Source organism: Populus trichocarpa, chromosome 6 (assembly GCF_000002775.5).
Source record: "Populus trichocarpa isolate Nisqually-1 chromosome 6, P.trichocarpa_v4.1, whole genome shotgun sequence".
In the NCBI taxonomy this organism is placed as follows: Eukaryota; Viridiplantae; Streptophyta; class Magnoliopsida; order Malpighiales; family Salicaceae; genus Populus; species Populus trichocarpa.
The window spans coordinates 9,746,673-10,023,011 of record NC_037290.2 but is presented as its reverse complement, the minus strand read 5'-3'; the positions used below and the strand labels follow the sequence as shown (position 1 = coordinate 10,023,011).

The 276,339-nt window shown below is 32.3% G+C and overlaps 22 protein-coding genes and 1 non-coding gene across 44 annotated transcripts; 11 read left to right on the top strand and 12 right to left on the bottom strand.

Moving 5' to 3' along the window:
- Positions 1–12,343: 12,343 nt before the first annotated feature.
- On the top strand, positions 12,344–15,530 carry LOC18100165 (membrane magnesium transporter). Its single transcript, XM_024603706.2, has 4 exons — positions 12,344–12,583; positions 12,680–12,732; positions 12,824–12,924; positions 15,121–15,530. Exons 1-4 carry the CDS (start codon positions 12,505–12,507, stop codon positions 15,212–15,214), a joined length of 327 nt encoding a protein of 108 aa, XP_024459474.1. The 5' UTR covers positions 12,344–12,504; the 3' UTR covers positions 15,215–15,530.
- Positions 15,531–17,679: 2,149 nt separating this feature from the next.
- LOC18100163 (transcription initiation factor TFIID subunit 8) lies at positions 17,680–19,599 on the bottom strand. The gene has a single exon (XM_024603705.2). It carries the CDS (start codon positions 19,062–19,064, stop codon positions 17,994–17,996), a length of 1,071 nt encoding a protein of 356 aa, XP_024459473.1. The 5' UTR covers positions 19,065–19,599; the 3' UTR covers positions 17,680–17,993.
- A 6,084-nt stretch (positions 19,600–25,683) lies between these two features.
- LOC18100162 (auxin-induced protein 6B) lies at positions 25,684–26,448 on the bottom strand. The gene has a single exon (XM_006381357.3). It carries the CDS (start codon positions 26,277–26,279, stop codon positions 25,893–25,895), a length of 387 nt encoding a protein of 128 aa, XP_006381419.1. The 5' UTR covers positions 26,280–26,448; the 3' UTR covers positions 25,684–25,892.
- Positions 26,449–40,708: 14,260 nt separating this feature from the next.
- LOC18100161 (uncharacterized) lies at positions 40,709–41,708 on the bottom strand (the record flags this gene model as incomplete). The annotated part of the gene is given in 3 exon segments (XM_024603013.1): positions 40,709–41,097; positions 41,099–41,155; positions 41,439–41,708. Coding segments are annotated over 3 exon segments (537 nt in total), but the record flags the coding sequence as incomplete, so codon positions are not given.
- A 6,820-nt stretch (positions 41,709–48,528) lies between these two features.
- Positions 48,529–53,614, bottom strand: LOC18100160 (pentatricopeptide repeat-containing protein At5g65560). 2 transcript variants are annotated; one of them, XM_052453804.1, is made up of 4 exons: positions 50,436–53,614; positions 50,106–50,210; positions 49,739–49,897; positions 48,529–48,874 (listed from the first exon to the last, which is right to left on the bottom strand). In XM_052453804.1, the coding sequence occupies exon 1, from the start codon at positions 53,471–53,473 to the stop codon at positions 50,699–50,701; it is 2,775 nt and encodes a 924-aa protein (XP_052309764.1). In that variant the 5' UTR covers positions 53,474–53,614; the 3' UTR covers positions 48,529–48,874; positions 49,739–49,897; positions 50,106–50,210; positions 50,436–50,698. The 2 variants fall into 2 exon arrangements, with proteins under 2 accessions (XP_052309764.1, XP_052309763.1); XM_052453803.1 differs by lacking the exon at positions 48,529–48,874 and having other exon boundaries at positions 49,492–49,897.
- A 21,888-nt stretch (positions 53,615–75,502) lies between these two features.
- LOC18100159 (heavy metal-associated isoprenylated plant protein 6) lies at positions 75,503–77,490 on the bottom strand. 2 transcript variants are annotated; one of them, XM_052453802.1, is made up of 6 exons: positions 77,322–77,490; positions 77,080–77,230; positions 76,734–76,972; positions 76,537–76,615; positions 76,273–76,419; positions 75,503–76,233 (listed from the first exon to the last, which is right to left on the bottom strand). In XM_052453802.1, the coding sequence occupies exons 1-6, from the start codon at positions 77,331–77,333 to the stop codon at positions 75,833–75,835; spliced, it is 1,029 nt and encodes a 342-aa protein (XP_052309762.1). In that variant the 5' UTR covers positions 77,334–77,490; the 3' UTR covers positions 75,503–75,832. The 2 variants fall into 2 exon arrangements, with proteins under 2 accessions (XP_052309762.1, XP_006381416.2); XM_006381354.3 differs by having other exon boundaries at positions 75,503–76,419.
- Positions 77,491–86,098: 8,608 nt separating this feature from the next.
- LOC18100157 (histidine--tRNA ligase, chloroplastic/mitochondrial) lies at positions 86,099–91,985 on the top strand. The gene is made up of 11 exons (XM_006381350.3): positions 86,099–86,533; positions 86,619–86,714; positions 87,323–87,411; positions 87,592–87,721; positions 88,049–88,141; positions 88,825–88,899; positions 89,191–89,308; positions 89,916–90,058; positions 90,407–90,535; positions 91,397–91,560; positions 91,639–91,985. Exons 1-11 carry the CDS (start codon positions 86,189–86,191, stop codon positions 91,775–91,777), a joined length of 1,521 nt encoding a protein of 506 aa, XP_006381412.1. The 5' UTR covers positions 86,099–86,188; the 3' UTR covers positions 91,778–91,985.
- A 9,010-nt stretch (positions 91,986–100,995) lies between these two features.
- LOC18100155 (transcription factor-like protein DPB) lies at positions 100,996–107,158 on the top strand. Its single transcript, XM_006381348.3, has 9 exons — positions 100,996–101,530; positions 101,861–101,940; positions 102,078–102,121; positions 103,424–103,486; positions 103,608–103,754; positions 103,839–103,907; positions 104,039–104,137; positions 106,118–106,188; positions 106,553–107,158. Exons 1-9 carry the CDS (start codon positions 101,265–101,267, stop codon positions 106,788–106,790), a joined length of 1,077 nt encoding a protein of 358 aa, XP_006381410.2. The 5' UTR covers positions 100,996–101,264; the 3' UTR covers positions 106,791–107,158.
- Positions 107,159–108,899: 1,741 nt separating this feature from the next.
- On the top strand, positions 108,900–110,317 carry LOC18100154 (uncharacterized). 2 transcript variants are annotated; one of them, XM_006381347.3, is made up of 4 exons: positions 108,900–109,065; positions 109,163–109,274; positions 109,357–109,419; positions 109,958–110,317. In XM_006381347.3, exons 1-4 carry the CDS (start codon positions 108,981–108,983, stop codon positions 110,058–110,060), a joined length of 363 nt encoding a protein of 120 aa, XP_006381409.1. In that variant the 5' UTR covers positions 108,900–108,980; the 3' UTR covers positions 110,061–110,317. The 2 variants fall into 2 exon arrangements, with proteins under 2 accessions (XP_006381409.1, XP_052309760.1); XM_052453800.1 differs by having other exon boundaries at positions 108,904–109,070; positions 109,168–109,274.
- Positions 110,318–112,554: 2,237 nt separating this feature from the next.
- On the bottom strand, positions 112,555–119,385 carry LOC18100152 (ABC transporter B family member 1). Its single transcript, XM_006381345.3, has 10 exons — positions 118,827–119,385; positions 118,652–118,706; positions 118,387–118,562; positions 118,094–118,294; positions 117,701–117,960; positions 117,287–117,603; positions 116,866–117,089; positions 115,256–115,629; positions 114,398–115,112; positions 112,555–114,037 (listed from the first exon to the last, which is right to left on the bottom strand). Exons 1-10 carry the CDS (start codon positions 119,289–119,291, stop codon positions 112,751–112,753), a joined length of 4,074 nt encoding a protein of 1,357 aa, XP_006381407.1. The 5' UTR covers positions 119,292–119,385; the 3' UTR covers positions 112,555–112,750.
- A 32,792-nt stretch (positions 119,386–152,177) lies between these two features.
- On the bottom strand, positions 152,178–155,528 carry LOC18100151 (uncharacterized). The gene is made up of 4 exons (XM_052453799.1): positions 155,395–155,528; positions 154,164–154,500; positions 153,338–153,589; positions 152,178–152,691 (listed from the first exon to the last, which is right to left on the bottom strand). Exons 2-4 carry the CDS (start codon positions 154,440–154,442, stop codon positions 152,452–152,454), a joined length of 771 nt encoding a protein of 256 aa, XP_052309759.1. The 5' UTR covers positions 154,443–154,500; positions 155,395–155,528; the 3' UTR covers positions 152,178–152,451.
- Positions 155,529–155,624: 96 nt separating this feature from the next.
- LOC18100150 (uncharacterized) lies at positions 155,625–161,045 on the top strand. Of its 2 annotated transcripts, none has more exons than XM_052453798.1 (10): positions 155,625–155,810; positions 155,893–156,092; positions 156,184–156,292; positions 156,945–157,302; positions 157,889–157,958; positions 158,088–158,155; positions 158,952–159,067; positions 159,162–159,268; positions 159,805–159,947; positions 160,472–161,045. In XM_052453798.1, the coding sequence occupies exons 1-10, from the start codon at positions 155,730–155,732 to the stop codon at positions 160,489–160,491; spliced, it is 1,272 nt and encodes a 423-aa protein (XP_052309758.1). In that variant the 5' UTR covers positions 155,625–155,729; the 3' UTR covers positions 160,492–161,045. The 2 variants fall into 2 exon arrangements, with proteins under 2 accessions (XP_052309758.1, XP_006381405.1); XM_006381343.3 differs by having other exon boundaries at positions 155,626–155,810; positions 159,805–159,944; positions 160,470–161,045.
- A 3,277-nt stretch (positions 161,046–164,322) lies between these two features.
- On the bottom strand, positions 164,323–171,469 carry LOC18100149 (membrane-associated 30 kDa protein, chloroplastic). The gene is made up of 11 exons (XM_006381341.3): positions 171,206–171,469; positions 170,337–170,461; positions 170,100–170,210; positions 169,792–169,856; positions 169,603–169,684; positions 168,678–168,752; positions 167,990–168,060; positions 167,811–167,893; positions 166,923–166,987; positions 165,066–165,140; positions 164,323–164,696 (listed from the first exon to the last, which is right to left on the bottom strand). Exons 1-11 carry the CDS (start codon positions 171,363–171,365, stop codon positions 164,583–164,585), a joined length of 1,026 nt encoding a protein of 341 aa, XP_006381403.1. The 5' UTR covers positions 171,366–171,469; the 3' UTR covers positions 164,323–164,582.
- Positions 171,470–182,225: 10,756 nt separating this feature from the next.
- On the top strand, positions 182,226–186,167 carry LOC18100148 (E3 ubiquitin-protein ligase RSL1). Of its 7 annotated transcripts, none has more exons than XM_024602905.2 (4): positions 182,226–182,393; positions 183,441–184,180; positions 184,818–184,852; positions 185,259–186,167. In XM_024602905.2, the coding sequence occupies exons 2-4, from the start codon at positions 183,567–183,569 to the stop codon at positions 185,474–185,476; spliced, it is 867 nt and encodes a 288-aa protein (XP_024458673.2). In that variant the 5' UTR covers positions 182,226–182,393; positions 183,441–183,566; the 3' UTR covers positions 185,477–186,167. The 7 variants fall into 7 exon arrangements, with proteins under 7 accessions (XP_024458673.2, XP_024458676.2, XP_006381402.3 ...); XM_024602907.2 differs by having other exon boundaries at positions 182,229–182,393; positions 183,476–184,180; XM_024602906.2 differs by having other exon boundaries at positions 182,233–182,393; positions 183,479–184,180.
- Positions 186,168–189,175: 3,008 nt separating this feature from the next.
- On the bottom strand, positions 189,176–191,194 carry LOC18100146 (transcription factor RAX2). Its single transcript, XM_006381337.3, has 3 exons — positions 190,830–191,194; positions 190,494–190,623; positions 189,176–190,163 (listed from the first exon to the last, which is right to left on the bottom strand). Exons 1-3 carry the CDS (start codon positions 190,963–190,965, stop codon positions 189,428–189,430), a joined length of 1,002 nt encoding a protein of 333 aa, XP_006381399.2. The 5' UTR covers positions 190,966–191,194; the 3' UTR covers positions 189,176–189,427.
- Positions 191,195–210,762: 19,568 nt separating this feature from the next.
- LOC18100145 (protein PTST homolog 3, chloroplastic) lies at positions 210,763–218,266 on the top strand. Of its 8 annotated transcripts, XM_024602755.2 has the most exons (14): positions 210,768–211,126; positions 211,225–211,344; positions 211,718–211,878; positions 211,958–212,278; positions 212,372–212,650; positions 213,872–214,082; positions 214,558–214,618; positions 214,722–214,772; positions 214,878–214,931; positions 215,643–215,762; positions 216,183–216,307; positions 216,916–216,967; positions 217,283–217,438; positions 217,876–218,266. In XM_024602755.2, exons 1-13 carry the CDS (start codon positions 210,993–210,995, stop codon positions 217,379–217,381), a joined length of 1,788 nt encoding a protein of 595 aa, XP_024458523.1. In that variant the 5' UTR covers positions 210,768–210,992; the 3' UTR covers positions 217,382–217,438; positions 217,876–218,266. The 8 variants fall into 8 exon arrangements, with proteins under 8 accessions (XP_024458524.1, XP_024458521.1, XP_024458517.1 ...); XM_024602753.2 differs by having other exon boundaries at positions 210,767–211,126; positions 211,961–212,650; XM_024602749.2 differs by having other exon boundaries at positions 210,767–211,126; positions 211,958–212,650.
- A 477-nt stretch (positions 218,267–218,743) lies between these two features.
- On the top strand, positions 218,744–220,697 carry LOC18100144 (S-adenosylmethionine synthase 4-like). Its single transcript, XM_006381335.3, has 2 exons — positions 218,744–219,009; positions 219,348–220,697. Exon 2 carries the CDS (start codon positions 219,361–219,363, stop codon positions 220,531–220,533), a length of 1,173 nt encoding a protein of 390 aa, XP_006381397.1. The 5' UTR covers positions 218,744–219,009; positions 219,348–219,360; the 3' UTR covers positions 220,534–220,697.
- A 148-nt stretch (positions 220,698–220,845) lies between these two features.
- LOC18100143 (thioredoxin-like 3-3) lies at positions 220,846–221,982 on the bottom strand. The gene is made up of 3 exons (XM_006381334.3): positions 221,814–221,982; positions 221,679–221,704; positions 220,846–221,235 (listed from the first exon to the last, which is right to left on the bottom strand). Exons 1-3 carry the CDS (start codon positions 221,949–221,951, stop codon positions 221,016–221,018), a joined length of 384 nt encoding a protein of 127 aa, XP_006381396.1. The 5' UTR covers positions 221,952–221,982; the 3' UTR covers positions 220,846–221,015.
- Positions 221,983–223,071: 1,089 nt separating this feature from the next.
- LOC18100142 (uncharacterized) lies at positions 223,072–231,235 on the bottom strand. Of its 3 annotated transcripts, none has more exons than XM_024604256.2 (17): positions 231,021–231,235; positions 230,679–230,784; positions 228,719–228,764; positions 228,478–228,635; positions 228,171–228,288; positions 227,948–228,030; positions 227,580–227,639; positions 227,154–227,396; positions 226,511–226,607; positions 226,249–226,299; positions 226,048–226,128; positions 225,625–225,696; positions 224,904–224,966; positions 224,631–224,783; positions 223,807–223,864; positions 223,664–223,716; positions 223,072–223,560 (listed from the first exon to the last, which is right to left on the bottom strand). In XM_024604256.2, exons 2-17 carry the CDS (start codon positions 230,777–230,779, stop codon positions 223,483–223,485), a joined length of 1,515 nt encoding a protein of 504 aa, XP_024460024.2. In that variant the 5' UTR covers positions 230,780–230,784; positions 231,021–231,235; the 3' UTR covers positions 223,072–223,482. The 3 variants fall into 3 exon arrangements, with proteins under 3 accessions (XP_024460024.2, XP_024460025.2, XP_024460023.2); XM_024604257.2 differs by having other exon boundaries at positions 230,868–231,231; XM_024604255.2 differs by having other exon boundaries at positions 230,944–231,230.
- A 27,529-nt stretch (positions 231,236–258,764) lies between these two features.
- On the top strand, positions 258,765–261,120 carry LOC18100141 (probable xyloglucan endotransglucosylase/hydrolase protein 32). The gene is made up of 4 exons (XM_006381330.3): positions 258,765–259,233; positions 259,344–259,444; positions 259,574–259,791; positions 260,313–261,120. Exons 1-4 carry the CDS (start codon positions 259,035–259,037, stop codon positions 260,677–260,679), a joined length of 885 nt encoding a protein of 294 aa, XP_006381392.2. The 5' UTR covers positions 258,765–259,034; the 3' UTR covers positions 260,680–261,120.
- A 1,288-nt stretch (positions 261,121–262,408) lies between these two features.
- On the top strand, positions 262,409–262,497 carry TRNAY-GUA (transfer RNA tyrosine (anticodon GUA)). The gene is given in 2 exon segments: positions 262,409–262,445; positions 262,462–262,497. It is a non-coding gene; the product is annotated as a tRNA-Tyr (tRNA).
- Positions 262,498–262,834: 337 nt separating this feature from the next.
- Positions 262,835–269,851, bottom strand: LOC18100140 (uncharacterized). 3 transcript variants are annotated; one of them, XR_002982231.2, is made up of 14 exons: positions 269,309–269,851; positions 269,079–269,154; positions 268,877–268,966; positions 268,754–268,798; positions 268,582–268,662; positions 267,893–267,986; positions 267,478–267,536; positions 266,029–266,139; positions 265,788–265,927; positions 265,647–265,686; positions 264,871–264,933; positions 264,599–264,792; positions 263,364–263,930; positions 262,835–263,160 (listed from the first exon to the last, which is right to left on the bottom strand). XR_002982231.2 is itself a non-coding variant. In XM_024602630.2 (14 exons), exons 1-13 carry the CDS (start codon positions 269,725–269,727, stop codon positions 263,447–263,449), a joined length of 1,896 nt encoding a protein of 631 aa, XP_024458398.1. In that variant the 5' UTR covers positions 269,728–269,851; the 3' UTR covers positions 262,835–263,160; positions 263,422–263,446. The 3 variants fall into 3 exon arrangements, 2 of the variants coding, with proteins under 2 accessions (XP_024458398.1, XP_024458400.1); XM_024602630.2 differs by having other exon boundaries at positions 263,422–263,930; XM_024602632.2 differs by having other exon boundaries at positions 262,835–263,078; positions 263,422–263,930.
- Positions 269,852–272,185: 2,334 nt separating this feature from the next.
- LOC18100139 (dual specificity phosphatase Cdc25) lies at positions 272,186–274,977 on the top strand. The gene is made up of 3 exons (XM_024602838.2): positions 272,186–272,362; positions 272,473–272,611; positions 274,636–274,977. The coding sequence occupies exons 1-3, from the start codon at positions 272,280–272,282 to the stop codon at positions 274,816–274,818; spliced, it is 405 nt and encodes a 134-aa protein (XP_024458606.2). The 5' UTR covers positions 272,186–272,279; the 3' UTR covers positions 274,819–274,977.
- The last annotated feature ends 1,362 nt before the right edge of the window (positions 274,978–276,339 follow it).

Here is a 276,339-nt window from a genome sequence, read left to right as displayed (position 1 = left end):
GAAGAAAAAGGTTAAAAAGCATCGTCCTTTCAGGAAAGGCGCACGAACCACTTTCATGTTTGCAAAACGATGGAGTTCCAAAGGAACATTCATTCAGGTTTTTATGGCATTTTGCTTGGCAGCCCCGTAATTCCTACTTCCAGAAGTAATATTATTGTAGTGGTTGTTTTTTATTTTTTTAAATTTATTTTTAACATCAAAATTATCTAAAAACATTAAAAAAAACTAATTTGAAGTAAAAAAATCCTTAATTTTTTTAAAAATATTTTTATGGATATGTTTGACAGCCACGCAAAAATATAAAAGAGAATTTCATAATAAATAAATAAATAAAAATTGACATTACTACTGCTAGTATTGAACAAGTTACACAGGTCATCAGGTGAAAGGAACTGATTCTTTGTTTCATGTTCAAGCTTCTATATGACTAAAAGATAAACAGCAAAGGGATAAAGAAGACGCACCCAATGCCGCCGCTCTTGCTTTTCCTATTTTTCACATGCACAGCTGAGATTTAATGTTGTTAACAGCTTGCAGAGCCCTTCGTTTCAAGGGCCTGCCTCCCTTTGAACGCCGAGTTGCAGGTCAACGAGGAAGCAAATGCCGTCCCGACTCTAAAGAGTTAAAAAAAAAAACTCATTTAAAATGTGGGGGTGTGAATACTGTGTGGACGGCATATTTCACATTTTTTTTTAAGAAAAAATATTTTTAATATTTATTCTCTCTTATTTAGAAAGTCTATTTGAAATGAAAATTATTTTTAATTATTTTTAAATTTTTTAGGAGGTTTTTCTAATTAATCTATATTTTTTTTAATATTTTGTATAGATGAACTTTATTTTTTAAAATAAAAAAATTATTTATTTTTGAATAATATTTCTAATATGCGCAGTCTTGCATATTATTTTTTCTTTTTTATTATATTCAATCAATTCAATGTGTGTGTCTATTTTTATTATCGTTTAATTGAATAAAAAATTATTTTTATTAATAAATTTAACAAACATAGCCATGAAAATGTCATGTCTTGTGAAATTAAATATCTTCATTTACACATATCTCTCAATTTTTTTCAGTTTTTATTTTTAGTCATCGTTTATGAATTTTTTTCACTTATTAACACACATAGTTCTCGATTTATTTGATTACATGTATGTATAAATTTTTTAATTTTCATTTAGAATTTTTTTAAATACAAAAACATATTAAAAAAGTCTATGTGTGAATTTTTTTATTGAAAAAAAATATTTAACTTGCAGTGAAGTACGGGTCAAATACCTAATTATTTATATTATGGTGTAAACAAACTTCTAGAAAGATGATATTAGCCCATCAGCCATATGAAATCCATCAATTGTTTTTTGCTTGTGGTGAGGCAAGGCTGAAGTGGGGCATGAACATTAGTTTTGGCTGCATATAACAAGAATTTGTTATAAATAGAATGTTATGTTTTTTATTTTTTAATGCGAGTAGAGTACACTATAGAAACATCCAAGGGGGGTGCATGGCTATTAGTGTTGGTTGCAAGTCATGAACATTAGTATTTTTATTTATTTATATGATTTTTTAGGTTTTCCTATAAATAGAATGTTAAACCTTTTATTTTCTAATGTAGGATGAGTACACTATAAAAACATCTAAAAATACAAAGAAAAAGAGTTAGCACTCTAAGGTATAACAATCACTCTCTTCTAAAAGAGTTAAGGAAATTTCTCACTTACAGTTCGTGTGGATTATGTTAGAAGTCGGATACTTGGACGACTTGTGGTTTGTGACAACCTAGTCTTGAAGCAATTATTCAAAGCCGAAAATAACATATGATCTTTGGGCAATCTTCACATAAACACTAAACTACTCTAGATTTGTTTACTGAGTTTCTCAAGACTCCTAAAAAATTATTAAATGTACCATTTTTAATGCATGTATGTGTTTCAGGAAAACCAAAACAGTCATCATCAGTAATATTGTTGTGAAATAAGGAGGTTAGGCAACAATTCTAATGTAAGTTTTAAATTTCTTTATACAACAAATTAGAATACATCACTTATATGGTTTAAAAGTTTATCTAAATCTCTAAATCCATGCCTCAAAGGAGTGGAACGAGATGAGGTAATGGCAAAATGCACAAAAATAAATGAATCCCACAGACTGATAGTAGATAGAATATTGTATCCTCTACCTGTATCGAAACAAGGACCAACTCTCCTGGGTAGCTAGAAACTATGGACCGATCAAAATTGATGAAGCTATAAGAATCACTAGGAGTATTCTTATTTCCCAGAGATCCTTGCACATCGTTCACAGTATGTTCTACGACCTTCACTTCAAGACTGCACTGACTTCTTCTTTAATGGATCTCTTCTGGGATGTTAATCTCTTCCTGAACAAATATCTGCACAAAATCCCCCAAGGGTGTTGATGGGGGACCCTCCGAAGATCAAGTCAGTACCAGGAATTTTTTATGTAACAAAAGTCATTAATGAAAGTATTAATGAGCTTTTATAAAGATAGAAAAGAGGAGAAGGAAGAAGATGTAGAATTAAGGAAGAAGAAGTAGAGAATGTATTTTTGTCTCTCAGTATAAGGTTTTCAAACCCCTTTCCTGTATATTCATGCTTCCTTTTATATTACCTTACTTGACTTGCTTCATACAACGTATGAGGGATAGAGATGTAATCTTGTAATAGTAAATTAATATTATTTTATTGCTCGTGCCATCACATCAAGTTAACATAAGCATGGGCTGCTTGTTCGTATTTAATAGGATGTGATGGATATCATAATTAATAACCCAAACCCAGACTATGGGGGGCTTAGTATAAAGTAACCCGTCAATTATGCACCAAATCTGAGGGACGTTGGGCTCAATCCACGCCCGAAGCCCAGGAGAAAACGGGGCGCAGACGTATCCAAGTCCACCGTGGAGCTAGGCGTGGACACGTCCAGGTCCAAAGTGGGGCGGGGCGTGGACGCGTCCACGTCCAACGTGGAGTTGGATGCGGTCACGTCCAGGCCCAACGTGGGGCATCCACGCCCAACTTAAGGTTGGGCGTGGTCGTGCCCGGGCCCAATAGTGGGACTAGGCGTGGACACGTCCGCGCCCACCATAGAGTTGGGTGTGGGTGTACCCCAACCCAACTTGAGGTTGGACACCCGAAAAGACATAGCCCCATTTTGGGTTATGATTTTCGCGCATTATCTCTTAAATGAAGTTGAGTTGAGAAACCATGACCCATCAGTAGCCCCCCAAGTCTGTTCATTTTTTGGAGAAATAGGGAGACTTAAGGCTAAAGAGACTTCGGATTGACCTCAATTGAGTCGTGACCTTGGTAAGGGTGTCTTTTATACTCCTCTTGTTAGGGCCTCACTATCGGTGATGGTGTTCCCAAAGAGATCATTGTTTGAATCTTCAGGACGTGTTCCTAATTCTTCATCTCAGGAACATTGGACACTCACTACTGTCCTGACGAAGTGGGTCCTAGACGCCACAAGGGTGTGTAGCCCCGTTTGGACCAATAGGAAGTGTTATTGTATGAGGGCTGGTTTTAACACTTCTTGATGTTGTAGAGGTTGGTTTCAGCACTTCTTGATGTTATAGAGGTTGGTACCTATGCTATCCAGGGGGGTGTGTAACCCGAGTTGGATAGACGGTGTGAGCCTGATAAGGTCGCCCCAGCACTCTTGATGTTGTAGAGCCTAGTACCCGTCTTATCCAGGAGAGGTGTGTAACCCGAGTTGGATAGACGGTGTGAGCCTGATAAGGCCACCCCAGCACTCTTGATTCCAACTGAAAAGGCTAAATAAAAGGAAGGAAGGGGGCGCTGACAGCCGCCCTTAAGAGTGAAGCAACGATCCCCTAGTACTGCCTTGGAGAAGCGGGTCCTAGACGCCACAGGGGTGTGTAACCCTGATTGGTGACAATAGGAGGTTGATGCTCACTTAGGACTTTGCTACCATCTTGGAGAAGTAGGCCTTGGATGCCACAGGGGTGCGTGACCTCGATTGGATAGGTAGGATGTATTCTTGAGAAAGGAACGTAGATAAAGTAAGAACACAAGTGATAAAAATATGTATTCTTTATTTATATATTTAACAATGATATAGCTTAAGGTGGTCTAAGTGCCACGCATGAGGAAGGCCAGAGCCTTCTGGTGATCGACCAGTAGGGCCTTTTTACCCTTCAGAAAGGTGTTTGCATATTTTTTTTAGGCTTCCTGGTTTCTTTTCACCGCTGCTACCCCTTTAACTATTGAGAACTTCATAGTCAAATACTTGGTGCTGACCATTGCATTGATCTGATGGAGCAATTGCCTCCCAATGATGACATTGCATGGGAGATGAGTGTTAATGACTGATGAAGTTTTGTTGGATAGTCACACAACAAGGTGCAGTCCCCATAGTAACAATCAACTCTACTGCCCTCTTCTCAGGCATTGCTGATCTTTCTATCCCAATGAGGGGTGTTAGCACTGAATATATATATATATATATATATATATATATATATATATATATATATATATATATATATATATATATATATATATAAGAGTTTGGTCAGAAATATATATTAAGGTTGGTTGTTTTTTGTTTCATTTGCCATAACGAACCCAAAATAGAGAAAAAGAGAACAGAAACATTGGCAACTTAAGTGAAGCCAGTTTAATCTTTGATTGATAGCTTATTTATCGTAGAACTGAGCTGAAATTGTGACATCTTAGCCATAACGAACCCAAAATAGAGAAAAAGAGAACATAAACATTGGCAACTTAAGTGAAGTCAGTTTAATCTTTGATTGATAGCTTATTTATCGTAGAACTGAGCTGAAATTGTGACATCAAATTCTAAGATGTCACAATTTCAGCTCAGTTCTACGATAAATAAGCTATCAATCAAAGATTAAACTGACTTCAAACTTCAGAAATATATATTAAGGTTGGTTGTTTTTTGTTTCATTTCCCATAACGAACCCAAAATAGAGAAAAAGAGAACAGAAACATTGGCAACTTAAGTGAAGTCAGTTTAATCTTTGATTGATAGCTTATTTATCGTAGAACTGAGCTGAAATTGTGACATCAAATTCTAAACACATAATTATTTATTATGTACGGTTAGGTTGAAGATTAAAGTGTCTAATTTGATTATTTTATTATAAAATACAACTTTTAGCTTTGTGAGAATTTCTCTCAACTTTCTCTCTTTAATCTTATTGTATTCCAAAAATAAGTATATTGATTATTTATATGTTGTGGTCCTTAGTTTTAGCTAAGGAAGAACACTTTGTGATCCCATTATTCATTAATAGAAGCTTTTAGGTGGACTTCGGTCCCATGGTTTTTTTCACATCGAGTTAAAAATCTTAGTGTTGATTTATGTGATTGATTGTTTAATTTTGTTGATTGTTTGATCGTATTTTAACTTCACAAAGAGAAAAGATAATTGGGACTTATGAATTATGAATTTGGTATATTGGTGCTTTTACCCAACACAATTATCCCTTTCATTATGTTATGCTAAATTGTTTTGCTTTTGAGATGTGGTTGTTCAGTTACTAATTGTTGTTTCTGGTTTTGAATTGTTTGTTTTATTATGCAATTTAATTTAGCAATTTACTTCACAAAAAAGAAACATAATAATTTACTTCACTGTCTCTTCTAACACCTTTTCTACTATTAATATTTTTGAATCATTTCTCGTAAGATCATTGTTGTAACAACGATCTTTCAACATTTTCTCTGAAATTGCAAGAAAATCCAAGGTGGTTCAACGCTCATATGCTAGAGATAGACTGAAAAATTAACATAAAGGTATTAAAAATGTTGCAAGTGTAAAATGGTAAATATAAGAGTTCTTGTAAAAAAAAAATTGTAACATGAAGAAATAATTTATAGGTAAAATAGTAAAGATTACTAATTCAATTCAATTCTACAAGATTCTAAATAATATAATTAAATTCAATTGTGTGGTTTAGTATTTTATTCCAAACATAAGAATTGTAATATATTATCAATTGGATTCAAATCATCTGTGGAATTGATTTCAGTTCCATATATGATTTGATTTCAAACAAGCTGTGAGCAAATTTTTTAAAATGAAAAAAGGATTTCAACAAAAAAACTCTTATTTTACAAGTATGATGGGAAGTAACTAATATTTACTCTCAAGAAAAAAATAGATACAAAATGAATAGAGAAAATAATAATAAAAAAAAGAATTAGCTTAGATAAAAATATTATTATCATGTTTTCCCGGTCTCGGATTTGATTTTTCATCAAATTATTTATTTTTTAAAAATAAATTCATGAAGTAACTACAGCACTTATTTCTGAGCACCATCAAATCATTTATTAAAATATTATTTTCTTGCCAGTTATTCAATAAATTAATACAAAGGAGAGATGGGTCAACTTCTGAATTCAGTGGGTGGAACTCTAATGTTATTAAACAAGTTGACATATTATGTTTTTCTCACCAAACACACGAGAGTTTCTTTAACTAAAATCATGTTCATACTTTGGAAAGAAGATTGTCAAACCTCGAAAATTTCATATTCTTTTATCACCCTTACAATATTCTTTTCTTTTTTAGGAATCCTTATTTTCATGTGGCTATCTAATTTTTATTTTAATGTTATTGGCAGGTGGTTTAGAGGTAAGAACATACCTGTCCAAAGCTCTAATGAATTTAAAGTACCAAGAAATCTACCTAATGTTTTATTGTTTGTAGCAGCTATTGTCTGAATGGTACTAGTTTCTAACAATATATATATATATATATATATATATATATATATATATATATAAGAGTTTGGTCAGAAATATATATTAAGGTTGGTTGTCTTTTGTTTCATTTGCCATAACGAACCTAAAATAAGGAAAAAGAGAACAGAAACATATTAAACTGACTTCACTTAAGTTGCCAATGTTTCTGTTCTCTTTTTCTCTATTTTGGAATCGTTATGACAAATGAAACAAAAGACAACCAACCTTAATATATATTTCTGACCAACCTCTTATATATATATATAAGTGCGTGGTCTTTTTTAAATGGTGCGGGACCCATAACAAATCTCCCTCTCACGCACCATGTAAGGAATTTACCTTAATGACAATCAGTTTATAAGCTTTAATTTGGTGGGTTCTACTAAGTCTGTTTGCCTTTTACAGAACTCAAACTTTTTTTAGGTAGAGACTTAGTCATCATGTTCGACATATTATCATTGATATAGATCTTCTTAACAACAAATGACTTCATCTATATAGCATCTTGAATCCATTGGTATTTAGGCCCCGTTTGTTTGCTGAAAATTAGTTTTCTTTTGGAAAGTGAATTCCGGAAAAGTGAATTACTTTCTAATATTTGGTAGTGTAATGGAAAATAAGTTGGAAAACAGTTTTCAGTATTTAGTTATGTCATGGAAAATGAGCTGGAAAATAACTTATTAATATTTTATTTTTCTCAAGTTTATTAAAATAATAAGTAATAAATCTTACAAATTAAATAGTTGAATGAGAATGAAATTGAAAAAAAATATTATTTCATAAATTATTTCAAATAAAATAAGTTATAATCAAAAGAATGAGGACCAAATTTGATAGATAAAAAATTTCAATAAAAAAATGATAAGGAAAAAGCAAATATCAATTATAAAAATAAAGACCAAAGTTAATATAAAAATTAAATTTTAAGAGATGAAATTGAAAAATAAATATTCAAAACAAAATATATATAGCAATCAAAAGTTTAAGGATCAAATTTGATATAATCAGTAAATAATGACATTTCTAAATTTTTCACAACTTTCAGAAAGTGTTTTCCGCCCAAATTTTCTAGGAAAACACTTTCCTGAAAACCAAGCCAAATTTTCCTTTGACTGGAAAGTGTTTTTCGTTGACTAACTTTCCTAACGGCAAACAAACACAAGAAAGTTTGGAAAGTGATTTCCCGGAAACCACTTTCCGGAAAACAAACACAGCCAAAAAGAAAAACACTTTCCTGAAAACCAAGCTAAATTTTCCTTTGACCGGAAAGTGTTTTCCGTTGACCAACTTTTCTAATGGCAAACAAACACGGGAAAGTTTGGAAAGTGGTTTCCCGGAAACTACTTTTCGGGAAACAAACATGGCCTTAACCTCAATATGCTTTGATCGAGAGTGAAAAGTATGATGCTTATTGAGATAGATTGCATTATGATTGTCACAATACAACACAAAATTCTCTTGCATTAGGCCAAGTTCATGTAAGAACTTTTTTCATCTGTAACAATTATTTTCCCTTATTTAGTGATAGCAATGTATTTAGCCTCTGTAATAGATAACACATGTTTACCATACCAAAACATAAATTGAAACTAGAAGTACTTTTAAGATACATGAGTATCAATTTCACTGTTGACCAATGTTCTTTACCAAGATTGAAGAGGAACTGACTGACCATACCAACAACATGAGTTATATCTGGCCTTGTGTAAACCATGACATATATCAAGCTATCAACTATAGATGTATAAGGAACCTTCTTCATCTTATCTTTCTCTTCATCACTTAAAAGGCACTGTTTAAAACTTGGCTCAAAGTGACTTGCAAGTAAAGAACAAATAGGTTTGGACTTGCTCGTACTGAATCTCTTAAATACTTTTTAAACATATCCCTCCTAAGATAGCCAAAGTTTTATATTCTTCATGTCACAAGTAATCTTTATGCTAAGAATCTATTTTGTTGGTTCTAAATTTTTCATTGCAAAAGACTTGCTTCACTTTTCCTCCAAACTCTAGATCTTTTTAGTATCATGGCTAATAACCAGCATATCCACTTATAACAAGAGAATATTAAAGTTACCATTTGAAAACCTTTTTATAAACATATAATAATTAGAAGTGGCCCTACAATAACCATGCTCCACCATAAAAGAATCAAACTTCTTATGCCATTGCCTTGGAGCTTGCTTCAGCCCATACAAACTCTTTTTTAACTTGTAAACTAGATATTTTTTACCTTTCACTTCAAACCCTTTAGGATACTCTATGTAGATCTCCTCATCTAAGTCACCATAGAGAAAAACAGTTTTCATAACAAATTATTCAACTTCAAGATTCAAACCAACAATTAAACCAAGTACAACTCAGATTGAAGACATCATAAAAACAGGTGAAAAGATTTTCTTTAATTTCTAACCTAAACACTCATTTGTTCTTGAGTGCTTTCTTTCCTTTCAGAAGCTTCACTAACTCGAAAGTATGGGCCATATGCAAGGATTTTATCTCTTTTTGGATGGATTTCAATCACTTATTTTTTTCTCATGTGACATAACTCTATCAAAATATTTTATCTCTCCCCTATTATCATCATTTCTAACCTATACACCCATTTATTCTTGAGTGTTTTCTTTCCTTTAGGAAGATTCGCCAACTCAAAAGTATGATCCATATACAAGGATTTCATCTCTTCCTAGATGCATTTTAGTCGCTCATTTTTTCTCATGTGACATAACTTTATCAAAACATTTTAGCTCTCTCCTATTAGTAACTAACACATACTCACGATGAGAATATTTAGTGGAAGCTTGGTGAGGTCTAGTGAACCTCCTAAACTTTGGCTCATCTAGAGTTTCTTAAATAGTATGTTTAAAATATCATCATCATCATCATTAGCTGGCATATGATCATCAACTAATAACTTAAAAAACAAACCATCATTATCATCATTTTACATATCACCCTAATTATTAAAAGACATTAAAGGAAACTATGTAGTGGGTCTTGAATTCGAATTAGCAAGAATAAGATTAGTAGATATTATTTTCTCTTTCTATTCAAAGTTTTCGATGATTGATCTTAGAATACAATAAGATTAAAGAGAGAGTTAAGAGAAATCCTCACAAATTGATAGCCCTATTTTATGACAAGACAACTAACTTGGAAACCTTCAATATTTAATCCAACCATAAAAAAAATGAAGAGCTATGTGTCTAAAACTTGGTGTCAAAATATCAGCTCGATCTAACAGTGAAAGAGTTAGTAATCAAATATTGAAATTGGTTGCACTCAAGCTGCCAATGCTTATGTACTTAAACCTAGAACAGGAGTTGACCGGACCAAAAGGACAAGTCTCGGTCACATGAAAAAAAATGTTTGAGGTTTTAATATCCCACGTGAAAATAGTTAAGAAACAATCTATGTGGATGTAGGCTATATATACTATAAATAATGAAGTTTAAAAGATTATTTAAAAATGTTTTTTATCCCATATTGAAAAGATATTATTTTTCCCTTTTAAGTTGAAGTATTTAAACCAAAAAAGTTTTTTTTATCCCATATTGAAAAAACACAATTTTGTTTTTGTGAATATATAGTATATATACTAATGGGCTTCCAATCCCACATTAAAAAAATAAAACCTTCTTCTAGTGTCTATATAGTGAATTTTTTCATGGGCTAGTAACCAATAAGGAAAAGAGAGGTAGGCTCACGTGCATAAGATTAGGTTGACCAAGAGAGAAATCTCTGATTGTCCCCCCTATACGTGAGGTAATGTCTACGCTTTTTGCACCTTTTGTCTTCAATAATATTTTTTTTGTTCTATTAAATACTTATGCACTTTGAGAACACATGACATAACCCATAAATATACATTTGTTCCACATTGAAAAGTTCATAAACATGCTACAAAAAAATGTTAGGCTAGATATTCATAAATTATTTTTCTTAGTATATTAAAAAAATATAAGCATAATAATAATAATAATAATAATAATAAAAGGTTTCACCCAGGTTATGCAGGGTCATTTGATTTTCAGGTTGACTCGACAGGTCGTCCGGGTTTCACTAAGCCAATTGCAGGCCCGGGTTTTATCTACTTCAAACCTGGCCAAGGCCTTGGGTTGCCCAAGTTCCAAGTCAACCTTCCGGGTTGAACCAGATTTGATAATTATGTTTTTTTTCTCTCTTTTTGGTTTATTACTGCCAACTGAAACAAAAGATAGTCGTCCCAATATATAACTGAAACAAGGGCAACCCAAGGCCTTGGGGTGTGTGTGTGTGTGTGTGTTCTTTTTTCTTCTTCTTTATAAGTGTGTGGTCCTCTTTAAATGATATGACACATAACAAGTTGGTACAACTAGTCAAGTAGCAAGAGTAGCAACTCACCCATAATAACAATAGAGAAAAAAGTCTCTTGGCTAGTCAACCTCAAAAATATCATCCTCCATAATAGGAGGACCGATTTTATAGCACTTAACCAACAAGTAAGGTTGAAGAAAATCCAGATGCAAAATAGTCAAATGTTCAGAGGATGAGCATAGTTTTTGTACATGTATTTTTGTCCAGAAACAAGTACTTGCATTAAAGAATATTCGAGAAAATAATTGTAATGATCATTGGATGTGTGTGTTCTTGTACATGTATTATTGTTCTTGTATTCAATACAAAAGGGTAATATAAAAAGGCAAGCGTTAAGGATAAGAGGATTGGCTTGAGTGCTTGGTAAAAAAAAAGGCCCGAGGATGCTTGTGCCTACAATGTCAGACCCGCGTAATAGACTCTTTTTAAAATACAAAATAAAACAGGAAATGAGTCATCATCTAGTTCAAATCTTGTCCACGTTCGAAGGTTGAAATGTTAGGTTTTAGGTTCTTAAACCCTAAAAACCTATTTAACTTACTTTCACTTGAAAACACCTAAAAATTATTGTTGCAACCCAATTAAACCTATTTTTAACCCCAAAATACTATAAGATCAATCCAAAAAAAATTAGACTGATTTAAATAATTTTTCAAAACTTTGAACTACTTTTTCCAACAAGATGAAAGTTCAAAACTACCTTTATGAAACTCTATTCCTTAAAACAAACTCATTGACACAAAGATTGATCTTTTTCGTTGTTGAAAGGTGATCGATCAAATATTTTCTCTCTCCTCTTTTTTTTGTGTGATAACTTCCTCTCTCCTCCCTTGATACATAGGGATCAAAATACAAATAAAATAAAGATTATGATCTAAATATAAAATTCTCAAACAATAAGGATTGAATGCGTAAAAATTTGAAATTTCTTATAATATATAAATTGATACAAACATTAAATATTAGTATGAAAAAACTAAAATACAAAGTTCGAAAAATGGATATAAAAAAGCATATGCATAGTGATTTAAGAAAAAAGCAACAATAAAAGTGTGTTATGTAATTGTAATCGAAATTGCAATTGTATTAGAATTTGGAGTAGTAAACTAAATAGTAATAGTGTAATACGATGCGTATTTACTCGGGGAGAGGCAAAGGGGATATTTTCGAAAAACGGTGCTTTTTAGGTAACGTGTGACAGAAAACAACGTCGTGTCGTTTGCTTTATAAAACAACCAAAAAACAAGAAAACAGAAAAACACAAATCTGAAGGGTACCTCTCGCCCTCGGAATAGCTTAGCTCAGCTTAACTTAGGGTAGGAAGAGCAATTTGGGTTAAATTAGTATACTTTACAGTGCCGATCAGATAGATTAGATAGTTAATAAAAATGGGTTTTTCTGTAGGATTTGTGATTGGATTGGTTGGAGTCTTGATTCTCTCTCATGCCGCTTATTCTACCAGTCAATGTTTGTTCACCATCCTCTCTTCCTGAATCTTTTTTGCTTTTTTTTTTTGTATATAATTATAATCCTGTTTAATCGTGATTGATGATGATGGTGCAGATCGGGGTTTGTTGAAGATTACAGAGGATGAGTTTTCTGGACCTCCTTTCAGTGTATCATACCAATCTCTATACTCTTATTTTCCTTGTATATGTACACATATATATATTTATGTTGTTTTGGTTGGGTTGGGTCTTTATGCAGGTGGTGGTGGAATTGATTGTGGGGCTGGTTTTGTGTATGTGGGCAGCATTAACTGTGCCTGGCAACTTCCTCTCTATTCATCCACATTCTGATGAGAATAGGTTACTTTTTCTCTCTCTTCTTCTTCTTCTTTTTTTAATTTCTCGCTCTTATTTTTGTCAATTTGGATTTCTTTCTAGTTGAAAAAAGAAAGAAAAGAAGCAATGATTTTGAAAATATTTTTGTTTTTAAAAGTATCGATGTGGGTAATTCAGTGTCAAGCAGTCAGATTACTCTTTAAGAAATTGAGAGTAGTAATAATAATGATAATAATAAAGACTGGTTTACTTGTATTTGAGCGTCATTTAATGAGGTAATCAGTTCCCTTTAAGGAGTCTGTTATTTTTATGTATTAGATTGAAAATAAACAGCCACTGAAATTGGTTTCCATAGAAATGGGTGTTGTCCTTCTGTTGTAAACTTCTATTGAAAGTCTTCTTTCTGGTTGAAATGAGTTTGAACTATTTCTAGCTTCCTTGAGCTGGTCGATGCATGATCTGGATTAACATGCTTATTAAGCAAAAGAAATGAACCCGGGCTACAGGACTTTAAGTGATTTAGTTCATCAAGAGCATGTTTGCTCGCATACTCTTGCTAGTTGTTACACTTATTTCTGGGGTTTCTTTCCTTTGGGTGCCATACAATGCTATTCTCATTCCATTTTGAAAAAACCCATACAGGACACTGTTCTTTGAAACAAATGGTGTACAGTGTTGTTATTTTCACTTTATATTGAAAATGGCAAACATAGATATAATTTAGCTACCTGGTTGCATAGTTTCTGGCAGTTATAAGGAAAATATCCTTTTTTAAGTCATGAGATGGTCCTGAATTTTCCTAAATGGAGTAGAAGATGGAATTGTTTTATCTCTTCTGACTTTTCATCTTCTGAACCTCAAATTGTTGTTTAAAGTTGCCATCGCTGTCCAGTAATGTTCATGGCACAACAATTGTCTCAAGTGCAATTCCTGTTAATTCATGCCACATGATATGCATAGTTTGTGGTAATCAAAGATCCATTAATTGGTCTTCTGGACAGGGTCGCTGTATCTTATAGATCATAACTTGATAGTTAAGGAACAAATTGAAATCTTTAAGGATCCTTTAATTGGGTTGTTGTACCTTCATATAGCATGAATACATTCTGATTGATGATTAAATATCTTAGGAATTTTACATTGAAGTGTAGCTTACCATTTCATCATCGTCATTTATATTTTTACTCTACGGTGTGCCCTGGGGAGCATAATCATGTACATGTAAACGTTAAAGCTTGTTTGAGTGAAGATTTCAAACTACAAGGGACTAAATCAAACTAAAATTTGCTTGATATGCAAGAGGGCTTTTGATTTTTATGAAGCCTTGACCGTGGAAATGGCCTCTTGGCTTACTACTTGTGTTATTGGACTGGATTAACTTAGATGTAGGCTTGGTGTTGCAAGTGATAGATGACAACGTAAACCCTTAAAACAAATATAGAGCATAGAGATACCGGGTGAGTTTAAGGACCAGAACATGTCAGCCTTGTATTTGGGCTTGTGTTTTTCCTCGAGCCATAAAAAAGAGATGTCCTCATTCTTGGGTTTGGGTAGTTCTAGATCAAGGCACAGCGGTTGTTTTTATGGTTGTACTCACTTGGGTGTGTTCCAAAACTCTGTTAGCATGGAGCCATTGGTGGATATCTTGTCAATTGGGTTTATTGTGTTATTTGGAAATTCCTTATGGAAATAGCACTCTTGTTCTCATTGATTAGTGTCCCCATAGGTTTCCATCTTAGATGGTTTTATGTTAATTGCTTGTGTTCTCTGCTTGGACGCATGTTTTGTTATTGTGTTGCATTGTAGTTGATTGTGTTTAGATTGCTAATTATTGCGTGAAGATTGTTTTCAGTTGTTGGTAGCTTAATTAGCAAAGTATAAGATGAACACATTGAACAGTGATTCATGAAATACAGAGAACAATTAAGACCCAAGTCAGCCCCTTATTGTCTCGTAAAATTCTGACTACTTGCACAATTCTTTTTTGATGGCTACTACTTACAATGGCAATCAACTCCACATATGTCTAGCCTAGACTAGGAATAGGCTGAACATGGCCAAATACTCTGTCAAATTTCGTGCTCCATAAAGGGCATGCATTAGTGGTGTTACTTGATTCTCGTGCATTAGAGATGTGAATTACACCTAATGTGACTGCTTGTAATGTTATTTTTACAAAATAATTGGCCATTGACATTATTCATAAATTCTTCAATGCAGGATGGTTTCTTTGCCAGACAACCTGGATTTCATGATCTTCAACCATCGTGGAAAAGTATTTGTTACAGAAATCGACATGAAATTAAAGCATTAAGGTCATTTAAGAAATGGAAGGCTCACGTCCAACATTTTTAAGAAGACCAATGTTTCTCAATCAAATTAACACTCTGAGAGAACTTCGTCAACTCAATAATGCTACTGTCAAGTTAATGGGATTACATAATTATGATTTTTTATTTGGATTTGTAATGGTCTTATATTTCTCATCACAGTCATGTAACTAGAATTCAGTTGATGTGTTTTTTTCATCAGTTGCATTAGAGTTTTGTATTTGAATCCAGGCAGGGCATACTTGTGGAATCTGAATGATGAATTATGACGAAGGGGTAACCTTGTCTTGACTGCTTCAATTTTTTTTATGATCAATCCACGCACAAAGGAAATTTCACCAGGATGATATGCAGAGAAATCAAAAAGATTTCATTGGGATACCGTGTTAGTGGTTAACTTTATCCTCTTGTACCAGGATAGGATAATACTCTCTTTTCACTGCAACCGGATTGTTTGGATTGGAGGGAAGAGAAGGAATGTATTCAATATGCGAGTAAGAAGATTCATTTTATAAGGTTGATAGCAAGCATTTTGCACGTCTTACCTGTCCCCTGTTCTCAAAAGCACTCGTCGAACGGTCCTCTTGGGTTTGATTAACTGGAGGAATTGAGTTGTCCTGCTCGAAAACATTAATGGCTTTCTCAACTCTCATGGACGAATTTTTATTCATATAAATTATTGTTTCTTGATTCTGATATCTTCATCCTTTGTCGCGAGAACTGGTAGTTTTTCAACTTTAGCAACTTGATGCTGGCATTGAAGTCAAATAACCAATGCTATATGTATAAGCACAAGCTACAATTTATCAACATTGCTTGCGCACTTGAGGTTTCTCTTACCTATTTTCACTGTAAATAAATCGACTTCCTGAATGTTATTATAAAGCAGCTGGCCTGAAAAGAATCAACATCCAAAATGACCAAATCTACAGCGAATTGAATTCAAATAAATATTTGTCAGCTCAACCCTTTTCAACACCAGTGCTCTTGGCACTAAATAACTACTTCATTGCTTATAAGGACATTACTGATCAGAGGACACTCTGCAATCCGAATAGAACATAATGGAAGAGTGTAACTGTTTCAACATACACACAAGCAATTACTTCTTAATTCTATAAAAAAAAGAATATCATTTGGCCCAGATGCACGCATTGTTGTGAATAGCAATAAACTTGCCATCCCTGAGTTATTTGACACTAAATCAAACAAATTGTTCTCCGCAGCACAACATTAGACTGACAAGCATGGTCTGGATTGATGGGATGTCCCTTCAATCCAGACATCTCATAGCACAAATAATGTGACATATCACTTGGCAGCACTAATCAGCTTTTATTTCCCAGCTGGGTTGTCTAACTGTGGATAAAAGCAGGGGGTGACCATGTCGCCATGTGATTCTATCCAAATTCCTCTCCTGCTGCATCTAATTTGATAAATGGAGGACATGAAAGATGACATAAGTCAAACTTCTCCACAGAGTGTGAAAGCAGAGAGTTTACCTTCTACATCTCCTAGGTTCCAAACTGTATGTACTAAGAACATCAAGGCCTAAAGTCAGTGACTTGAATTAGGTAAGGAAACTGCTTTATTGAATCTGCTACACATTTCCAATTCCTTTTATCATTATCCCTGCGCTACAAGCTTTTTGCATTAATATTTTACCGAATTCTTAATCTCTGGTTTGTTCTTGTCTGTTATTGAAGCCCTTTAGATACTTTAGATACAAAGAAAGGTTGAGCAATTAAGGAATGCAACAGTATCAACATCTGGTTTTCATGTGTTATCAGGTCAGGTGCAAAATTATACTCGTGGGTGATACAGAAACCATGCAGGGGTGAACGATAATGAAGATATTGCTTTCTATGACATCTTGGCAAAATGGCATATAACTAGTAGTAATCAACATGCTCCTCCAGACTACAATAAAAGCCAAAAACTAATATACATGCATAAAAACAATACTGTGGGCAGGGGCAAAAATTCATGTTGAAGTCCAATTTTCATGCTAGCAACTACATGTAGTTAACTTTTGAAATTGGGTTTGCTATGTAGAACGGAAATGAATGGAAATATACCCATGATATATAGCATACGTCTGCACTTATTACAGCCTCATCTAACACAACATCATCCACTTAAATTCAATCTTACAAGACTTCTAAATTTTCACGTCATCAACTTTTGAGCAATATTTATTATGTTTATTCCTTCTTGAGTTACAATGGTCCTTCTAAAATTGTTTCTATTAGAAACTTTCTTTACACACACACACACACACACACTGGTGGTGATAAGATCTTCATCATAAACCCAATATCTTCCCCTCATAAAAACTTAAGCATAAAATGTCCAGTACAAGAAAATTTTGTAATGGCATTAAGGTGCTTATGTGGAAATGCATTGTACCCTAAACAGAATATTTTGTTGCATGTACAAAAACAGAATATTGACGATAATAGCCAGAATCAAAGAGCACACTTTGTCCATCCCACAATAAAATTCAATGTGATGATACATCTAATGACGGAACAAAGAAGCACAAACTTCACCGTCAAAGAATCAGTTGAGACTAAAGCTAAAGTAACATAAACATAAGCATTCACATACCTCAAAAATTGTTAGTAGGATCGCATGGGACACTCACAACAGAATCTCATAAAATCCACGCAGGAACAATAAATATGCCCCTGAAATAATTAGAGAACCAATAGCCCCTACTAAAAGCAACTTCTGAATGAGCCAGTCAGACAAGAAAATAGTTTACAACTGTGTAAGCTCTTGTGGGTTTTCCATTGACTGCCTAAGTATATACTCTGCTCTCCTCTTCTTGTCATCCCTCTCATCATCACGCCCTAACCAATGCCCCGTTCTCCCCTCACCCTTCTTCAAAAGACTCAGGTCCAAAGACTCTCCTAACAACTTCTTCCCAGTCTTAAACTTAAAAGCCACAGCAAGCCTCTTTTCAGGAAGACTCTTCCTCTCAACATCTACATCATCACAAATCCCGCCTTCTTTTGCTGCTTCAATGACAGGTGCAAATGCCTCCATCACAGAAACATGGTTTTTTAGCTTATCTGGCAACACAACTGGAGAGACATCCTTCTTCCCAGACTCCAACGGAGTGGCAAGAAATTGATTACTCTCAACTACTCCCAATTCTTTCACATTATTACTGACCCCCAAGGATGAAGCCCCTGCTGAGCCATTACTCAACAACCTCTGCTGCAAACTCAACAAAGCCCTTTCTGCCTTTCTCCTCTGCCTAGCTTGCTCAATCTTTTCTGCACGGGGATCCACAGCCCTCTCATTCCACATAGGTGTATGCAAATACGTGTGAGGATCAGGCAAAGCAGGCAACCATGCCGGAATATGCTTCCCAGGTGGCGCTTCACTCATACTTTCAAAACTAGGAATTAACTTTCTAACCCTAATAACAGGAAACCTTGGCACCGGTTGCGCAAACGGAATCTCATCATTAGAACCAACAAAGTCAATAATTTCTTTAATCGTACCAGAATTAACAAGACAATTACCAGAAATGGACGCACCTAAAAACCCTTGTGAAGCTCCTACTATATCTTCAAAACTTCTAACTATATCAAAGAAATTACATTGGGTTCTACCTGATAAATTGGCATAGAAGCTTGCGATCTTGCCTAGGTCACAGAGGTATCGGATTGTGATATCATTGAGAGAATCCAAAGCAGATTCCTTAAACCCATGAAAGCCCACACTCTCACATATCTGAGCCACTGCCATTCTTGAAACAGCACGACCAAAGTCATCGGATTTGGGTCTTCCCGGTGTATTGTCTTCACCTCCATTGCTCATATTTGAACCCTCATGTCAATAAAAATCAAGGCTTTTTCAAATCAACCACCATTTCACCAGTGATTCTTGAAGATAACCATAGATTATACGACGTGGAAGAATCATAAGAAAAGAGAATCTTGTTTTCTTTCTTTCTGCCCTAGTTTTCTCAGGAAACAAGCAGAAAGGAAAAAAACCCTAATCTAAAAACCAAGCAACGATTTGAACAAAGGAAGGTAATTCCTCAATAGGCAAGAGAGAAATGAAAAACCCACAAATAAATTAGACAATTGACAAAGAAAAATAGGAAAATAAAGCAAGAGTAATTGTGAGTAGATGGTTGATTAATTTGATATACCCTGAGGAAGTATCTAAAAGAAAGAGAGAAGATTAGGGTTTTAGTGGGTTTAGGGTAATTGTAGAGAAAGTAAGGGAATTTTCCATAAATTTTGGAGGGAAATTGGAGGATTGAAAAACAGGTTGAAAGGAAGTTAGGGATCGAGAGAGAGAGAGAGAGAGAGAGAGATGATACTTAGAGAGGTTAAAGGATGCGAGTATGGTTTGGGTTTATTTATAGAATACCACTCTCTCCATTGCTATTTTGGTTTAACCAATCAGATCAGAGAACAACTTCTCTGCTTTGCTGCACAGCCGCTCGAGTATGGTTGGCTTATTACTCGCCTAGGTTTCAAATTAAATGCCCTCCTGGGTTTCTTTTTAACGAGAAAGCAAGGCCTGCCCTTCTAAATTGAAAATATTAAATGATTAAATTTAAATAGCTAAATTCTAAATATATGAATCTAAGCCAAGTTTAAGTATTAAGGTCCACTATATTTTTTAAAAAAATTAATTTTTTAATATTTTTAGATTATTTTGATATATTAATGTTAAAATTAAATTTTTAAAAATAAAAAATTATTATTTTAATATATTTTTAAATAAAAAATAACTTTTATCACTATCAATAAATAATAATAACTAAAACTCTACTGTTTATAATCCATAACTATATATACACACACACACGAATCCCTAAAAGCTTTTGAGTGATACCCTAAATGCATGCTAACATTATTATTATTATCAATAAAACCTCAAAGGTGTGAAAAAAGTATTGATTCAGTGCAATGTGGTTTGAAATCGTGCAGTAATGATTTTGTCAATCGGAAAAAAAATCTTTGGTTTTTGTACAGGGGATGATGATTTTTTTTACGAGGATTATTGTTCATTATAAAAATAATTGGGTGGAGCGAAGCTTTTTCAATTTTTTTCCTAAATAAAATGATTTTATTGTTCTTGAAAGAAAAACACAATCAGTTGCTTCTAGAGATACTTTTTATTTTTTCTTTTTAGAAATATAGTAAAATAACTTAAAAAATTTCTTTAATTAGATTATGAGGAATTTTTCATACTTTCATCCATGCTTTTTTGTTATTATTAGGTCAAGAGAGGAATAATTTGGCATTTTAATAACAACAACTAAAACAAAGAAAAAGAAAAAAGAAGTGGTTGGCGTGTGTGTTGTGCACATTAACGAGTAAGCCAACCCATTGTATTCAGGTGGTGCATGTAGCGACTTATGGCGATAAAAAAATAGTCTTCCTTGATGTTTTCTGACTCGTCATGGCGGGACCTTCATCCCTTGGCCGCGCATGCATCTTAATTTCCCCTGGTTTCACGTTAATTGACTTTTTTTTCTTCTTTTCTCTTTCCTTGATTTTCGTGTCCGGCCTTTTGAGTTTTCATAGCATCCTTTCAATTTTTTTTCCTTCAGATTTGATCTGTGCTCTTTTAATTGCTATTTTCTTATTTTAATTAATTTATAGAATTAAAATTTATTTTTAATTTCATCCTCCTTTAATTTTTTTTATTTGTCAAATTTAATCATCATTCTTTTGATTGTTATTTCTTTATCTTTGGAAAATTTAATTTAATTTGATATTTCTTTTTTGTTTTATCCTTCAATATTAAAATGGTTGGAAATTAAGTTTCTTGAATAAGTCTAGGTTTAAAATTTCACGGGTTGTAAATTTTAGAGATTAATCAGGTTTATGATATTCACCCGAGGTTGGTTGATTTTTTTAAAAAAAAATTATGTTTTTTTAGTTTTATCCTTCATCATTTAATCTAGTTGGAGATTGAGCTTTATTATTATTTTTTATTTGCTTTCTATAGGATTTTTCACTAATTTTGAAAATAACTTAGGTTTTTTAGGTCTTTTTATTTATCATTCTTTGTTAAATTAATTTTTTAAAAAACTATTTTTGAATTGAGTTAAACTAATTGCTTAAATATAACCATGAGATGCTCACTTTATGATATTTTATTTGGTTTTTTTTTCTAGGTCATTGCTCTTACAGCGCGTTCATCCTCTTTCGTTGTCATCATATAACCTTTCGTAGTAGCATTATAACCGTATTGGTAAGCTCTTTTTGGTGGTGAGTCAGTTTTCATGACGGAGTGACAATGAATCTTTAATGAGTTTTTTTTTTTTTGTCTCCTTGCAAGTATGATATTGATGGGTTGTTTTTTATAGTTAATTATTTATGAATTTTTTGTATGATTTATCTATTGTTGTTGCTTTTTTTTTTCTTTTATTATCATATTATTAATTTAACTAGGCTTATTGAATCTAGTCAGGTCAATAACCTGGATCTCAAATTATTATTTTTTACTTCTTTAGAAGCACTACGATTTCTTTAGCATCATTTTTTATATATATAAAAAAAATTGATCTAACTCGCGACTTAACATAAGCCACCAATCTAGATTTATTCGAGTTATTTTTCTTAGGTTATTTTTTTTAATTGAATATTTTTTTTACCTTTTGCTTTCAATAGTTAATCGATTAGAATTGAGTTTTCTAATTTATTTTGATTTGCATTTCATGAGGTTATCATGGTCTTGTGCCTCATGTCGCAAGTTTTGCAGAGTAATCATTGTTGGCTCAGGTTGATTCAATGTGTAACCCTTTTAATTTTGTTTAATAAAAATATATCATCCAATATATCACCGTCTTAATATTTTTAAAATATTTCTTCTAGTATACATCATATTTTTGACTTCCTGGCATCTTTATATTTTTTTAATCTTAGAAAAAAAAATCCAACGTGCGGTATAGCGCAAACCAAGAATCTAGTAAACTACTAATACTTATAAATTTATTATTTTCTAAAAATAGATTGTTTCTTGGAATGAATCCTAAAATATAGATTAACCCAGTTTTCATTATTATTTTTTTATTTATACAAAAAAAATAGATAACCTAAATTAAGTTTCTTAAATCACTCTTGATATATATATATATATAGTACTACACTAACACTTTATTTTGACTACTAAAACTCCTAAAATATCTTAAAAACAAACCTATAAAACAAATAAAGTATTAAAATATAAAAATAATTAATTTACATGAGAATTAATCTCATATTATTAAAGATATTTTCTTATATTATTTTAAGTGAATATTTTTTAGAAATTATTATTTTTAAGAGTTATACATCTAAATAGATAATTTATGTTTCCAATAATTAGTTAAGTCCACCTAAAAATTGTTTTATATGGTTTCAAAAATTAAAAAAATGATTTAATTATTATTATGTAAACTTATATAAAATTATTTCAAAATAAAATATTTTATTTAATAAGTATTTAAATATATTTATTTATAAATAACTCTGTACAATCTATTAGGAATTAGAAAAGATATAATAAATTAGCTAAATAATACAATGTGAAGCATGTGCCAAGAAACTAGTTCATATGTCAAAAGTAAAAAACTTTTGATTAATTATTATATGATTATATTATACTAATAATACCAGTAAGTAAATTCAATCTCACCTCATATTAAGGAAAAGACCACTATGGATAAGATTTTTAAAATGAAAATTATTAATTCTTAAGAAATAGGCTAATTTTTATAATAAATTCTAAAATATAGGATAATCCCTATTTTATTATATTTTATTTACACACCACATAAAATTTTAAATAACTTAAAAATAATCTACTTAAATCATTTCTAAACCATATAATACTATGTTGGTATTTTATCTTGACTATCAAAACTCTAAAAAGACTAGAAAAAAAAAACATAAAGTATTAAAATTTTAAAATAATTTAAGTACACCAAAATATATCAATTTGTTAAATTGAATCATTGGTTAAAAGTTTTTAGGGTATTTTTTGATATTGCTCAACTTATGTTTTTTCTCATTTGAAAAATATCGATAATATTAAAAACAAAACAGGTAAGTTTGTTTTGCTTTGAGTTGGTTTATGTTTAACAATTTATGAACAAATAATATTTCATTAAATTTATCTGTTTCCAGGTTTACAAACATTGAGGCTACCCAAATAATAACATCGATATTTAAATTGTTGATGGAAATTCCATTGTTTCAATGGAGCTAGGTTTCTAAACATTCTGAATGGAAACCGCAAGTCGATGCATAGTTTACAAGATTTAAGGTTAGTATTAACTAGGTAACATTGCGATGAGGGTTTGGAAGAATCACGCTGCAACTAGGTAACATCATCGAAATTAGGATAATTTTTTTTAATTCCAAATATTAAAATTTCATTTTTCATTTACTCATTGATAATATGTTTGTACCACAGAGGTTGCGTGATTTTTGGTACAAGATGCAAAAGAAATCTAAAATATATGCCAAAGAAAGCGCTCTACTAGGCTGAAATGACGTGGTGGTTCGGGAAGATTTCAAGCTGCCACACATCCCTGAGAATATATGAGTGGAATACATTTAGCACATGACGTTTAAGCATTTCACATGATGATCATAGTTTGGTGCGGGGAACCGGAGCCAGCAAATTCACGTTTCCATTACCACGTACACCGACAGCTCTAATCCATTCATTTTGCATGCAAAGTGGATGGTAAGATTTATTTTAATCACATCTATTTTTTAATTTTTTGTTATTTATAAATATTTTTACCTAACAATATTTTTATCTTACAGGCTACAACTCTTAGATGTGAGCCAAGCCTAATAGAGTTTTTTGTGAAAATGCACTTGTGGAGTGATGACCGCCAAAAAAGGGTGCAACAATTCGTCAACAGCCGAGCTCAACACTTTGTGGTGTTGGTTTTCAACCATTTTTTTCTTAAGTTATTATTTTCTTGAATTTGATTATTTCATTTTTTTATTTCTAGGAGACCTATAACAACTGGTTAAAGGAGAGATACGAGGAGAATCTTTCAACCCACCTGGATTTCAATTTGTATTTGTGGTTTGGAGGCAGGATCGTCCGGTGGACCCGATAAAAGTCAGGTGTACGGACTCTCTAAAACTACGACTGAAAACTTACGGACAACCCATAGTGCTTCAACCATTGGGTGCTCGCAATCGATCTCGAGCACTTAATCTCCAGAGTTTACAGCCTTGTTAGATCAAGGAGTGCAAAAGCGACCAACCTCCTCCTCCTCCAATGATGCCTTTGTTCTAGTTTCATTGTATTTCAATGTATAAATTTATAATAAATATTTGGTTTTTATATTAAGATAATTGATTTTTAAATACTTGAATTTTATACAAATTTAATTTTTTAAAATTATTTTCTATTTATGTTCAATAGATTTTTTTTAAAAAAATATTTTTAAATTATTATTGACGGGGTTATTGACAAACTTATTTTGTTGGTATATTCCAAAGAGTTGAAAAAGAATTACTGCAAATATCACTACAACTGTTAAATCACCGACGAAATTATTCCATCAATGTATGCCAGAGAGTTGGAAGAATTACTGCAAATACCACTGTAACTCACTGATAGAATTACCAACGGAGTGAAGCGGGTAAAATTTTTTTGGCATGTATTGTCCATATGTAAAGCCATCGGTAATTTTTTTTATTAACGACAAACTTACTAACATATCAGAAATTATTGACGAGGTTTTTTTACAGATAGTTTCCATTCGTAAATCTGTCGGTAAAATAATTATCGACAGAATATTAGTGTAAACATCGACAGAATTTACCGTTGGTAAAATTGTTAAATCTGGTAGTGAATGTAATTTTTTCTCCCCTCTCTTTTCTTGGGATTCACGCTAGTCTACCTAAAATAAAAAAGTATTCCTATTTGTTTTTATTTCAAGTGTAGTTTTCATTCTTTTGATTGCTTTTTATTTACTTTGAATTGTTTTATTTTTTAATTTTACCCCTTACTATTTGATTTTATCTCTCTCTCTTTCACATGTCTACTTAGCCGAGTAAATCTAATAGCTTTCACTAGAAAAAATATCTTTTAAAATAAAATAAAATTTTATTTTTAAATAAAAAATATTAGATTAATTACAGAATTGTCTATATAAATAAACAATTCCAAAAAATATGTAGAACAACTCTATTCTTTTATTTTTCTTTTGTGAAATCTTATGTTCCTTCTTATAATTGTATGAGAAAGTTACCTTTATAAATTTGGTTTATTGTTTATTATTATTTGTGATATCTAGAATAAGAGATTTTGTAGATCCGAGAAATAATATGTGGCAATCACATTGTAAACACTAAAGGACAAATAATAAATTGTTTTAAGACTAATTAAGAAATCTTAAAATTCATATTTTATGAACAAATTTGTAAGTTGATTTCTTTTGTACATGATGATTCATATGGGTTTATATGCTTACGTAGAAGGCAGATCAAGGAGAACAACATTCTAACATAATAAACGAATGTACAGTAAAAAGAATCGACAGTGCTGTCTCTACTCTGTACAGCAAGAACAACTGTGTTGGAGAATCTTAAATTGAAAATTAAAGCCATATAATTTCTTCCTCAAGAGCAAATTAATTTGGTGGTAGCATTACAAGCAACATATACTCTACCATTCGGTGCTTGCCCTTCTCCTTCTCCTTTTTTCTAGAATCATCTGTAATTCTTCTGGTCGACAAGGGACTGCAAGAACTCCCTCCTGTTGAAATCCATATTCCTCTTTAGCCTGCTCTAGTAAGCTCAAGAAATCTGGATTAGAGAGGCAATCCAACTTCACAACAAACCTTTTGGGTTCTTCACCCTTGATCGCAGTTACTGCAAAATGTCCCTTCTTTACATCAACTGGAACTATTTTTGCAGCTTCCATCACTTCATCAAACCCGGTTTCACGCACATTGGCTCCTCTAGAAGCTGAGAGTAAGAGAACCCGCTTCAGCTTTCTTATGAAAAGCTTCAGCATCATTGCTCTTTTAAGGCTTTCTTCCATGTTTTTCATGGTTATGGATTTCTCAAAGAGTGGTGGAGACTTGGCGTAGAACCGATATTTTTTGTTCTCTCAATTTTCTTGAATATGGAGAATCTAGGCTAGCTAGGAGGAAATATATGCTAGCTAGGTGGTCTAGGGCAAGGAAATTGGAAGATTAGCTGAATTTTCTGAAGGACAGAACGGGACCATATGTACTCAATCCTTTAACATTTAAATTAATGCAGCATTTGATTGTTCCCAAGCTCTCTGTAACTTGTGGGGTCTTGAAACACGGTTTATACTGTAGTTTTCTTAGTATCGCGTCTTTTTTCATGGTGTTTTAGAGTAGGTAGAGCTACACACATCAAATTGATAAAAAAGATATTAAAAAAACTAATTTAAAATAAAAAATTTAAATTTTAACAAACAGGTTTAATCTCAAATCAAAACAGGCATAACCTTGTAAGCTAGAAGTGGACAATTTACTTTCGTGAGAGCACACTGATTATAATTAACTAGATATAGGTTGTCTGGGCGTTGCTTTTAATTGTGTGACAATAAAAAAAAAAAACTTTCTAAACATGCAATCAAGAGTTAGTATATATATTTGGCTTTCAAGCAACATATAAGCAGCATGTAAAAAACTTGTTTAAACTATTTGAAATTTTATATAAAAATCAAATTGTAAAATGTAAAGGAACATTAATCTAACATAAGCATTGTTTGAGCAATGGCATGATGAGCAAAAAGGGTATGGAAGCCCAAGTTTTAAGTGAGAAGTAAAGTCCCAACAACTATTAGAAAGTAAAGAGTAACAAATACTTATCAACTCCTTGTTACTGCAAGAACATGAATAACTTAGTTAAGTGTCTACAAAAATATTTTATGTATTCATTTATGTATTTGGACCCAATATATAAAATGAATATGGTACATACCTCAAACACTTGTCTTAGAAGGTGAATTTTTCTCCCAAGAGAAAACCTAAGAGCACCTAAAACCTTTAAGCTTTCTTGGGCAAGCATTGGCCAAATAGTTTCATCCACCAGATTCTTCACACACACATAGATATATATATCATAAAAACTCCTACATGTAAATCGAAAAACTTATACATGCATCTAATTAAACAACCCAATAAACATTGTGTAAAGTAATGAAAAAAAATCATCAACAATAAACAAAAATAAAATTGAAAAAACCAAGCAAAAAATAAAGATCAAGATATCTAACATCGCAACACGGGTAATTTACCTGGTCATGTTTAATAAACTCCTCTATCAAAATAAATTTGTAATAGAAAAACACATACAATTTGTAATAGAAACCAACACACACATAAAATTTATTGAACAATAATTATGAAAAAATAATACAAGGTTGCACATAACACATAAAATTTATAGAGCAATAATTAAAACAAAATAATGCAAGGTTGCATATATAAACAAGCATGCCAGACCTAAAAGCCTTGGGTCTCGCAATCATGATAAACCCAAGGTATTTGAGTCTCGCAATCATGACAGACTCCACTTACTTGGGTATGACAAACATGTCTGATTTGACAAGCAATAAACAAAGAGGATAATTGTGTACTTTAGTTGTGAGGAGAGAGAAAAGAATAAAAAAAAATATAAATAATCAATCACGGGCGACAATCCAACTATTATTTATCTACATACGTCACACCATGTCGAAGAGGGCATAGCTACGCATTTAGTTAGATGGCGGATGACCAGATTTGGCCATCGTGAAGCGTCATATGCCCCTCCTTAATGGCGCGGGCGCCACCCACTTATTGGGGCATGTGGAACACACGCTAGGAGCTTTTCGATTAAAAAATAAAAAATAAATTATGAAAAATACTAAAACATCCCCATGGTCCTCTTAATTACACAAAATATCCATGTAAAAATACCAAAATACCCCCAAAAGCAAAGCTTTTTTTTGTCTTTTCTGAGGCTAAAAATGTTATTTTATTGTACATAAAAATTGGAAAAACCTAAAATACCCTTGTCCAGCAGCCAAGAAAACCCTTGGTCAACAGTTCTAAATTTTTTTATTAAATAATTTTTTTTATTTTAGGGGCGAAAAAGTATTTTTACTGTTATAAATATTGTGAAAAGCCAAGAAAACCCTTGGTCAACAGTTCTAAATTTTATTGACTTTAGGGGTAAAAGAGTAGTTTTGCTGTAATAAAAAATTAGAAAAGACGCATACACCTCCTAACAATCTTCTAATGACCACTAAACAGATGAAAAAATCTAAATACTCCTAAATCAAAGGCTTAAATTTAAGCCATTAAAGGGTAAAAGGGTAATTTCATTATCGCAATTCACAATAATATGTTTCTAGAGCTACAGTAAAAACCCCATGCCATTTAGCTTTCTTTTTAATTTATGCCCTTATATATCTAGCAATTGATAAATGGATGAGAAGCTGACTAAATTGAACATTAGATTATTACATTATGTTACGTTCAATCGATCTTATATATGTGAAATAGAATTTTTGAGGCTTTGTGATATTCCTTTGTCAACTTCGTGTTCAATTAACAGGGAGTCGATAACAATTAGTTCATAAGCATTTACTTTGAGAATTACTTTAGTTGGGATAGTTTCTATAATGTCGGTTAGCATGATCTATTTAATATCTTGAAAGTAGTCCAATGCATAGAAATGTGCCTTATTTGGTATTGTTATAGTAGGGTGTGTGTATATTGCATTAATGACTATATAAAATTCACTGATACAATAATATTTTGTTGGAAATTTGTTTTTATTAAATAAATAATAGATGAATGAGAAATTAATCTAAAAAAATTCTTGATTTTTCTACTCAAAGATCCATTGATTTTTCTATATTTAATTCTTGATTTATGGTGACTAATTAAATGTTGATAATGATGGGAATTAATTCTTATTAATTTTACAACCTTTTAACTTTCAAAATTCACTATAAAAATGACAGTGAATGAAGAGTTTTTATCTTGAATTTTTCAGATATTAAACATTATTCCTCACCTCATTTATAGTGTTTTTTATTCCCCTTTTTATGCCTTGATTTTCCTCTAAAATCTAGAACTTAGGTTCATCTTATTGAGAAATATTTGAGTTACATAATTTTTTGTTCAGAAACCTTTTTTAAAAGTGCATCTAAATCAAGGTGGTGATGTTGGAATCTTGAGAAATATATTGCAAACATCCTAGTTTACACAAATGAAGAGTAATAAAACTTTAAGGATAAAAGATTCATCATTGACAATAGCAAAAGATTCATTACTTTAAAGTGCTTCAACAAGCCAACACACTTCTTGTTTTAATTTAAGCATTGTTAATTCTATTATTAATATACATGCTAGGTTTTTTACTTTATATTAATTGCAAATTTGAATATATGCTTAGTATGCATACTAGTATTCTATTATTATTTTTGTGTTGAAAGCATGTTTGTCATTAGTTATGCTTTTGCATGCTTATAGATTTAAATTTGTATGAACTCCAGGCTTTCCTTGAAAACTTTCTTATGTTTAGCATGTTTTGTTATGATAAATTAAATATCATTGCTCACTAGTCTAATATATGTATCTACAAAATTTAACTTACACATTTCACATTTATCCATAAGGGAACAGATGGTTAGGAACAATATTGGGTAACGGTAATCAAGGTCTTTTTACCAAACTAACACAGTTTGGTAAAAGATTTCATGATATAGCACAAGATTAAAAAAAAAAAAGTATTAGGGGAATAACACATTTTCTTTCAACCGCTAATAAGAATTGCAGTTTTATTAATAAAGCAAAAGGTTACATTTGTGTCTGTATTAAATAATCGCTAATGACAATAGCAGTTCTTCAATACACAGAATCTAATTTGAATAGTAGTTGTGTTATCAAAGCCTAAACCACCACAACCGAAATCCAACCAAAACCATAAATTACCAAACCTCAAACCTATAATTAAGGGTGTGATATTTTAACATCATTTTTATTTATTAATTATAATTCCAAATTAATGTGTGTTATTTTTAAACACTATTTTCATTTATTAATTATAAAGATAATTGATAATGACAATAATAAAACATAACAATGTGCATTTTTTAACTTGTAAATGGATGATTTGAAAATTTAAACAACCTATTTATGACATGTTTACATGTTAATTAATGATTTTAAATCATGCTTATCTAAAATAAGTATGAAAATGCATAATATGTAAGACAACATTAAAACCAACATGATAATTAGCTAAAACAATATTACAAAAGTATTAATAATTAAAATAAATCATAACTAAAAAAATAACACAACATAATAATACATTTAAATCTATTCATGTCTTCTGCGATGACAAGTAGAGGGGATAATTTCATGAATAGCACGACTTCCACTTGTCTATGTAGCCTTGTCCTCGTAGACAACTTCATTTAGGCTCATTGTCTCTCTTAACATGTCAAATATAGTACGACATGTCTCGAGCCAAAAAGATGTGTATATAATAACGAGCAAGTCTATAATCATCGAGATTAGTTGTAGCACGTTGACAATTACGTAAAAACTTTCCAACTTAATATTAATTAAATAGAAATTATTAATTCATAAAAAATACAATGGTTTTGTCTAAGCCTATAAAAAGTAACATATAGTTATAACATTTTGAATCTGACATGCATATGGCTCATGCTCCATCTCCTTGCATAAAGAAACCTGCACAGGGTTTTGTCCAATGGATCGACATGTTATACTCAGATACCAGTTCATGTATTCCTCCTTAAAAATTAAGGATGCATCTCTCTAAAAATAAAAAAAAATTATGCATCCCATGTCAATATATACTAGAGATGGTGAATCATCCAATTATAATCAGCGTGTCTACCTGAACAACTAATGAAATGCAATTGATCGCTTGTATCTATGTCAGACAAGATGTGTTGCTTAAATCTAAAATGTTGTTACACGATTTGAGCAATGCATCTCAACAAGATAAAAAATCTGAGGTGGGCAATTGTTGTCCATAAATCTATGACCAATGTGCATATAACAGAAGCAACTAATGTGTCATCTTCTAAATAAGGATTCCAAACAACCTATTGAAACATCAATAATGCAATTATTTTTCATCATTTACCAATATCAACCATAATGACCAACATAAAAAAAGTTTGAAGACATATTCTGTAAAATAAGAATACACATTTCATCAAAAAAAAAATTATCTCATAATTCAATGCAAACCCTAATTGATATTACTTGACCTTAATGATATAAATGAAAATATATCTAATTGCATCATTTAAAAACTAAATGATCTTAATTGAACAAAATCCTCAATTATGATGATTTTTACCAAAATTCAATGCAAACTCTAGTTGCTATGATTTTAACCATAACTTTATCAATAACACCAGTTGATTAAAAGTCTATCTACTTGCATCAATTAAAAAAAAATTATCTCAATTCAAAAAATATTATTAAATTTGGCAAGTAACCCAATAATAAATTTAAACCATAATTTCTCTAATTCAAACCTAATTGATTCCATAAATAACATCGATTCCATAAATAACATCAATTATATTAAAAATACATAATTGCAACACTCTAAACCTAACATTATCTCAAGATCAACAAATACCTAATTATCAAACACAACACAAATAGTCATAAATCAAAACTCAAAATTTATCAATTCAATAATGTAACCCATAAAACTAAGAGACAATGCAATTGTTTTACCTTAATTTTTTTATGTCTAGGTGGCGATTCCACCGGTTGTAGCGGTGGGGAGGCTATCAATAGCCAGTGGTTTGCAACAAAAAAAAAACAGTTAAAAGACTTGTTGGGACAAAGAAAAGATGATTCTGGTGTTTTAGTGGAGGATTGGAGGTTGTTTTGGGCGATTGGAGGCTGGTTTTGTTATGAGGTTTTTGGCTTTTAGAGTTTTTCTTCTGAGCGACGACCATTGAGAACAAAAGGGGGATTGTATACCCATCATAACCGCGATTAAAAATCGCAATTGTATTATGCAACTGCTATTCAAGATCATGGTTTTTATTAAACTTGTGATTCTAAATCGCAGTTTATATTAAAATCATGATTCTGAATCACGATTTATATTAGAAACGTGATTCTAAATAGCGGTTGTCTTAAAAAACATGATTCTGAAAAGCAATTGTATTATGTAACTGCTATTCAATATCGAGGTTTTTATTAAACTTGTGATTTTAAATCGTGATTTATATTAAAATCATGATTCTAAATCGTGATTTATATTAGAAACGCGATTATGAATAGCGGTTGTCTTAAAAAAAAATGATTTTGAAAAGTGATTGTATTAAACTATGTTATTTCCCCAAAACTTTTTCAAACAATATCGTTTTCTTAAAAATTTATTCTACCCGTGTCATTTTTCAAAAAAAAATTCGGATAATCACAAATAATTCTAATGGATGAGACTTGACGAGTTACTAATGATTGAAAAAGAAGACAATCTAGGTTGTCGTTTGATTACTGAGGATATGTCTTATTTCAGGGTGGGGGTGATGGAAGCATGCTGGTGCTGGGTTCGGTCTAGGTTGCTTTATGTCAACATTTAGATGCTTCCTTGATATTTAACATTCAAGGTGTAGTATTGACAAGACTTGCCACTCCTTAACCATGCAAATGGATAAAATCACTCGTCTTGACAGGCTTGCCCTCTATTTCTCTTGCAGGTAGAATGCCTGTAAGAACCAGTATTCTGTGCAAGGATCTGCTTTTACCTTCCTTTTACTAATACCTCCTTCTTCTTGATCCTTAGTTTTGCAGCCCCAGCAAAACGAAAATTAAGTTTACATAAGATACCACAAAATTGTTTGCTGTATTCAAGCTAGAGTGGTTTCGATAGTGTCTCTTCTTCTAGGAAAGCTTGTTAAAAGGTAAAATAATTAAAACTAAAGCTATACTTGAGGAGAAAACAAACAGTTTTGGAAGATGAATTAGAAAATGCAGGTACGATTTTTCTAGTTCATGAGAAATGCTTTTACACTGAACAAGTGTCACTCATGAATTTGATTTAATGTGTTTTAGAATCTGATCTTGTTTCTGAGCTGGCAAGATATCTTAGCTACCCATTACAATATTCAATTTGCGCATTATTTTAAACGTCTCTGTTTGCTGGGAACACGTACCTTCAAGATTGTACTGCATTGCTACGACTCCGGCAACAAAATGAGCTAGCATGGTACGGATATGGCGAATCACACGCATGCTAATCAACTTGATTTTAATGTGCTGTGTATCTTGCTTGACTATGGAATTAAAAAGAAAGTGGTCACTTGTCATTAATTCAATTGACACATTTCAAAAGGCATTTTTATCTTTTTAAAAATAAAAAATATTATTTTAATTTATTTACAAGCCAAAAACACTAATGACCACCATAATTCCAATTACTGTCCAAATCAAACCATAATTAAGGTGATGAGGGTTAGATTAGGATCACATTTAGCATAAAGCTAGGTTCCGTCAAAGCCCACTTAAACAATAATCATTTAAAAAGTTCTGTTGCATGATATTATCCATCGATTACTGCTGAAATGTTTTAAAATGTTTTTTTTTCCCCTTACATTAGATCCATTGATTTTGATACATTTTCCATCATCTGCAGCTCTCGGTATCTAATTTGGCTTCTATGACTAATGGTCTAATTCTCTTCAGCATTTGATAAGCATCAAGTACTACAAATATTGTTCCAGATTCCTGAAGCACAAAACTGTTAGTGAAACAACCTGGAAGCTCTTCTTGCTTAATCAGTTTCGCACTTTTCTCCTGTCCATAGTTGACAAGCGAACAGGAAAAGTGGGTAGTATATCATGGTTTGAAATAATGTAGGAACTTAGACAGAACTTTATCATGTGTCGGCAAACAGTGTGTGCTGGTAAGAGCATCTTCCTCGAAATGGAATGCCAAAATAATATATATATATATATATATATATATATATATATATATATATATATATATATATAGTGCTAACGAAATACTATTTTACCATTTCTCTTCCAAGATACTATTCCTAAATATCTTGCAAAAATATTAAAATATTATTCATGATAATAATATTTTTTCACTAATTTTTTTTTTGGTTTTTTTTAAATCTATTTTTTTTTATTTGATTTTTATGAGATTATTTTAGTTTTATGACTTGTGTCATGGGTTTAATGAGTTCACCTGAGTTGATCAGGTTTTTTTTAATTGAATTTTATTTTCTTACAATTTTATCTTTTAATATTGAATTAATTAAGAATATATTTTTAAACATATCAAATCAATTAAGTCATATCATATTGTTAAAATAGTTATATATTAAATATATTAAAATACAATGGCTCTTCTAAAAGTTTTTTTTTTCATTGGAAAGCACATAAATTAAAAGGTCATATTACACTATTAAAAAAAATCTTATTATCAATTTTGCTTTTCTAAATAGCATGATTGCAAAGAAAACTGGTCATGCTTGCAAAAAACAAAAAGAAAGAAAACTGGTCATGCTTGCAAAGACTTGTTCTTTTCTTTCCCGGGATGGCAGCGGCAGATCTGGAAAAAAAATACACTCAGCCAAACATGCCCTTAAATATATTTTCCCCAAACAAATTCCTAGCCCAGTCCACATCCACCAGCCACCACTACTCACCCATCAGTCACAGCAGATCAGTCCACTACCCAATCCGAACACCACAGCTCCCCCAAGCACCAGTCCACGCCACCACAGCCTCTGCCCCGACCAGCCAACCACTGTCATCAACCACACGGAAGACAAAAGTCTCAAACTCGACTACCAGCTTCAGACCACGGCAACTCCAACTCAGTAGTCCAACGAGCCTTGGCAGACAGACCAGCCAAATCAGACGTTGGATCAACGTCATGCTCCAGTCACAGGAGTCCCTCATAGAAGTCAATCACGGCAGCTCCACATGGGATTGCAAATCTATATTTCTTTATTTGTAACTAGACAAACGGCCCACGTGTTGCTGCCAGCTGATTAATAAATAATATAAATAGTTATTATAATAGTAGTTAGAAGTATCATATCCACATTACTGTAGACTAACCATCGAGTTTAGATATCTTGAGTTTGATAACCATATTAAACTCACGACTACATTAAACCCGCGTGCCTAAGTTTTGCAACCATTCCAGAACCAGGTATATGAGTTTGGTATTCATGTCAGACTCGCACACCAGTAACCATATCAGACTCGCGATTGGATCTGGCAACCATGCCAACCCAAGTGTTATGGGTCTAACAACCATGCCAACCTAGTCGTCCTGGGTCTAGTAAGACGATGGTAAATCTCAAATGCACAGCTTAATGGTAGGATTGATATAAAAATAATTTAGATATAAAATTATTAGTGGTATATATAATATTTATCCTAAAAAAAATCAATGTCTATTTTGTGGAGCCAAAAAGAATAAAGGAAAAAAGATCATGTCCTAAAACTTCCTTCACCTCATTCTTTGCTCTGGACAAGAAATTTACCTTTTTTTTAGTTCAAAAGTAAAAGAAAAAAAGGTAAGAGTTTTACTTAGAATCGTTTAGGTCGGGCTATGAGATGAATGGATTGCCTAAAATAAACCTCAAAGAATGGGTCTGGCAAGCATGTCAGACCCAAGTGACATGGGTCTGAAAACCATGTCAAATCCAAGGCACTTGGGTCTGGCAACCATATAGAAACGACAAAAACACTCATACATGAAGCATTGTTTTTGTTGAAATCCAAGGGTAATTTCGTATTTGAATTGTTTCAATAAAAGGAAAAGACGGTGAAACCCCTTAACACATGCATATTTTCCCCCCTCGGGAGCATGGTTGTATCTTCACTATTTTTTTTTATTTTTGAAATGATAAAAGAAGCCCCCAACCCAAAGGTCAAAATTTTGTTCCCTAAAAGGCAAATCAGTATCTATATTGTAGCCCAAAAAACTTGAATGGACTATTTTGTCTCCAATCATTCTTTCAATGCAAATGTATCCCATGAAAAAGACAATCCTACCCCTAATTGCATGTCTAGCAAGTTTTTTTGCTAAAGACAATTTCATTATTATACTGCTTCAATTCACAGTAATTTATATCTAGCTAAACAGTTAGAGGGACACTAACCCCTTTTAGTTATTATTATAATATTAATTCACCGTAGCTTTTGCTTTTATTTTTATGTTTTTACTTGCTATTAAAAAAAATAAAAATTAAGAAAAAAAACAAAACAAAACAAAAAACAAAAAAAAAGAACAGTCAGAAAAAATAAACATAAAAAAAAGGAAAAGTGAAAGCAGCAAAAGGAAATTAATCGGGACACCATGTCACCAGTACAATGTCATGTCAGAGACATGTCAATAGCACACTGCCATGTCATCGGTGAATTGCCATGTCACCAACGAACTGCCACATCACAGCACAACACCATATCAGAACCAGCAGCTTCCAACACCTTCCCAATAAGCAATTTAGTCAGTAAATTACTTTATTTTTTGATTTGTTAAGTTTTTTTTAATCATTTAAAGTTGTTGTTAATATTATTTTTTGTGCCTAAATTTTTTTAAAAAAAATCATGCCCTTTTATGTATTGATTTTTGCTTATCAACCTTCTTCATCATTGATATCTTGCATTTTGTCATCTTTGATAATTGTGAGTCTTGCATGTGACATTGTATTTAATTAATTATTTATACTTAAGGGTTTAACATTGCATGCTTAAAGTTTTTTTACCGTTTTTTACTCTTGATTAATCTCCACATTAAAAAATAAAAAAAAAAGCTTTACTTTTGTATTGTAATTTCACTTGCAAGAACCATTTGTGGTCTCAATTTTATTTCTAAATTAGTGTTGCATGCATTTGTGTCATAATCATCATGTCCAAGTTTAAGTCTACACTTATCATCAACTCGACCCATAATGATACTCTTAGAGCCATTTCAGGGAAAATTATCAACCCAGATGACCAACATGTTTAGAAGAATTGAACCCCAAGAGAGTTCTCAAATATGACACCCAAAGACCAATAAATATCACAAGAATAACCATTGTAGAAAAATTCACCCTAAACGCCACCAATATTACTATCATTTAGGTTACTCAAAACACGATAACTTTGATGAGCGAGTCATGACCCTTGGATATTTTATATGTGGATTTATGACATGGATTAGTTCTTTGAGTGGCACAACATGTTTGATAATAGAAGAGTTATATTTGTTAAGATGATGTTCGTTGGTTAAGCCTAATTTTTTTTAGAGATGTGGAGAATCGTTTAGAGAGGAGAGGTACACCTCCCATAACTAATTGGACTAAAATGAAACAAAAACTACAGGAGAATCACCTACCTTAATCTTATAGAGAAAAGCTTTTAGATCAATGGAATAATCTTAGACAATGGAACAAATTTGTCCATGAATTTATAGCATAATTTAATGATTACAGAATGAGATGTTCTATAAAGAAAAATAAAGTCATGACTTCGCGTAGATTTTGCAAAGGTATGAATGATGATTTTAGAAAAGAGATCAGGCTCATAGGTGCTTTCACTATTAACCAAGTTTAGATGCTTTCACTATTAACCAAGCTTATAACTGTAATGCAAGACTATATTTGGATTATCATATAGATATTACAGTAGCTTGATCCTTATCTTTGGGAGCGTTATCAGAGCTACCTTGACATATACTCGACAAGGTCGATTTCTTCCAACCCTGGAAGAATTGGTAGGGACACCGAACCTGGTTGTTTGCACTCGTATGATAATAGACGATTGAAGGTAGTACAAATCATTAATTGAGAAATTGGGTTTTAGCTTATGTTTTGGTTTAATTTATTTGAACTTTTAGTTGAGATTTATTAATTAGATTTTATTTGTTGAGTTTAATTTAATGATTGTTGGGTATTTTATTTAGTGGGCTATAAGCTCAATTGCTCGTTCTAGTTATGGTATTAGTATTTATATCTTACCTTTTAAAATGTTAGGAAGTTTTTGATGAATTGAAAAAATTTGCAGAATTACATATTTTTTCAATCTCCATTCTTTTTTTTATGGGTTTTTTTTCTTTTAATTCTTAATTTTTTTTATCTAAAGGCTTATTTGTTTACTGGATAATCCTTAATTTCTTTCTCTACAAACTTTTTCTTTCCTGCTTAATTCTTTTAGTTCTTGATCCGCATCACTTCACCCACAAAATCTACCTCCTCGACATCCTCTGGCACCTCGAATGATGGACCCAAATCATCAGAGATGAGAGGACCAACAGAACTGGTGGCATGATGTGAATTTCTTATTAGCAAGTTTAAACATCAACCAACCCCCTTCTGTGCAAACCATTTTTGACGATGAAGGTTTACATGCTTCAAAACATTTTCTTGCATGCAATCAGCCAAGAGAGATTTGTACACAGATGATAGAGATCTCACAGGCCAATTACTAAGACATGTTGAGAAATGCTCAGGATACATTTTCCTCTTTTTATTTATTTACGCACTCATTTGAATGTTTTTACACTGTTGGGCAGCGCATAATAAGTTTCAGGCTATGATATTCACCATAGATAACAACCGTGACACCTTCAACTCACTTGAAAATGGAAACATAATTCACTTCGCATGAATAACCAGAAATGTTTTTCATGAAGGTCCAAGATTATGAAGTGATGAGCATACTTCTGCACTGTCCGTATAGAAACTATCATGCTCAAACCAGTGATAAGAGAGTAAAATGGATCCCTGAAATTGAGTTAGGTTCAAATATAAAATGAAAGGTGACAACAAACAAAGACATGAAAACCTGGCTTTCTGAGTTGAAACTTATGCATGTGGACAGAACAAATGGTATGCAAGCATACTCGCCAGAATTACCCTAATGATATCAGCTGAAGCCCAATGGCATGGGATATGGGAAGGAACTGAGCTATAAAGCTGTGGTTTTCAAAACAAAAGGAAGTAAAGTTCCAGGAGTTTATAATATTGGTAAAAACCAAAATGATGTGCTCATCAGAATAGCTGGATATGCAATCGATTGAGTTGAAAAGTATCAAATGCCAATGTTTCCTTTGAAAGATCCAGGAGTTGATATTTTTAACCAAATGCTCTCAGTGCGAAGAACCAAACATATATGATATACATGGGTATATATTTTTAGCGGAGTTTATTAAGATGTATAATTTGATTCTCTGCTAGTATATTGCACTTGGCCTGTACTCGCATTATATAGAGGAACCAAATCTACACTCTATCTTGCCTCGACAAGATAATGAGAGAACAATGCATTGGCTAGAAACAAGGAAACAGAAACGTATCCAGTTCACACCTATCCTTTGTACTCCAAACAACTCCAAGGCTACGATACAAATCTTGAGCAGTTATGCAAAAGGAATCATCATGAACAAATATTATAGCATCTCTTGAGCAACATCTGTTGTCTAGTTATCGGCTGGCTAACCACCTAGGCTTATCCTTGGTCGGCAGGCATAAGATAGTGAGATTGATCCAACCAAAAGAGGGGTGATAAACCCCTCGAAAATCAGAAAAAGTTTACATATTTGAAATACAAACTCTTAACATTCAGCTGTCCTAGTTAATGATTCCAGCTAATGCATTCAGCAGTTTAAAACACCCCAGCGTAACAGGAAAATGTAGATATACATTTAAACAGGAAAAAAAAAAAGAGCTTGGGTAACCTATGGAAATCATGAATGAATGATGAACGAGTAGATTAAAAGGGTGTTTAGGAATATGATAGTGGTTGTATTTTGAATTTTGAAGTGTTTTTTTTATTAAGAAATATATTAAAATAAATTTTTTAAAAATTATTTTTGATGTTAATATATTAAAATTATCTGAAAATAAAAAAAAATTTAAACAAAAAACAAATTGAGATTTCATGAAACCGCGTTTCATACGGTGCCAGCCTGAAGTAACCTGGTAATGTGTGCATATAATATATAGTCTCCATCTGTCATTATGTTGTAGTGCTCAATTGTGCTATTTACATAGGTATCCTATAAATCGAGTTGAAAACTTTTGTGACCCCTCTGGGATCTAATATCAACTACGTTATAGTTTTTTATTTATTTTTACAAGGGAGAGGCTCGAACTCAAGACTCTTGAGAGGAGAGGGACCTTATTGCCAGTTTAACTGCATGCTCGTTGGTCTTAGCTGGACCCTCTCCAAGACATAAAACCTACAGACCAATCAAAGCCTTATAGTTTCAACTGGTTTAGTGTGACCAATGAAACAGTCGAACAGCGAACAAGTATCTACTAGCAAGAACATGATTTCCATTGGCAACTGATTTTGTTAAGAATACCACTGGTTCAGGTTTGAAGTGCTGTGATATACCAAGCATATCGTTTCCCCCCACCTCAGACGGTTTATGAAATGTTTATTAAAGAAAACAAGAAGAAGAGGAGCATCCAATGGAAACAGAATATTAAAAGACTAATATATCATAAACTTGAAATTTCATTGTGTATTCAACAAGACAATTGATAATTCAGAACTGCATCGTGTAAATTTCTAAACAGGATATAAAACTGTAATTTATGTTGAGCATGAACTATACAAACTGAAGCAGAAATCTTCTATTGGCAATTTTCGCTAAGACCCATCAAACTGTTGCTTTGCGCTGAAATCCAGTTCCGGGGTCATCAGTGGAAGGGAAAACCTGGAAGCCAGTAACCATAGCATCAGGTGGGCCACGGCGGCACCTCTGCTCCATTTCCTGTACATTATCAGAATCACCAGAGAATAGAGCCTCCACAGAACCATCCCTTCTGTTCCTCAACCAACCTTTTAACCCCAATTGGGTTGCATACTCCAACTGTCCAGTTCCTATAAAACACTCCCTGCACCCTCCCTTTAATCATTACCCTCACCTGCACATCCAGAAAACCCATCACTCAAAAACCTCAAATTTCCACATTCAAACAGTCAATTTAGAGAAAACCATTATTCACTCATGGATTCACAAAGAAGGTAGCATTTTTATTCCGTTCAACTCATAATATTCATTCTCAACCCATTACTAGAAAACCTCTAATTTATGCATTGAGCTAGTCAATTTAGAGAGACAGATCCTCTACTGAAAAATGAATAAGAATCAAATCCCATTAGCTAACTCACAAAAAAGCCCACTTCTTTCTTATCATCTCTCATTACCGTTTTCGTAGAGGGTGATTGAGGAGGTGAGGAATGATTAGTAATGGCCATAGTCATGGACGAGAAACGGGATCGAAGAGAATGAGAATGAGATGGGAACAGAAAGCAAAGAGAAGGATAAGAAAGAAGAGAACGAGAGCATAGCGAAAGTAAAGAATGAAGAGAACAAGTGCTATGAGAATGGGGAATGGGGTATCTAGGAAAAGTTCTAACATTGTAATAATTTTTGTATTTGTTGTTGATCTTGGTCCATTTTTTATGGAAAAGTTGCGGTCAGATATTATTGAAGACCCTATTCGGGACTGTGTTTGTGGCATGATTTGATAAATCGCTACCACATCCTGAACACTGCTCAAAAAAGAAGAAAGAATCTGGTTGGTCTTTGTGGCCTCATTTGATCAACAGTTGTCTGCCGCCTGGGAATCGTCTAGGAGTAGTGGTAGTGCAGTGCATGGCATTGGCTATTCGGTTGACGTGGACGTTCGTGCTTTTAGGGGGGGGGGGGGGGTGTTGTTTTTATGGTCCGACACAAAACATTTTAGATTTTTTTATTATTTAAATATAACAGGTAATATTTTATTATTCCATTAATTATCTTTGATTTTGAAACTATCTCTTCTTTAAAGTAGAAAAAAAAAAAGACAAATAATATTTTTAATTTAATTACCTTTCTTTAGCTTACAGTTTCTTTCTTTTCTTTCTCTAAACCCTGACCAAAAATATAATAATACAAAGTAATGCGAAAAGATTAAAGCAAAGCTATCAAAGTAATTAATTAGTGATCTAAATTTTAAAAAAAAATTATGTTTTCTAAGAATTTAATGAAATTTTTTTATATATATAATTCTGCTATATTTTTTCTTTTCAATTCTGCTAATTTTATCATTTTTTATTTCTTGTTATAGTAAATGTTTTTTTTTAATAATTTGATATATTTTATGGATTTGTTTCGATTATGCTTAGATTTTTTATGTTTTGTTTTTAGTAGAACCATCAAAATTATTATTTTTTTCTTATGTGTACCTTACTATCACCAGGTTCAATATACAATTAAACACGATTTTTTTAGTCAAATTAAGTTCTTTAAAAAATACGTACCTAGATGAAATTAATTTCATAGCTTTAACTTAATTTGGTATTGTTTTAAACCTCTCATCTTATACAAAAACCATCATATATTTGTAGTAAGTTCTTTAAATAAAATTAAATAATGCATTTATTTTTAAAAATTCATGTATAATAAATTTAAAAAAATTATATTTTATTATATTAGTTTTTTCCCTGTTAAATAATCACAGCTACGCACCTGTAGATGGAGTGTTGAAATTACCTATAGCACAGTGATGTACAAATTACTAATGCAGCTTGTCTAAACGCTTATTTGTATGCAATCCTAAGCTGATTTATTTTAATTATTTAAATAAATTTATTTGTGTGAAACAATGTTTCTGAGAAGTATGGTGTAGGAAGTGGCATAACAATTACAGGGCATTAACTAAACCGTAAAAAAAAAACTTCTAACCTAACATTTGATTTAACCTTGGTTTTAAATTAAATCGTATGAAAATTTCTATAGCGCGAAATTATAAACTAGATAAGTTCAAAAAAAAAATAAGAAAAAATAATTTAAATTCATCTTAATCAACCCACCAAACTCGCGATCCAGGTTATGATCTCTATTAAGTTGAATTAATTTATTTTATTTTATTATATTAAAAATATATATAAATTGATTTACAATCAACTAAACTCAATATTAAATAATAAAATTCAATAAAAACTCAACCTTAAAAGATAAAATTGAAAATATATATATATATATATATATAACATAAAAAAGCACAAAAAATAAATCAAATTTCTTATAGTTCATTGTTACTTTAATGTTTTTTATATTTTGTTAAATTTTAAGAGTAAGAATTGAGTAAGAGTAGGTTTTTATATTTTGTTAAATTTTGCTAATTGAGTTTTTTTAAAAAAAAAAAACTATGAGATTCATTTAAGTTGAATCATTTAAAATAAATCATTACTCATATTTAAATTAAAAAAACACTTATCTTGAATATATATATATATATATATATATATATATATATATATATATATATATATATATATAAAAGTGAGGAAGAGATAGAAGGGTGTTAGTGGGATTATATTGTAATGGGACAATTCTTAAGTTTAATACAAACCCGCGGCGTAGCTGTGAATCTATCGGATTAAATTATTTTTTTATTTTAGTATATAATAAAAATATAAAAATTGATTTACAATCAATTTAATATTGAATTATAAAATTTAATAAAAATTCAACATTAAATAATGAAATTGAAAAAAAAACATTAAAAAGCAAAAAAACAATTAAACCCAAACTTCTTCTAATTCATTATTAGTTTATTTTTTATATTTTATTAAATTCTAAGAATTGAGAGTAAGAGTAAGAGTAAGAGTAAGAGGTGAGTAAATCATACGATAAAGAAGAGAGAGAGAAAAAATGTTTCATTTTAAAAAAAAAAATTATGATTTTTTAAGAAAATTATGCGATTCATATATAATTATTCATAAAGTATTTGTTTGATCGATTGATAACGAGATCGATGTTTTTTTGATCACATGATCAAAAGTCCCCTGAACTAAAACATGAGGAAATGACTGGAATGTAAATATCAAAGTATACATATTAATGCTTCATGAATAGTAAAAATTGCACTGTGTGTTGCGCCATGCAATCCATAGTGCTTTTGTTTCATGGTGAATAATCTTGGTATATAATAAAAAAAACCTCATTATTTTTATTTTTTAATTATAATAAATTTTAAACAGTGAAATTCTATTAATAGCATGTTCAGCATTGAGATAAAAACGTGGTTTGCTAAAAATTAAAAACAAATGCTTAAATTATTTTTTTTAATATTTTTTTATTTTTTGATATTCTGATGTCAAAAATAAATTTTAAAAATAAAAAATATTATTTTAATAAATTTTCAAATAAAAAATACTTTAAAAAATAAATATTTCCGCAACGTCAAACAAACATTAAATCATGCCATTCGAAACTCATTTCTATGTAAGGTTATTGCTATACAGATTGTCTAGATACTCAGTAAAGTTGGTTTTCACATTTTCAGCTCAATTTGGCATTACTATGTAATATTTTCAAATTATTTTTTTATTCTCATTTTATTTTAAGAGTTTATACATCATTAACATACTATAAGTTTTCCTTAGAGGATTTTTCCTACAATTTATTTAAAATATGAGAAGGGGAAAATAACATGATGTCAATCTGTCAAACCATTTCACTATCAGCTTTTGAATTCTACGTAGCTCGATTACACATGAGAAAATAAGGAAGGAAGAGAAGAAAAACCAACAGGAAAAGATTTCTTGAAAATGAAACAATTTGGAATTATTCAAGATCTTCTTATCTCTTTTTCCTCATTCTTATCCTATTAATCAAGTTACACCGTGACTAATTGCATGATTATTTTTGTGTTCTAAAAAAAAATTAAAATTTTTTTTGATATAAAAAAAATTATTTCAATACATTTTTAACAAAAAAAAATACTTAAAAATATAATTATGATGTCTAAAGTGAATTTTAAAAATTATATCTTTCAACCATGAGTATCCATCGTTTTGGGAATATAACAATTATGATGTCTAATGTCGATTTTAAAAATTATGAATTCACTATAATCAAATTTGGCTCTAATTTCCAAACAATATAATTGGATAAAAGTGAAGAAATTATCTCATTTCTAACCAAACCAATTCTTGACTTTCCCAAACACCCGAAAAAACATTACATTATAAAAAGCCTAAATCTTCTCTTGAAATTACTGAATACCAAAAAGAGATCATTGTGTGTTGCATGTACTCACAATGTATTTTTTTTTTTTTATCTTTTGGTATTTTATGTTTTGATCCTTTAAATTTTTTTAAATCGACATTGGAAGAGTCTTGATATGTTTTTTTTTTTGTATAAATCAATGTTAGTAACAAAAAAACATAATGATTTGTCATCAGCAACACTTTTTTTCTTCTTTCCCTCATTTTCTCCTTTCATTGAGATTTTCAGTAATTTATCTAAAATTAAAAGTTGACCTCTTGTTTTATTATTATTTTAAATTTGATCCTCATTTTTTTTATTGATAATTTTTCTTTCAACTGTTTTGGTAAATTTATTTTTTTAATTTCACCCTTCAATCCAAAATTTTAAATTATCCTCTCATTTTTTTAAAAAAAACTTGGTCCTTATTCTTTTGTTTAAGGTTCTTTTTTAAAATTGAATCTATTTTTTAATATCATCTTTCAATCCGAAATGGTAAGTTTTCCCATCAAATTTATTTTATTTCAAATTTAATCCTTATTTTTTTATTTTTATTTTTTTTATTTTTTTATAAAACTAATTTTTTTTCAATTTAATCATTCACCAATAGGTTAGTTGGGAATTGAACTCTAATGTTTTCTCCGATGGGTTGGTCCTGGTCTCAAGACTTGAGTTATGGGTTTGAAGAGTTAACTTGAGTTGATATCAATTTTTTTTTAAGGTAGATTTTTTTAACTGATTTTAATTTATAATTTAATTTTTTAATATTAATTTTCTTTTTAATAAAATCAAGCTTTATAATTTTTTTTTATCAATTATCTTAATTTCAGGACATAGACAACAGTTTCCTAGACCTTGCATTCTTATTTACATCGTTTTCCCCCGACATGCCCTAGTTATCCTTCGCCCACTCCATCTTAATGACAAGACAGCATTTGACATAGTGCATCATTATCTGGCAGATGAATCGAATCCAGAAGCTGAAAGAAACCTGACTCTCATCCCTTTGACGTCAGAAATAGAAATTAAAAAAAAAAAAAAAAAAAGAGAGGGGGGGGCATGGAGAAGTGTTCAAGAACTTCCAGAGAATCCAGTTGGAAAATAATATGCTTGAGTTAATTCATTGATTCTGTAGCACACAAGAGGAGGGAAACATGACAAGGGCCATACACTGCAGCATGGACTTAGGCCTATCCAATTTGGTACGTGTTTTCCTCGATATCTACAGCAAAGCAAATGATAATTTCTTAAAGAGCAGTGGTCTCTTGGCCATCACAGCCCATTATTTATATGATAAATTTACCACAAGTAAGGGGAAAGTCTGCTAAGAATAGAGCAGCTTTGTTCATAAATCAACAATTACACAGTTCATGGTATATTTTGTGCAGTCGCAAGATGGATGACTCAAGGAGATGCTGTGTAAGTTCAGCGGTGCTTGTTTGTCAGCTGATGTGATTCATTGCCACGAGAAAGTTTTCAATAATATTATTAAACTCCATCAAGCCCCGTGGGCCCACATACATAGTAACTACATAACTTATGTCATAGCACTTAACAAGTTTAATAACCGTGCTTTCTAGAATTTATTTTGATTTAATTAAACAATTATAAAAATAAACTTTTAAAAAACATTAATAAAATTATCAAGAGAGAATTGTTTTTTTTATTGAAATTATCTCTTCTAATCCATGTATTTTTTTAACAAAAATTATTTTTTTATTAGCATTATAAAGTTCATTAGATAAATAATAACAAGAAGGAAAACAAAATTAAAAAAAAAAACTATAATGATTTGAAACAAAAAGGAAAAGATGTATATCTTTAATAAAAAAAAACTAAATTTTCTTGTTCATATTTTTTTTTATACTTTCGATGAAAATAATATTCTATGACTAGCATTGTTTTTTAAGAAAAACTCATCATGCAAGCAAGCTTCAAAAACATCATTAATTAATCATCTTCCTTCAACTATATACAAAAAAAGAGACAAAAAACTAGAAAAAAAAAACTTATAAAAATTTTACAATTACAAAATAAAGAAAACAAAAGTATTTATTCTCAATCAATTTTATTAAGCAAATTATTTAAAAAAATATTTGCATATCGAGCTAATACAAATTATCCATAAAACAATAGATAATATCATTATAAAAAACTTATAATCTTCTTAAAAACAAAGCATGATTTTTTTAATCAAAAGACTTTATTTAATAACAAGTTGTGAAAAATAAAAATTTATTAAAAATTTCAACCATTTAAAATAAGTAGAAAAAATTATCTTCAATCTAAACTTTATGTCTTTAATAATATATCTCTTTATTGTTTTAACAAAAATATATTTTTTAATTGTAAACATTATTTTTTTAATAAAACAACCTATTATAATCTCAAAAACAAGATTAAAATAATTAAAATAATCTATCAATATGTGATTGAAAGAAAAATTAATAAATACAATAAAATCATATCCAAAATCTATTAAAAAAATTAAACATTATTTTCATTGAATACTTGAGCTTTTTTTTTTACATATTAGATTCATAATAATTGAAAAGAAAATTGTTAACATTCCAATTAAAACTTATAATATTATTTAACAATCAAGTTAAAACTAAGTAATAATTTAAATATCATGTTAAATATTTTTTTAAAATGTATTTCACTCAAAACATAAAAAAATAAAAAATAAAAATGTATGGAAAAAGACTGTGTATGGGCCAAAGAATAAGGAGCTTGCGCTCTTGCCCTAACAGAAAGAAGGCTCGAGGCACCTTGGTCAAAGAGAAAAGAGCTCTTGCTCCTAGCCCAACCAAAAAAAAAACTCAAGGCTCATAGACCAGAAAGACCAAGCCCGCGCACCTAACCTTCTTTACAATTGTTTTTCTGCTTAAGGGCATAAAAATATCATCCACCCTTTTATTTGAAAAAAAAAAAAAACATTGCTTACTTGTCTAGATTTTCACCACTAAAAAACTTAAAAAACCAAACTGGGTTTTTTTTTAAAAAAAAAACATTATTCAAACTATTTTCATCTAAAAACACCTAACAAACACTCTTACATTATTATTAAACCCAGCCCGAGGATTGACCTGACCAAGAGACCAAGTCTCGGGTCAATCTGGGAAAATTATACAAATATATATGTTCGGGGTTTTAATATCCCACATGAAAAAGTTTTGAAATGATACATGTAAATATAGGCTATAAAAAAAATATAAAGCATGAAGTGTAATATATGCAAGATATAAAAAAGAAACGTGAAGCGCAATATAATTATCCTATATCAAAAAGTTAAAGAAACAATTCATGTAAATATAGACTATATATAGCTATCTCACATCAAAAAGTTAAGAAACAATATAAGTGAGTTTAGACTAAAAAACAATTATGTGAAGCTAAGTGTTCATAAATTAATTTTATTTTTTTGAAATTATTAAAAAATGTTATAAAAGAAAAAAGTCGAGTTTCACTCTGGTTATGCCGAGTCACCCGGGTTTCGAGTTGATTGGTGGGTCACCCGAGTTTGATCGAGCCAATTGCAAACCCAGGTTTTGCCTATTAGAAACTCAGCCAAGGCCCTGTGTTACCCAAATCCTAGATCAACCTGTCAGGCCAAGCTAAATTTCATAACTATACACTTTTAAAATCTCAATAAATTAATTTCTCAACTAAAAAAACCTCTAAATAAGTTCAAAACACAATCATACCAAATAAAATCTTTATCAATCTCGATCTATTTTTTTCAATGATATAAAAGCTAAAAATACATATCAATTGCAATTCTCTCATCAAAAGAAATATATTGACATCAATTTCAGCTTTTTGTTCCTGGAATATATCCAACCAATAACTTTCTCTTTCCATTTTCTAGCATCTCTTTCCTCACAAAACCCAAGAAATGAAGTGTAAGACCGAAATAATAAAACCTCAATAAACAAAGATCAAAAATGAAAAACAAAAAAACATTGGAGGCCAAATTATTTAAACATGCCTCATTAAAAAAAAGAATAAAAGTCATCATTTTTGCAATAAAATTGATCCTAAAATTGAATTTAATCCTCGCAGGTTCAATATTTTATAAGCAATAAAATTAAATGTTATTTTCTTAAATAAAGCGTGAACTTAAAGTCGGGAGCCTTTTTTGAAACCACAAAATCCTTGTTACAAGCAAATCAAAACAAATTATTAATATGGATTGTAGTCAATAGTTGAAATATAAAATTTAAAACAAAATCAATGATCAGTATAAAAAATGCTTCAAGGACCCAAAAAAAAAAACATTGTGCCAATACATGGTATTCTTAGCTACAGTATTTCCCCGCCTATTTTACATTTCTTTGTGATAAAATGTAGTTCTTGCTGCCAAAAAGCTACATGCATGGCAAAAAGTTATCAAGTATTTCAAAATGAAAAAAAAAGTACACGAATTTGACAATAATAAAATCCATCGCTGAACTTCTAAACTTACCTATGCTCCAGGAACCAGTTTCTGGGCTGGGTGTTATTTCTTGAGACATTCAGGGCAGCAACATTTAAGGCTTAAATGCTCGGCCCTTTTTATTTAACATGAGGCCAATGGGAAGAGACAATCAACTCTTGTTCTATCCGTCCTTGGAAGGAATTTTTCCTGAACAAATAAAGAAAAATTATCATTGCCTAAACAGAGGTACGATGTGAAAGTAAAAAAGAAAGTTAAAACTTTGGTTTTGATTTCTTTTTCTCATTTTAAAGGGAACAGGCAAGAAGCATGGATGCTGTTTCAACCCATACGAATTCCTTAATATACATGCAATTGAAGAGAGGGATATACAATATGCTAATTGAACAAGCTTGACCTGTGATGAAGGTTTTGTATATGTATGAGAGATCTGATACGAGCATACAGGTGCACACGACAACTTGTGGATGTTTCTTTCCCCAATTTGCTTTGAGTGTGAAACCTAACAGAAGCATCAGAAAGGTCAGAAGAAATCTAAGAATAGATTGAGCAAAATATGAACCACTGCCATGGTGCACCTGTTAACCTTGTAATAAAGTAACTGCTTTTCCTAAAAAAAAAGCTTGAGAATAATTATTTACAACAAAATAACTGGAATACAGCAAAATAAAGATTACCGCATAAAGAAATGTCAAGATAGAACCAGAGAAGATTAGTAGTTACTTGCCTCGTTATTGTCACTAAGATTTGCTCTCTTTACATAGTGCAGCTGCTGCATCTAATAGTTAGTGTTTCTCATGAAACAACAGTTCCTTCATTGACAGGCTGCTGCAGATTCGTCAATTCAAGCCTTAAACCCACAGTCCACTATTTGGGGATTGCATGGCAAACGAATCTGGTGTGCATCTATTTGCATTATTCTCTATGTTCAAAATGGAAAAGGACTTCTTCCCAGAGAAGAACTATTAGACAAGAAGCAATTTCAGAAATTTATGTCCCATGACTCCCATCAAGTCCCTCAATTAGCTTCGTATATGTTAGGGGATCAATTTGACAACCCCTTTTTTCCATGACAGACAGTAGTTCAGAACATCTATCAGCAAGACCACTCTTGAGCAGGCCATCAATGAGAATCTTCCAAGCTACTTCATCATAATTATACCCACAGAGAAGCAAATGAACAAAAACTGCTTTCGCCTTCTCATTTTCCCCTTCATCATATAGGCCGCATAGAAGCAGCTTGCAAGACTCTAAAAGTGGTAAATGACCATGTTCCATCATGGCCTCCACTAGTCTCGCAGCAGATGAAAGCATTCTCAGTTCACAACAACAACTGAGAAGTGCATTATAAATATCTTCATTAGGAACCAATCCTCTTTCAATCATATGGTTGAATAAACTGTTGGCCACTCCCCAGCGCCCCACTTTGCAAACTCCTATGATGAGCTTAGCATAAGTATTGACACCAGGAGTACAACCATGCTCCATCATTTTCTCAAAAAGCTCTAGAGCCGTTTCCAATTGCATTATCTTCCACACATCAGCAGCATTAAAAAAGGTGACGCTTTGTACCAGATCAAGTTGTTCCAAATGGCTGTTTTCTTTCATCAGTTTTTTCTTCGACAGATGCCTGATTAAAAAAGAATACGTACGGTGGGACGGATCGCAACCAGCATCCAACATGCGCTTGAGAACATTGAATGCATCATATGCCAATCCCAAACGTTCATATGCGCTGATTAACAATGTATAAGTCAATGAGTCAGGCATAACTCCTGCTTCAATCATCCTGGCCATCATGCCCTCTGCCTCTTTTACGTTCCCTGAGGTACAGTATGTATGAATAAATGCAGTGTAAGTATATACATCAGGCTTATGTCCAAAGGAAACCATTTGGTTGAAAACCCTATTAGCATGATCAAAATCACCTTCTCTCAACATTTCTTCGATCAGAATGGTATAAGTAGCAACTGTGGGTTTCACTCCCATCTTTGACATATTTTCAACCATTGACAGTCCTTCTTGGACTTTTCCCTCTTTGCAAACCCCATATATCAGGGAATTATAGGTGGATGAGTTTGGCAAGCAGTCCTCACTGTGCATTCTCTCTAGCAAAGAAATGGCTTCATCTATTTTCCCAGCTTTGCAATGTCCATCAATCAATGCAGTGTACATGACCTCATTTGCCTTTATGCCTTTCTCCTTGAGTGAATTGAACAAATCACAAGCTTCTTCCATCCTTTTTGATTTACAAAGGGTGTCTATAAAAACACTATAAGTCCACTGGTCAGGAACCAAACCGTTTTCCTTTAACAAATCTAGCAATTTATAAGCACTATCAAAATGACCTGCTTTACACTGCACATGAATTAATGAATTATATGTAACCAGGCTCGGTGTTAGCTTACTCTCAAGCATCTTACTGAGTAACGTCATTGCCTTGTGGACATGTTTCCTTTTACTAAACCCACATATCAGCTCATTGTATGTACGTTCATTTGGCCTACAATTATTTGATTCCATCAAACCCAAGATTTCCAGTGCAGCCTCTATCCTCCCCTCCTCGCAGTACCCTCTAATCAATGCATTATAGGTAACCACACTAGGAACCAACCCTTTCTCCATCATCTCATTTAGAATTCTTCTGCTCTCATCAAGCTTTCTTTCTTTACACATAGCATCAACCATCACAGTATAAGTATGAACATTAGGCTCACAACTTCTCTCCCTCATTTCATTAAACAAATCCATCCCTTCCAAATTCCTATCATTTCCAAATAATGCATGAATAATCACTGTATACGTACGTACAGTGGGATAGCAATCATCCTCCCTCATCTTCTTAAACAAACTAATACCCTCATCAATCCTTCCAGCCTCGCAAAGGCCATGAATAATAGTGGTATATGAAACCTCATTTCTTCGGCAGCCCTTATTGGGCATCATATTAAAAACCTTATATGCACTGTTTACATCATTATTCCTACAATACCCCAGTATCAACGAAGTATAAGTAAAACTATCTGGGCTCAGACCCGCCTGGAAAATCTTACTCACATACAAATTAGCCTCTACTATATTACCCATCTTGGAATACGCATTAACCATCGTATTCAATGTATAAATATTGGGCACGATCATATCATTCAACATTTCAGTATAAACCCTCTTCATTTCATCAATCATCAAAAACCTCGCCAACATCATTAACAACTCATTATAGCTTCTAACACTCAACTTAAACTTAATATCGTTGTCATCTCTATTCATTTGCCTCAAAAAATCTAACAGAAAACGAATATCATCGACAGAAACGCAAGCTTTAATCATGGAAATGCGGATTTTCTCACCAACACCAAATAAATTATTGGGAATCAAAATTTTTAAAAGAAAAGAGTGGGATTTGACAGTGTGTTTAAAGCCGGGTTTTATAAGGGGTAAGGAGTTGAAGAATTGGAGGGCAATATTGGGGTTGAGATCAGGGTGGTTGTTAAAGAGGGAGGAAACATGGGAAGGGGACAGATTTGGGATTAGCTTCTGGAAAGAAGGATGTCTTTGCCATTTAGGATGGGAGAGGATGGAGAGAAGGTGATGCGAGGAGAGATCATCAGGTGGGTCAGGTTCTACTGGAAGAGAAGCGATTGAAGAAGAAGGAGAGGAAGAGGAAGAGATGGGTTTTTTGAGATGGTGAAAGATTGGAGATGAGGACTCACCTGATGATGATGATGGAATAACGAACGATGATTTTCTCATGACGCTGGACATGAGTCCTCCATTCAACCAAGGGTTTTAGTGGTGCATTCCGAGATTTGTGAAAGGCTTCTGCAAAATTGTGTGCCTCTTCATTTTTGTTTTTGTGTGCAGCAGCGGCTGCAGTCTAGAGAGTGGAGAAGAGGAGGCTACTGGGTTTTTTTTCTGTTGACTTGGGTTTAAGTCTTGGGCTTACACCATTGTTAGTATTATGGGCCCAGAAATAGTTCCTTTTATTTTCGGTGGAAGCTATTTCTATAGTTACCCCCTAAAAAACTTAATTTCACTTTCTTTCTTTTCTATTTTTTAGATAAGGACTAAATACATGTACCCGTGCTCTGCCCCATGCCTGGATTGATTTTTTTGTGTAAAAAAAAATATTTAGGCTCTATAAGTGCATTTTAAGAAAGAAAAATTTGTGAACCAGGTAAAGTAATTTGGTTTTATTTTAATTTGAGGATAAAAAAAATTAATAACAACAATAAATAGATCAAATAAAAAAAATAATCACCATAATCTTAAAAAACATTCCAAAATAATAAAAATAATGTAGTTAAATTCACAACCAATTAAATACGAAAAGATGAAATTGGGTAAAAAAAAAATTGAATTGATTCAATTCGAGTTAGCATGATAAATTTATAACCCGGGTAATAAGGGAAGGATAACCCAATACAAAACAAATGAAAAAAAAATCACAAAACCTAATTCCCAATAAATCAACTGTAGAATGATGAAATCGATAAAAAAAAATAACAAACAAAAAGGACTTAAAAAAACAATCAAAATCAGGTAAAACGACCAAACCCCGCGACTCGGATTGTCCTAATAGGATAGCCCAATAAAAGCCAAAACAGGACAAACAATGAAGATTAATTCCAAAAAAGAACCAAATTTTGAAGGATATAATCGAATTTTTTTTTTTAAATGACCCCATAAAAAGAATTGAGCCAACACATGTTAACTCTCCAAACTCATAATTCAAGTTATGAGATCAAAATAATCTATAGAAAACAAAATGAAGAAATCACAAAGTTTTTTTAAAAATATCGAATGATGAAATAAAAAAAATAAATTCAAAAAAATAATATTAACTTTTCAAACTCATAATCTATGTTATTATATCGGAAGCATTCCATATAGAAAAATCACAAAATTCAATTCCTAATTCCTAATAAATCAACTGTAGAATTTATGAATACATATTTTTTAAAATCACAAAACCTAATTCCCAATAAATCAACTGTAGAATGATGAAATAGATAAAAAAAAATAACAAACAAAAAGGACTTAAAAAAAAAATCAAAATCAGGTAAAACGACCAAACCCCGCGACTCGGATTGTCCAAACAGGATAGCCCAATAAAAGCCAAAACAGGACAAACAATGAAGATTAATTCCAAAAAAGAACTAAATTTTGAAGGATATAATCGAAAAAAGATTGAATTTTTTTTTTTAAATGACCCCATAAAAAGAATTGAGCCAACACATGTTAACTCTCCAAACTCATAATTCAGGTTATGAGATCAAAATAATCTATAGAAAACAAAACGAAGAAATCACAAAGTTTTTTTTTAAAATATCGAATGATGAAATAAAAAAAATAAATTCAAAAAAATAATATTAACTTTTCAAACTCATAATCTATGTTATTATATCGGAAGCATTCCATATAGAAAAATCACAAAATTCAATTCCTAACCAATCAAATATTGATAAATAAAATTTTAAAAACAAAAACTTGTGTAGTTATACCCAATCCAAAATGCACCCGTTGAAATGTTCAAGACATGGACCATCAATTTACCTAATAGGATTTTTTTAAAATTAAATTAAAAAAAGTGATTTTTTTTCCTAGATTGAGTTTTGAGTTAGTGATTAGATAAATCGGATTTGAGCAAATTCATAGCTTATTTATTTGATTTCAATTCCAACTCAGGGCTTGATTGGTGGGTTTTCGAATAAATTTATCTTATCACGTTAGGTTTAACAAATACCCAATTTTATCCATCTATAAAAACCGATTGAATGCTTAACTTGGTATGGTTTTAAGAAAATGATTATTAAAAATCACATCTTAAAAAAATCAAAATCTTCTCATCCAAGAATAATAATAAAAATCCCTAGAAATCATAAAAATCTTAAAACTATAAAATAAAATCTAACATGAAAATCAAGATATAAAAAAATATATATTGTAAGAAAATCTAAATGCTATGAGAAAATCATTGTTCACGCTCTTATAGTTCATTATGAACTCACTGAAATCATTGTGTCAAAAAATGTTGTTCACGCTCTTACAGTTTACTATGAACTCATTGTAGTAATTTTTTTATTTCGGTCCTCGATTTTTTTTTTTGTCGATGCATTTTTTTAGGGCTAAATTAAAGCTCAATTACTTTTGGTCCCTGGAATTTTTTAAAAATTATATATCTGTTCCAGACCTTTTGTACTTATGTTTTTTAGTGGATGATTTGAGAGATAAGAGAGAAATAAGATCTAACATGAAAATCAAGATATAAAAAATATATATATTATAAGAAAATCTAAATGCTATGAGAAAATCATTGTGTCAAGAAATGTTGTTCACGCTCTTATAGTTCACTATGAACTCACTGAAATCATTGTGTCAAGAAATGTTGTTCAAGCTCTTACAATTTACTATGAACTCACTATAGTAATTTTTTTATTTTGGTACTCGAATTTTTTTTTTGTCGATGCATTTTTTTAGGGCTAAATTAAAGCTCAATTGCTTTTGGTCCCTAGAATTTTTAAAAAATTATATATCTGTTCCAGAAATTTTTTTTACTTATTTTTTTAGTGGATGGTTTGAGAGACATAGAGAAATAAAATCTAACATGAAAATCAAGATATAAAAAAAATATATTCTAAGAAAATCTGAATGCTATGAGAAAATCATTGTGTCAAGAAATGTTGTTCACGCTCTTATAGTTCACTATGAACTCACTGTAGTAATTTTTTTATTTCGGTACTCGAATTGTTTTTTTGTCGATGCATTTTTTTAGGGCTAAATTAAAGCTCAATTGCTTTTGGTCCCTAGAATTTTTTAAAAAATATATATCTGTTCCATAACTTTTTTTTACTTATTTTTTTAGTGGATGGTTTGAGAGAGAAGAGAGAAATAAAATCTAACATGGAAATCAAGATATATATAAAAAAATATTGTAAGAAAATCTAAATGCTATAAGAAAATCATTGTGTCAAGAAATATTGTTCGCGGTCTTATAGTTCACTATGAACTCACTGAAATTATTATGTCAAGAAATGTTGTTCATGCTCTTATAGTTCACTATGAACTCACTGTAGTAATTTTTTTTATTTCGGGCCTCGAATTTTTTTTTGTCGATGCATTTTTTTAGGGCTAAATTAAAGCTCAATTGCTTTTGGTCCCTATAATTTTTTAAAAATTATATATCTGTTCCAGAACTTTTTTTTACTTAATTATTTAGTGGATGGTTTGAGAGAGAAGAGAGAAAGTGGTTGAATTCCAGTGATATAGAAAAAAGTCTCGGTTGACTCCAATTTTAACCATGAAAAAAATTAATTTTGGTATTAATAATTTCCATTCGACGAGGGGAGTTTATCCTCGGTGTTCTTTTTCCTTCACTTTTCCCGAGATGACAGATATAAGCTCGAGAATGTTTTTGGTTTTTGGTTTTAGGTTGATTTTGGATTTCTAAGCGGATTTTTGAGTTGTTTGAGGCTATATATAAGTTTATCAAGGTGTTTATGATGTTTTATAGGTGTTTTGAATTAAAAAAGAAATGAATTGAAAATGGATTCTATATCAAAAAAAGCATTAGCCTTGATTTTTTTTAGCAACACAGTGGCTAGAATCTTGAGAAAAACAAATAACAAGTCACTTGCTTTTATTTTTAAAATAAATCGGGTAAACAAAATGCCACCCATCCCATCAAGAGATCATAGAAACATAAAGGGTCATGCATGTAGGCATGACTTGTAAGGTCTGCAACGCTTGACCTCATGTGTTTTTTTAAAATAATTTTTTTTAATTTATATTTAAATTAATAATCATTCTCTTTATTTTTTTATTGTTTATATAGCCTTTTTAAACAACAATTATTATTATTTTTAATTATTTTGTATGTATTTAATTTTTCGAATAGATTATTCTAATTCAACTTTAATTTTTTCTATGCTATATATAAATAAAATTTATTTTTTAAAATAAAAAATATTTATTCTTGAATAATATTTCTAATACGTATAACCTTTCATAATATGCTTTTCCTCTGATTTTATTCAATCGATTTCACATGTGTCTATCTTTATTATCACTTGATTAAATAAAAATAAAATTTTTAATAAACAAAATCATTTAACACAATCAGGTAAATGACTCATGTTGTAAGATCAAATATCTTTATCTACATCCAACTCTTAATTTTTTAGTTTTGTTTTTTTTGTTATCATTGATGATTTTTTTTTTTTTAATTAAATAATATATAATTTTTTTATCTACATTTATAATTTTTTTATATTAAAAAATATATAATTCATTACAGAGCATGTATCAAATAGCTATTGAGTTAGATAAGGTGAACCCTCATTCGTCCATGCGAGTAGCCCGTATAAATAAAGTTGGATTTTACCTGCATCCTTTATGATCCCATTCAAATCTAGGTAAAAACCGGAACAGTAGAGTCGGGCGTGATTTTGCAATAGCAAATGGGCTTTAATGGGTTTTGGTTATGGGCTTTACTAGTGAACTGGGGCCTGGGGGGAGAGCTGTTTTCCGATGCACTATGCTACAACGCTAAAGAGAGGCTGCCAAGTATTATATGAAGATACTAAGCTCGTTTCAGAACTTTAGAGCAGGGAATAGACGGTGTAATGATATGGGCCTGTGTGTATCAAGGCCCATATTAAATTTATGGCGGCCATCTATCATTATCACATTTACTTTACTTTTTTACATCTTAAAAATATTTTTAAAAACAATTAATTTTTTTTATATTATTTTGATGCGCATGTCAAAAATAATTTTTAAAAAATAAAAAAATTTATTTTGATATATTTCTGAGTGAAAAACACTTTAAAAAACAATCGCAACCACACTTCCAAACACATTCTTTCTTATAAGTTGTTTTGCTACCGTGGTAATTTTTATTTTTTAAAAAGTGTTTTTAAAAAAATATTAAATTAATAATTTTTAAAGTCATCTTTAATGATTTTTATGTGTTTATATTAAAAATAAAAAAATTATTCTTATATATTTTAAATTAAAAAACACGTTTGACAAATATCATATACTATAATAACATTAATTTTTTAGTTTTTCTCCATCTAACCATCGAAGAACAACTTGAAACTTTGAAAATGTATGTATGTCTTTGGAGGAAAAGCATCTAAATTAAAAATAAATAAATGCAAATCTTATCCAATGTTAGTAAAAGTCAAAACAAAATCAAAATATATTTCCTCTTCTACAGTCAATATTTCAACTTTCAAAGCTAAAGTTTAGTTGTGTTTTTGTAAAACAGACGTTGAACATAAGACCAAGTTGAAACTATACACCAGGCATGGGAATGCACGTGGGTCACTAATAAGAACAGGTCAGTCTTAGACTTTTTAATCCATTTCTTTACTTTAATTGCCATGCATTCCACGGCAGATCAGATTACCTTTTTTAAATATAAAAAAAAAAACTAGGAGAATGGAAATGTTTTTGATAATAATCTTGATGAAATAAATTAATTTAGAAATATCTCGATGTAATTTTTTTTATCTAACTTGAGTTTTGAAATCCCCTGGTTATTAATCGAACATAAATATCCTATTTTTTCTCAAAGCTAAGCAGCGACATGGGATCTCGAGATGATATTTAATGATTTATTTAACAAAATTAAAATTAATGTAAATTAGTTAAAATATACGTAAACTGACTCGGATATCTATATTAATAAATAAAAGATAGCCTTTGATCTTTGGATAATTTAATATACTTATTTTTTTTAGTAATTTACTTTTTTTCTTCAAAGATAAAAATAAAAGTAAAAAACTTGCAAAAGAAACCACATATCTAGAAATACAAATTGACAAGTTTGTTAAAAAACATACGGCTAGCACATTGCCTTGCCGAAGTCTGGGAATATTAATTTTTCAAAGAAGAAGAATAAAATCAACTAAATTCACCGTGGATTCTCACATAAATTACAGGAATATGATGTTTTATTTTTTTTGTTTAACAGAATGCCCTCATCGTTCACTAAATTTGAATCTTGAAATTTATAAGATATTGTAGAATGATTATTTTTTTAAATGATTTTCATTTAAAAATATATTAAATAATTTTATTTAAAAAAAAATTATTTTTGACATCATCACATCAAAATAATTTAAAAACATTAAAAAATTAATTTAAAAAAAATTAAAAAATATTTTTAAACCACAAATACAAACATATTTTTAAAATTAATATTTAATACATTTGGCGTATCACTTTTTTTTTCCTGGTAAATAACACAATCAAGTATACACCACACACTTATTTGTACAAACATATTTCACATCCTCTTGTCGTTTTTAAAAACATGTACTAATGCGATGAAAATGGGCAAAGAATTCCTTCTAAAAGCACGATAGATTGAAAGTGATAGCCACGAACTTCGAAATATTTGTTGAACGACACTATTACCATAATTGAATTGTCAAAAGTGGACAATAATTCAGAGATTTGAAAGAAATCCTTGTTTCTTGTGAAGAAGAAAAATTAAAACCAGGGGTGGCGTTTTTCTTGCTTCGTCATGATGTAAAAAAGTATTGTTGTGATTAATTTTTAAAATATTTTTAATTTAAAAATATATTAAAATTATTTTTGATATAAATACATTAAAAAAATTTCAAAAATTTAAATAAAATTTAATAAAAAAATTAAAAGTTTTTTAAAAAATATAAAAATAATTTTTTTCCACGCATGGCAGAGTTGAGAGGAAAAAAATTCTGTCAGGAGGATAGAGGACATGGATGGCATTGACGTATTTGAAGAGAGAAATTAAAGCCGTGGTAGCGTGCAAATTCAAACTCCAACACGGCGCCATGTGTGGATGACGTGGAGTGGGTCCCATAAACACAGAGCTGGAAGGGTACTTTTCATTTCTGTCTGGTGGGCTATCAGCAGGGTGGGCTAGCAGCAGCTCTCAAGGCAAAATATATTCCAATACCAAACCCTTTTCAAACCCAATATTTCAGCTGTATCTAAATTAATGATAACATTCCATGGGCATCCATCCATCAATCCATCCATGGTCCATGCATGACATGACCCACCATTATCATCCATGCCATGGCTCACATGTATCATCTAGCTGAACCTAGAAGAAGAGGCCTACATGTTTGACAAAAGACGAGAGTGGATGAGAGTCATAGTCATGGCTGAGTCAGGAATTGAGACCTTATTCATGACTCACCTTCCTCTTTCAATTTGGCTTTTTTGTTTTCATGATGAATAAACGGTGCTGACCAATCCAATTCTCCATTAAATTTCATTATCTTATACTCATAAGAAACCATTCCTACTAATTAAAAGGCAAGAAGAACATACAGATCCCCGAGGTGGCTATCTACTTTGTTAGCTCGCTAGCCACCAGGACTTCAAATCCTATTTCGGCTGAGTTGGACCGTATCAGTAATCCTGCCTCGTTTCCGCCTTGAATCCCCCCGGGCATGCTTATGCACGTCAAACACATGCTTTACCTCATTTGACAAAGATGAGATGCCAGTATTAGTAGCAAAATTCATTCGTTATAAGTTATATTATTATTCTTATTATTATTATTATTGATAAAGGTTTAATTCATTTTTAATATTAATTCATGCAATATTAGATTAATTAATGAATATAATATTTGATTTATGAATTTAGAGTAAAGTTTAAGTTCATGAGATAAAAATACTTTGTAAAAAAAAATTATAAAGTTGTTATAGTTATGTGATTCATGTTGCATCAAAACATTTATCCTAAGATGTTATTGGTTGATGCTCTCTTAAATATTGAACATTTATTAGAACCGTAAAGACTGATACATATTATGTTCTTTCTTTTATGAAAATAAACAGTTGTTCTCATAAGATGAGGTATAAGAGATATCTAGAACTAATATGTAGGTGCTTGTCATTAAACATGTACACTAAATTAACACGCATGAGAATTTTATATGGAGAGATCACATATATCTATGCAAAAGCTCGTGCGACGGTTGTCTAAATGACGCTTAGACTTGAGATTACTAAATTATCTTATATAGAGAATGTTATACTTTGATCTTGTTACATATTATCTTAATCGAAGTAACGAATGGGCAGACATTTGGTATAACATGAACTATATAAAGGCACTTAAGTGATCAAGAGATGATTCATCACCCTAGGTAAATTAGAGAAAATGTTTCATCCGTTCTCAAATAGTATTAACTGGGAGATTCTTGGCCAATATGGAATGGGATTTGAAAAGAATTTCAGATCTTATTCGAACGATCAATGATTATTATGTAGAAAACAAACATGATTTAACATGAAAAACATACTACATGCTTTAATGTTAAATCAAAACATTATTGATGAAAAGATGTTAGTTATACTGAGAAACCGGTCACTAAAAGGTTGAGTCAAATCACTAATGACTTTTTCAATATTTGAGGGATTATGACACATTACTAAACGATACACTTGATCTTCAAATATAAATTAAACAAATATTGAGTTGATAATAAATTAAATTGTTTAATTTATTTAATTATAATTATAATTTATATTTGGACCAACATATTAAGAACTTAATGAGTCACACATTAAGAACCATTAGTCAAAAATTAAACTATGATGATTTAATTAAGTATAACTTGATTAAAATATATTTTAGAAATTAAGGACTAGAATATAATTAATACATGGATTGTATTTCTAAACCTAGAAAAATCAAGTAAGGACTTGATTAAATTAATTTATAAAATTATTTTTAATTAATATATGGATATTATTCATGGGGCAAGTTGATATTTTGCTAATTTATAAAAATTTGCATATTTTTTTATAAATAGTAAATTATGCCTTTTATTTTTGTGGTTATCTGTTAAACATAATCACTATGTAAGTCACAAAATAGAGAGCTAACACTTTAGACATATCAATCCCTCTCTTTTAAATAAGGATTTAAGAGATTTCTTATCGGTAGTTCGTGTAGATTACTGTTGAAGATCAGATAATTGGACGACTTGTGGTTTGTGATAATATATCCTTTAAAAAAAATTCAAAGCCGAAGAAGATTAAATCTTCAGATAATAAATTCATAAATAATTCTAGATCTGTCTAACAAGATTCAAAATTTTTTTAAATAATTTTATTTTTTTATTTTTATTGCATGTATGGCATTTGAGAACCCAACAAATTAATATAACATATGGTATGAGCACCTGGATGCCATGAAATGTATACTTTCGGGAATCTTGGGAGCTCTCTGTCTCCCTTAACTCATCCAAAAATACCATGCACGGGCACTTTGATTCCATCTAAGAATTTAAAACGTATGATTATATAATTGAACACACACATGTAAGTAAAATTTTCAATGTGCATATATATATATATTGAAAATAGATTAGATTTAACCATCTAGGTGGTGGCCCAGTGGTAAGAGTTTGGGACCAAGAGGTTTGCTCTCTCTGTGGTCTCAGGTTCGAGCCATGTGGTTGCTCATATAATGGCCACTGGAGGCTTACATGGTCGTTAACTTCAGGGCCCGTGGAATTAGTCGAAGTGCGCGCAAGCTAACCCGGACATCCACGTTAAACTAAAAAAAATAAAAAAAAAATAGATTAGATTTTGTCTAAGTCTTAAAAAAATTTTATATTTCTAAATTTTAGGTTTTTTTTGTCAATTTCTTTTATTTATTTAAGCTCATGGCACATATTTTATTTACTAAAATGATGTCAATTAAAAAAAGATAAAAAAACTAATAATCAGTGACATTTTTGTATGATGTGCAAACTTTCTTCTCTAATACAATATCATTTAAAGAAAATTTGACGAAAGAAGTTGATGAGCATTTACAAGAAGACATGATTGTGAATTTTTATGAAACATTTAGGATTTAATTGATAATATATATAGGTTTAAGACTAAATTGAGATTTTTAAAAAAAATATATTAACCTTGATTTTCCCATAGAGTACTGTCCTTTTTTCTTGTTATGAACCGAAAATTAAAAAGCAAAAAGAGTAATGGTGATCTCAACTCACATTGCATCAAATATTTATGGTGATATAAATTATAGTTATTGAATTTGGTATAATCTAGCTTGGTTGATCCACTTGAAAAATTCTTGATTTAGAGTTTAATGCAAGCCATGTTTTAATTTAAATAGAAAAAGTCATGATTTTATATAAATTTAATTGATTTAATAGGTTGATTCATAACTAGATTAACCTGGTAAAATCTAGCTAGTTAAGACATGATTAATACATGCATTTCTTTAATTTGGAGATCCGGCTAAAAATACATGCATTTCTTTTAGTGGTGCATGGAAAGGATTGATTCCTTCGAGTTGAAGTATTTTGTTGGGTGGCTATATTTAATGAAAGGCGTGCTGAGTAGAAAAGGTATTATTGAAGTTGATGATGCAATGTGTGCAATGTGTTAGTTGTTAGAGAAATCCGTAGATCACCTCCTCATTCATTGTAAAAAACATTGAAGCATCTGGGCTAAGTTTATAGATTGGTGGGGTTTTTCTTGGTGTTGTTCGGGAAGCATGCCATCATATATATCTTGTTCAAGAAATATTTGGACACAATCTTCTCTCTAAACCCTAACCAGGCTATGTGTGTGGATCAAAGCATTGTTTTCTGATTTTTCTTGCTGTGTTCTTGATTTATTACTCTCTGCAGATGAATTGGTTAGATGGACTAATATTAAGAGAAGATCTGTCTGGAATGAAATTAAATATAGAATCTGACTCTTCTAATGTGGTAAATTGGACGTATAAATCTTCTATTAGGCAATGGTATTATCATGAACTTTTCATCATAGTTGCTCGTTTCTCTTCACATATGGGCTCTGTGTCTTTCTCTCACATATTGCGGGGAGCTAATCACATGGCTGGTGGTCTTGCTAATGATTTGGCATTCAGATAATGTCTCTTAATGTTGCATTCTGTTTGGTTTCCCAGAAAGTGTTGCAGTAGTGGCTGGCTGGATGGGCAACAACTCTCTGTGTGTTGTGCAGGTTATTCATGGTCGGTCGTTGCTGGTTCATTACTCCTTGAAACTCTGCTGGTAAGGATCCCACTTGGTATCACCTTGGTAATTTAGCTTAGAAGAATGGTAGCGTAACTACAGCATTTAATATTGTTACCAACTGAATTTTTCTGTTGGTGCGAGATTACCATTTCATCGGTTAAAGTTTTACTGATTAATTCATCGATAGAATACGTCCGTCGGAATAATATTCGTCGGTGATTCTATCATTTGTCGCTAATTCTGTCAATAAAAAAAATAAAAAACCGATGTTTTTACAAACAAAAAATGTGCGTAAAAGAATTCCGCTTCATTCCGTCGATATTTCGCTCGGGAAAATTGTCATATAACAAAAAAAAATACCGTATACAATTCCGTCAGTAATTATTTAAAAATATATTTTTAAAAAATCTATTTAACAAAACTAGAAAATAATATAAATCAACACTCCATACTACTCATAATTGAGTTGCTTGGAAAAAAAAAGAAAAAAAAATCAACTCAAAAAATTTACAACAAATAAATAACATAAAAAAATAAAACAACAACATTGATCTCATATATATAAAAAATCCTACAACAACATTCATACAATTATTAAGAACAGAAAAATTTAAAAATATAATAAATAAACAAATATAATGAAAAAACACAAAAAAGAAGAAAAAAAAATCTTATCTTAAAGTAGTTGCGAGTGAAGCTGAGAAGAGAAAAAATAATTTCATAAAGTATGTTAATTAAAAAAAATATGAAAAGAGAGAAGAAAAAACAAGAAGAAGACATACCTAAGAGTGAAGGAGAAGAGTTGAGGAGAGAAGAGAAGAGAAAAAAAGAAAGGGATGTTGATGTTTTTTACATAAGGGGAAGAAAAAGAAGAACAGACATGTCTCTTGTGAAATGAAGGATTCTATTTATTGGGACATTTTACCGATGGTTTTACATATGGATAATTAAATATTAATATTTCTAATCATTCCGTCGATGATTCTGTCAATAATATTTAATTTAATTAAAATTTTTCAAAAACCGCTAAATATCATCGACAACTTTTCAATCCGTCGGTGATTCCATCTATAATATTTAATTTAAATTTTTAATTTACTCGAAAATTTTTAGAAACCCGCCAAATAACACCGATGACTTTTTAATCTGTCGGTGATTGTCTATAAAGAACAGTTAACAGTGCAATTGGAAAGTGAACAGTTCTATTGCTATCTGGAAAATACTGACGGAATGTTTCGTCGGTGATTTCCTTTTTGATTGACATGATGAACAATGTCGGGGAGAAGTGAGCAATTTACCAACGATTTTACCGACAAAATTAATTACGTCGGTAATTCTATAATAACATGCCATCATATTTTTTAGCATTGTTTTAATTCTTTTTATTTTTCACTGTAATTCCCTCGGTATATACCGAGGGAATATATTCATCAATAAAATTCACTGTAATTTACCGATAAAAATATTTTGTCAGTATTTTTATTTGTATTTATCAATTTTCAAGTAGTTTGTCTCCACAAAGCAGCATCTTTTATTTGATTGTTGCTGCTTCGTGGTTTCTTCGACCTGTTGTCCTCTGTATTTTTGACAGATTTGTGTTTCCTCCATTCTTTGCAATTCAATGCTTTAAAAAAAACCCGGTTTGATAATGAGAAATTAAAAAAAAACCCGGATTGTCCAAAGTAGTGATCATCACACGTAATTTGTTCACGGATGATCGCATTTTGCAGGCCGATATATTAAAATCGGAATGCTGGGTAAAAGATTTGATGATAAAAAATAATATATGCTGTCCTTCAATCTCTGTCCGTTGGTTGATTTATTAATTATGATTAGACGCAAAGTTACTTGTCACACAAGGGTATTGTAATTATTTTCCGTCGGTGCAATACAACACTGGTTTACCTGCAGTGATAGTTGCTTCCATGACCAGCAAGTTTCTATTACAAATTAAACCTTAATTTATGGCACCATGATTTGTTCGAGGATTCTCGAGTATTCCCCTGATCTATTCATGTGGCGGTTGCCCCTTGCCCCTTGTTTATATATATATATATATATATATAAAAGAGTGCGGACCGAAGCCATGAGAAGGCGGCCAAGACCAAAGCATCCCTGAGGCTCAGAGACGAACAGCCGTGAAGCTAAATCTAGCAAGCCCACAGTGTCAAAACAGTTTTTTCCCCGCATGATTTAGAGTATAAGATAATATATTCTCATGGCTTCGGGTCGCACTCTTTTATATATATGATCCAAGGCTAGTGGTGGCTATGTTGTTTTATAATTAATTATATTATATTAATAGTAGTCAAGAAGCACTACGGAGCCCGTGGTAGAGATTGTCAATAAAAGATCAATGATCAAATTAGTGGTGGCTCACGGTTGGAGAGCTTTCACCTCACCCCCGTTGGCCCGTAAGTAAGAGAAGTGTATATATATATATATATGATGAATATAGAGGCTTTTAATCTATTTTTTTATTAACCTTACAAGGTTATTAAGAAAATGCTGCCGGTCAAGAATGGCCGGTAACATTAATTATCTGTTCCGACTTCCGATGGCCGCATTTTCCTTCCCAGTTTTGTAGCAGCGTAGTATTCGTGTAATATTTGGACCGGAGTGTGACCTCATTTTGCAATGCGACAAGAAGCCCGCGTCTGTCGGCCTTCTAGATACTTTCCAATTGTCCCTCCCACTCGTGACCACTGACAAAAGCCCTGACGTGGAATCCAATTGTAACAGAGCTCAGTCTTGGTTTCAAACGTACCTGGAGGTGGTCGGGGCTTTATTACAGCTCATGCAATATTGTCATGGACGGCAAAGAAAACCATGTATAATGAATATGTTGTACATTTAATTTACACGACTGGTGGATTTGCATTGTGGAAGTATCATCTAGTCATGTCTCCACAAGAAAATATAAGCTTCTTATGCAATGAGGTGCATGCATTCGAATTATACAGTATTTATTATGTATTTTTTAGATCCTGGTTTTTTTTTATTAATGTGGTTTTTTTCTTTCTTTCTTATGCAATGGTTTTTTTTCTTTCTTTCTATGGGAAGTGGAAGCATTTCTTTGGAAGAAAAAGTACTGTGAAAGAATACACTAGCATGCACTAGGTGATTTTAGCTCTCAAGATGTTGACTTTTTTCTAGTGATTCATTCACTCTAGGATGCACTAGGTGTGCTCAAACATGCTAAAGTAATTTTTTAACATAAAAAATAATATTAAAAAACAAAACCTAAAATAACAAAAAAAAAGAAGCTCAAGTTGGATCAATATATTAAATTAACTTAGGTTAATTTTGATTAACCGACTAAATATGCGACCTAGATCATAGATTCTATTTAGTTTAATATATGTTTTTTAAGAAATTATTTTTACCTAAATATATGATAAAAATAGAAAAAAGGTAAAGGATGGAGTTCAAAGAAAAAAAATCAAGATGATATTTAAAAAAATCATATTAATATATTGAAAGGGCCCGAATCAACCCACATTAACCTGTCAAAACCGCTAATCAGATAAAAATAGAAACAAATTAGTACTAAAGTGAAACATATGAAGATGACCGATTCAAAATAAACCATATGCTTTTAAAAAAAATTAATATGACATTTTAAAAAAATAAGTCGAAAATATAGGTTTCATGGTTTAATTTAGAAAACTCATGACCCAAATTATAAAATCCGTGGTGTTTAATATTTTTGTTTTGTTAAATTTTTTTTTTTACCTAAATATATAATAATCAAAAATTAAAAAAATTTATCAAATTGCAAGAAAATTAATTAAAGGGCAAAAAATGAAAAAGATGTCAGGCGCGCAAGCCTAGCTTGAGTGGGCCAGCGCACTTGGGCGTTTAAAAATTAAGCCCAAATACATGGGCCTTTCATCCTAGACCGACGTACGTGAGCATTCTTTTTTCCTTTTTTATTAGGGATTGACAACTTGTCTCTCGCCACTATTAAAAAAATAATACAACAGATGATGTGTCGTCTGATAGGACACACAACAGATCATCTATCTGCCCAGATTTTGACCACTATTATGGTGGCTGAAAAATCAAGGCAACATTTTTATTTTTTTTTGCTCTTAAAACCTTTTTTTCAAATTTATTTTCACTTAAAAATAATTAAATAACATTCTCATAGCTTTCAAAAACCACTTCATCAAGCTAAAAAAACTCAAAAAACAGTCTAAAAACATAAAATCAAACTGCGAAAATTTTTTCTTACTTGGCCTTGATTTGCTTTTTAGAAAAAAATAAAGTCCAAAACAATCACTATCAAACTCATCTCATTTAATAAAACTCATTGAAATCAAAATCGATTTTTTTAGTACTCGAAATTGATATCAACCAATAACTTTCTCTCTTATAATCGAAATTGAGTGAATTACTCTCTCTTCTCTCCCACTTAAATAGTAAAATGCAACAAAAATGAACTTTCAATCAAAATTAGAATTACAAAAAAATAGGAACGGTAAAGAAAGAAAGATGAAGTTGTGAGAACCAAAAAGAATTTTTTCCAGGAATTTTAGATTGGCTATTTTTTCTCCTTGTTTTCAACTTAAGAACTAGGATTTTTAGTTTATTTAGTAATAAGGATTCGTATTTGATGTATTTCATTTCTATATCAGACGAAATGTTCAAGAAATAAGTAGCAATATAAAATTATTTAGTAATAAGGATTTTAAGAGCTAGCCTTATTCTTTTTAATTAAACTAGAAATTAAGCATAAATTAATAATGAATATGTATAAATTTTAGGTTTAAATGGTTTCATTTAAGAGAATGTGTTAGGTAGCAATATAAAATTAATTATTTTAACATCTTGCCAAATAACTTCAATTTTTAAATTAATTATTTAACTGTCGTTGGCTTCATTTGTCATTGTGTATGTGTCATTAAACTATTTCATTATTATTTAATATTTACTCTTATCCTTAAAACGTAATATAGCCTAATTGAATAAGATATATTTTATCATAATATATGGTTTTAGGTCCAAAAGTTTCTTGAGGGCGACTATATATTAATTTAGTTTTCAACTAATGACGTCTTTTTAGCAGTGAGCTCTACCAGAAGGTGTCTTAACCTTTGGTGATTTTTATACGTACTTTACACTATAAATTGTATTTTTTATATATGATTAAATTGAATTAGATAATTTGAACAGGCAAGTGATCATGGACGTACATAATTTATTTGAGTGCTAATAGAGCCATTTTGTGAGAGCCCCCCCTGGCCCCTCTCCAATCACATCCAGCTTTTTATTGAAGAAAAGGGGGTGCCTTTCTTGTCGTCTCAACGATTGGCTGATTCGTTGTCTTATTTCAACTATAATCATTTAAAAATGTGAAAGACATACGTATTTATAGCCACTAAGAAATTTTCCCCTCCAATTATTTAATTAGTGACTGTAATCTGTCAATCGTATATGTTCCTGTCAAATAAATAAAAAAGAAAACCCGTGTAGTCATGCATTATCTTCTAGAGTTGCATGGAGAATGTTGGTTATAGTTTTTTAGAGTTTTTTTTTAATATAATAAAATAATATTTTTTTAATTTTTAAAAATTTATTTTTCATGTTAACATATTAAAACAATCAAAAATATTAAAAAAATTAAAATTTCATGAAACTCTAGCATCGCCGCTCCCTGTAGCAAACTCTAACATGTTAGAGTGTGGTTGCGGTTGCTTTTCAAAGTGTTTTTTACTTAGTAATATATCAAAATAATGTTTTTTTTTATTTTTTTAAAATTGTTTTTAAAATCAGCGCATCAAAATGATCTAAAAATATCAAAAAATATTAATTTGAAGTAAAGAAAAAATAATCAGTAACATTTAAATTTTTTCATAAACGTTTTTAAAACGCCAAAACAAACAGATTCTCCGTTTTCTTTTTTCTTTTTCTTATGAATAAATGCCCTAAAATCTCTCTTTTTTTATGCCTCGATTGCTTTCGGCCTTTTCGTATCTCTCCCATGCTTACAGAACTTGCACGAATGTGTCTGCCAAACAATATAGTAATGCAGAGTCAATGGTTAATCTAATGTATTCAGCTATACCTATAGCTAGATACGTGCACCATGTGAAGAGATGCAAAGAATCGGAGACTTGCACGCTTGTGACACGAGGGACGATTTTTTTTTTAATATATAGTCTCTGAAAAGAGGAGGAGGGAGTACGTTAGCTGAAAACGTTTTCCTTTTTTTTTTATCCATCGAAAATATGATTTCATTAATACTAAAGAAAGGGTATTGAACAATACATATTGATTTTTCAGATAATATATTTTTTTTTTTTTACAATATATATTGGGAAAAAAAAACAAACCCGTCAACTTATGCCAACATTTTTTTTCAATGATAAAATTGGTGACTCCACCTCTTACTTCTTACTTCTTTCCATCATGGACCCTTGAACAAATCTTCTAAAAACAAATAAAGCAATTTTAGAGGGCAAAGCGTATTTCTTTTCTTAACTTCTTAATTCAATCATTGAAATCAAGTGATATATATGGGATATGCACTCTTAAAATTATACCAAAAGAGAATTTAACCTCGATTAATATGTAAGTGGATAAAAAACATATGCATGACAGATTCTACTTACATATACAATAAAAGAAATATTTTCCGATATAGATAAAACTAAGAAGTTGTTCGAAACCGTGTTTCTAACAGCATTTCAATAAATTTTGAAAGTTTTTGTTTAAAAATAATTTTTTTAAGTTTTTAGATCGTTTAGCAGTACTGATTTGAAAAATAATTTAAAAAAATAAAAAATATATTATTTTAATATATTTTTGATTAAAAACATTCTAAAAAACAATTATTATAACACTCTAAATCACCTATAAAAATGTTATACAACTATAAATATAGGCTGCCAAAAACATTGAAAACGAGATCCACATAATCTCTCTCTCTCTCTCTCTCTCTCTCTCTCAAGATAATGTAGTTTGGTAGATAAATTGAAGTTGAAGACATTAAAAAACAAATAACTACGCAAGCGAGTGGCTATTCTCTTGGATTGGTGGTATAGCCTTTATCGCGGTGGAAAAGGCATGCTAACCCTATCGCCTATTGGATGACTTAAACGTCTACTTGCGTGAAATAATTGAGCAGTTGAAGATTATATATGAAGCTCATTAACTATATGCAATGTGGTCATATAGTAGTTTGTACTTTCGCTACAACGTAGGGACCAATATTTTTAAAAACTTAGAGAATTACTTACAATTTGTATTAAACTTCAAATATAGTTATTTTAAAAAATATTAACTATAAACAAAATCATTTTTTCTTTCTATTATGGTATCTATTGTTTATCTTAGAAAACACGTTATTTTTAACTGAAATCATCATTTAAAAATATATTTTATGACTATCATAGCAAAATAACAAAAAATATTAAAATAGTATATTTGTATTTTATGTGCTATTGAAAACTAAAAAATTTCATAAATATAATAAATCATATTCAAAATCTATTTAAAAATTTTAAAAATAAAAAAACAATTTGAATTAGATTCTCATTAATAATTTATTAATAGTATCATTATTTTTATATCGAATACATAATAATTCAAAATAAATTTATTAAGATTCAAATAAAAATTTATAATAGTATATAAGAACCATGTAAAAACTGGAGAGCAAGTGAACCTCGTAATTTTTTTTCCTAGTTGGCAAAAAAAGGTAAAAAAAAGACGATAAAGGGTCAAGCCCAGCACTTGCCCCTTAGCAGTAGGATGGGCTCGCTCGGGACTAAAGGTCATGCCCACATGCTTGACTTTGTTTTATTTTTTTAATTGAAAAGAGTGTTGGGTCATGCTATGAACCAGCACGTGGGAGGCGCCACACACTTTGAGCAGTGCCTTCTACTGGTGGAAAATATTCTTCCACCATCTCATTTTGTTCTTTGTCGTGTTCTATTTCTTAACGGGCAACCCGTGTCATGTAACCGTGACTGATTTATCATTGGTGGCCCTATCTTTTTTTTTTCTACCTTCATTTCTCTCTCATACACAAAGAAAAAGCACCCTAGTTCTCATTGTTATTAGTTTTCCAGATTCAATTTTTTTAGTTTTGATTGTTTATTTTTGTTATTTTCTCTTTTATTATAGTTGTATTTGTTTTCAATTTAATCCATCAATTCTTATATGTATATATAATTTTTCAATTCGGTCATCTACTTTTGATTTCTTTTTTTTTTTCCTTTTACCTTTTGTCAAGGTTTTTTTGGCTTTCAATTTGGTCCTTCTGCTTTGATTTCTTAGTTTTCTCCTTGGCCATTTTGTCAAAAAATTTATGGTTTTCAATTTTATCCTTCAAATCAAATTTATGTTTTTTTTTCCAATAATAATAATAATAATTATAATCAATAATTATAATGGCAGTAGTAGTTTCACTACAGTACCAATAACAACAACAACAATAATAATAATAGTAATAATAACAGTAACAATTATCATAATAATAATAATAATAATAATAATAATAATAATGTAATAATTGTAGTAATAGTTGTGATAATAGTAATAATGATGATGATGATAGTGGTAATTGTTTATTCGACGTTTGAATTACTAGAGATTGAGTTTCACTATTTTTTCATGTATGATATTTTCAGTCTAATAACCCCTGTTACGAGTTTCAAAAGTTGATGTAGACCAACATCTCTTTTTTTTTTGCCTTATTTTTTTTCTGGTTTTATCGTCCAACATTAGTTTTCTAACATAAAAAAGGCTTTGTGGTTTTCTTAAATTTCTTTTCCATCAAGTGAACCAATCTCATAACTTGGACCACGTGTTTTGCGGGTTAATGAGAGATGGCTCACCCTGTATTACCCGGCTTACACACCTATCACGCTATCTAAGATCTACTCGATATTGGTTTTTTTATCTATTTTTTTAATCCAATTACATACTTTCAATGTTTATTTTTTTAGATTATCGTGGTCTTTTAAAACTTTTTTTGTTTGCTTACTATCGTTGTCGACTTTTTTTTATTATTTAATTAAGATAAAACCAACTTATTAAGTCCAGCCAGGGCTATAACTCGAGTAATTTTTTTTATTTATTAAAACATGCTTCTAATACCTAGACATTGTTTTTTCCACAAATAAAAATATGGATCCACAACATAGCATGGTCCCATATCTAGTAACATATACCAAAACATCTAGGTATTTATTGTTGCAATATTTTTTCATACTTAATTTTTGTTTTTAAAATTACATTCTTATTAAGTATACAAAAATTAAATCATAAGGAACCAAAGATTAAAAAAAAATATATAAACAAAGATATTTAATGTTAAATATGATATTCAGAAACAAAGTCCATGATAATCCTAATATTTTTTTCCGGTCTTTGTAGGACAGAGAAGAGAGAATGTGACTATATTCATTGAAGAGAGAGAGTCTTTGATTAAAACCGATTCTAACTACGAAAAAGATTTATCTTAATGTTTTCAACGAGGAAACTTCAATTGAAATGTTATTTGACATTTATCATGTCTGGAAAAGTAGATTTTGCCTTTTTTTTTCTTCATGGTTTATTCCTCTCTTTTTTTAATATTGTTTATAGGTTTTTTAATCCTTTTTTTTTTTTAATTATCTAATGTTTTTTTATTTTTTATAACAACCTTTTTTTTTTGTTATTGTGTTGAGTGGTTAAAGCGGAGTTTAAATTTTGACAAAAGCGTTGATTCAATTCATGCTTTCAATATTTAACCAATTTTATTTTTTTCATGGTTTAATTTGTTTTCTATATATAAGAGAAAAGGGATCCTTTAGTTGAGGAATTCGTTAGGAAATTTATTTTTCCATACTATGATTGCTTTTTCCTTTATTAATTTGAATCTTAGTGTTTTTTTTTTAAAAAACAATTCCTACTTAAAACATGTTTATTCAATAAATAATAATATAATTTTAATTGTACCATAAATATGACCGGCTCCTTGCCTCTAATAAAAGATTTTTCACTAATTACTTTTTTAATGTAGTATTAGTCACTTGATTTGAATTTAATTAATTAAATTGATATGCTCGTTTTTTATATACTATCTCATTAAAGATGCAGATTTTAAAACAAAATAATTTAGAGGGTGAGAAAAAAGGAATTAACTTACTTTTACTCAATTAACTTTCATTATTAATGAAAAAACTTAGGACTTAGAAAGAGAATTGTGGTCGAGATTTTATTTTTTTTTCTGTTAGAAAAATAATAAAAATATTATAGAAATAAAAAGACACATGTTCTGGCTATTTTTTTCTTTCGTCATTTTGATTTCTTTGTTTGATATTATTTTTAGTTGAAAATTTTTTTTCGCTCGATCTAAAAGGTACCATGGGTCATCCTTTAATTTTTTTTTTATTTTTTTGAATAAAATTCTTGTTACCTGACCTAGATCTAAGAAATTGACATCCCACCACCTCTTCCCTTTAATAGGAGAAGAGTCCCATTTGGACTGGCCATCTCAGGTGACCATGCTACAACAGCCACGCACTGTACTTGTTCGAATTTTGTTCGTACTATCGCAAAAACGACGGCGTATGTGCTGCGGGACGTTTATCCTCAGCAAGGCTGTATATCGTCTTTTGTTGAGGTGAATTTTATTGAGACGAGGAGGAGTGGACGACCCGCCAACATACCCTTAATTAAAACAATCACATCTTAATTAACAGTTGCCAATAAATTAATTTGCATCTTAATTGAGACTCATGCCTCCCGACAAGTCACGAGTCTTTGCAAGAAGGAAAGAAAGCCAAAATGCTTATTGCACATAATATTTATTTAGGGGCTGCAATAACAAATGCTTACATTGATTGAACGGATAAAGGAAATAACAATTAAAAAGACAAAAAAACCAGCAACTTAACCGGCTTTACAGGGCCAGCCGGCCTCCTGTTCTTCATCTCTAATTAGTTTCTCCTAAACTAAGCCAGCCACATGGATAATTCCAAAATTAACTCTACTAATCCTCTATTAGTATTTTCTTGTATTTACTTTTCCCTTCCTAAAGTTCATGTACATTTTCGTACTTCTCTTATGGCATATGTTGCATCCACCCCCCCGGACCGATCAACCAATCACATGATAGAACAAGCATTGGGATTCTCGTCACTGAATATCTGAGGTGCATGGGGATGATGATGGTCCAGCAGAAAACCGTGATTTCCTCCCATCCCTGGTTGATTTCCTCCCATCCCTGGTTGATTCATCGCATAGTAACCTTGTTGATTGTAGTTGTACTGATTATCATAATGATTATTGTAACTTTCCACCACATGATTTTGACCGTACACCCCATCAAACCAGAAAGTAGGTGCTGGACCTGGATATCCAGAATACTCCATCTTGCTCACCTCCACCTTAGCACCAGCAGCCTCCTCCTTCTTCCCTCCATCCCCTTCTTTCTTCTTCTCTTCACCTTTCGCTTCCCCCCCTTTCTCTTTCTTCTCGCCGCCACCATCAGCGGGGGCCGCTTTGTTCTCCTTTTTATCCCCACCGTCTCCGCCGCCTGCTTTGTCTTTCTTCTCTTCCTCCTTTTTCGGAGGAACCACCTCCACTGCTCTCCTTAGTTTCTCTTTTAGGTACGGTGCCAAGTCCTTCACGTCCATTGTTCCCTTCACCGTGACCAGATCCTTCGCCGCGTCCACAGTCACGCTGCCCACACCTGTTTTTAATTAGCCACGTCAGCCATCTATTCTTTACTATTTTGCCACCGACTTTGAATATTCAGATTTAATATGTTAGTTAGATCTAATAATCAAATGTATAATTAACTAATTACCTTTGATTTTGGAGATGATTTTCTTTATTTTTGAAATGCAACCTTCACAGTGTAGCCTGATTTTCAAAACAACGGTACTCTGCGACCACCAAGAGTTTTTAAAAATTAGTTAATAAGTACTAACAATAGAAAACAAAAGGATAATCAACGTCTATATTCACGATTAAATCTTAGTAGGCAGTAATTTATTTATTTACCTCTGGAGGTGGTTTTTTCGCTTCTTCCTTCTTCCCCTCCGGTTTCTTTTCGGGTTTCTCATCGGCCTTTTTATCGCCACCACCAGCAGCGGCACCATCGTCTTTCTTAGGTTGGGGAGAGATAATCTCGACTTTCCTCTTGGTCTTCTCTTCAAGCCTGGCTTTGATTTTTGCTGGGTCCACTTTCCCCGTCACCGTTAGTTTGTTGCCGGCACAATCTGTCTTCAAACCTTCCACGCCTGAATAAACCCACAAAAACATCACTCTTAGCAACCGGAAAATCAAACTCGGATAAATTAATTCTTAGATTGCTAAATGTTAGTTGCTATAAATAAATAAAAATCACCTTCTAAATGTTTAACGGCGTGTCTAATTTTCTTGGCACAGCCTTCACAATGCATGTCCAGCTTGTAAACGGAAATAACTTTGGCCTCATCTTTCTTTTCACCAGCATCAGCAGCGGGCTTCTTCTCGGCTTCAACCTTCGCACCTTCTTTCTGCTCGAAACAACAAATTAAGCCAGATTAAGCAAGGAATAAATTAAAATTGAAGAACGGAGAGTGAGTGAGGTAGTGGGTTTTAACTAACCTCGGCACCCATCAAGGTTTTTTTTTCTTTTTCACTGGCAACTCGTTGTTGGTTATTGGAATTGTTTTTGAAGATGTAAATTGGAGGCAAACAAGGCGAATATATAGAGAGGAGAAAAGGGGTAGGTTGGTGGAACGTATGCGAAACAAGAGGATGGGTTATGTATGTTTATGGATGGTGATGATGGTATTTTGATGAATGATGGATGATGATGGAGACTTTTAGAATGAGGTCAGCACTGGTGGGCGAGGAGAGAGAGAAAGGAGTTTTATGGTTTGTGCCGCCTTGGTGGACAAAACAATTGTCTAGAAACGACGGCATTCGTGACAAATCATCTGGCTTTTTACTTGACCATGACGGGTCATTTAAAACGGACTCGATTGTCATCAGACAGGCGGTGGTGGGAGAGGCAATTGCTGGTTGTTACGGTGCCAGAAAAGTTATGCGTTTGCTGTGGTTGGCACAGTCAATTTTAAAGGAATGGTTAAATGTTTTTTACTTTAAAAATATATTAAAATAATATATTTTTTATTTTTAAAAAATTATTTTTGATATCAGAATATTAAAATAATTTATAAATAATTTAAAATTAAAAAATAAATTAAAAAAACACTTCTAAAATATAAAAAAAAGAATTATTGGTTGCTACATTGCCACAAAAGTTATGCTTTTGTCGTGGTTGGTGCCGTTAATTTTAAAGAAGATGTTTGAGGATGTGGTAATAGTTATTTTTGAAAGTGTTTTTTGTTTGGAAATATATTAAAATAATATTTTTTTTATTTTTAAAAAATTATTTTTGATATTAGCACATCAAAATAATCTAAAAACATAAAAAAATTATTTAAAGTAAAAAAAAATATTTTTTTTAAATACAAAAATAAAAGGACCATAAAAGACCCGTTCATAGGAAAGTAAAACCGCATCAATTATAATATAATAATTTTATTTGGTATTTACTTGCTGTTGTCGTATTTGGGTTTTTTTTTTCTATTTTCTTGTTTTATTTTTAATTTTTCTTGACGTTGAGAATTCCAAGTCACCTTGTTGTGGAATTTGTATTACCTGAGCTGTCTGTTTAATTTTAGTGGATTGGCATCTTATTTAAGTGTGTTGCTCTAGATATTCCCACCCCTAATAACAGTCAAATACGAATACTAAAGTACAAGTCTTGAAATTCTTCCTTGGTTTAAATAATAATTATTATATGATTAAAAAACTAGTACCAGGTAAGTAATTTGATATCGTCAAACTTTCAAATTTTTCTTTTCTTCAAATAAGTTGGATTTGGTGCAAATGTCATGTTCCTCCCTGTTAAAAACTTGACCTTTTCTCCTAATTATCTTTCCTTCGTGCTCAGGGTGGAGTTCAGCCGGTGATTGAACCGGAATTTTGATATGATGTTTTTATGTTTTGATGTGATAATATTAAAAATAAATTTTAAAAAATAAAAAATATTATTTTGAAGTATTTACCGCTGCTTCAAACATCCTTTTAAAAAATCAGTTTGTTCACTTTTAAAAATATTTAATTTTTTTTTATGTTTTTAAATTATTTTGATATATTAGCATTAAAAATGAATTTTTATAAAAATATTTTAAAAATAATACTATCACAGGACCACACGTCTCTTAATCTAAGTGATCAAATCTAATTTTAATGGGCACGAGATCCAACTGTTAAAATACAAGCAAAGCTTGGAAAGGCGTGGAGCTTTTGATTTTTGCCCTAGAAATATCAGCTGCAACTTAGCATAAAGATAGAAATGCATTAAAAAGGGGTCTCGTAGATGACAGTGGCGGCATCAGCATCTTCGAGGCCATGCCGCAAGGCATGCATGATGGCAGTGCTGGCAGCGAGCCTCGAGGCAACAATAATTGTTTGAGGACCAAGAATGCCAAAATTATTATTACATCGACGAAAGAAAGGCGGACACTCTTTCTTATCCAAAGTGGCTTTCAATTTCAAGCCCTTTATGGAGCCACTGTCAAATCTTCAAGGGCATTGCATTTGACTTTGCTAAGGGAAGCTTACAGCATCAATGACGTAATCAATCTACCTTGGGTAGATCGAAATGGTCTCCCACGGTTTTAGACCTTTGATTCCATTGCACGAAATACACGGAGGAAAATCCTAGGCCACTGTAGATGAGTCAACATCAATCCTAGTGCGATACCTTCCTCGGACTCTTATGAGTGTTTGAAATTACAGTAACTGATGTGGTTGAGATTTAAAAAATAATATTTTATAAAAAATGTTTTTAATTGAAGTTGTTTTTGATAAAATATATATTTAGTTAAAACTATGATTAAAATTGAGGTTAAATAAAAAATAATTTAAAGTGTTTGGTTAAAAAAATGTTTTTCAAATTGAGGTTATAAAATAATTAAAAAATATATATAACAATATTGATGGTTTTTAATTTAAATATTGTAGATTTAACTACTACTATTACATCATGAAATAAATAATACTTTATATAAAATATTTTTTATTGTTCCATTAAACTATGTACAATTCTATTACGTACAAAATTCATCCGGCAAGAACTATAATTTCCATGCCTTTTTGAGTGTGCAATAAAATTAGGTAAAATATTATCAGGAATAAAATTGAGATTACAGTGCGAGTACATTTAATTTACCTTAAACTAATTCTTTTAAAAAACAAAAAACAAATTACTGTTCACGTGAACAGTGCGAGTGAAATCAATTCACTGCATTTGTTTTTTGAAAGAAAAAAACTATTCACTTTAATGAACAGTGCGACAATGAAGCATGGCTCCACTGTTCAGTGATTCCTCCCCCACGAGAAGCAATAAAATTGTGCTTCTATAAAACCTGCGGCACAACCATATTTTTGGTGGGTCCTACCAGCATAAACCTATGTTTTTTCTTTAACCAAAAGGTAATATATGTGGCTGCGGGTGAAGTCCACCCGCAACCACATTACCAAACGGCAGCTTCACAACTCGAAACTTGATTGAAATTGTATTTTTTATTAATTTAATTTTTTTATTTAAAATTAATATTTTAATAATTTTAGATTGTTTTAATATGTTATGTTAAAAATATATTTTTAAAAAAATTAATATTTTTTCTAACAAAAAATATCTTCTTATTTATATAAAAATGACATTTCACTTGCACGATGGATATTTAATACTTTACGCTATCAAATAAAAAACAAGAATGAGGATCTCATGGATTACGAGGAAAAATAAAGAAGGAACGAGGATCTCATGCCCAGATCTCAATTTACATGTCAAGGGAATAGCGTGTTTGGCAATGTAGTTGCGGGTGCTTTTCAAATAACTTTTCGTGCCAAAATGCATGCCAATTATGTTTTTTTATTTTTTAAAAATCATTTTTGACATCAGCACATCAAAACGATCCAAAACATACAAACCATATTAAATTTTAATAAAAAAAAAAATTCAAAATTTTTAAGAACACAAACACAACCATAGCCACGTTACCAAACATAGCCGAAGAAATTTCCAAGAAATATCGTGGGCTGACTCACAAATTCCAAACACCATGCATCCATACAATGTCCTTGTGAGTCTTTGAAAATTACACACACACACGTGTGTGTGTGTGAAAGGTGCATATTAGGACTTAAATCATGTTTTGAAATACGGTATAACTCGTGCTCTCATTAAATATTTTACTTAAAATAATTATTTTATGTTTTCAGATCATTTTAATGTGTTAATATCAAAAATAATTTTTAAAAAATAAAAAATTTAATTTTAATGCATTTTCAAACAAAAAACACTTTGAATCGCCATCACTACCATAATCTCAAATAAATCTTTAAGATGCGCCTGTTTTTTAGTTATAACATTCTCCTATTTTAATTGATTTTAACATGAAAAATATTAAATTCATGATTTTTTAAAATATTTTTGTATAGTTTTGATGTGTTGATATCAAAGATAAAAAAATATAAAAAAATATTTATTTTAATATATTTTCAATTGAAAAACACTTTACACTGCAATACCAAATATATATTTTATGATTTTAAGGCTCTTTCACGACAATTAAGACTTGAAAATTATATATATATATATATATAGAGAGAGAGAGAGAGAGGGGGGTATATATTAGATTTGTTTTGTATAAAAATCCATTAGATATGTCATGAAAGACATCTCGATAATCATAATTATTTTAGGATTTATAGAATGAAATTTAAAATAATAGTCGTCACCTAATTTTATATTAATTAGAAATTCTAATTAGCCTTTAGAGTTATAAATAAATGAGATGATTATATAATAGAAAAGATAATATATATATATATCTACATTATGTTTGTTTTTAATTATAAAAATATTTATAGTGCTCTTGTCAAGTTGAAATAAAATAGTAAATGTGTGTTTATGGTGAGAGATTGTTAATCCTGAGATAATGATACGAGTTTGATAAGTTGGACTTCAAACCCATTATATTTCATTGAACCTAAAATGAGCCTGAAAATCTTTACTCATACTCAAAAAGGACTTTGGTGATGTTACATCGATATAACCTAGGTTTACTCACAACGATAGAGTAATATCTTAATGCATGAAAAATTATAAACAAACATTTGTACATATTGATGATAAGGATAAAAAATACAAAAAGAGGTAAAAATATAATTCATATGGTATGTTTTTCTATTAAAAAAACAAATGTTGTAACCTTGAAAGAGACTCTACTGGTAGGATAAAATGATTTAATGTATTATAAAATAACAAATAAAGATGATATTTGTCAAAAACATTCTTCAACTCACTAATTAAACTCGCATTTTAGAAAACAATATATGTATATATATAGCTTTTAGAAGGCTATCAATTTTTTTTTTCTACTTTCAAAAAATAGAACCTCATTTAAATATCATACAACCCTTTAGTTGAACATAAATCATATCAAGCAAATTAAAAAAAAAATGTTTTTTGTTTTTTTTTCATTGGTATCTTAGTGAATTTTCTCTAGCTTTTCTCTTATTGAATTTCTCTCGTATCTTTGTTCTTGCAAGGATATATTTATGCTGGAAATTTTGCATGTCTGTAAGGAAAATATATTTTCTTGAAATCTTGTCAAGATTCGAATCCTAAATCACGTTTGATGGAACACAAACGGGAGGAAAGAAAATCAGGAACAAGGAAAAGTATTTTCATTTTAGGCCATGTTTGTTTCTCGGAATTCATTTTCCGGGAAACCACTTTCCAAACTTTCCTGTGTTTGTTTGCCATTAGGAAAGTTGGTCAACGGAAAACACTTTCCGGTCAACGGAAAACACTTTCTGGTCAACGGAAACACTTTTCGGTCAACGGAAAACACTTTCCGGTCAAAGAAAAATTTGGTTTGATTTCTAGGAAAGTGTTTTCCTTTTCGGCTGTGTTTGTTTTCCGGAAAGTGGTTTCCGGGAAACCACTTTCCAAACCTTCCTGTGTTTGTTTGCCATTGGAAAAGTTGGTCAACGGAAAACACTTTCCAGTCAAAGGAAAATTTGGCTTGGTTTTCAGGAAAGTGTTTTCCTGAAAAATTTGGGCGGAAAACACTTTCCGGAAGTTGTGAAAAATTTAGAAATGTCATTATTTGCTGATTATATCAAATTTGATCCTCAAACTTTTGATTGCTATATATAATTTGTTTTGAATATTTATTTTTCAATTTCATCTCTTAAAATTTAATTTTTATATTAATTTTGGTCCTTATTTTTATAATTGCTATTTGTTTTTTCCTTATCATTTTTTTATTGAAATTTTTTATCTATCAAATTTGGTCCTCATTCTTTTGATTTTTACTTATTTTATTTGAAATAATTTATGAAATGTTAATTATTATTATTTTAATTTCTTCACCTTTTATTTTTTTTAATTTTTTAGATTTGATCTCTATTATTTTGATTATTATTTATTTTATTTGAGATAATTTATGAAATTATATTTTTTTTCAATTTCATTCTCATTCAACTTTTTAATTTGTAAGATTTGTTCCTTATTATTTTAATAAACTTGAAAAAATAAAACATTAATAAGTTATTTTCCAGCTCATTTTCCATAACATAACCAAACACTGGAAAGTGTTTTCCAACTTATTTTTCTTTACACTACCAAACATCAGAAAATACTTTCCCGGAATTCACTTTCCCGGAATTCACTTTCCCCGGAATTCACTTTTCAAAAGGAAACTACTTTCCTGCAAACAAACGGGGCCTTAAATGTTTTGGAATTCCAACTTTAATTCCTTTTTTCCACTTTCTTTCCTCCCACTCCCCCCCTCTCCTCCGCACCATCTAAATCATGGCGTGGAGCATACCATTCACCAGCCAAAACGATGCTCTGCATGTGACCAGATTTGCATCGCATTTTCGGGATTTTTTTTCCAATTGGCAGGGCAGGAACTGTCGTGTAACCACTGGGGGGCCCACGAGTCAATAAAAGCCATCATCTTTGTGAGGACCTAACAATGCGGGCCACAAGCCATGAGAGAATGCCAGGCTGCTACTGTTTCTATCTTTAAACGTGACAAACTTTCAAGAACCTTCCATCAAATTTCTCGAGATTGTTTACTTCTGCATTGCATCTCTTGGACATATTTGAAAGTCCTGCTACAATATTCATATTCATACGGTTAAGAAAAAATAAATGGATGAAATTTTTTTATTTGGTATAAAAAATAAATAATAATTTTTTTTTCATTTGAGATTAGTTGGTTGGATTTTTTTTTAGATATGGGCCATGCTGTCACCAGAACCCAATAATATTGAGCCTAACATTGATACTAGATTCAAAGCGTTTGATAAATTTTTTTTTCTTTTTATATTTTTTTATATTTTTTAAAAAATATTATTAACCTGTTATGGAGCATGATACAATATGCTAGTCATTAATTATAACAAATCAGGGTAATTGATAATTTGCACTGAAAGTAAAATTTTCAGTTAACGTACTTACATGACTTGTTTAATATTGGCATTTTTTAGCCTTCATTTATGCCAAGCCGCGTAACAAACAATATTGAAAATATTATGTGATTATATATGTTCACACCCAAACGTGATAAGTTCTTCAAGATGTAGTGTTTTATTAGAAACACATGGTGAGTTTTGTTCTTTTAAAATACATTTATTGGAGAGAAATATGTCTTTTGTGCTTATAAGCAACTAATACCCTTGTTTTTTAATCGATATGAAATAGTGATATTATTATAGCTCTCAGGCAAGGAGCTTGGGTAATCGTATATGGCTGATGTTTTCACATATAATGTTAATGATGATGTGTGTCCATACCCACACATGGTAGATCTATCGAGAGGTATTTTTCCACTAGAACCACATAACGAGTTTTGTCATTTTAAAAGACATCTCTTATAGAGAAAAATGCATTTTGTGCTTGTAAACGACTAAAATCCTCATTTTCTATCCAATATAGAATAATGACATCATTAATATGTTTTTAACAATTTCCAATAAATGTTGGTTGTATATTCTTTTTATTTATTTATTTATGAATAGCTCATAGATAAATAGTAATGCTAACTTTTATACATATATTAACAAAAACCTAAAAGAGGAGGGAGTTTTATTGTTCTCCTCCTCACGTAATATTATTCACATGAATAATATTTTTTTTTAATTTTAATCTCATACTTCAACATTAGATTTGTTAGGGATTGAACTTTATTTTTTTTGAAATTATTTTTTATGAAGTTATCTCAAACTCATAACTTGGACTTTGGGTTTAACGAGTTCGCTCGAGTTTTCTTCATTTTCCTAATTGACTTTTTTTTTCCTCTCAACATCCTTTAACTTCATGTTTATTAGGAATTACATTTCATGATATATTTCGGTCTACTTTTTATGAATTTATTTACATGTCATGACTTGGATTACAGGATTGACATATCGTTTTTTATGTACTTTTTATTCAATTTTCTCAATTTCATCTTTCAACACTAAGTTGATTGAGAATTAAATTTCATAATTTATTTTGATTTTTTTTCTGTTGAGTTATAATGATCTCATAACCAGGATTGCGGATTTAGCATGTTGACTCAAGTTATTTTTAGGGTCTTTTTTTAATTGATTTTTTTTTCCAGTCTCTTGCTTCAACATTGAGTTTATTAAAAATTGAGCTTCATAATTTATTTTCAGTTTCTTTCCATGGGGTTATCATGATCTCATGACTTAGTATACAAATTGAAAAATTAACTTAGGTTGACCCAAATCAATTTAATATATTGTTGTCTTAGTATTTATTAAAAAACTCATTAAAATATTTATTTTGAGTCAAACTATGTTTTTACTAGTTATCCGGATTGCTTTTTAACTAGTCAAAGCGATCGAGTCGTATCAAATCAATTCCCACGTGGTTTAATTTCTTTTCTATTAGAAAAAAAATTAACAACATAAAAATATTTTTTATACGTGAAAAATGACCCGACCCATGAACTAATTATCTGGTGTATTCTAAACTTTCTCCATTCATACCAAGTTTTTTATAATTTTCTTCATGTTCCTGGAACCTTTTGTTCTACCACTATTTTCTGTCTTTTTTTATATATAAAAAAAGCTGTTTTCAAAATTATGAAAAGATGAAGAAAATACCAAATGGGCCCATGAGCATATGTGATGTAGGATTGTAGGTCTGCTCCTCAGGATGCAGCCAGTCCATGACAATCTCGATAACTCCCAGCCCATCAACTATTCCAAGTTAGTTAGCCTATTCCTTTAAGGACCGGCCCAGTTAAAAAGAAAAAGAAAAAGAAAAAGAAAAACACTATCTTCTTCCCCTCGAGGCTCCAGCAAAGTAAAACAAGCAGAGTAGAGTGGCCAAGCGAAGTGTTCCCTTCCCTTGCCTTGTTTTCGCCATGCCTCCATTTCCATCTTCTCTTCATATATTCCACCCGAGCCTGAACCATTACCTAAAACCTAACTTCTTTTCTCTCAGTTACTTCTCTATTTCAGCCCCTAAATTTCCTCTCTCCAGCCAATTGATTCCGTTTAACCCTAGAACTCTCTCTTCTGTAGCAACTGCACTTTCCCCATCGGAGAATGGCAGTGGAGGCGGAGGAGAAAGGTCGGCCGCGCTGGCTGGTCCGCCGGTACTCGAAAATTCAGTGCAGAAAATTGATGTCAATCCTCCTAAAGGTACCAGAGATTTCCCTCCAGAAGAAATGCGCCTCCGCAGCTGGCTCTTTCACAATTTCAGAGAGGTCAGACCTCTGTCTATATTATAAATAAAATATATCTATCTCCATGTAATACTTACTAATTTAACATGCTTTTGTTGGTTTTTAGGTGTCGCGACTGTTTGGGTTCGAGGAGGTTGATTATCCGGTGTTAGAATCGGAGGCACTGTTTATAAGGAAAGCTGGAGAGGAAATCAGAGACCAGGTGTGTGTGTGTGTGTGTATTTCGTTTCTTTTTAACAATTGTATTGTTTAATAGACTGCAACTTAACTTAAAGAAGCTATCAAGTGCTTAATTAAGTGGCAGGTTCTGGTATTTTAAATTGTAGTACTTCGCGTAATGATAATGCTGTCAAATTTTGTTCCAAAGTTATTAACTTTTATTAAATTTATGGATTCCTTGTCAAATGCAATCAATAAATGTTTTCATCGTTAGGCATTAACTTAATTTGGAAATGGGGGTAGGGGTTCTTGAAGCGCATCTAATGCAATACAGTGGACTGGCCAAAAAAGAAGATCATTGATGATGAATATGTACAGATTTCAATCCTGTCATTCTTGCACTACATTGCCTCTTTTTTTTTTTGAGTACTTAACTGTGGGTCTTCTAGAATTTCTCTTCGTGCCAAAATTAAAACTCACAAGTCTCTCAACAGGAATATGCCATACTTTTTTTTGTGGTGGCATATGTTTATTTTCTGGTGTGGGGTTGTTCTTTCTTATTTGACAATGAGTAATGCAACTCCACCTGAAACATCTTGCAACGGTTTTATATTTAAATCACATCACTTTTTTTTCACTTTCTTTGTGCAGTTATATTGTTTTGAAGATCGTGGAAATCGTCGTGTTGCACTAAGGCCTGAGCTTACTCCCTCTTTGGCAAGGCTAGTAATACAGAAAGGGTACTTGAAATCGGAGTCCTGCTGTTTTTGCATTTGAATAGCGCATATCCCTTTTTATGTGTTCCTTTATCCCAATTTGATTGTCCTTGACAAAAACCTTTAGGTTCATTTATTTATTTTCTTATGATTTTGTATCCAGGTACGGATGCAGATTTGATCCCCATGTTTTTTTTGGTCCAGAAAATCGCTATCCCTCCCATTGAAATGGTTTGCCATTGGACAGTGCTGGCGATATGAGAGAATGACTAGGGGGCGTCGTCGTGAGCACTATCAATGGAATATGGATATCATTGGCGTCCCTGAAGTCACGGTAAGTGCTTCTGAATTAGCTTGACATCCAAAAAGTGTTTCCAGAATTTATAGTTTTTGTAGTTCCGAATCCTTTCCTCCCCCTCTCTATCTCAAACAAATGTATACATGTATAAGCACATAGACACATGGTTTTGAAACATCCTCATCTATTATTGTTGAGACACAGCTTTTATAAAGCTTTCAAGATGGATGACACGAGGTATAAGCTTTATAGCCTGCTCTATCTTTAGTGATAAGGTTTACTTCAAACAGTTGTTTTCAATTAGTCTTCAAGTCAAGTTAATTTTCTGCTCAATTGTTCTATTTTTATCTGTGTATCGTGTAGGCTGAAGCAGAGCTCATTTCCTCCATTGTTACATTTTTTAAGCAAATTGGAATCTCAGCATCAGATGTGGGATTCAAGGTTAATAGTCGAAAGGTAGTTACTTATTATTACTTTTTTTTGGGTGAACATGGACTACCACCGGAGTTCTTTTGTGATTAACAAATGATACTGTAATTTTGTGCTTTATGAATTGCACTTATTGAGTGCTTTTAATTCTGCAAGTGTTCATCAGTTGAGATCTTCACTTTCTGCTCTAGGAATTATTCTTATCAAGTGCTTTTAATCCAATAATTCTGCACATTTCTTTCATTAATTGATTTTTTTTGCTGTCTGCTTTAGGAATTGTTCTGAAAGTTATGATTGATTCATTCAACTGCATGGAAGGACACATACATCAGTGTGTTTAGTGGTGTTATTAATCTGTGAATTAGACAAATTCAGAGTCTGTTAATCCTTGATACTAAATGAGCAAATATCTAGAGAAATAATAAGCAACTAATGATATTGCTTAATGACAATGACAGTTTGTCCTTTTGTTGTTACTTTAGACAGAAAGTAATTGTATGCTGCATTCATTCCAGCAACGTGGGAAGTATATAATTAATCATTACATTGTGCATATCTTGAAAGGAATAATTTTTTCATGATGCTTCAAGGTGATTGTTTATCCTGCATAACAGGTATATGAATGTCATTATTTGACTTCCAATATCATTATCTGCATGCAATTTGTAGCACCATTGTTAATATTTTGAGTGTTTTCTTCTTCATTGCAGGTTTTGCAGGAAATATTAAGGTCCTATTCCCTATCAGAAAATTTGTTTGCCAAGGTTTGCGTTATCATAGACAAGGTTGGTTACCTTCTTTTCTTTTCGCTTGGATTTATATGCATAAAGGTTGATTGCTTGAGGTTTCATATTATGTGGTGTGATTTATCCCCTTTCACAGTATTGTTAGTCATCATGTCTGATATGTTGTCATAATTTTAACTCATGGCAGTCATTGATTGCATTTTACAAATTAAATTTGTATTGGTTTCGTATATTGATGCCTTTATGCAGTTGGATGTGCACTTTTTCAATGTGATGCATCAGTTTTTCTCCTATTGGACCATGTTAATGGTGCTGATAATATTGATACAGATCGAGAAGATTCCAATTGATGAAATTAAGAAAGAATTGAACTCTGTTGGGATGCCACAAGAGGGTGTTAACAAGCTACTTGAAGTCCTTTCCATAAAGTCATTGTCTGAGTTGGAAGGTCAGTTTCAACATGTTGCTGGAGAAGCTACTCTTTATTTAGTTTTTTTTGCTAAACATTCTTAGGGTATCCTCTGGCATATGGTAACTGTTGAATGCTTAACTAGGACAAATGATAACCAAAAATATTTTCTTAAGGATATTGATGAAATTCCTAATTATAGCCTTAAACACCCTGTAAAAAAATGGTAAAAACAGAAGCCAGATACAAAAAGTCATTGTTTTTAGAGTTCAGATATGATAAGGATGCTGGGATACTTTGCACCATTCATCATATCCTCTTTATTTAGATCCTTGTCCCATGGTTTGCTTTTTTCCTTAAAATTTCCCTGGAAATAGAGATTCAAAGATTTCACAATATTTATTTTCAAGGGGCAGAAAGTGGCTGCAAGACATGGTGCCCAAGTAGCATGTTAGGCTGCACTGTATTGCTTTTTAAACAATGTGAAATGAAAATCATATGTATCTTTTAGATTTACTAGTTGAAAAGTTTATTCTGAATTGGTTGATGTTTAGTTCTTGAGACTGAAGTGATCTCTCAAGATAAATGCAGGTCATGAATCTTTCTTAGCTTCTGATTATGTACTTTAATTATTGTGGGAGTATAGAGATACTTGGAGGTGCAGGGGAAGCAATTGCAGATCTTAAACAGCTGTTCTCACTTGCTGAAAAGTTTGGTTATTCTGAGTGGATTCAGTTTGATGCATCAGTGGTCCGTGGCCTTGCCTACTACACTGGAATTGTGTTTGAGGTTAGAATTGTGATATCTTTCCCTTTTTGGCTTTATAATATATGGTAGCAGACCAAGACTTGCATGGTATAAAAAAATTTAATGAGCTGCAGTTGATGAAACACTGCATACTATACAAGTTAATGTGTCCTGCTCATCCTATATCCAATGAAAACTTAGTAAATCCCATATCTTTGGAAAATGACAATGTGGCCAATAGAGTCTTGGCCACATGCCAAAAACTTTGCACAGATATTCAATGATTGATACTGTTCCTTTTAGTGGATACTGGGCAACTTGACCACAAAGTATACCCATTTTTCCATGTTGTTTTACACAGATATCTAAAATGAAAAGTTCTTTTCTTAGGGTTTTGATAGAGCAGGAAAGTTGAGAGCCATTTGTGGTGGTGGGCGATATGATCGGTTACTCTCTACTTTTGGTGGTGATGACCTTCCAGCTTGTGGCTTTGGCTTTGGGGATGCTGTAATAATTGAAGTAAGTTGGTAGTTTTGTCTCCTTTTTTTGGCTATTTTAAGAATTTTGATGAAATGAATTAGGCCTTGTTAAATTCTATATTGCTTCATGTGTTTAATTTAAGCATGATGTGCTTCCCATCATCCAAAATTTTTTTACCTAACCGAAGATTTCTATTTTGGGATAAACCAGTAACTCATAAAATAGCTTCTACCATGGTCAGTTGGCATTATCTGTGTTTGTAAGCTAATGTCCAAGGATTTATGGAGAACTGAAAGGATGTTTTCATCTTCTGTATGCCTGAAACTGCTTAGATTTCTTTGTTTGTTATGGAATCAAGTAAATGAACTTAATGAACTTGTACTTTTAATTGTGGGACTACCTAAAAGTTATGTGATCTATTTGTATCTTTGTTCTTAGGGCTTTCTAGAGGAAACAAAATAACAACCATCAGAACCTCTAATGAATGTTCACTTACCAAGCTTCTCGAAACATGGCCATGTTAAACTCATTCCTCAGTTTATCCATCAGTTTTGGAGTGGTAGGCACTAGAGAGGTGTTATGCTGTTCCCATAATCCTCCATAATATCATCAACCCCCCCCCCCCCCCCAAATCTGGCATCTCTACTGGGAGTGAGCGTTTTGAGTCTGATGTGTAGCAAAAGCACTTTCCTTCTTGATAGTTTAAACTTGACTAATATGCAATCATTATGATTTATGAAGAAATGAACTCTTTCTTTCTTCTTGTTTTTCAAATGGTGTTTCAATTTCTTTTATATCATTTTATGTCCTTTTGTTATCGTTGATTGGTTTCCTTGCTTTTATTTATTCTAGCAATGCTTACACAAGTATCTACTTTTTTTGGATGGTGATGGTTCACAGCTACTCAAGGAGAAGGGTATCTTACCAGAATTGATCCCCCAAGTAGAGAACATTGTGTGCGCTCTTGATCATGATCTCCAAGGAGCAGCTGCGACAGTTGCTACCATGCTCAGAGAGAAAGGCCAAAGTGTTGATTTAGTCTTGGAAAGCAAACCTCTTAAATGGTATCAAATTCGATTTCTTAGGGGATATCTTTTCTAGCTTTCTATGTGTTATTTGCTAATAGATTCTATTGATTTCAGGGTTTTCAAGCGGGCAGCACGTATAAATGCACAAAGGCTTATATTGGTGGGGAATACAGAATGGAAAAAGGGTATGGTTAGTGTAAAAATCCTCTCTTCTGGGGAACAATCTGAGATTAAAATCGATGAGCTAGAGTGACAAAAGGAAGAATGGATTTTTTGATGGTTTCTATTTACTATTTATATGATTTTTTTCCTTTTACCAACTTGTTTACTTGTCTAGATTTTTTAGGTATAGTTTAATAAAAAATTCTTCACTTCACATCTTCATAAAACTATTTTCTTACTGATCACTGTCATTTTCCCTTTGAAACATTATAATGACATGTGGATTGTTTAGTTTTTAATCTGCCTCGCATGCCTCTACACCAGTACGCAGATTAGTTATCGTGTTCTCGCTGACAAAGTTGTATCCATGCATCAATCAGATTAGAATAGATCTTCCCCTTTTTGACTGACAGGAAAAAAGGGGAATGCAAGTACTTTTGAGTTGATAATGTTTATAAACACAAATAAAACAGATGAAAGGTCTCTCTACTTGAGCAACATGAGGGATACTGGGATTATCACGCAAACAAGTGCATTCCACTGCATTACCGTGCACGCGCGCACATACACTTCCTTTTACTTTGTTACAACCGATCTAGTGGCAGCTAAATTTGTGTACATTGATGGTGCCTGTTCAGCCATGGTGCTGAAAGGCCTATTCTACATGTATGTATCTCTGGTTGTGGCCTGCTGTCTTCAAGCACTAATTTGTTACAAATGTCCCCACATACCAAATCCCATTATGAAGAAAGCTCCTGCTTGAAGTAATAGATATATGAAGAAATGATCTTTCCCAAAATGTAGGTCGTAGATTGCACAGTTCAACATAAACATCCCCATTATCAGCTCCAAGACATGAATCCTGTGTAGCATGAAAAGATGAAACGGAAATGTGAAATTCATTTGATATTAGGTAGTCGTACTTCATGTTCTTAGACTGCCATACTTTCTAATTTAGCAATTCTATTTGTCACCTGTTTGCTGAAATGAGTTTTGAAGCGTAATGAAATAAACAGTTTGCTTTGTCTAATGCGTTGTTCCGTATTTGCTGTTCTATCTACATGGTTGGGGTTTATTGTAATGCTTTGGTCTATGGTGATATGCTGTTTTGGTGAAGTGTTTAATGAATACCTTATTCTGTGCTCCATGAAAAAAAAACAAGGACCAAGTAAAATTACCTGTTTCCTATGCTAGATCGAACTTTCTTGGATGCTTTAAAAGCATAGAACTTGCTTGGATGCTTTAAAAGTGTTCTTTTGCCTCACGGTGTTCCCAAGCTTCTCAGTCACAACCCATTCATTGACACAGTTTGCTTCTAGGAGTCCTATAATTGCTGCTTTAGTTCTACGTAGGGACATTACATTTTCAAACAGGATCCAGAAGACGAGCAGATGAAGTGACCTGCTCCATTGTAGAGATTGTAGCTGTAGACTACCCGTCAATGTCAATAAAAAGAAAAAGAAAAATGAAGGTGAAAACTTATGATTGCTGTAATTAGGTTGGATTGGAGTGCAGGCTGCGTTTAGAATGGTAATGGTGGCTGGAATGTAAATAGCTATAGGCATTGTGAGTTTATTTCTGGAACCAAGACACTTGCAGGTATAACCGCGCAGTAAAAGAAGAAAGTGACTCAGTGTGCTACTATCTTCTTCACAAAGAAGAAAGTATAGATGATCTCTTGGAAAGAATCATTCATTGTAATTAACTCCGCATAGGATTATCTCTTTGGTCATCTTCCTGAACAGATTAGCCGGGCCACATGGCCGGCGGGGTTGCTGGTAACGATATGCCTTCAGTGTACTAGGAAGTTCATTTCTCACCTGCTAGGTCATGTCTTCCACTGTGGTTCGATATTTATCCACCTGCATCATTTATGGCCTGGATCGCCATGAACCAGTTAATAATTTTTTTGGTTTTCTTGAAGTTTAACTTTATCTTATCAATATAAACACTATCTTTATTATTATTACTGTTATTATTTATGATATCATTATTAATATTTTTATTATCAAAATAAAAATTATAAATTAGTAAAGGATGTCAATCCACATTTATCTCATAAAAAATAAAATGATTAAAATCTTCACAATATTCATATTAAATAAAAAGCTGTTTTTTTTATTCACGTATCTTAAACAAGTTTTCAAAACTAGCTATGAATTTGTGATTATTTTTCTGTATTAAAATTTCAGAACCAACTAAACATGTCATTAATAAGAGAATAATTTTTAAAAAAATTTAAAATTTCAATATCATAATTTGAGAGGTTAAGATTGAGATAGAGTGTATTTTAACGCATAAATTGCATAAAATAATGTTTAATTATAATTAAAATATCCTTTTATTCTTCAAATCAATAAAGCTTGATTAACTACTATACTAAAAAAGTTGGGATTTCCTCACCTTCTTCATCGTTCGTTCATATAAATAGTAAATGAAAGTGAATTTTTTCATTTTTTTTCATTTGATTGAATGTTTTTTGATATTTTCTTTTAATTTTATACTTCAATAATTTTTAATTTTAAATTGGTTGTCATAATTTGTTTCGCTTTGTTTTCTATAAGATTATCATAATTTTAAACAAAAGTCCTGACATTTGGTTAGTACTGAATTTTACAAGTATCTATTTTTGTTATGATATTATTAAATAAAAAATAGTTTAAAAAATAAAGTTTTTAAACCTAATGGAGTTCATAATCCAGGTTTCACGTTTGGCTTGTTAAGTTACAAAACTTGAATCGATTTAATATATTTTGATCTCAATATTAAACAAAAAGATGTCATTCTAATTTTTCTTTTAAAAAAAACAAACCACACTTTAACTGGTCATCTGGTTTGCTTTTGGAGACCCACTAAGGCAATTGAATCATGTAGGAGTATCTCTCATGCATGTTAATTTTAAACATGGGTTAAGAAAGGAGTTGGGTTGAGAGATTTTAATGTTGACCTATTGGGTCGGGTTTAATAACAATGCCAATCAATTTTTTTTTAATTCCATCTTCCAATATTTTTCTTTCAATTGAATACTTTTTGTCCTTTTTTTCTTCTGATTTCATCATTCAACATCTGATTGATTTTAAATCTGTCTTTGTAATTTGTTTTGGCTTATGAGATTATCATAGTCTTAAACAAACATCTCGACATTTAGTTGATGCTCAATTTTGTGAGTGTTTATTTTTGTTATCATGTCATTAAATGAAAAATTGTTAAACCTAATAGAGCCCATGATCTAGGTTGCGTGTTGAGTCGTGAAACCCTGATCAATCTTAAATGATGTTATCTCAATATTAAGAAAAGATGTAATCTTTTAGTTTTTTTATTAAAGTCAAACTACACGTTTTACCAGTTATCCGAACTGTCTTTGAATTTGTCAAGTCAACTAGTCATATCGGGACAATTTTCATGCATGTTAACTTTAAACCTGGACTAGGAAAGAAGTCAAATAAGGAGAATTCAAGTTTGATCTGCTGGATTAAGATTAAAAATAATAAAAAATAATTCTTACCATCTGAACAATTTTTTACATTAAAAAAATATATTTCTGACCTATAATCGTAGCGTAGACCAAGAAACTAGTCATGTATCTAGTTAGAGGATATTGTTTATTTTTTAAGCCCATTAATTGGAAAACACTTCTTCTCCCACCCCTTTCTTCCCTGATATTCTCTCTCTTTCCCCTTATTTTTTTGGAACATATATTTTTTAAAATCTTTAATCAATTTAATTTTTGTTTGAATATTGTTTTTTTTGGTATGGAAAAGAAAAGGTTGCGGAGGATTTATCACCTTGATTTCATCATTGTATGTCGGAGAAATGAAAAACTATGTATAATTAAATTTGAAGATATTCAATTTAGTTTTTTAATATTTAGTAAAATTAATTTTCTCTAAGCTAACGTTTCTAGTATAGAATAAAAAAAATTAAAGTTGTTCTGAAAATTGAGAGATTAATTTTTTTTGTTGCACTTGCGGTGTTATTGTCTTTTTGATTTAAATACTTCAACTTAAAAAGATAACATACTAACATAGTATCTTTTTAATATGAGATAAAAAAACCATTTTGTAATTTAAACTTCATTATTTATAACATGTGTAGTCTATATTCATATAAATTATTTCTTAATTTTTTCATATAAAATATTAAAACTTCAAATTTTGTTTTTAATTTTTTCGGATTGATTCAGGTTGACCCGTGTAACCCAGGACCTGAGTCCTTGGTCGGGTCAACCCTCAGGTTGGGTCTGATAACTATGCACCTAACCTAATTTTTATTTAGTTAGGTGGAATACGCGTCATTTGACCAATTTTTATATATATGAAAAAAAATACTAGACGACGCATCATTTTTTACCACCTAAAAGTCAGAGTTCTAACTTTTTAAACTAAAAAAACCCTATTTTTAACCATTTGTTTTACCTGAAAATATCTAATAAACACCATAAAGACCTCAATAAACTTATTATGGCCTTAAATTGTCAAGAAATCAGTCAAAAAAAAAAATCAACCCCAGTTTAAAAAACTTCATAAGCCTCGATCTATTTTTTTTGGAAAATAAAGGTAAAAAAACATCATGATAGAATTCCTCTTATTAAAAGAAATCGGTTGATAGCAAAATTGAATTTTTTTTTTTTGTAAAATTCATCTCTCACATCTCAAACAAAGAGATTAAATAATAAATATAAAAACTAAAATTTCAAAAACTAAAAAGATTGCAAAACAAATTCAAAGGAAAGTTGGTGGAGCAAAGAGAACATTTTCATACCAATGTGTATTTGCCCTCTTGGTTTGTGTTTTCTATTTTGGTCATGTGTTTTTTAAAATTATATTTATTTAATAAATTAAAAGAAATCGGTGCTAACATGACCATAAAAAAATGCAATTGAAAATAAAAAAAAATGATATTTAAAAAAAAAATCAATATTGAAACTCGAAGTGAACTGTGAGACAATGCATAATGCACATGCACTATAAAAAAAAAGACCACGCCTTTTAATGTTTTTTTAAAATTATAATAATATATAAATTAAATTCTAATGTTGCTATATACATATATTTGTTATAAATGAAATTTTAATACTCCTAAATATAATTTTTTCCAATTTTATTTAACATTTCTTTGTTTTATATTGTAATAAAAATGTTAACAGTATCACGATTGAATATAACAAATACATACATATTACATGCACATATATAATTTTATTACGATGAATAAATGAATATATAACCAACGGCGTGTCGGGGTCAATTTTGGTTTCTTTTTTATTTTTTCGTTGCTATCAATTTCTCAAAAACTGTAGCCACGGATCAAGCTATAATATATATATATATATATATATATATATATATATATATATATATATATATATATATATATATTGTTTTATGTTTAAATCCTATTTTTAAAGATATTTGGAGTGTGGGACAAAAACGCAAGCCTGCTTTTTATTTATTTCTTCTCGTCTTGGCTTTTTATTTTCTAATTCTATTTTCATTAATAAAATTTGACAGAGATCGTTTAAAAACAAAATAATACTTCAATTCTTTAGAAAACTAAAGTCAGAAATGAAAAAAAATAGAAAGCTCTGTTTAAATATAATATTTCTATATCCAAAAAAAAAACTAGTTTTTCAAATTTATAATGAGTTTGAAAAACATATTTTAGAGGTTTTATATAGTTTTCGTTACAAGTTTCTATTGTTTTCTAAATAAAAAAAACATGGATAATAAATTCTTTTGTTTTGTATAAGAGCACCTTTTAACAATACAAAATATTAGTTTTCTTACATTTTCATATTAATTAGTGCATAATTTTATTTTTATTATGGATCTATTTTTGGAGTTAACAATATGATTTCTTATAATAATCCTTAACTTGAATAAAATAAAAATTGTACTCAATTTCTTATTGTAAAAGAAAAAACTAAAAGTAAAAAAGGAATAAAAAATGCTATTAATGAACAAACCCTTGATTTCTAGACCACCCCATCTAAGGTTTGAGTCACAGTTTAGATGGATTAACTAGAATTAATTAAAATAATATTTTTTAAAAAAAAAAACAAGCAATTTTTTTTTTTGGAAAATCAAATTTGATATTGATTTAGTTATGAGTTAACTTTCCGAGTTAACGGTACTAATCAGAGTGAACTCCACGTTAGTTATTTTCTTTACATCAGACCAGGATGAAGTGGTGGGTCAGCTGGCTCTCAAGCTGGGCCACAGAATGAATTTTAATTATATATTTAACCAAATAATATTGGCAGGTATAATAGTTTCCATCATTGAATTGCCATCTCTTTACCATACCAGATTTTGACGACGAAATTGTGGCATACAAGACAAGACTAGACTTGTGAACAGCAGAGCTCCATTCCATGGGCACCTTCTTCTTTTCTTTTTCTTTTTTTTACTTTCGGATTTCTGGAGTATTTATTAATTAGGTAGTTGTTGTATTTTAAAGTATTTTTTATTTAAAAAAATATCAAAAAAATATTTTTTTTATTTTTAAATTTTATTTTTGATACCAGCACACATTGAAACAATTCAAAAATACTTAAATAATTAATTTAAAATAAGTTAAAACCCAATGCTTTAACACTTTTTTTTTTGGATTCGAGGAAACCCCATCCCTCGAAAAACGCACTTTGTGGGCCTAGGTGAGCGAGTAAAACTCCAGCTGTCCCAGGCTCTTATAAAAGATGCACGCCCTGATTCGAACTTGAGACCTGCTATGCAGATCTCAAATTCTTTACTATTACGCTACGCACCCTGGGACCAATGCTTTAACACCCATCACTATAGTTAGCTGCAATTGATGCTAGCATGGGATACAAACATTAAGGTGGGTTCCATCTCCAACATTATAAGGTTTTAAAAAAAGCGCGAAGGTGAACTCTTGATTCACATGCCAAGCCTAGATTTCTTCATTGGAATCCTGCTGGGGAGTGCGGTTCAAATAAAAATTAGGTAAAATTCATGTTTTTTTTGTTTAAAAATAATTATTTTTAATGTTTTTAGATTATTTTGATTTATTGATATTAAAAATAAAATTTTAAAAATAAAAAATATTATTTTAATATATTTATAAATAAAAAATATTTTAAAAATCAATCACTACCCTACTGTCATCAACTTATTATAAAAAAATGGAATAATTGAATTAAAATCCTCGTGTCCTACTTTCAATTATGGTTTCTCCAGGGGGTGAAAAAAGAAAGAAAGAGAAAGGCACCAACTTTGAAAAGGAGGAGTACCCTTTTGTACTTTACTCTTTTCGTGAAGCTGAAGCTTCCTACTAGACGATCGAATTTGCTTGAATGGGATCATGATCTTCTTCTGTCTTTACATGAACAATTCATAATCAATACTTAAAAGATCCAAAACTAAACACCCTTTTCCTTTCCTTTTTTTTATTTATTTGTTGCGTTCTTGAAAATTATATAGTACATTTTAAAAATATTTTTTTAAAAATTTGATTTTTTATAAATATTTTCACTTTAAATTAATTGTTTTTAGCATCGTTTTGATGTGTTATTATAAAAAATAATTTTTTAAGAATAAAAAATATTATTTTGATATGTTTCTTAGTGAAAAATATTTTAAAAAACAACCGCTATCACATTTTCAAACACAGACTTAAGTAGTGTCAAAAAACCATCTCAACCTAAAATCTTAAGCTGTTAGATTAGGTTCCAAGATATGATCTATATTATTTTCTAACAAGGCCCTCCCTCAAATGAAAGTTTTTTGAGCTTGAAACTTGCGCAAGACTGCATTATTTTATGCTTAATTTTTATTAAATAAATGAGGATATCGAGATTTGAATTCCTGATCGCTTAGTTATCAAGATTATGATATCATGTCAAAGAATTGTCCCAACTTTATAGCTTAAAATATTAAATAAAATTATAAAATATAATTTATAAAACAAGAAATTATGGATCCAAACGTTCAACTGCGTAGCATGGTCGATCCTGTTCTCACTTTGATGCCTTCACCATGCCTTCAGCAACGATTAAAAAAGAAGAGAAACTCTGGTCTGGACATGTGATGTGAATGGACTTGGTCAACACAACACCTTTTTTTTTTTTTTTTTTTAAGTGGTTGTTTGGGCATTAGGCAAGGGCTACGTATATATAATATATAATATAATGTATTCCTCTCCTCCAGCTAGACCACACTGGGTCCTTTTCTCCCTCCCTCCTCATGCACTGGTAAAGCAAAGTGATAAATATATTATTAATTAATGTAGCAGTGGCAAAAGTTTTGGTGCAGAACATGTGATTAGGCGAATGCCGGAAGTCCAATCCCTAGCTAGATGGTTTTTGATTCAAGCAACATCTACTTTCCAATGAAGGTCTCAATTGTGTTTGGCAGTGTGGTTACAAGTGCTTTTTAAATAACTTTTCGTACTAAAATACTTATCAATGATATTTTTTTATTTTTTAAAAATTATTTTTGATATCAGCACATCAAAACGATCCAAAACATACAAATCATATTAAATTTTAGTAAAAACAAAAAAAAATTTAAATTTTTTAGGAATGTAGCCGCAGCCGTGTTCCCAAACATTGATGGAGGTGAAGTTGCCTGCCTGCGTCCATCTGTTTTTCAATGAAGGTGCCACTATCCACGGATCTGGCACGGCTGACTCTACATGGTAGAGAACTACTAGTTCTGATGATCCAAGCCATGCGGATAACCATCTATAATTATTTGTCTGTGGAGTATTTAAGAGTGTGATAGTTATTATTTTTTAAAATATTTTTTATTTTAAAATATTTTAAAATAATAATTTTATATTTTTTAATAATTGATATTAACAAATCAAAATAATTTAAAAATATATATACAAAAATTTTGATCAATTTCTATTTAGACCGTAATACCAGGCATATCCTAAATCAAATTAATCCTTTTTTTTTCACAACCAGCAAATCAATAATGCCTTCTAATTACACTATATAGATTAGTGAGCTGATCATGTCACTTTTTTTTTTAATTTTTTTTACCATATGTTTATTTGATGCCATATTTCCTGACGAGCTAAATTTGGAGATCCAAAGACTTTGGATGTGCTGCTGAAATTTGAACCGAAATGTGTATACAGGAGACTTGGAAGTCAATAGTATTTGACTAGCAAGCCATGAGGGGGATGAGTGGTTGGTTGCTGAACAAAATTAGTTGGATTTTACTCATATTTTATTGGCCCTAATTAATATCCTAACACCTACATATTTTAAGACTCACTGGTCAGAAAACAAAACGCACATTTTAATTTTCCCTCCCTCCCTTAAAAAGAAAAAGAAAAAGAAAAAGAAAAAAGAAAAAAGAAAAAGAAAAAAACCCCTCAAGATTTCCCCGTCTACTCTTTAAATAAAAAACCATCCCTGCCTTCCCTTCCGCCCTCCTATCTCTCCAAGATCAAATCCAAACAACACACGTCTCTCTTCTGTTGCTTTATCATCAACCTAACCCAAACCGCCACTCCTCTTCTCTTGTATAACTGACCATTCTCACCACTCTCTCTTTTCCTTTTCGTTTATTGATTTGGTATAATTTCCCATCTATTATATCTTAATGGTCGCTGGTGGGGCCCACCTGGAAGATGGAGACAGGCACCCTTCGTCGGCCTCTAGAAGAGGAGGAGGAGGAGGAGGAGGAGGAGGAGGAGCCACCACGGGCTCCTGGGTGTCTGGCCAATCGGTGTCAACTAGCGGCAGCGTGGGGTCTCCATCCAGCAGGAGCGAGCATGCCATGGCCACTCCCGCTAGTGACAGCACTTTCTTAAGGTTGAACCATCTCGACATTCACGCCGATGATGCCGCCACTCAAGATGCCGCCGCGTCAGTCTCCTCCTCCTCCTCCTTATTACTATTAATTCTGTTTGATTAATCATGCTGATGTTTCATTCATTCATGGAGATATAAATTCACGAGAGGGGTTTTTCGCTTGAGGGTTCATGTATCCTGTTGGAATTCTTATTATGTGAGATGTTGTGAATTTGGTATTTGTTGTTGCTATTGTATGCCATTGCATAATTAATTTTGTGCCTCAATTTAGGATAGTCTCGAATCGTGATGTGAATTTGAGCTGGTAGCTAGCTAGCTAACATGCTTGGATGTTTTTTAATCGTCCATCATTGAGTTTATTGAAGCTCGTGTGTACATGAACAGTAATAAGAAGAAAAAGAGAGGTCAACGGGCTGTTGGAGCTGATAAGAGTGGTAGAGGACTTCGTCAATTTAGCATCAAAGGTATTTCATTCATCTCTTTTCCCCTCTTGAGAAATCATTTGCAAAGTAGTACTTGTCTACTCTTGTTTTGCTAGCGATACACGAGTTTTCTCTGCCTGACTGACTTCATGGTTCTACACTGTTTCACTTGTGTCCAGTTTGTGAAAAGGTGGAATCCAAAGGAACAACTACTTACAACGAGGTCTGTTTCTTTTCTTTTTGCTTATTCTTATATATAGATGACCTACTTGTAGCACTGTTAATTCCCTTACATCAAGCTGTGAAAATGTTTCACATGGTGTTGGCGATTGTTCTTCTTATAGTATTGCGAGAAATGATTAGCATGCATATGCTGCCCGGTTCCCAGTAGCACAGAAGTAGGTTGTTCTTAGCATATAAAATGGGATGAGAACTTCGTCATTCTTAACTATGGTTACTGAATGCCTGATTTATTTATATAAAAGCGACCGTCCAGAGGTTAATCTTACCATTTAATAGCATTAGCTAGATATCATTTGAAGTATTTTGGTGCTTCCGCATTATCCTAAATGCTGTTCTATTGAAGTTTTAGTATGTTGCTTTCTCTAGATACTCTGGTGCTTTCATGCATCCTTTTATGGTTATCAGGTAAAGGCATCTCTTTGTCGAGGTTAGTTGGGAGCGTAGGTTTTAAAATCAGAGGCAATACCACTAGATGGTGGTAGGGTCTCAGCTCATTGATTTCAGATCCCCAGAAACATATTTGTTTTGTATTGGAGCTGCCAGATCAGGCCTTACTTGATTCTTGACTGAGAATAAATATTTAAACTACTCAATTGATACTTAATGTTAGTGGCATTTAATAGTAATCAAGTGGTTATAAGGTTTGCTTGGTCTATTGAACAAGATGTAGCAGAGAGAAGTTGTTTTTTTTTTGTCAGATTTGTTGGCAATACACGGCAATCTATATCAAACACCATTTCAGGGGTTGATGATTGCATAGTTTTTGGGGGCGGCTAGGCACTCCACCACTTTTTCTTTGGTTGTTGATAGGAGGGATGGAAAGATAGATGGGTGTGCGTTTCAATTTAGCAGGCCATAAAGGACTATCTGGAGACACTGAAAGATTGTTTCTCGTTTTCACTTCCATGCTGAATTTCATACCTTTAAGCTGTTAAAATGTGTTGATAATCTTCCATGTAGACAAATTGGATGGTAATGAATTGACCTTCCAGATGATCAGTCAGGAACAGTTATATCTTGGCACTATTCTTGTAGATCTTTATGCAACAGTTGGATGCTTTCTAGGTGATCTGTCCCGTGAACAAGCAAACATTTTTTTGATTAGGAATTTGTTTTTATCTCCTTTGATTTCATTTGCTTGCCCTATTAAAGTTTCTGGGACATCTTTAAGTTCTAATGCTTTGTGTACCAGAATTAATGCTTTTTCTTGTCTTCGTATTTATATTTATATAATTATCATAATTTTCTGTACCTATTTCTTAGAGTTTGAAGTAATTCTCAGGTAGCAGATGAACTTGTCGCAGAGTTTGCTGACCCTAGCAATAGTGTTTCTACCCCAGATCAGGTTATCTATTTTGTCAACTGAAATTAGTCTTTTTTTTGTATTTATCTTTTATCTTAAAGGCAAACTTAAAACTTGACCCTGTGGATCCATTTTCTTTTATCTTATTAATTTCATTTTGCAGCAACAATATGACGAGAAAAACATACGGCGGAGGGTATATGATGCTCTGAATGTACTCATGGCATTAGATATTATATCTAAGGATAAAAAGGAAATACAGTGGAAAGGTCTTCCCCGAACTAGCCTAAGTGATATTGAAGAATTGAAGGTATGTGCTTGCCTTGTGTATCAAGAGAAATGACTTTTGACTTTTGTGATCTAACATAATCTTTTCCAACTTGAATATGACCAGGTTGAGCGTCTTGGATTGAGAAATAGGATCGAAAAGAAAGCTGCCTATTTGCAAGAACTGGAGGAACAAGTGAGAATGGCTATTTAAACACTCTTATGGTTTGAATTTGAAGCTAGATACATGCACTTAGGAAGTTTCATGTTTCCTATAGATGTAACTCATTGGCCCTTGTTACTCACTTGTTATCTTGTTCAATCAAGTTTGTAGGTCTTCAGAACCTGATACAGCGAAATGAACAACTGTACAGCTCAGGAAATGCTCCTAGTGGTGGTGTGTCGTTGCCTTTTATTCTGGTGCAGGTAAAACTTTTCCTCAATTTATTTTGCATGCAGGGCCATAAACTAGTTTAATTTTAAAAGTCTTGGACTTGCAACCAAAAGGATGTAGCTTCATGGTTTTAGAGCAGCTGCCCTGTGCAGAATTGCTGTATTCAAAATTCTCTAGTTTGGTGAGACCATAATTAAGAAATAATTTTTTGGATTTCTTAGTTAAAGGACTTATTAACATTTACTTTTGATGAGTTTGTCAAATCCGTAGAATGGTTTCTTTTTCAGCTGCTATTCTGTTAATCTGATTTGTTTGCACTGCAGTCACCAGTTGCTTTGTTTCACTTAAGAATTTTAGTTTATGCATTGCATATTGCAGTCAGCAGACACAGTACTCAGCAATTGTTTACCTTCATCATTTAGCCAAAATTTTGATTATTAGGTGTGTCTATTGGCATGAACCCCAACATGCTTTTATTTTCACCTGGAGAACAAAAATGTACTTCCCTAACTGATACTTTCTACGTCTCTGCCATGCAAAATGGTGTTATGAAAAGATCCTTGATCTTTAGTCTTGCAACCAAGTATTTAATGTCCTGATTCATTGGTGTGATAGTGAATTCATAGGATATTATGGACAACATAAATCATATTTCCAAAATTTCCAATGTTTTACAAATCCACTCATCAATCAAAAGTACATTATCTAGTTTACTTTGTGTATTCAGTTTCATTTGTGAGATCAATAGGTTCCTGTTTTTGCACTCTTGTTTGGGAGATCTATAGGTGAGAGACATTATTGAGTTGGAGAATGCATTTGTTGCTGCACTTGTGCTTACCTTCTATTTCTTGTGTATCCCTTCATTTTCTTGTGTTTCATATGCATACAGATCTGATAGATAGGATAGGTTGGGATAATGAGTGAACACAAGTTTTCTGTAGCTGGATATAAGCTATATAGGGTTAAATTGGCATTTACTTTTAGGTGGTTGCAAATAGATCAGACTAGGCTTGATGGAGGCAGGGTATTTATTTGCATGCTTGCATGTCAGAAGAGCACACACATATATAATTATTTGAGAAATCCACTCTGAATATCGTAGTAACTGACTGGATGTGGAGGAGGATGGTGGAAGGAAGAGACTTTAAATTTGTATGTTGAGAAGATTGCGAAATGCCACTCCCACATTGAATAGGAAGAGGGAGGTAACCTCTGCAATCTATGAATAACTGGCAATTAAAGGTTTTAGAGTATGGAAGGTTTTTACGGATTTATGGTTTGACAATTATGAAGATTTGTGCTGTAATTCTAGTCTCAGGTGGAGAGAAGGTGTAGAAAATGATCCATTTTTGCACGTTTTGCTTAAGAAATTTAAGAAAAGCAAAGCCTAACGACAGATAGCCATTGCTTTGATGGTTCAGAATTGTTATTGAGCACTTGAAAATTCATGTCCCATCACCTTCTAGGTCCTTTCCTTTATCCTGTTGCTTTGAAGATTCCCTTGTAGATTTTAGGGTTTGGTCTCAAGTCTTTTCTTGTTCTGCATTAATAGTTGGATGAATGTGGTGAACTAGAGTTTCAAGCAATAGAGAGATCTTATTATTACAATTAACCTGTAAAAACAATAATTATCTGCATATGTACAAGTTCACAATTAAGTTTACTAAAAAATATAATATCTGTAAGTAGGAGCTATATTTACCTATGTGGCTGAAAGTCATAATTTGAGTTTTTAAGGCAAGCTGACCAAGCAGGCTCTGAGATGAGCTTGAGCTGCAGTTGAACTCTTGGAAATTGTAGTCAGCATAGCATAAACAGATCTATAGCATTTTTCTTTGTTGGAAATATTATCTGGAAGTATGCTTATGGTAGGAAATATGTACTTGAATTGTAAATGAATAGGACATTTTGCTATATCTTGTTATTTTCACTTCTGAATATGAAGTCACGTTTGTTTTGTTTTTTTTTTTGTAATGCCTTACTTTTTCTTTTTTGACAATTGGGACCCGTAGACACGCCCTCATGCAACTGTTGAAGTGGAGATATCAGAAGATATGCAGCTGGTTCACTTTGATTTTAATAGGTAAGAATACCCATCAGCTCCTCTACTTTCTCATTCATAAAGCTAGTAACTCGCATACACTTAATATCTGCTGTGGCATGACATAATGAGAGTGTTGAGTTTGCTACACCATATGACTTTGGAATAATTTAGTCGAAGTAAAGCATTGTGGCAGACTGGATTTGAAATCTGCAAAGAAGGCATCAAATTATATATAAGAGATTGGAAGGGGCTCTGGATAAGTGTTTCATTATTCATGCTTAAAAATAAATGCCACTTTCAATTTGCAACTGAGCACTTTTGGACCATGGTTTTCACCTTTTCCCCATAAGTTTAGAGTTCTGCCATTGGTAACACATTTTTTTTTATTGTACTGTATTTGCAGCACTCCTTTCGAGCTCCATGATGATAATTATGTTCTCAAGGCAATGAAATTTTGTGAGAGACCCCAGAGCGATGATATGGCACCCAATCCACCTGCTGATGGAGGTGAAGGTTCTAGCATGTCCAGCATGTATCAACCACAAATCCTTGCTTCCCCAAGTACAAACACCCCAGTTAGGCATCCTACTTCGCCGCCTCTTCCTGGAATCATAAAAGCACGTGTTAAGAATGAGCATTGAGTCATGCAGGATCATCTGAACCATGGGCAATCATGTCAGCTGTGTCTGTATATTGTGTAAAGTAGTTTGCTGTAGATGGTGCCTCCCTATAATTATCCCCATTCACAGTTTGCCCTTGTTAGGAGGAACTGAGATAACAAGCAGATCGGCCCATTTTGCTTTGAGACTTCCATGGAAACACTTGGTTCTATCTGGTTCTCAGCTTTAGATCCATTATTCGTGTCTGTAACTGTTTAACCATTTTTTTTCCAGTTATTTTTTCCCATTGTAGCAAAAATTAAGTTTAGATTGTATTAGGCTACATAGGATTGTCCAGCCTTACTCAGAATGATAGAATGAATTAATTCAATCTTCAAGAATTTGATGTTTCCTTATGTGTTGCATTGCATTTATTTCTTACCTGTTACTATCATTCTGTCATCCAGTTCTTTTCATTTTATTTAATTCAATGGCAAATTTATACCAAAAAAAATAAAACAATGGTTCATATTCAATGGAACAAGAAAGTGATCTCTTTTCTTCTATTTTTATCCGTTGGTAGAAACGCAAACCCTAAAATCTCATGTTTGCAACGGTTCTAGAGACTCGCGCATTGTTTCTTTGTTCTCTCAGCTTCAAATATTTTTGAGTGGACAGCCACAGTTTAAGCTTGCCATGTTCTGTTTGTGTAAGTCGCTTATCTTACTCCCTGCTTTCTTCCCTTTCCTAACCTTCTCCCTGTTTAGGTAAATGTTAAATATTGTTTTCTAAAATATTTTTTATTTAAAAGATATTAAAATAATATATATATATATATATATATTATTTAAAACACTAAAAAAAATCTAATTTAAAACAAAATGTTTTTCAAAATTTATCGAAAGAGTTGCATTGCTAATAAACATGGACAGTGCTGTCATTAAAGTTGGTTTTTTTTTTTTTTTTGTTACAATGGACCTTTCAATTCAAGGGCGCTAATAAACACGCTATGGGAGGATTATTCCCGAATGAGCCACGTGTTTTTTAGAATCACGAAAATAGAAAATTACAGTAACCCTATAGTAAATTTAAAAAAACATTACCATTTTGAGTCAATTCATTTTTTAAATTTGGATAAAAGGAATAAATTTATCCTTATATATAATATATCATAAACAACCAGAATTTACTCTTCACAAAAAAAAAATCCCAAATCAATTTCAAAATCTAATTGATTTATTTTTTCTTCTCTAAGAACACAAAACCTCACAAAAATCAAAATCTAATCTTCAATGTATAATCAATTTGTCTCTAATTTTGGCATGATTCGCTTAGGTTGCTAGTTTTAAATAAATTGTTTTTTTTTTCAAATCCCTAAAAAAATACAAATTAATTTCAAAACTTTTTTTCAAATCTATTAAAGATGAAATTGAGAAAAATCTTTAATTTTATAAATTATTCTAAATAAAATAAAATTGAATAAGGATGAAATCTTAAAGATAACAAATTTTAGGGACTAATTTGATTTTTTTTAAAGCCAACATGAAAATCAAGTAAGAAAGAGGGCGCACCAAACCGATAACAATTATGTCATACATACCAATTGTTACATGGAGGAAATGCTAAGAATCTTTCAATGGAGTCATGGAAGCAAGGTTCTGGCTATCTGACGATGCCGCACACGCTATTTGAACTTGGCAAACAATGTTTATGCGCTTCTAGTCTTTTTTATTTTACTAATTTATAGAATTACTGTCCTGCTTTTAATGACATCCAATAACTATAAAAACAAAAACCAAACAGAAGTGAAAGACAAAAGAGCCCTTGAATCAAAGCTAAAACTTTTTAAATTCTAAGAATAATGAAGTAATTTAATTGTTTTAAAATTAAATTAAAGACTAAAATGTTCTTTGAGCAAAGCTTAATGTTTTTTTTTGCTTTCAATGGTAACAAAATAATTATACTATATAATAAAAATATAAAAAACCTATTTAATCCTGTTTATTTTTATAATGACTAATGAATTTAATGAAAAAAACCTTCATGCCCCTAAAACAATGAAAATCACTTAAATGTAAATATGTCCACAGTAAAATCCTGATTAGCTTTTAGCTTCTTCTTTTTTATAATAACCGACAAAAACGACGTCGGTTGCAGTGTTTGCTATAAAGGAAAAAAGGAAAAGCTAGAGCAATTCAATTCTGTTCCCTGAGAAATCAAAACCCTAAAAAAATGGGAGGCAAATGTCCAAGCAGGAAGGTGAAGAAGAGAAGATACTCTCACAAGACGGCTCGTCGCTCCAAATTCCTCCTCAAAGATATCCTCTTTCTGATTATTAATCACTGTTCTTAAGGTTTTTTGTATATTTAATTTTGTGTGTCTACTGTTTCCTTGACTTGATAATTTTGATTCACCCGACGATGCGGTATATGAGGAGCTGCAAAAACCTGATGGAGAGATGAAGTCAATTTTGCCTCTCGACGAGGATTTACCTGGCATGGGCCAATATTACTGTCTCCACTGCGAGTATGTAATTTTATTTATTTATATTGTAAATTCAGTTGGGTTTTTATTTTTTCCTTACCTTTTATCAATTAATTTGGGGCAGCCGCTACTTTGCTAATGTGACTGTGAGGGATGAGCACTTCAAGACCAAACGCCACAAGAAGCGGTCAGTTTTCCCCTGTTTCTCTAATTTTGTTGTTGTTGTTGTTGTTTGTCCTTTCTGCTATTAAAATTAGAAAGCTACTGTGTTATGCACTTCAAGTTTGTTAATGCTAACGCAGAGCAAATCCCTAAATGGTCTAATGTGAGGATCTAGTAATCTTCTGCGGTCATTGGGCGCATGAGTTAATAGAGCTTTCTTAATCAATACTAGCCACATAAAGGATTGGATTAATTTTTTCCATTGGGTGCTTGTTATGAATACTTTAATCTTCATATCCTGGTTAACTAGACCATGTTTTCCTCCCAGATATTAGCTGGTTGAAACCGAGACTGGTCTACTTAATTTATCTGCACAACTCAACTGGTCAAGTCCATTGTTTTACCACAATCCACATATCTGATTTTCATTCCCCACAATGTTGAATTGAGTCCAAGACCTTTTTCACCTGCTAATTTTAACTACTAAACCTAATGCTTGCCCATACATATCTTAAAAATAGAGGACAGGGTACTTAGTCTGATAATGATTTTGCTGAATGCAGTGTGAAGCAAATGATGGGACCTGCACCTCATACTCAACTCGATGCTGAGTTAGCTGCTGGAATGGGTGCCCCGGATAATGGTCTTAAGCTTATGTCCATGTGAGCATCCTGTTTTTGGTTTCTTTGCTGATACACTAGTTTAGATGACAAGTAAATTCAAACAGGCCTTCTTTAGCTGGAGGTTATTTTGTTTTGTAACAAAGGTCTCTGCAGTGGTACCTTATATCCGAAGGGAAGGCCTGATACCTTGGCCAATTGATGTTATGTGGATTTTACATCCGGGCATATTGATGGTCATGTGATCATAACTTTACAGGGAATTCTATATAAAAAAAAATGTGATGAGAAATTTTTTCACCATTGAATTTTCAAACAAACGGTATTAACTGCATCAGCGGAAATATTTTTTCCATTCATCTCCAGGTCTGAAAATACCTGTTGTGCGACATTTGTGGCTGTGCCGGGTACCAGTTCTTTGAATCCATTAGAGTGATTTATGTATTTATCAATGGGGATTATCCGATTATGAGACGTGTCCTTTAATTGCCTTGATGATCTATCATTAAAAAAGAGATCGCAAGAGATTCAAGTGAAATGGGAAATCGTGTTTCATTGAGTTTTTCCCCGGTAGAAAAGGCAGAAGAAGCAAGTGAAATTTTACAAAGTGCAGACCCGTCTCTGATTATCAAGCTGCACGTCTGCCCTATCCATATATCCAACTCTAGTTTTAGGATTTTCTTTTTTTAAAAAAAAATTGGTGGAACATGAGAAACAAGAAAGGAATCTAGAGCATTCTCAGGATCAGAGAATGTTATTGGAGAATTGCAGCTTTTATAATTTCACAGTACGTTTTGTAAGGTGAGCAAGAAAATTAAATGGCATCTATATGCTATATAGCAGATTAGGTATTAGCCCTTGAGTTTATAGTTTGACAGCAAACCTCTCGCAATTGCATGAAACTACATAAATATCTTATGTTGTTTGGGTTTGTTTCATTTTCTTTCAATCAATAATTAGCTTGCTTGAATTTTTTTGTCTGGGAAAGGTGGAAGGTCCCAGTATGGTTGATGATTGGTTCCTGTTGATGTTTGTGAAGTAGAAACAGTAGCTTAAGATATAAGATAGGGGTTTGTCCCTGAAGATATGACAGGCCCCTCATTTTTATTAGCAAAGCATGCTCCCAGAATGCCAGACTTGCCAGTATATAATCAAAAGTTTTGATTACAGTAGTTTTGTTTTTTTTTTCATCTTTCTGTCTTGGTTTTGGGATTTAAATTTTGGGCCCTTCTTATCGTATATCTACTTGTTCTGGCCCTTTCTCCTTATCATATATACTGGCATTCTGGTTGTGGCTTTTGGCGGGTTGCTTTTGTATTCAAATGCGAGGTGGCCTGAGTGTGTCAGCTGCATCCACAGTCACAATTAGAAGACCTTTGCAGTTAGTAATAATTGTAAGACCAATGGAGACTTCACAGTAAAAGAAAAAAAAAAACATCTTTTCAGAGACCAGCGCATGCTGTAACCATAGGTATCACCTGATTCCTGAATGCCAAAACATTTTGACCTCTTTATGAGCAGTACATTGTTGCAGAAACGTGAAGATTACTATCATTTCTTCCTGATACTCTTGTCTCTCCCATTGTTTTCAAGTATTTGCAACTTCCAATTCAGACAAGAAACAGCTGTTGAAGTCGTTACATATTAACAGAGAGTCATCATCCAGTGTCCCTCCAAAAGCTTAATGCTGTCGAGCACTTGAAAACAAGAGCGCCATTAAAGCCCATCTGTGCACGCTAGCATCCTTGTATTTCTTTAATGGAAAGAGATTGGGTATGGCCCACGCAAAGAACGCAAGGACAGAGCATCCCATGAGGCCCTGATCTAACTCTCTTATCATCTCCCTTGCTGTCATTTTCCAAATGCCATATCCTAAACTTTTGTCTCACGCTTGTCCACCACCACCAGCAGCAGCTTCTACTAATGGTCGAAGGAGCGTGGTCTATTGATTTCAACGAGGTCCCCTCTTTGGGGTAGTACTTGTCCTTGTTTCGCATGGAGCTATCTTGTCCTTGAAAACTCAAATGACACACATGTGCAACCAACCACCATGTGAACTTTGACACTCGATAATTTCCTTCCCCACAAACCAAATCATAAATGGATACGCATCCTATTAAGCTCAAGATTGGATGATTTCGAATCGCCAGGAATATGATCGCCTCAAAGTTTGGATTGTGATGCATAATTGTCCAGCACGTCATTAGTATTCAGGTCTACATCCATTGCCACTGGGTCCATTCTTTTTCCGTCAGGAAGTCGGAAAGTAATGGAATCCTGGCATGCATGATAGCCCTTGTAGCCTAATTGCACAAACCCTTGATCATTGTTGCAAATATGATCAGGATTCCTTGCATGATTTGATTGACATTTGAAAGCAGACACTTATTGTGATGGGAGCACAGTTCCTAATCGTACATAAAAAATGCAGGGAATGCCTTGACACCTTTCTCTCAATTATTTTCCAACATTGGGCATCTTTTTGTGAAAGCAGGTGCGACAAACCACATGCACAAGGGATGCTTCCATGAATCTCAATCTCGTGGAAGTATTCATCATTATCATTTACTCGGAAAGATTCATAAGATTATAAAATTTGTGGTAAGAAAAAAAGAAGATAATAAACATACTATACTACTATACCATAGCATTAACATCGAAACAAAAAAAACCCAGAAAATCACCAGGGGATGCATGGGATATACTCCTCTTACTGGTGTTTTCATTTAATCAATACTAGCCTTCCCTCTCATCATCATCTTTTGGTCTGGTTGAGGAACTTGAACCTGAGGTCATTCCAATGACTTCGCTATGTGTGAACCTTTGTAACTGTATCATGCGGGCATAGCTCCCATCAGGATAATTTTTCAATAGATGCGAGTGGGATCCTTGCTCTGCTACTTTACCATCATCAATTACAGCAATGACATGAGCATTTCTTATGGTTGATAGCCGGTGTGCAACAACAATTGTGGTCTTTCCTGAGCAGGCACGATCCAGGGCTTCCTGGACAGACCTCTCAGACTCAGCATCTAGTGCACTTGTTGCCTCATCGAGTAGCATAAGCCCGGCCTTCCTTATTAAAGCTCGAGCAATGGCAATTCTCTGCTTCTGTCCACCAGATAACTGAACTCCCCTCTCCCCTACAAATGTTTTGTACCCATCTGGTAATGCAGATACGAACTTATGGGCATTGGCCAAAGTAGCAGCTTCAATTATTTCAGCCTCTGTTGCTGACTCATTCCCGTATGCAATATTTTCATAAATGGTAGTACCAAAGAGGCATGGCTCCTGGGGGACTATTGCAATGTGCTTTCTCAGGGACTTGAGATTGTATTTCCTAATGTCCTTCCCATCAATCATCACCCGCCCAGATGATGGCTCATAGAATCTCTGTATGAGAGCAATGACAGAGCTCTTACCACATCCACTAGGACCCACAAGGGCAAGAATTTTGCCAGCTCGTGCACGAAGATTGAGGTCGCGGAAAACTGGAATGTCAGGGCGAGTGGGATAAGAAAAGTCTACATGCTTTAGCTCAACTTCTCCACGAAGACGATCAGGAACAGGGGTGGCATCAGGATCATCAGGTTCAATTTCAGTTTTGCGGTCAAGCAGGTCAAAGACTGAGCGCATGGCTCGACCACCCTTAATGAAGTCAGGAGCCAAGGTTAATGTTTCAGCTGCACCATTGGCAGAGACCATGAGGACCATAAAAACTCGGATTGTGTTTGAGAAATTGGAGATTCCATGCTTCACTAGCCAGGATGCATACCAAAGACCCAGAGCATAAGAAGCATAAAGAGAAAACTGTGCAATCCCAAATCCACTTCCTGCAATCTGTCCCTTCCAAAAGCATCTCCGTAAAGGAGTTTCGAGATTGGTAGAGAAAAGACCCACTATTTTTGCCTCAGAATTGAAGGCAGCAACAGTCCTCATATTGGCTATGGCCTCTCCTGCCAGTTGTGTGGCCTTGGAATGGGCAGCTTCTAGGTCTCCCGAGAAACCATTCATGAACATTTTCTGTTAACAATCAGAGGCAGACCAAAAAAAGTTCATTAAGTTGAATTATTTTTCATACCTAACAAAAGAGCTGAAAATTTCAGATCACATCTGGTTTTTACGGAAAATGGGAACTAATTTTATTGCATGAAACATCATAAAACCATTTGGATTTGTCTGTGAACGTATGGTACTCTTCAGATGGTTCATAAAATGATTAAATATGAGTACCATTTCCCTTGCTATAACTTATCACGTTCCTCCTACATAATTCTTTCAGTATTGTTGCAAAAGCCATGATTGACCAGTTTGCTGTTTACAGTAGCTTCCCTATAACCAGATTACAAGTGAATTACTCAGGAACTGGTTAGAGAAACAAACCTGTAGAACAGTGGCTGCAACAACCAAAGGGAAGACAGCAATGAGAACAAGGGCAAGGCGCCACTGCAAAACAAACCCTGCAGTGCAAGCAACTAGCATGAGTGCTGTATTCTGTACAATCACTGAAATTCTGTCCCCAATGGCTGATCTGACATTGTTTGCATCAAGAGCCAATCTTGCTGCAATCCTAGCACTCTCATTTTCCTCCTGATCAAACCATGCCATTTCATTTTTTAGCACTGCTGTCAGCATTTTCTCCCTCACTCGTTTTGTAAGGTTTTCTCCCACAATATCCCAGAAGGAATGCTGTAGTGTATTGAATATCAGTGCAGCTGATGAGAGCCCGATTAGCAAATAGCAGTATTTTGCAATTTCTCTGCTCATATAATCATGGTTTGGATTATAGTAGACGCTAAGTACAGCACTGAGAACATATGCAAAAAAGGCGCTAAGGGAACCACAAATAACAGACCCAATAGAACCAACCAAGGCATAGACCCATTCAGGAGAATTCATCTTTGCAAGGCGCCAAAAGGAACTAGCTTGCTCCTTGAAAGCAAGTTTTTCGAGTCGGTAATTGGGGAATGGGGCATCAAGGGAGAGACTAAAATCGGAGGTAGAAAAGTCAGATAGCCTGCGTGAGTATGGTGATCGGCCATATGATGAATTACGGGCAATTATTGGTGAGCTTACTGAGTTCCTTGCACTAGAAGGCCTGTAATAAAGAACTATGTTAAACGGAAAACTCATGGCTTAGTCCATAACAACATTCTCACATTTTAGGAGCCAAAGAAATACCAAAATAAAAGGAGCTAGAATTCAAAAGAGGAATCGGGGACAAAAGTTAATGGAACCTACCTTGCACTACTCTTTCTGGCATTGTTTAGAGCTGTTTCATGTGCTGCCTCCTGCATTCTAATGAGCTTGGCATACACACCATTTTCTCCTTTTGCAATGAGCTCATCATGTGTTCCTACTTCACTAACACTACCCTGCTGGAGTACAGCTACAAGGTCAGCCTTGCGTATGGTGGAGAGCCGATGGGCAATGACAAGAGTAGTCCTGCCAATCATAAACCTGTCAAGGGCTTCTTGCACTAGCTTTTCTGACTCGGAATCTAAAGCACTCGTTGCCTCATCTAAGAGCAAAATTGCTGGGTTTTTCAGCATAGCCCTTGCTATAGCTACTCTCTGCTTCTGTCCTCCAGAAAGCTGCAGTCCTCTCTCACCCACCTGCAATTTCAAATCATTTTATACATGTGCCATATGCTCTTTTGAATTTCTACATCAGTTTTATCGATTTCCAATATAAGTATAAAAAAGAAACAAAAACTGAGAAATAGTATTCCAAAATTGGTACGGATTGAAGAAATATATTTTGATCATCATTCCTTTTCAATTACTCAGCAACTGGTCAAAGCGTAACATGATTACTTTTTCAGGCTAATTGTATTATCACAGAGACATAAGCAGAATTTTCTTCAAGTTTATTTCTTCAAATTTTCCTCTAGGTCCATGGTAAATTTAGACTTTCTTCCCGGTTATATGTTATTGTTAATTCATTTTGTTTTTCCTTGAAAGATATTATTTAGCTTATAATCTAGCTGATTAACTAATATCCAAATGAGGAATTTCTTCATGAACATTAATGCATTCTTCTTTAAGCTTATTGCTCCCACTTGTTGTCTTCAAGTAATCATCGACCCCCAATGTCAACATCATAGAGATTCCTTATTGGCCTTCTAATGATTTTGAGTTTTATATAAACTTGAGAATTATTTATTTTCCATGGGATTAGATTGGCATATTTAAAAATGACATCATGCCCTCCATTCTTTAAATATTGTCTTCTTCTTGACATATCCTCTTTCTAGGTTTATTTCGTCCTTATTTCTGCATAAACATATAAAACCTTACACATGCACATGCAGTGTTGACTATAACATGTTACCTTCTTTCAAATGCATGCCTGACCACAACGCATTCTCACATTGACTTCTAATAAGAAAATGGACAAGGTTAGGTTAAGTTTTTGACCAAATAAACCATTCAATCTCTGAATACTTTACTGTATTGTGGTGGCAAGTTATATGGCATAAAAAAAAACATAATCTAACTGTGACTCGCACTGGCTACTGGTCAAGATCTATCATTTCATTTCACATTATGGAATGACCACGTCTACCCCACCTCCCCCAACAGCCACAAAGTCAAATATTTTACCTTGCATAGGAGAGCTCTTCACTTGTGTACTTATTATTATTTTTTTTGTAAGGAATTAACTACCTGCTCTATTCAAATTACTTAAGGGATTTAAATTCAGATCTTCCAAATTTTTTAAAGGGAACAGATAATTATGAGAGCTAGTTCAATAGGTTCCTAACGAGGTTTGACACGTAGTTGGTTAGCTGCCATTGTCAATTTCTTACCCAGTATTCACAGGTTACTGCATCTTTAAAACTAACTTGCCTGAGTGTCAAAGCCATCGGGTAGCTTGATAATGAACGAATGGGCATTTGCAACCCTGGCAGCTTCTTCTATTTCAACTTGATCTGCATCAGGCCTTCCCAATAGTATATTTTCCTTGATGGTTGTTGCAAACAAGGCAGGCTCTTGGCTAACTAGCCCTATTTGTTGTCTCAGCCATCTCAGCTTTAATGTCTTAATGTCATGCCCATCTAGCAGTACTTGTCCTGCAAAAAATTAATTTTATTAACAGAACACTTGTGCTAAAACTTTCAGATCCACATGGACTAGTTGAACTCAAGAAACAAATTTACTTCAGTTGGCAGTTATACATCAATTCTGCCAATCAAAACATTGACATTTTTCACAAGTTGTTGTCCACTCTTGTTTTGTTTACTAAGAATGAAACTGTGGCACAATTTACCTGAGTTGGGATCATAGAATCTCTCAATGAGCGAGACTACAGTGCTTTTACCAGAGCCACTGCTGCCAACCAAAGCTATGGTCTTTCCAGCTGGGACATTAAGCGAAAAATTGTTCAGAATTCGAGCATCTGGCCTTGAAGGGTACGCAAAATCTATATTTTTGAGCGCTACAAGCCCAGTAACTGATTCTAATTCCAGCCCAGATTCACTGTTTCGGTCAATAGCCGGCTTATGATCGATTATTCGGAAAATTTTTGCAGCTGCAACTTTTGCTTTGGCAAATGCACCCATGCTAGGGATAGCTTGTCCTATACCTCTGCCAATAAAACAAAACTTTAGCCAAATCAAGATTTGATTTGATAAACGTATCAAATTATAATTCCTGATCACATGAGGTAAAATCAAGCACTTACAATCCTCCAATCATAACAGCAAACATGGTAGCTATGGCTAGACCTCCATTGGTATAATGGTGTCTAACAAGATAACCTCCATACCAGAGAAGAAGAGCATAGCAACAGAAAACAACAAAGTAAGTTGCACCTAATCCCATTCCCTTTGAAAATCCACTCTTGTAACCAATCCTTTGAGAAATCTTCAAAGCTGACGAGTAGGCTTGTAATGCTCTTGATTCCCCAACAAATGCCAAAACAACCCGGATTTGGACAATCGTCTGCAATTTTGCTTCAAATTAGCAAATGCCCAAATACAAAAGAGAGAGAGAGTCTCACTAAGTGAATTTAGCTTCCATCTTCTACAAATTGAAAGTACGTGAATCACAAAGTAAACTCGCCATTTTTTGTTACCTGCTCTACAATGTTTCCAGCCTGTGATAAAGCTTCTTGGCTTTTGCCAGAGAGCTTGGCTAATGTGGTGGTGTGGATGGCTCCAATTACAGCTATGAGTGGAACCACTGCCAGAGTGACCAGTGCTAATTGCCACACAGCAGTAAAACCCACCACAAATCCAGAAACAAATGTTGCCATGTAGTGAATAAAATTACCCAACTGCACAAAAACCAAAAAGAAGAAGGCATTTTTAGTCAAAAAGAGGCCTAATTAGGAATGATGAAACAGGGTTTTTCTTGTTCTGTTTTTACCTTCTCACTGATAGCATCTTGGACCATCACTGCATCAGTGTTGATGGCAAAAACAACGTCTGATGTCCGAACTTCGGTGTCGAAGTATTGAATGTCCTGGTTTAATGCCGCTTCTAGGTACTTGATCCTCATCCTTGTTGATTGCCTCTCTCCAGTCCACATCCAACATGATATTTCTGTGTCCAAAATTTAAGCTTTCTTTCAATTCCATTATTATCATTAGCATGCATATCGAAACAAACCAAGAAACCGCAGCAGAACCTACCTGCCCATGATGATGCCCAAATTGCAGCACCAACAATAAGAAAGTAAAATGCGTACTGCAAAATTCAAAACCACAAAGTTACATTATTATTCTTGTTTGTCAATATGTTAACATAAAAAAAAGGATACTGCTTTCTTTTTCTTTTTATGATTTTTTTTTTGTTTAAATTAAGTACCTTCAAAACTTCTTGCATCATCTTATCCATGTTATTGGCATTAGAACCAAAAGAGTTAACAAGATCGGCAAAGAACCGGAGAAAGAGAGGTAACGAACATCCATGTACAAATGCACCCATTGACCCAATTCCCATCAACACATAATCTAACCCATCAGCAAATCTAAACAGCTCTCCAAACCCAGCTACAGCCACTTCACCCGGCTTCTCTCCGTTACCTCCACCACCACTGTTACTAGAAGTCCCATCTTTCTTTGGCTCTGTACTTTCCATTTCTCTTCTCTCAACTACACTTTCTTGCTGTTGGTATGTGGAGTTTGTGTTTAATGTTCGAGTTGGTGTGGTTTTAAAGGGATGGGAGTGAGAGGAGGGATCAGGAGGAGGCTCGGACACGAGTTCAAGGCCTTGCATTTCTGACCATTTCCATTGTTCAATCGTCTTTATCTCTAGAGACTCTTGTGACATTTGCAAAAATTCTCTCTTGCTAGCTACCTAGCTTTATTGAACAAACAAACCCACCTCCTCCTCTCTCCTTTCTTATCGCACTTTATCTGGCTTTTGTGCTTATGTTCTTTTATTTTCCCCCTTTTTTTAATTAATATTTATCCTTTTACCCTCTCTTTTAGTCAAGTCTCATGTTTCTTACTTCATCCTCACTGTTCTTTTCTCTCTCTTCTCGTTCTCCAGTCTTATGGCCAAAGACATTCTTCTACTCTTTGCTTTTTGCTTTTTGCTTTTTTTTTCATGCTACAGTTTGAAATCTAATTCCAAAACTGTTCAGGAGTTAAAAACAAGGAGCTATAAAATGAAGATACTTTGATTTTCTTCTTTTTTTAATATATGATAATATGAAATATCTTAACAGCATATAATATAATTAAACATTTTTAATAGCAAAAGCTGCAATTATTAACATGTACGAGCATATTCTAAATCTATCCTCCAAATCCAATTAGAGCGAGACAATCTGATACTGAAAATAAAGGAAGTACATCCGTGTAACCAAAGAGGAAGTAGAGGGAAACAGCATGAGGTTTCCTTAAGCTTTGCTTCTGGTGTAAAAAACACACAGAAAGGGACAGATGCTGAGATTAGAGAGAGGGCTTTCCACCCGACAATCAACACTGTGTGTGAAAGCTGGAGATGGGGTTTTTTACTACGCTCGTGGTGGAAAACCAGCAAGAGACCGTCCACTCTAAATTTATTATACTCCTCCAATCTTTATGTAGTTTCGTTATTAGTGTTATCCTTGTTTGTTAGTATAACATGCAGAAGAACCGATTGTTCAATTCTTTAATTTTGGCTTCTTCTGCAAGTTAGGTTAGGACTGTAAAGTGTGAAAGATAAAAAATTTCTTCTCTCTGGCCGTCCCTTTACCTCTCTGTCTTGTCTCTTGCCTTTAAATCCGGCGTCCTTCCCTGCAATCTGCAGAGGTTTATAAGACGTTCCCTGCAATAGATTTTGCTAGGGAGGTATAACCGTTTGTTTGTTCGATTGAGCGATTTTTTGCAACAGTTTCGTGGGATTAAAGTAGTGTTCTGCCGCGAATGCTTTTCAAAGTGCGGCGATTTAATTTTTTTGTTAATGCTAAACAAACAAAATTTAGCAGTAAATCACTTCCCAAGTTCCCGTAAACATTGTTTGTTACGAGGGTAATTGGAATTATTTTTTAAAGTATTTTTTATTTGAAAATATATTAAAATAATATTTTTTTATTTTTAAAAAATTAATTTTAAAATAGCATATTAAAATAATTTAAAAATATTAAAAAAATATTAATTTAAAATCAAAAATAATTTTAAATTTTTTTAAAAATACTTTTAAAACATAAAAATAAAAATTCTTTAATCACAAACTGTAATTAACGTTAATTACACAGAAGCAGGTATTTATGCCATCTGTGAAATTTGGTAAAAATGGACCGTGTAAACTCTAGTCAAACTCTAGCTATCTAGGTTTTTTATTTTCCTCCAGCATTAAAAATAAAATAAAATAAAATCCCAACGTTAGAATTTCATGATTGTGTCAGTCAGACCAACCATTCTAGTCCTGGAAACTTTCAAACTTTAGCACAGGTGTTAAATAGTTCTAGCGCGTTTGCTTATGCGCAGTGTATTTCATAAAAATATACATGTTTTTTTTGTATGGTAGATGGTTTTTAAAATATTTTTTTATTTAAAAATATATTAAAATAATATTTTTAAATTAAAATTTATTTTTAATATTATTACATCAAAACAATATAAAAATACTAAAAGAATAATTTAAAATAAAAAAATCAATTATTTTTGAATACTCTAGTTCACTAACAAACAAACCTGATTTTCAATGGTAATATTAAAAAATATGTTGCAGCGGATACCGCTTCAAGAAACAAGAAATTGTCAGTGGTAAAAGCTTGGGATCAAGAGGTTTGTTCCCTCTGTGGTCTCAGATTCGAGCCCTGTGGTTGCTCATATGATGGCCACTGGAGGTTTACATGGTCGTTAACTTCAAGGCCCGTGGGATTAGTCGAGGTGCGCGTAAGCTGGTCCGGACACCCACGTTAAACCCAAAAAAAGAAATTGGCAGGAAATCTTGGAAAAATCTTTGGATTTGGTGAATTTGATTGTTTTATTTATTTATTTAATGGTGAACATGACAGCAAATTAGCCATATGCACCCATTTTCTCTTCTCAAAATTGAGATGCTCTGAATTTCTTTCTAGGTCACAGTACTATTCCACACTGTCAAAGCTGAACTAAAATAAGCCTGTTTTCAGAGAACAGGGTGAGAGATGTTGCTCTAATCATGCCTATGTGGTTTTTATAACTCAGTGACTCAGCTCTTCTTCTTTTTTATTTCTTTTTCAGACTTAGAATACAATAAACGTAACTGCCATATCTGACACTGTGGATTTCTTTAAGCAAGACAGTTTTTTTCGTTTTTTATTCCTTCTTGGTGGGGATTGAGCTAAGAACTGTGGAAATTTGAGTTTATTTATGAATTACGAAAGGTAAAAGAAACGAGAGAGAGTGGTTTGATGTTTTTCTCTCCTTTCAGCCACACTGTACTTTGTTTTTTTGCTTTGCAAAGACACATCTTTGGTCTCAATCCTTTGCTCTGAAACACTGTTATTACACCCACTCTAATCTACCCGGTCAACGGTCAACGCAATACCTAACCTACTCCCCTCATAGCCTATATCATGTCTACAAAATTCGATTTAGTTAAATTCAATTTAAGGTAACTCGAAATCAAGTTAAATTTATTACATTTTTTAAGAAAAGTTTTTAAAACAAAATCATTTTAATTTTTTTAAAAAAATTAATTGATTCAGTAAATCAACTTGATTTATAACCGGATATTAATTCGGGTTGACTCTTAGATTGGGTTTAATAACTCAACCCAAGGGCAATTCTCTGCTGCTGCACCCTGCAAGGTGCAAAGTACTTGCTTTGCTTATTTAAAACGTGCATGGTTTACATTTATTTCCCAACCATCGTTATGCTTATCACTTAATTGCCATGCAATTTTTCTTTTCTTTTTTTTAAGCCCATTTCTTCATTTTGTCCTCGTTTTTTTTTATTTAGTTAATTTTAGTTCTATTTTTTTTTATTTCATCTGTTGCTTTTATGCCAAAAAACAAACTAAAGTTTAACATTTATTTTCAAATGAGATTTCTAAGAATAAAAAAATAGTTAATTTTTGAAAAATAAAATAAAAATAAGTTTAATTGATGCAACGATCATTTCTTAAATCAGCGTACGCATCAGTGGTGCCTGCTTTTATAATTTAAAATCAGTGTTAGTTTAATTGTTATTCTTTCGCATTTAGATCCTCTAATATTTATTTTTTTTATTTTGAACAATATAACTACAGTTCTAATAAAGAGGTAATATTATTTAATTTTTTTTATCTGTTTTCTCGTCATTTTACTTAAACTAATTGTGGTTTTTTTAGATATCATGATTTTATTTAAAACGAGGAAAAATAAGTCTAAGATATTTGAAATGATATCACCAAATATAAGGGAATTCTTTTTCTTTTTACCTCATCTTTGAAAAAAGACACGTCATTTATTGAAGACCAGTGGGGAGGAGAAATAATTGTATTGTACAGGGGGCTAAAGAGGGGGGAATAACACAGAATGGAGACTATAGTCAGGTGAGACATTCCAATTAAAGAAGCTACAACCCCATCAATGTGACGAAACAGGGAGAAATAATAATTGCCAGCTCTATTTTTTTTATTATTAATTTAATTGTTTGGGTTAGACAGATCTCAATTAATTTTATAAATTTTAAAATTAATAATTATATAAATCTTTAATTATCTTGAAAAGATCCAAACTCGACCATTAAAAAGCAAACCCAAAAACCGTTCATTCTTGCTCTTGCATTAGACTGGAGTAAATTTTGGATTTGAAACCAAACTTAAGACATGTATGTGTATTTGAGAATATAATAAAAGTTATGTTTTAAATTGTTTTTTATTTAGAAATATATTAAAATAATTTAAAAAAATAATTTTTTTTTTACAATAATCCATCTAAATAATTCAAAAACATAAAAAATATTTAATTTAAAAAAAAAACAAAATTTCAAAAATTTTCAAAAATAATATTTGAACCGCTCCCGAATATATCATTGCACTGGCCACGATGGTGCTTACGGCTGACTGATGTCATCTGCATCCTATTGATCCAGAGCAAGGCCCTCCCCATTCAATTGGTCACTCTCCCATAAATGATCTCAACAATCCGTTCATTTTTTAAATTAAAAAAAAAACCCAGAAGTCAACTGAGGTTGATGTTACTGTTCACACCCCTACCAGAGCAAACATGCTCAGGATGGACAGGGAGACCCTCCGAGAAGATATATCAATTAGCTCCCACTAATGTTTGGAATATTTTTTAATTAGTCGTTTTTGTTTATGTCCACTAGCTAGTGTTTTGCATTTCATTTTCTTCAAAAATGATGCTATTTTGTTGCATAAAATATTCACATTGAGTGGAAAATGTTAACTGACATGGATCGAAGAACCCCATCAACAAAGAATTGTTTTAAACATTAGGATTCCAATTGATTTTTCAAGAATATATATATATATATATATATATATATATATATATATATATATATATATATATATATATCAAGAATCTAGCTAATTTAATTGATTTTGATAAATTTTGATGTACTTTTATTATTTTTTAGATTTTAATTATTGACTTTGAGGCATGGTATGAAAACCTTGCTTGGCCAAGTGGTGCTGAACTGGGTCGAGTTGAAGAAAAGATAGAGAAAGGAAAAAGTCGGTGTGACCCGGCAGGTTGACCCGGCAAGACCCGGTTGCAACCCGTTGACTTTTGTTTTTACTAAAACAACGTCGTTTTGATTTAAAAAAAAAAGAATTGACTCGGGTGACCCGGTCAAAACCTAGAACCCGGGCCTTGGACCGGGTCGGGTCTGAAAACTATGCTTTGAGGAGTTATTTTTAAGCATTTGTACAATTTTAATAGTTAAAATAAAGTTTTACTAAAATACTATACAGGTTATGGGTAATTTAAGAAGCCTATTTTATATTATTAGGTTTTTATGTGATGTATATATAGGTATTAATGAAAAAAAACATGATTAATCTATTTCTTAAAAATATAATAGAGTTGAATTTATGAACATATATTTTGTATTGTGATATAAAATTAAAAAATGTTTTTCTCTTGTACAAAATAGAAGTCTTTTTAATTCAAATAAGTTTTTCGTGATGCCCAAGACAACATGAGTTTCTCCAACAAAAGATGTTAGAAATATCATTATTAAGAAAATAATTAAATATCATGTATGTTTCCTTCTTTATTTTTTTTTCTTTTTCATTACAAAGTTTTCGTTTTCTCTAATCATGACAGACAGCCTATTTTGTTCGCCAAGTAATTACTTGTATCGACACATGATAGTTTTGTCACGTACCATGTGTTGTGTCGGAGAAACTTCTACTGTCTTGGCGAGTATAAAGTTTTTGTTATAGCATGTAAAATTTTATTAAGGTAAAATAATATAATTGATATTTACCATTAAAATTTCTATTAATGCATGTGATGGTTCTTAAGATTTAAGAACTTTGACATAAAATTAATGTTATATATATTATGGATTAGATTGTGATCACTAATAAAAATCATATTGATTGAATGATGTATTAACTGAAATTTAATTTTGGGGGTAAAAAGTCTTGTAAATCAAGAAAGAAATTGTTATTTATTGGAATAGTAAAGGTATAATTTTGTTCTTCAAATCAAAAAACAAAAAGCTTTTTGTGAGTAGTAATTATATCTTTTAACGTTCACGAGGTCTGTAGGTTATTATTTATTTAATTTGGGGTACCTTCGATGGCATAGTAGAATTATTTAAATGTTTTAAAAATAAAAAATTTATTAACTTGAATTTAGAATCTCATTGAATTTTTTTTAGTTTTTTTAATTTATATAGCTCTTAGAATTTGAAAAAAAAAATAGCCTTCCTCTAAGAGCTTATTGGTACTTTCCTCTTAATTTTGTGTGTGGTTGTAATATGGTATTAAAGGCACATTTGGTATTTTTATTGAATCACAAATAAAAAAAAAGGTGACTAGCGCGTGCTTCGACATGCACCAACATGTAAGGTGCTCCGCCACATTCAAGTGGTATGTGCAACGGTTTATGGTGGCCAAAAAATAGCTTTCCATGGTGTTTTTCAATTTCTCTTAGCGATGATTACTTGTTTAGGCAGCACATGTATTGTCATTCTTGTTGGTTTAACACGTATTGGATTTTTTCCCCCTCTCTCCACACCTCAATTGGCATATTGCACTTAAAAAGAAATCACAACAATCATTCAATTTATTTTTTCTTGAGATTTAGCCCCTCTCATTTTAATTGCTCTTCTTTTATATCAATTAATTGTTTCAAATTGGAAATTATTTTCAAACTCACCCTCCTTCAATTTTTTTCATCTCTTAAATTTGGTATCTGTCATTTATATTCTTTTCTTTTTGTTTGAGATGGTTTTCCAAATTGATTTTTTGTTGCAATTTCACCCTCCATAATTTTGTTCCCTATCAAGTTTGATCCTCATTCTTTTGATTGTTGTGTTTTTTGTTTGGAAAATATATATATATATTACAATCTTATCCTTTAGTATTAAATTTGTTAGGAATTGGGCTTCTTTATTGAACCTGATATGCGATTTCACGAGTTGTAAATTTAGAATTTTAACCTCTGTATAAAAGGTTCACCCGGATTCGCTTGTATTTTTATATTATTGAATTATATTTGTTTTTTTTTCATATTATTAAAATAACTGAGCTTATTAAACATGTTGACTTAATGACCCAAGTCTAGATTTTTTTTCTCTATTTTATCATTCAATATTACATTGGTTGGGAGTTGGGCTTCTTTATTGAACCTAAGTCTAACTCATGCTTATAAGGTTTGCTTGGTTTTTCATATATATAATTAGGGTTGTTTTTTTTTTTCTCTCATATTATTAAATTAAATGATCTTATGGAACCTAGGCGAATCAATGACTCGAGTCTTGGATTTTTTTTACTTTTCTAAAAACACTTACGTCACCTTAACTATTTTTTTAATGTACGTTTAAAATTTTCTTGGCCTGCGATGTGGCTCCAACCACCAATATAGATTTACTCAAGTTGTTTTTTGGGTCTTATTTTAGATTTAGTTTTTTTTTTTCATTTTTGACCTTCAATATTTGGTTCATCATGATTGACCTTCTTGATTTGTATTGGTATAGGTTTCATGGGGTTGTCACGATCTCATGCCCTAAGTTACGGGTTTTATAGTTTAATCATGATTGGTCTGAGTTGATCTAATATGTCATCGTCTTAATATTTTTTAAGAAATAATATGCCATCCAATATGTTAATATTTCAATATATTAAATTTTTTTTTTGTCCACTATGCATCAAAGTTTTGACTTCATAATGCCTTTATATTTTAAGTTTGAAAAACATTTATCTCACCCATGAAGTCATAAGGTTTTGTATAAAATAGCTATTTGACACTCACTTCGCAAGTTGAATAATGTTTTTTAGAAAGATAAATAAATAAATATACAGATTTTTTCAACGTGTTTGTTTTGACAAAAAAAAAGTCTTAATTATATATCAAAAAGCTTATACATGCATTTAATTATATATATCAAGAACTATTTGTGCCAATAAATGCAAAGTTAAAAAATCTATTCAATTTGCTTCGCCGTAGGTCAAATAATTTTTTTTCTAACACGAAAGGATGAATTTGTAGGTATTGTTAACATGATTTTTAATATCAAGAAAAAAAATATAATTGTGAATCAAAAATTCGATACTCACATATAATAAAATAAAATGAGGATAACATGTATTAATAATAAAAAAAAAGGCATTATGAACACAACACCGCACGTAGGATCTCAATTTATTTTTTAAAGTAGTAGAGAAATAGGACAATATTATAAGTGCATTTAAATGTATCATGATTCTCTTAACTAAGAAATATAAATACATTGTTTACGCTAAAATAAACAAATATTAAACGCATGAACCTATAAACTGAGAAAAAGATGTTAATATCAATCAAATTCGATAACAAAAAGGTAATCATTATTGTAAAAACAAAATACAGATAAATAAATATGATATTTAATCTAAAAATATATAATCATTACGGGAAACTCCTATGCTCAATATGTCATAAAATATACTAAATAGGTGGCTCACGCTACATATCATACATATCAGGCTATATCAAATTTTTTTAACATAATTTTTTTTAGGTGTTGATATTATTTTTAAAAGAGCAAGAAAAATATATAAAAAATCAAAACTATTTTTTCAAACACAAAAAATTAATAAAAAAAAAACACTCTTAACTAGCAAGTGGAGAAGTCATGGTCCCTAACAAAGTGTGACGATTGCTTGCTCATGCATGAACCATTGGATCCTAGCTTGAGGATTATACAGTACAGTTTGACCCATTAGTATATAAAGTGAAGATTCCTTAGGACTGGGATTAGAAGAGGACAAAGAAAAGAGATATCTAGAAATAATAATAATAAAAAATCAATTATAATTAAACATGTAATAATAAGGTCGTTGGACATTAGGTGCAAAGTTAGGAGGGGGCGGTGGTCGATCTTCCATTAAAGAAATTAATTGAATACATATATTAGGAGGCAAGTAATTTGCCCTTGAAGAAGTCAAAAGGAGGGGGGGAAATCTCCTCCCTCTCTTCCCTATCGAGAGCCTGTAATTATTGCTATTATAAAGTTGGTGGTCCATTTTCGTCCCACCTTCACTCTCTGTTCCAACGAGAGGGGTGAGGGGGCAAATCAACAGAGTATATATATAAAAAAAACCCTAATCAAATGACAAACACTCAAATGCCCACTCGGACAATTTACTCATTAAAAGTGGTGCATGTGGCACTCATTATGCCATTCCATTGTCTTTACTGTGCCTAAGTTGCATTATTTTCTGTCAATCTTAATTGTTAGCCAGGGTTATGCAATCGGTGTGTTTGTTTTTGTGTTTAAAAAATATTTTAAAATTTTTATTTTATAATTTTAGGTTTTTATAATGTTTTAATATTAAAAATAAAATATTAGTAATTATATTCTCCAATAAAACCAGAAATTATAATTTCTCCTAAAATATTTAAATGTAGTAATTCCTTATAAAAAAAATGTATTAACATTTATGAAAATTTTTAATTTTTTTTTATGATTTTAGATAATGTTTTAATGTGTTGATATCAAATATAAAATTTTTAAAAATAATATTTACTTCAGAAATAAAAGAAAATCATCTTTTCGATACTATTTTTTCTGAAAAAGAATTAATTAGCTTTCTCAGGCATGTATATATAATTGTATCAGTTTCAAAATACTAGTAATTATATTCCCCAAAAAACACCAGCAATTATAATTTCTCGTAAAATATTCAAATGTCAGTAATTCCTTATAAAAAAAATGCATTCACATTTATGACATTCGTAACTATGACATCATAATGATGCAATAAAAAATATAATTTGAGCATTTGGGATTTTCTTAGTGTTGTTGATCTATTTAATTCTTTAATTAGCTCGTCACGTTATGCTCAATAATTACTCTTTCAAACCAAGAATTGTCTGTTGATAAGAAAAGAACCATGCTTTAGCACGAGGAAGCCAAGGTACACTCATTTTAGAAACCTTACATTTTAGTCCCTTAACTTTAAATTTTCTCATTCACCCTTCAATTGACGACTTTTTCCATGGGAAACTCATGTTTTGAGATCCAAAACAACGTGTTTGGGAGTGTAGTTGTGGTTGTTTTTCAAAGTATTTTTTACTCAGAAAAGTATGCAAATAATATTTTTTTATTTTTTAAAATTATTTTTGATATCAGCACATTAAAATTATTTGAAAACATCAAAAACATATTAATTCAAAGTAAAAAAAAAATTAAATTTTTTCAAAAGCGCTTTTTGAACGCAATGCTTCATCTTCATGCTTACCCTAATGTTTTTTTTTTTTTAAATGAAGCACGTTTCCTTATAAATCAATGAAACTATAATAAAAAAATAAAATCAAAGAAGTCGTTCTTATGAAGTTTCCTTCTCTCGAGCAACGAACATAAACAAAAACAAGGGATGATTAGAGATAGGGTTGGGCACTCGCTAGACATCTGCTCCAAAAGTCAAACCGTTATCATTTTTCTCTTAAAATATGATCGAGAAAACGAGGTAAAAAAAAAAAAAAAGTGTTAGATAAAAAATTGGCTTTGGGTCCACTTTTTTTTGTTAGACTATGATCAAAATCCCAAGTATGACTTGCAGCTTTCTACGCACAAAGACTAAAAACTAGTATTGTGCCCTACATGCCCTCACTTTGTGATGAGGCTGAAATTCTTGGTTCACGCAAATATCATAGGCTCATGGTCATGGTCCCTATTCTAAAACCTATTCGTCTTTTGCTGCATAATCTTGTTGGAGAATGAGGAGCAGGCAGGACTCGCGTATCGCTGATAACGAAGAGGATGATCTTGCATGACAAGCCAACACCGATGGCAGGGGATATTCATGATATGGATTTTACTATATTTATATTATATTTATTATTTAATAGATAAAAGATTTGGCTGATTATGTAAAAGAGCATCTTGTCCGTTATACCTAAAATAATCTCCTTCGTATTTGTTTTTAAAGATAAAAACTTGTAATGTGATTGTATATTTAGAGTTTGTTTAAACTAGTATACGTATATTTGTTATTAAAAATAAAATACCATTATGATCTAGGATATTGTGATTTAGGACCTTGGTCTAATATCAAGATCCGATCCTTACTTTTGAAATGCAGGTATTGGACCTGCAAGAAAGATGAATAATTAATAAGTATAAGTATGTTCAAGATTATATTGATTGAAATAAGTTTGAAGACCTTTATTTATTATCGATGAGGCTATATGGAATCTCACCGATCCAGTCCAAATTTGCTTGCACCATTAAAGAAAGGTGTTCCAAAAAAGTAACACATGAATAAATCCAAACACACACCAACATGAATATGGAAAAATTCAAATTCAAATCCAAATAAAAATAAATATTTACAAGAAAAACACTTAAAATAAAAACAATGTTATATTTTTACAAATATTTATATTTAATGGTTTCAAAAACAATGATTTCATAGTAAGTGACTTTGTTCATTAAAGGTGACTGACTAGAGGAATAGTTGTTCAGAAGAGTATTGTTGAGAGCACCCTTGAACCTAGGGGTCCAAATTCACATAAGAAAGAAGAAAAACCTTTATTATTTATTTTAAAATAAAAAGATGAAAATCTCATTAAAAAGTATCATGCATTAATTGAACTTATTATCTACTAAACAATATCTAAAGGACATGACTTCATATCAAACCATATAATCATGAGTTGATCAATGGATAATAGAAGTAATTAACATATAAAAACAAATTTAAACACACTTTAAAAAAGTGTCATGTATTAATCGATTCCATTACATGTTAAGCAACATCCGAAGGACATGGCTTAACATTGAACACATACCACCCTGAGCTGCTCGGCAAATAATAGAAACAATTAACACTTAAAAACAAGTTTAAAATCACACATTTTAAAAGGGATCATGTATTAATTGATCTTATTACCTGCCAACCAACATCCTGAGAACAAAGCCCAATATTAGACCTTACCATAATAGATTAATTGATGAATAATAGAAAGAATTATCACATAAAAACAAAAATGATATAGTTTTGTTTTTATAGCCACCATCCTCAAAACAAATAAAAACAACTTTTTTTTTGTCAAATCAATTTTTTCTAACATTTATTAACACAAACTCATAATGAAAGAGAAGAAATCAACACAAACATTCACAAACAAGCACACATAAGAGTTTCAACACACAATATACCAAAACCAAACAACATCTAAATTTAAAATAACAATTGATATTAATACATAAATTTCAAACTGAGATCGAACCATTACATCACGAGTAAACATATTACAATTCAATCCTTTCAGCCCTATTGTAGGGTATTGATTTCAACCAAAACCCACCTTAAAAAAATATTCTTGAAGGCATCGTACCTTTAGGGTTACCACACATTGATGTGGACCTCAATACTTCAAATATCATAACACAAACATGTATAATAAATCAATAATACATCAAAGTCATTTGAGAACAATAAAATATTTGTTTGAAGTTTGAAATCGACCTTCAAGAGTCGTTGGAATGGTTACAAAGTTGTTAGAGAATGGCTCAAAATAGTGGTGGTGCGTCGACCCATTAATTGTTACTGTTGTCGTGTCACTATTGGTTTGGCGCGTGGACCCATGCATTGTCAATGTTGTTGCTGCATATCTCTTATTGTATTCGCAACACCACCCTATCCAATTCATTTTCATGTCGAAGGTGAGAAGAATCTCCACCCAAGGAAGGAGATTGAACCTTAAAAAGGCTTGACTTTTCTTATTCCTTTATATTCTACTTCTTGTCAAACTTTTATCTCTAAAAAAGCTTGGTTGTTGTCATTCTTGTGTGGGGGGTGGCTATTATTGTTGGTCGTTAGAGCTATGAAGGCTTGTAGTGATGGGTTTCTCATTGATATGAAGGAGAGATAATGTAGATTCAACTAATTTTAGGGTAAATGTGGGATGTTTCAATGAAAGGAAGAGGGGCTGATCGATGACAAGTTGTTTTGTGAAAAAAAAGTTGCTAACGATGGACATGATGCTATCAGAGATTATAACGTGTGGTTATAAATGACATTGATGGTGGAGAGATGAAGAAAAAAGAGGCTATCAATTTTTTTTCTTTTTTTTCTATATGTTTTTTTCTAAACAAATCTTATTTCTCCTTTATTTTTTCTTCTCTTTACCTTTCTGTCTTTCTTTCCTTGTACTTGCATATAAGTTTTCCTCTCTTGATTTTCTTAAAAAAAAAAAATTCTCTCGTTTTTATTTCTCTTACCTTTTTTTCTATATTTCTCTTCATTTTTTCTCTCTAAAAATCTCTCCCAATAAATTTTTTTTGCACCCTCTCTTTTTATTATGGGACTTCTCTATTTATATTCCCCTTTATTTTTCTCTTTTTATCTTCTCAAATTTTTTCCCACCTTCCACTTTCCTCTTTTTGTTTTTTTTTCTTTAATTCTTTTTTTGTATCTTTGTCGCTTAATTGCTTAGAGAGGGGGGCAAAAATTTATGTTTATTTTGGTCTCTCTTTCATTGCATGATTATCATTTCACTCACTATTCTTTTTTTTATTTTATTTTTCTTTGATTTTATTTATTTATTTTTTGAAAAATATTCAATATAAAAACAATAAGTGAAAGGGTCAAAAATATATTATTGATCATCAAGGATAGTGGTAACAAGGGGGGAAAAATAAAGGCATACATGGAACCTTTTTTTGCCACTAGCATCCAATGGCCATATATATACAACAAAAATGCTGGAAATTGAACCCCTTCAGTGTCACAAATAGTAAATTAACTATACAATTTCATCAAAGTTACTATTGCAGCTACTGGTATTTTAAGTTACATATTCAACTTTCGATTCTATTATGTAAAAAAAAAACTCATGTTTCAACAAAATGCTTAATAATTTCTAATTTCTAATGAGAGATAAGATTTGAGTTTTTTTTTTTTATAAAGCATACTAGATTGGACTCAAAGTATTTATAAGATTGTATGCCCTCCTAAATGAAACCAATCATGCATCCCCACGTATCAGGACTGACTACACAACCTTTTGGACTAATTGACCACACACACACCCCCTCTTTGATGAACCGACCATGTGCCAACCCTAACCTGGTCATGCATTTTCCTTGGTAGACCAACAACACACCCGACCTTTATGGGGCTTGGCTAACCATCCTTTAAAACTAACATTACATCTCTTTTTAATCGAATGACCATGCATTTCTCTGAATTAACTTGACGTTCCACCTCATTGACAAAATAACAATGCATCCCCCCTCAACAAGACTTGGTCGCGCATATCCCCTCTACAAACTAGTCATGCACCCTTTTAGAATGACTTTGTTTCCCTTCTTGATAGACCGATCAAGCATACCCTGTACTAACTTCGTGTCCATCTTTGGTGGATTGACCATATGTCCTCTTTTATTAACTTTGAGTCCTTTCTTAGTTGACCAACCATGTGTCTCTCTAAACTGAATTTATATCCCTTTTTAGTGGACTGACCACACGTCATTTCGGATTGATTTTGTGCCCCTTCATAGAAAAATACTCACATGTTCCCCTAAACAAACCTTGCATCCCCCTTCTTGGTAGATCGGTCATACATCCTTTATCATAGGACTTGGTCGTGTGTCTCTCCTTGATGGATTGGCTATGTGTCCCTCTAGAAAGATCTTATACCCACTAATGTAACTGCTACACCTCAGGGGTAATTCTTCATAGTCAAACCTGATCTATTTGCCATAAACTATACAGACAAAATGTATGTACATATATTAAATGTTCACACAACCTTTTAACATAATAAAGCCATAAAATGGAATTAAAGCATGTCCATACCTATGAGACGACCCTCATGATATCATCATTTACACTTGATAGTGAACTACTAACCCTATCTCCATACAAATTGGTAAGAATAATAGACATATAAACAACCATGAGCCATTAAGTAGAGGGTTCCAATCTCGAAGCTTATATTCTATTTTTCAACCTCTAACCACCTTTTATATATTTTCTAAAAATATATACAACACAACCTTTAAGGGTTTATTACTCTTAGATTAGTGTTAACTTTTGCATTATATGGTCCTCTAAGCCTAATAAAAAAAACTTATTTTATAGGTGCTCATGAAGTCCATATATGTTAGTTTCTATTTTCGAGTCCATCTATTAGCCTTGAAAAGACCTTGATCTTTTAAAGTTTTAATCAAACCTCGTTAATAGCGTTGTCTATGAGGTATCCTGAAAAATACAAGTTTAATTTCTTTTCTTTTCATATATTTTCTATCCTTTTCCATGATTGATAACCTAGAAACTCTAAGACATGGGAAGGTTATAGACCTTCCCACCACAAGTGCTTCATCAACTTCTTTAAATCTCTACTAGCTAACCTAACAAGTAATAATTCTCACAGAGGCATTCTTGTTCACACACAAACAATTAAGAGCCTTAAATATTCCATAATAAATGGATCCTCCATCAAAACCACATTTTACACCTTCCATTATATGCAGACAATTTTAGTTTTAGAAGGAGGCATGCCATAATAAAGTGTCAGAGAGTAGGAGAGAGCATCACCACTCTTAAAGCCACACAAAAGCTATTATTGCCATCATAACAAATGTTATCCATGTGGATACTCTAAGAACTACCAGGAAAAGCTAAAAGACAAACTAGTATGCAGTCACAATCACAAGAGAAAATGAACCTCAAAGCAAGTTAGGTATGTGGTTATACGGGTCTCTGATGTGAATGTGTATAACCCTTACTAGGTGAGAGGCTCTTCATTGACCATATAAATGTTGAACACTCTTTTTCTAAGGGATTTAATCACCATAAAAATGAGTTTAGATAGCTATGATAAGCTTATAAACCTAACAAAGAATGTGCAAAATATGCATAAGAATCTAGAATTGATCATGCCAGATAGATAAGGTATGTGTAAAATTTTCCCCAGTCATATTTCATGGGTTAACCTAAATATGATATCTTTATTTGGTTTTTAAATCTGTTATTATAAAGCTCATTGCTCACTATAACACTAGTATCTCAATAAAGTAAAGCTCCATAAAACTTCTTACCACCAATAAGTGAAAAATAAGGGTACCAAGACCTATATAAAGAGATCTAATAAATAGATGTTGAAGGTAGGAGACATTCTAGAAACAATCATTATTGAGCCCCGGTGCAACATGCAAACTTTGCATGAGTATAAAGGCATTCTCCAACCCAGGTACAAGGTATAACTTTTCTCAAATACAAAGACTTTCTTCTCTTCAAATATAAGATTGTTTCTTCATATATTCTTCTCCATGAATTGTTTTTCATAAGTTATTCAAATCAACCATTTTATTCATGTTTAAAGGCTTTCACCCTCCAATACAAAAACCCACCTTACTTAAGTATAAAAACATCCACCTTGTCCAAGTATAAAAGTAATGATCCTTCATAAATGTGTGGTTAAACTATGCCCAGGTATAAGGGTATCACACCACCTAGTACAAAGGATATCACAAGAAAATTTTGGATTAATCCTGAATAGCTTATTAGCTCTTTAAAAAAAATCAGTGTTGATCAAACAAGATAGAAAAATAGTTTAGACTTGATGACTCGCATCTTTAAATTCCTGGTCCACTCAAATCATATGTACAAGAAAATTATTTTATCTTAAACTAAGTGAACCTCGATTTGAGATAAGAAGCAATTGATGAGGGATAAGATATGGATTCCTTTACAAAGCCTACTATATTAGACCTAGGTGTCTACAAAACTGCACATCCTCCAAAATAGGACAAACCATAGGTCCCTTTTTTTTATGGACTAGCTACACGTCTTTGCTTAACGGGACTTAATTATACATTCTTTATTGGTGGAATAGTCATAATCCCCTTAATTGACTTTGCATCCTTACTTAGTGGATTGACCACGCATCTTCTCGTAATAACTTTGCATCCTTTTTTAATGGACTAGCTACATGTCCCCTGTAATTGACTTTTTATACCCTCTTGGTGGATTGGTCACTCGTTTCCTCTTCATAGTAGACTGGGCACTTGTTCCCTCTATCTGGACTAGCCACGCATCCCATTGGATTGACTTTGCATCCCTCTTTGATTGACTAGCCAAGCGTCCTCTGAATTAACTTTGCATCCCTCTTTAGACCAAATGACCATGCTTCCCTTTAGATTAACTTTGTATACCTCTTTGATAGACTGACCAAGCGTCCTTAAGACTGACTTTGTATCCCTCTTTAGATTGAATGATCATGCTTCCCCCTAGACTGACTTTGCATCCTTTCTTAGTTGTTTAACCATACATCTTTTTATATTGACTTTACATCCCCTTTCTTAGCGGATCAACCATGTACCCCTCTCAATAGGAAATGGTCGTGCACCCCCTTTACTAGACTAGTCAAATGTCCTTTCAAACTGATTTTGCATCTCTTCTTAGTGGATTGGCCACGTGTCTCCCTAGAATGACTTTGCGCCCTCATTTGACAGATTGACCACGTGTCATCCTGGATTGACTTCGTGTCCCCTTTTAATGGATTGGCTAAACATCCTCTTGGACAAGGATTATACCCATGAACCCAACTGTTAAACCTTGAGTGTACAATCTTTTGTTAAACTTGGTTTAGTCACCACCAACTGCAGAGACAAAAAGCACTTGCATTAAATGTTCACACATCCTTCTACCATAATAGAGCCAACATACAAAATGGTGTTATGGCATGTTCATATCCATGATATGACCCTTGTGATGTTATTTTTTTTTAATTCAACATTGAACTGACTGATATATAAACATTCATGAGTCATCAGAGAGGGTTCTAATCTCAGAGTTAATGTTATCTTTTCCAACCTTTGATTATTTATCTCTTATGTTTTCCCTGCAAACACATAACACCTCTTTTAAGTCTTCATTCCTCCTATAACATTGCTAATTTAAGCATCGGAGGTTCTCTTGAACCCAACATAAGACTTGTTTTGTAGGTTCTCGTGAATTCCAAGTTTGACCGTCTAGATCTCCTAGTTTCATCCATCAACATTAAAAAGAACTTGATCTTTTTTGAATTTTCATGAAACTTCGTCACTTTAGTACACTACTATTCATTATTTACTAGAAAGAATTCTTGTTTCAGTTGCTTCCAAAAGGATCTGATTCTTCGGCATCAAAGAAAGCAATCAAGCAAAAGGAATCTGCCCAAGCCCACGATGAAAATATATTAACATATAGAACAGGAAGATCTGTGCTTCTATCGCGTTCGCATCCATCACCCGCACATTCAATAATGCAAATTAGAGTTAAAAAAAGCCTCAACAAAAAGCTCCACGTACATTATTACCAACTCATTTCGATCCGTTAGTCAGGATTTGCAGATCCACACTTCTCAAATTAAAGTTGGAATCTTTTGAAGCTAGCTCATCCCCTGAGTGGATTTGTACATGTTGCAAAAACAAGAAACTAAAGTCCAGCTAAACCAATAATGCAATGTACGTCGCCTCCTTCCTTCTTGTTAGGCTTTTGATGTAAAAAGTAGAGATTATTCTATGGGCATTCAGCTTTATCGATTCCTAGTTAGTCTGGTGTAGTGGAAATCCAAATGGGGAGTATCAAGATACAAGTCTTTTCCTTTTGCAAAACAGGTATCCTTGACGGCAGCAAACACCAAAACAAAAATGTGTAGCTAGTTCTCTAATTAGTTAAGAAAAAGAAATCGGTGTACTATTCCCCTGAATCTTTTCAAGTGGGTTTCCACTTCGTTTCTCCCCATGCCTAACCAGTATTTTAAGAGGAAAAGAAAGGTACAATCGACATGCTTTAAATTAATCATCTTCCTGTTCAAGTATACATCTCTCTGGCTATATCTCAAGGATTCAACTCAGTGGATGCAGTTTCCATTGATTTGGTGAGAAATAAATCGACATCTGCACATGCATTTGCCTGTCATCGTAACTGTCACTGTCACTTTTCTATGGAAAAAACGAAAGTTGATGAGTATTTTCATCACTTCTCTTTTAACAAGAAACTATACAGATGGGTTGCTAAGAACTTCTTTTTTGAAAGCTGAGTAGTGTGTACTTTTGTTTGGGAGAAAAAGAAATGACGATCGCTCTTTTTTATGTGGTTTTGTGTGGGTTTCCTTTTGATAATGTACTTTTTTTTTTTTTTTTTTTTTTTTTTTTTTTTTGTCCCCGCACACTGTCATGAATAATTTTTTTTTAATGGGTTAACAGTTTTTTTTAAAGTGATTTTCTTTTCTAAAATGTGTTTGAAACGCGAAAAATATTCTTAATATTTTAAGGGATATTTAAGAGGGCGATTATGATTGTTTTTTAAAGTGTTTTTCATACCAAAATACATTAAAATAATATTTTTTTATTTTTTAAAAATTATTTTTAAGATCAGCGCATTAAAACTATCCAAAACATATAAAAAATTAATTTTTAGTAAATTTTTTTTTAAAAAACGCCGGTACAACCGCATTTTCAAATACAATCTTAATTAGGGATGAGGATTTACGCATATAAATTTAAAATCAACCATTATTAATTACATAAGTTTTCTATTTCAATATGTATTTTGTACCATTTAATATCATACGTGCATATTTTATGTTTGATACTAAATAAATCAAGAAAGAAAAATAGATAATGAAAATAACCTAATATATATAATAAATGATGAATATAACAATTTTCTGAGTCATTCATATTATATTTTAAAAAACAGTAATAACAAAAATTTATATTATTAGGAATTAGATTCAACCTAGAATTGATATATTCACACATTTTTGGACGGTATTAATTCTATGAAATCTCAAACATATCTAATTAAAAAAAGAAAATCAGTTTGATTCATGCACTAAATCAAAACAAACCAAATTAAAAAATAGTTTGATTGATGCACTGAATGTGAGATTCTCAACACCTAAAATTATACTTTTTAAAATAAAAAATTATAGAATAAATAATTTTGATGAAAAGAAATTAAAATTTAGTACTTTTTAGGGGGGTGAACGAGTTGCCCCTACTACTTTTGGTGACTATTTGGTTGTGGTCACTAGATTTGACCCTCAAGATCCAATTTTTTTTCACATAAACTATCTTTAAAACACTTATTTTCAACCTTAAGACTCGTTTTGATGAACCAAAACAACTCCCAAGACCTTTTTATATCTTGGATTTTGATCCCCGATCTCTCACATGTTATTTTAGCGTTGATAACCACTATCAATAAACTCCCATCTCCAAGGTGAACGCATCAACACCATTACAGGAGGTTTGTGGCCAAGATAGGTCTTGAAAAAGAAAACGAAGTGCCAAATCTGGCCTTAACCAAGCGAAACAAGAGGAATTTGAGTCCTCAAAAGTGAGGAATTAGTTCAAAGTGAAGAATCAATCTCAAATTATCAAAAAAAATAAGCCACCAATACAGCAAAGGGTCGAAAAACGCATCACTACAGGCGAGGTGTCAAGATTTATCGTTAGTTTAATAAAGTGGGGTTACTATGAACTAATAGGAATCCACCAAGGAGTCCTGTTGCGAGAAAAGAAAGGACCCATCAAGCTAGGGTTCGATGAAAGTTGACCTTCGTAGTGGCAAGTGACAAAAAGGGTGCGCTGTGGTTTAAAATGATGAATGATTATGCATGTTTCGTAGTGGAAGTTGGTTCATTTCCCATGTGTACATGTTAGTGATCATATGCTTAAGAGTGACCACTTTTCTTCTTCCATACTTTGGCCCCAAAACCCTTTTTGTCCTTCTCACTATTTTTTCTTTTTTCTCGTATTTTTTATTGCGATTTATTTCATCTTTTTTTTAAAAAAAACAATCCCCGGCTTTTATTTGCTCTTAAAACTATGATCACCCACTTATAATATTCTAACAAAAAATATATATATATATATTACAGCCACCTTTCCTTTTTGTCAAGGCATCACACGCCACCCATTTTTGATTGTACGGTCATGAGATGGCCATGCTTTTGTCTTATGATGTGGGCCTAGGGCTAGGATCTCAGCTGTGCACCACAATAAGCTCCTTCTCTTTCTTCTAATTGCATTTGCATGCTTCCATGTTTTCTTTACTCCTCGAGGTAATGCTTTAAAATAATAATAATAATAATAAATAAATAAATAAATAAAAAACATTACGTTTCATCACCTTTATTTCTCCGTTGGTGACCGGAAACATTCATTTTCTTTTGAACAGTAAATAGATTTCATTGAGCATAAACAACATCACGGGTCAATGAATCTAGTTGTGGGGTAAAAACCCAATACAAAAATATTTAAAGCACAACAACTCACGTAGAAAAACGCAGTAAAAACAAGAAACATAAAAGATATTCAAATTTTGAAACCATCAACTCTAATAGACAGTAAAGAATTATTTCAATTTATTTTCAAATAAAAATCTATTTTAAAAAGTATCATACACCCTGATGAACGAGTCCCACTCCACTTCTAACATTTTTACTGAAGTTTGGAGAAGCCTACTTCTGGATTAATATTTCGGATCAAGAGTTTCAGATCCATCCTCTTCGACCTAGCAGCCGTGGAAAGTGCTGCTTTAAATGTTCTTAGATTTCATTAATCTAGGCATAAATATCATAATTACGAGGGGATTGATTTGTTCATCAAGTAGACCGGGACAAAAATCTAGCAAGATATAAATTATTTAAGGAAATAAAACTAGAGAAGGTTAAAGCAGAGGTAGATAGATAAACTTGGTTGAGAAAGAGGAGGGGGCTGCCACGGGAGAACACAATAGAGACATGCAGACCCAAAACTTGAAAAACATTAATTTGTTGTGCTTCATTGCTTATAATAAAATAAAGCAATGAATCACAACAAATTAATTTTGAAATTTAAGATGTTGTGCTCCATGCATGATGTTTTTGTTAATCATGAAATTCATGCTAGTTTCTCTATTTTTTTTTAACTTAAGAGATATTTTATAATTACTTTATATAATTGATTTTTTTTTTATGATTTAACAAACGTTATCTTTTATTTATTTGATGCATTTAAAGAATACTATTTTATAGGACCACGCTACGCTGCAATTCAAGTTAGTTATTTTTTTAAACATAATGAAAAATATTTAGGTCATAAAAAATTATTTACATTGTTATTAAACTCGGATTAACATGTGAATCTTGAAACTTACCGATCCAACTTCTTGCTTAGCCCAGGTTTAAAACCAAACCATGTAGGAGTTGCTCCATTGTGATTCAATCGACTTGATCAATCTAAAGTTAATCTGGATAACTGGTAAAAATAGTATAAGGATAAAAATGAAAGAAAAAACAAAGTGGAAATGAAAAAAAGGGAGGTGAACCCCAACTTTTTAAGCATAGAGCATAACTAGATAGGTGGCATGTGCTATATCACTAGTCATGTCAATTTTTTTCAAAACATAAAAAAAAAGATGTTTAGGTAATGCTAGTGTATTTAAAATTTTTGAGACTCAGGCCATCGACTTGATTGAGTTCAATAAGCTCGACTAATTTAATAATATGATTAAAAAATACATCAATAGTAATTAAAGAAAAAAAAGCAATAATTAACCATAAAAAATGAATTGTCAATATCATACTCGAGAGGAGAAGAAAAAAAAGTTCGTTAAAGTATTATTGTTGCTCTGTTGTGGACACCGTCTCATCACTAGAAAGAGCTCACCGAAACAATTCTAATACCATTGCGAAAAAACTACGCGACGACATCGAAATAAATCACCAACGCCGTCAAGCAACGACTTGAAAAGCAAACAAAAAAAATATCCCAAAGTAAGCATCTCATTCTTATATTTAATTAATTAATTTAATTTAGTTAAAAGAATTTTTTTAAAAAAGCTAAATTTAACAAAGTATGACAAATTAAAAACCCTGAGATAACCTGAGTTATTTTTAAAATTAGTGAAAAATCGTATAGAAAGAAAAAACACGAGCTTAAAAAAGAAAAAAAACCAAGCAAATCTGGACGAATCTTCTACACTTGGGTTAATCTCCCAAACTTGTAACCCGTGAAATCCTAAACTCGGGCTCAATCAAGAAGCTCAATTCCCATCTAATTTAATATTGAAGGATGAAATCAGAAAAAATCAATTTAGAAAATTTTACAAAGTAAAAAAAATAGCAATCAAATGAATGAAGATCAAATTTGATAGAGAAATAAAAAAAAAGGATGAAATCATAACAAAAAAGTTCAATTTAAAAAATTATCTTAAATAAAATAAATAACAATCAAAAGAATGAAGATCAAATATGACACATGAAAAAAAAATTAAAGATGAATGGAATTGAAACAATATCTAATTTTATAAATTTAAAATAAAACAAAACGTAATCAAAAGAACATGAACCAAATCTAAAGAAAAAACAAATTGAAGGGTTGCTTTGAAAAATAACAGATTTGTCTCGTTGAAATCTTTCCAATGATATCGGCGGTGTCATTATCGAAGTTTCGATATACTTCCAACTTTTTTTTTATCTTTGCCCTCTCTTCTCTTTTTATTGTATCACATATCTAATAATTTTGCAATTTAAAAGAATTATAGATAACAATTGCTATTCTCTAAACAGTGTATTTCCTTGGTGTTTTTTACGTTGTGTTATTTTATCATTTTTTATTCCTATGAAAAAAAAAAAAAAAAAACCCTCCAACGTAGGCATATGTAACATCAAAATTCAGAGTTAGGCCATGAACGCAAGCAAGAACTGGCCATTGGCCATATGCCGACAAGACATGTGTGGATATCCGCCATAGGATGGCAGTACTATGCATTTTTGGGTGATCCATCCATTTATGAATTTTGAAGTCCATCCCCACCACCTTAAAGAGAAACAAGAAGAAATCGTGGATATGAAGGAAGAAAGCACGTCAGTGGAAGGAAGCTTGTTCAAGAAAACGATGTCTGATAGATGATGGTGGGGTGTGGGGGACGTCATTTATGAATTTTGATGTGATGAAATGAAGGCCAGTGCAGGAACCTTTTTCCATTAAAAAGATTATGAATCGTCATTGCCAAGAATTGGACCAACCCTCGTCTGCATTCAAAAATATAATAATAATATGATCCTCGATTTTACAATTATTGATCCAATAATAGAATTTTATCCAAAACTCAATTGGAAGATAAATTTAGGGAAAAGTCCCACAAAAATCTGACCACAAGACAAACAATGTTATGATACCAATTATAAACCTAGATAATTCATATGCTATTCTTGTCAAGTGCTATAAATGTGTGTCTGTGCACGGATTACGATGTAGAAGTTATCTGGCTTGCGCTCTTTTGTGGATCAAACATTTTTATTTACTATAAAAAATTATATATATAGGTTTTTTAATGTATTTTTGTAGTTTAAAAATTCTAAGTTCAAGTAAAACACTTTATGTATATATATAATCAAATAAATTGAGAACTATATGTGTAAATAAATAAATAAAAAATTATTAACGATATCTAAAAATAAAACTTGAAAAATCAAGAGACAAGTGTAGATCAAGATATTTAATTTTAAAAGACATGACATTTAGCCTGTAATGTTTTCTAAATTTGTTTATTTCAGCCACTGTGGTGGTCAGAAAATCAATGTTTAAGTTTTTTAATATAAAAACCTGTTTTCAACCCATTTTTGACCCAAAACACCTATAAAACACCATAGAAATTGTGATAAATCTATCTATGACCTCAAAAAACCGCTCAAAAAACCGAAATCAACCTGAATAAAAAAAATCATCACGAGTTCATATCTATTTTTTTTTATGATCTTTAAAGGCATAAAACACCTAATATGAAATCCTTTCATCAAATGGAACTATTTGACACATATATAGTTCACTTTGGTGGCCTAAATCAGTGTCAATGATACTTTTCTCTCTCTAATGCCGGAATCTGGCGACCTCTCTCTCTCTCCTCTATCAACCAAGAACTAAAAAATAACAAAAAATAAACTTTTATACCAAAATTGAATTAGAAAAATACTGAACTACTGAAATTGTATAATTTGCGTGAATTTTAAAATTCAAGGACCAAAGTGCATTTATTACAAAACTTATAGCATGCCACTCATATTTAATGTTTTTTTTTTCATTCTGGTCCCTCTTCTTTTAATCTTATATTTTCATAAAAAAATTAAAAATTAAATTAAAAAGATATAAAATTTTATACAGCCCATCTAGAATAATAAATTAAATGATAAGTAATGAAAGTCTTAAACAGTAAAAAAAAATCTCTACTTTAAAGTAATCTTTAATAATTGACAAGCTCTATTTGGTTTCAAACTATTCTTGTACTATAGTATTGACAGGAGGAGACTCTACACCTAATTCTTTACCTATACTTGACCATTTACCAGACAGCAGACTCTGCCAAATTAAGAGTGAGATATTTGTAGTAATAATTTATAGCCTTAAAAGTAGATTTCAAAGTGATTAGGACTTGAGCCTCACATCTATTAAGACTAATGAACTTATAAATAGTGAATTCTACAATTAAGTCAAAGAAAAAAAAAAGGGTGAGTAACGAGACTCAACACAGGTTAGTTAAAATGTCTAATTAACAAAGGTAAGCTAGGACCCATGGTTCCAAAAGTTGAAAAGATTGAATCACAGTCTAGATGGGCTAGATTTTCAACGGCTTGAGTGTGCTTGGGAATGAGACATGGTGAAGTGTGGTTGATTTGTTTTTAGGTCTAATCCTTCGTAGGATATATTTATATATATCCTATGAAAAGATAAAAATACATGTATATTTTTTTGATCCCACAGGAAATTAAATTATTATTATTATTTTTTATTAACATGAGTGTTCGGGTTAGTTTGCGCGTATCTCAACTAATCTCACGGCTCTTGAAGTTAACGACCATGTAAACTTCTAGTAGTCCTGAAAAGACATGCACTCGTGACCACTAAAAAGTATATCCAAGACTTGATCTATTAAGTTACCTCTCATAGCTACAAGAAATTGAATTATTATTATTATTATTATTATTATTATTTATTAATATGAGTGTTCAGATTAGTTTGTGCGTATCTCAACTAATCTTATAGGTCTTAAAGTTAATAACCATGTAAATTTCTGATGGCCTTGAGATTTATAACACTCGAACTTCCCGGAAGAATCCTACAACTGACCAATTGAATTTGAATTATTAAAGTTGCATGGTATAGCTCAGCCATAGCTAGCATCTTATGTCAAGATCTCACAAGGAAAAATGACCACTAGGGATTTAAACCTCTCGGGCCCATTCCCAACTCCTCAGAGCACAGCTTTATACCTAACAGATTTGAGCTGGTTTTCATCACCAAATTTCTTTCTTAAAACACAAAAAAGGATTTTCTTTGATGTGCCATGAGGAGTAAACTATCAGGATTTTCTCTACAGTAACCTAGGAGGGTAGCCAGTAAACTTGTGGAGAGAGTTGATGACAGTGAAAGATGATGATGCCATGAGAGTGAAAGCATGTGACTGCAAGGGATCATCACAGAGAAGTTTCGTGCAAACAGCCTAGAAAATTCACTCTTCTTTTTTCTTGGCCTGCATGTAAAGCCGTGTATAAAGTGCATCTTGTTTTCTACTGTGGCTGTTGCTATTTCTATAAGCATGGCTTTGTGAAATGAATACCTCCGTATTATTAGGATACCTTACATTTTCTTGCACAATTATTACACCTAAAAAGCACCAAAGTCATAAGTGCATTTATATATTTCTTTGAACGAGAAGTGCATTCTTGTTGGTATGCTTTTTAAAGTATTCTTGTCTGAAAATAAATTAAAATAATATATATTTTTTAAAATTTATTTAAAGCACAAGCAAAACATTATTTAAAAAAAAAAAACACGACCACGCCGCTAAATCAAATGGGCTCTTAGTGTGAACGAGACTCCACCCATTTTATGACACATGCACTATTGTGTGTACAAAAGAGTCAAGAAAAAATAAAGATCAAAAGACCAAAGATCAAACTAAAAAAGAATAATACATTACAAATTAGAATTAAAGGATGAAATTGATAACAAATAAAACTTTTATAAAATGATCAAGAAAAAAAATCAAAAGAATAAGAACCGAAGTTGAAATATCAATAATTAAGAGGACAACCATGAAATTTAGAATGGCAGACACAATTTTTGACTGGAGGAAAGAGAAAAGAAAAAGAAAAAAAATCCACGCATGGCATAATTTGTTCAACCACTGCCATCACGGATTACCCCAATAAGAAAAAGACATTACAATGACTAACGATTGACTCTAACAATATGATAGAAGAGCATTTTTAACCACTGGAAAACACCGCCCAAGAAATTAGAAGGACAGAAACACCCCCCTCACATGTTGATGCGTGCCACCTATCTTTTTATTTTAATAATATTTTATGTTTATTAAAAGATAAAAAATTCATTTAACGCCATCTTTAAAATTCTTACTTTTAAAGATTATTAAGTTATTGTACTTGAAATAGTGAAATGACATAAAAGCTTCTAGATGATATTTTTAAGAATTTTGCTTTTAAAGATAAATTAATAATTCCACCATGTTTAAAAAATAAAAATAACAATCATACCCCTAATTAATTTAATAATGATTAATTGTCCATATAAAAAGATATAAACACCCTAACATTATTTTTTCAAGAAGGGTAAAATAATAAAGACGCTATAGCAGTTAATAGCAAAATGTGTCTAAATCCTCAATGTTTTCCTCTTCCGTTGCTTTTTTGAAATGTAAGGTTGTCATTTTGGGTTTAGGTTCTTGCACGAATTCGGTGCACAATTGGCCATCGAGCTCCATTCTTTAGCCATTCAAACCCTCCATCATTAAAATAAACATTCGAGGATGTTTTATAGCATCCTTCTACTCTGCTGTATCAAGTAAAGTACTCTCAAATGTAATGGCTACAAGAAAGCTTCTTAGGAGTAAGAGGAAAAAGAACTATTTATTGAGGTGGAGTCAAAAAGAACGGGGAGGACAAAATAAAGGCAGAAGGACAAAAAATAAAGGCAGAGAGGCGAGTCAGTCCAGTAGGCATTTTAAGCTGTAAGCATGCAATTGGCAAAGCGGAAAAAAAATTACTAAAGGAGCAAAGTCCGAGAAATGTGACTGAAACTTTAGCTTTCTAACGGGCCCTCTCTAGCATGTTTAATGAATGAATTTTCGGACTCTTCTCTTCACCTTCTGCTGCTGGCTCGCTGCTGCTGAGAATGCTGGTAGATTGTAGGGAAGCCGAGGTTATGCTCAATGTCAGAGCATAATGGTGTGCTTGCTAAAAGCAAGGCCAGTGTACTAGCAAGCCGTTTTCAAGTCAAAGATATATGCTTCCCTTGCACAAAATCAATTATCATGCCTGGTTTTTTATTTTTTTTTGAATATTTTCTTGTTTTATTTATCTTGAAAATGTATGGTCTAGAAAAAGAGAGTTTTTAAGCGGATGATAAAGAGGACTAAGGGCTCTCCAACTCAAGTTTCATTCAGTTAATATTCCTAAAGAATCTCAAACAGATTTCAGCTCTCAAGGTTGAAGAGATTTCTTCCTAAGCAATATAATTAACCTCACTGGAGCATGGCTGAGATAACATAATTCTGGGATATTTTATGCCACCAGCATTCAGAGCACTCAGTACCATGGAAAGGAAACTTGACATTCCCAAAACCCTGTCTCTTTTCTCTAAGCTCATAATTTGCCAGTTTGCTTTTGCATGATTGTGCAACAAAAAGACCTCCCTACTCGATACCCCGAACACACCAATTTTTAAGATAAAACGCAAGCAACAAGCTCTAAGTTTTAGAGCATTAGCATGTGTGACTTGGTCACAATCATTTGATCCCAAATTGCCAGTTCATTTCTGATCCTGAAGCTTCATGAGTTTTCATAGCTACTTTCAGTCATTTATTGAAGATGGTTTAGACCACCTGCATAAGCAACATGTGAAAGAGAAAGGAACGAAAGCCCCATATTTAAAGGCCCAACAACAATAACTGCAGTAGCCACAGGAAGGAGGCAACAAGCCCCATATTTAAACAACACTAACTGCAGCAGCCATAGGAAGCGGCAACAATGGAATGCGGGAGTGTTTCATCTTGGCATGTATCTTACATCTTGGATCGAACCTTTTCAATCATTTCTCTTCTTTAAATCTTTCCAGAAGAGGACTTAGGGGCACTGTTTATAAATGTTACTCTCCGTAATCTGTTGACTGGTGCAACCTGTAGAGGGCAGAGAAAGCAATCAGTTGGCAAGCAAAAGATGTGTTCGAATTTCATCAATTTGGCAGAATGTATGTGCTGTTATTCATAGCAATGTTTCTGTGAGCACCGTTTAAGTATTGAAATGATAATATATTAGATTGGTTGGATTAATTCAGATTAACCTGCTAAATCTGTTATCCAAGTTATGAAACCCTGATAACTCTATAAAAAGAACATTAAAAAAAAATATTAACCACAATTCTCAATCAATCCAATGTTAAATAATATAATTGAAAACGAATTTCAATTAAAAAATGAGCTGAGTCGATTCAGATTAACTTTCTAAATATAGGTTATGAAATTAAGATAACTCCATAAAAAGTACATCAAAATAAATTTTGACGCTCAATTTACAATCTACCCAATATTGAATGATGAAATTAAAAAAAAAAAAAAAACCACCCAAATCAATAAAACAAACTCATAACTTTTTTTATTTTTGAGGACTATAGTGTAAAATGCATTGGCACTTCATTGTTCACTGCTAACATGAAATGTCGAGGGGTTTTAGTATATTACTAGGCTTTAGGTCCACATTTTGTTTCGAGTCACATAAAAAATATATAATTACATTAAAAAATATAAATAGTTATTTTTCCTATACATAATGAAATATTTAAAATGATGATTAAAAACTCGATTAGTGTATCATAATAAATTAATTGACCACCATAAACACTAATAAAATGAAAAAAAAGTTGACGTGACTTGTTCGACCAAGCGAGCAAATAGCAAACTGACTGCCTAACTAAAATGGTGATCTTTTTTTTTTTAAAAAAAAAAAAAACTCATATGTCATTCTAGTCTTGTTTAATTCTAGCTTAAACGTGAAAATAAAGAATTGCCAAAGGATTAAACAAGAAAAAAAATGAGGGAGTGAAATGAAAAAATGAAAACAAATTGTAACGACCCGGGTTTACACATGAAATTTACAACCTGGGTAATGGACATAACCATAATGAGTTAACCTAACTAGATAATTTATCTTTCTTTTTCCTTCCCTCATGCTCTTCTCGGTTGGACCTTTATTGAGTCTTAATTGATCACAAACCAGACTAAATCTAGAAGTATATAAAAGAGTTATGAAAGAATTGAAGTTAAAACTTTAAAAATATGTCATATTATATTGATCTCAGTCAGCTTTAATTAAAAAATAAAATTTAGAACTTAGGTCAAAATATGATTCCAATCGAGCATAATGTTTTTAAGCTAAGTTATAAAAAATGATGAAATTGTTGTTTTATTTATTTGAAGTTGAAAAACAAAATCAATGATAACAAAGGGTTAACTTTATTTTATTTTTAATTCAGGCGGGAATTCATTAAAAAAAGTCCTACATGTTATGTCACGACCTGTTGAATCATTAATTTGTGCCAAGGGCTTAATAGGGTCTAATATTTTTTTTTAATAAATTTATGTTGCACCTAAATATAGACTAAAATGAATTGCAAAAACAAAACCCATAAAAACCTAGGTGCAAGGGCCTAATAGGCCAGTGTGTCTGGGCATATGAAAAAAAAGAAGCAAGGGGCTTGGGCCTGCGCGCTGAGACCCTATATAATTTTTAATATTTTAAAGGGACAAACGACCTTTTTATGAAATAAATAAATCAGGCGACTTGTTGCCTGTCTGCCCAGAATCCGACTACCACAGTGGTGGTCGGAAAATCAGAGTAGAGATATTTTTGCCTAAAATTCTTTTTTTTTCCAACCCATTTTAACCATAAAACACCTTATAAACACTATCACAACACCTAGAAACCAATTTATCGATCTAAGAAACTCTAAATACGACCTCAACATATGAAATCAAACCGGGTTAGTTTTTTCTTCCTCGACCTCGATCTATTTTTTAGGTAATATCGAGGTTTGAGACAACCACCACTCAACTTTTTTTATCAAATGAAACCCGTGGACACAAATATCAACTAATTTGGTGGCCGAAATATGCAAAAATGATGACTTTCTCTCCCTATGCCAGAATCTGGTGAAATTTTCTCTCTTTAAAAAACCAGAAACTTAAAAACAATAGAAATGAGGTTGTGTATCAAAATTGAATTTAGAAACGTAAGGGACCAAAAAGGTCTAATTTTATAAATTAGAAGTGTAATTTTTACGTCGACTTAAACACAACTCATTTTCGACGCCTTTTCTAAGTTGATCCCCTGTCTTTCAATTTTTTTTTTAGCCAATAAAATTGATGCAATTGGGTGCTAATTTTACAACAAAAGGACGTAATAAAAAAGTTAAGGGACCAAAGTGAAAAAAATTAAAATAACACTACTCCATTCCACAGTTCTTTGTGAGTGCTTGAACAGTGTTTGACACAGATCAAAACACGTTGTTAGTATATTTAGTTATAGTTATAATAATGTATAATAATGTTTCAACCAAGGTTGTTAAAATCACGAGTTGACTCGTAAAATCTTACGATTTTACGAGTCAACATGTATCTAACATGCTAAATCGGACTAAAAATTCGAAACCAGTAAAATCGAACTTAATTCGTGCAAAATCGGTAAACTCGGTCCGATTTTACGAGTTTACTAAATTTATGATTTGAACCAAGCCGGTCCAAATTTGGCCTTAAAATATCTGTTGACTAGTTTTGCGAGATTGAACATATCTTTAAACCGTATATTGGATAAAACTAAAATTTTACAGGGAAATATTAGATACATGAAAATATATTGTGGTAAATTTTCAGGTCAAATGAAATTAGGAAAATAATATTTCAGAGGGTTAAAGTTAGTAAACTAATATTGTCAAATATGTCAAACAAGATATTTGTGTACTATTTGAGACATATCTAGAGTTACCGGTGAAATTTTGCTTCGATTAAAGTTGGGATGGAAACTAAACATCTTAAACTTTCCAACTATATATTGTAGGCCCATTAATTTATCCAAATGAGAGAGAACGACATGATTGAAGTCGGGAGAGAACAACATGTTTGAAATAAGGACTCAAATCTACCAAGAATATGCAAAAATTAAAGATTCAAGCTACATGGAGGAATTTTAATATGAAGTTTTTTTTTATTATTCTATTTTATTATTTTTAAATAATTATTTTTAATTTGAATTTTTTCTAACGCATTAGACATTATTTGGAGGTTTATTTCATTATTAAATTTATGTTAGTTAATTACCAATTTAAACTCATTAGCTTGCAACCTAAAAGGGGTCTATCAAGACTTATTGTGATGGGAACAACCAAGTTGTCACTAGGTTTATGTGTGCTTTCTACTTTTCAATGATTTCCATGTATTGAGAAATTTTGTTCTGAGATTTTTTATTTTTCATGTCATTAATTTATTGATTCATACTATCTATTTCTCTCATTTTATTTAGATTACTCATTGATTATAATATTGTAAACTCATTTTATCATATTTTAATGTAATTTAATTTCTTAACTAAAACTATTAATATATAACTTATGATTTTACAATTTAAATTTACAATCCAAGTTTATATTATATTTTTCGTATTTTTGACAACCTTAATTTCAACACAGGTATTGGGGTGAGTTGTTAGCAAATAGCAGTATATTGAGGGGGGGGGGGGGGGTTGGTTTGGGATAAAGAACGTCTACCTCCATTTTGTTGCTGAAGACGTGTTGGACTCTAGTTGGCAGTAATTAGGAGACAATATATCTTACTATTATGATCGGAGTTTAGATCCCAGCAGATATCTATCCAAATTCTGGTAAGAAACGTATAGCATTTTAGAATGCTTACTCGTCCAAGTCGCTAGCTTGAGCATGCATGACCTAGAAAAGGATGCTTTTATCTCCTCCATGGTCTTGGATGATAAAACTCAAATATCAAAAGGAAAGGTCACACTGCAACTCAAGGACTGCAAAGTCATTCGCTTCATTCAAAATCAATTAACAGTTCCAGTAATTTAGTGTTCCCCTGATCTCATATTTCAAATCTTATACAAAACTGAAAGCTACTAACCCACAATCTGGCATCAAGCCCCTTGTGGCTTACATCAATGGCCTTTTAGTCATGGAATCTGGAACGTCTTGCTAGCTCCAATGTAGAACCAATAATGCCAAGTACGGACCAGAAAATTGATACCAGCAGGGCCTAGATTACTGTTGCCATTAGGGGATCAAACAGACCTGAAGATCTCCTTGTATTTTTCTGGGCTGTCAAACCATGTCCGGGTGTTGATAATCTCCTTTTCCAACCAAAATGGATCTTCTTCCTTCATCTCATTCCACGACTGGAAGAATCTTTTCCACTTGTTCATGGCTCTCTTCAAACGAACACTTTTGCCTTTTCCAAAGAGAAACTTGAGATAATCTTTCCCTAGTCGAGTCAGCTCCTCGCCACTGATAATGTAGACATACTGCAGTAATTGGGCTAAAAAAGTTAAATGCGGTGCAACACAAGTATTTCTAGTAGACAACTGAAGCGACCATGGTTCAAACCATTTCAGGTGATACATTGTAATATAAAACATGAAAAACTTCGAAGGAATAGAGATTTATCATAGGGCTGTGGCTTGCAAGAGTAAAAGAAAAAACATAGCTGCACACACAAGCCAACAGAGGCAAATACTTTTGGAATTAAAAATAAAAAAAAAATGTCTTCCAATAAAAACAAAAAGAGACTAGGTTGCATTTTCAAGCAGGGGAGATTTTCAGTGATCATTTAGAAACAAAGAATGAAGGTTTTCCAGTTAGGAAAACCTTCATTCCTCGCTGCATTAGAAATAACACTACTGCCAATCACTTTTGTTTTACACAGACACACACAAAAGCAGCAAACAGCCGAGAATCAGTAGCTAGTAAATAAATACTATTAGTTCAGTTTTGGGCTAGTAACTAGCTGAAATGATGTTAGTCTATTTCAAGAACCTTTTATGGCAACTCTCTATTCCATAAGAGATAAATATGCTCAAAAACTTGCAAATTGAAACATTGAGTTGAAAAAAAACAGTGCCTTGAGCGACCCATATGCACCAAAGCAGAGGAAAAGAAAGATATTATTACCAGAAAGATAAAGCCAATAGTAGCTAATATCACTTGCATGGTTTCATCAATGATTCCAACAAGACCTTCATCCTCAGATTCTCCAGAACCATCTCCACCCCCACCCCCACCCCCACCACCACCACTTGGTGGATTTTTTTCGCTGCCTCCATCATAAAATTCTCGTTTTTCAATCTGCTGGCGCAGCATATCTTCTATTGATTGTCCCTTGAAACTTCCCATAGCTTTTTCAAGTGGATTCCACGCAAGTCCCTACAATTAAGAAGATCAGTCAAACATATACAGTGTTCCTTAATCATGACCAAGGCTTACAGAAATGACTCACAAGTACAGTACTCTCTTAGACATCAAATCCCTCCCTCCCTCTCATACAAAACAATTTTCAAGGCCCAAATACAGCATTCGGTTTATGCCCTTCACTATCGCATAAATTTATAGAACAAACAAACAAACAAGCATATAAATAAGATTCCACTCATGCAAACAGCAGGAAAAGAAGTCACCTAGATGACAAGGAAGAAAAGTGAGAAAACAAGAATATTTTGCCCAAGGTTAGCAGAAGAAGCAGACACTCACACATTGGTTTAATGCCCTTCACTATCACACACACACACACACACACACTCACTAAAAAAGGGCACCGCGTAACCATCAATATCCCACAGCATTCAATCAAATTATTATATGGTCAAGAACAACTATGTCAGGGATCCCTTTGGAAAGCATAACACACCTACTACAAAATTAAAATCTCAGAAATATCACTGAAAAAAATATGTAAGCAACCACGCACACCAAACAAAAACTTAAATAAGAGGCCTGGTACCTGGTTGTCTTTTTCGGACTTATCTTCACCACCAAGCAAGCAAACAGCTGAGCCATTCCGGTACTTCACCACAGGCTCACTTTTTTGGTGCTTCAATAAAGTGGCAAATTGTTGTTGCATCAAACCATTTGGAGGATATTTCAAAGACTTCATAGAAGAACCATTAACACGGGGCAATGGTAAAACACACAACGGTGCATCATTTTGACACCTTGATTGCGAAACTTTTGGAATAAAGAGAGAAGGACGGTGAACATTTGTCTGAATGCAGCTCGCCATCTAGACCAATCTTTCAACCCTCTCTTTGGGGATGCATTAAATCTCCCAAAAAAAAAACCTAAAATTTCAAACTTGAAGCGTCACTAAAGAATAGCTTAAATTGATAAAATTTCGAAGACTTAATAGAAGAACCAGCACCATCCATCTACCATTTGTTACAGTCTTTTTTCAAAAAGTACTCAAATTATGATCACATGTCCTTGCATTTGGTTGCAGAAAAGTCAGGATATTATAACCACAACAAGTTATGAGCAAGAATCCGGTGAAGACAAACACAATACCTGTGCTGCTGCGGCGTATACAGTTACCCGCATACATTAAGATACAGTTCAGTATTCTTTCTAAGAACCTAAATTTTACCCTGAAAGATTACTAACAAACATATTTTAATTCATTTCCGCAACAGGAAAAACAAATTTCTTTCTTCTTTTTTTTAAAAAGAGAGAGACTGGAAAAATGACCTTTCCCGATAAAAACTTTAAAAAATATATCAACAACAAATAATAACAGAAAGTATAAACAATAGAAAAAGTACTCAAATTATGATCACATGTCCTTGCATTTGGTTGCAGAAAAGTCAGGATATTATAACCACAACAAGTTATGAGCAAGAATCCGGTGAAGACAAACACAATACCTGTGCTGCTGCGGCGTATACAGTTACCCGCATACATTAAGATACAGTTCAGTATTCTTTCTAAGAACCTAAATTTTACCCTGAAAGATTACTAACAAACATATTTTAATTCATTTCCGCAACAGGAAAAACAAATTTCTTTCTTCTTTTTTTTAAAAAGAGAGAGACTGGAAAAATGACCTTTCCCGATAAAAACTTTAAAAAATATATCAACAACAAATAATAACAGAAAGTATAAACAATAGAAATTGAGAATCTCCATTCCAATCGATTTTTTGCAACCAAAAAAGCTCAATTTAAATCCGTATAACTCACCGGTGATTTTGAAAGCCGTAGAACTTTCCGGCGATTTTTGTCACTGTTGTGTTTACCTTTGTCTTTTCTTTCTTTCTGAAGATAGAATAGAGGAATTAGAGAGGATAAAAGAAAAACGTACCTATATGGTTTGGGCTCTTTTATTTTGGCGATTAAGGCGGTTTAACTTTAATGGGCCGGATTTCCTGGCCCATTAGGACCATTATTTTTCTTACACTCCTATCTATGTTAGTGTTAAAGTCTGTTTGTTTAATGTTTGTGCACGCTTCTTCCAGTCCTCCTCCTTCTCCAGTGCAGACAGCAGAAAGAGAAGGCTTTGTACTTCAAGTTTAGGCATGGATTTGATGGAAATTTACGAAATTGACCGGACAGTGGATTTCATTCACAGCAGAAACTTCACCAGAGTCGCTTTACAGGTAATTAATAATAATTAATTACATGGCTAAAACCTCTCTTTTTCTCTGCTAATTATATATCATTATTTAAAAAAAAATATAGTTTCCAGATGAGTTACTGAAGGATTGTACTAAAGTGGTGAGAGCTTTGAGGGAGAAAATTGCGAAACTGAAAGAACAAATTGGGGTTAGTTTGTTTGTAATGGCGGATTCAACGTATGGAAGTTGTTGTGTTGATGAAGTAGGAGCTTCGCGTATCAATGCTGATTGTGTTATTCATTACGGACACACTTGCCTTAGCCCGTGAGTACTACTTTTTATCTTCATTTCTTACATTTCAGCTTGTTTGTTCTTTTTTTTTTTTTTTTATGTTTTGTGTGTTTGATTTTGGCAGGACATCGACCCTTCCGGCTTTCTTTGTTTTTGGAAAAGCTATGATTGATGTATCAAGTTGTGCTGCAAGTTTATCGAATTATGCCTCAAATAACAGCAAGCCCTTTCTGGTATGATATAATGTTGCAATGTACGAATTTTTTTAAGCGATCCACATGGCAATGTGGTACTACTTTATCGTGATTTGAGCAATGTAGTTGTAGTTGAACTTATGATGAGCATGTAGGGTGGTTCATAATTTGCTTGCTTGTCCATCACAGTCTAGAAAATCTTAGTGGCTTCTCTGTAGCTGTTAAGTTCAAAATTGTGATGATCAAGTTGAGTTGGTGCTTTAAATTCCTTTTTGCTTGTAAATTTCTCCATCCGCAGTGAAGGAGATTGATTGAGTCTTGTTGGAAGAATCCCTTACTAACTCTACTAGCTGGCTAGTGTGTGCCTGGAGCTATATTAGGCATTGATTACCCTTGAGCCTAAAAGAAACAAAAAATCAAACATGAAGTTACTGATTTTCTTGTCTGCTAATAATTTGGGGGTCTTATAATTCTGAAGGTATAAAAGACACCTTTATTTGAGATATACTATCCATGTAACAAAGACTTTTGTTGGTACAACATAATGTTGCTATGTATATTCATGGCAACTATGACATTGGATGATAGGATCTTAGGATAAATGTGTGTTTTGAAGTTTAAAGAATTGATTGTTCTGGCATAGCTTACTGCCAGCAAGCACAATTGCGCAATTACTTATTTTTGGATATAGGTGCTTTTTGGACTGGAATATGCACATGCAATTCCATATATCAGAGAGGAACTGGTAGCAGCAGCATCCACACTATCTGGGTCCAAAACCAAGACTGTATTTCATTTTGCGGAAGTTATGTGTCCATTAATAAATCCTCCCGATTGCCATAAAGATTCTGGTGGGCTTCCCAGGTCAGTTGGTGATGGTGAGGTTAGCAATGAACTTGGTGTGGCAGCTTGTTCTAGACACACCATTGGAGGCTTGAGCTGGGAATTACCTAGTGGACAAAAAATGGAGGACTACTTGCTTTTATGGATTGGTTCGGACAATTCAGCATTTGCAAATGTTGTACTCACATTCAATGGATGCGAAATAGGTAGAAGTTGTTGCCATGTTTGCATTAAATTTGCTGTGAATTGTTTTTTGGATATTCACATGTGTGTGTTTGCTTAATGAATAACTTGCATTTGTTGCTTTACCAAAATTCAGGTGCCTGCATTCTGATGGTGGTGGAGATATTCTTGTTTGTATTACTGTGCTTCTGTGTGTATGTTTTGTGTTTACAATTCTTCCCCACAACCTAGAAAATTTTCAGTTTCTGGTTGCTTAACTGCCTTTATTTATAAGCCATGTTAGCTCCATTCCCGTTTATCTTCTGATAATATTGATATGGTGTTTTTCCTTTTAAACTCAAGCTATGCTTTTGCATGTATTTTTCTCATTGAGCTTATTTGCTAGTATGGTTGTGAGAACCTCAAAATATTTTGATTTGATTGCTCTGGCCTGTCAGTTGATATCCTAAGTCCTTAAAATTATTTGCTTAATTGCTCAGAATGTGAAACATTTTCAGTTAAGCATCTGCATAATTGGGTACTATCCAATATTAAAATATGCCAGCTGTATTTCTTTTCTTTTATCTTCTTAAACAAATGCTGAATTTGATTTGGTGGCGGTGGGTTTAGTCAGATATGATGCCAATGGAAATTTCTTGGGAACAGATTTATCTCAACAGAGAAGGATTCTGAAGCGTAGGTATTATTTATGAGATAAAAGTTTTGTTCTCCCTTTGTCTTCTTCTCTGAATTTTTTCCTCCTAATTTTCTGTATTCATGTCATGTAGCTCTGTTGCTTGGTTCATTGTGTTAGTGATATTACATGCAGATATTACCTAGTGGAGAAGGCAAAAGATGCTAACATTGTTGGGATTTTGGTGGGAACTCTCGGAGTAGGTATGTCATTTCTGGTGATTTTATCTAATTTTGTATTTATAGTTACATCTGTGGTTTTGCATTCCTGGGGGGTCATCTTTCCAGCATTTCATTATTTTACCATTTAACTTCCACTTTTATACCAGTCTGGAACTCTGGCTCCTGTGCAGTTCTGAAATGCACTGCCATTTATTCCTGAATCCTGAGCATGTTCATGTTCTGCACTCTTCTTTCAAGACGTTTCTTTTACCTGCTGAGAACTGGATTCTTAATTTTATCCCCTTTTATGTCTCTATGTGCATATGTGCAATGTATATATGTATATATACAAACACCACGCTTAGATGTGCATGTAGTCAAACTCCGGTGATCTGCACTTTTTTCACTATTCTAGTTCTTATCTATTGGTCTTTCTTTGACTTTAGTTCCTAGAGTTTGTCTTAGAATAATAAACACCCATTGATGGGAAATCTTACCAGAATCTGGAAATTATTCCTGGGTTTGACTTTGAATGACTATGGGATATCCTGCTTGTATATGGTTATTCCTTTGAGTTCATTCTAAAAATTGTTTTGAAGTTGAATTCTAATATTCCTAGGAGAATGAACATCTAATAACTAATAAGATCTGTTCATTTTAGCTTTGCTTTAAGACAACAAGACCATTTTTACGTGATATCTGGAATACTACAAAGTTTCTTCTTCTTACTTCTTTGGGACTAATACATGCTGTATGCTTATAGATAATGTATTACTAGTGTTCTATTCTTAATGTAGTATAGACAATCAGTTGTTCAATGTGCTTCCATTTGGTGCAGCTGGTTACCTCAATATGATCCATCAGATGAAAGACCTGATCACTGGTGCAGGGAAAAAGGTCTATACTCTTGTCATGGGAAGGCCAAATCCTGCAAAGCTTGCCAACTTCCCTGAAGTAAACCCAATTATCTGACTCGGAAGATTGTCTACTTTTAGTTATGGATGTTAGAATTTTGAGTTGCATAATGACTATATTCTGTTTGTGGCAGTGTGATGTTTTTATCTATGTCTCCTGTGCCCAAACTGCTCTACTGGATAGCAAAGACTTCTATGCTCCAGTTATTACTCCATTTGAGGCCATGCTAGCTTTCAACAGGTTTGAATTTGTTACACCTGCAAGCTAAAAATTGACTTCCTAGCAAAATGCTTAATCCAACTTCTATTTTGTAAATCTCATCGATCTCCTCTTTTCCTTTTGTTCTGTTCCGCCTCATTATTAATAGGTTAAGTTATGTGGTTCCAATTTTTTTTCCTCCTTTGAAACCCAAGGGATAGTCTAATAGCAGGTGCTTCTGCCATCTAGTTAGAAGAGTAGGCTAAGCAGGTTATCCATCATACTTACTAAAGCAGCGGCAATAGGTCCAGCAGTTCATTAATCCTCTTCACTGGAATAAACCTCTATCTCTTCCATTTTATTCTCTCTCCCTTAAAAACAGAGTGATGCCACATCAGAGCAACATATAGACCGTGATTTGACTTTTGAGTTGGCATTGTAAGGTGGATGGAGGAGGGGATTTGGAGGGAGAGTAATTGCATTCCAAAATTTATGTTTACATATAGAATTCATCATCCCGGGAATTCTGGGTATTCATTCACTTCCAAATCCTCATTTATCAGAATTGCATTTTGCAGAGGAAGTGAATGGACAGGAGCATATGTGATGGAATTCAGGGATTTGATTACTTCATCTCCAGTGGAAGTGAAGAGTTACTCTGAAGAAGCACGGTTTTCTTTTGTGCAAGGCAGATATGTTGAAGATTTTGATTTGCAAGGTAGTCTTACCTGCTTCCAGTTCTCTGTTGCATGTGGATTATTGGAGTTGTACCTTTGAATGATAAAACTTGGAAATAATGCATGATTGTCTAAGCTGTTGTTGTTTACTTCTGTTAATGATAGAAAAGGGACGAGGCCATGAGGATAATACCATAATTCTATCCTCGTTTTCTGCAGTGTCATGGATGAAAAGCATGTTGGAATTTATTACTCTTCATTGTTTCAGCATTAGTTTTTTTTTTTTCTTGATGAAATAGTAAATGTTTATTATTATTAATGGTGGTATAGTGATGGAAAGCAAAGTGAAAAATGCACTAGATGAATTGGTGATTCATCATCCATTATTTTCTCATATTTGTGAGTCTTGGGTTCTCTTTTTTCAAATTATGGACCATGATTTGCTTTGAGATGTTGAACTTAATGTAACCTTACCTAAACTTTCTTGAGAATTCCATTGATGCATTCATTCCACATCTTACATGCTGTAGTGATTTAACAAAATATTTGAATTGTTGCACAAACAGAGAAAAAAGAAGAAGAAAATGAAGGAGTTCTAGCTTTGGCAAATGCAACAGAGAAGGCTCTAAAATTGCAGGACAGAAGTTCTAATTCTCTCACCAAGGGCACAGTGCGATCCGGGGCAGATTATTTTGCAACTCGGTCTTATCATGGTCTTGACATGCACGGTGATGATTCTATGCTGGAGCCATATCTAATTGGCAGAACTGGAAAGGCATCAGGTTACCAACATGAGAAAGGCGAGTAGGATAGTTTTGGTTATTTTACTGAAATTGTGAGACATAGCAAGAGAAAGTGAAAGGTTAACCCTGGAAGCGAGCTCCTAGAATTTCTGGGGGGTGAGCCTGGCTGGGAGAAAATTGAGGTCCATGTTTTGCTTCTTGACAAGTGATGCCTGATCAAAATTTTTTAGTGGTCCATTTTGTTGTTGAGTTTACCTGCATGGAAACAAGGATATAATATTTGTGTTTGCTTTCTTAGCATTTGGTTTTGTAATCCCAGGAAATGATGATCAACAACAGCAACAAAGATAGAATTGGCTATTGCATTTTGCTATTAATGCAAGACTGTGATTTCATTTTGCTTTCCTGCGTTCACTGTTTTATTAAAGTATGTACGAGTCAAGTATAGTTATGAAATCTCGATCTAACCTGATGGGTTGACCCGGTGATTTGATGACTCGGAGCTTGGCTTCACAGTGTTGTTTGTTGTACATAAAATCATTAAAGAAATCCACAAGTCCCTCCGTCATGAATAAAACTAGTGACCAGGGCCTCTGACGCCGGGTCCTGATGCAAGCCAACAACCCATGTTGTTTTCTGCCATCTCATAAACTGGAGAGAATGTCTAGTGATTTGCTCTTGCAAATTCCTCCGGCAACACCCTTGTTGCCTGCACACTAAACAGATGCTAGCTTAAAATAGAAACTAAGATGACATAAATGATTAAGAGATGGCTCCTTTTTTCAAAATTTATGGTAAAAAATGCACTCAAAATTGCTCAAGAAAGTTGTCTTTGTAAATGCGAGTTTCTCTACCTGGAGCTTTTGAGTGCTTATTATTGGCTTGTGGAAATATAAAGATGGGTGATAGCGGTGAGAAAAAAATCGATTAACCAATAAAATTAAAAATATTGAATTGAGAAAAAAAAAACCATAAAATATAGATTTTAAAACAAGGAAAAACATTAAGTTCAGCTCGGTTTTGATTTAAAAAATAAAACTAATTGAATTCGACTGATTTTAAACAAAAATGAACCACCTTTAAGTAAATCTAATATCTTTTAGAAACCAAAAATAACCATGGATGCAAAAGCTAGCTCTTTTTTTTATAAAAAAAAGAAGAAGAAAGAAACTCTTACAAATATTTTTTATTTTTTATTTTTTTATTGGTTATTAAAATGAATATTAAACTTTGTATATATGTTTGTAGTCCAGGAGAAGTGTTTTGTGGTTTTTTAAAATTATTTGTGGTAAAAGAGGGTGATGATGGACCAAAACAAGCTATGAAAAGCCTAAATCCAATTAAATTGAACATGTTCACCTGGTTTTGAAAGGAAAATAAATAAATCTAACCGAAAATGCTGAACCTTGATGAGTGATGGTATTTATGTATAATAACCAAAAAAAAAAAATCCACAAAAGAGGGTAGCATTGTATGCTTGGACTTAATTCTCTTGGAAAATGTAGGAATTTTGCTTGGGTTGCTAACGCTTCCGTGTAACATACCCGGTGTTGAATTACTTGCTCATTAACAGTATAAAGTAATAGAATGGGGATTAACGGTACGTCCTCTCACGTTAACATATTCACCCCACAATTTATAGCTACTTTTTCCCATTTTTAGATCATTTAAGTTTTTATTTTTTATTTCAGTCACTTATCTTTTTATTTCTTTCAATTTCATTCCTCTTTTTATTTTTTTCAATTTCATTCCTATAAATTACATTTGCATGGTTTCACGTGTTGGGATAGGTTTTTATTTGCATGCTCTTGCATATGAATTAAAAAGAACCCACACCGAGGCTTATGGCCCAGCGGTATCTGTATATCTGTCACCCTCACGGTGTTTTACCTGCCTACTAGGCTTGCAGGGTGTTTAGTGGGTCCGGGGATTAGTTATGGTACGCATAAGCTGACCCGGACACCTCGGATTAAAAAAAAAAAAAAAAACTCAATTCTGTCTCTGTAAAATCTTTGAATGTGTCATGGAATATTCCTACCTGTTCCGGATGAAGAAAAAACTCTCAAGCATGTGGGCTTGAGAGATAAACGTCCACTGCATTGTATATACGAAAAAGCCTATTAGGCTTACAGGGTGTTTAGTGAGTCCGGGGATTAGTTATGGTACGCGTAAGCTGACCCGGACACCCCGGATTAAAAAAAAAAAAGAAAAAAAAAACTCAATTCTGCCTCTGTAAAATCTTTGAATGTGTCATGGAATATTCCTACCTGTTCCGGATGAAGAAAAAACTCTCAAGCATGTGGGCTTGAGAGATAAACGTCCACTGCATTGTATATAAGAAAAAGCCTATTAGGCTTACAAGGTGTTTAGTGAGTCCGGGGATTAGTTATGGTACGCGTAAGCTGACCCGGACACTCCGAATTAAAAAAAAAAAAGAAAAAAAAAACTCAATTCTACCTCTGTAAAATCTTTGAATGTGTCATGGAATATTCCTACCTGTTCCGGATGAAGAAAAAACTCTCAAGCATGTGGGCTTGAGAGATAAACGTCCACTGCATTGTATATAAGAAAAAGCCTATTAGGCTTACAGGGTGTTTAGTGAATCCGGGAATTAGTTATGGTACGCGTAAGCTGACCCGGACACCCCGGATTAAAAAAAAAAAAAGAAAAAAAAAACTCAATTCTGCCTCTGTAAAATCTTTGAATGTGTCATGGAATATTCCTACCTGTTCCGGATGAAGAAAAAACTCTCAAGCATGTGGGCTTGAGAGAACAACGTCCACTGCATTATATATAAGAAAAACTTGAGAGAACAACGTCCACTCCTAAAAGAAGAAGAAGAAAAAACTCTCAAGCATGTGGGCTTGAGAGAACAACGTCCACTGCATTATATATAAGAAAAACTTGAGAGAACAACGTCCACTCCTAAAAGAAGAAGAAGAAAAAACTCTCTCAAGCATGTGGCTTGGATTTCCAGACCTAGGCACACTTAGTTGTTTTTTTTTTTTTTTTAATTATAGGCCAACGCTTGGATCTAGTTTGCTAAACCCATCAACACCTAGCCTTTTTTTCCTTTACATTAATCTTTTTTATTTAAATATTGATAATGTCATTTATTTTATTTTTTAAACTTTTGGGTTTAACTTTATTTTTAAATAGATATTGATTTTTTTACATGTTTTTTCTAGTTTCATAATACTTCAAAAATATTAATATAATTTATCTCCAATTTTTTCTTTTTATATTTTATATAAATTAGTTGTATTTGTATAGCGCATTCATAAAAACATAAATCCGTTGTTATGAGTAACTGCAATTAGCCTCTAAGATAAAATAAATAAAAACAATAAATATAAACCCCGGGTAAAATCTTTGACAATAATAAAAGAAAATATTATGAAAAATGGGGAATATTCCTACCTGTTTAGGAAGCCCGCCTGCTCGCACCTAGTCAAGCCTATGACCCGTATAAGAAGTGCAATAGAATGTGTAAAGAATTCTCGGTTTAGGGCACAGCCAAAATCATCCGTTGCATTACTGTTGTCTCCACCTGCGAAGAAGCAGCCTTCATCGCTCGTGCTGGCTGTGACAAGTGAACAATTGGCTCGATGGTCACATTTCACACTTCACACTGCGGCAAAGGTGGCATCTGAAGCCCCATAAAAAAAACGCCATCTTTAAATGGTCAAATCTGCTACCAGTAATCATTTTAAATGCAAGTCAATTTGCTGTCACGCACACATGCAATATAGATTATAATTGCAACGTGACAATGGTGTGTAACATCAAGCCAATTCAACAAAACTTGTTCTATTTTAATTCGGCTCAACTATACAACGATCATCTATTTGGCCTTTACAGAGTATTTTGCTCGCAAAGCAAGACCTAATCCAATACGTACGAATTGGGTGTTCGCACATGAAAATATTAAATACTTCAAAAGTTATTTCTCTTTTGCCTCAACTCATTGAGCTCCATCTCGATGTCAGGATCTCGGAATGGATTGTTTGAGTTGGTGACAACTGTTCTTCCGGGTGGAAGTTCTCCTTTCTGTTTCAGAGGATCAAAGAAATAAGAGTTGTCAAAGAAAAAGGAAATGGAAGTTACACAAATTTTACAACAAGAAAAGTCACAATGGAAGCTTTAAGCCAATCAACAATCTTTTCTTCTTATGCTCACAGTACTACCTCTGTCTTGTATACAGAAATTATTTCAATCCATAATCATGTAGATTTCATAATTTCTTGTCCTGGTTCCATGGTCACCATCCATGATACGAATACCAGGATAAGATTATTTACAAGTAATCAAACAGACTATGACAGTAATTATTTAGCCCTTGTTGAGTTGAGCTATATATGACAAGAAAATCACAGGGCACCTTTTTTCTCATAAACTAGTAAGTTGTGTAAGGCAAACCTTTGAGCTACCAGCAAGTTCCTTCTTCAGATTCTCAAGGTCGTCATCAACTGATGAGCCTTCAAGCAATGCAAACTGCATATACAACAAGCATAAAAGAATGGTAAGGATCACAAAGAAATCTCCTTTTTGGAAAGAAACCATCAATTGTAAAGTTAAAAGTGCTATTTGATATGGTAATATGATTGGGATGATCAGCAGTTGGTTTTAAGTAGGAATTGGAGTAAAAATCATGCAGAAATATATAGTTCAATGGAAAGTTTCAGAAGTATGTTGTCATAGTAAAGGCAAAAAGTTAAAACTCCTTTACTTTTCAAATACCCTAATACGGAACTTATCTGTGTTATTCCCAACAGCCCACATTAATAGCTACCCTTTAATTATACATCATTCATCGTATTTATGTACTGAATGAGAATTTCTTCTTCAAGACCCATTTGAAGGACTACACTTGAAGTCAGATCCATCACGCATTTCAGCTTTCAGGGGTAAAATGTCTGCCAAATTCTATTCCAACGGATGTTCAGCCCATCAAGGGCCAAAGAAGTCATGTTCATGGAAAGGGACTCAAGAACCTCCCCTTGGGTTAGAATCAGGCCTTTCCTTACCATATTAGCAGTTTAACATCAGTTAATAAATAGGAGAGGAGAAAGAGTAAGCCATTGCTGCAGAAAGGAATTGGAACTAGAAAACCAAAAAGAAGAGAAGGCTAGCCAACCCAGCTTCTCAATCATGTTAATCACAATTGAATTCATTTCTATATAACTAATGTTAGCTCTGAAATATGAATAGAGAAAATGAATTTGAAGTTAATTAAATTTGCTAAATTTACAGACTTTTAAATAGGGCCTAACTGCATGCTTGTGTGGTTTGGCATGGTTGAAATCAATCTCACAATTGTACAAATGTGTGCATGTATGCATGTGCTAGTGATGCAGGACAAAAGAGATTTGAAGATGAACTTTTTTAAGCTATAAGCAAAAAGATTAAAGGATTTTTTTTTTCTTTCAAGTCTAGATCAACTGTTGATGATGATTCTACATAGTTTTTAGGGTTTAGGAACTGTGTTGAATTTTGAGGATTTTCACAAGTCCTAAAAGATCGATTAACTGTAAGAACAATTAAAAGCCTATGCAGTGATACCAAAGTTAATGCGAGACAAGAGAGATTTGCAGATGAAGTAAAAAGTTAAGAAGAGAGAAAAGAAGAAGCTAAGAAGAAAAAACCAAAGAATAAGAAGCAAAAGCTGAAGAAGAGAAAGAATGGGGGTTGGAAAAGTCCACAACTTTGCAAATTTTATTCAATTCATCAACAATTGTCTAACATTTAGAAAAGTAGGATATAAATATTTAAACCCTAACTAGAAACAAGCAATTGGGCTTATAGCCCACTAAATAAAATATCTAACAATATTTAAATCAAGCTTAATAAATAAAGCCTAATTAATAAACCTTAACTAAAAGTTCAAATAAATTAAACCAAAACATAAACTAAAGCCCAATCTTTCAATGGTTTGGACTACCCTCCATCGTCTATGATCATACGAGTACGTAAACAATATCTCGAGTCCAGTGTCCCCACCAGATAGTTTTAGACAATCAGTTATGGAAGTTAGGACATGCCTATATGTCTTCGTGTTTAGCATATTTTTATTAACAATTCAAAATTAATAAATACATAAATAAAAAGTTGCCATCTCATTGCACAATAAGAATGTAAAGGTCAACAAAGCAAACATGGATGCTTCCAACAATTTAGAAACGGAGCATTGGACAGAGAACAATTTAGCTCAGGAACATTCTTAAAAATTATAGAAGGCGAAAGTATAAAAAATAGTTGAAGGAGAAAAATAAATACCTTTCCATCAAGCTCGTTTGTAGTTAATTGGCCAAGAGCTTCTGCTTCTGATTCCATTGCCAATACTATCAAAAAGGGAGAGGGGGCGGGGGAGCATACAGAAAAAAGATCTTAGATACAATTACGTGTCAACAGTATTCCACACTATGCAATAATCCAGGACAATCAACAAGGGATCCAGATGCCTTGCCGCAAGCATGATTTTTAGAGACCAATAATCACATTTGATCAAGGATAAACATAAACAGCATCCAACTGAAGGTACTATGGATTATTCAATGAAGGAACTGGTGAATAACATGGTGCTCTTAATATCCAAATTGATAGCTCAGGGGAGAAAAAACATTTTCAAAAGGGGGAGACTGCAACTTTCAGATGATGCGGGAGAAACACAGCTGAAATTTTTTGGTCAGCCATGTTAGTGGAGGATACAGAGAAGTGATACAGTGGATGCTAAATACACTGCATGAATATGTAACAGAAAGGATTCGAATTGACATCAACAATAGACATCGTTATATGAGCATCAATAGACTGGAAAGCAATGGAAAAGTTAAACACACAACCTAGGTAACTATCCAGGTCACAGTTACAAAGAATCAATTTGGAGACATAATCATTGAAACAAAATGAGAGAAAAGAATGATTGTAGCTTGATTGAGTTTTTGGTAGACTGACATGGAAATAAAGGAAAACAGTTGTGTGCATATAGTGTGATGTCTACATGTAGGTGTATTCTAGAACCACTGATATATCACACGTCATAATGTTCTGTTTCCAGAGTATATTATCTGAAACTGTCAAAATCTTCACATAAGATAGGAGAGGACGGCAGGAAATGCATACCAAACAGAATTTCAATGAAGAGATTAGTTCCAAACACCTTACCTTTCTCTTCCATTTTTTCAAAAGCTGAAAGTGCATTACTTGTATTAACATTTCCCAACATTTCATTCACTTTGGTTGCAGTCCTACAGGAACACAGAAGTGCACAGCAAAACAAGCATTAGAAAGGTAACACAAAGAAATAAAGCTACTAAGAGAGGGGAACTAGGGGTAGAGACAACTTTGCAGACTGAGCACGTGCTTTCAGAGTATCTTTCTTTGATTTTGCCTCCTGTATCTTGCTCTCCAAAAGCTACACATAAAATCGATTTCATTAAAAGCAACTACCACAAAGTCATTAATATATCACTATAGCTATTGAAAAGATGAAAACCAAAAATTAGAAAGGAAAAGCAGCATGAAATATGGCCAAGTAAATTTGAAAATCTTTACCAAAAGGATTCTAAAAAATGTCACTTGTCAGCTTCCCACACCAAACAAAATCCTAAAACAGGAGAATCTCAAGCATCTTTTAAAGTTTATCTTTGGTTTATTGTTACAAGAAAGGAAGGGAAGGCAAATTGCCTCCATATCTCTCCAACTTACTTCCATTTAAGAACTCAAATTATTACTATGCAACTGATCACAAACAATAAGTTAATACCTTATTTCTATCTATGCCTCTTCTTGAATTCAACCCAAAACTAAGTAGGAATTCGACATTTATTGAACATGTTCATTCTGTTCCTGGCAGGAAATATATTTTCTACCATATCTCATAAATGTTTATGTACCATACTTCAAATAAATTCATGAGTACAGGATGAACCATTACCTAAGAATGTTCAGTTAATGACAGGCCAAACCAATGACAATACACAAGCTATTTTCACAAGAAGCACGATGTAGGAATCATAAGAATATGCATACCCGAGTATTAGAGATGAGATTTTCAACAACACTTCTCTGTTGATCAAGTTGTGCTTTGAAAGAATTAGCATTATCCTGCAAAAATGAAAGCAGAACAATTAACTTTCCCAAGGATTCCTTTGTAAATTTGACAACACTTCCACATTCAGCTTGCAACATCTGAACAACTCTTTGTTTACAGTCACACCTGAATTCTCAACAACAAATAACAGCAACTTCCACATTTGTTATTTTAGAAGTAACAGTGTTCAGTAAACATGAGGGAATTAAGCTTTTTGTTTTGATGGTGATAAAGAATGTACTTGATAAGAGGGCATTAAGTTGAGGAACAACCCTATAAAATATTTGCTCTTCTAGATTAAGCATTATTTATCAGAAGCTGCTGTGAACACAGAGCTGCCAATCAAAGTAACAACATTCATAAAAAATCATCTATCCTAGGTTCTTTACAGACTGGGGATACTCAAAGTAGAAAATTATGAATTGATAACAAATTAAGAAAATGGAAGATATTAGTTACTGATGTGTTCTCATCATCTAGATTGAATTACTCTTTGCTAGCACAATATATTAAAGCAGTAATAAAATAAACAAAATTACACGATCATAAAGTATGAAAACATATGATGGAACTAGCAGAGAGGTTACATCTAAATTAACCCACAAATTCTTATGGACTGTTAATTCAAGAAAAAAGATTTTTCCTTTTCTCGCTCTCTTTCTCCATCTCTTTCCGACAGCAGTGCAACAAGGCTTGAATGCCGATGCAGTAGCATTTAGCATTGTTAACCTTGTTTGATACCAGTAGACCTTTAGTCCAAGTATCGTTATTGCTTTGTAATGCAGAGGTACATGGTGCAAAACAGAAGCTAGAAATGGACAAATTCAAACACCACATAGTCTCTTTCAGGAACATTGAACTTACAGCATAGGTTTTACGCCTCTTAAGAGCTTCACGTGCAAGGTCTTCCTCCCCCTTTTGAAGAGCAAGTTGTGCCTTACGGTACCTACACAGTGCAAAATAATGCTTCATTTATACCATAAGAATGCAGTCAAAATAACAAATCTAATTGAGTTTTCCCTTGTATGTAATAGTAACTCCAACCATGGTTACCATTCTTCAGAAGCTTGTTGTGTAGCATTATATTTATTTTCCAAACGCTTTTGAGAAGCCAAAACCTAGAGAAAATATAAAAGAAGAACATCATAAAGGAAAAGGAGGAAGAATAAAGAAATTCCACACAGGCAGGATATTGAGAAGCCTGGACATTTTATATTCATTAATGATACTGCCATTTTGGTGTTAAATACTTAACATATTATACCTTCATATATGGAGGAAGAAGAAGAGAAAAGATGAAGAGAAGAAGGAAGAGAGAACCAATAGTAACTAAAGAAGGAAACAAATGCAAGATCAATTACTTGTGCTGTGGCCTGACGCATCTTTGTTAGGTCATCATTCATTTCAAGTACTGTCTGCTCTAGAATTTTCTCAGGATCTTCAAAGGAACTTACAATTGCATTTGCATATGACTGTGACAGAAGAAAGCTAAACCATGTTGGTTAATGTAGAAAAAGTAACAATTGTTAGCAATGGTGGTCATTAACGAACACCACAGTATCAGTCCATAAATGCAGGTAAACAATCCAGGATCTCACCTTCACAACTCTAGCAAACCGATCAAAAAGGTTCATACGAGTTCCAAGAGCACCTCCACCATGTCCATAACAATGGGACCGAGTGGATAGACCGGTCCTAATCCTAGTAATTTTTAGAGCTTCAACTGCAAGCAAAATTAAATTCAGCAAATATATGTGTTTAAACGCACAAGTGCAGTGCCAACTGCAGAAATGTGTGTATTCTGAATCAGATTGCTGGCATTTATATAGAGATACTCTGTTATGCTTGTGACAATACCATTATTAAACTTGTTAAAGATCTACATCAAATTACTCAAATTCAGAATACCAAAAGCTCACAAACAACATTCAGCCCAAAACCGAACAAAACAATCAAGAACATCCATACAGCCAACCCCATCAACTCTTGTGACTTGTAACACTCTGTTGAATTCATTGGTCCTCAAACAATCAGCCCCTACCAAACTCCACCTCACAATCACAACACTCCACCGTAGACATTACAAATTTATCCAAAAGGGTCTCATTATTTATCACCCCTAAAAGAAACCAACTATAGAAACATACAATTGGGCTCCACACAATTACTACTCTAAAGCTAACAATTGCCTATCCTTGTATAATTTTTTGAATAAGAAAATCCACACAAGACAAAGAATCCAAAAATCCTTCACTCATATCGCTAAAAAAGGCCATTAACATAAAAAAACAGCGAATTATAGCATCTGGGTCTCCTCTCAATTCACATTCAACACTATAAGGCACCAAACTTCGATGGAAAAAAGGACCTAAATATCCAAAAAAGGATCAAATTTAGGGACCAAAATTAAAAAAAAAAAAAAACACATACCTATAAACACATACACAACAACAAATAAAGCACGTACCTCCACCATTGAAAAACGATGTCTTGAGATTCCTCCTCTTCACCAGACTCAAAATAGTATTATTGTTGCTGTTGCTGTTGTTGTTGGAGCTTGAAGAAGTAGAAGGAGGGTGTGGCAATGGCAGGGTTAATCCTGAAATTAACTGTGATTTTATGGCCATTTTTAAGCGAGTTTCAATTTTGCTGCTTTGGTAATCATAAATCTTTGGCTTTCTGGATAGAAGAGGAAGAGACCAGGATCACTCGATAACACTTTTGTCAATTTCGGTTTTTTATTACGTCTGAGCCGGACCCTAATATCGCAAGGTGAACCGGGTTCGATTTTATTATTGCTGTTGTTGTTAATTAAATTAATTAATTATTAAATTATTATTAAAAAGAAGCTAAAACTCATCGTCTTTTTCCTTTACACATAGAAACAATCTATTTGTATTGTAGTATTGCTCATAGTTTTTTTTTATTCTTTGATTTTTTTATCACTCAAGTTTCTTTTTTAATTTAGTCCTTTATATTAAAGTTAATTTGGGATTGACATAGATGATTTATTTTGGTTAGCTTGATATGAGGTTCTCAAAAAAAAATTCCAACATTAGATTTGTACTTGATTTGTCAGAATGAAATTCAATTTTATTGATTCAAGATTATTAAAACTTGGAGACTAAATTAGAAATTGAAACAAATGTTCAACTCATTTTTTGCCAAATCATGGACTAAATTAAATAAAAGGGTGATGTTTCCTAGCTCGTGTAACACACGCACCATCGTGTGAGGAAGTCTACCATATTATGGCGACACGTGTGACTTCCTCCAAGCTCCTAAGATGGTCTTCCTTCATGCCTTTGGAATAGTTTAGGTGTGGCTTTTTTTTCTAACAGTGTGTGATGATGGCATGGTTCTAGTGATTCATTCTTTTTTTCTTTTATCTCATCTTTCTTTTCTCTCTTTTCTTCTTGATTTCTACATCTTACTCTCTCCAAAATAACAAACAAGGCTACCAATTGTTTTTATATCAAATTTAATTATTATTATTTTAATTATTATTTTTAACAACAAATATAGTTCGGTTTTGTAAAATTAACGTTCAATAAATCATGGAATGATGTTTGAAATCATGAACATATGAGACAATGCAAAACAAAATAAATATTAAGAAAAAAGATGGAAATGCAATATTAGAGGAAAACACAATCAACTATGGATTGCAGCAATGACCCATAATGTTTTCTTTTTCCTTTTCCTTTTTTTTTTGTCATTTCATTTTTTTTAATCACTAGATTTTTTTTTCCATTTGATCCTTTCATATTAAATTGATATACGATTGGACTTAATGATTTATTTTGGTTGGCTTGATATGGGGTTTTGGCAATGTCAATAAAAAGTTTCGATATTGGGTTAATGCTTGATTTGACAAAATAAAATTCAATTTGATTGATTCAAAACAATTGAAACTTCAGGGATTGAATTTGAAACTAAAACAAATATTTAGCCTCTTCTTTTTCACAGTGCATGAGCATATTTTTTTTTTTTTTTAATCCCCTAGGTTTTTTTTCATTTTTGGTCCATGTTTCTTGAAGTTTTATGTTTTGGTTCAAAACCTTATTTTATTTACTTTTTAATCCCTAGATTTTAGAGATGAGAAAGAGAGAGAGTCATAAGGAAACATGAGAGGAGAGAACAAGTGTGTCAGTTTGCCACAATCCAACCACCAAAAAAGTTGTTCTTGTTGTCGATAAGTTTCATCTAATAAGAAGAGTTTCGTTATGGTTTTTTAACCTTTCATCTACGAGGAAAAGGTAGATCAGGGCTCGAGAGTTTTTTTAATCGAGTTGATTTTTCATTTTTAGGAAGATTAAAGGCTAATTTAAGGTTATTAACGGGTTTATTGAGGTGTCTAGGATGTTTTCAGGTTAAAAAAGTGTTGGAAGTGGGTTTTGTGTTAAAAAGGTTTAAACTCAACTTTCTAGCCACCTAAGATGGACAGTAATCATACATAAGGCAACACATTGTATATTATTCTTTATACACACACACACACACACACACACACACATTTTCACAAAGAATATCAAATACAAGTTTTTTTCTTTACTAAAACTTGCTTTTGTGATTCTGATAAGTTGTTATTTAAAAAATAATTATTCTAGTAAAAAAACTATCATAAAAAAAAAGTTTGTATTAATAAGATAAAGAGGGTTTTAGTTAAGGAGATACCTTCTTTTAGATCTTTAGAAGTTTTTTATATATATTTATTCTAATTACTTTTAGTTTTTAGCGAACAAACAACATGCCTCCAAAAGCTATATTCAAAAAAACATATATGATAAGAAAAGAAACAATTATACTATAAAATAATTTTATTTCAATATAATTTAAATTAGTGCTTTTCTTGCAAAAAAAAATAATCTTTCGACATATAATTAGATGAAAATATTTTAAGAGCTTCTCACAACATGAGATAAGATATATTAATCTACATCCATTTTTCAACTTCTTGACTTAGTCTTTGGTTAACTTTAACAACTTATTTTTATATTTATTGACATATATAATTCTCGATTAATTTTATTAAAAACACATATAAACTTTTAGTTAGTTAAAAATTTTCTCAATGCATAAAAATGCATTATAAGCATCTATGTATTTTTTTCCGTTACAAAAAAACCTTTTTGATACAAATTATAGTGAAACGCAAGTCATTTGACTAGTTATTATTGTTGTTTTTGTTAGTTATTTGCTTCTTTTTATTTATTTATTTATTCATATTAGCATTTTAATGGGAAAATGAAATGCAATTGTTAGTAGGTTGAAATTAGACAAAACTAAATAACACATGATACAATTAAAAAAATTGACAAAAACATATAAATAAAATCAGAGTTTTTGCCATCTTATTATAAAGAAAGAATTTTTTTTTTAGTGTGTGTGGACATGAATAAAGACTAGTAAGGCGTGTGAATGTGGTATAGGCATACATTATAATTGAATAATTAATTTTTTAGCCCATATCAAATGGAATGATTAGCCTTCATAGATCTTGTTGATGATAAATCATAATAAATTTAGATGGTAATTGCGCAACATGGTTTGAAATCGTACCAATTACTCAAAGTGGTTTCAAACCGTACCAATTACTCAAAGTTAGATCACAATTATGTGAACAAAGCAATGAAGATCATAAGTTATGGTGCATGGGTTTCTAAACCAAATAATAATAATAATAATAATAATTTGTTTTTTTGTTTGGGCCACATGCCCAATTGTTGTGGTTTAGGCATTTGCTCAAACAACAACATCGTGGCTAGAAGGTGATAACCTTTTGTCACTGTTTGAGCCTCGGTCTAATGACTACACCCAGTAAATTATCACTTCTAGAACGCACTTTTTTTTTAGTCTTGGTGAGTTAAAATACGTCACAACACACAACCTTATACAAATAATATTTTTATGATTAACTAACATATTCTTTATGCCACTACATATTTTTATGCAATGCACCATCTTTTCTAGCAAATAGTGATAGTGCACCACTCTCTATGTAAGGCAAACATCTTTTTCTTGATTAATGACTATTTCTAGTCAATGTATTAGTGACGTTCATCAACCTTTCCACAAATGAAAATGTTAAACATTATAACCAATGATGAATACTAACATTTCCACCAATCAATCGCAACATAGTTAATAATAAATTGTTTTAATGCCATAATTAACAATGACTTCTCAATCTTGGAAGAATATATAGCTTTTGTTTTGATGCCATAATTAATAAACTTGATGATGAATAGAAGAAAGTGATAGAAAAGATGAAACTAGACTTTATTAACAAAAATTAAAGCTTATGGGTAAAACACTATTGTTATTTTCTCTGTTCATCATCTCACAATTCACCGTGGATTGCAAAGTGAATTTTTTTAATTTTCAATTTGGCCCTCAAACTTTTCTTTAGTATAATTGAGCTATTTTGAGCCCAAATTGGAGCCAAATTGCATATTTCTTTTGGGATGGAGGTTAAATTAAAAGATAGAGGACTAAAGTGAAAAAACATATAAAATAGATTGCAAGTCTGTAATTTGTTTGAAAAGTTACTTGGTACTAAACTTTATTTTTTTCTTTTTTTATCCTTTTTTAGGTGGAGGAGAGAGAGGAGGGTTGCTAGATTTCAGCTTAGAGAGAGAAAGTTGTCGTTGGAGAACATTTCGGCAACCAAAACGGTCGATTTAAGTGTCAAAAGATTTCATATGATAAGGAGGATTAATATTAGGTTTTTTTACCTTGAAAACACCTAAAAAATAGATGTGAGCTTGGTAAGATTTTTGGTTTCGGGTTAATTTCAGGTTTTGGGCTTGACTCCAATGATGAAAAACTTCCTTCCACCACGTGACTGGATTCCATGCAGCATCCTCTTCCTCAAGAGATGACGTGTGTCGGTTGTTTCTTGGCATATTGTCACCGACAATGTTTTTCTCTCTTTTCTTCCTTGAAACTCACACTGACCATTTAAAATTTCATGGTAGCCCTCTTAGTTGGGTGTATTTGAGTGTCGGTCCTTATTCTTTGATTTGTATTTTTGGTCCTTGGCTTTTTTGTAGGTTTTTTATTTTTCTTCAATTTCATCCTTCAAACTAAGTTTATTAATTTTGTTTCTTTAATTTTGATCATGATTCTTTTTATTTCTTAATTTTCCCTTTTTATAAACTTTGAAATATTTTCAATTTTATCCTTTAATACAAATATTTAATTTGTTATTTTTTTTAATTCAATCCTCATTCTTTTGGTAATTTCTTCTTTTAATTATTTTGTGAATTTTTCTTTTCAATTTAACACTTGAATCCAAAATTATCCATCATCTTATTTTTTTCAAATTTGATCCTCATTCTTTTAATTTTATTTTTTTATTGGATCATTTTGTATAATTAATTTTCTTTTAATCTCATCCTTTCACATTGATTTATTGAAAATTAAGCTTTGTGATTTTTTTCAGGTTTAGTGTTTCTCATCAAATGGCCCGAGTCACGAGCTTTATAAGTTAACACGGGTTAACATTATTATTTTTACTTATATTCTTTCTCAATCTCATGACCTGACTCGTGGATTTGGCAGGTTAATCTGAGTGAACTCGCACATTTTATATGGCCTTTAATTACTCTTTATTCTTGTGGATCCTTTGGTGTGGTTGAATTTTTTTAAAAAAATTCATATCCTTTAATATTTAATTGGTAGAGAATTGGGTTTCGTGATTTTTTCATATTTGGTATTTTTGGTCAAATGGCCTGAGTCATGAGTTTTAAAAGCTAATGATGGTTTATATATATATATAAAAGGGTTTCATGATTTTCTTTATTTTCTTTTCTATCAAGTTACTCGATCTCATAAACTGACATGTGAATTTGGTGGGTTGACCCGGGTGGGCCCAAGTCTAATTTTGGCTTATAATTGCTAATTATTTTTTATCCTTTTGCATAATTGATTTTTTTTCTTCAATTTCTTCCTCAACATTTGATTAGTTAAAAATTCAGTTTCGAGGTTTTCCATTTTTTGTGCTTCTTGTCAAATGACTTATGTCACATGCTTAATAGGTTAACACGAGATGACATCGTTTTTTTCTTGAAAATTGAGCTTTTTGATTAAACTCAGGTTTGAGATTTCACGAGTTAAGATTTTGAAAGATTAAGTCGGATCTAGGAGATTCGCTCGAGTTTACTTAGTTTTTAACATTATTAAATTAGGGTTGTTTTTTATGTTATTAAATTAACTTAACTTATTAAACTCAGTCGATTTAATGACTTGAGTCTTAATTTTTTTTTACTTTTTTAGAAATCCTAGCATCGCCTTAACTCTTTTCTTCTTACTTTTTAAAAAATCTAGCATGACCCATGACATTGCATCGACCATCAATATAAGTTTATCGGATTGCTTGGTGTGGTCGAGGAGATGTTGTGTTTTCTATTGGAGGGAGAATTGGAGATCCACGTCTCTCTGTCCCCTCCTCTCATTTGATTTAGAGGACATTTCAACCATTTATAAGGCTGTGTTTGTTTCTCGAAAACTGGTTTCTGGAAAACTACTTTCCAAACTTTCCTGTGTTTATTTGCCATTAGAAAAGTTGGTCAATAGAAAACACTTTCCGGTCAACGGAAAACACTTTCTAGTCAAAGAAAAATTTAGCTTGGTTTCTAGAAAAATATTTTCCTTTTATTTTGGGTGGAAAACACTTTCTGGAAGTTGTGAAAAATTTAGAAGTGTCATATTATTTGCTTATTATATCAAATTTGGTCCTCAAACTTTTGATTACTATATATATTTTGTTTTGAATATTTGTTTTTCAATTTCATCCCTTAGAATTTAATTTTTATATTGATTTTGATCCTTATTTTTATAATTGTTATTTGCTTTTTCCTTATCATTTTTTAATTGAAATTTTTTATCTATCAAATTTGGTCCTCATTCTTTTTATTGTTACTTATTTTATTTGAAATAATTTATGAAATGTTTATTATTCTTATTTTAATTTCTTCATCTTTTAATTTCTTTATTTTTTAGATTTGATCTTTATTATTTTGATTATTATTTATTTTATTTGAGATAATTTATGAAATTATATTTTTTTTCAATTTCATTCTCATTCAACCTTTTAATTTGTAAGATTTGTTTCTCATTATTTTAATAAACTTGAAAATAATAAAACATTAATAAGTTATTTTCCAGCTCATTTTCCATGACATAACCAAACACTGGAAAAATATTTTCCAACTTATTTTCCATTACACTATCAAATATCATAAAATAATTCACTTTTCCAGAATTCACTTTTCCGGAATTCACTTTTAAAAAATAACTACTTTCCAGCAAACAAACAGGGTCTAAGTGGTTGTTCTCGATTCTCGCAAGTGAAGGATATGAATATGAAGATCATGATAACACATGGAGAAGGTGATGTATAAAAGCAACAGTCTCCCTAGCATAGTTTAAGGCATATATTTAATATGAGTCTAGGTTTAGACTTTGCCAATTGTTTTTTTAGGAGCTGTTTTTTTCTTTTCTGCTCTTATATGTTGTGTAATTGTCATGCAATGAGCTTTAAAATTACCCAATTTCAATCAAGGAAACTTTTTTTTTTTTGATAAATAAAAATCCTAATAAAGTGATAAGTGTAATCAAACAATACAATCAAAAACTCATAAAAAAGTTCAACAATGCAAGTTTTAATAGTAAGGAAATAGTTAGGGGCTAACTTGTGAAATCCTGAAAATGATTTTAAGAATCTTTTATTGATTTGGTATATTTAGAAGAAAAAAATTAGATAATAATTTCAAAGTTAAAATTTATAAAATCAACATCTTTTATTATCTAAATTATTCTTTTAATAATATTATCATTAAATAGTTGATTAAATGATTGTAAAACCAACCATTTTAATCAACCTCACGACAAGGCATACGTGAACATATAAATCTCAACTTAAAATACATTAATTTTTTCTTTGGAGAAATTATATTTAACATCTTATAATTAATTATTTTTTTACTTCAATTTTTTTAAAAAATTATACTTTACATGGTAGATTAACATAAATTTTTAAATAAAAAATAATCAAAATTTTTTATGCAGAAATTCGAACAAATAATAGATGATCCATCAAAGAATTAAGAGAGGTTTCACAAACACAATTTATAAAAAATGATGAATCTCAAAAAGCACCAATAATCACCTTCATCTCTCTCCAACTCTTTTTTTTTAATATTATAAATTATGTTTTTTAGGGTTTTGGAAATTTTGAATGGATTTGGTTGTTGTGTAGAGGATGAGGATGAGGATGAAAAGAGTGTAGTCAACGTAAAGCTCGATGGACAATTAATGTTGTATCTTCAAAATTCCTCTTGATTGCCCTAATTATCCTATTTTAATTTATCAACAAAACCCATTAAAATGGGGGGCAACGAAGACAATCCAGGAATTGTGTAAATTGATTCGAAAGGAAAATATTTGTTGGTATCAGCAGAATTTATTTTATTGCTTGTACACATTGATTGAAATTATAGAAACTATTCATAGCTGCTACGTATAAAGGATGGACAAGGCTCGTGCATCTTTGCCCCGCGACGGCAGTACAAAGAGAAGAGGTGGCCACTACGGGTGAGAAAAAAACTGAAAAATTAAAAAATTAAAAAAACCAGAAAAAAAAATTAAAAAAACCGGCTGGTTCGGTTTCAGTTTTATAGATTTAAAACTGAAAAAACCAAACCCAACCCAAACCGGAAAAAAACGAAGCCAAACCAAAAAATCGAGCCAAACTGAAAAAACCGAGTCAAACCGGTTTGAACCGGTTTTTGTCCTAAAAAACCGAACCAAAACCGGTCGATTTGAACCGGTTTCAGTTTTTTTTTAAAAAAAATTTCGGTTTGGTTATTTTTTTTTTATAAAAACCGAACCGAATCGAACCGAAAATGATCATCCCTAGCTACTAGGGTAGAAGAGAAAGGGGTTGCTAAGGTTGTCAATTCCGTTGCGGTAGGTGTTTCGTTTTTTCAATTGGAATGGAATGTTTCGGTTTCGGAGTGTTTCGGCGTGCCGTTTCGGAGTTGTACTATTCATATATATATATATATATATATATATATATATATATATATATATATATATATATATTCAACAAACATAATTCAAATTCAAGATAAATTAATTATAAATTATGTAATACAAACACAATGCCAAACAAATATAATTTTAAAATTTAAAATATTTCTAAATAGTCAAGATTAAATAGATCTTTAACTTAAAGTAATTCAACTTAAACAAAATATCAAAATATTATGAAAGTAAAATATTTTAACACAAATATTTTAAATATAAAGTTAGGTTAATGTTATCAAGGCTAATGGAATCTAAAACATCCTTTGTTTTGCTCAAATTCCTACAAAGTATAAACATGAAAAAAACAACATGAATATAAACCATATATATTAGTGATAAATCTAATTTTAAAAAATTAATATCATTGTTAATGAAAATAGTAATAATAATTTTCAATATTATTATTAATATCATTGTTATTGAAAAATATAATGAAAAAGAACTTTTTATAATTGGGTGGTTTAATTAATTAAATTGAACAAGGTTCAATTTGATTCAATGGCTTTTCAAGAGCGGAACGGAACATGTGGAATGAAATAGGAACGTTCCGGGTGGAATTTAGCCGAAAAATCTGGAACGGACCGAGATTTAAAATGAGATGAAATTTGTTTCGTTTTATTCCGTTTTTTGAATTGGTATGGAATGTTTCGACCATTCCGGACGAAACGGAACGGAATTGATAACCTTGGGTGCTATTGCTAGAGTTTTTTTAAACTTGTGGCAAACTTATAATTTTAACTATTTTGTTGATTTTTTTTTTGTGAGGAAGCAATATGTTATATAATTTTAAAAATCATCTTGATGCTGAATGTTTTTCAATAATAAAAACAGAGTTAAAAATGACCTCAGCGTAATTTTTATTTATTTATTTTATCGAAGATAGGGATTTCATTTAAAAAAGAAGGGGTGCTTCCGCCGGTGAAAGCAACAACTTGTTAAAAAATCTTTAGAAAAAACAAGAGTAAACAGCACATTATTTTCAAGTAAGACCAATTCTAACTAGAGTGAAAGACAGCGACAGCAAATTAGATCCTCACCTTTGGCGCATTGGATCTACCGCCATGCTATACGGAGCAGCATTGGCGTGGGGTGCGGTGTTTAACCGCTGGGTTAGAGGGCACGAGAGCGACGTCAGATTACTTGCTATTATTCGAGATTGTGAAAGGAGGAGGGTCATTTGTCAAATGATCTTAACTTTTCTGGACTGCTTGTGTCCAAATCCGTCTATTGATGTGCCATAGTAGTTGAAAATGTCTTTCCTATAATTAAAGATATGAACTCAAATTTCTTGCTATTTCCATTATTTACACCATCTAATCTAATTTTTTTTTTTAAAAAAAAACACTAAGACTTTTACCATACACTCGAACTCTGTGGATCGGGGACCGTCTACGGTCTATCAACAAAAACTCTTGTTCTTTTGAAGTTATCCCGATTAAATCAGGGAATTGAATTGATTATTAATGAACAAAAAAAAATATTATCTAGACGAGTTAGTAAATTAACTTTAAATTAGAAAACTCAAACTTGTTTAAAAAATTCTCGGGTTTTCATTCAAAAGAATTTTTTGGCTAGAAAAGGCAACTTTACTACCTAGTTTTTTATGTTTGGTCAAGTTGTTAGAAAATTAGGTAATGATTTTTTTGGCTCAAAAATTTATTTTTTAAACTGTTTCATCATAAAAACACCTAATAAACATATTTATGATGCTAATAAACTAATGTATCAACTCAAAACACTTTTAAATTTGTCTTAAAATACAAAATCAAATTGGAAAAAGTTATCTCTCAACCGTGATCAATTTTTTTTGGCAAGATGAAGGGAAAAAAACACTTCATTGAAACTCATTTCATCAAATGTAATTCATTGACACCAAGACAATCTTTTTTCATGGTGAAAACATGGTTAATCGACAACTCTCTTTCTTTCATAGTTTTTTTATGACCTTTTCTTTTCTTTTTAAACCTAAGGACTATAAAAGAAGAAAAATAAAGTCTTGGATCAAAACTGAAATTTCAAAAATAAAAAAGACCATGAAGAAAAAATAAAGGGACAAAAAAGAATTTTTTCATACAAATTTGAGATTAGTCACAGTTTCACTGTGCTATATACTTTAATCCTCAGTTTTTTAATTATGCTTTTCTATATTAAATTTGAAGAAATTGGTCATTAATTTTATCACAAAAGATGCAATTAATAAAAAAAAGGTTTAATTATCAAAATATTATAAAATAAAATAAAATGTATTGCTCTATTCTACAATGAATTGGGAGAGTGTGCCTTTTGTTATACGGGGATCGTTATAAATATATATAAGACAGACTGCAAGGACTAACTAATTAATTTTATTTAATCCATCGGAACTAGGTTATTATTAATTCATATCTTACCATAACACCCAAATAAAAAATCATTATAAAGAAGCGGCGCTCACAAGTCACACCACTGTTAGAGTTCCACTCTATCTCCAGCTCCCACTCTTTCTCCATATACAGCACATATCTTAATTCCTATTTGGTTCCTGGAAAACGAAGGAAACAAAAATCAGAATTTTCTCTGTAAGTACCTATCTCTCTCCGTCTTGAATGTAGTGAGCGCTCTGTTTCTTGAAATCCTGTTGCTTAAAGAGAGAGCAGGGCCATAAATGCTTCATTTAGATATAATTTTTTGAATTTAAGGAGTTTTTCCATTTTTTTGCTTTCTTTAAGTGAATTTCAATTTCTATCGCTGTGCATGTATTGTTAATATAGTGTTTGCTGAATTGGTATTTTTTTCCCCTTTCAAGTTCAGGTAATTTACTTCTCGAATTGATGAATTGGGTACTTTCTTTTTCTGTCAAACTGAGACAAAAATCTCAAATTTTTTCCAGTGTTACTTTACTTTTTTGATTGGAAAACGATGGGAAGGGAAACATTTCAGTGAGCTATGAGACTAAAAATATTGTTCAATTTAAATCAGTGGTTTATTTCATTTTGTGTTCTGTTTTAGTTGGAAAGTGAAAGGAATTGCCTTTGTGAATCCCAGAAAAGAAAATCAGCCGTTGCTTCTTTTTTTTTTTTTTTTTTTTTATAAATTCTGTTTAATTGCTTAAATTTCTGAGATATTCACTCACCGGTTGATGTAGATCGAATTTTTATGTACTGTGATTTTAACTCCTTTTGTTTTGTATTTCTGCTTGGTTATTGGTACAAAGATCTGCAACAATTGTAATTCGGAACGTCAGTAAAGCCCATTTTTGTTAGCATACAAAATGTAGATGTAGTGATGGAAATTTCACACCATGGACTACCAACCATGGTTCGATGTAGGACTGGGGGGGCTAAACGGTACTTCAACACAATCTGACTGTTGGATTAAAAAAATATATATATTAAGGCATTGCACTTGAATCCCATAACTTAGATCATACTTCTCTGCTAGCCAATAAATTTTCTTTCTTTTCATCTGCTTGGATTCGCTTTATTTGATAGGGTTATGTTACTTCAACTGCCTCATGATAACCCGGGAGTGAAGCAAAGTACATAGTTGATTTCTTTTCTTTTTTGTTTCATTTGAATGTAAACTTGTAATTTGATTAGACTTAGTGATATGTATTTTCATCTCAGTGTTGAAGCTGAAAGAGTGTTATATTGCCTTCAAGTAGGACATCGGATTCAAAGTTGAAAGGAGGAGGAGCAAGCCCCAGGATACTACTCTGAGGTTCACAAGAAAAGCAAAAGGCAGAAAATATAATGGGAAACACAACGCAAAAATCCCAGGAAACGGAAGTAGAAGAACCAGGACAGCTACAACAAGAAGAAGATTCAAACTTTACATGTGAAATTTGCATCGAACCTATGTTAGCAATCAGGAAATTCAAGAATGGTAGCCTGTGTAAACATCCTTTCTGTTTGGACTGCATAGCCAAATATATCGAAGTAAAAGTCGAAGAAACCACTGGCTGTATTGAATGCCCTGGACTGAACTGCAAACAATTATTAGACCCTCTCTCATGCAATTGCATCATCTCAAAACCGATATTTGAGAAATGGTGTGATCATCTATGTGATTCTACTGTTTTAGGGTCTGAAAGCTGCTATTGCCCATACCAAGATTGCTCAGTGTTGGTTTTGAATGAGTGTAGGGATAAGCTAACGAAAATAAAATGTCCTAACTGCAAGAAAAGCTTCTGTTTCCTATGCAAGATTCCATGGCATGCAGGATACCAGTGCAATGAGAGCAGACATCTAAGAGATAGGAATGACATTCTGGTTGGTGAACTGATTGAAGAGAAAAAGTGGACTAGATGTTATAATTGTGGTCACTCCGTTGAGCGAGTTAGTGGTTGCAGAGATATGAAATGCAAGTACGCTCTCCCTCCCTCCCTAACTGCATAATATTTGTGATTTAGATTTTTCTTTCTTTAACCAACAAATTATATGTGACAGGAGATTATTATAGTTTGGATTATGCAACACTTTTTCCCATACCATATATATATACATGATAAAATAATGGGGAAATGACGTAGCCTATCTTTATATAATATAGTCAATGTTCAATATGTCCTTATATACTTAATTGAGCTAATTGTGTCGCCGCCAAATAAGTGTGTTTCCAATTTATTCTTCCAATGACATCTTCCGGCTAAAGCATAAGCATTAGTCATGTATTATATCAAAAATGACGTTGAGGTAAAAAGGAGAATTACCTTAACTTGTCTTTACATTTTAGGCGTAGTTTCCAATATGTCCTTAAAAATTTAATTGCTCTCGATTTGTCTTTGAATATAGTGTTATTTTCAAACCGAGGCAATTAAGCTTTTAAAGGCAGATTGGAGACTGCCTCTAAAATAGAAGGACAAGTTGGGCTAATTCTCCCTTTTATCTCAGGGTCTTTTTTGATATAATATTGTTTATGTGCTCATCACGTGACTGAAACATTTTAGAGCTTAGCTGGAAAGTGATGTTGGAGAAACATTTAGAAACTCACTTATTTTGCAGGGAGACAATTGGCTCAATTAAGGATGCAAGAACAGGTTGGACACTGGCCCCATTATATAAGAATATGCTGGGCTATTTCCCCTAAAGCAATACAAAGCAACATTATATCATTTAAAGCTCATCAGAAGATGCAGTTATAATAGCTGAAAACATATAAGTTCTTTATATGTATATGAAAAACTAATGATTTGATAGGTTAATTCGGTTAAACTGGATTCATGTCGAACGTTAGCATACTTATTTGAGAACTTGTACACTTGAGTCTCAAAGTTCTATGTAGTCCTTATCACAAGTACAGCCGAATTCAAAATGTGGGGTTGAAGGTTTCTTCCATTCAAAACGAGTTTAAAGAACTAGCTCTGCGTAGGCAGATTGTATGTCAATGTAATCTTTCAATTTAACAATATGTATAGTTCTGATTCGTTTTGATTATTAATGCAGATGCGGGGTTAGGTTTTGCCATCAATGTGGAGGACCATTCCATTTCGGCCCTTGTAGCCACAGGCGCTGTGGAGCTGTTCTTTGTAATCTATTCATTTTTGTGGTGTTATCAGCTTTATGCTACTTCTTATATTTTGAAATACATTCACGCTCCAGAAGGTAGACTGTTGCATGCACAAACTGAGCCAAGGAGAGGGGGTGGATTCGAACTGTTATAGCCGTTGTTAAAATGCCCCGTTTCAATAATTGGCACTGTTGCAATAACAAATTGCAAGCACACGACTTGTGTGTGCTCTCTTGCTAGAATAAAGGATTAGTTAGTTAGGGGAACTCTCTGGAAGGAATGCTGTATATATATATATGGCACAGCTGTAACAGGGCAGTGATATATAGAAAAACATGATGAATGCATGATGAGTGGCTATTTACTTTGCCCACACTTTTTCACGGTTACATTCCTTGTTCTCCTTACATAACAACCCCTGCCTGAGTACTGGATTCTATTCCGGTAGGCTCCATAGAAATATCACTTGGACCAACTAGTAACCAGCCATGCCTCCAGACACCAGAGCACATGATCTAAGGCGCTTGGAAGAGTCTCTTGAGTCTGCCAACAAGGAGCATATAGCGAAATACGATCAAGTAACCAAGTTATTGGAAAATGGATAGTCATGAGGTGAAGTTTGGGTTGTATAACTTGGGTTAGTTTTGTTCCGTCCTTGAACGTCTTTTTCCTTGGAAGAAGAAGAACAACGAAACTCCAGATAGCTTCCTCACTTTCAGAAAGAAAGTTCATCGTCTTGGTATTTTATTTTCTTGCACTTGTGCTCAAATGCTGGCAAAATGATTGAAAGTGAAACACTTCGATATTGTATGATTCTGATCTATAAAGAAACAAAATTTGTCCAATTTAAGTGGTTTATTTCACTCCCTGTTTCATTTGTGAATTCCCAGGCTATACAAGGTAGTTGCTTCGTGTTTGTCTAGTGCTGGAAAGTAAGAAATTACAATCCTGTATCTCATGCATCAACAGTTGCTGGACAGATTAATTAGTAAGCTGATCTTTTAACTAAGGGTCTTCCAACCCCGAAGTTTTTGAAGCTTCGGTCCAGTCTGATCGAGGCTTCACCAGCGCTGACCAGCTTGCAGGAGGGTGATAGAGAATAAAACTCCCAGATACAGTATCAGCTGCACATATTTCTTTCCTTATTTAGATAATTCAATCCTGTTTTGTATCCCTGTAATTACTATAATTCCAGCAAGCGATCCTTGACCTATGTTCATAACAGTATATAATATACTATGCACAGCACTCTGTGTGCCTTTCTCTGCATATTTCTTTTTCTTTTTATTAGTTCCAGGATAAAATTATTGCTTGTTTCATTGACGGAAGAGCTATAAAAATAAGGTAGGTTAGTTTTCATTTTGAACCCTATTTATTTATCTCTCTTTTGGAGATGAAGCAAAAGGACATGACATTCCGAATCGATAACTTTGGCATTGTGATTGAGAAATGAATACGGCAAAATAAAAATAACACCAAAATAAATTATCTAGTAGGTGGTCTAGTAATAAAAGATATGATGTTATTTGAGACTAAGGGGTTTGTTTTCCCTGTAATCTCATGTTCGAGCCCTGTAGTTGCTAATATGATGGCTATTGGAGGCTTACATGGTCGTTAATTTCAGGAACCGTGAGATTAGTCGAGGGAAAAAGAATGTTGTGTTCAGATGATGTGTTTTTACAAATAAAAAAAATAAAAAGAGTTTCTTTTAGTTTTCCAAGATAAACCCTAGAAGTTCCAAAAATTTCCATTTTCATTGGGGCTTGAGAGGGCGATTTTCCCTAATTTTCCCAGCTAGCATTTTTTTTCCAGACAAAATTAACCCTACTTTTTTCTTTTAATAACAATTGTACCCTTTCTCTATATGTAATCTCTTGCCCTAACTCTTTTATTAACAATTCTCACCGTCTAAAAGGAATTTCTTGTTACATATATGTTCATTAGCCATTTTTTGTAATCTAAATTATATTTCTCATAACCCATCTACATGGGATATGGGCATTACAATCTTCCCCTATTTAAATGTGCAATATCTCATCGCACCATAATTACAGCTCATGATCAAACCCTAGATGATGTAGATAGTTTCCAGTTTCCACACTGAAATTCTTTAATTCCACTACCTATTTCTTTTATCTAATTTAAATCTCTCTTAACCCATTAATGTGGGATACGTGGCATCACAATTTTCCCTTTAAAATACGCGACGTCCCTATCACACCATAATCATAGTTCAGGATCAAACCCTAGATGGCTCGGCCAGTTCCCACGAGCCTGGGGAATTAGGGCTTGATGCGCAACTGAACAACTTCTAGTCCTACAGATGTAAATATGGAGTATAGACAGGCAGGCTCCACACTAGCTAGGGTTCCCTCCAGTAATGTTCCGTAGTTTTGTTTTTGCGGTTCAATCTATCTTTTTTAAAATTTTGAAGTCAAACTCTTCATGATCGATCCTTGTACATGAGATATGGGCATATCTCAAAACGAGCACTGTATTGGATTGAAATGATTAAAGATAAGAAAACATCACCTGCATAAGGATGAAAATACATGTATAGCTAGTTCATTGTAGGCTGTGTTCTGCCTTGCCTTGTATCAGACAAATTTACATCATACAGGCCACAAAAGTCTACCAGTAACTTGTTATTGTTCCAGGAAAAAAAAAAAAAAACTTGGTGCTGTTGATTCACACATGCGCCACCTGAAGAAGTGTGTGCCGAGAAGCTGTTGTCCTAAAATGGCTTAAAATCTGGTGGTTCAGTAGGTGCCACACCTTTTGACCTTTTAAACTCCACTAGAAAAAGACATCCCTAGAAAATCCTTCCCTGTTGCCTCAAAGACAAATTGATTTCGAATTTAAACAAAGCCCACAGCTGGAGAACTCCATTAGTCCGATCTCTTACACAAGAGAAGGGAATACAAAAATGGTGAAGAGGTCAATGCCTCCATCTTTCAACGTTGGCTTTCTGCTTTTCTTCTTGGAAAACCATTAAAAAATAGAACCACTTTGTCTTAAACCACTAAGCAAAACCCAAAAGGTATCGTGATCCTGATATCATACATTTTTGGAGCCCTCTGGACTGCTTCCCTGCGAGGATTCTCTATCACTTGCATTACGGATGACCTCGATTGTTTACTTTTTTTAATCTCTACTTCTCCAAGTTGAGTTTGTTTATCTTTAATTCATTTTATACTCTAAACCTTTTCTACTTCATACCCGCATAAGTCCTAATCAAAGTGTTATCAATAATTCAGGCTCTCTTCCCGTCTTATATCAATCATGTCTAAGAAATAAAAGTTAGAACTTGTTTGGTATTGTGGTAGCGGTTATTTTTTAAAATATTTTTTATTTAAAAATACATCGAAATAACATTTTTAACATCAGCACGTCAAAACGATTTGAAAACATCAAGAAATATTAATTTTAAATAAAAAAAAATAAGTTTTTTAAATTTTTATGTACATGTCATACAAATGGCTCTGTAGAATTGGTCACCGCCCATGATAAAAGAAATCGATATGACTGATATTAGCTAGGAAGAGGCCTATGTGATGTCTATTTTGGCTTGATGCCTGCGTTGCATGATATAGTAATGTTGAGTTCGTTTATTAACACACTTGTTTAAGAAGACTGGGATAAGGATTAGCATCGAAGTCATTTTAAAATCTTGTTTGTGTATGTATATAAATATACCCCTGCTTCATGTACCTTCTTCTTGACAAGATTCGATTTTTTTTTTAATGAAAATTAAATCCTTAAAAAAATGACTGCATATTTAATCTGCATGTGGGAGATGTTTCGAAATAAAAATAAACAAGAACTAAGCAACTTTGATGTCTGGTCTTCAACCTTTGTTCTTAAATGAGGATACTCATGGCTTCTCTAGTTTCCATGACATTTATTGCTGAAATGTTGCAGTACTAGCTAACACAGAGAGAAAACATCATTTCCCAAAAAGAAATGCACAAAGGAAACTTTTTAGCATGTACTGTCAAAAAAGGTGCACCAAATCCACATCCCCCACAAACTGAGCCTGAAACCTGAATCTTTGAACCCATCCCTTCCTTACCTTCAAATCTTGTGATTTTACTTGCAGTCAGCATCAGTAGTACATGACTTTTTCTCCTGTCTTGTTTTCATCAAACAAAAAGCTATTACAGCTGCTAGTGCTAATAAGTTGCTTAATCTCCTCTAGACCATAGTCTAGTGGGTTATCTCCCGGCCATAACCCATTTTGCTTCTCAATCCACCCATTAAGTACACCATGAGCAGCAGCCCCACTTGAAACCATCAATTTTTGGTCATCTTCAACCCCATTGTAGAGATAATTTTGTAACCCCATCTGTTCATTGTTGTTATTTGTACCACCACTATATTCATACTCCTCTTTGACATGGCTCATCTGATTGTTGCAACTCCCATCAGACGAGCTGCAGCTGGCTTCACCTCCAAACATTATAAGACTATCTTTAACTTGATCATTTTGCATAGGCCCCACAAAGGTTTCTTGGGGGTGTAGCATAGAAGCAGTAGCGAAAGAGCTAGTGCTCATAGGACTTGATGAAAATGAGATTGGATCAGTGAAAGACCTAGTTAGGTTACTGTAATAACTGTTGTTGCTGCATGTGAATGATGATGATGATGATGACAGGAGAGTGGATGGTGAAGACGGTAATGATGTAGCTTGAAGGAGAGATGAAAAAAGAGCAGCTTGGTGAGGTTTTCTCTGAGCAATAGGATTCATCACACCCATTAGTTTCTTCTTGAGCTTGGTGTTCCAGTAGTTTTTGATGTCATTATCCGTCCTGCCTGGCAACTGAGCTGCTATTATTGACCACCTGCATTTTGACGGCAACAAGTTTTGTAAGAAGAAATGAAAGTGATATTCTGATCTTCAAAGAGTAACTCAGCACTCTTAATTAGAAATGTAAACTTGGCATGCAAGCATATATACATTTCATATAATTATCCGTATTTGGATATTATGCTTGAGCATGCAGATCTTTCTCTTGAGGTTTCACTTTTTTGCAAGAATTGAAAATACACTCATAAATATTGTTCTTCTCCATGCCTTAAATAGGAAAAAGTGTTGCTCTACATGACAAAATATTTGAAAGAAACAACTAGTTGTGGAGTGAAATTAAAGAAAAAGAGAGCTGAGAGAGCACCGGCTTCCAATGTTGGCATATAGGCTGCAGATTATCCTGTCTTCATCATCAGAGAACTCTCCATGTTTAATGTTGGGCCTGAGATAGTTTAGCCATCTTAATCTGCAGCTTTTCCCACATCTTTTAAGACCTGAAACACAAATCCCAGACAGATTCAAGATCTTAAAAAAAAAAAAAAACATAATCGGAACCGACAGAAAAGGAAGAGCACTGAAACCTTAAGATCACTTTTCATGGAGTGGTTGTCATTTCCATTAAAATAATCTTACAGGCCAACAACTCAAAATCCATTTGCTACTAAAAGGAACAGGCAAAAGTGTTTAAATGCTTGCTTACCAGCCTTTTGTGGGAGAGCAATCCAATTCCCTCCAGTCCCTTGTTTTTCCAAGTACTCCTTCAGCTTTGCATCTTCTTCAGGCGACCAAGGCCCTTTCTTCATATTAGCCTTGTCACAACAAGGAGCCCTTCCCATCTTTCTCCTTCTTTCCGACCTTTCTTCTGTGAGACCAAGAAGTTGTATCAATATAAAGAGGCTTTGATGGATGTGGGGAAGGGCTCCAACTTCCTTTGACAGACTTGGTTTTCTGAGCACTCTTAAGTAAGGGAGGGATTGATGACATTAGTTGAGAGATCGATAGCACAAGTCAAAGGACAGCCTTGTTTTCAATCTTCAGTTTTTCACTCTCTATTTGTTGATTAGCCAAGAGAACTTTCCATCATAAACAAATCAGCAATAGGGTTCTTCCATGTCTACCCTTACTTGGTCTCCCTTCCAACTTCAATCACACTTTAAGAATCCAAAGTCTGCTCAAGCAATAGAGGGAAGTAACAGTAATATAATTAGTGAAAATGACGGCCTAGAGTTTTCCAAATTATAGGCCAAGTCATCGGGCAAGGTACTAGAATTAAATACTACTAGTTGTCATTTGGTACATACCTATGTACGTATGTTAATACGTATAAAATAACAAACATGCATGTAATCTTATGACCATCTAGTTAATTAGTGGCTTGTGTGAAGCCGGTCCGACCAAAAAATATTTAAGCGTAAAAAAAGAATATGCATCTATTGCTATCATGCTTTTTAGAATAGCAATTTTTTTTTATCAAGTTTACAATCAGGAATTGAAATTTTTCTTTCTAAAAAAAATAGATACTTTAAATATAGTATTATAGCTAGCCTATTCACAAACTAAATTTTTTTTTAGTAATAATTCAACCAAATTACTTTGTTCAACCTTTTTCTTTTCATCATCCAGACCAATCTTTCCTATGACTTCATGAAGAAAATGTTTTCCTTTGCCCTCTTTAACATGAACCTCAACCTCATGAGTGATTCTAGCTAGCAATTTCTCTTTCTTTTCATGAATTGGTTTAATCTCATTCTATTCACCAACTTCAGTTTGCCCCTTAGATTTCACCTCTACTTCATGTTCTAATTTTCAGCATGTTTGTGTTTCAAGGTATTCCTTTGATTTCATCTCAACCTCGGAAATCATTGATTTTTGTTGTTGACTTATTTTTACATCACTAAGTTTTTAGTTTCAGTCAATGCTTTCTTCTAATGATATTGAAACATCTACCATCTTTGGTTCTTCATATGACAATTCCTTAAGGATGATGATAATTGTTTATCTTGTGCTTTTTTGGGAACAAACTTTATAGCTAGAGCAATTAATTTACCATTAACAATATTGGCCACTGAATTTAGAACATTGGATGTGTGTGAATCGGGAATGGAATATTTTCCAACTTTTTTTTATCATTGACTTAAACATTTACCACCCCAAGTTGCATATCTCCTCTACATTTTGTCTCCTTTTTATTTGAGAATGTTGAATTTAAAGCAAATAATAATAATCTAATTACTTATTTGTCAAATATAAAATCTCTTTGTAATTATATTGTACAAACTTCAAAATTAATAATTTTCATAGTTTACCATGATGGAAGTACATGCTTACCAACACAAAACTCTATCTCTTATAACACTAACCACCAATCTTCAACATTATAAGTAAGTTTGCGTCTTACAAATCTTATCTTTTGATAATTATAAATCTTCTTTAATTAAAAATATGTTTCTAACTCTAATAACCATTTAATAAATATTTTTTTTTAAAAAACAAAATCCCATAAAAGAAAAGAATTTCATTAAAATTAGGAACATGTCTATAAAAATATTAACTGCAAGTTAAGTCTTCAGTGCATCGCATGTCATAAACATCACTCTCCATACAAACACAATGCCCATAAAAATTGGCAGGAATAGATCTAGGGTTTGATCTTCCTTAAGTAAAGTCTTTAGGGACTTCATTCTCCTCATCACGATCTTCGTTTGTGTTTTCCCTTGATAGTTGATCCAACCAATAAAATCTCTACAATAAGGTTTTCTATGTTGTCTCTTGGGGCCTTATAGTGTCTTAGATGACCTCCACTCTTATATCATAAGGTGGGAAGATGTTGTCAACATCTTTATCTATATATATATATAAAAAAAAGCCAACATATTTTGATACCAATTGATACAACTTATAACAATAAAAAAAGCTAGGACTGTAGAGAAAGAAATTAGAATTTCTCAAACCCTTAAATTACAACTCTAAATTGGAGAGAAAAAAACTCTAATTTAATAAATTTTGAATTTCAATAATAATAATAAAATAATATATCAATTCATACTTTTAATATTCACAATTGGAACTATTTTCATATCTACCTAGTTGTAGTCAATTAGAAAACAAGCAATCCAATTAACCCTAACAACTAAACAACTCAAGATAAGCGCTAAAAATTTAATATAGTAGCAACCTTAAAAATTAAAGAGATTGATGAAGCTAAACAACAGAAGCAGTTGTATTTAATTTAGTCGAATATTCTTTCTAAGATTTACTAATTTGCAATGCAGGAAATCATTAACCTTAGTTGCTTAACAAATTAGAGTGATCAAACAATTACATATTTGATATCTAACCTAGTAGTACATTGCAACAAATAAAAAACCAGTAGGCCTCCTAGTAATTAAAAAAAGACACTTATGAAAATAGACACTAAAGAATATTCATTACTTAAAGCATAAATTGAACAATGAAAACAAAACAAATTAGATCTCATAGTTTTATTGATTCCGAAACTTCTATTTCCTTTGACCAAATAAAAATTTAGTTATATGGTATCATCATGAGAACTCGAAGGAGAAAAAGAAAATAGAGAAGAGGGAAGAGGGAAGAGAGAAAAGAGAAGAGAAAGGTTTGATATGATGTCTCTCTTTCTCTTTTACATGTTTTTCCCTCTTTAGAAGTCTACAAAATCTCTTAAAAATACTCTCAATATTATTCTCCAATAATAACCACCAAATCTAAATAATTAATGAAATTATTAAATAATAAAATAGAGTCCTAATATAACAAGAAAATTAATTTCTTCAGCTAGAATTCATGCACCAAATCTGGAAGCTTTTGAAAATAAATCACATCATATTAAATTTGCAAGCCAACGAATGTTCTAGCATGTTGGTAGTACAAGTGCATTGACTTTATGCCTAATTTCAGCCTTGATGTAGTCAGTATCTCTCAAAACTTGAAAGTTGTAGAGCTGTTTCTTAGGGTTCGTATGAGAGAGTTATACCCAGATTACAAAGTTATGTTGAAACTATCTAGAATCACTTAATTAATTTTGTTTTTCCCTTAACATCTACATTTGCATCTTAAATCGAAATGTAAAAATAATAAATACATTTAGGAATCAAATATGTATAAAATACTAAATATTACAGGAGAAAAATATAACATTTTACATTAATTCTCATCGGCTAATAACAATAACAAAAAACTAAATTGGAAAGTTAAGAGATAAATGTAGATAAAAAAAAAAACATGATCTTGTGCTCTATGGAGCTATGTAAATTTTCTTATTTATTATATGTCAATATTCTTTTTAGGAAAATTAATTATTGAAATTTAATTGAAATAAAATGATTTTCTAGCATAATTTCTCCTCTACCTATTAATTTGACTTAGCACCTTGTCTGGTCTGAGTCTCAAATTAGACTATATTGGAGCTAGCTTGATTTGACCGTTCGACATTGTGGGTCCAAACATCACCCAGTCCACTCGATGAGAACTTGAATTGACTAAAAACAATTATCAATACACTGCTATCTTAATATTTTTTTTAATTTTAAGATGATAATATTTTGGATTGACTTTAGTCAATTCAAGTTAACTTATTGAACCTGTCATATGGGTTATGAACCCGATTGAGTCTAATAACTCTATTTTTGGAATCTGATTTTTATTTAATAACACGATAATAAAAATACACAAGCACAATAAAGTGATTAATTAAAATCCAAAAAAATAGACAAAGGGTTGTACAAAAGAGCATTTTCTAATATTATAAAAGAATTTATAATCTTATTTTGAAATAAAGTAAAAATTGAACGATATTAAAAAAAACTCAAACATATTTTTAATGAATTTTAATTTAAATTGAAGGAAAAAAAAGCAAATGCAAAAATGAGGCCAGACACCTGGCCCATTTAAAAAAACACAAGTGCGTGACCTTTTTCTTAACTTGGTTCAAGTAACGGACGACACATTATTCATCCTTTCTTAATAAAAATAGACAATGCGTTGTTTGGTTATCTAATTTTTGACCACTTGAGAGGTGGTCGGAAAATCAAGCTTGGATTTTTTAGATTCAAAAAATCATTTTCAATCTATTTTCACCAAATAACACCTAATAAACATCCTTAGAATCTTAATAAATCAATTTATCAACTTAAAACGCTCCTAAATTGGTCCAATAAACACAATTAAAATGAAAAAAAATCTTTCTTATCCATGATCTATTTCTTACAGCAAGATGAAGGATAAAAAATATATTTATGAAACTCTTCTCATTAAATGAAATTCATTGGCACTAATAACAACTTTTTTTTGTTGGAATATGACCATCAATCCACTTTCTCTCTCTTCTCCTATTTTTCGATAACTTTCTCTTTTTCCTTTTAAACTCAGGGACTAAAATACGAATAGAATAAAGTTTTATATCAAAAACTAAAATTCCAAAACTAAAGGTACTTAAAACAAAGTCAATGATTAATTATATAGGGACTAAAGAAAATTTTTCCATGTGAATTTGAGAGAGGCCACCCTTGTTTTTTCCTTTGAGTTTGGTCATTTTTTTTTAATTGTGTCTTAATGTTACAAATTAAAACCAAACCTAATTAAATTGACCCACAATCAAGCTTTAAAATCTCATCAAAACCTTCACAACTCAAAGGAAAATGCAAATAATAGAATGTATCAACTGAAAACTATACTTGTTCGTGCAAGCTTCATATTTTAAAATCATGTATAAGTTAAAGACGACTATAATGGAAAAAGTAAACAAAATTTCACAACTTTGATTAGATTGTTTTAATATATTCTCATTATTCAAACGATAATTAGTCATCTTGCACAATCAATAATTAATTAATATTATCATTTGGAAGACCCCAAGTTAACGAGACAGACAGACATTGGTCGCATATCATGTAAAGTGTCGGGAGATCTATAGTACTGGACAAAGTCTTTAAAAAATAGGGAGCACCATGGAACATTGCAGATAAAAATTGGGTAAATTAAGGATTGACCAATATTGCCACTGTATATAAAACTATCTTTAGACTTTGCCTTAACATTTAAATTTTTAATTTGAATAATCTTTTAATATAATATCAGAAATCCATGTCCACCGATTCATTAAAGCATGGGCAGAATGGAACTGGGTATAGGACAAAGGATGTCATGGCACCCAAAACTTTGAAAATGTTTAGTCTTCAAAAAATTTAAATAAATAAAAAATGGGATAAATCCCAGGTGTTTTGTACTGTTCACCATGACAAAATATCTCGTAGATAAAATCATAGAACCAATTTATTTTTGTGCGTGAAGATTCATTTTGATCCCTGAAATTTCTTACTTTTATATTATTTGGTCTCTATAGTTTTAGTTTTAGGTTTTTGTCTTTAAATTTGATTTTTATCACATTTTCTTCCTTAATTTGGAAATGAGAGTTTTGCCTCAGGAAATAAAAAAATTTCCCCTCAATTTAAACTATTGAGATTCCTATGAATATCTATTGTAGTTATCTTTGTTTTTTTTTTTTATTAAAGAAAGGATGTTGTTAATAAAAAAAAACAATATTTTTCTTCAAAACTAAAAACAATCCATAAATAAAGAATGAGGAACTATACTAAAGAAATATATTTTCTCCTTCAAGATTCAAATCATTAAAACTCTTGAGAATATTTATTTTAATTATCAGAGTTAAACAAAAATTAGCTTTGAATTTTTTCTTTTGGCATCATGGTGTAAAATCTGACTTATTTCTTAAGAAATATGCCTTTCGTACTGATATATTATCTCTCTATCTTTTATTTGCTATTTTATTTTTATGCTTAACCTAAGTGTTTTTTTTTTGTTTTTTTGTCATATTGACAATCTTATTTAAACTTCTTTTTGAAAATATAAAATTGAAAATAAATCTTCTCACTTTAGGTTTACCAAAGCCTCTTTTATTAAATATTCATGAGTTTCAAAACATTCCATTCTCTTTTAATAAAAAAATAAATTAAAGAGGAAAGCAAATTCAGTATGGATATAGATATAATTTACTATTCACTTTAAGTTTAAAATAATTTTCATATAATTTAATTTAAAATCAAAACTAAATAAAAAAATCACATTTAGAGTTTTTAAATTTAAATCATTGTACCAAGTTTAATGACAATGCTGAGAGATTTTTTATAATTTAAATATTATTTTTTTATGTTTAATTTTTTTTTTATCAAAGCACTGGAAAAAAAACTAGTAACAATCCTAAATTCCAAAGTATTTAACAACCTCATAAGAATAAGTTGTATTTAGAGAGTGCGAGAGAATAGTGAAACACCTCTTTCTTCAGCTTTTGTTATCCTTTTTTTTTTTTTTTTAAATGTTGTCCTTAAGCTTTATTTATTTTTTGATTAAATACTTTTGTTATCTAATTTTATGAGATAAAATTCTAAATTATAGAAGATAGTCAAAATTAAAAGTGAAAGGGTCACAATGTAAAACATGAAAAAACACTTGATCAATCTCATAATTTCTTAAATTTTTATTTAGGTCTAAAAAATTATTGTTTTTTTTTTTATTTTTCAATATATGAGATTGAGATAAGAGAGAGAAAGTCATAAAAAAAATAGGAGGAGAGAAAATGAACATTTGTCCAAAATTCAATCACAATTGTTTTTTTTTTTTTTTGTGTTAATGGGTTCTATTTGATGACTTGAGTTTAACGAAGGTGAATTTTAACTATAAACATGGCATAAAAAATAGAATGCGTCAGTTTTGATTTTTTTTATTTGGTTAATTTTTATTTTTGTAAATAATTTTGGGATTGGTAAGTGTTTTTTAGGTTTTTTTAAATTAATTACTTGAAAATATTATAAATATGTTAATTAACTAAGATTTTATTATATATTATTTTATTAAATGCCATTCAATGTAATACTTTTTTTTTTCCGAATAAGAATATAACAATTTTTTTATAATATAACAAGTTTTTTATACTGCTCATCATAATTTACTTTTAATTTGTTTTCCAATTACTTTCATGATAGTATATATTTTTATTATTATATCATTAAATAAAAATTATTTTTTAAAAATAATATTATTAAATCTAGTTATGTCTATAATTCAAATCACAACAAGTTTAATAAATTTATTCCATTTATTCCGGGTCATATCGTTATCTCATCAATATTTCAAAGAAACTTTTTACTTCATACACACACACACGTTTAATTTGTTTTTATTTATTTATTTAACCCAGTTGTTTGCTACTGATTTTGCCTAGTGATGAAAGTTGCAGTGCAAATTGAGGTCGTATTTATAGTTCCATCATGCATATCCATGCGCGACCATTACCTGAAAATTTGACTCCTTCATACTAACAAAACGACCACCGGGTCTTGTAAAAACCATCCCCTTTTCACACAATATCGGTTCAGTTTGTATATATTTTAATTAATTTTATAAATTTTAAAATTAATAATTATATAAATATAAATTATTAATGACTTTAAAATTTATTAAACTCGAATGAATAATTTCTGAAACAAATAAAAAGTATGATTAATTAAAATAACGTATCAGGATTTGTAGAAACGTGCTTTGATTGGCTTGCTTCTGGTCAAGGTAATCAAGATATTTAATGTAAGACTCAATTAATATTACATGGTATCCATGATCATGTAGCCGAGGTATCAACAAATGTACTAATAAGTAATTTTCCGGGCCGGTTCTTCCTGCATAGGCTCAGAAAACTAGAACGGAGACCACCAGCAGTCACATGTTTGATAGTTATATATATATATATATATATATATATATATATATATATATATATATATATATATATATTGATCTGTCACCTTTCATCTCAGATACAGAGATGAATACTTCTCAAGATCCCGTATAAAGTGCCAAGGATGGATTTGCAGGCAATACTGCATCCAATGCATTTAAGCAAAGTTTGAGATACACGGAGGGTAATGGAGAAAAAGTGTCTTTCTGGATTGATTCTTGATTGTTTGACTTGGTCTTGAAGGATAATAATTCCCAATGAGAATTATTATCCAGGGAATTGTTTTCTTCCCTTTTTTGCCATATAAATTTAGAGACGTGGAGAACTTTGTTGATTCACTTCAAGAAACATGGAGAATGTGTACAAGATTCTTATCATGCTGAGGGAGTGCATTGGTGTATACCATAAACTTTAGATGGCCTTCACTATCAAAAGATAAGTTTCATAAACCCCTGAGAAATAGTTCAACTTGTGAGATCTTGAGTTTGCTCCCTAATAGTCATGAGTTCGAGTTTTCTTAGGATGACTGAAGACTTACATGGTCGTTAACTTCAGGATCCATAGGATTAATCGAGGTACGCGTAATCTGATCCGAACACTTATATAATTAATAAAATATAAAAAAGATAAGTTTCATTAAAAAAACCTGTCACATTATTTTATAGCATTGTTTAGGGTATCTAGCTTGGTAGGAATGACTTAATCTTCAATACCAATGTGTCAAATTAGGATTTATTTTTCTAAATGATTTTACATTGTCTATTTACATAGTTGCAGACCACTCAGATAAATATTTTTTACACTGATAATGATATTTTTATAGTGTTATGGCATTCTTAATGAACAAACTAAAATAGACATAGCTATTTATAACTCTTGAATTGTTTTCTTTGCCTTCTACAGTATGACTATTTTTAATATATTTCAATATTATCTAATATATATATATATACACACACATACACGCTATTCAAACCAGACAACAATGCTTGTCATTTCTGATTTTTGTGGATACGCTGATGATTCACATATTTTTTTTATTTAGAGACTTCTAATAAAGCTGATTATTTAATTTTAGAGTGGAAAAGACCAATGTAGGCATATATATATATAGCTCTATCAATCATATGTTATAAATTAATATTTTAATAATGTCACTCTCTCATTTTTTTTCCAACCATATATGTATGTATGCATGTATCATTGAAAATATGCTGGGTGCTTGGCTGTCCTTATCCTTCTCCCCCCTAGTTGGGGACCCCAACCCTACACTTGGGAGGTTTTGACCTTTGTCTAGGAGTTTAATAATATACATATTTTCCTCATGCTTAGTTTTTGCTTTCAGAGATAGGATCTCATAGTCCATGATCAATACACAGTCGATTAATTAGCCTTCGTTATTATTAGTATTTAATATCACGACGGATTCAATTGGCTATCACTGCAAAGACGAAGGTTATCATGGCTTGCTTATTGTAATGATGGCTCTTCAAATTAAATATTTCACTCTTAGATCCCCTTTATATTTGAAACACGGATCTTTCTCTTGCTCTTTCTTTTTAAAAGCTATATGCTTAATCTTGTATTTTGTATTTTTATTTTTTATAGTTAGTGTTAATGTTAGAAAATAATATAAATTATTTTTTAAGATTTTATTTATCAATTTAATTTATTTAATTAAGATAATTTTTTGATATAGTATCAGAGTCTTATCGATCAAAAGGCGATCACAAATTCAAATCTTAATATCCTTATTTATTTTATAAAAATTAAGTACAAGGTAATATAAACTTGTGCAAGTTTCAAGTCTGAAAAGTTTTCACTTGAGAGGAAGTTATATATTAAAGAATAAAATAAAATATATTTTAAAATTTTATCTATTAATTTAAGTTATTGGGTTGAGATAGTTCTTTTACATGGTATCAGAGCCTTAATGATCAAGCGGTCACAAGTTCAAATTTCAACATTCTTATTTTTTTAATAAAAATAAGCACAAGGTAGTATGAAGTTGTGCAAGTTTAAGCGTAAAAAGCTTACACTTGAGGGAGAGTTTTTGTTTCAGAAAATGTGTTAAAGAATAATATAAATCATATTTTAAAACCTTACTTATCACCTTAAATTATTGGGTTGAGATGATTTTTTAACCGTCTATCCATAAAATCATTTCTTTTTGGAAAGAATTTGATTATTCAAGTTTTTATTCCTAACAATATTAATTAGCATGGATATATGGCAAACTTCTCTCTCTCTGTTTTTTTTTCTTTCCCAAAATACATTATACATAAAAATTATGATAAGATTCCTCCATTTCCCAATATATAGGACTGAATACAATTCTTGACTTCATCCCTAAAATAGTTGATAGGAATCGTCGGTCAAGATAGCACCGATCGACCAGTATTAATTATAAACAGCATATGCAATCAATCTGGGGAGGTTTTGAAGCCAACAATATATAGTTGAGAGATGAAGGTGTTGAAGAACAAACGATGAGCTTATTAATAAAGGTCGTAGATTCTGCACACATGGATAGTTTTCGTTACCTTACCTAACAACATATTCACACTCTATTTCCATCCTTTCAAGCATCTAATGATTGTTTTTTTACTTTTTCTTTAAAAAAACAATATCCAATCAATCAGTTTTTCTTTGTGTGAGCACTTTAATTAGTCGACACTTAACGATGGTTTTACTTTCTGCATCCTTTCGCCACCAATGCTCTTCAATCCATTTGGCATGCAAGTCAAGCTTCTACGCATATGGTGGGTCGTGGATATTATACAATTAACATGACACCTGCAGGTGAGTTATATAAACTTATGTACAATTATATACATATAGCTGATGAAGTGATGATGATGCCTGTGTTTTGGTACTAATTATGTCATAAATCACCATGTGGTTTCAGATAATTCGCCCTTTTACTTCATCTTTCGCCATGGTACCTCCCATTTTAAGAAGTTAAAGCCATCTCAAATTTAACTGTTATTCAATGATTTAGATTAGGTCTCCGTTCAAACCTAAAAGATCCAGGTTAGGTCTCGATCCAAATCCTAAATATCTTGAACTAGATCCAAACTCCAAGCATGATCCAAGCGCATTTCTTGCCTCCTAAAATGTGTGTTGATTGTGTAAAATACCAAATTTGAAAACTTTTTTTTTTCAATTTTCCAAACCTATTATCAGTGATCTCATTCTGTTTACAGATGATCAGATAAAGTGAACAGAGACAAGGTATTTCTCTTTAACGACATTGTATACAAGTATAGCATAAACCAATACATTGGGCCACTAGAGAAAGAGCAATTGACCCGCAAACAGAATGAGAGTTTCTCTTGTTAAAGTAGGCGAGTTAGGTTCAATCTGGTTGAGATTCTCCACTTGAAGAATTATGTGAACAAGTCATAATTCTTGGCCACATGCATTAATTTAATCTGGTGTCGATGGAATGTGTGTGAAATTCTTAATTTCGGTTGACATTAGATGCTTGAATTATCATCAGTAATTAATTATTCGATTTTAGCTATTCAGTGATCTAGAAGGATACATGGCATGAACGTGATTAATACCATTATATAACTTATAGCTAGGTGCTAGCTCTTGAGCTGAAAGTCTTCTTTGTATACGGACTAAGTCTCAATTGCGTTTCAAACGGAGGTTGGGTGAATTTTGAATTTTTTTTTATTTAAAATTAATTTTTTATTATTTTAGTGTGCTGATATCATAAATAATTTTTCAAAAATAAAAAATATATTATTTTAATATATTTTTAAATAAAAAATACTTTAAAAAATAATTAATATAAATATGATAATAAAAGATTATATAACACTATGACCTTTGCGTGCCCAACATACTGATTGATATTTTAATATTTCTTTAGTTTCATAAAGCTTCAAAGAATATATATATATTAGTTATATCTATATATGATGTATTTATGAAAACCAAAATCCTTTATTATTAGCAATAAAGATTAGCCTCTAATTAAGATAACATAAATAAAAACGATATAGTCATTTTATAAAATATTTACATGTATATCTTTTTTTTTCATTTTTTTATGAAGATTAGCATTAACCATTTTTAATTTATTTTATAAAATACAAACAATATCTTTTTATTTCTCAATTAAAAAATATTTATACATAACATAATTATTTAACTTAAAATCCTACTCATACCGCAACATATTGAAAGCCCTGAGGGCACCTATGGATTTAAAAAGATCGATCAGTATGTAAAAATACAACACAGAAGTGATTAAACAACACTATGTATGGACAAAACAACACCTAAAAGCTTGAAAAAAAAGACAAGAGTCCTTGCATTCATTGACTTCGCATGCATCGGACTCAGGACAAAGACTCCATAGATATTTTAGTATTATGTAGTTTCGTTATTTAGATGTCTTTGGAAGAGGAGCAGACAGAATCAGTCTGTTGGGTAGCCTAACTAGTCAGTCCAAGCTTTCACGAAGAAGTGCAAAAACACACGCTAAATGTGTTCAATGGTTGCAAATCATCAACTAAATATTTTTCGTCAGAGTAGTTCATCCTTTCTTGACTCTCATGCATGCTGTAATTATATCTTGATAGGAGGATTTCACAATTAGATTCAGTACACTTTGGTTTTAATATTTCAAAGTTGTGGGAAGCTGCTTAATTCTAGGGCTCATACAAGTTTTTGGATCGAGGAAGGTCCATCTTTTTTCCTCTTTACGGAAGAATTCCCATGCATTAATGCCCATAAAGATTAGAAATTCACAAGCCATCAAGGGTAGGGCTATAATCCACATAACTTCTTATGGGCTAAGTTTTAGTAACCCCCTTTTTTTTAAATGGTAGAATTAAGTCTCTCGTAGAGTACTTAACATTAAATGATGCATTTACAAGAAACAGTCGCACTCTTTCTCAGGATTTGGATCCGAGATGATAACATGAAAAACATGTAGGATTAATAGCTAGGCTTAGAGGGGATGAATATGCCTTGATAGAATATAAACAACATCATGAAAATATATAAAGACATAAAAACAGTATTTAGATAATATGTAAATATGATGAATTTATAGAATATAAGCATAACAACACAATTTGGTATTTCCCAATCCACTATATTTCCCTTCTTGCACATGCGAGAAACAAGATTTTCATAACATTTAATGTATTTTGTGTATACGCGCGCACGCGCTCGTGTGTGAATTGCATAGGGATGGAGGATATATATTTACTTCATGTATATAACTAGTTGCATAAAATTTTACCAACCATGCTATGTCTTAAAGGGTAAGTTTAACCATTTATGCTAACTCTATCTTATGGAACATATATAAACAATATACTATAAAATGCTTAATCGAAATTTATGTTGTAACTTTTCAAAAACCTCTGATTGATTATGTTATGCTTAATGTATAATTTGAAACAATAACATACCATACCATGATATATACTAATATTTAATCCACCATGCCTTTAATTAATATATAATAAAATTCTTCAAAAAATATTATTAAATAATTTTTGAAAAAGAAGGCTAATCTCTTTTTTGTCATTAATTAAAAGCTTATTTGTGGAGAACATAAAACTCTATATGATTATTGGAATATCATTTTGATCATAAAATTAAAAATGCTTTAAAAAGACATTAACATCAATAATATTAAGCATAAATTACAATAATCGCTTTAAGGTATAATTATAAAATTACAAAGACTATCTAAAAGTCTAAAGATATGACATAAACCCCCTTCATGCTCAAAAAGTATTATAAACACTCCTTTTGTATTCAAAATGTCCATAATAAATAAAAAAAAGATAATTAAATTTAAAAAACTTAAAAATCAGCGAAAGAATATATTAAAAAACAAACATGATTATTGTTTTAGTAGATGAATAATATTAAATTTATTATTTAATTTTGGTCCATCTTTGTTTGATTTTTTTACATTTTTCTATAATTTATTAATATCTTTTATTTTTACTATATTTTTTAAATAGTAATAAAGGGTATTTTAGGTATAAAAAGTATTAAAATAATAATGTATTAAAATAAAATTTCATCAAATCATTAAATTTAATCATTAGTTATTATTTGTTGTGATCCTTGAGTATTATGTAAAAAAATCAATACTAATATTATAAAATACTCTTGTGAATAGATGGACAGGCATTAAAGAATAAGAATTGAGTCTACTTGTGAAGATCAGCCTCTAAAACATCCTTACACTAGGTGATCAACGACTTTCAGGAATCCAACTCCTTTTCATCCCAATTTGGGTTAAGATTTATGACAAGAATGATACGAGGGTTGGGAAGGTACAAGGTATTTTTATTCCTTTTCTTGAGTATTTTGTATATTGATTTAAATTTTTTAGTTGTTTTTCATTGTAGACAAAATTGGAAATTTGGTTGTTTTGTAATATATATTGATTTATTTTATTTTTTAAAATATGGGCTTTTTTTCTTTTCAATTGCATTCATTTAAATTTTCAAAATATTCTTTTTCTTTTTTAATTGTAAATTCACCCATATCAATTATCGACTGGTCCAATTTTATTGACTAGTAGTCAAATTTGTCACATAAAAAAAAAAAGAATACAGGATCTCGATACATAAAAAAGTATAGGTTGATATGTGCGTGTGTATTCTCTCTCTACCACCCTCGAACCCTAACACGATATGATGGCCTTTATTAAAAAGACCAATTCAATAGACTACAAGGGAGGCTGGTACAAGTGATTATTGGAAAAAATCAAATTAAGTTGCATTGCAAGAAATATAATCTTGCTACTTATTTTGTCATTGACGTTTCTTTTACCATATACTCGTAGGGCAAATTGAATTTGCATGGAGTTAAACTTGTTTTTTAAAGTGTTTTTTAAATTATTTTTATTTATAAAAATATTAAACTGATATTTTTAGGTGTTTTTTAGTGTTTTTGATGTGCTGATATATATTAAAAATAAAAAAATCTTAAAAAATATTATTTTATATATTTATAATAATAAAATCTTGCAATTTATATATGCTACTCATTTTCATTGCAAGAAAATAAATTTGTTTCGTAAAGTGCACCAATTTAACTATTAAAAATAACTTGGTGTAAATGAAAAATATGTTAAATGTCACCATGCATCATTATGTCTTTGACTAATGTGAATTACAGTTTAGGGTTTTGAAAAGAGAATTGAGGCTATTGAAAGCAAATAAAATATAGTAGTCGAGAGAGTTGAGGTTATTGAAGAAAGAGTAAGACAATAAAGGATGTAAAATGGCATAAATATGAAGAGAGAGTTAAGGTGTTTATAAAAGAAAGGAAACAACATAAAATATGAGAAAGAAAGTTGATATTAGGGTTGAAATAGTTGAAGATATATTTGCAAACATATCATAAGATCTTTAAGATATTAAAGAAAATGCAGCTGAGGTTAAAGTTGATAATGGTGAGAAATTATTTAATATGAGAGTTTAAATATAAATGAAGCAATATATAGTGATAGTAATAATAATAATGACCATATGATTGATAGTAGTAAGGATAAAGAGGAGGAAGAACTCAATAATGTGGCATTTCATAATGGTGATGGTAATGGAAAAGTTGTAGGATGAAATTCAAAATCTAAAGGATTTAAGAACTAAGAAATTCAAAATTGTAGAATATGGAATAATAGAAAGACCTAGACTACAACCTCTTGACGGGATTTTTATAGTAAATGATAATAATTATTATATTGGTTCAAGGGATGATGATATTAGCTATAATAAAGAAGATGAAGATGATGTTACTAGAAAGAAGACACTACTAAAAAATTGTCAAATAAAAATAGAAATACCGATAAAAAAATATTGTCAGTAAATTGTAGCGACATTTATTGACGGAACATGATGTCGTTGTTTTCGTCAGTATTCACCAATGAAAACATTTATGTCAGTGAATACTAAGAGAATTACAGATGAAATTCAAGGAAAGGGAAAAAAAAAGGAATTAGGTAGGAATCCCTTCGTTATTTTCGTCAGAAAATATAACGTGTCAATATTGCCGACTAAATTACCAATAAAAAATAATTGTCACTAATTTTCATCGGGGAATCTATCGGTAATATTTAAGTTATAGTCTGCCACACGACCCTCATCTCCCTCTCCCCCATTTCTTCATCTTCTTCTTCCTTTTTTTCCTGTAAAAAACATAACCTTTTCCCCATTTATTTTGTCACAAATCAATCTTTCATCATCACAAATTTGACCATCCAATCACTTAGTTTGTCAGTATCCCTATTTTGGCTTAATTTTTCTTTGAAGATTCGCTACATCAAGTTAGCAAACCTACCTATTTTTTGTTGTGACCTATTTTTTATGTTATTTTTTTTTTGTAATTTTTTATGTAGTATATGTAGTTTATTTGAGTGTTTACTTGTTTTATAGCCTTTTCTATAGAAATTTGTTATATGAATGTATGATTTGTACATGTTATGCTTTGTTTAAGATTTTAAAAAATTGTATTTGTTTTTCATTTGATGAAATTAAGTTTAATTGTGTGACTTGGGTGTTTTATAATGAAGTAAATAATGAATTTTATTTAATGAGAATATTTTATATTTTGTCAATTTTATTGTTAAGTTGAAAATTTAGATAAATTGAAGGAGTTTGATTTTTTTAGAGAAAATTGATAATGATTAAAGGGTACTATTAAAAAAATTTGAATAAGTTTGAATTCAACCATTGATAGCTAATTAGTTGGGTACCAATAATTTATTTAGTTCACATTAGTAATTAATACATATTGTCATCAATATTCTATATATGTTTCATATAAGTAATGGATGATTGTTCTTAGATGTATCAAGTTTCACTTAGATGGTTGCACAAGATGATTTATTGTAATGAGGTTAATTAAGGGTTTTATTAATTACACACAATCTAATCTAAAAAATATTAATGGAGGCGTTATTAGATGTCCATGTAAGAGGTGTAAAAAAAAAAAGTTTCTTGATCCATATGTTGTCACGATGCATCTTCTATAAAAAAAGGTTTATGGAAAAATATTTGTGTTGGTTTACACCCGTAAAATCATATGTTCTTTATGAGACCATAGTAGAAAAGATGGCTAAGTCAATTTCTAGTTCTAACAACGTGTATGAAGTTGTAGATGATAACAATAATCATTGTAAGAGTATGATGATGGATGCAATGAGAATGAATCAGGATTATGCAGATGAATGTCCAATTATGATAAAGAACCAAATGCAGACACAACTAAGTTTTTTTGACTTTTGAAATTTTATGACGAACCATTATGGAATGGGTGCATAAATCATAATAAATTATCGGTTATTGCACATATGTTCACCATCTAGTCAGATCATGGGCTGAGTGAGCCCAATTATGACAAAATCGTTAAATGAGCAAGAAACATTTTACCTGAAAGGACTAGGCTGAAAGAGAACTTCCATGTTACTAAATCCATGATGAAACCCATTGGTCTAAGATATCAGAAAATTGACATGTTTTCAAATTTTTACATGTTATACTACCACGAAAATACAGATTTGACCGAGTATAGAACTTATAGACATGCTTGGTATAAACCTAAAACTGGTAGAGTAATAACTCTTGTTGCACATAGAAAACTGAGATATTTTCTAATCACTCATAGACTACAAAAGGTTATTTATATCTTCAAAGACTATTAAGCACATAACATGACATCATTCACATGATGTGGTGGACAAAGTCATGGTTCACCCTTATGATGGTGAATCTTGAAGGTAGTTTAATAGGATGCATTATTTTTATTTTTAATGGACCACATAATATACATGTTGAGTTATGTACAAATAGATTCAATCCATTCGGGTTATTTGTTGCACTCTATTATTGTTGGCTGATGTAACTCATAGTTTACGACTTACCACCAAGGATGTGTATGAGGTCGAGATCATGTTTTTATATATGATCATACCCTATCCTAATAGTTCAGGTAGGATTATTGATGTCTGTCTTTAACCATTGATTGACGAGTTGAATCAGTTATGGTCATTCAGGACTTTGACATATGTTGTCTTAACAAAATAGAATTTTCAGAAGAAAACAACTTTAATGTGGACTATTGATGATTTTTCTACATATGAGATGATTTATAGTTGGAGCATACATGGAAAATTAATATGTTCATATTGTATGGAAAATAACAAGGCATTCACTTTAACAAATAGTGGTATAATGTCTTTTTTTTTATTGCCACGAGAGGATCTTAGCTATTCCAGCAATTTATATCCTTAACCACATTAAAGGTTGATTTTTGAACCCACATAATCTTTTAAATGTTGTTACAACTTTGTGATAAATTGTTAATTGTAATGGATTGATAATTATTATGGTTTGGGTTAGCTATAATGGTTTGCGTTAATTGTTGATTGATGGTGAAATTAGTGAGTTTATTGTTGTTAATATGAGGTTGTGAAATTGATTTGTGGGAATTTATAAGTTTAGGTTAAATGAGAGTAAATTTTGAGGTTCATATTGTTTTGATGGTTTTATTGTAAAAAAATATTAGGATGTTAAGATGTTTTAGAAATTATTTATTTTATTTCATGAGTTCTTGTTTAATTCTAGTAATTAAAATATTTAGGCTACATGAAAAAAAAAAACAGTTTTGGAATGCCTTTTTTATGTGCAATTTGTAACTTGTAATTGTCCATATAGATTTCAAAATAAATAAATTAAATATTAGTCATAAGTAAAATCAATTGGTTTGTAACTTCATTTATTAATGCATATTTAAAGGTTTTAAAATCTTAGGTAGTCTTCTATATAGAGGAGGTGTTGCTGATTTTTTTTAAATAGGATATAATGATAATATTATCACTTTTTTTTTTAATCAAATTTGTTTAGATGGAGAATAGAATGTCATTAGAGAGTAATATGAAAAGGAGCGTTATTGGTTCTTCTAACAGCGCTTATGATGAGCATGAGCCGCCAGGTGTTGACCATAACGAGGCACCTCAAGCACAGACACACTTTTTCAATGTAGGCTCATCGAGTGTGAGGGTAACTCATAAAAAGGATGTCCCCTCTTATCAAGATGTATACACTGGAAAGTATATTTTCTAGTAGAAACCTGACCAAAACATGTAAGTTTATTTTCTTTTCCTACATGATAAGAAAATAAATAATAATAGATAATTTTTTTAATATTTAATTTCAATGAATGAATGGAATTTCAGACACAAATATGGAGGTTGCTCACACGATATAAAATGGTTAAACACAAATGAAAGTCTTAAAAAGTTGTTCCCTCATTGGTTTTTTTAATTTTGTCTAAGTTGCACCCCTTTTTTTTTTTTTAATTAAGCCCGACGATAGGTCACCTGCTTTTAGCTTAATTCAACCACCACTGTGGTGGCTAAAAAATAAGATATATTAATTTTTTACTTTAAAAATCTCACTTTTAACCCATTTTCATCTAAAAATACCATAATAATTAATATAAACCACTCAACAATCCTAATTAATCTAAAATGACTAAAAAAATAAAAATTAATTGCATCTTAAAATTCAAAATTGAAGTTGATTTGCATATTCCATCATGTTTAGACGGAAAAATTATTACCATTAAACTTTTTTTATTAAATGATTTTGATTATTAAATTCATGATAATCAATTACTTTTTTATTTATTTATTTTCTCGATAAGTTTTTATCTTCTCTCTCTAACTTCCCTGACCTCAAGATATTAAAACTAAATATAATAAATTCATGGATTTAAATTAAAATTTTCGTGAATTTAGGGTTAGCATATATTTTTTTATTTATATTTCAATTCTTTATATTTTAATTTGATATTTTATGATAACTTAAAATCTAATGGCTATAGAATGATTTAATTGAAAGGAAAAAAAGTTTGATAATCTTTCAGTTGTGTCAGTGTCACCCTCGAAAGGGCTTGCCAGTGTTTCTGTTTCTCTTGATCATTCTAGAGTACTGGATGGATAGCATAGAACCCCAACCGTTCTTCACTATTATTAAGGGAGTATAAAACACTGCAGCACCAAAATCTGCTCCTCATTTCTGCAAAACTCGAACTCCGCCTTTTCCTATGGCAACACTCTATAAACTCCCATCCTTCGTTTCAATCTCCTACCACAAGCCCTTCTTGTACCATAAACAACAACAACTACAACAACGAGAAATAAATCTCGCAACTTGTGCTTGTTCAATCAAGAAACCCAGGTTTCTTAGTCCTTCGATTCTCTTTGGAGTTATTGATAGTGGTTCTATTTATTTCTCTGATTGATGGGTTTTTTTTTTTTTTGGACTGGTGATTTTAGGGGTAGTCGGAAGGTAAGGAACAATGTGGAGCTTTGCAATGATTTGCGTGAATTTCTATCAACTTTTGAACTGCCAGAGGGTCATGTACCTTCAATCAAGGAGCTTCAAGATCATGGAAGGTTCTTTCTTACATTGCTACTTTCTTTACTTCATTTCTAATTAATATGTTGCTTTTGAATTGCTTGTGAAGTTCTTGCAAATTTCAGGGACTTCATTCACTTTAGAAGTGAATGTCCAAGAAAAATTTAATGAAATTTTAAGCAACTAAGAAGTGAAATTCATTTACTATGGTAGCAACTAGAACAGTTCAATGGCAAGTATTATCAATATAATCGCTTATTTGAGCACCTAACTTGGCTATGAAAGATGTCTATCTGAAATCATCTGTTCTTCTATGAAAGAAAGGACTCGTGCTTACATGAATGCAGTCATTTCTATTCAAGAAATAGAATATGACATAGTTTTCTTTCTATTTGTCTGAATATTCCATAGGAATGACCTGGCAAACGTTGTGAGACGGAGAGGATATAAACTTATTAGAGATCTTCTTTCAAGTTCAACTGAATCAGACAGTGATGAGCTGCCTAATATGGAGAAAAATTTAGCTAAAGGACAGGATACAATCAATCATAGTGCAGATATTATAGCAACAGGTCAATGCTTGTTTCTTTTGTCTATGCTTGAATTTTTGTGTTTAAGTTCCATTGTTGTTGATAGCCTCACATAATTTAGAAGGTCAGGATGAGAAGGTGAAGGATTGTTCCTTGTCAACTGAAGGTACCATCACCAAGAACCATTCTGGAAATATAGATATTGAGCTGGAAAACAAATCTGGTGGACAGATTTGCATGCCTATAGAGTCGCCAATCGATTTGTCATTGGAGAAGAAGGCCTTGTATGATGTAGAGCAGCCAGATGAAAAGTTTCAAATCATAGTCAAAGACAGATTGTTGTTGTCATCCTTGAGTACTTTTGAACAGCAAGATGAGGAAGTTAAATGTATGGTTGAAGATAATTCCATGTCAACTTCATTATATGATGTGAAACAGCAAGGTGAAGAAGACTTAAGCATGGTCAAACAATTTTCCTTGTCAGCGGAAGTTTCCATTGCTGACAGCAATCTTGGTGTCTTGAATGTGTATCCAGATCTCAACTCCAATGAAGATACTTCCATGCCTGTAGAAACTTCAGCTAATTTTTCCTTTGAGGAAAAAGTCAAATATGATTCAGTTCAGGATGAGAAGGTCGGCATTGGAGCAGAAGAAATGTCATTGTCGAGTGGGGTTTCAGACACACAATATTATGCCAATGTGAAAAATATTTCGGGTCTCATTGATAACAATAATAGTTGCATGCCAGCCAATTCATCATTGGTGGAAAAGGTGGCAAAGTTCATTCAGAATGGAGATTTGGATACCATTGAAGGTAAGTTCACAAATTACTATTGGCCTATGGAAGAAGGACAGAACAAACTGATTGTTCTGACATGCACATAAGGTGTTCAATGCGGGACTAAAATATATTGGTAAAGAAATGAAGAAATGGTTTGATAGGAGTGTAAATTATTTGTGTATTATGGTGTCTAGAAGCTCTAAAAGGAAAACCATCCAGAAATTTGGTGTTCTTTAGCATGCATGTTGCTGGGTGTAATTGTAGTGTGGGATTTTGTATTGTAAATTATGAGCTTCCAATGGGGAGATGCTCACATTATGTTTGTTGTCTTGAGATACATGTTTGCTGCTACCTAGTTGGATTATGATTAAGAAAATTTAAAATTGCCAAGTGGACTCAGTCCTGCAGTGAGGCTAGAGGTGCAAATCAGTTGATTCACCCACAAGCTGCACGAAGCTTGTCCAAAAATAAGCTTGTTTAAGCTTCTTTATCAAGGTTACAAAGTCAAGGTCATTTCTAAGAAGAAGCTGAGCTTGAGCGACATTTGGCTCATTAAGTTTTATAAGCTCTAGTGATCTGGCACTTTCAAAAGCTTTCATTTTCTAAAAACATTTAAATTCTTGTGCTAGTTTATCTTAAGGTTTTGGGCATATAAAAACTTTTGAGCCTGCAAATTTTGTGAAAATATTTATTTTCAACTAATTCTTTTAATAACTTACCTATGATGTGTGTTGTTATTTTGAGACATGACATATTACGTAAGACATGAATTTCAACTTATTTATTGGCTCATTTGTCCATCTAAACAACTAAAGTTTTATTGGAGCTCAGACCAATCTTTTGATTAACAAAATGTAAATGAGTCGAGCTTCAGCTCCATGCCCTAGGCTGATCACATACATGGTGGGTTTGAACTTTCCAAATGATTAGTTGAGCCAACCCTATTTACATGAAAGCTTGTGTTGACTTAGCTCATCAACTCATTTGTAGCCCCCAATGAGGCTTTTCTTTACTTCTGGGATTTAAACTGTATTATAACTGAATTATCTACTGTGCATTTCATCATCAAATTCCATGCCTTTTCTTGTTAGCTGTATAGATGCATTCAGTACTTGATTTCACACATCGGTGTGGGGACTGGCATCAATATTCATCTTTTAAGATATATTTGGCTGACTTCGAGTAAATTGATATTTTCTATGTTTGGTGCCTTTGGAATTTGAAGCTGACTCTGTGGAGCTTCTTGATTATCAGATAATGTCTATGGCTTGTCAAATGGGAGTGGTAGTGGAGAAAGCAAGGGATTTAGGGAACCAGAAAACATGACTGAAGATCATTCAAAGATCTCATCTGAAGAGAACTTTGAAAATGCAGTTGGTGAAAGTGATACTGCTTCAACATTAAATGAAAATTTATCGACATCCATGCAAGTTGTGCCTTCTGTGACTGTAAGCCGTGCCCTCAGGTTAGTGTATTGTAAATTTTCTCAAAGTATTTCCCTTTTGAAGTTACTGTTTTTATTTAATTCTTTGCAGGGCTAGATTTCCTTTATGAATAGTGATCTAGTGGTACTTTAATTGCTTTTGAATTCTATGAGCTTCCAAGTAATATTTATTTCTGACTAAGGCATGTGTTTACTTCTGTTTTTTCACTTTATTAGATTTGCTTTTTTCAATGATGTTTCTTCATCAATTGTATATTATAATGCCTTTTTCAATGAAACACTTTATTTCTATTCTTTGAGTAATGAAAGAAAATTTGGATAATTATCTTGTCTAGTTTTGGTAAAGAAACTAATTTGTCGAAAGATTCTAAATATTTGTTTCATTCATGTTCCTGTCTACTTCTGATTATTGTATTAGCTACTGGGATCAAAAGAGAAATTTTGTGATCTACTCTTTCTTCTCTTTTTTCTCTTTCACTATTTGGCTTGCGTGTAGGAATGAATCGCCAGCTGAAGGTCTTGCTGGTGCTGATGTTGATCAGGATTTGGATATAGAGGTCATCATATAACATTACTAGTCACATTATGATACCCTGTTCAAGTTTCATGCCTGCTTATTTTATATTCTATTTTCTTGGTATTCATGTTTCTGTAATGCAGACGAACAAAAAGGACAATCAGATTGAGATTAATCACCTCAAATTCATACTGGTATCCATTTTAATGTTCTCTCCAAGCCTTATCTTGCTTTCTTAATTTATGGACCTTCACTGTATGGAATAATTGAGCTTTTTCTTGTGTCTTTTGGTATAATAGCATCAGAAAGAGTTGGAATTATCCCAGTTGAAGGAACAGATTGAGAAGGAAAAGGTATGTAAGCTATAGTAGCCTTGCTAGTGACTGATATTGAAATCATTCTCAGCATCCACTCAATGCAACTGGTTAGGTTTGTATGAAGAATACACAATGCCATCATGGTTATCGGACGCAGCTTATACCTTCATACATGAAAACTTGAGAGGCAAACATTGACAAATTTGACTAGTAGTGAATTCCTGTAATGTCAATGAGGAACCCCCACACAACCAATTTATCACCTTGGAATTGGTCTAAATATGATGACCATAAATGTTCTGTATACCTTCATACATGAAAACTTGAGAGGCAAACATTGACAAATTTGACTAGTAGTGAATTCCTGTAATGTCAATGAGGAACCCCCACACAACCAATTTATCACCTTGGAATTGGTCTAAATATGACCATAAATGTTCTGTAATCCTCTGGTTGTGTATAGTTGTCTGCACCTTGTAAGTCATTGATAGTAGGTAGTTGTCAATATTAGGAGGGGGGGGTTGGGTTCTATTCAATTATTTGATGGTTTCAAATGAAAACTTAGAATAAAAACAATTACTATCGTAATGTCAAAAATAAATTTTAAAAAATAAAAAAATATTATTTTGATGATTTCGAAGCGAAAAGTAGTTTGAAAAGCAACCGCTACCACAATGCCAAACACTATATTAATTCTTACGAGGGCACTCTTCAGTTATTTATTTTGTTTTTAGTTTTCTTCTACAGCTTGCTTTGTCTGCTTTGCAAACCAAGGCTGAGAGAGAAATCAGCAAAGCGCAAAAACTTATCTCAGAAAAAGATGCTGAATTACTTGTTGCTGAAGAAAGCCTTTCAGGACTAGTGGAGGTACTGCTTTTGAATCTTTTTGCACCTGTTCTGTATTTTGTAAAAACGAAATGGCTTGCTAGTTAACAATTTTGAATGTGCTACCGATAAAGGAATCATTAAATGAAACAAAATAATTTGTATTGATTGAGCTAACTATTTGAAACTTTATGTTGCTTATTTCTGAGTGATATAATCACATAAATCTTTTTTAGAAGAATTATACTTTCTGCAGTAGAACTTCCTAAAATGATTAAATACCCTTTAATTCCCAATATATCTGAAACCCCCCTGATTCTATCAACAAATTGAAAGAAAAAGTAGAAAATATTTGCTCCAACTGGACAAAAAACAAATGACCAATCTAGTAATCCTTGTCAAATAGACCAATACATTGATTATTACCTGTTAAGTCCACTGAGTGAGGATCTGAGTTTACAGGTTGAGGTCGCGTATTGTGGGAATGGTGAAATGGTGGAGGTGGCAGGTAGTTTCAATGGCTGGCATCACCCAGTTAGACTGGATCCTCAGCCATCCTCTAGCATCAAAGATCATTTTGGATCAAGGTTTTTTAACATCCTCTCTTCTTTTAATTTTTGCATACATGATCAATTATAACTTTTGGGGAGCTAAATAATGTTTTTCTCTGGTGAATTTAACCTCATATATTGATTGTGTAGGTATTTTGTCTCATGTCCTGCTAATCAATTGCTTACTTGGAACACTGCATCATGTTTCAAGATAATTCCTTTTCAAATTGAGTCCCAATATATTCATTTGGCATAACGTTGGCTCTTTAGACCATTGTTGAATAATGTTGGCATTCATGGAGTTTGTAGACATTATTTAGTGCATGAATTTGATAAAATATGAGCTTTTACTTCGCCAACAAAGAGGAAAAAGTCTAATTAGAGAGTGTAACTTGGAAAGGTGGATATATGAACTTGAATACTCTGGAAAATTATCAGGTTCCTGTCTTTTCAGATAGGGTTCAGTCAAGGGGTTTTTTCCTCCCCTGCCAATCTATGAAGCTATTATTCCAATTGCTTGCCATATGTTCTGTAATTGCCATATTGAAATGTTTCTTATGCTGACATCTGGAGAGGTTGTATAGTCTGTATTTTGTTTTAACTGCGAGGGAATCAAGAGCTCACTATGATGCATGTTTTCCCAGGAAATCCAGACTCTGGTCAGCAATGCTGTGGCTTTATCCTGGGGTATATGAGGTGTGAACTCCTTATATATGCTATTACCTCATTTTTACATTCAAAAGATAGGCAACTTTGATACCAGGAATAGCTCATGTATTTGCTTCCAGCAGAATCATGTATCAAATGAATACTCCAATATTCCCTTTCAATGTTGACGCCATCACATTTGGGAAAGATGTTCTGCTATATAGGAGACTAAAAATTATTAGAACTTCAATTTAAATTTTAGATAACATGAACTTGATCTGTCAATCAAATTCTATCAGAAAAGTGTTATATGCAAGATTTAATCTGTAATAATTATCTGAACAATTTATAATGCTTGAGCAGATAAAATTCATTGTTGATGGCCATTGGAGGGTTGATCCTCAGATGGAATCGGTTACCAAGGGTGGAATTTGTAACAATGTTCTCCGAGTCAACAGATGATATTGTATTTGGGCATTCTGGGTGGAAGGATACTCTAGCAATCTTTCTCTGCTTGAGGTAAATAGACTAGTTACATTTGACATTTTCTTGAGTATCAAATCATAAACCAATTTGGGCGTGGTGAGCATCTGTTCTCTACCCTTGTTTATCAGATTACAACCCAGTCTTGGACCTTTAATGATAAGATCCAAGCATCGTTGGCCAAGATCCAACCCGGTTGTAGTTAATCTTGTTCCAAAACCATGCTAGTGTTGCCTTCGATCCCTTAACTCAACTTGCACCTTGTCCATCTCCCTTCAAAAAGTCCAAGTTCGAGCCTCTTAAGTTGTTAAAAAAGGAAATCGCGATAGTTTCCAGTGCGAGGTGTGATTTCCTTTTTCCTTCTGTTTACTACCATGAGCGGTTACTCTCTGCGTTTATATTGGGCATTTATTGTTCTTCTATTGCCTTAAACATCATATGCATTCTTTTAACCAGTCTCCTTTTCAGTACAGACATGACATGATAGATTGGGTGGTTGAAATATCCGTTTAGATGGTGAGCATTTGAGCTGCGAAGAAAGGGTCTTAGCTTCTGTGCAGTATTTATAATTCCATGTTCATCAAGATAAAGCCAAAATCCATTGCTTGCAAGAACCTGGCTAGCAGCAAGAAGAAACCTGAGACTTGCTATGCTATGCATAGGGATGAAGTCGAAGCGTTGATGCACTCCTGGGGTGCCACATGCCTGCAGGTTTGTTCTAGCTAGAGGGACATAGCAAGATTTGGAGAAGGAATGGGCTACTGAATATGCATTTGTAAATTATTTTAACTAGCGAGATATTAGAAACCTCGAGTAGATCAGATTTGGAATGGACGTATTTCTTTCCAGTCCTTGATTTTTGCATTTTTCAGTTCTCAAGTTGCCTCTTTTAGGTGTTAGTCTAAGAGGGAAAAAAAAAAAAAAAAAGGAATATCACTTCGAGAGTTATCAAAAAATAAAACTCTCTTATCGTTTTAAAAAAAACTTTGAGGATATATTTAATATCTAAAAAAAACTTTTAGTTTTTTTTTTTTTTTTATCTAATATCTAATGTATGTAAATATAGGATTAAGAAACCACTTTAATTACAGAAAGCAAAGGAAAGTAGGTGGAGCCAGGTGACATGATAGGTAAGATGGGACCACCTACCCATGTGATGACGGCCTTATAACGCGCGGCAAGGCGCTGTCAAGATCGGATCTGGGTGAAGTGGGGCTCCACTTTCTTTCTAATTAGGTGGGAGTGGGCCCTACCCACCGAACACCAGTGGACCACCATATCTCAGGCTTTCATCATAAAAAAAACGGACGATGATCCAGGCCGCTGCCTACATGGTCCCACATATTGAATGGTATGGGATGGGGTGACGAATGTGGATGAAAATACAGCGGAATAAAACCAAGTAGGCGATAAATAGAAAGAAAGGAAAGCGAAAAGGGCGGGGAAAGGGAAACAATCGAAGAGAAAAGAGGTGAGGAAGAGTCAAGAGAGCGAGTCAAACGACACCACGCTTCTCTATCTCTTATATATAGGCATACTTATCTCAAATAAGTCTCTCGCTCGCTCGCTCTCGCTCTCGCATTTGAGATCTGCACATACAATCACAGGTGAGTCTCCTTAATTTATTTGTTTTGTTCATTTCAATTTTAGGATTTAGATTGATTGGTGCTGTTCATGTTTTGTTTTGTTTGTGTTATTGGATTGATATATAGAGAGATTAAAAGCGACAACATTGGTATTCTGGATGAAAATAGAAACATTTTTCTATGTTACCGAAATCTTGAAAATACAAACAGAATACAAAGCCATCTACTAGTGATGGTATATGTTGGTTGGAAATGGGCGAATCAAAGAATGATTGATTGGTTAATGGATCTATGTTTTTTTTTTTTTTTTTCATTTCTCAAATAAGTCCTGATTTCATTTTTTTATAAATGATCATCAGGTCCAGTTTTAACATGGATACCTTCCTATTCACCTCTGAGTCTGTAAATGAAGGCCACCCAGACAAGCTTTGTGACCAGGTCTCGGATGCCATCCTTGATGCCTGCCTTGCGCAAGATCCTGAGAGCAAGGTTGCCTGTGAGACCTGCTCAAAGACTAACATGGTCATGGTCTTTGGTGAGATCACAACCAAGGCTAACGTGGACTACGAGAAAATTGTCCGGGATACTTGCAGAGGCATTGGCTTCACATCAGCTGACGTTGGCCTCGATGCTGACAACTGCAAGGTCCTTGTCAACATTGAACAGCAGAGTCCTGACATAGCCCAAGGAGTTCATGGACACCTCACCAAGAAGCCTGAGGAAATTGGTGCTGGTGACCAAGGCCATATGTTTGGCTATGCTACTGATGAAACACCTGAGCTCATGCCATTAACTCACGTCCTCGCCACCAAGCTTGGTGCCAAGCTAACTGAGGTGAGAAAGAACAAGACATGCCCATGGTTAAGGCCTGATGGGAAGACCCAGGTTACTGTTGAGTACAAGAATGAAGGTGGAGCCATGGTGCCTATCCGGGTTCACACGATTCTTATCTCAACACAACATGATGAGAATGTCACTAATGAGCAGATTGCAGCGGACCTGAAAGAGCATGTGATTAAGCCTGTTATCCCAGTTCAATATCTTGATGACAAGACCATCTTCCACCTCAACCCTTCTGGTCGGTTTGTTATTGGTGGGCCTCATGGAGATGCAGGACTCACTGGCCGTAAGATTATCATTGACACTTATGGTGGATGGGGTGCTCATGGTGGAGGCGCTTTCTCAGGCAAGGACCCCACAAAGGTGGACAGAAGTGGTGCATACATTGTTAGGCAGGCTGCCAAGAGTGTGGTGGCCTCTGGTCTTGCTCGGCGCTGTATTGTGCAGGTCTCTTACGCAATTGGTGTGCCAGAACCATTGTCAGTTTTTGTGGACACTTACAAGACTGGCAAGATTCCAGACAGGGATATCTTGGAATTGATCAAGGAGAATTTCGACTTCAGGCCTGGAATGATTGCTATCAACCTCGACTTGATGAGAGGAGGCAATTCCAGGTACCAGAAGACTGCTGCTTATGGCCATTTTGGACGTGATGACCCAGATTTCACATGGGAGACTGTCAAGCTTCTCAAGCCCAATGCCTAAGTCTTTGGGATTGGCTTGATACATTTCCTGGAAGTGGTTATCATCGTAGCCATCATTCTGCTCATGGGGGGTATAATAAAGAAGCTTCAGCACATGCAAGTGATTCTGAGATGAACATGTTCCAAGGGTTCAAGTGAGAAGGGATTCAGGAGTTTTTCTTTTCTTTTCTTTTTCTAGTTATTCCTTTATTAAGGAATAGACGTTAACCGTATTCATCAATTTTCATTACATTTTTTTGTACTTTCCAACGTGTCATTTATCTGGTTTGATCAATTCTGAAGCTATTATTTGTTTCCATTTACAAAAAATTGCTTTATTTTATCCATCTATTTATTTACGAAGACGAGTCTTTAATTTCAATCATCACATACAAGTCTATAATGCTTGAAACGAGTATACTAAACAGAAAAAGCGAGAAATACAGCGCACATCAGATTGTTTCTCGACCGCATGGTTGATAATAAACAATCTTACAACATATTTCACGAATGCAACCACAAGCGATCGTGCAAGCGCTCTTCTCCGGCACCAAACATCTCATCTACCCTTTCCCCGTCGCGGTAAAAATGAAACGTAGGTGTGTAGCGAATATGCTGAGTTGTTTCCGGGCATTCATCAATATCCGCATATACGAAAGAAAGCTTCGGGAAGTTGTTACTCAGCTGGCAAAACGCAGGAAGAATCTGGCTGCACACGCGACACCTGAAAACACAACAGATATTTAATGATGTTGTGGTGATCTAACCAGTTCGTGAAGCGAAGTTGTCTGAACTTTCTCAGCCCACTACATTACATTAAGGCTTAGCCGGTAAATGATCTGTAACAAAACCACCCCACCCTTGTATTGTCTCACATAGAACCCCTGACTGAAACTAAAAATGTGAATAAATCTCGAGATTCGGCATGTGATGTTACACAATATTTGAATAACAAAAACCCCCCGATGGATGAGCTAATCCTCGTTCCCTACAAGATATTTGGATTGAAAACGCAGTGGTGCAGTCTATCTATCATTTCTAATATTATACGCAGAAACACGGACAGTTCTCAAAGAAGTCTGACATCAAACACCTAGCGTGCATTAGCCACATAAACAAGAGGTGAGATTAGCGAGGAGAGGAAGAAAGAAGAATGCGGGAGCGTACCATGAAGCACCGTAGTTGATAACTGCCTGCAAACATGTGAGAAATTAAAGAAAGTCAGGTCGGTGAAAATGAAATGAAATGAGAAGAAAAGGTTTTGAAGGCGAAAAACAGTGCCAAAGAAGAGGATGAAATTACAGGGGTATTGGAAGATTTGATATCGTGAAGAATTTGAAGGTGGCTTTGATCGCTAGAAGCACTTTTGAGGTTGCCATGGAGATTCACTGGCAATTCCAATCCAGTGCCATCCAAACCTTTCTTTGTATTATCCTCCATTTTCTTGCACCGCTCTTTTTTCCGTTCGGAGTTATTATGCTTTTTGTCCAATTTTTTGTTTGGTCCCTGTATTTTATAAGGTTTGCAATTCGGTCATGACTTTGTTTTGTTTTTTCAATTTCATCATTTGAAGATATGTTTTCATAGTATTACATGCTTATATAAGTTTTGATATGTTTTCTCACTTACTTGATGTCTTTAAGTATTACAACACTAAATTAATGACTAATTTTATAAAATAGAGTCTTAGCTTCTTATAAAAAAAAAAAACAATTTGAGAGATACAAGACCAGGATTGATATAAAGTAAGAAATAGATTATTTTTCCATTAAAAAAATGTAAAAGTTTCATTTGATACCTAAAGTTTTAATTTTTTATCCATATTCTTTTAGGTTATTGCGTTTTGATTCTAAATTATATTTTTGTCTCAATTCAATCTTTGTAAGTTAAGAGGGGAGAGAGGAAGTTTCCAAAAAAATTGAGAAGAGAGAAATTTCTTAGATGATCAAAACTTTGATTTTAGTGTCTAGATTTATTTGTAAAAGAGGAACTTAATGAATGTGCTGAAAAAGATAAATCAGGCCTCCAAAAATATTTTCAATTTGATTTAATTTTGAGTTTTTAAGTTAATTGAATTGAGGTCTCAAGCAAAAATAAATTGAAAATAAGTTCTTTAAATTCCAATACTTGTACCTTAATTATTCCTTAATTAAAAAAACTATGAGACTAGAAAATGCGACTATATTTCCGTTGCTTACCATAGCTAGAATGTACTAACTAGATGCTGACTATTTGGATTTGAGAATGAGGGGTGCCAAACCCGACTATATTGAACGATTTTTAAGGGCTAATCCTTCGCAGATGAGATTTCTTGGAACATTGCTAGTTTGAAGTCCTTGTCATGAGCTTCTCTAGCATGAATAATTGCTGGAAACAACGCTAGAATTTAGGTTATTGTCAAAAGCTTCTCGTAATTTAGCCTCCACTATCAGTTGCATTTTTTGCACTGTTCCAAAATCAAAGATCACTCTTGCAGAAAAGGAGATATTTTCGTTCGTCTAATAATATATCCATGAGCATTCAGTTTTTATGCCTCTGCATCAAGTCCACAAATAGCTCCGATGACAATTCTCACGGTATTGATTATTAAGTAAAAAAAAAAAATTGAGCACCAAAAAGCTCTTGAAGATAGTAAAGATATGCTTATTATTCGACAGTAACTGGTTATTCAACACTAGAGACCCTTTGATTGGGAAATGGTGCCTAAAAGCAAATAGGAAGTTCTTTTAATCAAATTTCATCATGAAAGCTGCACTAGTGTTTCTCATCGGCTAAAACGGGCTTTGACAGGTTATTCAGAAGTCATCATTCTCCATCTCCATTTTAGGCTTTTTCTCTTTTCTATTCCCAATAAAACCCCTTCTGATATCATTCGTCTATAATTGTGTAGGTGCTGCTGCTATCAGATAAAGCTTGCCAGATTCTGAAGCTTCACAGGCAACGGAAATAAAGATTGAGAAAAACCATCAGCTTAGTGAATCCCAGAGAAAGTGCCTGGATGGAACAACTTGCATAGTGATTCTACAGCTGATTCAATCTGTGTCTGATCCTGCAATCAGTTTTCATGAGTTGCTCACTTTTATAGGAACAGCTTACTGCTAACTTATGAATTCTAATGGCAAAAGTTAGAATACAGCGAAAATTTCCTTTACCTTGCCTTCAAAACTAATTATTAGAGGCCCTTTTCTGGATTTGCGATAACACCCTTCATTTTGCACAATGAAACAATATGAGGAGAGACAGTGTATATACAAAAATGAACCAAGAAACAAATCTAAGAACCTTAGTATCTTACCAATATTTAGATCTGGGAATTCAAGACAGAGTTTTGACAGAGGTTGGGCAGTTTCAACCTGCATTTATAGAAAAAAACTATACATGGTCATGCTACAAACATAAAAATATTAGCTTCATAAGAATAACAATATCATTTAGCATATCAAAATCTGAGCATTCTGATTTTGGCAACACCACCGCAGTTAAGACTTCAAATTTTTCAAATCTTATGGATGGGGGATGGCAACTCTCCTGACTGTAGCTCAAGGCTCCACTGAGCCTCCGATGAACCAAAAAATAATCCGATACATTCTAGTACTAGCTACAAAAATTATAACCGCTTCCACATAAATGGTAGATGTTTCTTAGTTCATTTGCTTGCTGATGCAATTCAACCTCATGCTACCAAGAAATCATATACCAGGTATGGATGGGTGAAAATTCCCAAAATCCAGTCAACCAACCTTGAAGAAAATCAAAGACAACCATCTTGACAATACAGTCTTCAAATCTCATGACAAGTAATTTTGTAGGAGTGCCAATACGTTTACATTTTGAAAAATATATTAGATGCCAATGATATCCATGCATGGACCAAAAACTTCACCAAATAGGTTATATTGCAATTCAGTCAAGAACCAAGTATAACTAATATAAATGCAGCAGGAAGGATGACAGGATCAGGGTGAGTAGTTATCTTGGAACAGATAGAAAAAAATAATACACGCGGACATCAATAATAAGGATGTAGTCAAACTGATTCAACTCTAGCACTAAACACAATCAAATCATATCACAGTAAAAGTTAATAAACTGAGTGAAATGGTAGACTTTGATACGCACATCTGAAAGATTTGTCTGTAGATGCTTTGACACATAAGGTACCATCGTTGGCAAAAAGCCACAGGATCTCGTTAATTCAATCAAACAATCCCACTCCTTGTCCAATTCAGTGGCATTTGTTGCTGTGAAAATGATTACATTCTGGCACTTAATCTGAAAGGATATGATTTTTTGACCAAAATTCAAACAAGTCATAAATAGCATTAATTGCATTCTTCAAGAGGAAATATATACAGCATCACAAGTACAGTATTTTAGCTTCAATATACATACCAAAGGTACAGCCAGCTTTTCATGATGCAATAACTCAGTGATACCTTCAGGTAACAGTGCCATCTGAAGAAATGAAAAACAGGGACAAGATTATATTCAAGTTGCATAGATTGTTAGATGTTGATGGGCTTGCATATTCAGACAAAATTTCAGGAATGCAAACCACAAGATAAAATGTGGAGACTACCAACAGCAGATGGATTATGAAATCCTTGTCATAAAAAAATAACAAAGTTCTTTTAAAAGCAACCTAATAACCTAACCCCAAGCATTGAGCCAAGCTGCAACATAACCATCAAGATCTAGGGAATACCAACTTTCTTTGACAGATAAGATTCCACCTATGTTAGGGAAGTTTTCGAAGCATTTGATACCCATTCCATTAGTATATGGTTATCAAAACAAGGTAAAGCCCTTGGAGGGGGTTAAAAACTCAATGAACTTAATTTTTCTTATTTGTGTTTTCTTTCAATAAAAGCACCATATCTAGATCATTCTGGTGTATGCTCAATTTTCTTAATTTTCAAATAAGTTATCTTCATAAGAGAGGGAATTTGATACTACAGCAACAAATGCATTATCTCGATTAGATTGTCATCTTTCCACATTATAAATGAATGCAGCTGTTAAATAAACACATAATGAGAATGAGGCACAGACACCCCATTTCTTCTTCTTGCTAGTAGCAAATCATGAGAGCTAAATGCAGATATTAAATTACCTCATTTTGATCACCAGTGCAATGATCACTTATAAGATGCCTAAGATATTCTTCAAATTCTTCATCGGGAGCCTACATTGAACAGAATTAAGAGGGACATTTAGTGAAATATTAAAGCTACATCGCAATCAACAAGTTGGGAAAAGCTGAATGACACCCTTTTGCAGTAGTTGTTATCTCTCTCTGTTTTTTTTTTCCCCTTTCCTTTCTCAAGACATCAGATTCAACCAAGAAATTTAAGAGATGAAATGAAGATCTTCAAATTCCAGGAATTATCACTCATTAAGTGATTCTGTATTAATGATACAGCAAGTGATTCTTTACAGACCAAATAGAATGAATGTAGCTAAACGATAGATCTTGCTTATGATAAAGGATAAGAGAGCGGGGGGGGGGGGGGGGGGGGGGGGGGGGCAAACTCACAAGACGAACCCCAAAAGCCTTTGCAACACCTGCTAAGGTAACATCAGAGTGCAATGGGCCCACCCCTCCATATATAAAAACCTACAAGGATTGAGTAGACATTAAAATATCAGAACCTAAGAAGACAAAGCCCCAATTAACTTTGTTATATCAGTATGGAAATCAACAGAAGAGATCTTTTCACAGAATGTGAGGATATACCATATCGTTGGTAGATTTCCGTCGCTCAACCTCTTCAGCCACAGAATCTTTCTGGTACAAAGAAAAATCCACAAAATGAGTTTCAAGTGAAAATAAGAAACTCAAATGCTTGAATTCTGTATGTAAGCCCAAATAAGTCATCTAACAAAGAACACAAAGTATATCATTTATACAAAATCTTCTATTTAATTATCAAACCAGATCCACCCTCTACATATGACATACAAGCAGTTTGTGATAATTATAATAGAAGATAACTCACATCATTCTGGACAACAACAGTTTGTGATACCGACCAACCAATGGAATGGATCTTTCTACGCAATGAAGGTCCCAGTTGATCCTCAACAGTGCCGAACCTGAGCTATGGAACAGATAACAAGTACCAGAAACTTCAGCAATAACAGCTGGCAGTAGAAATAATAAAATATAAAGGGCCTAAAATATGCAAACACACCCAAATATTTTAGTCAAATAGTGAGATTCTTGTTCATGTCTCCATTACATGCATGACCACTAAATGTTTGCACAATAAATATAGCCCACAATTGTCAAATTTGTTACGCTTGTGTGCAGTCTAAGAAAAGACATTAAGACAATTTGAGGGATTATGAGCTAATGCAAACTTGACCACAGATCACGAAAATCATAATCTAATGAATTATAAATAAAAATTAGCAAATCAAACTAGAGTGAGCGGAAAGGTTATCGTACCCAAGAAAATGTCTTAATAGTTGAATAAAATTGGTAAAAATTCAGAAACCAACCACCACTTAATTGTTAGATGAATTGCCAGTACCAAATGAGGAAAATCCCGAGATTATGAGGAAGATACAAAAACTAATATACAATTGCAGAAACTAGCAGGGATACAAAAAACATGCATCTACCAATGAGGGACTTACAGAATCTCTTCCCCCACAGCAATGACTGAGGCTACGAGCAAGCTGCTTTTATGTGAATCCACACTCCCTGAGCCATTACCAACAGCATTAATGGAAGAAGAAAACTTTTTTGCTCTCCCTGCCCTTTCTAATCTTCCATCGGAAAGCAAGTATGCGGGTTTGAATTTTTCTTTGCAACAGGAGTCACTGATGGACAACAATGCATTTGGAACTGTGTCATGTATGCTCCCTATTGAAGTGTATCTGGGGAAAGAAAAAAGAACATGCAGGTTATTATGAACAAGTGGAAACCAGTTACCGTACAAGAGAGAATGCATTATATATTAGCATTAAGCAGTAACTAACAAAATTAATAAGCAATGTTTGCACCAATAATATATTTGAACAATAAGATCAGTATTTGAAGTTATATAAGAGAAACATTACCCCTGATCATAAAGACTGCAGTACTGGACCTTGCAGGTTAGGATAAAAGCCCAAACATCTCTGCAAAAGAAACATAAATAAGTCAAAAGCCCAGAAATATATGCCAACCTGATAAATGCAGGAAAAGATAAAATGTTCACGCTCAATCACAGTAAGAATTTCAGAGATATTAAGACATAATGGCAATGCAAGTAAGGGCAGGCGGGATTAATGCAGCAATTGCAGCAAATGCTTTCCACATAATATAACAGATGCTCTTTAAAAAAATGATGATGCATTTAACAGATGCATAAAACTGACATATTAATGATTGAATGCCAAAGGAAAAATAGGAATGGGGTGATCTATAGCTAGTGTTAAATGACCACCTGTAAGACCAATCCAAGATAGGATTCACTCTCATAAATGGAGGCCATCCAGGTGAACTAGGGGAGAACTGTTCTTGGCCCACCTGCATGATTCAAGGAAAAACCTCATGTTGTCAGACACGTCTGTGCTCAATCTCCAAATAAGGCACACAAAATTGCAGAAAGGATCTCACAGTAGGAAACCACATAGATATATTTCTTCAAGGTTAAGTGTTAAACATACCGCAGTAGGATCACCAATTCGAACACCAAGGAAAATAGCTCTAATTGGATTAGCCTTCAGTAATTTTTCCAAGCCAGACTTGAAATCTGAACTAATGATATCTAGTTGCAAACCATAGCTGCTCATAGGAAGTAATTCAACATAAATAAATTGACCCAAATAGTGCTCATATAAAGTAATTTAACATGAATAAATAAGCTAACGTGTAAAAGTTTCCAACAAGCCTAAAATAATGACGTTACTTTGCACAAACATTTTATCAACAAGTATTCAACTCCTTGCACGGCACATTAAAAGAGCTTCTCACCTTGATGCAGTATCATAGGTAAATGAGTTGATTTCGGGGAAAGCAGCAGAACTTTCAAAATATATTGTTCGAATTGGGAAACTAGTCAGACCCCCATTAGAGCATTTTTGCTCCATTTTATGCAAAAAATAGCCAGCCCTGAGTAGGTGCAGTAGAACCTGCACACACAAGTTTATTGTCATCATTGACAAGACAACAGATAACAAGAGGATTGCTTGAGAAAATATGGAAGAAATCCTACTGTTGAATCCTTTCCTCCATTGAAGCTGAAGGCAACCTCCTCAATCCTGCAGAATAAAACAGTTTCAGAACTTACAAGCATCAGCCACCATACTTGTGTGCAGTCAATGAATGGATAAAGATAAATAAATAAAAAAGGCTATTCCATAAACCCATGCATTTAGAGCACTAAACATTTGTGTCAATTTTATACAGGCTTGATGTTTGCTTGGATGTGACTGTATGAGAAATCATAAAAACTCCAAATTAACAATTAACAATGTGAGCATACATTAGGTACTATTTTCACAAACCAGGCCCAAAAGAAAAGGTTGCCTAAATCAAGATATGGGATAGGGGTGTTTTCCTGTAAAATAATAGTAAAATGCAGTCTATTACTGCCTTTGACCAATAAAATGCATTTATGGGTGTCTTGCATGAAAGAAGATAGTCTGAGGAACTGATCAGCCAATGATACTTCTGAAAGGTATTTCTATCCCATTGGAATTTTCACTTCTGTCTACATAAGATTCAAAAAAATTCCCACCAGTCCCACAAAACCATGAATTTTAATTAAAAAAGAAAAGAATAACAACACCCTCCAATAAGTTGGATTTTTAAAAAATCTTGTAATTAAGAAGTGAATTACTTTATTTACTGAGTAAACTCCAATCACTCCCTAATAACTATTATGCATTAGGTATAGTAAGAGATTTCGTTCAATAGAGACGGTCAGAGGATAAAAATCCTGTATTGTTATTTGACAAGAAAATTGTCCCCAAAAAAATCTACTAAACTGGCAGCTGTTGTCATGCCTGTATTAGTCCCCAAAAGGAATGTAATTGATCATTCAAAAAACCGACAACAGCAGCAACACGCGGCAAAACCATTTAATTAAAGAATCACAAGAATCCAGGCAAGTATCGACAAGAAATACCACCCATTAGATCCAAAAGAGAATAATCAAAATGCCTTCATGCAAACACATTTCAACTTTCTTTACAAAACCAAAAAAAAAAAATACAATGAATTGATAAAAAAAATTTGATTTTCAATGAATTCATATCACTTGCCGCTTCCGTTATTGCTGCTGGGTTGGCTGTTGGGCTTGCTTCTATTGGACCTGGGGTTGGTCAAGGTACTGCTGCGGGCCAAGCTGTAGAAGGTATCGCGAGACAACCCGAGGCAAAGGGAAAAATACGAGGTACTTTATTGCTTAGTCTGGCTTTTATGGAAGCTTTAACAATTTATGGACTGGTTGTAGCATTAGCACTTTTGTTTGCAAATCCTTTTGTTTAATCCTATATTTGATTTGTTTAATCTAATCCTATAGAAAATACATATTTTTTTTTATTGTCTTGTACTTGCTGCTTGCTTTTTCGAATTCTATCAAGATTTTACTCCTACAATTATTTATTTTGTTTTATTTTTATTGGGACAATAACCCAACGGGAAGGATTGATTGGGGGATGAGGAATTAGTATACTGATTCACTTTCTTCTACCATTTTCAGAGATAAACCTTTCATTGATATGAAATAACTGCTTTACATGATTCTTAGTCATTCACATTCAATCATTTCAGGTTAAAGAGAACTAAACTGGTTCCGAAAACATTAAAGCCAACAAATCTTTTCCATTGTTAAAGATCAAAAAGGAACTAAGATGAAAGATATCCAATAAGTGATTCCATTTCACCCTTATTGTTGACACCAAACTGCATGCAAATTAAAACTTACTTAAAATTCAAAATTTTCTTCTCTATTCAACCAAGAACATATCCTTGAATCTGTTTCATTCATCCTTCTTTTTATTAGTAATATCCAAACAGCATAAATCTTGCTGTTCTTTTCCATTGACTTGATATTTTGGAAACATGACCACAGAATTTCAAACCCAGTTCAATACCAACCAAGATCATAACTGTTATGTAAGGTAAACTATAAGAAATCAGTCAAAGAAAGAGAAAATAAAAAAACTCACGAGTATAGAGCAAGAGCTCTTTTGATAACATAAATGGCGTTGTTGTACTTGGTTTTAAGCCTCCTATCATCACTTTCTCTGATTGCTTTATCGATCTCCATCTTCCCTGATACACAAAAATCATATAAATATAAACAAATAAATGGGGTTTCGTAAATTCAAAAGAACTCAAATTAAACTTTTCTGAACTGAAATTGAGGTAAATTTAGCAAATGGGTTGTTGTAGATTCAATTAGATTTTGCAGAAACTTGAAATGAAATTCACCTTCTTTGACTGAAAAGTCTACCGCAAAACAAGTATGAAACTTATAAGAAATGCATACAGAGAGATAAAGACCCAACCTTTTTTCTATATGATTTATGGGCCTTAAAAAATAAAAAGAAAAGAAAAGGAAAAAGAAAAAGGAAAGGGAGAGGGAAGGAGGGAGAGGGTATTTTGGAACAAAAGAAAAGACGTGCCCCTTAGTTGCCACAGATTGTTTATCTGAAACAAGTCGGAAGCTACAAATGGTGAATGATTTTTATTCAGATTTTTCTGAAACGGAAATAGGAAAACGGGTTTGGCACGTAAATTGAATACGAAGACTTGACTTGTCTCGTGTGTGTGTAATAATAATATTCTTACGCCATAGTTTTTAGATTTTCTTTTATCCAGGTCCAATAAGAAATTTTTATTTTATTTTGATATAAAAAATTAAAAATAATAATAGATTAATCAAATTAAAAAAAATTAAAAAAATATAGGGAAAAAATATTTTTTAAAAGGGGACAAACTATATATTTTAATTCACAGTCCATTTAATATGGAAGATCAAAATGGGATAAAAAATAATAAAAGCAAATTGATACTAGTTAATTTGTATTAATATAATAAACATCTAAGCCTAATAATCAGGGTCAAGACAACTCAGAATATTCCGCCAAACCCGCAACTCAGATCATTATATTAGAATAACCTGATAAAAAACAAAGAGAATTATAAACTTTTTTTATATATATAAAAAACTCATGTTACCTTTTCAAATTTGTAACCCTGATTATTAAACCAGAAGCACTCTATCTGAAAAAATCATGAAGTTCAATTCTTGATCAATTAAATATTGAAGGATGGAATTGAAAAAAAATTCAATTATACAAAACATTTCATAAAAAAAAAAAGCAATTAAAAGAATTATGATCAAAATAAATTTTATATTTGAATAAAGGATGAAATTGAAAAGAAAAATCAATTTAGGAAAAAAAACCTAGAAAAATCAAAAGAATAAAGATTAAAATCAACATAAAAGTCAAAATAAATTTTTTATTGAAAGGTGAAATTAAAAAAAAAATTAAAACTTTTACAAAAAGGACTAGTAAAAAAATAAAAATAAAAATACTAAGAACCGGGTTGGAAAAACATAATATTATCCATTTGGATTGAATGATTAAATTAAAAACCCATAAACTTTTATAAAAAGGCTAAGAAAAAAAAATTAGAAATCAAAATAATGAGGATCAAATTGAAAAACATAATATATAGCAGATTAGAATGAAATGATGAAATTGAAAATAAATAAAACTTCTATAAAAGAGCCAAGAATAAAAATTAAATATCAAATAAATTTGGATTGAAGTTGAAATACTAACAACCAAAAGAGTCAAGCTATAATTTTCAAGAAGAGAAAGAAAAAAAGAAAAATAAAGGCTCATATGCAACAAACCGAACCATCAACGCCAATAGGGGCCACTCAACAGGCAAGATGACACGATAACACTTCTAATGACACATCGAAAGGATATTTTTGGATGAAGAGAGTCAACACACTTGTCATTCAAAGGGCACAAGCTATTTCCACGCATCAGTGAGGGCGCCATATACGCACCACCTTTTTCTTTTTTCTTTAAAATTTTTTTATCTGGTTAAATATCAAATTACCTCTAAAGTGACTTAATAATAACAAAAAAAATCATTATAAAAAGGCAAAAAACCCCTCACACCAATTTTAATTTTTTTTTGCTTTTAAGGACATTTTAGTTTTTTCATTATGCATTTTAATTTTTTTAATTTTTATATTTAGTCAATTATTAAACTTTCCCAGCTTACTTTACAATAAGAAAAAAACTATTATGCAAATATAAAAATACCTCTTGATGCAAGTTCAGATTTTTATTTGGTTTTGTTTTTTTATTTTATTTCAGTGTCATACTTTAATAATAGATTTACTGGAAATTGAGTTTTATAATTTATTTTAATTATTTTTTCTATGAAGTTATCCTGATTTTATGACCCAAATTGAAGGTTTGATAGGTTAACTCGAGTTTTTTTTTATTTTCTCAATTAATATTTTTTTTCAATCTCATTATTCAAAATTAGATTAATTGATAATTGAGTTTTATAATTTATTCGTTCAACATTAATATTTCTTTTCTTTTAAAAAACATGTTAGCAATACATGAATATTTGTTTTAGAATTCCTAGTATGGATCAATAATCTAGTAATTTACTATATAATAATTTTCCATCCTTTGCCCTTTGCCCTTTGCCCTTTGCCCTTTGCCCTTTGCAAGCAGTAATAATTTTATTTAAGTTAACAAAATGTTTTTTCCCTACACTCCATTAGATTGTTAAATTCAACCCATCTACCCAAATAAATGTTAATTGAGTCCCTACCTAATCAAGAGTTTGGTCACTCTTTATCTTTTTCCATAGCAAAGCTTCTCTAATCTCGTAACAAAACCTTTCAGCTACTTGTTTTATTAATGACGTGTTTGGAAGTTTGGTTGCGATTGTGTTTTAAAATGCTTTTTACTCGGAAATGTATTAAAATTATATTTTTTTATTTTGAAAAAATTATTTTTACTATCAACGCATCAAAATAATCTAAAAACATCAAAAATTATTAATTTAAAATAAAGATAAACATGGCCTAAGTACCAAAACAAGAGCACTTTAGTTTAGGGTTGTGTAGGGTTTGGTTGAGATGTGACTGTAGTTATAGATTTTGATGGTAGCCATAACAATTATATTAAAGAAAAAAAGTTTGATTAAAAGAGTTGTCATAAAAATTACAAACATGTATATTAAGTTTTTTTTTTTTATGAAGGACTTATATGAATCTCTTAGCTATCTTATTTTATTTGGTTTTTTAACATAAAAGAATATCTAATTTTCAAATAATTTTTATATAAATTCTAAATAATTTTAGATTTACTAAAAAGATATTTATTATTTTGATTGCCTATGTATATTTCAAAAAATCCAATAGGTTTCATTTCCTCCTAATACCATCCAAACTCTCTATCTTTTTCCAAAAAAAAATCCAAACTCTCTGTCTCTGTCTCCCTAATTCTCTTTTCACTTCCCACGATCGAAACTATATTGATAGTTACAACAAGAGTTTTACGCAATTCCTCTAACCTCTGGTGTACTTGGACGAATCTGATGAAAAAATATTCAAAGCCCCAGAAAAAAAAATGATAGATGTTTAAGAAAAAAGATACAGCCTTCCATGCAATGAAGGCAACATCAAGATTGATTCGCTTCTTCTGTGCGAGCTTCATAAGAACAGAACCACCATTACAGAGTTTCAGGAATAGTGCTACAATCCATCCTTCTACCTTATCTTTTTCTTTTATTCAGTTGAAGAAAGAACGGAGAAATTGAGCCATCAAGGGTGACTCCACAAGCATCACACGTAAGCAAAGTTCTCATTGCAGGAGGAATTAATAACCACTCTAACACACTATCACTTTGGTCAAGGTTGATCAAGAATATGAAACATTAAAATAATTTAAAAATATTTAATTTTAAAAAAAACACTGTTCGGAATACAATTCCGAACAGCCACGAAGTCAATGCAATACTTTTCTTCGGGCTGATCATGAGACAATTGAACTTGCCAAACCTTATCCAAGAGTTTTCGAATGTCCGAAACCAGATTCCAGTATGCGTCAAAGATTGAGCAGAGGCTTGAGATATAAGATTATTAGCAGCCTCTAACGAATCCAACTCAAGTCATGAGATAAAATATTAACAGCGTTAAAGAATCTCTCTACCATGCCACGACCAAAGTATGGCTGATGTCCATCAATTATACACTCATGTTTTTGTCTGCGCAACCAACACAGCAACGAGCTCTTGCTCAAATGGGATTAATGCCCCTCCTTTTTCCAAAAGGTCTCGATGAAAATGGCTTATTACACATCCTCACTGAAGTTCACATGGCACCTCTTGTTGTCTAAAATTACATAATCATTAGACAAGGGAGCATATTTGTTTAGTTTATAATATAAATTCATTGAAAAATTACAATCATAACATAAGACTAATATACATACAAGGTAAATATTAAATCATATATTAGACATTGAAATTAATTCCTATTATGCAGATAATACAATTACTTAAAATAAAAGCATGTAAAGAACTTGTTGTTGAAGCTTTTAGAATTTGATTAAGTAGTTCTTTTTTTTTATTTTCAATGATTAATAATTTGTTTTTAAGGTTTTATTACTTCTCATTTGGTGTAAAAAAGCTAACTTCAATAAGCATCCTATAGGATTCCAACAACTCATCCTTTTTTAGATGCACCCCTAAATAAGATTCAACAAACCAAGAAAATATAACTTAGAAATCTTTCTACAAGGACCCAACATATGCTCTAGATTAGGAGTTAAACAAAGAGCAAAACATTAGCTCAAAACAAAGGAGCTAAACTAGAAATTTAGGTGAAGAAAAGTTTCAAAATTCTGTAGAATTTGTGCAAAAAAAACCAACCCGAAACACTTTTTATTAGCCCCCTTGTATAGAGAATTTTAGAAACCAAAACCGATAGAATTTCCTCCCCTATCGATTTTGATTACCCTCCATAAAATTAGAATTAAACCTGATAGTTTTTGTTTTAAAAAGCTGCAAACTATATCCAAATATTGTCCAAATTATGAAGAGTCAATTTTAAAAAAACATTGTAGAAGCTGATTAATCTTAATCTATAGGTTATGTTATAACTCAATTTTGATTCTTTTTTTAAAACAAATTCAAAAAATAGCAAAATGATATAAACAAATATGTTTTGAGGCAATTTAGCTAGTTTTTTATCATTTCATAATTTTTCACCATTTTGCTTATTGTTTTTGTATTGATAGATTTTTCAAAAAAAAAAAGGAAAGAAAAAATCTATCAATCAAAAAAGAAACTTTTTAATGATTAAAATGTAATTAAAATAATAATAAGAAGTAGTTTAGGGGAAAAAAAAGTTTTTGAATTGTTTACTGTTGTTTTAAAAGAGAGGGAACTTTTTTAAATTAGAAATTAGAAGCCTAGTTGTTAAACCGGGCCCGGCCTGATGGGTCAACCCGGTGGCTGGATTGGTCTAGGTTTAATAAAAGACTGGCCGAGGCAATAGCTCTGCAAAACCCGGTCGACCCATGTCCCAGGCGAACCCGAACGAGACCCGGTGTTTTTTTTTTTCAAATGTTGTTTTTCTCCTATACCCTTTTTTTTATATTTTTTTAGTTAGTTATTAACATTTTTTAAAGTTCACTATATAAATATTAGAAAAATATTTTATTTTTTCAATGTGAGATTTGAAACCCTTTAGTATATATACTCTATGTTCCCAAGAAAAAAGTTTTATTTTTTCAATGTGAGATAAAAAAAATTTTGGTTTAAATACTTCAACTTAAAAGGATAACATAGTATCTTTTCAATGTGGGATTTGAAACTCTTTCGTATATATACTATATGTTCACAAGAAAAAAATTATATTTTTTCAATGTGAGATTCGAAACTCATTAGTACATATACTCTATGTTCCCAAGAAAAAATTTATTTTTTCAATGTGGGATTTAAAGTTCTTTCGTATATATACTCTATATTCACAAGAAAAAAATTATTTTTTTTTCAATATGGGATAAAAAAAACTTTTTGGTTTAAATACATCAACTTAAAAGGATATCATAATATCTTTTTAATGTGAGATTTGAAACCCTTTCGTATATATATTCTATGTTCACAAGAAAAAAGTTATGTTTTTTCAATATGAAATTTGAAACCTATTAGTATATATACTCTATGTTCCCAAGAAAAAAAGTTATTTTTTCAATGTGGGATTTAAAATCTATTAGTATATATACTCTATGTTCCTAAGAAAAAAGTTATTTTTTCAATGTGGGATAAAAAAAAATTTTTGTTTAAATACTTCAACTTAAAAGCTTAACATAATATCTTTTTAATGTGAGATAAAAAACTTTTAAAAATATTCTTTTAAACTTCATTATTTACAACATATATAACCTATATTTACATGGATTTTTTCTTAATTTTTTCATATGAAATATTAAAACTTTAAATATTTTTTAAAAAAATTTCCGGGTTGACTCATGAAACTTAGGATCCGACCCCTTGGTTGAGTCAACCCCTGAACTGGATTTAATAACTATGATTAGAAGGTGGTAAAAGTTTTTATAGAAATTAAGAAAATAATAGTTGAATGTGAGATTTTAGAGATTAAATGTGAAAAGATTATTTTGAGTAGTATAAATAAGTGGTTATACACACTTAAAAGAATGGAGAGAATTAGTGAAGGCATTAGCCATAAAAAAATGCCTCACACCAAAAACATCTCTTCCTCATCCTTCCCCAAACACATCAACACCCCATACAGAAAAAAAACACCTTCTCTAAAAAAAAACACAAATAACTCATGACTAATTCCAACTAAAAGAAAAGAAAAGAAAAAATATAACCATAAAGAAAGCCCTCTCTCTTGGAAAAAAGGTGACCAACCCTTTTCATCCTCTATAAATAGCCACCACCCATCAACAACCTAGCAGCCTCCATCGTGAGATCTTGCCACCAACGTAAGTGCCACCTATAAGAGCAGCCTTTACTGTGAGATCATGTAACCAGCGCCAAGATTGAAACCAACACCATCTCCTTTCGCCGATAGCCACAGACTCATCATCCCTTCATTATTATCATGGTGAATAGCCTTCCCACGACCATAAACTTATACCCAACAACTCCCTACCATCGACCAACTTTTCCATCTCTCAACCATTGGTCAACTTCCTCACTAGTAGCACCTCCTAATGACAAGCCACAACCCATCATCCCTCTCACTGCCAACATCGATCAATCACCATCAATAAGACTCCAGCCAACACTAGCAGTTTCAGCCGACCTCCCAAGCTCATTTAATTGTCCAGGTAAAAGCAATCACTTAAAGAATAAGAAAAGAAAAACAAGAAAGAAAGGGCTAAAATTTTCAGATAGCTTGATCTTCTTCCTCTGATTGGCATAAGTTACATTGTCATGCTAAGAGGAAAATCCAGAAGTTATGCACCCTGTGGATTAGGTCATACGCCAACCAGACATGGACAATGCGTTCAGCTACGCGCCACCACAATTGTCACCCATTTATACGTGGGAACACTTAATGTCACTACTTCCACCAGCTTCTATTAGCTTTTTGATCAAACCTAACCATCTCTAGAAGGTCAAATCTAAACTTAAACATTATTTGATATATCTTTAATTTAAATGAATATTATGGAATGATTTGTTGGATTTTGAATAGAAATGTATCATTAATCGATTAATCATAATTAATGCTTGTATTGTGTAGTTGATTTCATGGATTGCTTAGGCATAACTTTGGTTGAGCTTTGCTTTGTTTTCAATGTTTGGATATCAAATTTTTTTAGGCAAATTCATCCAAAATCGATTAATTTGATCCCTAAACATAAAAAGTCTCTTCGTTTGTTTTGTTTGTTTATTAGAATAAGTTCCATTGTTTTTTAATACAAAGGAAATTTGGATTGATTCTTATTTTATGTTTGGGGCATATGTTTTTTACTAATGCATTTTCTGGATAGTTTCTTAAGATGTTGATAATGATTTGATCATAGGAAGATCTTAAGATGTTGATGATGATATGATCATATAAGGGTCTGATCATTTGTAAGTTTATCGTTGAATGTTTAACCTGAATTGCAAAACATAAAAGTTTTATCTATTTTATTTAAAGAGCAGGTTGCAAGATTGTTGTTCTTGTTTTAAGTTGGAAACCAAGGGTCTATTGGTTTCATGGTTGGTAAAAGTGTAAATTTCTTTGAATAATGTATTGTTTTGAATATTTGAAGATGATAGGTTTTTGGGAAAGTTCTTGAGAAATGACATGATATAAGTTGTTTTGTTGAAGTTACTCTTGAAAGATTACTTAAAAAAATAGGGCGCAATATCAAATTTACTTTAGGAGTTTATGGGATGGTAAAATACATAATGAATTTGCTTTAATAATGAATGATTGTAAAATTTAAGTTTCATTTTTATTTTTTTGCTTTGATACAATTTTGATGGAGCATGTGATATTATCTATATCTTTAAAGAAAAAAGAGAAAGGGATTCAGGCCATTGTTTAAGCCCATCCATTTTCTTTAGGAAAATTTTTTTTCTTCTTTAGTTATGGGCTTGTTTCTTTGCTTTCTTTGCTCAAGCCCCTTTTATTTTTATGTATCCAATTGGTTTAGTTTCTTAGAACACATGGGCTAATATTAAAGATTTAGATCTTTAACTAGATTTGGGTTTAAATATTTATTTTAGGTTCATGAGTGTGTTGTATAGGCTTGGGTTTAAAGCATGGGTTAATAGTTTGATTTATTCCATTTATTTGGTTTGAATTTTAACTTGATGGTGGATCAATTATGGATTGCATGTCTTTATTAAATGAGATGAATAATGAATAAATAATTTATTTTGAGTGGATGTTTTGATTAAAATGGTCATATTATTTTTATTTTTTTTATATTGGGCCGAATGCAACCTTAGTCTAATTTTAATTAATTTTTAGAATTTCCGAGGGACTAGTTTGCAAATAATTTTGGGTTTCTCACATCTTTTTACCTTTTTATATTTAGTATTTGAGATTGTTAATTTACATGTAAGACGATTTTTCGGTATTAAATAAACTAATTTTAAGAAATAAAAAAATATATAAAACCCTTCTTAAAAAAATACATTTATCTGGCCAAGTTTCTAAAAAATATCATGTTTAATAAACAAAAAACAGAAAAATATTGCATAATTTAGCATACCAATTTTTTTTTTAAAAGCTTTAATATATATATATACACACACACACACAATGCATCATAAATTTAATAACAAGTATATTAAAACCATGGAGACTTAGACTAAATTTCTAAAACATAAAAAAAAAATTGTTTATTTTTAATATCAATGATTATGAATTTATATGTAAAACGTATTAAAAATATTAAAAGAAACAAATAAAAAAATAGGTCTTGGCTTTAGAACGTCTAGACTTGACCCATAAAGTCATGGTTCACTCTACTATGGTGAATCTATTTTAACTAATAGACAAATAAATGGTTAGAAAAGCACAATAGTGCTTTAATAATAATCAGACAAATAAACAATACAACTTACTTTAGATGGGATGTATTATGGGTGATATTGTCCTCCTTAATCCCTTTATTTAGACTTTAAAGACCAGTTAGGGTTCATAATGATCAAAATACCAGGTAGAGACTCCAATTCTTTTTTAACTAATAAAGGAAAATAATTCATTGTTCTTTCTACCCACACAAAAAATCATGATCTAGAAGGATGATCGTTGTGACGTGGCTCACGTGCGACAGAATGACGACTCCACTAAGGAGTTTCTCGTGGACTAAGCTTTGTTATTTGTCTGATTTTTATGTTTTATTTTGGTTGGTCTGTACATTTATTATCAACATGTATTTTTAAATATATTGCTCATGAATTTGTATATGGATATGGAATAATGCATCATGCATCCCATGTTTTAATTTTTAAAGAGCACATACGAGCTTCTAGGTTAGATGGGGTTAATGGTTTGCCCTATGACTATTGGTCATGATTCAGTTTTGTGAAACACCTAACTCAAATTTGAAAGTATGCTTGGTAATGGCGGGTATACATGCCTTAACTATTTCTTGCAACGCCTCTATATTTAATTTACAAGGACTGTCACTGGGTAGATCTGAGAACCTATTGAGACCATGTAGAAAACCTATTCATGCTCACATAATAAATAGAACATGTCTTTAAAATGTACGTATCATTTGTAAATTGTATTAAGAAAAGCCCAACATGTAGCATCTTGAATTTCAGGACTTTTAAGTGGCAAATGGTCATCACATAGATTTTACAAGTGTTTCAATTATTACAAATTTACTAAGATGAATATGGATTTCCTCTTCGATGTAATAATGACATTAGATGATAACCATTGTCACTTTTAAATGGCGAACTTGTATTCAATTTACCTTTCCTTTCTGCAAGCATCTCATATTTATTTGCTTTGCAAACTTGCATGATATTCATTTGAAAGATTGGAATATAGGTCCTCCTTTTGAAGAGAACCTATAACACAGACCCCAAAAGAAATTGATGAAAAACAAGGAAAGATAACGTCAGGAGGTTGAAAGTCAAAAAGAGATGAAAAGCCTTAAAAAGAATGTAGCAAGGCTCACCAGCCTACTTGAGCAGGAATTAAAGGAAAAATCTGTAGAAGCCTTAGTTACTCAACCAGCAGTAGCAACTCTTCCAATAACCACGACTCACTTCCATCAATATAATTTGGGTCCAAGTGGGATACCTTCTGTAAAACCCCGATTAAAATATTATGATATTAGAAAAATGTTAGAAATTTAACATGACAATCAAAAGAAATGAATAACATATAAATATTAAATGACAAGAGATGAGGATTTATGAATTTAAATCTTAAAGTATAGTAAGCCTTAGAAAAAATAAATTTATAACGGATACCCCGTAAAATTTTAAAAAAAAATTAAAGAAGAATAACAGGATTGTAATTATGAGAATAAAGATAAGTTTAAATATAAATAGAAACTTGGATTCCTAAAGAAACCAAGTTGGCCAGCCATTTATGTGGGAGAAAAAGAGAGAGAAATTAAAGCAAATTCATGGGGAATTCTTGTTAGAAAACACTAAAAAGAGATAAGTAAAAGGATCAAAGAGAGGGAATATGAAAGGATTAAGGAAGGAATTTGAAGAATATCAAGGGTTGTTTGGTTAAGGGAGGCATATATCTTTTAGCGCTGTTTGAGATTGTGGTTGCGATTGCGGTTCAAAATGTTTTTCACTTAGAAATGCATTAAAATGATATTTTTTTAAATTATTTGAGATTAACAAATCAAAACAATCCGAAAATATAAAAAAATATTTTTTAACAAAAACAATTTTTAATTTTTTTGGAAACGCAGGTTAGACCACGTTTCCAAACGTTTCTCAATTAAAAAAAATTATAATATCTAAAAATATATATGTAACAACAACATCATCTTCTTTTATGTCATAAGGCAGATTATATAACTAGTATTAACTAATAACATGGATGAAAGACCAAATTGCATATGCAGTCACCAAGAGAAAGCACCCCTACTCTCAATCCATGACTATGGTTAGTAAATCAATCTGCACACCGATTGCTCTCTCAGAAAATGTGTGGAATTTGAATCTCTCAGTCTCAAGAAATGAGATATCGAAGCTCGAACATGAGATCGAGTATCAGCCATGAAAACATCATTCTTTACTCGTTAAACAGCTGCTAAAACTGCTGAATCAATCTCTAATTCCACTTTACAATACCCCAACTGCCTAGCACAGGATAAGCCATAAAAGCAGCTCATATCTCTGCTATATTAGCACCAAATCCGAACAGCCACCGCCCATGTTGTCCTCTAATTTTGTATGTTGTCACGATCAAAAGGTAATCTAATCCTTGATCCTTTGTCTCTACAAATGAAAAGAGGAATCATTTATTATTTCGCCTCACATGCCTAATCCATAGGAACATCTTGCTGTTTGTTTAACTTTTCTGGCACAATCAAACAGCACGTCTTCGCCCCTACTTTATGCACATGATATGATACGATAGAGTGTCCTTGCTCGGTTCATATGATTATATGCATCCACAAGTTCATTTTTCTACACAGAGCACTCAAATCTTGAAAACCAGCTTCAAAGTGGTCCCTTGGCTCTTAATTTTAGGCATGGTCCTCCCTTCGGAAATCGAAGAAAGACGCTCAAAATCTCAACAAGAAGAATCTGGGAGGATCTCCATAGTCGACACTCCGTACATAGCCAAGGGTGAATGTAATAGGGGGTGGTAAACAACCACAGACATGACCAGTTTCAGTGGTAAGGAGTCTTCAATGTGAAAACTGTTTGACAGTCCCTCTTCTTCTACACTTACGATCTCCATTTGGTGTCGGCGAGGCCACTTAATATTTTATTTCTTGATGGGTGCGTTATTTAATGTTTCGTTCAATCATTTCAATTGCTTTAGAATGAATGATTTCACTCATGTCAGCAGGCAGCATTGTCTGTTATAGTCAACATTATTATCGATAGAGTTATCTAATCAGCTGTCAGTCCTCTAGTGATGACAAAAATCGCTAGTGTTCAAGACTTTTTTTATCTGTTCACTGCTATAAAATTATTTTTACTTTTACTCTTACTCATTTAGTTAACTTCTTAAGAGCTAAGATGAGTTTTTCCATAAAAAAATACATTAAGATTATAACGATTTTTCATTAAAAAAAAAAAATCAAAACAACTATTCATAATATTCATCTTAAAATTTTATATTTGTAATAATCTAATTACAAAATATTAATTTTATTATTCATTTGGCCAAAATATTTCAATTTATGAATATCTCATTTTCATCACCCTCGTTGTGTTGTGTAAATAGGACTTGTTTTTTTTTTTTTTTCTTCTCCTCCTCCTTTTCTCATTCATCTCTTTTTAAACAAACTATTAAAAAATAAAGAATAATTATGATAACAAAATTTAATACAATTCATAATTTTAGGTCTCGTTTGTTCACAGAAAAGTAATTTTTTAAAAAAAATGGTTTATTTGAAAAGTGAATTCCGGAAAAATAAATTATTTTTCAATATTTGATAGTGTCATAGAAAATAAGTTGAAAAACACTTTCCAGTATTTGGTTATATTAAAGAAACTATATTTATATTTATAGTACTTTTAAATAATCATTGAAACTATAAAAAAACTAAAAAATATAGAAAAATTATTGTTCCTAGGCCATAATCCCTAGGCTATTATAGCCCCTCCCTCAAATCACCATCAACTTCCACAAAGATTTTTTTTTTCTCAAGTTTTTTTTTTTCATTCTTATAGAACACAATTGAAAGTCAATTTAAACTAATTTGTTAAGAAAATATGAGATTAAAAAATAATGGATCAAAATGAAAAATATGGGAGAAATGAGTGACTTCCACAATGGGAAATGTTTAGTTTATAAATGCATTGGAGAGATATCTATTCATATATGATATGTGAAATATATATAGAAGAGCAAACTTTTAGTGCGTATCAAGAGAATAACTCTTAGTTTTACTTACACGGAGAGAAGTGCTTGGAGAAAAACTTGGATGATATAATGTTTCTTAGGGTAATAATTTTCCCGTGTGTAACTTTTGTATTATCTCACTTCAATTATTCTCATGTATCTCACACACGTGATAAACTTTCTAGCTAAAATATAGACAAGTCTTAATGTTAATCATCTTTCTCTTTTCTCCTCGATTCTCTCTTGTTGTTTTCCACTTTCTTATGAATTACTGTAGCCTTTGCAATTCTATCAAAATCCTTTTACTTTTAGGATTTTAATTTAAAATTTGCTAGATTGGAGGTGTTTATATATATAAACCAAATTTTTTATTACAATTTATAAACCTGACCTGTATAATTTATTTATTCTTTACTTGAGAAGGTTGAATATATTGGATCGGGTTAAATGTCTTATGGATATTATAGATATACTTGAGTTGAACTTATATTGCTAATTTTTATGGGTGTGTATTTAGAGATGAACCTGTAACATGGATTGTATATGTCTTTGCATCCCTATTGCTAGGTCTAATTTTTATATCTTGCACCATCAATAAATTTCAGTTATCTCCCTACCACCAAAGAGACAAGTCATTTTTTTTTTTTTATTACGTTAGAGAATTATAAAAAGAAGATTACTAACAAGAACTTTGGAGCCAAAATATTTCTAAATGAAAAAAAATAAAATAAATTTTCAACTCACAAACTATCAAATATAATGACAAAATGAGCATATATGTGTTAGGTCAAGTTGATCAAATTTCAAAAGTTCTGACTTGCCACTCAACCTTTAATATCTATTTTTTAGATTTTTTGACCTACTATCATATGTATTATCCATATTATTTGATTTTAATGTGCTAAATCGGATTAGATAATATAAATACTATAAATGTACTAGATTAAGGGTTCTAGATATTCATATGCATATTATATTTCAAAATTCATCACTAATCTCGTTACAATTCATTAGGATAGAAGTAGCTTAGAAAGGATCCACATAAGTGAAGTAGGAAATTTTTGTCCTATTTACTATTTGATTTTTTTTTTCAAATCATGTAATATAAATTTGATTATAGTTATAGTTATGGAAATAATGATCCTTATTAATTTTCAGTAACCAAACAAATAAATAAGAGGCACCATACACTACAACATTATCCAGTTTTACCGACGGATTAATTCCGTCGGTGACAGCAATGAAATCCGTCGGTGAAAACAATACCGACGGAAGTGCTCCGTCGGTAAACAAGTCGTCGGTAAATCCCATTTCCGTCGCTAATTCTGTCGCAAATAAAAAAAACCATCCACCGATGGTAATACAGACGGATACGCGCGCCAAAAAAAATTCCTCGCGGGAACATTACCGACGGCCAATCCGTCGGTAATTTTAAGGGTAATTACCGACGGCATCACCGACGGGTTTTCCGTCGGTAATTATGGCATGGCTTGTAATTTTGTTGCAACTCTCTGTGTAATACCGACGGATATTATCCGTCGGTAAGGCCGTCGGACGTTAATCACCGACGGATAATATCCGTCGGTGATGCCGTCGGTAAAGATGGCATGGATGGTAATTGTTCGGCAACTCTCTGTTAAATACCGACGGATATTATCCGTCGGTATATCCGTCGGTAGGTATTTGAAATATATATAAAAAATAATTTATTAATTGTAAAAAACATTAATAAACAAATAAAAATGCATTAAACATTAAAAATGTAAAAGTAATAATATTCATTACAAATTTAATGTGTTTAAAAAACAAAATTAAACTAGAATAGCGGCGGAGCTGGAGGAGGAGGCGGAGGAGGAGGAGGCTGGTTGTTCCTGGGACCAAACGGCCAAAAAGAAGCTGCACAAGTATCGTCACCCATCTTTGATCTCATCTCCATGACTATTTGACGGAGCTCATCATAATTCGTCGAGAGTTGTTGATATTGTTGTTTCAACGCAATGAACTCCTCAGACTGGGTGTTCGATACTGATGGAGAGCTTCCAACAGTTGAGACACTATGAGTCGAACGCAAGTTGTTAGCCGTAGTGTTCGAGAGCCCGTAGACCCTGTTTTTATCGGGTCCACCAGACGATCCCGCCTCCATCCATAAATCTGGATCGAAATCTGGATGGGTCGACGGATTGTCCCCATATCTCTCCCTCAACCGGCTATTATAGGTCTCCTGAAAATTCCATCGGTAAAAAAATCATCAAATGCAATTCAAGATGCAATTCAAGAAAATAATAACTTACAAAATAAAATGAATGAACGAACATACCACGAAGTGCTGAGCACGGTTGTCCACGAACTGCTGCACCCCTTTTTGGCGGTCTTGACTCCGCACATGCGTCTCTAGAAACAGCTCCATTGGACTCGGTTCACGTCCAAGATACGCAGCCTGTAAGGAAAAAATAGGTTGAAAGTTAAATATATTATAAGGAACGACAAATTAATTATCGATATATTTCAATAAAATTAATCTTACCATCCGCTTTGCATGTGCGCTGAATGGGACGGATCCGCCAGTGTGCGTGGTCACCGAACCATAAATTTGCCGGTTCCGGTTGTCGGAGCCAGACTGTGAGCGCCGTGAGAACCGCTCTGAGGTCACGTGCTCAATATATGCCGTCCATATTTCCCCCGAGATGAATGGCGGTTTGAATTCCTGCCAAACCGCCACCTCATTCCATCCTTCAAGACCGTTATCCCTCGCATGTCTTTTTGATTTTTTTTGGGTGTCATACCAAAAATCACGCAACATACTTCCATAGTAACAAATTAGAATTTAAAACATTAAATTATAAAACAAAAATAAATATTATTTTTGATGTTACCTAGTTGCCGCGTGATTCTCCCATACCCTCCTCACAACATTGTTGTCCGCCCTATCCCACTCAAATTTGTTCTGTGTATATAAATAATTCATATAAAATAAAAATAGTACAAGATATAAAATTATAAAAATCATTTATTAAAAATAAGCTGTAAATTAAAAATTAACACCGACCTGAAATCGCTTAAACCATGCATCGATATTAGGTTTTCACTCAGGATGTTTGGAAACCTGGCTCCATTGAAACAATGGAATCTCCATCGACGATTTAAACGCCAATGTTATAGTCCTTGCAGCCTCAATGTTTGTAAACCTGAAATTAAATAAAAGTAGTAATTAATATTAATTAGTTGTTCATAAATTATGTTATAAGTATATAAAAAAAAATCTAAAACCTAAACAAACTTACATTGAGAGGTCATCCTTCCATTGTGCCTGGTACTTGCGGGTGAATTGACCCCGCTGTGAAGGCACACCGCTTCTGCGCTGTGAAACCGCGCTAGAAGAGGCAGCATCACAAGTTGGCGTAGATTCCTCGCCGTGATCAGCACCTAAGGATACGTCCTCCTCGCTGCTAGAAGAACTAGCTGCAACCGTCTTCTGACGACGTGTTGTAGATTTCATTCTACGCATCTACACACATGTATACGAATAATTAACTTCGATTATTTAAAAAAAAAAATTCGACAGAGTCTCCCCTGTACTGGGGGGTCCCAAGTTGTCGACAAAATCATATTACACTTCCAATTTTATTTCACATCCCGATCCAATCATCCTGGATCTCAACCCAACTCATCATCATCAACACAACATTTTATTCAATAACATCATATAGAATTACAACTATGAACATTCATTTAATTATTTTATCCTAAATTAAGATAAACTAATAATTAAATGCAATTCTATATATATAAATTAACATTTTTAAAATAAATCAACAATAACAATTATATTTATAAACTAACATTTTTAACATAAATTCAACAATAACAATTATAGCAATACAAACAATAATATCCTAAATTAAGATAAACTAATAATTAAATGCAATTCTATATATATAAATTAACATTTTTAAAATAAATCAACAATAACAATTATATTTATAAACTAACATTTTTAACATAAATTCAACAATAACAATTATAACAATACAAACAATAATATCAAAACTAAAAAACTAAAATTAATAAATAAAATTAAAAAACTAAAAAACACTACACAACACACAAAATTAAAAAACATTATATCAATTCAAAATAAATTTGGGAATAAAAAATGCTTACCTTAATAATGTGTTGAATTTAAGATTTTATCTACAAACAATATACAAAACAAAGAACACCAAAAAAAATAATCATAATTAAAATTAAAAAAATACAAAGATAAAGAAAAAAAAATACATACCTTTTGAAACTAAATGAGAGAAGAAGATCACACTTGAGAAGAGGAGAAGAGGAAGGGAGAAGAGGAGAAGAGAAGTGAAAGGAGAAGAGGGGGAGAAGAGGAGAAGAGAAAGGGAGAAGAGGAGAAGAGGGAGGAGAAGAGGGGGAGACGACGGGGGAGAGGAAGGAGACGGTGCGGGGGGGGTGGGGGTGGCGGTATATATAGGGAAATTCCGACGGAATTACCGACGGCCCTTAATTGCTGTCGGTGCAATTAATTTCCGTCGGTAATTTCGTCGGAAATTAATTGAAATGCGCACCAAAAAAGTTCGAAAATCCCGCCAAACTTTTCGATCCGTCGGAAATGCCGTCGGTGATGGTGCAGACGGGACACGTGTCAGACATGCGCGGTCCGTCGGTGATGCCGTCGGTATGTGACGTCGGTAATGCCGTCGGTATTGGCGTCGAAAACTCCGTCGGAAATCCGTCGGTGAATGTGGCAAAATCCCGTAATTTTTTTGCAACTCTCTGTGAAATACCGACGGGTTATATTCCGTCGGTATATCCGTCGGTGAAAAGGTAAATTTTTCTTATGTTTTTTATGTAACCCTCTCAAAAAATCTTGAATTGCAAACTAAAAAACACACACAACACAATAACAAAGGCTGACCCTTAAAGAAGAATAAATATTTCATGTTTCAAATTATTACATTATAATAATAAGGCTTTATAATATGTTTAGTTAGTCGGAATTTTCATCTTCGTCCTCCATTGAATTGTTATCATCAGCTTCATCGCACTCTTCAATTTCGTTATCATCTTCTTCAACAACATTCTTTTTTCCACTAGTGGAGCTCAGAACAACATTCAACTCCTCTGCGTCAACATCAACAAGACTATCGTTGAAAACGCGAAAATTCGAATTTTCTTCTAAGTCAATCGACGGAGCAACTCGGTATGGTTCAACCAACTCACTAGCTTGAAAGACTTCATCTATCACACTTGTGTCTTCGTTCTCATCCTGAACAACCTCGACACGACCCTTGGGTTTTGTTTTTAAAACGGATAACCAATCAACTCTTGATCGGTCCTTTCTAAAGGAAGGGGTGTATGTGTAATAAACTTGTTGGCATTGCTTTGCGAAACAAAGACGTCGTTTACGTTGCGGTGTCTAGCTTTTGAATTGATTTCAACGAGACCATAGTGAGGATCTACTCTGATTCCTCTGTCAGTTGTGTCATACCAATAACATTTGAATAAAAACACTCTATTTTGCTCGCTATGATATTGCAGTTCGATGACCTCTTCCAATCTACCGTAGTAGTCAACTTCAAACTCACTAGAAGTCGATCCCTTAATACAAACACCTTTGTTGTATGTATTTCTTCCATGCCCGTATTCTTCAGTATGAAAGACATATCCATTGACAAAATATCTATTATAGCACTTGACTTTTCTTTCAGGGCCCAGACATAGTAAAGACAGTGAAATAGCAGCACTACCTCCCATTTGATAAACCTAGCTTGTAAATTAAATACAACAATAATCAATAAACGGATATTATGTAACATTGACTACAATTAATTACATTGCAAGAGATAATGAGTTTGTGCTAGGACTTACATGTGTTCTAAACCATGTGGCAAATTGTTCATCTTGTAATTGAAAGATCTGGGATTCGGTCAGCTGTGAGTTATTGGACAGTAAGTATCGTCGATGTTGCCTGCAAGGTTGTTCCAAAGTATATGAGTGTATGGTATCACAAAACATAAATAGTACACTCTTGACAAAGTTTAAGTCGAACATCTACTTACTTAATAAAAGGTCTCAGCTCATCACAGTTAAATAGGACATAATTGTGTGCTTGTCTGAACTCTATTTCAGACAAATATCTTCCCCTCACAGCATTTTTAGGTGTGGGTCGTCTAGGATTGGAGAATATTGACAAGTTCCCCCTTGAATGCACTTCACCACCATCATCATGCCGTGGAACACGGTTTATCCTCGTTCTCAAATGAGGTTCGAAATAGTATGAGATAAATGTTGAGATCTCCTCAACAATATACGCCTCACATATTGACGCCTCAACATGCGCCTTGTTCTTAACCTTTTTTTTAAGATTGAACAAGTACCTGCATATATAAAAATTATCAATTAAAAACATTAAAATAAAAACATTTAATTATAAATGTCATAGCAACTGTAATATCTAACCTCTCGAATGGATACATCCATCTGTACTGGACCGGTCCTCCAACTTTTACCTCAAACGGTAAATGTACGGGTAGATGCTCCATTGAGTCAAAAAATGATGGAGGGAATATCATCTCAAGTTTGCATATTGTCTCGACGATATTCTTTTCAAGCCTCTCAATGTGATCAACATTCAACTTGCTGGAGCATATATCTCTGAAGAAATGACTAATCTCCGTTAGTGCATCCCATATCCCCTTTGGCAACAAATCACGAAAAGCTAATGGGATGAGTGTTTGCATAAACACATGGCAGTCATGACTCTTCATTCCATATAATCTGCATTCCTCCGTATTAACCAGCCTTGATATGTTCGAGGCATGTCCATCGGGGAAACGCAGACTCTTAAGCCATTTGTAGACTAGTAGTTGTGCGTTTTTCTCTAGCACGAAGCTTGCTCTTGGTTTTGCGACCCGTGACCCATCACAAACCAACTCCATATTTTTACGGTTACATAACAGCGCTACATCCAATCTAGCCTTGATGTTGTCCTTTGTCTTCCCCTTCACATCCATGACGGTGTTGAAAATGTTCTCAAACACGTTCTTTTCAATGTGCATGACGTCAAGGTTATGGCGGAGAAGATTGGTCTTCCAATAAGGAAGCTCCCAAAATATACTTCGCTTCACCCAATTATGGGTCAAACCAAAACCAGGAAACTTCTGCTTACCTGATTGGAGACCAAACACAATTTCACCGTACTCTGACACAACATCAAACAATTCTTCACCGGAAAGACGCGGGGGTGCAACATCATTTTCAACCCTGCCAACAAAAAAATCCTTTCTGTTCTTTCTGTACCTGTGGTTATGTGGCAAGAAACGACGGTGACAGTCAAAAAAAGAAGCTTTACCCCCGTTTGTTAGCGTGAATGCCTTGTTGTTCTCCATACAATATGGACATGCTAGCTTTCCATGCGTGCTCCAACCAGAAACCATTCCATAAGCTGGGAAATCATTGATAGTCCACATCAAAGCCGCTCTCATAACAAAATTTTGTTTCCTCGAGATGTCATAAGTCAAAGCTCCAGAGGACCACAACTGCGTCAACTCATCAATCAACGGACGAAGACAAACATCTATATTCCGCCCCGGACTGCTCGGACCTGGTATGACCATAGATAAAAACATGAACTTCGGCCTCATACACATCCCCGGTGGCAAGTTATAAACCGTCAGTATGACCGGCCAACAAGAATAAGGAGCAGCAAATGACCCGAATGGATTGAATCCGTCTGTACACAACCCAAGACGCACGTTCCTTGATTCAGCTGAAAAGGGAGGATGCATACTGTTAAAGTGTTTCCAGGCTTCACCGTCAGAAGGATGAACCATCACTCCATCAACCGCATGGTGTGATTGGTGCCATGTCATGTGCTCAGCAGTCCTTGGTGACATGAATAACCTCTGCAGTCTAGGTGTGATTGGGAAGTATCTAAGTTTTTTATATGCCACGAGAGTCTTCCCTCTACCAGTTCTGGGTTTGTAACGGGAATGCCCGCACGTCATGCACTCGGTCATCTCAGCATTTTCAAGGTAGTATAACATGCAGAAGTTAGGGCATATATCAATTTTCTGGTATCCTAAACTGAGGGGTTTCATCATGGACTTGGCAGCATAGAAGTTCTCTTTCAGCCTGTTCCCTTCAGGTAAAATGCTTCTCGCCCATTCAATAATCTTATCATAACCGGCCTCACTCAACCCGTGATCTGACTTGATGGTGAACACCTGTGCTACGGCTGATAATTTACTGTGGTTCGTGCAGCCATCCCATAATGGTTCGTCAGAATCTCTCAACAGATCAAAAAACCTTGCTGCATCTGCATTAGGTTCTTCTTCTACGATTGGACATCCCCTGACATTATCTTCACTCATTCTCATTGCATCCATAATCATATTCCTGTAAGGATTACTGTTCTCATTTCCAACTTCATGCATGTTACTAGCACTAGAAGTTGACCCAACCACCTGTTCTTCCATGCTCTCATCAGGAACAAATAGTTCTCCGTGAGCATACCAACACAGGTAATCTTCCATGAACCCTTTGGTTAGAAGATGCATCGTTACAACATCTTGATGCAGAAACTTTAAATTTTTACACTTCCTGCATGGACACCTAATACCGCCATCAGTAAAATTCCTCGGAATAGATGTTGCGAAATTAATAAAACCCTGGACACCGTTACAATAATCCATCCTCCGCAATCCTTGGGGTGAGTTCCGATACATCCATGAACGATCATCCATGACTTCTATTGAACCTCTATAAAACATAACAAAAATATTGGTTTTCCCCGACATTATCCAACAAACTAAAACAACACTTATGTTAAATATTCATTATCAATTATCAACTATCAACGTTCATACATACAAATTTATACATATATAAATTTACAGAATTACTCACAACTTCGAAATATAATTGATAACAATTAAACAAGACACTTAAATAAGCTATTAATTATTTATTTCATCACAACGACACATTTAATTCGGTGTAATTCAAACAAAATTTCAACAATTTACAAACAAATATAATTTGACAAAATCTAAAACAACCTATAACAACTACAAAATTATACATTCATACTACAAGTTTCTTTGACAAATAACAATTAAACAAGTACAAACGTTAACAAAATACATATACTAAAACAATAAAATTCACAATTAAATATTAAAACTAATTAAAAAGGATAGATTTACTTACAAAAAAATGATAAAATCTACAAGAAACGGATATTGTGACCACGTACAAGATATAAGAAACTTGAGTGCTCGTGTTGAGAATAGTGGAGAGTTTGGGATGGGTGTTTGGCTGCAGTTTGGGAGGAGTTTGGGAGGGGAGAGGTGGGATGGGAAAGAAGAAGAAGGAGAAACAGAGGATGAGAGTGTCGGCAGATGGGTGCATATAATGGCTTTTTCCGACGGAATCCCCGACGGAATCATTCTGTCGGTGATGCCGTCGGTGACATCGCCACGTCACTGTACGGCTATCACAGTTTGAATCCCTCGGTACTTTCCGTCGGTAAAATCGCCTGACGTCACCATGCCGTTGCGTATTTCCAGACGAAATGTATATTCCGTCGGTGAAATCGACGGTATATACCGACGGAAATATTCCGTCGGTATATACCGACGGAATGATTCCGTCGGTATATACCGACCGATTTTGAGACGGAATTATGTCCGTCGGTATTAATTACCGACGGAATATTTCCGTCGGTAATTCCGTTGCTTTTCTCCGGTTTTCTGGTAGTGATAAGCCTATAACAAGGGGGGGAAAATTAAATAACAATAAAAAATATATTCAGAGAGCGGTGAAAATGATCAGAGAGAAGCTATCAATAGCACGTAGAAAGGATTCTAAGGAGGAGATATCACCAGCATTTTCTTCTTTCTTTTTTTTTTTTCATGCAAGTAGAAAGGATAGTGGACAGAGACAAGGGATCAATCTCATATGCTATCCACTACAAATAATATCTAACTTATATTCATTAAAATATTATTTTTTAAACTCATACTCAAAACATACCCACTAAAAAAAACCATTTATCTTAAAGTTTCATTTGTAATCTACTACGAGCATTAGCCAAGTAAAATTAACAACGACAACATAAAAATTACAAATAAAAAATACAAGCTTTAATGAGCAAAGAAGTTTACAGATATTTAATTTTAAATTTATAGTTTTATTTTTTTAAAAATAAAATATATAGTAGCTGTTTCCCTAAAAGATTTATAAAACCTATAAATAAACTAGAGAACTCTATCTCTTATAGGAAACAACTAAAAATCAAAAAATATAAAGGAAACAAATAAATAAAATTAAAAAAAAACATAGAAAAAATAATAAAATCGGTCCAAATAAGAGCATCAGGGCTCAAAATATGATTCTGAAAGATCCAACGTACGGTCCGTTCAGTAACATAGTAGTTGTCTTATAGAAAAATACTCGTAAAATCACTTATAAAAATTTGAGTCTGATCAATAGTTAGATCTCTTGTTATTATTATTTTAAGAAACTAACTAGGTTGGGTTATCCTAAACCTTTCCTTGAATTTAAACAAGTTCTACTGGTTCATAAAAATATCTGTTAAGCTATCTATATAATTTGTTTTTGTTATATTTCCATTTAGTAGTATCAGATTATCACTCGAATACTCAAAATCACTTGTACCTACAAGCTCGACTATATCATAACCCCTCCACTTCTTAGAAAAGGTTAATTTTTGTCATCTTTTACAAATAAATCATCAAATCGGAAGTTTTGTTCTCAATTTTTTCCAAAAAAAACATTGTAATCCCTGTGTTAAAAAAACTGAGATAAAAATTAAATGAATTCCCCGGCCCTTTGAATTGCATAAGAAAAACAAACGGACGTACTGGCATACAATAAGTAAAAAATAAAACAAGAAAGATATCTCTCCTCCCACAAAAGTCAATTATTAAGCATTATTTAACTTGCATCATTGGATGCTATTTTGGGATAATGTAAGCACTTGCGGCACACAATCGCTTGTCTCCATGTAAACAGCTTTTGAACGATCATCAATGGCCTCTTCCTTCCTTTAATTAGAGGAAGATACGAACATCACCAATATTTGCCCATTACTATAATTAAATTCAATAACCAAACGTATTTTGTCCATTGCTCTATGTATATATTGTAGCGGCCAATATATTCTTGCACCCATACCTTATCTCTGTCTTACAGTATCTTATCTCTGTCATACAATATTTTCATAAACAATAGAAATGCATGAAATATGACAGCAAAACACCAGAAGTTGGTGTCGATTTAGTTAAGAAATAAAAACAAAACGGAGGCTGATCGAATTATCTGCGGTTTTGATTCTTGCCCATGTTTTCCTAATTATCATTAATGTTCTACTGCAAGAGATTTTAGATTTTCGCGGTACTTGGGGGTTTGAAAGGAACCTTGAATGCAAACAACAAGTAAAAACTAACTCCATGTCAGGTCACAAATTTTACATTTGTATATATGTAAGTAAAGGAAAATAGCAGAGACAAGATTAAAAGACCAAAGAAGTTGAGGCCCAAGAAGATGCTGCCCGTTAAAAAATTTCATCGTACAGAGACGTGAAAAGCTGCATGATTTGTCGGTTGAGTGGGTCCGTTTTCGTTTTCACCAGCTAGCCGGCCTCCACCGTTGGATCCTTCTTTCTTTACCTTTCCTTTTCTTCGATAGCCGACGCACACAATAGGGCGACCATACGACCTCCGAATTATGTAAATTTGCATCCCCTTCCATGGTTTGGTCGCCCTTTCTTGTCTGCAATTCGCTGTTTAGGTACAATTTGTACAAACGCCCAGCTACTACGGTATTTAATTAGTTCACATGCGGCGTCTAACCGACGGCCATTCCATCTCTATTACAAATGGTCACGTCTATCCTAAAGGTGATAGTTGCCTTCAAGTTAGATTAAGTTAAGTGTTTTTTTATTTTAAAATATTTTTTTTATTTTTAATACAGCATATTAAAATAATCTAAAAAAAATTATAAAAAAATTTAAATTTTAAAAAAACATATACTACTTCTGACCGATTAAAAGTTAAAGCCACAAGTGCTATATCATGACTTGCAACAAGCTAGGGTACGTACTATGCGAACTCTAAATTTGGTTATAAAATTTAAAGTGGTCGGTCTCAATTAATATCATAAACACTTAATATGCTGAAAATGGATTCCTATTTAAAATTAAGGAAGAGGAAAAAGGATAGCTTTCTGACATTTGATCACAAAAATGGTATTTTCGATGATAAAATTCAGCTGTTAATGTATAATCTTATTATATATATGTGTAGCGTAGACAAATGAACGGTACTGTGTTCATGCGAATTAACTTAATAAAGTCATTTCATTTATATATATCTTTCAAAGATGGAACATAAGAGATCCCATGAAATCACTATCAAGATTTAATAATTTTGTGAATAGAAATCCTGGCCGGTTTTACACTTACAGTCTGTCGGTATGTATATTATTGACGAGCTTATAGATAGAAAAATCCATTAAAAAAACAATAGTGATTACAAATGAACAAAGCGTGTCAAAAAATTACTATTTTATTTCGTCGGTATTTTTATTAATAAATTTAACATGTTATATTTATATAGGACAAGGATATTTGGTTATTTTCAGCCATATGGCATGTTCATATTAGTTAAGGATTGGTGAACTAAGTACATTAGATCATATTATCATATTTTTGTGACAGAAGGGTATAAAGAGGTTAAAAATTCCAAAAATTTCATGTAGAAGGGTTGACATAAATCAAAATAGTGTAAACTAGATAATTCATTTTTTACATGTAAAAAAATAATTCCCAGGCTAAGAAAGTTTTTTTCTTTTTCTTCCCACAATATCATTAAAGCTAACTCAACGAGTCGAACTTTAAATCTCTCAATCATATTTTTTATCTAACTTAAATTTTAAATTAAATTATACAAGAGTCCTTCCAATATAATCCAATAGACTTAACAGGTTAAAAAAACTCGAATAATTAATAAAAACATGATTTAATTTTAAAAATATTTATAATATGACATATTTTCTTAAAAAAATATTGAAACTTGACACATTGGATTAACCCCGATCAACCTCGGTTAACACGTTAAACCTGCGATATGGGTCATGAACTCCATTGAGTTTAATAATTTTTTTTAACTATTTTTATTTAATTATATGATAAAAAATCGACTCTTGCAAAACTGTGTCAACTCAATGCCGAGACTTTTTATGAGACCACGATAATCTCATAAAAAGTAAATTGAAATAAATCATGAATTCTAATTTTTAATAATTATATTTTTTATTTAATAATATAATAAAAAAATAGATGTTTAAAAAATCGAGCACCAACCTGATGCTGATATGTTTTTTTTAAGATAGCGATAACCTAATATAAAGTAAATCAAAATAAATCATAAAATTCAATTCATAATAATTATGTTTATTTTTTGAATTATTTTTATTTAATAATATGATAGTAAAAAATAAATAATTATAAAATAAATACTAATTTAATATCAAAATATTTTTTTAAGACCATAATAACTACATAAAAAAACTAAAATAAATAACAAGATCTATTTTTTAATAAATTTAATATTAAAAAAAACAGTTGAGGTTAAAAAACAATGATTTCCCTACTCAATCAGTTCCTGTAGATGTTTTGATACGATAAAAGTTGAAGTTATTGGGGTACAGGGTGAGTTCTTGCTGTAAAAGCTAAGAATGAAGAAACTCATTTATTCCTCATTCAAGTTTTTTTTTTCTTTTCTTTTAATCATCACCACCAGTCCTAATGTTCTTGCAAGTATGAGGTTAGAAAAAAGTTAGGAATTAGTAAGAGGCACGGAGTGTCCACTGTGCTTCTTTTGGTTCTTTTTCTCTCATTATTCATATATACTCATCATTTCTTAAATCTTGCTGGTGTTCATGGAAAGATGGGGAGACATAAAGATAAATGGGGTGTTTAAGAGTGTTTTTTCAAAGTGAATAACACCATTGTAGAATAACATTTCCCAGGAAAAAGAAAAGAAAATAAAAAAATGGCTTTGCTAGTTTCAGTCTTGTTCGTTCGTGTGAAAGAAATGGAGCCCTAAGCCGCAACAAGGATGGTCTAGTCTGGTGAGTCAATCAACATTTCAACACAACATCACTTTCAATTTCCCCAATCACTCGATCAAAGACACGCTTATGATCAAATCGAACATGGGACCCTGTTTTAGATACCTTATGGTCCACTCAACAAACGAAGACCAGAGGCTCAAATACCCTATCACTCACATTTGTTTCACAAAATTGACTAAATCAGAATCTGACCCACTTCTCATGCTGCTCTGTCCAGGCGAGCTGACATGCCTCATCTTTGAAGAGGGGATTGGATTGGTAAAAAAACAATGACTTGGGTCATTCCAGCTTTGCATGTGTTAAAAGCTGAGACAGGAATGCATGTAGCTTTCAATGAGAAAGAGAACTTTAGCCCTAAAGTCCAATTTCCTGTGGCGTCACAAAATGTACTCACAGAAAACTCATTTAAGAAATACCCACCTACCTTCCACTCTCTTCCAATCATGAACCCCGTTCTTACTGTGGTTTCCCATAAATACCAGGAAAAAAAGTAGCCGAGATTGGGAAAGAATGCACCGCTTTTCACTTATTACAACTGGGGATGTGTTCAAGACTCGAGATACCTACTGACCCTCCAAAACCATAGTTATATCTATACTTAGCTGCAATAAGTTTGGTAATTCTCAGTCTTGGACACTTGCATCGACAGCTTATCACTACCCCTTCCATGAGGGGACCCATTGATCTTTTTCCTTTATATCAACTGCCTCCATGAAGCATTGCCTTCTCGCCTCTCACTCTCTGCTTTTACACACACACACACTCTATTTTCTCCATACAGGTTCTCCACATCCTAGCTACTCTCTCATTCATGGCTCTCCTTACCTTGTTTATTCTCATTCTTATAGCTCCTTCCTCTAGTAATGCTCAATGGCCACCTTCACCTGGCTACTGGCCAAGTTCTAGATTCAGGTCAATGAGCTTTTACCAAGGTTACAGAAACCTTTGGGGTTATTCCCATCAAAGAGTAGACCCGAATGCGTTGACTATCTGGCTAGATAGTACATCAGGTTAACCCGACTCGTGACATTACCTGCTGTCTGGATTAATTTTTGCTAGGTGGTATCTAATAAGCTTTCTGCTCATTTTCCTTTTTTGTTGGCTTTGATCTCTGCAACAGGAAGTGGATTTAAATCAGTTAAACCATTTCGATCAGGGTATTTCGGTGCCTCCGTTAAGCTCCAACCTGGTTACACTGCCGGAGTCATAACAGCTTTCTATGTGAGGACTGAACTTTACTGTGCTAGCAATCTCTGTTATTCTTTTTTTTAAAATTTATACAGTTGGTCTGTAAGAATGTTATGGCATCAATTATGTCTAATTAATATATCTGTAATTAACCAATGGCAGCTATCGAACAACGAAGCTCACCCCGGGTTCCATGATGAGGTGGACATAGAATTTCTTGGGACAACATTTGGGAAGCCTTACACTTTGCAGACCAACGTTTACATCCGAGGAAGTGGGGATGGGAGAATAATTGGGAGAGAAATGAAGTTTCATCTGTGGTTTGATCCGACCAAAAACTTCCATCATTATGCCATTCTTTGGAGTCCTAAGGAGATTATGTAAGCTAATTAGCACAGTGATCACCACTAATACTTTACACTCTAACAAACTAACAAAAACTCTTCTGGTTAATTAGTAAAAATTAATTAACCAGAAGATGAGGGCTAACAATAATGGTGATTTTCTCTCCGGCATGCATTAATTAATCAGAAGATGAGGGCTAACAATAATGGTGATTTTCTCTCCGGCATGCATTTAGCAGTAGCGTACCTTCAATTCAATAAGGAGCATATTTGCTATGTTTTTTACCTCGAAAATCATGAAGAAAAATATCTGGAATTAAGCGCGGGCCAAAATGACTTGATACAAGCAAATTTTAATCCCATTAGCGTGGTGGGTTTTCTATAAAAATTAAAGAAGATTAACTAAATAGTCTAAATCTATAAGCTTAATAGAAAACAAAAATGTCAGGTCGCATTTATTTCCAGTTATAAATCTAAAGTGGTGGTGGTGTCTTGTTGTTATATATTTTTTGAAATGTAACAAATATTAAAAATGTAACAAATATTCAATGTTTCAGATTCCTCGTGGATGATGTGCCCATAAGGAGGTACCCGAGGAAAAGCGACGCAACCTTTCCCCTAAGGCCAATGTGGGTTTACGGTTCAATCTGGGATGCCTCATCCTGGGCTACTGAGGAGGGAAAATACAAAGCTGACTATAGATATCAACCATTTGTTGCTAGCTACACCAATTTCAAAGCAGCTGGTTGCTCAGCCTATTCACCAGCATGGTGCCGCCCGGTCTCTGCCTCTCCATTCCGGTCCGGTGGGCTCACGAGACAACAGTACAGAACAATGCGATGGGTTCAGAGATACCATATGGTGTACAACTACTGCAAGGACTACAAAAGAGACCATTCCCTAACGCCTGAGTGCTGGGGTTAAAAGTGATTCCTTGGAACATTGACACGCCTTGCCCAGCCTGCATAGGAAAATGGAAGTCACTTGAGAGAGAGAGAGAGAGAGAGAGAGAGAAGAAGCTTTCTTAAGTTGTACTGTGATTTCAGATTTTTTGTCTATCATTTACGTCTTGAGATGGGTCCCCTCTTGCAAAAAGCATTATGCAATGCACGAGTAGTTGGGCGTCCAAGGCTCCCAAATTGGAAAAATTGTGTGGATTCTTCTTCTATTTTTTTTTCTTTTTTGTTGGACACGGTGAATTTGGTGTAAAACAATAATAATGGCTAGAGGAACACGAGATCTGAGGAAAATAAATGGAAATGGGGGCCAGAAGGTATAGGGGTCGTGAATATTTAACATATGTGGGCTTTCTTTCTTTCTTTCACTGTCATTTCATTTCTGAATAAAGCAAGTCTTTTTGTCGTCTCCTTTTTTCTTTTTTTTGTTATGGTATTAGAATTAGGGTTCTTTTATTATTATTATTTCTAACGATGTTTTAGCAAAATAGCACAGAAGAAGAAAATCCTAGAAAAATAGCCTAGTTTAGTTAAAAACACGAATGAATTTCACGTTTTTGAATTAGAAACAAGAATCTCATCCGTATCTTTAATTCAAAGAAAGATGTATGTTTGGTGTCTTCGATCCGAACCCTAAATTAACCTAGAATACAAGTTCTAAACTATCATAACTTCGAATTAACTCCAAGTACAAAACACAAATATGTTATGTTATTAGTATTACGGTTGGTGTTTTTGTTATATCTAAAAACTCAATTTTCAACTTATTTATTTACTCAAAACAATTACAAAACATCTTGACATATTTGTATATGGACTCAAATAATTAGAAAGTTAATTTATAAACTCAAAATCAACATAAAATTAAAAAAATTCCTGATTTTAGATATACTATTGTAGGTGATAGAAAGATAAAATAATACTTAGGTGTGACTCCCTTTATTTAATGAAACTTATTAATATGAAGATTGATTTTTTTATGAGCTAAATTAGTGTTAATTAATACTCTCTCTATAACTAGAATTGATGTCAACCTATTTCTTTTTTTGTTTTTTTTTTTTTAACACTAACCGAGAGCATATTCTGTCTCTTCCTCAAATCCCATCCGTCCCTGTATATTGTGATCAGAATCTAAGATTTCTAGATTAGAAATTTGTAGCTAGTTTTACTTGTAGGCAAATGTATTTTTGCTCGTCATCTATAATTCACAGTTGAGGGCTCCTTCGTGCAACTAGCAGGGCATGGGGGGCCAAGCAATCAAACAAATAAATTGTTCACAAAACAAAAGCATGACAATACAACACAACACTATCAACTGGAAACATGATTGGAAAGAGACATATTTCTCTCAATTATACATCTAGTGTCATTCTCGCTTGGAAGGGCGGTGGGGCTTATGACTTCAGTCCTAATCCTAACTTTTTTTTAACTAGTCTTTTGAGGATAAAATGAATAATCGATGGGAGAAATCTTGAACCTCACCCATTCCATCCATGGAGTTCATGTATATAATGGTGGGGCACGCGTCAATTTTGTCTGTAATTAAATGTCATCTTTGAATAACAGAGATGTCACGTTCGATTTGTCAATGTCTTGGCAAGAACAATATTATAATGTGCTAGATGGATGATGCAAAGAAGGGTAACGACTATAGGAGCTTTTGGTTATTAATTATTTACTAAGCATAAAAGCATGTTCCGACCTTAGCTCAGTTGGTAGAGCGGAGGACTGTAGTTGGTTGTAACAGACAATCCTTAGGTCGCTGGTTCGAATCCGGCAGGTCGGATTTTTTCTTTTCTTTTTTAACATTCTTTTATTTATACCTTGAAAACATTAACACATAACCAGCTTCTTATATTATAAATTGTTTTCCAAGTCTTGGGAAATTTTATACCAACGAAAGGAAAAACCCTAGCTTATGTTTCTATCTTATAGGACATAACCTTGTCGGATTTATTTAGTACTTCAATTCGTTTTGCTTAGACCTAAAACATAAATAACTCCAAACTTTTTCTTTTAATATGTCAAGAACACTTTACTTTTCTTAAGAGACATGAATAGCAAACATAATCTTGCCATACTAGGCTCTCGTCTAGTTCTTGGAAGGGAATGGAATTTTGCACTTGATATAAATAATTTTACATCACATGCTGAGAATGTAAGAAAGTTGATTTACACAATTCAGGAATTTACAAAAATAAAATGAAGAGGAGCCGCATGGTAATGTTATTTTATAGAGATGGCATCCTTCGAAAAAAACAATATATTACAAGAAAATCCAATGCACGGCACAACATTAACCATCACAGGATGATCCTGTACAACAGCTTCACGGCGAGGGAACCCAGTTAATCAGATGATATTTTCCTACATTACAAAATTGATATCAGACTTCAACTGGACAGAAGATCGAAACACAGGGGCTGATCGCCTCCTCAAAAGTTCAGACCTGCAACAAAATTCAAAACACGCGCCATAGACATGGCTAGATTAAAAGATGATATCCAATACAAGAATGTCAGAGAATGGACAAGTAAAGAAAACAGCAGAAATTTCATTCCAGAGAATAAAATAAATTGCAAATAAACGACAGTGAAAAAACCCATTATGTTCTGAAGATACAGAATGGTTCAAGCGGATAAAATAACAGACCAGGTTAAGGCTTCCTTCTCATGTTTAAATCCACAGACAACACATAGGAGTAACATACCAGCTGCATGTTTAAGGCTTCCTTCTCACGAGAGCTTGGTGCTGAAAAGTTGTACTGTATCCTCACTTAAACAACCAAGCAAACCTTGGCTGTGTGTGCTTGTGTACTTCACATCATAAATAAAATGCTGGTGTGATTTAAGCCGTTGAGTAGCTGTAAAAGATGGCAACTCTTGCAAGATCAATCCACAAGAAACTTCGTCCCCTGTGGCAAATAGAGGCTTCTGATTCTGTCTGTCTATGATGCTAGATTTGGGCAGTCTAATACCACTTACAGTTGAACATGCAATACCCAACTTCTCATAGTTGCTGCCTGCTCTCTTCAAATGAAGATGAGAACCAAGCACTCCTTGCCCAGTAGCAAGGGAAGGCTTAAATAAAGTTTGAGAAACAACCTCGTTGGACATTTCAACTCTGGGACGATAAGAAACAACAATGTCATCACTGCTCGCACAATAAGCAAGGGATACACATACTCCTTGATTTGTTGTTTCAGGTATCAAAAATGGCCTTGATGAAAAAAAAAATGAAATCTTATTAGAACAACCATCATCCATTAGACATTAAGAAAATATCCAAGGGAATTACATAAAAAAATGGCATCCAAATGAAAATTTTCAAACTACAGAGTGGACAATCTATACAGATAGTGTTATGCAGCAGAAAATTCAAATCATAAAAGCCTGAGAAAATTGTGTGATCTGGGAATTTTCTATCCGTGATTGAAAACAAAGGGGATTAGAAATGCAATATGTACCACATGAATAAAAGTTAAAACAAAAAACAATAACAAGGGAACAAATACTATTATTGACTCAATAAGATCACTAATACCAAAATAAGAGTAAAAGACAGATAAAAGACTGGGCAAATTTTGAAGGCATTGATGACTACCAAAAGCAAACCAAACCATTAGGGTAAACTTAAGACCTACTAATAGAATGAGGAATGGGGATATTAAGTATTTTGAGATACACGTTCATAATATGACAACACTAAGGAATAAGGAATGTGAAGCGAGTGGGCACTATGGCTGAGTTGTAATTAAGCACAACTTTTTGTGATCTTTTCATCCAGGTGCATGTTTGTGATGCATTCAAGTCACAAAACTATTAATGAAAAAATTTTTACTCTAAACCAAACATCAACACCATACACAGAAACTAATAGCACCCCACCTTTCTTCCTCACCACCAAAGTTCCATTGACACATGCCAACAGAGGAAGCAGACACCACTGTTTTGACACCAGAAGGAAGAGTTGAGATATGTTGAAGGGACTGTACAGTATGAATTGGGTCGGTTGTGTGCCCTAATCTGGATTCTACAGGACTCCCAGTTATACGCATATCAAACACCAAAAGTGAACCATTCTGCAAGAAAGAGAAATGAAATGCTCTGTACATGGCACCTGGAATATTATGATGAAAAAACAAGCTTAATGTTCAGACCTGTAGTCCAGCATATACATAGTGTGAGCAGTTAAGATCCCATGAACAAGACCAAGCAGCAGCCTGTGAAGCACAACGTCAATATTAGTGAAAAATCAATAAATTACTAAAAAAACAGACCTATTAAACCTGTTACTTTATTAACAGCAGCAGCACCATACAGTCAAGGAGCCACCGACAAGTTTTGATGTGTGTGCAAACAAGAGAAGGGGTCCCTTAAATAATTAATGATGTGGCATTCCCAAGTTCATTAAAATGAATTTCCAAAATAACCAACTTCAAATCATCATGAAAATGACTAATTACAGAAAACTCTAGCATCAAAGGTAAATCAACGAGTATTACTGCTACAGATGTGGGGAAGGGATAACTCAAACCATGCTGGATTGGCATGAAATTTAAGTTAGGCTTGGAAGAGCTCATGATCAACTATTAAGGAAGATGGCTGGCCTGCCCTTTGGAAATATTGATCTAAGAAGTGGCCACAACCCCCTGTCCTTCGTTTTATTGAATCGAGGCACTGATCTACTAGTGCATCAAGTTTTTTATGTTTTGTAACTTAAAACCATGTTTATCAAGAAAACAAACTAGCTCTTTCTACATTTATTTATGATTTCAGATTAACAGCAACAATTGTTCGAAGCAAATCAAATAATTCATGATTTCTGTGAATCCAAATAGAAAATCTAGTTCAACAAGAAATTTTATTTACCTTAATGTTATATTGTAAGATCTCATCAATAGCCAATCATAAAAAAACAGATAAAAAGATTTACCGGCAAGTCATAAGAAAGGATGACATTGTTGCTCTCCATACTGATACAATCAAATTCACCAAGTTAGCTATCAGAGGGAATAGAAAAGAGCAGGTACACACACAAAAAAGAAGAAGAAGTCAATATTACTAGTAGCACCACCTTAGAACTGACAGTTTCTTGCCTAAGGAAGCAAAAAGTGCGAGACTTCCATTAGTGGGGGATATATGCAGGTCCTTTATGATTTTTGTGGCAGGAGGAAGGAAAATATCTTCACTTTCATGTGGAGGAATTAAGCTCATCTTGCAATAAATAAATAAGTAAACAATAAAAGAAAAATAAGCAATTGATAAGGTAAACAATACTCTGAAGCCAAATTTCAAATTGAGCCCAGAGATTTTACTTTGGTAAGCACGTGTGATCCACCCATCATTGGTACCCTCCGCACAAGCAATAAAATTTTACCAGAAGCATCAACATCAAATAAACGTGCACCGTCCACCCGCAACTCTCTCTACAATGATCAAAACCATGACGGTTAATTTAACACTGCACATGTAATTGAGGAGACAAGACAAAATCAAACAAAAATGAAAAGTCATGTCGAAGATGGGTGAGGAATAGAATCAGTATCAAAAGACAGGAACAAAATTGAATGACTATCATGAGATTGAATATCATAACATGAAGGAAAGGTTGTGTAACAACAGCAGAGCCAGCAATGTCATAATCATCAGAGTTGGTCCATGCTTTAGCCAAAAAGAAGACAGGATGAAGAGAGTTTCAAGTTAAACTACATGCTCAAATTTTGAAAAATCCAGATAGACTTTCAAACTTGTAGAACCAACGTCATAGCTCAAATGATGGTTTAAAATAATTATTGAAAGCTTCATAGGGTAGAAAGACCAAAATGTTGAGTTTAGAAAATTAAACATTTCAAAACAGTGGAAAAGAAAAGTAGTATAAACAACTCTCAACTTACAAAAGATCTCTACAATAAAAGCAAAAGAATGCAAAACACACTCTTAAAAAATACAAGCCAGTGTAAGAATATTATAAAGCAGAAGTGAATGGAAGTAAATAGGCACACAAGGAAACTTCAACTGGCAATTTGCTTTGCCATGCTAAAGATTCAATTAGATGAACCACAGGTACAAGCATTGATATCATTGCAACAAATCTAAATAAAAGCAAATTAATGGTACACTTAATTTCAGTATTTGGGGATGGGGCTCATATACCAGTACTTTACAATAACCACCCATATTATTTGACCCGAAAAAGAGACAAATAAAATATTTAAAAAAATGAAACTTTTAGAAAATAATGGCCACATAAAGAATCACAAATCTTTGTAATGCTAAAAATCACGGACTTGCAACCAAAAGGATGCAGATTCAACAATATGCTGGTTTTTCTTTCCTTTCCTTTTTTTGCTTTTTTTGTTGGGGGGGGGGGGGGGGGGTGCAGGTTTACTATTTTTCTATCTATCCAAGCTTATTCACCATAGGTTTTAAATTGAATGTTTGTGTGTGTATGTGAAAAATAGAAATTGAAACCATGGCAAAAGTTAATAAGACACCAGGTTCACAACTGACAAGCATGCATCTCTTATTGAGAAAGTTAGGATAAAATATAGAGAGGCGTAGTATTGAAACCATGGAAAAAGTCAATAAGACACCAGGTTCACAACGGACAAGCATGCATTTCTTATTAAGAAAGTTAGTATAAAATATAGAGAGGCTTAGTACCTAGTGTTGAAATGTAAATCTTATTTTTTTTAAAAATCCCTAACTGTTATGGGCCATAGAAGAGAGAACCAAAGTGCAAAAGAAAGCCAGTATTGCTGCACCTGTAACATGAAGCAGCTTGAAGATCCCTGCCTGTTGAAATCAGAGTAGATGCTATTTCCTAAAACATACACAATAGAAGAGAAAAAAATCACAATGTTCAGCGGGAAGCAAAGTGACATGATTTTTTCCCTTAATAATAGCCTTAAGAAGAAACTGACAAAAAGTAAATGATATATATATATATATATATATATATAGAGAGAGAGAGAGAGAGAGATATAGAGAGAGAGAAGGAACAAGAAGAAGAAGGAAAAAAGGCATTCACTGACATAAAACAATTGCTCAAAATATCCTCAAAAGGTGAACATAATGGTGATCCTAAATTAATACTCAAAAAAGATTATTTTTCTAAATTGAAGATACTCACAAGCAATGCATGAAACATGTGAATGTTAAATGTGAAAAGATGCTTACCAAATTCATGTCCTTGAGAGCCCCTATAGGCAGTGGCAACTCCAGACGGCCTGCTCTGCAAATCTCCTAATAAATGCTCCAAATAAATTGTCCTCTACAAACAAAAAAGTTTAAACTGAAAAAAAAATAAAGAATAACAGACCTAAGAGAGATCCAAAACAGACATTCTTTCACCCATAAAACTATATGAGGTTGAATTTTTATACTTCAGTTTTCTTCCAACCACAAAAACACAGATTATAACTTCAACCAAATTCAAAACTTTTTTATTTCTCTTAATCAAGTAAATTAAGACAGATATAGTTTCCAAACTTAGTTTCTATATCTTAAAAATTATTTTGACCACTAGTTCTTAACTCTTGATAAAAATGCAAAACCTCTGTTAACGGAAATACTAAACAAGTGCCCAGCTAAACGAACATGTAAAGTGGCCAACACACAAGAAATAACTAGCGGACACAAGCATAAATTGTTGTAGCTTGAAAAGGGAACAGAAAGAGTAGCAAAGATAATGATCAACAGCTAAATACAAGAGGCACCCATTCAAGGCAAACTATGGCCAGTAACAAAAAAAAAAGGGGAGATTCAAAGTGTGATTTTCATAACATGGAAAACAAGTTCTATTGCTTATGAAACTTGTGTAAGGATGCGATCAAAAAGGTAAACACAATTAACACCTATAACCATACCTCTTTACACTTTTGAACTTCAAGCTGCAATGCAGCTTCTCTCCTTTTCCATTCAGATTCTTTCTTGCACAAATCCACATCCTACAAATAGAAGCAGAAAACTAACACTAACTGTAGAAAACAAACTATCTTTTCTTTCCTCTTTATCTTTTCTACCTAGTAAAAAACATACCTTCTTTACCAGAGAAGCACATTTTTCTTCAAGAAATCGAATTCTCTGCGAACAAAAAGTAAAGTCCATTATTAACCTAATAAATTTCTCCAAAACAGAAACACCCATCAAACTTATTAATACCTTCTGTGATTCTTCATCAACAACAGCAATCCTCGGCACAAACAATTTCCTAATATCCCTCAATGTACCTTTTCTATTACATTGAGGACACTAAAATGACCACACAAAAAAATAAAAATAAAATGGTAATCCATAGAAACAGATATAAATGAGTGAATTTTGAAATCAAATCCTTGAAAACATGAGACAAACAATTAAATACCTTGGCTAACCTTCCACGTTGCCTTAACCATTTCTCGATGCAAGAAAGACCAAACAAATGTCCACAAGGAAGGCAGCTAAACAAAAATAAATAAATAAATACTAACAAATTGAAGAAGTCAAGAAACTGAAGAAAATTAAAGTTACACAATATATATATATATATATATATATATATATATATATATATATATATATATATATATATATATATATATATATAAAAGGCACCAGATATGATGGTCGCCTTCGTTGGTCCATGCTTCCATACAAATAGGGCAAAAAAGCCCATCAAATTCACTCCGGTTCCATTGACTATTTTGAGAGCTCTCTCCACCAGCATCATCTCCTCCATTACGGTAACAAATGTCTCCTCCACTTCCTAATTTCTCTACTCTTCTTCGCTTATTTCTCTCCTCTTCCACGTCTACTTCCTCTTCCTGAAAGTTGAGATTTTCGGCTGCTGCTGCAGCTGTTGTTGTTGTTGCTTGGTCAGAATTTAACAAAAACCTAGGAGAAGAATCCAATTCTACAACGGGAATGAAATCCTCATCCTCCTCGGAATATTCCGATTCGGATAGTTCCAATCCTATTTCTAATAATTGCATTGCTTCGTAGTCTTGTTCGTCTGTGATGTACGGTTCTGCCATAAATTCTTCAATGTGATTGTGCAGTAGTGGCCTTGTTTTTTCCTTTCTCTTGGAGAGGGAAAGTTTAAGCGCGACTACACACCTGACACGCCTCCCTCCCTGGCTAATTTTATAAATGGATTGGTCAGTGGTCACAATAGCCGTTTCCATTTAGGAATGGGTCGGATTGGGGTAGGTTATCCGTATGTGATTACAGTCATTTTTTATATTAAAATATATTAAAATAATATTTTTTTTATTTTTAAAATTAACGCATCAAAACAATTCAAAACATACAAAACAAAAACTTTTATAAAAAAAATTTGAATTTTTTGAAAACGCTCCCTTCCTCGATCCTGAATCTTTGTACATCTTATGATTTTAAATTACGGTTTTAGTTGCAGTTGTACCCAAGCAGCCTTGCCGGGTTGTTTGGAGGTTGCGATGAAACTTATATTTCATGATTTTTTAATATTTGTTTTATTTTTATTTAAAATTAATTTTTTTTTTATTTTTGTATAGTTTTAATATGTCGATGTTAAAAATTAATTTTAAAAAAATAAAAATATATATATTATTTTAATACATTTTCAAACAAAAAACACTTACCATGCTCTCAGCACTCTCACGGTTATACTTTTATAATGTATAAAAATATATTTAAATTATAATTATTTAAAAAAAACCAAAAAAAAAAACTCAACCTTCACTATACATACCAGATTTGCACAGTAGAATTATTGTTTTACTTTAAAAAAAACACTCAGATACAAAAGAAGTTTTTTTCATAAAATTTATTAGTCATTATCATTTTTAATTAAGACAAGAATGTTGTTTTACATTTTAAACAAATACTGTAATAATTTTAATATTTTTAGAAGTAAAAAAAAAATAAAACTAGAGAGAAGGGTTTTTATGGTCTTTTCATACTTTGAATGCATAATAAAATGATTATATTATCCTTGAAAATAAAAATAATAGAACTTGTGTTTCAGGACACTTAGGTCTTTTCAACACAATTATTTTGTAATTATATTTTTGGATAGGTGCAATTAAGTTATAAAAGTAATTAAAAAAAAGTGGTCGTCAAGTGTAACAACAATTGGGAGGTGCCAATGCTATTTGGGTGATACATATTGCGCCACTCAATGATCAAATATTCATGTCACCAGAGCAAAAAATAATGGGGCGTTCTCTTTGCAGTGATGAGACGTGTGTTTATGAAAGAGATGCGATTGAGCTCCATTAAATCTTTTTTTCCTTTTCATTTTTTTTTCTCTCTTAACCTATAAATTTGTGTCAACTCTTTTAAAGATTAATTATATCCTCCGGTTTTTATTTTAATTAATTTTAATTCTTATTATTTTTATTATTATTTATTTTACTTTAATATTTCTTTAACTTCATTTAATTTTTGATTTTATCCTCAAATATTTTATTTTATTTTATTTTTAATTTGGTCTTTATTCTTTTAATTGTTTTTTTTTTTCAATTTCATCCTCATCGTTTTATATTTAATTTTTGTATTCAATTTTAATTCTCAATCTTTTAATTACTATTTTTATTAATTTATTTTAATTTCTCATATCACATGTTACGTGTTTATCTGGTTAACCCGAGTTGATTTGATTTTTTTTTATGTTTATTTAATTTGATTTTTTTTATTTTTTCGACATTAAGTTATTAAGCCTTGAACTTCGTAATTTTTTCTACATTTCTTTATGTGGATTTATCCAAATCTCATATCATAGGTCTCATTTTTTTTATGTTTTTTTATAAAATTAATTTTTTTATTTGATCATTTGAAATTATATTATTAAGCCTTGAAAGGTTAAAAATATACTAACACTCTATTTTATTTTTTAAAAAAAATCTAGAGTGAAAAAGAAAAACTTCAAACTTTGTATTCAAATACAATATCTCTTCATACATAAAACTAAAATATAGTTTTTATTTGTCATAATTTATACTAAATTTGAAAAATATATTTTATAGATTTTTTATAATTTTCTAATACAAGTATTTCATTGTTTTCCAAATGAAAAAAAAACATGAACAGTATATTTTTTTTATATACAAGCATTAACAATGTGAAATATTTTTTTATATTTTCATATTTAGTTAGTATTATAAATATTTGTTTTATAAAGATATTTTTTATAATTGTTAATTTCATTGAAATAAAATTAATATTCAATTATCACTAATATAAAATATTAAGATAATTAATATAAATTATGATTTTAATTTTTCTGTAAACAATAGTTGTAATCTTCATGTATTTTTTTTAATCTTTTTATGAAAAAAATTGAAAAAGAAAAATTAAATTGTTTTGTTACTAAACATCCTCATGTGTAGGCATAGAGACCGATCAAGGCGTCCTTACGTTTGAAAAAACACAAAAGGAATCAGTGGACAGAAACGACAAGTCGTTGTCCATTAATAATGAACTACACAGAGTTTGACATGGGCAATAAAACATAAAGCCATTTTACCTCAACTTTCTTGGTCTCTTTGCTCAATTGCTCCAGCAGACAAGCAAGGAAAAAGAAGTGAGGAGGTTGCAGCAAGCCATGTCTCGTGGCATATCATACATCACAGGGTCTCAACTTCTGTCTCTTAGGCGCCTTCCAAATATTGCAATTATTGATGTCAGGTAAAAAGAAAATCTTCCTCGCTGTTTCCTTTTTATATTGTAGGATTTGTAATTATAAAAGTGAAGTTTTGTTTTGTTGTTTTTAATTGTTATTAATGGAGATTTTGAAGGGATGATGAGAGGAGTTATGATGGACATATAGCAGGGTCTCTGCACTACGCGAGCGATACGTTCACAGATAGGATCTCTAATCTTATTCAAGAGGTTAAAGGGAAAGATACCCTTGTTTTCCATTGCGCTTTAAGCCAGGTTTCTGCCTATCTCTCTTTACTTCCGTGTTTCTTTCCAATTGTTTTATTTTTCTGGGTTTCTATTTCTTAATAGTTTCTTAAAGAATTGGGCGAGTGAGTTTTGTATAAACCCTTTAGCTGTAACAAAGTTCCAAGTTTCTAGGCTTGAACATGGCGATCAAATTTTTTTGTTAATTAAATAGTCATTTTTTTATTTGTTGTGAAATTTACCCACAAGTAAACAATTTTTTTTCTAGAATTATCTCGAAATATTTATAAGTTGCTCTTCATTTTAATCCTGGTCAATACCTTGGACATTTTCCAGTGATCATGAATGTTTGTTATGGATATATAGATGAGATCAGCTCTGCGTACTTGCCAGGTGATTTGTCTATGAGTTTAAGTGTAGGACAACAGGAATTGCTGTTCACAGATAATCATTTGTCAACTAACTTTCCAAGATGGTTTCTTAAGAAGCATCTGGAATCAACTGAAGGAGGTTTTAAAAATATACATACTCCTTGGGTTAATAAGACAGGCATTGAGTTATTCTTAAACAAAATGCAAAAGGGAGAGAAATGGGAAGAGGTTCTCAAAAAAATAAAAATAAATCATGTAGCTAAGTAGAAGGCAGTATATTAGTAGGGGTAAAGGACTTGGAATACAAGGCAATAACAACCTGTATACCCACCATCTACCCTAGAAACATGTGTTTGAAGGTGTCATTATGCTTGGAAGTTGGCAGGGTTTCTTTGTGAGAAAATGGATTATTTCTTGGCAGAGCTGCTCCTTTGTGGAAAAAAGTGGATCCATGGTTGAGCTTTAACCTGTTTCTGTGGCAATTCTCTGAACTTGAATGATAATGGAATTAATTGGAACTGAAAGGATGAAATGGAAGATAATAAGAATTTGGAATTCTATTGAATTGAAAGAAACTGACTCACAAGGACCAAAATGAAAAAGACGAGAAATGTTTTGGGTAGATTCGAGGTAGCCTGGACGTCCAATGACCTAATTGAAAGTCTGAAGATGTTTTACCCTATCGTATTCTCCTATATTGGAACCTTAAATAACAATCAAAATGAAATTTGAATTTTAAATGGACTTGACTGAAAGTTTGAAAAGATCTGGGCTAATTGATAGCTTTGACTCCAGCATTGAAGCGCTGCTGTTTAACTAATTCCATTGCCAAGATGTCTACTTCATTATCAGCACCCTTCATTCACGTGTTTGGATTTCATTTTGCTGGCTTATCTTCCACCATTCACGTGTCTACTTCATTATCAGCACCCTTCATTCCTAGACCTACCTTCAAACATCTTCCTGAAAATTCACTTCCTTGTCTGCAGCCGTATGCTTGTTTTCTGTCTAACTAACCCAGACTTGTTGCAGTTTCATTATTTTTGTTATAAATGTGGGTTCATATTAAAGCTTGGATCTTTGCATTAAAGGCTTTTCTGACTTTGTAGTTTGAGTAGTGTCTCTTGTGTTGTTCTCCTGTATTTAGTTACAATCTGAAACCTTGTCGAACATTTTTTTCTTATTGATATAATAAAAACCATAATTTTTTAACAGTTTCTTGTAAGCGATGTCGTAATAGTGCATCGATATTGTTCATCGAGTCTACCTAGGGAACCTATCAAGGTCCCATCCTCTAATGCAAGTTTATGTGAATAGCATGGGATGACTGGAAAGACCTTATCTATAAAAGGCATGCTCTTGAAAGAAGAGAATTTGGTTGGGTTTTCATGTCGTTTATTTGCTATTATTGGAGGTCATTTAACTGCTGTAAAGCACAACTTTTCTCTAAAAGAATTGAGCTTGTTTTCGAAGCATGTATCTCACCTCATTGTTTGCTGAAGCTTAATAATCAGTTTAACATGCTGCATAAGACATTAGTTCCTGTCATTTGACAGGTTTTGGAACTGTACAGGAGAGCTCCTGGTCTTGTGCACCCTTATTTTTGTGTTTTTTATTTCTCTCGTTATAAGCAGCTGAGATTATTGACATGCTTGAAAGAATAAGTGATGGGTTTTTGCTCAGGTTCGTGGCCCGACTTGCGCACGAAGGCTTGCCAATTACCTTGAGGAGGTGAAAGAAGATGGAGGAATAAAAAACATTATGGTATTGGAACGTGGCTTCAATGGCTGGGAAGCTGCTGGTAGACCTGTTTGTCGCTGCACTGGCATTCCCTGCAAGGATGAAAGTGCTTTGATTTCTGATTGAACCATATCCTTGTTGTGGAGGAGAAGGCAGAATATAATTGTATTATCATAAACTTGCTATATTCACCGATTACATTTCAATGTTAAATTTCAACTTGATGATGGGCAAACTACAAATTTGGTATCCAACTTTTGATTAATTTTCGATTTGATTTGAGTACCCTACTTCCTATTTGAGTTTTTCACTTTCAAATTTTTCTCTGTTGTGGTGCAGTGGTGATGCATTCATTATCTCGTTTCTTATGACAAAAAAAAAAGGGAGTGTATATTTTATTAATTTTTTACTCGAGTACATTAATTCCTTTCTTCTGTCTTCCAATATGGTACTTTTCTTGATGAAAAAAATATATTGAAGACACGGCTATTATTTGGATTCAGAATGTCCTGTTAATTGTATAAAACAAATGAAAAGGAACTTTTATACTCTTTTTTTTTTCATTTGCTTAAAATCATTTAAAAATCACTGTAATTGTAATTGTAATTAAATTAAAGTATTAGCAAAAAATAAAATAAAAATGCTTTGTTTTTTAATTTTAATTTTATTTTTCAATATTGAGTCTTTAAAGATTGAACTTTATAATTTGTGTTTTATGTACTTGAATTGTGAATTTGATAAGTTAATTTGAGTTGATTCAAAGTTATTTTGGTTCTTTTATTTTATTTTAATTTTATTTTAATTTTATCATTTAATATTGAGTTAATTGAGAATTAAATTATATAATTTGTTTTGATTTGTTTTTTATAAGGTTATCTTAGTCTTATAATTTAGCTTACAAATTTAATAAATTAATCCATTAAATTAACTGAATTAACCGTTAAATTTTTTCAAAAAGAACATATTAATAACATATATTTTTTTTTATTAAAAAAATACTTGATTCGACCTGCAACACAACCCCATCTTCTAATTCCGATGCTAAGATTATATGATTTGCTGGTAAATCACCGATCATAAACCCTTTAAGATTCACAATAGTTACTTGAACTCTAAAACTATGATCAATGATATGTCATTCTTCTTACTTCTCGGCCTCAGATTCTTGCAATTTGCTTGGCAGGTTTATCCACTACGAGATGGTTATGTGAAAAACATTTGGAGGAGCATGGGATTTTCGGTTGCAGTGGTGGATAGTGGTGGTTGGTAGCAGAGAAGGAAAAAAGGAGAAGAGGTGGCAGCTAAGGTAGGAGAGAAAAGTTGATAATTTTAGTACTTAATTACTGTTTAATTATTAATTGAAATATAATAATAATTATATAAAAAATTTAAATTATTTTTTTTATTTTATTTTTTGGATGGTGATGTAAAGTGTTAAAAATTATTAAAAATTATTTTGATTAGGATATAAATCATAATTTTTAAGAGAATAAAAACAAAATGAAAAATAACTAAATTATAAAAGGATTAGTGCAATTTTTCCTAAAAAATTATTATTATTTATTATTTTCACCCCAAATTGTTTTTAACATGTTAAAGTATATAAACAAACGTATGAAATATGTAAAATTAAAAACTTTAGAGACC

Excerpts from the sequence above, each read along its gene's own strand:
- LOC18100165 (XM_024603706.2), top strand. The coding sequence starts at position 12,505 with ATGGGTTTTTCTGTAGGATTTGTGATTGGATTGGTTGGAGTCTTGATT. Across the intron at positions 12,733-12,823 it reads TTTCTGGACCTCCTTTCAGT|GTGGTGGTGGAATTGATTGT; the intron begins GTATCATACCAA and ends GTCTTTATGCAG. Across the intron at positions 12,925-15,120 it reads CCACATTCTGATGAGAATAG|GATGGTTTCTTTGCCAGACA; the intron begins GTTACTTTTTCT and ends TCTTCAATGCAG.
- LOC18100163 (XM_024603705.2), bottom strand. The coding sequence starts at position 19,064 with ATGAGCAATGGAGGTGAAGACAATACACCGGGAAGACCCAAATCCGAT.
- LOC18100162 (XM_006381357.3), bottom strand. The coding sequence starts at position 26,279 with ATGAAAAACATGGAAGAAAGCCTTAAAAGAGCAATGATGCTGAAGCTT.
- LOC18100160 (XM_052453804.1), bottom strand. The coding sequence starts at position 53,473 with ATGTCCAGCGTCATGAGAAAATCATCGTTCGTTATTCCATCATCATCA.
- LOC18100159 (XM_006381354.3), bottom strand. Across the intron at positions 76,973-77,079 it reads CGCCGTTAAACATTTAGAAG|GCGTGGAAGGTTTGAAGACA; the intron begins GTGATTTTTATT and ends GGGTTTATTCAG. Across the intron at positions 76,616-76,733 it reads CGAAAAAACCACCTCCAGAG|AGTACCGTTGTTTTGAAAAT; the intron begins GTAAATAAATAA and ends TGGTGGTCGCAG.
- LOC18100157 (XM_006381350.3), top strand. The coding sequence starts at position 86,189 with ATGCCTCCATTTCCATCTTCTCTTCATATATTCCACCCGAGCCTGAAC. Across the intron at positions 90,059-90,406 it reads ACACTGGAATTGTGTTTGAG|GGTTTTGATAGAGCAGGAAA; the intron begins GTTAGAATTGTG and ends TTCTTTTCTTAG. Across the intron at positions 91,561-91,638 it reads GAAAGCAAACCTCTTAAATG|GGTTTTCAAGCGGGCAGCAC; the intron begins GTATCAAATTCG and ends TATTGATTTCAG.
- LOC18100155 (XM_006381348.3), top strand. The coding sequence starts at position 101,265 with ATGGTCGCTGGTGGGGCCCACCTGGAAGATGGAGACAGGCACCCTTCG. Across the intron at positions 101,941-102,077 it reads TCGTCAATTTAGCATCAAAG|TTTGTGAAAAGGTGGAATCC; the intron begins GTATTTCATTCA and ends ACTTGTGTCCAG. Across the intron at positions 102,122-103,423 it reads GAACAACTACTTACAACGAG|GTAGCAGATGAACTTGTCGC; the intron begins GTCTGTTTCTTT and ends AGTAATTCTCAG.
- LOC18100154 (XM_006381347.3), top strand. The coding sequence starts at position 108,981 with ATGGGAGGCAAATGTCCAAGCAGGAAGGTGAAGAAGAGAAGATACTCT. Across the intron at positions 109,275-109,356 it reads TATTACTGTCTCCACTGCGA|CCGCTACTTTGCTAATGTGA; the intron begins GTATGTAATTTT and ends AATTTGGGGCAG. Across the intron at positions 109,420-109,957 it reads ACCAAACGCCACAAGAAGCG|TGTGAAGCAAATGATGGGAC; the intron begins GTCAGTTTTCCC and ends TGCTGAATGCAG.
- LOC18100152 (XM_006381345.3), bottom strand. The coding sequence starts at position 119,291 with ATGTCACAAGAGTCTCTAGAGATAAAGACGATTGAACAATGGAAATGG. Across the intron at positions 117,961-118,093 it reads CTGGAAACATTGTAGAGCAG|ACGATTGTCCAAATCCGGGT; the intron begins GTAACAAAAAAT and ends GCAAAATTGCAG. Across the intron at positions 114,038-114,397 it reads TTGCAGCCACTGTTCTACAG|AAAATGTTCATGAATGGTTT; the intron begins GTTTGTTTCTCT and ends GATTGTTAACAG.
- LOC18100151 (XM_052453799.1), bottom strand. The coding sequence starts at position 154,442 with ATGGCGAGCTGCATTCAGACAAATGTTCACCGTCCTTCTCTCTTTATT. Across the intron at positions 153,590-154,163 it reads AGTCCGAAAAAGACAACCAG|GGACTTGCGTGGAATCCACT; the intron begins GTACCAGGCCTC and ends TCTTAATTGTAG. Across the intron at positions 152,692-153,337 it reads CTATTGGCTTTATCTTTCTG|TATGTCTACATTATCAGTGG; the intron begins GTAATAATATCT and ends CAATTACTGCAG.
- LOC18100150 (XM_006381343.3), top strand. The coding sequence starts at position 155,730 with ATGGATTTGATGGAAATTTACGAAATTGACCGGACAGTGGATTTCATT. Across the intron at positions 159,269-159,804 it reads GCCATGCTAGCTTTCAACAG|AGGAAGTGAATGGACAGGAG; the intron begins GTTTGAATTTGT and ends TGCATTTTGCAG. Across the intron at positions 159,945-160,469 it reads TGAAGATTTTGATTTGCAAG|AGAAAAAAGAAGAAGAAAAT; the intron begins GTAGTCTTACCT and ends TTGCACAAACAG.
- LOC18100149 (XM_006381341.3), bottom strand. The coding sequence starts at position 171,365 with ATGGCCATAAAATCACAGTTAATTTCAGGATTAACCCTGCCATTGCCA. Across the intron at positions 170,462-171,205 it reads ATCGTTTTTCAATGGTGGAG|TTGAAGCTCTAAAAATTACT; the intron begins GTACGTGCTTTA and ends TTTTGCTTGCAG. Across the intron at positions 168,061-168,677 it reads ATCTCATCTCTAATACTCGG|CTTTTGGAGAGCAAGATACA; the intron begins GTATGCATATTC and ends TTTTATGTGTAG.
- LOC18100148 (XM_024602905.2), top strand. The coding sequence starts at position 183,567 with ATGGGAAACACAACGCAAAAATCCCAGGAAACGGAAGTAGAAGAACCA. Across the intron at positions 184,181-184,817 it reads TGCAGAGATATGAAATGCAA|GGAGACAATTGGCTCAATTA; the intron begins GTACGCTCTCCC and ends CTTATTTTGCAG. Across the intron at positions 184,853-185,258 it reads AATTAAGGATGCAAGAACAG|ATGCGGGGTTAGGTTTTGCC; the intron begins GTTGGACACTGG and ends TTATTAATGCAG.
- LOC18100146 (XM_006381337.3), bottom strand. The coding sequence starts at position 190,965 with ATGGGAAGGGCTCCTTGTTGTGACAAGGCTAATATGAAGAAAGGGCCT. Across the intron at positions 190,624-190,829 it reads TGCTCTCCCACAAAAGGCTG|GTCTTAAAAGATGTGGGAAA; the intron begins GTAAGCAAGCAT and ends TTTGTGTTTCAG. Across the intron at positions 190,164-190,493 it reads TATGCCAACATTGGAAGCCG|GTGGTCAATAATAGCAGCTC; the intron begins GTGCTCTCTCAG and ends GTCAAAATGCAG.
- LOC18100145 (XM_024602749.2), top strand. The coding sequence starts at position 210,993 with ATGGCAACACTCTATAAACTCCCATCCTTCGTTTCAATCTCCTACCAC. Across the intron at positions 211,127-211,224 it reads TGTTCAATCAAGAAACCCAG|GGGTAGTCGGAAGGTAAGGA; the intron begins GTTTCTTAGTCC and ends TGGTGATTTTAG. Across the intron at positions 214,083-214,557 it reads ACTGTAAGCCGTGCCCTCAG|GAATGAATCGCCAGCTGAAG; the intron begins GTTAGTGTATTG and ends GCTTGCGTGTAG.
- LOC18100144 (XM_006381335.3), top strand. The coding sequence starts at position 219,361 with ATGGATACCTTCCTATTCACCTCTGAGTCTGTAAATGAAGGCCACCCA.
- LOC18100143 (XM_006381334.3), bottom strand. The coding sequence starts at position 221,951 with ATGGAGGATAATACAAAGAAAGGTTTGGATGGCACTGGATTGGAATTG. Across the intron at positions 221,705-221,813 it reads TCAAATCTTCCAATACCCCT|GCAGTTATCAACTACGGTGC; the intron begins GTAATTTCATCC and ends ACATGTTTGCAG. Across the intron at positions 221,236-221,678 it reads ATCAACTACGGTGCTTCATG|GTGTCGCGTGTGCAGCCAGA; the intron begins GTACGCTCCCGC and ends TTGTGTTTTCAG.
- LOC18100142 (XM_024604256.2), bottom strand. The coding sequence starts at position 230,779 with ATGGAGATCGATAAAGCAATCAGAGAAAGTGATGATAGGAGGCTTAAA. Across the intron at positions 225,697-226,047 it reads AGGCTTTTGGGGTTCGTCTT|GCTCCCGATGAAGAATTTGA; the intron begins GTGAGTTTGCCC and ends TGTTCAATGTAG. Across the intron at positions 224,784-224,903 it reads AAAAGCTGGCTGTACCTTTG|ATTAAGTGCCAGAATGTAAT; the intron begins GTATGTATATTG and ends ATATCCTTTCAG.
- LOC18100141 (XM_006381330.3), top strand. The coding sequence starts at position 259,035 with ATGGCTCTCCTTACCTTGTTTATTCTCATTCTTATAGCTCCTTCCTCT. Across the intron at positions 259,234-259,343 it reads CTGGCTAGATAGTACATCAG|GAAGTGGATTTAAATCAGTT; the intron begins GTTAACCCGACT and ends TCTCTGCAACAG. Across the intron at positions 259,792-260,312 it reads TGGAGTCCTAAGGAGATTAT|ATTCCTCGTGGATGATGTGC; the intron begins GTAAGCTAATTA and ends TCAATGTTTCAG.
- LOC18100140 (XM_024602630.2), bottom strand. The coding sequence starts at position 269,727 with ATGGCAGAACCGTACATCACAGACGAACAAGACTACGAAGCAATGCAA. Across the intron at positions 268,967-269,078 it reads AACGTGGAAGGTTAGCCAAG|TGTCCTCAATGTAATAGAAA; the intron begins GTATTTAATTGT and ends TGGTCATTTTAG. Across the intron at positions 266,140-267,477 it reads CAAGCTGCTTCATGTTACAG|AGAGAGTTGCGGGTGGACGG; the intron begins GTGCAGCAATAC and ends TGATCATTGTAG.
- LOC18100139 (XM_024602838.2), top strand. The coding sequence starts at position 272,280 with ATGTCTCGTGGCATATCATACATCACAGGGTCTCAACTTCTGTCTCTT. Across the intron at positions 272,363-272,472 it reads ATTGCAATTATTGATGTCAG|GGATGATGAGAGGAGTTATG; the intron begins GTAAAAAGAAAA and ends GAGATTTTGAAG. Across the intron at positions 272,612-274,635 it reads TCCATTGCGCTTTAAGCCAG|GTTCGTGGCCCGACTTGCGC; the intron begins GTTTCTGCCTAT and ends GTTTTTGCTCAG.